The sequence below is a fragment of the Kogia breviceps genome, chromosome 16, assembly GCF_026419965.1.
Source record: "Kogia breviceps isolate mKogBre1 chromosome 16, mKogBre1 haplotype 1, whole genome shotgun sequence".
NCBI classification, from domain to species: Eukaryota; Metazoa; Chordata; class Mammalia; order Artiodactyla; family Physeteridae; genus Kogia; species Kogia breviceps.
The window spans coordinates 74,052,022-74,340,379 of NC_081325.1; the positions used below are offsets into that span (position 1 = coordinate 74,052,022).

At 43.2% G+C, this 288,358-nt stretch overlaps 2 protein-coding genes, 1 long non-coding RNA gene and 1 other non-coding gene across 7 annotated transcripts; 1 reads left to right on the forward strand and 3 right to left on the reverse strand.

The window, feature by feature from the left end:
* Positions 1 to 20,458: 20,458 nt before the first annotated feature.
* TRNAA-UGC (transfer RNA alanine (anticodon UGC)) lies at positions 20,459 to 20,539 on the reverse strand. The gene has a single exon. It is a non-coding gene; the product is annotated as a tRNA-Ala (tRNA).
* A 16,811-nt stretch (positions 20,540 to 37,350) lies between these two features.
* EFNB2 (ephrin B2) lies at positions 37,351 to 83,720 on the reverse strand. 3 transcript variants are annotated; one of them, XM_067016219.1, is made up of 6 exons: positions 83,249 to 83,720; positions 60,253 to 60,536; positions 44,035 to 44,067; positions 43,827 to 43,919; positions 42,987 to 43,100; positions 37,351 to 41,036 (listed from the first exon to the last, which is right to left on the reverse strand). In XM_067016219.1, exons 1-6 carry the CDS (start codon positions 83,368 to 83,370, stop codon positions 40,645 to 40,647), a joined length of 1,038 nt encoding a protein of 345 aa, XP_066872320.1. In that variant the 5' UTR covers positions 83,371 to 83,720; the 3' UTR covers positions 37,351 to 40,644. The 3 variants fall into 3 exon arrangements, with proteins under 3 accessions (XP_066872320.1, XP_058897565.1, XP_066872319.1); XM_059041582.2 differs by lacking the exon at positions 44,035 to 44,067; XM_067016218.1 differs by lacking the exons at positions 43,827 to 43,919; positions 44,035 to 44,067 and having other exon boundaries at positions 83,249 to 83,466.
* Positions 83,721 to 90,649: 6,929 nt separating this feature from the next.
* Positions 90,650 to 116,070, reverse strand: ARGLU1 (arginine and glutamate rich 1). Of its 2 annotated transcripts, XM_059041580.2 has the most exons (4): positions 115,468 to 116,070; positions 106,933 to 107,158; positions 104,557 to 104,640; positions 90,650 to 91,485 (listed from the first exon to the last, which is right to left on the reverse strand). In XM_059041580.2, exons 1-4 carry the CDS (start codon positions 115,812 to 115,814, stop codon positions 91,321 to 91,323), a joined length of 822 nt encoding a protein of 273 aa, XP_058897563.1. In that variant the 5' UTR covers positions 115,815 to 116,070; the 3' UTR covers positions 90,650 to 91,320. The 2 variants fall into 2 exon arrangements, with proteins under 2 accessions (XP_058897563.1, XP_066872249.1); XM_067016148.1 differs by lacking the exon at positions 90,650 to 91,485 and having other exon boundaries at positions 104,561 to 105,124; positions 115,468 to 116,041.
* Positions 116,071 to 116,135: 65 nt separating this feature from the next.
* LOC136792755 (uncharacterized) lies at positions 116,136 to 206,058 on the forward strand. The gene is made up of 4 exons (XR_010837102.1): positions 116,136 to 116,217; positions 117,663 to 117,769; positions 143,289 to 143,382; positions 205,927 to 206,058. It is a non-coding gene; the product is annotated as an uncharacterized lncRNA (long non-coding RNA).
* Positions 206,059 to 288,358: the final 82,300 nt, after the last annotated feature.

Consider the following 288,358-nt stretch of genomic DNA (forward strand, 5'->3'; position numbering starts at 1 on the left):
GAATATAATATCAACTGTTACAAAAATTTCATTTTGCTTTGGGGGTAGGCATTGTTTACTTGCTACCTTGTTCAAACTATTAAAATATATAATACTGGAAAAGGCAAAACTGTGGAGCCAGTAAAAAGATCAGTGGTTGCCAGGGGTTAGGGGAAAGGAAGGGATGAGCGGGTGTAGGACAGAGGATTTTTAAGGACAGTGAAAATACTCTGTATGATGCCATAATATTAGATACATTTGTCCAAACCCAGAAAATGGACAACACCAAGAGTAAACCCTGATGTAAAAAGTACGGACTTTGGGTGATAACGATGTGTCAGTGTAGGTTCATCGATTGTAACAAATGCCCCACTCTGGTGGCAGATTTTCATTATGGGGGAGACCATAATGAACCCTCCACTCAATTTTGCTGTGAATCTAAAAGTGCTCTAAAAAAATAAAGTCTAATAAGATTTTTCTAGCTATTATAAATTTAATATATAATTAAAATCATTATATATCAAACTTCTAAATCTATATTTCTATTTTGTTAAGGACATAAACGCAAATAACCATCTGACTGAGAACAGCTGACAATTTGGTTTTCCTCACGTCTTTCTCTGCTGAACTTTTTCAAAAAGTTCTCTTTCTTGGAGCCAAATATCTTGCCATACTGAATTTTCCAAGTCCTATTGGAAAGTCCCCTTCTTGGGGGGCTTGGCATGTTTGCCATGTTGAACAGTAGAAGGATCCATCCTAGTCACACGTGTGTACATACTCCTTCTTAACTTACTTCCTTCTTTTACTTTCTTCCCACTATTTCTATCCACCATTAGCTTGCATTCCCAGAAGAGAGTCAAGCGAACAGAAAGGAGAATGTACGACATGCCTGGTACGTTCTTGGTGTTCACTGAGAGTATATTTGTTGAATGAATAAATGAATGAATGAACGAACAAATTTCCTTTTCTTTTTTTTTTTTTTTGGCCATGCCATGTGGCATGCGGGATCTTGGTTCTCTAACCAGAGATCAAACCTGTGCCCCATGAAGTAGAAGTGCAGAGTCCTAACCACTGGACCACCAGGAAATCCCCTACACATTTCTTATCCAGCCTTCAACTTCCCAGTTAGTCCTTCATGCTGTGCTAATCTTAGGTAAGATGATGGTAGAAGCAAAAGTGAATATCATGTCCCCTCAACCCTCCAGCCATTCCGTCCCCTTTCTTCCCCAATGTGCTGTGTCAATTTCCCAGGGCTGCTATAACAAGGTACCACAAACCAGGTGGGAGAAAACCACAGAAATTTATCATCTCACAGTTCTGGAGGCCAAAGTCCAAAATCAAGGTGTCAGCAGTGCCACGCTCCCTCTGGACTCTGGGTAGAATCCTTCCTTGCCTATTCTAGAATCTGGTGTTTCTAGCAATCCTCAGAATTCCACTCCACCACTGCAGTCTGTGCCTCTACTGTCACATGGCCTCCTCCCCGTGTGTCCCGTCTTCACATGGCCTTCTCTCCTTTTGTTAGGACACCAGTCATATTGGATTAAAGACCACACTGATGATCTCGTCTTCACATATTTATATCTACAAAGACCCTATTTCCAAATAAGGTCACATCCACAGGTACCAGGGGTTAGGACCCGGGCAGAGCTTTTAGGAGGACACAGTTCAGCCCATAACACAGACCTTCCCTTCCTGGAAGGGCCCGGTGCTTCCAGACAGACTATCCTGAGCGTCTATGCAACCACTATGGCAGTGGCAGCAGTAGCAACAAACACCATGAAAGCAAAGCAGAACCAAAAACTCCCGGGTGATGCTTTAGAGCAGCTTAATGTTTCTTTATTCCAGAAGGGCAAGTTTGTTACAAATATTGAGACTAGGAAACAAATCTCTACATACTGACTTTATTAAAATCAACAGATATTTCTTCTGCAAGTTTCCAGTTTCCCAACTTTAGCGACTTGTTGCAAAGGAAATAATCTAATATAAATTCAGATTAAAATTTTGGAAAATTGGTGTTGTCATCCAATAGTTTGAAATCTTGTGGTGAAGCACCAGGTTTTGCAACAGGAAATTGGAAAGGTGTTTAGGGTGCACCCCTGGCCTTCCGCAAATTATGCCGCGTAGACCGTCATGGAGTTGTTCCCGAGTCCCAGCTCACGCCAGTCACGCTGCTCAACAGGCCAGCAAGTCGAGAGACAAGGCCTTGGGGCAAGAAAGCTGACTTTATTCGGAAAGCCAGCAAACTGAGAAAATGATGGACTAATGTCCTAAAGAACCATCTTAATTCGGGGCAGAATTGAAGCTCCTTTTATGCCAGGGAAGGGGGAAGCGGGAGGAGGTGAGGTCAAGGGGTGAACCCTGGGCGCCAGCTGCAGCCAAGGGGGATTATGAAAGGTCTTTGTTCTTGGTCAGTGGACTCCAGTTGGTATTCATCTGGCCTGGTCACGATGTTCCTACAGAACTGGATAAGGCAAATATTAATTTTTCTTGTTCATGTTTCCTCATCACTGTGGGGAAGATAGAGTTTCTTTACAAGGGGACTATCACATACACCCCAAGCTGCAGGCAAAATCCCTTTAGTGACCAACATGTTTACGTGCGGGGCTGAGAAGAGGCTTATGACTCAGGGGTGAAAGCAGCAGAAGAGATGGATGCCATGTGGATTCAGAGATGCCAGGCTTCTAAAAACAAGAGGCCAGCAGGGGACACGTTGGTGGGGCGGGGTGGTCTTAGTTCCTGAAGAATGACTCAAAGGTACCTGTCAGACTGTTATGTATATCCCTCGAAGAACTAGGACTCTTGTTTTTATTGCTGAACTATTGTCATCACTGTTCTTGTGTAACTGCTTTTCCTCTGTTTCTGCATTCCCTCACTTCCCTAATTAGTAACTGCATATGCCCACTCCTTGGAACTCAGGGAAGGCCTAGGACATGAAAGACTTTTTCTGCAAACAAAAATGGGGGACACAGAGGGGCTTTTGTACCTGAGAGGGCCCCATCGGGTCCCTCCCGCTCAGTTTCAGAATCTGCTTTAATTGAGGTCGGCTTTTGAAGTTCTCGCTGGCTACTCACATCCAAACAGAGCCCAGCCCCAATTCCTTTCTCACTAGTCTCACAAGTTCAAGGTTCATGAGCAAGTTTAGGTAGTAGGTAGGAGGGCTCTGGTTTGCTTATCCTACAGGCTTGGGGTAAATGTCTTACATAGGCTTGCATCCAAAACACAGGTGTTCAGAGTTTATAGACTTCATTGGCATCATTTTTATAAGTTGAGAACACAGAGGGACAAAAGTGCATATGAAGTTTCATGGGACTTCCCTGGTGGTCCAATGGTTAAGACTCCGTGCTTCCACTGCAGGGGGCACGGGTTCAATCCCTGGTCGGGGAACAAAGATCACACATGCCACGTGGCACGGCCAAGAGAATAAAAAAGTCTATAAGTATAAAAAAAAAAGTGCCTACGAAGTTTCAGATGTTACCTGCTGTTTCTACTTCTTCCAAGAATCATGGAGGCCTCGTGAGGCCTAGGGATTGGAACGCCTTGTCCTGGCTCTCCTAAAGGTAAAACTTCCCTTATTAGTTGCCTTTTCAGCCCTATTTAACAGAAAAGTTTAGGGAGAAAATATTCTCTGTCCCTTTAAAAAAATTCTAAACAAAATTCAACAAGTTTTTTGAAAGGTATGAGAGTCTAAAAGATTGAAAGCGTTATAATTATGTCTAATGAGGCCATTTAGGCTTCCATCTATGAAGGCCTCAGGGCTTAAGACGCTCCAGTCAGAGTGGGAAGAAGGACATTCTCTGGCTATTAGGAGGCTGTAATTAAGTTAGCATGAGGGAAGAATGCTGGCCCACGTTAGACTTTGAGGTTCTGGAACAGTGAGCTGTGTGGAGAGCTCAGGCAATAAATGGAGCCTGTCTGGATCTATCTAGAGCTTTACCTCCATGTGTAAGCTTCAGGGTGGAGGGAGAGCAGGTAGCAGAAGACTGTTTCTAAATTGAAAGAGTGTATTGCTGCTGAAGGAGCTGATCGTAAATACCAGTAGGTCTTAAAACATTTGTTTTATTTTCTCTTGTTTTTATCTGTTTTATCCACACAGGGAGAGCACAGGCCAATTGATGCATGAGAGACAGTGTTCATTCGTTCATTCATTTGATACACATTTACGGATTGACAGACAGATGACAGGCGGCCAAAGCTCCAAGCAGGGAGGAAGGGACAGGATCAGTACCCGTGATGTCTGCCGGCCAAGGGACACCCTCCAGGTTTCCACTTGCCTGTCAGGACCACAGTCACATGGCACAGCTATCCCCAGACACAGGAGGAGTGGATGCTGGTGGGGAGGGGTTAGAGAAGAGCACCTGCGACGGAGCACTTCTGAGAAGGTGGTACCTGAAACAGACGTGAGCGATAGGAAGGAAACGGCCAGTGAAGATGGAGAGGAAGAGCGTTCTAGACAGAAGTCGAAGCAAGAACACCGTCTGGTTGGGGATGAGCTGGGCTGGATAGAAATGTGGTGTGGCTGGAGCTTCGTGAACGAGGGGAGAGGGGAGGGGGATGGGGACCAAGAGGGGTCTGTGAAGCCTTGCAGGGTAGGAATGTTGGGTTTCATTTTTTCTACGTATAATGGGAGCCCACTGGAAGATTCCAAGGAAGGGGTGAAATGATCCGATTGGCATTTTCAGAGGGCATTCTGGCAAAGCTGCCAAGATGAGAAGGGATTGTTAGGGAGCGAGACTGAAGGAAGGAGAAGCATGGAGGAGTCTCTCTCCGGAGCCTGGCAGGAGACGAGACTCCCGTGGACCAGAGGAGTAGCAGAGGGGAGAAAGAGAGGTGGGTGGATGGGGGCCTTAATTTAAAGGAAGAATCACAGAACTTGATGATGGAATAGAGAGTGTAATTGATCATTCAAACAACAACTGTGAGAGTGAAAGGGGGCTCTATAAACAGATAGCCTGGACCCGCACATCTATGTGACTGTCCCAGGCAAACCAGGATACAGGGCAAGGGGAGGGGGTGAGAGGTGAAGAATGGCTGTGCTTGGGGTGGGGCAACTGGCACTAGTGACCTGGAGAAGGAAGGGGACCAGGCTGTGTGTGTTTGAGGTGGGCTGAGTTAGAGGTAGAGGTGAGACAGCCATCTATCAGTCAGATTCTCTAGAAAACAGAACCAGAAAGAGATGGATGGATGGATGGATGGAGATAGATAGATAGATAGATAGATAGATAGATAGATAGATAGATAGATAGATTTTAAGGGGCTTAATATATAGGGATCGTTGGCAGGCTGGTAACTCAGGCAGGATTTCTGTGGTACTATCCTAAGGCAGAATTCTTTCCTCTCTTGGAAACCTCAGCTTCTGCTCTTAACGACTTCAACTAATTAGATGTGGTCCCACCCACATTATTATTATTATTATTATTATTATTTTTTTTTTTTTTTTTTGCGGTATGCGGGCCTCTCACTGTTGTGGCCTCTCCCGTTGCGGAGCACAGGCTCCGGACGCACAGGCTCAGCGGCCATGGCTCACGGGCTTAGTTGCTCCGCGGCACGTGGGATCCTCCCGGACCGGGGCACGAACCCGTGTCTCCTGCATCGGCAGGCGGATTCTCAACCACTGCGCCACCAGGGAAGCCCCACCCACATTATTAAGGGGAATCAGCGTTACTTAAAATCAACTGATCGTAGACATTAGCCACATCTCCAAAACCCTTTCACAGCAACACCTATGTAAGTGTTTGACTAAACAGCTGGGTACTGTTAGTCTAGCCACCTTGACACATCAGACTATCCTACCAGCAGAGATGTCAACTAGAGACGCAGATGTGCCATTTGGGATACAGCTCATGGAGAGGCTTTGGATGAAGATATAGAACCTTTTTTTAAAGCCAAGAAAGAGAATGAGACCCTCTAGAGAGAAGGAGGATAAACAGAGAAAGGGGAATATGATTAAATCATGGAATATCTCCTATATTTAAAGTCTGAGGCAAGAATCAGGAGTCAGCAGATTAGATGGGGAATTATTGAAGATGGAAGTAAAAGAAAACCAGGAAAGAAGGATTTTATGAAACCAAGGGTAGAAATGGTTTCAAGAAGAAAGCTGTGGGCCGCCTTGTGAAATGGTGCTGAGAATTTAACATAAGATGGAGACATGACATTAACCATTGGATTTAGCAACATGAAGGCTAGAAAGTGCCTGAGAAGTTTGTTTGAAGGGAAACAAAGGAAAGGAGTGTTATTTGGGGAGAGAGAAAAAAAAAAAATGGTACCCATGCCCGGTCCAGGGGGTTGGGGAGATTTTCTAAAGGAGGTGAGGTCTGAAAACCGTGGAAATCTGGAGGGATTTCCATGACATGTTAACCGGCCCACACTTTAGCCCCTAGACAGTGGGGACCCTGGGAAGAAGGCTGGCTGTGGGCAGATTTGAGTTTTAATTAAATTACTATGGTTACCAGGCAAGTATGGATTCCGGAAGTGGTGGCTTGGGGGAGGGACGGTAGATCCTGTCTGCTACGTAGTCAAGACAGGAGATGAGAGACTTCCCTGGTGGCGCAGTGGTTAAGAATCTGCCTGCCAACACAGGGGACACGGGTTCAAGCCCTGGTCCTGAAAGATCCCACATGACACGGAGCAACTAAGCCCGTGAGCCACAACTACTGAGCCCGTGTGCCACAACTACTGAAGCCCACGCTCTGCAACAGAGAGCAGCCCCTGCTCGTCGCAACTAGAGAAAGCCCGCGCACAGCAGCGAAGACCCAACACAGCCATATATAAATACATAAATAAATCTATTTTAAAGAAAGACCGGACTGAAGTACGCAGGGATGGAAACACGCTTTGGGAAGTGGAAGGCTCCTGTGCTTTCCGGCACGTAACCGTAAGGGAGAGAAAAATTGCAGGAGCATGTGGTGCCATCACCAGAGGCAACAGGTACCAAACAAAGAACCAGCTTGGTTCGTTTCTCTTTGCTTTTTGTTGGTTGGCTGGAAAGCTGATGAAGTGAGTTTGGGGCCTGCTTGGATTTTTGGTACCTGTGGGACAGTTGGATGAAGGCGGCGTCAGCAGTGAGATGTGGAAACTCTGCAGGTCTGAAGACACATCTCGTCTCTCCGTCAGCTCATGAGCCCCAACAGGACGCTGAGCGCCGCGGGGTCGCATAAGCCGGCCAAGCGAGGACACAGCCCTGGCGACTAGTAGAGATTCAGAGACGCGCAGGGAGGTTTTTTTTGTTTTTTTTGTTTTTTTGCGGTACACGGGCCTCTCACTGCTGTGGCCTCTCCCGTTGCGGAGCACAGGCTCCGGACGCGCAGGCCTAGCGGCCATGGCTCACGGGCTTAGTTGCTCCGCGGCATGTGGGATCTTCCCGGACCGGGGCACGAACCCGTGTCTCCTGCATCGGCAGGCTGATTCTCAACCACTGTGCCACCAGGGAAGCCCAGCGCAGGGAGTTTTTGATTGTCCAAGATGCAGACTGCGTTGAGTGTAAGTTTGGCTAATGCAGAGAGTTCTGCTGGTTGATTGGAAAGGGACAGATAGGGAGAAACGATTTTGAATGAACCCACAGCTCACATTTCTAACTCTTTCCCCCCCCTAGCTGGGCAAAGTTGAAGGAAGCATCTTTATTATGCTCTTTTTTTTTTTTTTTTTTTTTTTAATTCCGCTGGCTTCCTTGCTGAGAGGCTTACATTACTAGTGGCCGCAGGGGTTTCAATAGCAATGTCAAAGCCAAAAGGTTTAGAAGCCAGTTACGATGGGTGGAGGCATCTATTAGGCTGATCGTCAGATGACACACTTATTTCGTTTTGCCAAACTAAGGGCAGCCAAAGAGCAGAAAGAAAAACCCAGAAATTTATCAGAGTGTTATTCACTAACCACAAAAAAAAGAAAAAGATTTTCTTGAAAGTGGTGAGTAGCACATAAACCTTAATTCTTATCCTCCTGTATCCCTTCGGCTGCCTATCAAAGCGTATTGAGAAAGCTGCATTTGTCTGAAGCGTGGGGGGTGCTTTCTTGGCATGAATCGCAGAATCTTCGTGCTCTGTGTGCTTGCCAGGGAGGTTGGGAAAGCAGTATAATTTACACACTTGGAAGCATGATGGGTATAAAAGGAATAAAATCATTTCTCGGGCCACAGATCAATGTATCTGACAAGTCTTGATGTATTTCACTTCAGTCTCTTAAGAGTAGCTGTGGATTTGGGGGTAAACACTCTGCAATTTGAGAACAAAATACAGGTGATTCTGAGTGAAGGGATGCAGTAAGACCGGGTGTTTGCCAGCCCCGACCGTGGGTGGAAGGGCTAAAGTTTCAGGCAGCAGAATAAAAGGCAGGTGATCGATTCCAGATAATGAATATGGGGGAGTCCACTGGTGACACCCAGATGAAAAGTTGAAATCCGTGGAGCAAAACGAAGCTGTGTACTTTGAAAAACCCTTCAGTGTAGGAGGCGACCCATAGGAGCAAAACCATGGGGGATATCTGCAAATATACGAACTCGTTTTGATGTTTTTAAAAAAAAAAACTGCAGGAAAAAAACCCGCAAAACTGCAGGAAAGCACAGAAAATAATAAAACACACTCCTGTACGGCCACTACCCAGAATCAACAAATATCAACATTTGTGGTTTTAATTTTTTTAAGAAAGTAAGGACACATTTGATAATGTGAATGGTTCCTTCCCTTTTGTAACTTGAGTCCTACTTCCTACCTCCTCAGAGACAATCATTATGGGAATTTGATATGTGCATTTCCTGTCCAGGTTACACACATGTGCTCATACATACACACACACACACACAGGCACATACAAATGAGACAGTGTTGCTTATTAAAGTGTACCTATATATTATTGTACTGTACTACATGATTCTATAGCTTGCTGTTTGGGGTTCAATAGTACGGTTTTTGGGGTTTTTTTTTTGCGGTACGCGGGCCTCTCACCGTTGTGGCCTCTCCCGTTGCAGAGCACAGGCTCCGGACGCGCAGGCGCAGCGGCCACGGCTCACGGGCCCAGCCGCTCCGCGGCACGTGGGATCCTCCCGGACCGGGGCACGAACCCGCGTCTCCTGCATCGGCAGGCGGACTCTCAACCGCTGCGCCACCAGGGAAGCCCAATAGTACGTTTCTGATATCTATTCATGGTGATACGCAGCCGTCTATTTACTCCAATCATTGGGTGTACATTTCAACTTCCCAGCACGAATGTGCCAAATCCAGTCCCCTCGCTCTAATCATTGTAGATCCTTTTTAATTCCATCATAGAAATACGTTGCCATTTCTTTTCATCCATTCGCAATGCTGTGGTGAATCCCCTGGTTCATGTCTCCCTACGCACAAAAGCTCGTATCTGTCCAGGATACACGCCTACGAGTGGACTGTCTTATCCGAAACTCTAACAACAACGACCAATTTGCTCTCTAAAGATATGGAATCAATCTATCTTCCCACCAAAATACATCAGTATTTTTTGGAAATTTCTAACAAAAAAAGAGAGTCTGCCGTTCGGTCGCCAAACCTTACGGATGCCTCTGGCGGTTTAGAGCGGCATCTGTCTGAACGATGGGCTAGAAGAAGGGAAAGCCTCGCTAAGCACAAAGAGCGGATCATATTACAGTTCGCGGGATATTCTGGGGGCCCCCCTGCTCGGCCCCCCTCGCGGTAGCCCTCACGGTGGGAGAATTACGCTCCCCTGGCCCTGTGCAAACTCACAAACTGTGAGTAGAAAGTGACGTGCATCATTTGTAAGCATAAGTCCAGCCTCAAGAGCCAGGCCCTGGCTCACCAGCTCTTTCTCTAACATGTGCCCGGCAATTTTCCACACGGGGGCCTCTTCTCCGTTACGGGTCCCAAAGCAAGGGGAGCAGAGCTTCAGTCTACCCAAAAGGACACGCACGAAGCAGGAATGAAGTATAAACTTCTGGTGTTGGAATATGCACTCAGGCGGTGTGCCCACCCTTGTAGCAGCCGCACCGCGCCCATCGTAACTGCTGCAGACGTTCTCAGAATGAAGAGGAACGGGGCTGGTAGCCCCTGCAGTGAAATTAAATGGATGATGAGACTTTGTGCGCTAAGGAAAGATGCTTTTAGGGCTGTGCTGAGGCTGGCCCACAGCTGATTGCTGTTTGAGCGCAACGGTGAAAGGCTCTGTTATATCCGTGTTTAGAATCTCTTTGGTCAGAACATTAGAACTGCTCCGATTCCCCAGAATCTCTGTACCAAACAGATGAAAGAAAGGCAAACACAGCCTTCTAAATTGGGACAGAGATAAGAAGCAGTCTATATACCTGGAAAACTTCCCTTCTGAAAATTCTTTAAGACTTGGGATCTCCCATCTGGAGACGTGTGGGACACCTCATCATCCCCAAACGTCACCACGCATTTTGTTGTATCCATTTAAGAAAAAAAAAAAGACAGGATTCTACTGTTCAGGATTTTATTTACTATCATTTAAAAGGATGACCTAAAAGGATGTCCAGCTAGGACTTCGTAAGAAAATAACCTAATTAGAACATGAGAGATTAGAAATCAGGGAAGATGACTGGGGCCATTTGTTCACAATTGTGAGTTCTGGTGCTATAGAGTGGAAGAAGATAAATTTGAGGATATAAAAAGGAATAGCTCGATACTCTCTGGAAATTCAAAGAAGTATCCGCTAAGCTATGCGCATTTTTTAAATTGAAGTAGAGTTGATTTACAATGTTGTGTTAGTTTCAAGTATGCAGCAGTGATTCAGTCATATATATGTGTGTATATATATATATATGTATGTATTCTTTATCAGATTCTTTTGCATTATAGGTCATTACGAGATATTGAGTCGAGTTCCCTGTGCTCTACAGTAGGTCTTTGTGTTTACCTATTGTATATATAGTAGTGGATCTCTGTTAATCCCAAACTCTTAATTTATTTCACCCACAGCAATGCATATTTGTTAAGCTCTAATTATGTGTTAGTTACAGTGTCATGTGAAAGGGAGATTCAAAGAAATGTAAAGCACAGTACCTGTCTTCCCAGATCTCAAAATACACTTGGGTACATTGGACATAGTGCATGGAAAAGCATCCAGTGGTACTGATAGAAACCAAGGCACAGGTACAGATAAGGAGGACTCCAAGGTGACCGTGGGCCCCCTTGTCCTTGCCCAAGGTCAAACAGCTAGCAGGTGGCAGAGACCAGACTGGACCAGTCCTTTCAACTCTAAAACACAGCTCTGTTACTTCACGACGCAGACAGGTGGCCCAGGGGCCATATACAGTCCACAGATGTGGTTTGTTATTGATATTTGGCCTGCACAGTTGCATAAGTTCAAGGCAGCATATAATAGTAACTCAGAGAGATTCTATGAAAATTCTTATTGCTCTAATTCTGGGCATGCGCTTCCCGCAGGTACCCGCGGGCGGGAGGATACTGGCGCTCCCAGGAGGCGGGGCTTGCGCTGCCAGATCCGCCCAGCCTTACGGCTCACATGAGGGACGCACCTGCATCCACCCCATGCCTCCCGTCGGCCTCCGGGGGGCCTTTCTCTGGCCAGCCAGCATGAGGATATTGTACAGATGCTATCTGGCCCGGGCTACATAAAAGAAAGCCCCAACTGGGTGTCTAACACTGGAAGATTTAGTTCCCCCACTGTCAAATGTCACTTAGCCTGCACCTGGTTCCCCGTGCCGTTTCTCCAACCTCCTTGGCTACTGCTCTCCTGCGCTAATCTCTGTTTATACCTTTCCTTGTCATCCCAATTTGATGCATGGTCCCCCATCTCTTAGCCTGGGACCTCAGTTCTCCTCTTGCCTCTGGCTTTCATCTCTCTCCTCTGACTCTTCGATAAAACAAACAGGCTTCCCGTCAACACCCATGCTGGCAGGACCTGGCCTAACCCACTTTGCTGCCCAAGTGTAACTTGTATTAGTTTACTACGACTTCATTCTTTTACTTATGTATTAATGCAGCTCATCTATCGTAAATTATTTTCTGTAACAAAAACTCAGACGAAATCCACAGCTATTGTATAACAATTCAAATGAGAAAGATTGAGTAAAAACCAGCTAGTGAAGGGGGTGAGGGATAATTGTACCAAAAAAACTAAGGCTAACTAACCCCAGAGTTATTCCACTGGTGCTTTTAACAGTTCTCAGCCTCACAGAAACCATGGCCAAAAAAAAAACAAAAAAAAGAGCGATTATGAATTAATACAAGTTATGTGACTTAAGTATCAAATAAAAGAATCAGATTAGTTCATTTGGAGAAAAAAATGTCTACAATCAACTTTAAGAAAAAAAAATGTTCAATGAAGAGAAAACGTTTTCCAACAATGAACTATTTCTCTGAGTATTGAAGACAAATAAAGCAGAACCTGCCCTCAAAGGAGAATTTTAACCCACAAGAACAGAGCATTTCGGTGACATAAAAAGATGCATTCTCCTTTTTGACCTAAAAGTATTCTCCACTGTTGTAAATGTAAGCGTGGTTGGAATGTTCCATCCATGGGAACAAACACTCATCCTGACGCCTTCCCTTGTCTTTGACATGATCTAATTTCACTGAATGCTACTATAACTTGCTAACTTTAATTACCACTTAGCACCTGAAAATTGATACTTTGAAGGCCTTCGAGGAGAGCTCTCCAAGTTTTCTTGAAGCAACACTATTTTTCTTGACAGGTCCATTGTGTGAAATAGACCCATCATTTCATTACTCCTGGACATCAGATTGTAAGGATGGGACCTCATTCCTCTCTCAGCGGGCCTGGGCTTGACAGCTCCTTTACAATGTTTCTGAAATTCCATTATCCCTACTGACCCCTGTGACCTGCCCTTTACTTGGCCGGCCTCTCCCCTCTGCGGGTGGGGATGGGGGTGGAGGCGGTACCTTCAACCTTTCCCTTTTAGGGGCTTTCAAAGCTGTTCTTTTAGAAACCAAACAAGAGTTGGAGACCACGGGTAACGCATGGAGGACTTCTTTTAACTTTCCCCCAAGTGCTCTACGGAGACAAACCCAGCCGCCTGAGTCAATGATTCGACAGGTTTGAATCAGAGCGTTTTCCTCACTATCGGAATTGGATGGCAAGTGAAAAGGCCAGGTTTTTCGTGGCCTCGGGCACGTGCCAACCTCCTAGCTTTGCAACAGATGCCAGGCCCCCCAGCCAACGTGAAGGTGGGGTCCACAGGTCCCCGATTCTCCGATCTGGGCCTGCAGCCTTGGCCGAGAACATTTCAGAAGCATCAGCCTAGCAGAGGAGGCAACTGGGAGCCAGGGTGCCGATGGTGACTTTCAATTAGCACTTTGCTCCGCTGCGCTAGCCACCTGTCAGCTACTGGCACAGAGCCCGCCCGTCAGCGACCTCCGATGGGGCGACACAGCCAGGTCTGGAAAGAGAGACGGCAGTTAACACGGATGAAACAAAAATGAGCTCGAGGAACTGGGGAGACAGGCGGGGTGGGAGCTCTGACAGGGCCAGCTGTCCCTAAAACTCCTGCCTCCGGGGACAGGGAGAATGTGACCTGAATATGAGGGCAAATTCAGACCTCACTTCCCTACAAACGTTAGAAATGCGTCATTCTGTGTCCCGATCTCAAGAATGGTTCCCTGTACCTTCCCAGTTATGTCTGTTTCTGAAATAATCAGGTTCACACCTTGATAGTTTGGGATCCAAGACAAAATATGTTTTAGACTGAAAAATGTTGACAAATAGTAAAAAAAAAAAAAAATAATTATCCTAACAACTAACAACATGATTCTTCTCCATTTTCTTTTTATGTGTTGCCTTGGAGACCAGACCTCGTTCAGTCAAAGCTTCCCTTTCTTCAGGAAACTGAAATTGATGTGTGAAGCACTCTTGCCACCTTTTATGCCTGAGGCTGCAGGCAGTCCTCTCATGTCCTTGCAGGCGTGTGGGCACATTCACAGATGCTTCTGGAACTCTTCTCTGGGCCCTGGGCATCACCCAGCCGGCAGGGCGCCTTCATCAGAATCCACCTGCAACCAACAGTCCAGCCCCTGGCACCAGCCACGATTAGGGCATCCCACAACACAGGATGATTTTACCGAGGATAAAGCACTTTGACCTTCATGACGAAGTGGAAGCCGGGCCTGGGAAACTCCATGGAGAAACGCAGACTCCTGACTTGGCCCAAAGAGAGCTTTTGACCCCCTCTACTCGTGTCTCAGGGCCTCCTCTTGCAGGCTGCCTGCCGAGATAGTGCCCGGGAGAGGAGTGGAGAGAACCAGCAGGTCAATAATCAGTAATTGCGGTTGAATGAGGCGCTGCTACTAAAAGTCCTACGGAGGGCTCAGTCTGGACTGGCCTTGACATTGATCAGAACTACGGCGTGATTATTCAGCTCTTCGTTTGCGGACAAATGGAAGAATTCATAGGTGAAAACCAGCAACTTCAAATAGTAGTCTCGCTCTGTAAGTCTAAGGTGACATAAGCTCTATGTCACCAAGTCAAGACCAGATTTTTACATGCAATACAAACTTTTCTTTTTCCAGAGAACCTGAACGTGGAGAAAATCAGTCTCTGTTTGTTTGATCGAATTTCAGACTTGTTTTATTATTATTATTATTATCATTGAAGTATAGTTCCTATGATAAACCATAATGAAAAGAAAAAAAAAACCAAGAATGTATATATATATGTATAACGGAATCACTTTGCTGTACACCAGAAACTAACACAACACTGTAAATCCACCATACTTCAATAATATAATAATAATAATGACAGGCTTGCTTTTATTCTTCTGAAGAAGAGAGTTACGAGATCGTAGCTGGGCCTTGCTGGGTTCCAGGGCAGGGGAGGGACGGGGGCCTGGCGGAGGGGGACGCCAGCTGGTCCTGGGCCCAGACCAGTCAGGAGGGACACAGGAGTGAAAGAGGAAAGGTGAGGACAATTTGCCAGGTTTTTAGGACCTCAAACTTGACAGGACATGAGAAATAGTTGAGCAGAGAGGGGGAAGAAAAGCAAAGAAGAATTAACAATTTTTTTACTATACAACTTTGCACGCACACACCGAAGCAGAACGGTGTGATGAACATCCACTCATTCCACAAAGTTAACCGTTATCCAGACTTTGTCATATTCGCTTTATGCGCACTTTTCTCTTTGCTCAAGCATTTTATAGGAAATCTTGCAGAGCTTGTCGCCGCGTCCCGCACCTCTGACAAGCACCCTGATCCCCTGACACACACACGCACCCCCACAACATCAACGATAGTCTCTTGATTCGTCTAATGCCCAAAATCTATAAACAAATTTCCCAACGGTCTCAAAAATGTCCTTTTACAGTTGGGCTGTTCAGCTCAGGGTCCGAACAAGGTCAATACCTTCTATTTGATTGCAGTGACTTGTAAGTCACATGCATCCGGAGCCATCTGCCCCGTTTTTGTTTGTTTGCTTTGTTCGTATCATTGATTGTGGGGAAACCCCGCCACTTAGCCTCTAGAAGGCCCCATACTTTGGATTTGTGTCTGCTTCCTTGTGCAGTCCTTTGACTACAGTTTTGAGCCTGGGCGATTTTACAAGAATATTAAAACCACTGGCAGAAATGGAGAAAACTCAAGAAGAGTGCTCTGGAAGGAAAGGTGCATTCCATTTGCTTTTATTAAACATTATTATTATTTTAAAGGCAGGTTTAGATGTACGGCAAATTTACGGGAAAGGTACCGAGCTTTCTTGTGAAACCCCTTTCCCCACACAAGCACGGCTCCCGCATCGTCAATGTCCCCCAGTGGAGTGGGACATTTGTTATAGTGGGTGAATGTCCATGGTTCGTCATAATCACCTAAAGATGGCAGTTAACATCAGGCTTCACTCTTGGTAAACATCCCGTGCTCTTGAGCAAATGTATGATGACAGGTATCCGTCATTACGGCGCGTACAGAGTATTTTCACTGTCCTAAAAATCCTCCATGCTCCATCTCTTCCTCCCCAAGCCCCCCCAAATCTCTGGTGATCACTGATCTTTCTACTGGCCTCATAGTTTTGCCTTTTCCAGAATGTCCTATCGTTGTAATTATGCAGTACGTAGCCTTTTCAGATTGGTTTCTTTCACTTAGTAATATGCATTTAAGTCTCCCTTATGTCTTAACGTGGCTTATAGCTCATTTCTTTTTATTCCTGAATAATATCCCACTGTCTGGACGGACCACAGTGTATTTCTCCATTCACCCTACTGAAGGACATCTTGGCTCCTTCCAAGGCTTGGCAATTGTAAAACTGCTGTAAACAACCAGGGGCAGGTTTTTGTGTGGACCTAAGTTTTCAGCTCCTTTGGGTAAATACCAAGGAGCACAGCTGATGGATAGTCTGGTTTGAGTATGTTTAGTTTTGGAAGAAACCACCAAACTGTCTTCCAACGTGGCTGTACCAGTTTTTATTCCCAGCAGCAACGAATGAGAGTTTCTGTTCCATATCCTCAGCAACATTTGGTGCGGTCAGGGTTCTGGATTCTGACCATCTGAAAGGTGTGTAACAGCATCCCCCTGTTTTAATCTACATATTCCTAATAACAAATGACGTGGAGCATCTTTTCACATGCTTGTTTGCCACCTGTAGATCTTCTCTGATGAGGTATCTGTTAAAATGTTTGGCCCATTTTTTATCTGAGTTGTTTCTTATTGTTGAGTTTTAAGAGTTCTTTGTATATTTTGGATAACAATCCTTTATCAGATATGGCATTTGCAAATATTTTCTCCCGGTCTGTGGCTTGTCTTTTCATTCTCTTCGCAGTGTCTTTTATAAAGCAGAATTTTAAAAATTTAATGAAGTCTAGCTTATCAATTATTTCTTTCATGGATCATGCCTTTGGTTTTGTATCTAAAAAATTATCCCCAAATCCAAGGTAATCTAGGTTTTCTCCTACGTTATCTTCTAGGAATTTTATAGCTTTGCATTTCACATTTATGTCTGTGATTCATCTTGAGTTAATTTTGGTGACAGGTGTAAGGTGTGGGTCTAAATTAAATTTTTAGCATGCAGATGCCCAGTGGTTCCAGCACCATTTGTTGAAAAGACTGTCCTTTCACCATTGTATTACCATTGTTCTTTGTCAAAGATTAGTTGGCTGTATTTATGTGGGTCGGATGGGCTGTCTGTTCTCTCCCATCGCCTGTTCCGTCTGTTCTATTATCAAGGAGAAGTCTTGATTACTAAGCTTCATAGTAATTCCTGAAGTGAAGAAGTGTTAATCCTACAACTTTGTTCTTCTCCTTCAGCACTGTGTTAGATATTCCGGGTTTATAGCAGCTTCCTACAAGTCTAGTTTTGAAAAGGGCTTTTCAGACCAAACCTCCAGAATGACTACATGTTTTATTTACTTGCAAATAAAACCTTATTGATCACAACCACAATAAAAATAAACACGTATCTCACCCTATGTTAATGCTGTGTATGTTTTGGAATGGCTTAACTTTGTGAATATCAGGAAGTGGAGACTCCGAAAGGCAGGGAGAGCTCATTCAGTTTGGTCCCTGCTGTTTATGCCCCAGTTTTCCTCATTTTATGAATTGTTTTGAGGACAGTCAAACAAAACCACTTTTCGCTTTGAATACGTTAAAATGGAAATGGTGAATGCATTATCCTTATAACCATCCCTTTTCCTACCTCCAAAGAAAATATTTTCATTGAAAAGATGATGTGTCTCTTCGCTCTAGAGATGCCAGTGACCACTGCAGTTTCTGTTTTGCTTTGCTGTGCTTGGACCCCAAATCTTTCACCGCTCCCCCAGGATTTGCAGCTGAACTTTGGGTCTCTGATATTTACTGAGGCTCTTTCCCCCCTCGCTCAGCGTCCCTTTCCTTCCTTGAATTCTCTCTCCCTCTGATCCTGGAGACCACGCACCCTGCTGTTCCCATGATGAACCCTCTAACATGAGTTTGGTTCAGTCCGTTTGTGTGGAACGCCCACATAGGAATTTATAAGCCAATTAGAGTCTCCTTCAATTCTGGCCCACTTGAGTCTGTGTCCTTGTTATCTGGACAATAGAAAACAAAACTGTAGGTCGTACGGGGTGTGTAGCATGTGCTCAGCTATGGGCTGAGCACCTCGGATCATAATCTGCTCCTCGTAACGACTCTCTAAGGGTTGCTGTGTGACAGAAGGGGAAACTGAGGCCCGTAGAGGAACAGAACTTATCTCTGGTGCCAGAGAGGGTAGATGGCTGAGCTAGGATTACAGCAGTCTGACAACTGAGCCCTATGCCTTTTAAGTTTTTAATAATTTTTAAAATTCAAGTATATTTGACATAATATTAGTTTCAGGCATACAACATAATGATTTAATATTTGTACACGTTTTGAAATGATCACCATGATAAGTCTAGTTAACATCCGTCACCATACATAGTTACACAAAATTTTTGTGTGTGGTGAAACCTTTTAAGACCTAGTCTCTTAGCAACTTTCAAATGCGCAGCACGGTCTTATTAACTATTATTAACTATAATCACCGTGCCGTACTTCACAGCCCCAACACATTTGTATTTATTTATTTATTTTTTATTTTTTTTTTTTTTTGCGGTACGCGGGCCTCTCACTGTTGTGGCCTCTCCCGTTGCGAAGCACAGGCTCCGGACGCGCAGGCCCAGCGGCCACGGCTCACGGGCCCAGCCGCTCTGCGGCACGTGGGATCTTCCCGGACCGGGGCACGAACCCGCGTCTCCTGCATCGGCAGGCGGATTCTCAACCACTGCGCCACCAGGGAAGCCCTGTATTTATTTTATAACTGGAAGTTTGTACCTTTTGACCCCCTTCACCCATTTCTCCCACCCCACCCCACCGTCCCAACTCTTAGAACCACCCATTTGCTCTCTGTATCTATGAGCTTAGGGGTTTGGTGTTTGTTTTTAGCTTCCACATACAAGTGAGATCATATTATATTTGTTTTTCTCTGCCTGACTTATTTCACTTAGCATAACACCCTTGAAGCCTCTCCATGTTATCACAAATGGCAAGATTTCATTCTTTTTTATGGCTGAATAATGTGCCATTGTGTGTGTGTGTACACACACACACACACACACACACACACACACACCACAGTTTCTTTATCCATTCATCCATTGATGGACACTTAGGTTTTTCCATCTCTTGACTATTGTAAATAATGCTGCAATGAACACGGGGGTGCAGGTATTTTTCTGAGCTAGTGTTTTCATTTTCTTCAGATAAATATCTGGGAGTAGAATTGCTGGGTCATGTGGTAGCTCTATTCTATTTTTGATTTTTTGAGAAACTTCTGTACTGTTCTCCACAGCGGCTGCACCAATTTACCTTCCCACAAACAGGGCACCTTTTCTCCGCATCCTCACCAACACATGTTATTTCTTGCCTTTTCGATGACAGTCGTTCTGATAGGTGTGTGGTGGTATCTCACGGTGGCTTTGATTTGCATTTCTCTGATGATCAATAACGTTGAGCGTCTTTTCATGCTCCTGTTGGACATTGGTATGTCTTATCTGGAGAAGTGTCTATTAGATCTTCTGCCCATTTTTTAATTGGATTGTTTTGGGGTTTTTTTTGTTTTTGCTATTGAGTTGTGTGAGTTCTTTATATATTTTGGATATTAACCCCTTATCAGATACACGATTTGCAAATGTGTTCTCCTATTCAGTGAGTTGCCTTTTCCCTTTGTTGAGGGTTTCCTTTGCTGTGCAGAAGCTTTTCAGTTTGATGTGTTCCCACTTGTTTACTTTTGCTTTTGTTGCCTTTGAATTTCTGCCAGATCCAAAAAATCTGCCAAGATTGCCAAGATTGATGCTAAGAAGATTACCACCTATGTTTTCTACTGGGAGTTTTATGGTTCAGGTCTTACGTTCAAGTCTTTAATCCACTTGGGCTTAAGTTTTGTAAATGGCGTAAGAGACGTGGGTCCAGTTTGATTCTTTTGCATGTAGTGTCCGGTTTCCCCATCACCATTTAGTGAAGAGATCCTCCTTTCCCCACTGTACATCTTTGAGCACCTTAACTCAACAAAAACAACGTGTTCAAGTCATTTGAATGTTGCCGTACAGTAACATTCCTCCTTGCAGTTGCTAATTTGCAAGACGGGATGGTCGCCTTCAAGGGCCTCAGAGGCTTCAATGAAAGCGGCTTTTTCGTGAGCGCCTCCCTGTGAGCACCACACTATTCTGAGAAGCAGGGAAACACACACATTCTTTCCCTGAAAGAATGTGTGACATGAAGTGTCACTTTATCACCCATGGAAAACGCAGCTATTCTCACAGCACATGGAAGGTTGGGCAAATACCTCCAAATGTCATCACCACTCATCACTACTTCTGAGTTACATGCAGGTCTTACTACTTAATGAGTTAATAAAGAGGCACTGGGGTTACTATAATATATGACAACGATTCTAATATTTTGACAACTGTATTTCTTTTTTTTTTTCAATTTGTATTTTTTTGATAATTGGATTTCTTGATATTTGGTTTCCTTTGATAACTCTATTTCCTTTCTTTGGCCGCACTGTGAGGCTTGTGGTATCTGTGTTCCCAGACCAGGAATTGAACCTGGGCCACTGCAGTGCAAGTACTGAGTCCTAACCATTGGACCACTAGGGAATTCCAGGATAATTCTATTTCAGTATAATTGGTATCTCTTTTTTTTTTTTTTTGAGAGTAACCAACACATTTTCTTTATTTTTTAATAAATATGTAAAAGTTATTTATTTATTTATTTATTTTTTATTTATTTATTTTTGGCTGTGTTGGGTCTTCGTTGCTGCGCGTGGGCTTTCTCCAGTTGTGGCGCGCAGGGGCTGCTCTTCATTGCGGTGCACGGGCTTCTGATTGCAGTGGCTTCTCTTTGTTGCGGAGCACGGGCTTAGGCACGTGGGCTTCAGTAGTTGTGGTTTGTGGGCTCTAGAGCACAGTCTCAGTAGTTGTGGCGCACGGGCTTAGCTGCTCCTCAGCACGTGGGATCTTCCTGGACCAGGGCTCGAACCCATGTCCCCTGCATCGTCAGGAGGATTCTCAACCACTGTGCCACCAGGGAAGCCCCCAAATTGCTCCTCGAATTTGTACATTGCTTTGATTTCAGCCCCTTGCCCAGGACTCTGAAAGGAGCGTGTGAGGGTTAAGCCAGAGGGCTCTGTGGCAGGCAGAGTGTTACCTTCTGAATCAGGCCTCCTCTGGGACCTTGGCCCGTGGCCTTGAACCAAATTGCCAAACCCTGTCTCTTCCTGGTTTGCTGGTGATCCTGTCCCAGGAAACTCCTCGGCCCCTCGTAGATATAAGCCAGTGCCCCTGGTCCACGAGCTGCCCTAGACGGGCACACACCCTGGGGTGATGTTCAGGCCCAGGCCTGGTAATACCTCATGCATGGGTGATGAAGCCGAATCCTGGAATCGGCCTCTAAGCTGCCCTAAAGTTCAATTAAACAGAGAACAGAGCTGGTGGAGCCTTTGAATGAGGTCTTCATAATAGAGATAGAACTTGTGGTTTCTATCAAATGAAGGCTTGCCAATATTCTTTTCATTGGCATATTGTGCTAATAATAGACAATTTGGAAATGGTGTCAGTTGTTAAGTTGGTAACGATTATTAAGACAAATCCCATGGAAGCTGCTGATTTACTATTAGGCGTTGTAAGTGCAATTTTTAATGGCTGCCCAATTTTTAATGAGAAGCCTAAGGCAGCAAGAGATTTCATCCTCAGCTCTGGGTTTTAAAGTCATTATGTGGTACACCTGAAACTAATATATGCCAGTTATGCCTCCATAAAAATAAATAAATAACTTTTTGCATCTTTATAAATTCACTAAATTTGCTGCATGGGAATATAACAACAATTATAATAGCAATAAAATCTAACAATCTTACTATACACAGTATTATTTTATGCACTTTATTAACCCATTTACCATTATGATGACCCTATGAAGTTGGTACTGTTAGTTTCCCCACTTTACAGATGGGGAAACTGAGGCCCAGGTCCAATCAGAAACCTGTTCTCATTATGAGGCAAGATTTAAGAAGTAGAACCAGGGCTTCCCTGGTGGCGCAGTGGTTGAGAATCCGCCTGCGGATGCAGGGGACACGGGTTCGTGCCCCGGTCCGGGAAGATCCCACATGCCGTGGAGCAGCTGAGCCCGTGAACCATGGCCGCTGAGCCTGCGCGTCCGGAGCCGGTGCTCCGCAACAGGAGAGGCCACAGCAGTGAGAGGCCCGCGTACCACCAAAAAAAAAAAAAAAAAAAAAAAAAGAAGTAGAACCATGTGGATGCAAGAATATTTCTCTTTGGCATAGTTAAACACAGAACCCCAAGAAATGAAACCACACACACAGCCTGCCTCACTTATGATGGTGATCACAAGGGAGCTATGGCAATGGGCTCTTTCCCTGCCCTTTTCCCTCGGATCACCCCTCCTGAACAGATCTACATTTAGCCTAGAGCAACTCTCACTAACCTGGCAGCTAGACTGCACTTTGTAGGAGCCTTTGTAAGTGTAATTTACGGTGGCCATTGTCCCAGGAGTGGTGGCCCTCGTGGAGGATCTATGTCACCCTCCCTTGGGGTATAATTAGGAGCATCCCTGCCGAGCTTTGAAAGCCTCTTGGTCATTGGCTAAGCTATCTTCATCCTGTATCCCTTGTGTCCCTGGCTTCGAAGTTGGCATGGTTGCAGTTCATTGCATATTTGTTGAATCTGAGGGGCTTTGCTTCTGGTGTGTGCAGACATTTTGAAACATAATTTGAACAGAATTATTTTAAAAATAGAATGAGTAATTACTTCAAAGAAATGCATAAGAAGCAATTGACACATAACATGCTTTGAGACTGGATGGATTCATCATCAGGATAGATCTAAGCTAAAAGATAGAAAGCAACCCCGAAGAAAACAAAACTTGTGTCCTCTTAAGCTGTACTGCTTCAGCCTGATGCTGCAACCTGACCGTCATATGTTTTCAGGACCCAGAAACTTCTCTGGCTTCGCTGGACCCAGCAGCAACACAGCCTGTTCACATCCCAACCCTTTGTGGGAATAGCCTTGTGACTGTGTGTTTTTGTTACGTATTTGCCACAAAATTTGCAAGTATGGATCCTTGGCAGAAAGTTTCCAAGGAAATTCTCGGGTGTTATCAGGTTGAGAGATATGGAAGACTTAGATTATACCCTTGGCCGTGACAACACTTTCTCTGCACAATCCTCCCCAAACGTGTGAGGCTGCTATACCCCAGAAAAAATTATGGGTAGGGCGAAATCTCTTCTTAGCTGAGTTGCATAGCCCCTCAAACTCTGTGTGTCTTCATTTTTGCCTTCAAAATAATAACTGCCTGCATTTAATCAGCTAACACGTTATCCGTCGTGCTCTTAGAATATGATAAGTCTTTTATAGTCATTGACTCATTTGAATCCTATGACACCTCATGCGGTATATGTACTACAACTATTTTATGGTGAGAAAACTTAGCGCTACAGAGCTTACGAAAGGTGCCCTAGGTCACAAACAATTGAGTTGTCCTCTGGAATGCAGGCCGTGCTCTGTGGAATTCCAGGCCCTGCTCTGAGCTGTGCATCACTCTATTTGAAGGCCCGGCTTCTAGGCCGGCATCCAGCAACCCAACACCAAGGGACAGCTTTACATTAAAACTTTATAATTCACTGCCTCTTACGCTGGGGCTTCTTGGTGTTTTTGTAGGACAATATAGTCGATGTTTTAATCTGTCCAGGTAACATAATTCCTTTACCCAGGGTTAAAGCATAATGTTCCCCAAATAGGTTGAATCGTGATTCCCAAATCAATATAAAACTGGACACAGGGTTAAAGATTTTACTTAACTCATTAATGAGGGAATTAAGATGCAACAACCAGTTTAAAAGAGGATACAAAGGACAGGCACAATTTTAGCTCAGGAATGTTGAGATGAATGGGTCTACGAAGCCAGCCTCTTCCATGGTCGGGGAGGAAAGTCCATTGAGCTCCTGTCTCTACCCGAGAGAATCTATTGCCATGTCTTTAGACAACGTTGCATTGCTATCTGTCATCTGTCACTTACGTTGCTATAAACTAGTTCAAAGGCACGGAGAGGCGCGAATGAGGCAGCCTGGGTGGTGTGTCCTATTCCAGGTGTCTGCAGAGCCAGCCTGCCGCCTGCTTCTGTGACTTTTATGGGAACACAGCCCACCCCCCCCCACCCTCCCACCGTTCTTGTACTTATGGTCTGCCACACCCTTCATTGTATATCAGCAGGATCGAATAGTCACAGCAGAGACCTGGAGGCCTGCAAAGCCTAAACTGTTTCCTACCTGGCCCTTTACAGAAAATGTCGCCAACTTCTGCTCTAGATAATGCCCCGTTTTCTACTGAAGCATCTTTTCTCCTTATATGGGCTAAAGCCCATGGCTTCGTATGTTATTAAAAAGCAGGTGACAAGGAGTCTAGGAATTTCTTTCAGACCAGTAAGTAATTGAGGGAGAGATCTGGTGTATTACTTGGCTAGAGCTGATGTAACAAAGTACCACAGACTGGGTGGCTTAAACGATTGATCTGTATTGTCTCCGGATTCTGGAGGCCTGAAGTCTGAGATCAAGGTGTAGTCTGGCTTGGTTGCTTCTGAAGCCGTGAGGGAGGATCTGTTCCAGGCCTCTCTCCTGGACTTGCAGACGGCCGTCTTCTCCCTGTGTCTTCACTTTGTCTTCCCTCTGTGTGTGTCTGTGTCCAAATTTCCTCTTCTTTGAAGGACCCCAGTCCTACTGGATTCAAGCCCACCGTGACGGGCTCACTTTAACCTAATCACCTCTGTCAAGACCTTCCCTCCTCTTCCTGGTTAGAGAGGAATTTGTACACCCATTAAACATGGCATGTAAACGGTCAGATTCTCCACCAACTTTTGAGAATCGCACCACCGTGGCCACCTCCAGAAGCAGACCCATCTCCTTCCCGCTAATTCTGGAGCTCGGTGGCTATTTGTGAACACCTTCACGCTTGGTCTTACCTAAGCTTGGAAAAGTTCTGCTTCCTGGCTGCATCTAGCAAATGCAGAACACGGACAAATGAGCAGGAAATTTAGCAGGGGTACATTCAATGTACACCTTTATATTATTGTAGCTGCCACGCATTTTGGTTTATCGTATAAACCAGAAAAACAAGATCTTACTTTGGATCTGAATCAGTAGCAACTCAAAGTCTATACGTATCATCAGCATTGGCTTAGAAAGTCAAGGCAGTAAAGTGAGGTGCAAAGGAAATTTGTTCTTTCCTTACTCTGGAAAAAAATTGCTAATGGGTTTTCCCCTTCATTTAGAGACATCCAAAGATGTTCTGAATTACATCTAATGTAATGTTAATATGAAGGCTTTGGGGACTTCCCTGGTGGTCCAGCGGTTAAGACTCACCCTTCCACTGAAGGGTGCGTGGCTTCAATCCCTAGTCCCTGGGCGGGGAGCTAAGATCACACATGCCTCTCTACAGAAAAACAAAAACAAATATTAAATTTTTTTTTAACGCTGTGTGTGTCCATTGAGAAAGGTGCAGCTTTAAAAATAAATAGGGCTTCCCTGGTGGCGCAGCGGTTGATGGTCCGCCTGCCGATGCAGGGGACGCGGGTTCGTGCCCCGGTCTGGGAAGATCCCACGTGCCGCGGAGCGGCTGGGCCCGTGAGCCGTGGCCGCTGAGCCTGCGCGTCCGGAGCCTGTGCTCCGCACCGGGAGAGCCCACGACAGTGAGAGGCCCGCGTACCGCAAAAAAAAAAAAAAAAAAAAAATTCAGCAACATGGGATGGCTTGTGGTCAAGAGTAAAACCCATCACAAAGCCCAGCCTTGAGATCAGCAATTTGATACAGACACGCTTCAGAGATCATTGTGGAGGACCTATTCTTTTTCTAGACCCATTTACTTATGTTATTTCCACTAATCTTCACAAGGTGGGTGTTAATAGACCTCTTTTCATGGACAAAGAAACAGAGGTTCCAGGAGGTTACGTATCTTTCTCCGGACGCGTAGCCAATCAGCAGTGGGGACAGATTCCCACCGCCACCCGTAGCCAATGGGAACTCACTCTGAGCGATGTTTCATGAAAGCTATGAAGCTGACAGCACTGCATTTCTGAAAGAGCCCATTTACGTAAGAGATGCTGTGTAATATAATTTGGATTGAACAGGAAGGCTGCATCGTGCGCAGGCGGATTCTGCGCACAACGCAGGGAGGGAGAAGTTCTTGACGATGAGCCCCATTGCACCCAGCTGCATACCCATGGATTCCGAACTCAGGGGGAGACGGCCCTGGCCGCTCCAACCTGCTCTTCTTGCAATGTGATCTTCTCCTAATGTGTTTTGCTAATGCTCTGTTCCAACCCCCCGTAGCTCAGATCCACAGAGCACAAGCCCTGTGAGCTATTTCCCTGCCTGCGGAAATTGGCAAAAAAGAAAGGGAAAGAGCCTAAAAGAAAACAAACAGACCTCATTTTCTCTCTCCTTGGTTATCACCTTTAGTTATGGATTGTGTGTGTTTCTGAAATAGTTAAAAGCCTCACCCAGTTTCTAATGCCTCTGTGCAAAAGTTGGGAGTGTTCACAGTGTGAAAAGAGGAGAGAAGGAAGGAAAAATGATTATGCCTTTCCTTACTGTTCTAGGGAGCCATGGCCAAAGCCAATCATATGTCTGGATGGGGAAAGGCATAGTTTGAATGTTACAGAGAAGCTTTTGTTGCCAAAAAAATAATTCTGTATTGGCTTGCTATGAGCTGATTTTTATTGGGAGAAACAAGAAAAACAGGGGCATTGTCTTCAGAAGGCCCGAGTTAAATAAACCATGTGTTTCCTGATCAAGGCCTTCTCACTTTTAGAAACTGTTCATCTGATTAGACAGTTGAAATTTGGGGGTGGAGGAACTGAGATACAGGGAGACGGCAGTGGGTACAGTTCGTGCCAGAGAGAGCTTGGAAGTGTCGTGACGGGGTGAAGGGGTCCCTGGGGGAAGATGAAGCAGAGGGGCGTTAAACCCCTTCAGAACCAACGTCACTGTCCTTCTAAGGGTTGATCCCCTTGCCGGCCCGTCTGTGTAAAGTCTCTGATCTATTGGCTTCATCTCTGTTTCGGAACCACCTGTAATACGTGCAGACAGGTGAGGCCCGGGTGGACAATGAAGCGGCCTGGAGAGGAGGCGTCTGCCCACAAATGGAGACTTCTGAGTCTTAGGACAAGCCTTACTCAAGACCAAGTGGAAACCACACAAGCAGTGTGGTCTAGGGAGTTTGAGGTCTCAGTTCTAGCTCTAAGGCATTCCAAATTATTGTCCAAGGAAAAAATGTAGATACGCACCCATATCTCCTCATCCCTGTTCCTCCTCCTTGTCTGATAACTGGAATTTTAGAGTTAATGTCCTTTAATGGAAGAGATGGAGCCTTGTTTAGAAAGGAAATATTGATACCCCCATGCGAGAAAAAAACACACCAGACATGGGTGTGTCAGCGATCTTTCAGGCTTGTTGGGGAAAAAAGGATTTCGGGGTCACATTCAAGCCCTTATTGAACCTCAACCTCTGGTTTCAGGTACAGGAAGCTCTATTTTAAAATGGGGCATCAGAGGGTTTCCCTGGTGGCGCAGTGGTTGAGAGTCCGCCTGTCGATGCAGGGGGACACGGGTTCGTGCCCCAGTCCGGGAAGTTCCCACGTGCCGCGGAGCGGCTGGGCCCGTGAGCCGTGGCCGCTGAGCCTGCGCGTCCGGAGCCTGTGCTCCGCAACGGGAGAGGCCACGACAGTGAGAGGCCTGCGTACCGCAAAAAAAAAAAAAAAAAAAAAAAAAAAAAAAAAAAAGGGCATCAGAGTTTACAGAACTACTTCAGTGGAGAGTTATAATTCTTAGAACAATTCTTAGTTGTTCTAAATTTTTTTAATAAACAAAATTTATTTTCCTAAAAATATGTTCCTGTACTAAAGTAAGGTACCAGGTTGTAATTACTACTTTAATTGCACAGGTGCTTTCTATTTCTCCTGCAAAGCTTCCAGCACAATTTTAGGCAAGCAAGGATAATTTGGGGGAGATACTCAGTAAATATGGGGTGAACTAAATAAAGCCCATGTCTTGAGATTTTTAACTATTAACACATCCCGAATCTTAACTGGTTCTGGATCCCAGTCCACATGTGTATAGTAAAAACAGAAACAGAAGTAAAAAGTATATCAAATTCATGAGAGAATTACTACCTAAACCTCACTAGAGGAAATTTCTATTCAATCCCGGATACTTAGTACACTTTGCATTACCAAGATAACGTGATAACTGTGATTAAGCAACTTATATCTAAGCATCTTCTTACTAGAAGCAAAATATGTCTCTCTACATCATGATCTCAGTTTGAGACCACAGGTTCTGGACACAGTAGCAAATACTGGGTCCTGTGTTAGTTTTAAATATATATATATTAAATATAAATATGTATATTTATGTATGTGGCCTTTCTAATTTCCAGAGCTTGGCACCAAGGCAATATTTAGGGTCTTAACAATTGCTGCCTAAAGAGATGGTACTTTAAATACAGCCATGCATGCAAACAAAAAGCTCCTGGTGGTATTAATCTATTTCATCCCATTTGCCTCTTGTAGGTTTAATTAATTTATTTATTTATTTTTAAAATTTATTTATTTATATTTGGCTGTGTTGGGTTATCATTGCTGCACGCAGGCCTCTCACTGTGGTGGCCTCTTCTGTTGCAGAGCACGGGCTCTAGGTACGCGGGCTTCAGTAGTTGTGGCACGAGGGCTCAGTAGTTGTGGCTCGTGGGCTCTAGAGTGCAGGCTCAGTAGTTGTGGCACACGGGCTTAGTTGCTCCGCGGCACGTGGGGTCCTCCCGGACCAGGGATAGAACCTGTGTCCCCTGAATTGGCTGGTGGACTCCCAGCCACTGCGCCACCAGGGAAGCCCCTCTTGTAGGTTTTAAAGTACATCACAGAGGAAAAATGTAAACAAACTGGAGAAAGGAGGCAATGGAGCGGAGCAGGAGTTATATATTTAAACCAGAAAAAAAAAAAAAAAAAGAAAGAAAAGAGGAAGGAAATTGGAAGGCAACCCGGCAGTATTTATCAAAACTTCAAATGTGCATTTCCTTTTGGACAGCAATTTCACCACTAGGAATTTACCTTACGGATATCCTTGGAAAAATACCTCACAATGGTGAGCATGTATAAGTTAGGGTAGGTCAGCACATGCTGTGGTAACAGACAAAGCCCCAGATCTTCTGGCTTACCGCGTAAATTAGAGTCGTCACACACAGAGAGCAGTAAGTAAGGGAGACCAGCAGGAGGCTTTGCTCATACAATCACTCGGGACCCAGGCAGCCGAGCCTTCACTGCCTTTGAGCTGGGGACAGGGAGCCTGGGATCCCACACCCGCTCTTTTGTCCTTCACACGACATCCCCATCGTGGCCCATTGCCCTCAACCTAACTGCAAGTGAACCTGCGGAAAACAGAGGAGTATGTAATTACCTGATGAGCCCTACTGTCTCTGCCATTAACCACGAGATACACATGATGTAGCGTCCGTAGGAGCTTAAAAACCAAACTTTGCTAGTGGGTGATGATTTAAGTGAACTGTGGTGGTTTAAAAAAAGTGAATCTGAATGTACCAATGAGGAAAGATCTCCTAGATGTATTATTTACCAAAAAAGCATGAACAATGTAAATAGTGTGATCTCTAGAGACGTCATTTAAAATAGATAGATAGATAGATAGATAGATGCAAGTATGTACATACAATATCTTTCGAAACAGGTAGACAATATTCTGGTTATGACGGTTGCTTTAAGGAATGGAGGAGGGGATGGGAAAGGAAACATAATTTTTCCCAGATGCAAGCACAGTACTAATTCTTTTTTTAAATGTATCAAATGAATAGTTCTTCAGATAGTAAGTGATTAACACTTTTCTAAATATGTACAAATTGTTTTAACAACTAATAAATGAAAACTTTCAGGTTTAACCAATTAGACACGTTTTCAAGCATTGAAACATTATTACTTAAATACTTCTGAGCATTTAAACTCCCTAAATTAGCACAGTTGACCCTTGAACAACACAGGGGTTAGGGGCGCTGGCCCTCTACACAGGCAAACGTCTGCATATAACTTATGACCTATAGCTCTGCTCTTTCAACTTTTCTGGATGTCTGAACATTTTCAAAGTAAAAAGCTAAGGAAAATGAAATGAAATGATAAAAAGCTTAGCACCTAAGAACAGAGAGCTTCACGACTCTCCTGCCTTTCTGAGGTAGATGGAGTTCAGAGGCTGCCATATTAAAACGTCAGAAATCAGGCATCAAAATCTGAAATCAAGACACATCACAGGAAACAGTAGTGACAACGGTCTAGTGGAAGGAATTCTCTAAAAGGATTTCTGTTCAGGCCTATAAAAAGCTGGGCAACCTTGTTAAGCGAAACCAGACCCTTCAAACTGCTTCGTCGCTGTCATAAACATGGTACCTGCTTGGCTGGAGCTGCTGCTTGAAAAATTCAGTTGCCCCATTTCAAACACTTTTCTGGAATCTGATCTTCAAGTTAACGTAAAGGAGACTCTTAAAAACAAATGCACGGGGCTTCCCTGGTGGCGCAGTGGTCGAGAGTCCGCCTGCCGATGCGGGGGACACGGGTTCGTGCCCTGGTCCGGGAAGATCCCACGTGCCGCAGAGCAGCTGGGCCCGTGAGCCGTGGCCGCTGCGCCTGCGCGTCCGGAGCCTGTGCTCCGCAACGGGAGACGCCACAACAGTGAGAGGCCCGCGTACCGCAAAAAAAAAAAAAAAAAGGAGCGGGACTTACCTGGTGGCGCAGTGGTTGAGAGTCCGCCTGCCGATGCGGGGCCCACGGGTTCGTGCACCGGTCCGGGAAGATCCCACATGCCGCGGAGCGGCTGGGCCCCTGAGCCATGGCCGCTGAGCCTGCGCGTCCGGAGCCTGTGCTCCGCGACGGGAGGGGCCACGACGGTGAGAGGCCCGCGTACAGCAAAAAAAAAAAAGAAGAAGAAGAAGGAGTGGGACTTCCCTGGTTGCGCAGTGGTTGAGAGTCCGCCTGCCAATGTGGGCACCTCGGGTTCGTGCCCCGGTCCGGGAGGATCCCACGTGCCGCGGAGCGGCTGGGCCCGTGAGCCGTGGCCGCTGCGCCTGCGCGTCCGGAGCCTGTGCTCCGCAACGGGAGAGGCCACGACAGTGAGAGGCCCGCGTACCGCAAAAAAAAAAAAAAAAAAAAAAAAAAAAATGAAGCATTTTTTGGGCTTCCCTGGTGGCACAGTGGTAGAGAGTCCGCCTGCCGATGCGGGGGACGCGGGTTCGTGCACCGGTCCGGGAAGATCCCACGTGCCGCGGAGCGGCTGGGCCCGTGAGCCATGGCTGCCGCGCCTGCGCGTCTGGAGCCTGTGCTCCGCAACGGGAGAGGCCACGACGGTGAGAGGCCCGCGTACCACAAAAAAAACCCCCAAAACCAAAAAACAAAAACAAATGCACGGGGGATGAAAAGCCATAGGACTGTAATCCATTCTCTCTTGCGTCCTTGGGGTGGTGGTGACTCATGGAGAAGGTATGTCCGTCCAGGTCATTCTCCGGGAGGCGGGGATGCCACCATCAGAGTTGACAGCTGCCTCTCTGCATCCTTGATGATGCCTCACACAGAGGTTTGTGAGTCCTGCCCATTGAGTTCCATGCAAACCCTGCTATTTCCCACATTCATTTCGCTGCAGCCAAACCCTGTCCCCATGGCGCAGAGCCGAGGTGGCCCGCGAGAAGGAACCATCAAGGGGTATTTTCCATCATCTGACAAAGTGAATCGTAGCTTCCTCTTTGGGTGGTGAGTGGTGCTTCTACCACGTGCTGGAGACCCTTTTAATGAACCTGACACACGTGCTCCTGGAAAGAGCACGCGTGGCGCGTTCTTGTCTTTTTCTGGCACTCAGACAACAGTATGGCGGAATCCGTGTGTGTCAATTACAGTGAGATTAACACAGTCGTTACTTTTATCTAAGGTAGTTAAGGGGGTTGGTAGGCACCCCTTATCTTTTCCTCTCTCCTTTACAAGGAGAGAAGTTAAATGCCAGAGACCCAGGTCTCAGCAGGAAGGGCCCTGTGTCTGCTTGGCTGGAATTCTTCTCCTGCACGCAACTTGGAGGTCAGTCTGGCAAACATCCCAGATGCTCAGACTTCATTTTTTTTCCTGCTGTTTTTGAGCTCAGCGCTCACTACTGTTAGCAGACATAAAGCTCGCTGCAATTCTTCCCTCAGACCTAGCTACAAGAAAACTACCAATTATAGCCAAGAAACAGTCTTTCAAATACACATACACATTGTAATGTGGGCTGGAAACCAATTGGAAACGTTTTGATTTGCCCTTTAAGGCCAGAGGCAGGCACTTAAGCAAACTCCAAAGATGTTTTGAAGAACCGTTATACTAAATTTAGCATCCGAACCAGCCATTTGGCATATATGTAATGAAAGATTTAAAAGGAAAGAAATGCAAACCACAGTAACAAAGACACAGGTATTTTGTTAAAAAGATGCTCCAGGAATCACACATAGAGTGGTTATTATTGTTATTACTTCTTTTCTTTAAACATGTTTGAGATGCTTCATTTTTATTCATGAAAGTTTTGAATTGCCGAATGGACCATGAGGTCCCCAACAGAAGGAATCCTGTCTTTCATGTTGCCCTCTCCAAGGCTTAGGACGCTGCCTGGCATATATTAAGTGCTAAATAGATGCATGATGGGTAAGTGAACAAATTAAGTGTGTGCGGGTGTTCACTGGACAGAAGCTTCTAGGCTTGTGTAGGGTCTGCTCGGGTGGGCCTCTTGTTAATGTCCTGGACCAGTCTGATGAAAAGGCTCTCGCTGAGAATGGCTGAAGCCTGTGGTGCTCCTCCTGCCTTTGTGTCCTAAGTGTTCACTACGGATGAGCTACAGAGATCATAGTTTTTGATTTGCTATTGTGTTTTATAAGCTACACTTCAAAATTAGATGCATGTAACTGAGTTTAACCTTAGGAAGTCTCTGTGAGTGTCCCAAAGAATCCAAGTTCACATGATTGGCCTCGGGGGAGGAGTGGCTATGCAGCAGTTTGCCTGGGGGTCAGACAAGGAGCCAGAAGTTCCAGACAGGGGTCCCCAGTTCCGTGGGGTGTATGCTTTCTCTCAGGCAAATGACACTTCATCAAAAGGATGCAAAGGAATCCAAATACAGTAAATTGCACATGTAAAACAAAGACATTTGGGGTTATGCTTATAGAAACCTCTCACGCCTTTCTCAGCATCCTGAGTAATATGCAGGTTTCCCAGGTGATAAAGAACTAACGGACCAAATAACTTACAGACTCGAGTGAAGGATGTAGCGAGTTGGGGCCTTTTCCTGTAGCACTGTTGCTTTTCCCACGTGAGAGATCCTGGAGCTAGACATTCATCTCCACTACTTTTTTGGTTTTCCTTTCATGTTGCATTAATGAAGCTACTATACAAAAATGATATACCTCAGAGGTGTCTTGTGTTTGCTTAAGGTTTCAGTCGATTTTAAGCAGTTTTCTTTGATGACATGTATCTCCTCTACTGGTCTTGAACTTTTTAAGATAGAACCACGATGGCTTTAAAAACAAAACACACACAAAAACTCTAATCTCTTTATTAAGCATGAAAGGCACTTAGGAAATAATAGTTCCATTATCAACCAAAGGATGTTTTTTAGTCATGCAGTTCTTTGCCAGACTACAGAATCAGAGGTGTAAATAATAAAGGAGGTATAAATAATAAGGATGTGTTCCAGATACCAGTGTGGAAAGAATGACTAGTAAACAAATGAATCTCAAGTGCAGGGAAGGCAAAGTGAATTTGGGATCAGTTAACTGGTGGAAGAGAACATTGCCAACAGCTAACACATTGCCTGGCCCTTGGTGGACCCTCGAGAAATCTTTAAATAGAAGCTGGGGTCCTGCTCGCAGTGACCTGACAATGTTTTCAAATAAAGACAGAAGAGTTACAGGCATGCCTCGTTTTACTGCACTTGGCTTGCCTTTTTTACAAACTGAAGGTTTGGGGCAACCCAAACCTTGTTTGGGTCAAGCAAGTCTATCGGAGCCATTTTCCTAACAGCATTTGCTCACTTCATGCCTCTATGTTACATTTTGGTAATTCTTACAATATTTCAAACTTTTTCATTATTGTTATATTTGTTATGGTGGTTTGTGGTCAGTGATCTTTGATGTTACTATTATAATTGTGTTGGCCTTTTTTTTTTTTAGCAATAAAGAAATTTTTAAATTAAGCTCTATACATTTTTTAAGACATAATGCTATTGCACACTTACTAGACTACAGTATAGTGTAAATATAACATTTATATGCACTGGAAAATCAAGCAATTCATGTGACTCACTTTTTTGCGTTATTTGCTTTGTTTTGGTTTGGACCCAAACCCGACATATCTCTGAGGTACTTAAAAATTATCGATAAAAGGCTGGAAACACAAAAGCAGGGCTCCCAGTTCAATCAGTATGTGTAGATTGTTAGTTATTGGATCTTTCTGAGACTTAATGCAAGGAAGGGGTGGAGGACAGCAGGCCTCAGAGTCCGGATGCGGGCTCTTGATGGGGAGGGGTGAACGGTCAAGTGCAGCCCAAAGCTGGGTGGGGTTTGGCCGTGAACAGTCTTCAGAGCTTTGCCCGTGGGAGGCCAGGACAAATAGAAGCTTGCATCGGGATGCTTTTGAACAGCTGAAAAGGCTGATGGCTTTGCTTCAAATCCTACAAAAAGTTGAAAGCACCCTTCAGCGTGTTAGAGGCCCACCCTCTCACTTTACAGGTGAGGATCTGGGGCGCAGAACACAAAGCAATTTGCTAAAAGGCCATGGAGACGACAGTAGCAGGAAGAGAGCAGGAAGCCAGGTCTCACTTTCATTCACTGGACACATTTATCAACAATTTATGATTGTCCATAAACTGTGTGGGTATCATTATTTCTCATGCTGTGTACTTATGTCTCTGGAGATTTTTTTATGAGGAGGTTGGTTGTTTCTTAAAATATAATTAAGGGGAAGCTGGGACAAAGTGAGAGCGTAGCATTGACATATATACACTAACACATCAGCTCGGTGCTTTGTGACCACCTAGAGGGGTGGCATAGGGAGGGTGAGAGGGAGACGCAAGAGGGAGGGGATATGGGGATATATGTATACGTACAGCTGATTCACTTTGCTGTACAGCAGGAACTGACACAACATCGTAGGGTAATTATATTCCAATAAAGATATTTAAAAATATATATAATTAACTTCATATGAAGGTTTCTAGGAGGTTCCATTAGTCAGTCCGCTTACCACAGTATAAAAATCTTGAGATGAATATATCTTCAGCTTTGGAGGCACAGTTTAATCACTAAAAAATGGATTCGTCTCCCTGGTATGCTATACTTTACTACAGAAATACAATATTTTAATATCCCCCCATCTTTGATAAATCATTCTCTACCTGGAAAAATGAGGGGTAGGAAATACTCTCTTCTATTACAACACAGAAAATTTGCCTTCGAGGACATCTGTTGCGTAAATATCACAAACAGAATCCCGAATTCATTGAAAACAGAAACAAAAGAACATCCAGGTCCTCTGTATTACAGAAGCAATTATGTCTCCTTTTGGGCCACCTGACTTGCTACTCAACCAAAAAGTGGGGTAATTATCCTTTTCTGCATATATTAGGAAGTCAGTTTTACTCCTCTGGGTTTTTTTTTTTTTTTTTTTTTTTCTTCTTCTTTCGCTGATTCTTCTTCTGGGTTGGGTCCAGAGACTGACAGCAAGCTGCGGAGTCCTGAGGCTGATATTTTATTGATTTTTTTTTCTCATTTCCATTGTGAACCTTTATCACAGTGTTTGAACGGGCAACTGTTTTTACCAAAAAGGAAATGGACAACAGTGAGAGATGTTCCGAAGAGTTACCAGCTGGCCGGTCAACACTTAGCAACGCAGGGCAGGGATGTTTCAACAGCAGGGTCACTTTTCAAACAGAACAAGGAGCAGCTGCTTTCACAACCTCTGCGAGAAGTTTCTGTACATGAGATTCCTTCTCACTGGGTGAAAAGAATAAACACCGGGCACATTTTATTTTTCTCAGTTGAGGTTGGCTTATTCAGTTTGGAAAGTGTGGTTTCAAAAACAAGGTGGAAAAGAGGACACTGTGTATTTGATCACTTAAATCGTAACAGGGGTCACAAAGTCAAAGTTGTAAATGCAATATTTCGTCATGGTTTCCTTTTACTCAGACTAATCATTTGTGATCCTGGTAGGTGGGGTCCAGCATTCAGCTTAGTGACGTGTCCGTAGACTGTGCCCCGAAACTTGGCTTTGCAGTGGACGGGCAGTTAGGGACAGTGAAATAACGTGATGGAGAAAATGAAACTACTATTCAAGCATCAGCTGAAACTGCGGGCCTCTGGAGAATTTTGTTCTTTTTTATTTTGGAAGGAGAGCATTTGTTCGACAAACATTCCTTTAGTACAAGTCTGCTGGGCCAGTGCTGCAGAGATGCAGACTTTCATGAGAATCTCCGGAGGGGCTTTTGAAACACACGGATTCTTCATTTACTGGGGCTGTGATCTTGGGCAAATCAGTCTGGGCTGGAACAATCTCTGGCTTCTTACTTCAGGGGCCCTTTCTCATCCTCCCCACCTAAGATACTTCACTCCTTAAGGTAAGGATTAACCAGAGTTAATGCAGCTAGAGATCTGAGCACTTCACGGTGACTAGTAGCTGCTTCTGCCTTGACCACAGCTCTGCCCTCAGATCTCAAAGGAAGAGGGTGGGGGTCTGATGATCAATCTTAAGACCTCAAAGACCACGAGAGCGGGGAAAACACTCAGGGCACCTGGTCACCTTCCCCAGGAAGGCAACAATGGAAAGGGTGGTTAAATTCACCACTGGCCCCTGGCTTGCCTCAATCCAGTATCACAACACACGCTTTCACCCATGTTACATTTTGACAGAACGTGTGACTTTTTCCTTCCTCCTGGGATTATTTTGTGAAGAAAAGTAAAGCAGTGGATAGCAAACTGCTTTGCTGGAATGGAAACCAGATCATCTTGGAACTAAGCGTTGGGATAAAAGCCCCGCTTCTTCTCCTGGCTACTTTCACTCAGTGCAGGTCAAACTGCTCAGGATGAAGAGGGTTTGTTTTATAAAACTTTAAGCTAAAACGTGAGTTCAAAAGATTTATGGGGAAACCAGTGGGCTCATGCTGCAAACGGTGCAAGATTAACCTTCACGTGCGTGCACGGCCTGATTTGAAAGACGGGCATATACTCACGCCCGTGGGCGGAACGGTCTCGATAACTGTAATCACAGAGAAACAAGAGAAGGCAAATGAAAATAACAAACAAAAAAAGAAAGAAAAAGGAAAAGAAAACAAGAAGGAAAGGAAAATACTTTGAAGGCGCTTTTTCCATAGGAAAAAAGTATTTTATTTTTTTAAGAACAAATTCAGTTTGAAACAGATTTGGAATGTGACTTCGCGGATTTCGTTTTCGGGGGGCTAACTGCAATGTGTAACTAAAGCAGATCAAAAACTTATGACAGGCTATCAAAATAAAACAAAGAAAAGAAAAAATATTTATAACTCAAGCATAATACTGCGTTACTTACAAATTGGACAACGGAATTTTAAATAAATATTCATGGTACATAATTACGGCACAAATATGCAGCAATTTGGCAACCTTTTATACCATTTTTTTTTCCTCATTACAGTGCAAAGGGGAATGACACTGCCGTTTAACAAGCTGTAGCTAAATACATTGCAAAATTCAGATTTTATACAAAACATCTTGCTTAGACTTTATAAAAAACCAACATTGCTCTATGTACACAATCTGGGTAAGAAAAGCCATTTCTGTCTTGTTTTCATGTGTATTTTTATTAAAAAGGTGAATAAGGCTACTGTAACACCCCAAATCCATATACAGTAAAATCTGAACCTATTTACAGCATTTTCACTTAAACATTATGGTGCAAATTCCAAAGTCGGATGACTAGGGATGAGAATACAAGGAAGGCATTTACAGTAACTTTCCAAAGCTGAACCAACTTCAAATAAAGGGACAGTTGGTAGATTGTCATATTCTGCACCACACACAAAACAGACGCACAGAACACTGGTCAACTGCTTGCAGGTAACTCTCCAGCAATCCATCTGATTTTCACAGTTTAGCACATACACCCCAAATGTAGCCAACTGATGATACACACCTTTGATTTCATTAAAATCAGACTATTTCCCATTTTCCCCCTTCTTGCCCCTCTCCCCCATCCTAAAGGTAATTTTTGATGGCTTACAAGAAAATCTTGTATGAATGCACGTACAGGAGAGGTTAGGGTGATGGAAAGAATTACATATGTACTGTGGCTGATCACCATGGCAACCTTCCACAGAAATATGATATAGATATATATAATATATATTGCAGATATATATTATACATATATATACACATGTATACCACACACCCACTCACGCATACACACACGCACTTTGGACCAACATCATTTTCAGGTTCAGGAAACAGAGAAGAATTTCTGTGACAACTCATTTTTGCAGGTATCCACTGGAGGTTTGAGAACCTTAAAATGCTGTTGCTACATTTTTCTTTTCTCCCAATTCAGAAAGCAAAGTGTTACCATAGTAACAGGACTATGTTAAAGATGTCTATTTTGCATAGCACATAAAAAGTAGGTTTCCTGTTTACTCACTTCTTTTCCCAGAAGGGAGGGGGAGAGGGGAGGGGGAGTGAGGAAGGAAGGGGGTCAGGCTGAACTTTCAGCTGAAACCCCCTCGATGTGACCCGGTGGATTCTAGCGAACACTTCAGCCCACAGGGCAAGGGAAAACACAGCACAGAAAATAAATGCCGGCACATCTTGTCATTGTCGAAAACGATGCAGTAACACCGATTTCCTGGCATTCGGGGCTTGCATTTCCTAATCTACGGTGACGCAAGATGCCTTCAGAGGACTGGGTTATTTTTGTGTTTGCTCCCATTATTGTTATTTTTGGAGTGATGTTGTTTTTCCCAGAAGTAGCTGTCCAATTTTTTTTTTTTAAAGCACAGAGCATTGGGACCACTTAATCGCCACAAATGAATTTCCCATCTTCTGGTGTGGACTGTCTGCAATCTTAAAATATATATTAGTAAAAATCTTTCACTTTATATCCCTTGTGTTCTATATATCTATTATAAATACGTCCTACCTTCCTTCTCCCCCTCGACACCATAATTTATTTCGGTCCTCGGGGCTCCAAGAGGTTTGCCAGGTGTGCCTCACCTTGATACAGGGCCCTGAGCTGTGGCCTCACTCAGTACCTACCCCTCGGCCCTCGCGGCCAGGACAGCACAGCCATAAACCAAAGTGTCGTAAGGCCCAACGGGGAGGGGAGCGGCGGGGAAGGGGCGCTGGGGGGGCCCGGGGAGTCGGACCTACCTCTTATATATGAGAATGCCTTAATAACGTCAATGATGATGGAATTACAGCCTGTGTGACCTTTGGCTTTTACACTTCTAGGTCAGATTTGGCTCTCTGCTCATCTCCTAAATGCTCTCCCTGCGTTGAATAAAATGTGCCAAGTATAGCAGCCGAGTCTGCCTTAAACATCACCCACAGCAGACCGCCGTACATCCTATTGCCGGTACCACGACAGTCCTGCCGGTGTCCATCCACCCCTCCAAGCCTGGCCCTCTACCAACAGTGCCCCTTTGTTCCGCCCAGCGTAGAGGGACTACTCCTTTTTCCTTTTCTCCTGTGCATTGCTCTTTGATAAGAGTGAATTCCTTCAAACGCGCCCTAATCTACTGTGTGTGTCGTTGTGTCTCCTACTTGCCTCTTAAAATCTGAGCAAAACCAAAGTGCCGTGCTATCTACTTGGAGTTTTCCCTCCCAACTCTGTTTCAGAGGTGGCAGCGCTGAACTGCCTCTGCAGACGGCCTTTCCCCCGGCCCTCCCTTCCGTGAACTCCTCATCTTCCCGGGCTGACATGACAGCCTAGTATCTGGCTGGAAGGCTCCTTACTAGCAAACGCAATTTCTATCCTTGTATCGCCCATTCGGCGGTAGCTGTTGCGAACAGATGAAGCAGGAGACGCCAAACGTTAATGTCTCATTAGTGATACGGAGTGTGGCTTGAGAAGAAACCTCGTGTGAAGGCCTGCAGCGCCCTGGATGTCAGGAGTGTGTGCAACAGTGAGGACTCACAGCGAGCGCTCTCCGAAGGCCTCACGCGGCCAGAGTCTGTGCGACAAGACAAGTCCGGGGTGCAGCTCCGGGGGAGGGGCCACGCCCGAGGCAGAGGACGGCCTCTCCGGGCCCAGCAGCCCGGGGACCCGGGACGCCTGCCCGCGGTGCTCCCGGCTCTCGCTCCCGCCCACCGACCGCTCGGTCTCCCCTCGGCTCCTGCGGAGGCCCGAACGCCCGCGGGACCCGGAAGAGGAGAGGGGCGGGGCGCGCGCGGTCCCCCCGCGCACCTTCCACGCGAGTCTTCCAGCTGCCGGGGCGCATCCCCGTCGCCGCGGCCCAAACGCTACAGACTAGTAAGCGGTCCGACTCCACAGGGCTCTCCCGAGAAGGAGGGTCCCCTCTCCCCGCTGTGCGTCAGTCCGTCGCAGACACAGGGGGCGCCTCGGACCCTCCGTGGCGGCGGCGGGGCAGTCAGCTTCCTCCGGGAAAGCGAAGGCACCGCCGCGGCTCAGACCTTGTAGTAAATGTTCGCCGGGCTCTGCGGCGGCATCTCCTGGACTATGTACACGGGGTGCCCGTAGTCCCCGCTGACCTTCTCGTAGTGGGGGCAGAAGACGCTGTCCGCAGTCCGCAGCGGGATGATGATGTCGCTGGGCTCGGAGCCGTTGTTGCCGCCGCCGCCGCGCTTGGGCGTGGCCAGCGTGCTCAGCGACAGCGTGGCCGCGTGCTGCGGCGAGTGCTTGCGGTGGCGCCTCCGGTACTTGAGCAGCAGCACCACCAGCGTGATGATGATGACGATGAAGATGATGCAGCCGGAGGCGATCCCTGCGAATAAGGCCACTTCGGAACCGAGGATGTTGTTCCCGGAATGCCCGGCGCTGTTGCCGTCTGTGCTGGAACCTGCAGCGGGTGGGGCAGAGCAGCCAGAAGAGTCACCGCTCTCCCCAGGGCTGGCCGGCTGCTGGCAGGCCGGAGGCTCCCCGGGCAGCTAGACCGGCAAACCGAGCACCTCGTTTAACCGCTAAAGGCAGGGATGAATTCAGGAGGTTGGGAACTAACAGACACACACTGCTAGATCCAAAAGAGAGAGCCCACAAGGACCTGCTGCAGAGCGCCGGGAACTCTCCTCAGTATTTTGTAATAACTTACAAGGGGAAAGAATCGGAAAAAGAATATATGTGCATATATATAACTGAATATCTCATATATATGTACATAACTGAATATATATATTCAGTTGTGTGTATATATATATAATATATATATAAAACTGAATCTCTGTGCCGTACACCTGAAAATAACACGGCATTGTAAATCAGTTATACTTCAATTTTAAAAAACAGCTAGGGCTTCCCTGGTGGCGCAGTGGTTGCGAGTCCGCCTGCCGATGCGGGGGACGCGGGTTCGTGCCCCGGTCCGGGAAGATCCCACGTGCCGCGGAGAGGCCGGGCCCGTGAGCCATGGCCGCTGGGCCTGCGCATCCGGAGCCTGTGCTCCGCAATGGGAGAGGCCACGACAGTGAGAGGCCCGCGTACCGGAAAACAAACAAACAAACAAACAAACAAAGCCAGCTAAATGCAAACGGCAGAAGCCAGCCCTCGGGGAGACGGGACTCCAGGTGGGGCTTCCCTGCTACACATCATCATCCATCAGCCGCGTGGACGGGCTGGGACAGCCAGCCCCTGATCTTGCCCCACGTCTTAACCCAGCTCAGCCAGCCTGCAGCCACCACCAGGAGGAAGAAGGGAAGTGGCCGATTCTCCAGGTCAGCATTTGCTGCCCAGGCCACGCTCTTCTCGTGCCCTCTCTGGCTCCGGTGGCTTCATGGGAATATCCAAACCGCCTGCCTTTAAAGACAAGCCCTGCCGACGGTTGGCTGGAGAGCTTGCAAAGAGGGATGGGGCCTGGGAAAACGTTCAACCCGTAACTCGTTTGTATTATTTGATTTACACTTAAAATATATTTGGAAGGCAGCAGAAACTCTCACACGGAACAGACTGCCAACCCAAATGTTAAGCACTAAAAAATTGCCTGGCATCATTATATTATCCATTTATCAGTTTGTCATAAGAATTTGACACATCTTGTCATTGAAAGTTAGAAATAACAACTTCCCTCCTTGAAGCTTGGAAAAAGATGGAATATTGCTACAGATGCTAAATTCGCACGACTACCAACCAGGCATGCGGATCCCTAATAAGGAACTACTGACGTCTGCTCAGCGACCACCATATAAAAAATTCATTCCCGTGGTAACAAACACATAGCTATTTGTTCAAAGACTGCTAAAAAACCGAAGTTAAACGGCAGTCAATTTTATCCAGTATTCTAAACTTCTGCCAGGAATCCGTTTAATATTTTATTTTACACTGAAAATGTGAAAAAAAAAATTTGACGAAACCACCTGAAAAATGTGGCATTATGCAATATTTTAAGATGTTACCATCTTAAATGTAGAAGAGGATCAATCAGGCTCTCTGTGGATTAGATATAACTAGATGAAGCACTGGTACAATTATATATACATTAACACTGGCTTGAAGCTGGGTTTGCAAACAGCACGATAAAGTGTCAGCCAATGAAAGTAGCTTTGATCTGCAAGAGCGGTGCTAATAATTGGCACTTACATCTGATGAATTCTACTCTTCTGAATCTAAGACTTTTGTGGGAATTAATTATTTTACTCTGGTTGGGTAATTGACAACAACTAACCGAGAGCAAAGGCTCCTGACTGCGGGAGCTACAAGTTCGTCCTCCTGGTGCAGAAGTACCTGGACCCCGTTCTGCGCCCTGTGATACGAGCAGAGTGGAACACACAGACGTAGACACACATGGGTCACGCTGCTATACCTGGATTTGGTTTGACAAAAGGACTTGTTGTTGAACTTCTTCCATTTGTACCAGCTTCAAGTTCTGGCCGTCTCGTTGGATCATTATGCCTGGTTGACCCAGCGGAACTCGCATCTATATGAAAAACAAGCGATTACTAACAGCACAGACATCTGATGGGCTCTAGCTTTAGGAGCTGGATCTATATCTCAAGAGGCACAAATAGAAATGAACATAAGATTCTTTATGCAAAGTACTGTGAGATGCAAGAATATAATTTTCCTTTGAAAACAAAACGGTTCTACTAGTTATTTCAGAGGTTTAGATGGTGAGGCCATCTGTGGAAACTATAGGGATTCTTGCATTTGGCAGGCAGAGCATTGCAGATGACATTTTAATTTAACTGAGTGAGTTGACTGACTACTATCCCGATTTCTAATTAGAAGAGTATTTCTTTCTGCACAAGAGGTCATCTCTGTGTGAAAAGGCTCAGTGAACACAAGTCTTCTGTAGTCAAGATGCAGAAATGGGCAAAATGGCAGAAACTTAGTTTGCATTCTGGATATTTTAATGGTGAACCAGAGAGGTGTTTTGCTTTTAAGAAGGAAAAATATATCTGTAGATACAGACATGGCAATAGACATTGTACCTGGCTGACCTCAACTTTTAGAAGTATCTCCAGTAAAAGAAGTGGGTTGCAACAACTTGAGGAAATCTGTCAGTGGCTCAAGGTGCAGAGAAAAGTTTACTTTGGAAACTAAACTGCAGAGTGAGCGAAGGCGCGTGTGGGCAACGCTGGCGCCGTACTCGCTGGGGGCTCGACCAGATCAGTGGCTCCGTGAAGCAGCAGACGGTCTTTACCTTGTCCAACTTTCATGAGGATCTTCATGGCTCTTGTCTGGCACACCCCTCCCTCCTGGTTATCCAGGCCCTCCAAAGACCCATTTGATGTAGCTGATTAAAAATAAAATGGACAAAACAAAAAAATAAAGAAAAAATCAGGAAATCAATAAGCCAAGTTTACATGAACATGAAATGTCTGAAAACAATTTGGAAAATAAGAACTCACTCTTAGTCACAAGTTTTCTGAAAGTATGGGATGCTGAAAGGCAAAACGAAAAAAATAAAGAAATAAAGAAAGATGGATATCGTCTACACTGCCGCACGTATGATCTCTGGTTTCCAATGTACTTAAGTGCCTTCTCCCTTTATAATTAACGGATTTCGTCTGATTCTACAGATAAAAGGGACAGCATCTTCCAAAAGCCTAACTATTTTGGAGTCAGCCTCCTAAAAGGAGAATAGTAAATATGGTAATTTCAAAACGTGGTAATCATCACACAGCACCTGCTTCCTCTACTACAGATTTCCTGCCTCAAGAACAATTACCTTGATGCTCCCTGTTTGTCAAGCATCCAAGTTCTATAAACACTTGGAGAGGAGACTCCCACGCCCCTTTTCTTTCCTCAGCTTTGCTTGAGCTTAAAAGGTTGTACTAGAATGCAAGTCTTCAAATTCTGGAGTCTTCCTCCATCATTTTGTACTCGACCCGAAAGAACGGATGTGTTATTACCACCAACATCGACCTTGGTCAAACTCTTCAACCAAGCTCCCTGGTGCAGAAGAACTCTGGACGCACAGAGGGGCTCACAGGTGCCCTGCTCTATGAGGGGCCTGGGACAGCTCAGGACCTAAGGTGAGGACTTGGCTCAGGTCCACCAGCTTGATGCCCTTTCCACCTCGAGAAGGAGGAGGAGGAAAGACAGAACATTTGACCATTTTCAGTGTCTGTTTTTTTCCAACTGCCTATGCCCTACTCTGTCTCAACCCATTGTTCTATCTCTTTAGGATGGTGAGTTCTCTGAAGAGCGCTGTAACTAAAGCTGTAAAAAGATAGGCTGCCAGGTACCTTGCTGAGGGACAGGATTTAAATTACAGGTCAAGTTCCCAAAGAGAAAAGGAGGTGGGGAGTTAGACGTTTTCATTCCTCCACAGTTCAAGGGGCAGGGAACGAAAATGTTTCATAAACAATTCTGCCAGGTAAATCCTTCTCTACTTTAATTACCAAAGTTTTGTCAACTAACTCTATACTTTTAAAAGCACTGAAAAAGGGACAGATTTTCTGAAAAAAAAAAAAAAAATCCAAAGACATTCTTTTAATGGGCTGTTTGTTTTCCAAATGGTGGGGCAGACAAGTTGGACAGGCACGCATGGAAGTATGTATGCTGTGGGCAATTATCTTGGCTGGAAAACAAGGCCACGATTGACTTGTCTTTGTGTTCTCAAGTTAGCGACTTTTACTTTCTCTGTTTTCCTTAATAATAATCGCTGCCTCTTGTGTGCAAAAATATCTCTTTGCTTATCTGAGTGTTTCCTTAAAGTCCAGCCTCACAATCATATCTCACTCTTCTTCTATTGCTGACACTGAGTTTCTCCTGGGAAACTGGGCAAAAATTGCCATCATAGTTTTTTTTTTTAGGGTGAAAAGGAGATAGTATCCTCTTGTAGATTGTTGAGAAAATGTCTGGTAGATAAATTAGAACAAATACCTGAGAACTCTGCATGCTTCTGCGACTCTTAAAAAAAATTATCTTTTTTTCCCCCATTTTCTCCATCTTCTTTCCCTTTTGTTTTCTTCCAAACGTGTACCTAAATTTCAAAGTATCCTTTCCTCCTAAAGGCTTAGAACAGTATGGATATCTACAAGCAGACACTCTTTCTGGCTAATTTCAGAGCAGTGCTATAATCTTCACTTATTCACAGTTTTCTCATCTGATCTTTCTCAAAATGTAGGATATGCTTTTATATAGAAAAAAACAGTGGAAAGCTGATGTCTTTATCTGGCTGACAGTTTCAAAGGTTTAGTTTACTTAATTCAAGTGGAATCTCCATGTTTTCTAATTAATATACACATAAATGCACCCCAATGCAAAGTTCAATGACTGAGTTTTTCTTGCTAAAAGTTTAACAGTAAGTTAACAAATGATAAAAATAAGATCTGAAGGGTGGTACCCAGAAAGAAAAAAGGTGTGTGGGTGGGAGGAATATAGATTTACTGAATATTTATTTTAACCTTGAGGTAAAAGAGATAAAAGGTTCAGGTCTAAAAGAAAAAAAATTAAGGAATACGAGAAAGGATAGACAAGGCATGGCAGAGAACAGTCCCTGGTAAATATAATTCAGAACTGCATCTGCAGAGGCAGAAACTACAGATGACTTCTACTTTGTCAGACTGGAAGCATAAGAGGTGCACATAATTTGAGTGACTTTTTCTTTTGATTTTAATTCGTAGGTCAGTGCCTTTTCTGAATACCAATGCCTTCGTGGAGAGCTCCCTTTGGTTTACTCAAAGTGCTATCTGAAGAACCCCCAAATGCAAAGAACTCCAAAAGTATTCAAATTAAACTGCAATCTATAATTTAACATCCGCAAACTATACATGGTAGGAAGAAAACTGTGTAGTGTGAGATGAAACTGCCTTGCATCTTTCACTATGCAAACTTTTTTTATGCCTCGGGGAGGAAAAAAACCCTCAAGCCCTGGAGACGCACAGAAGGCAATCTGAAAATGCTGCCTTTGCTGAGTTCTTGGAGGCCGAGGCCACCGCTGGGATGGGGGAGGATGAGGGGTGAAGGGGGAGGGCAGGCCAAGGGGCAGAACTTTGTTGAGTGAGGAGGGTTCTTCTGCTACATTCTGGACTCTGCATCTTTCCCCTTTAAGTCAACTTGGAAGTTGCAAAGGCTACTGGAAGATACTGAAAAATTCATTCCTAGCATCAAAACAGCATTCCCAATACTTGGCTGTTTAAAAGGGGGGCTTAAACTTTAAAATTCAGAGGAAATTCCCTAGCGGTCCAGTGGTTAGGACTTGGCGCTCTCACTGCTGGGGCCTGGGGTTCGATCCCTGGTTGGGGAACTAAGATCCCCGCAAGCCGAGTGGTGTTGCCCACCCCCCCAAGAAAAAATACAGTTAGATGCTCTGCCATGAAAGATTTTTGCCCCAAGTTAGGTATGATGTAAGAAGTCAGGGAAAACCCTGGTTTTTGTTTTTGCTTTTTTTTAACATCTTTCTTGGAGTATAATTGCTTTACAATGATGTGTTAAGTTTCTACTGTATAACAAAGTGAATCAGCTGTACGTATACATATATCCCCATATCCCCTCCCTCTTGCGTCTCCCTCCCACCCCCCCATCCCACCCCTCTAGGTGGTCACAGAGCATTGAGCTGATCTCCCTGTGCTATGTGGCTGCTTCCCACTAGCCATCTATCTTACATGTGGGAGTGTATATATGTCCATGCCACTCTCTCACTTCGTCCCAGCTTACCCTTCCCCCTCCCCGTGTCCTCAAGTCCATTCTCTACGTCTGCGTCTTTATTCCTGTCCTGCCCCTAGGTTCTTCAGAAGCATTTTTTTTTTTTTAGATTCCATATATACGTGTTAGCATACGGTATTTGTTTTTCTCTTTCTGACTTCCTTCACTCTGTATGAGAGGCTCTAGGCCCATCCACCTCACTACAAATAACTCGATTTCAGAAAACCCTGTTTTTAAGATGTGAGCACCAACGGAAACTTCAGAAGGTCAACTTCATAGCAAGTTCAATTATAAAATAACTGAGAGTAACTTCAACTTACTTTATATTTGATCTCCTAGTAAAAATTAATGTCTCTTCCCCACGATCTGCTTAACATGGAGAGTAGAGAGTAGAGAGCGTGGGCCTAATTCTAGAGCTGCCTCCCCACCTCCCCACCTTGAGACATGGCACAGCTGTAAGTCTTCTGTCCTCACGGCGCCTCTTTACTGGCAGCAAATTCTGCAATAAAGCCTCAAGATTAATATTCTGATTTCTGCTGCAACAGCCAGTCACCAAGAAGCTTTAAAAGCCTCAGTGGCTGACTTTGAAATACAACAAGAAATTGCTAATGCTTGGGAATAAAATCTACTTCCATTTCAGGAGACGGTTTTGCAATTATTCTTATTGTTGATTTGAATGTATTGGGAAATTTTAACTTGGAGAAAGTAAAAACAAACGGTTAACCTCATTCTACTTAGTTTTTCTTTGCAGCTCTCTAGCAGCAGCATCTAATGCCACCACAATCACAGTATTACTGTACTAAATGGATGAAGCTGCATTTAATCATTTAGAGATAGAAAAAATAACATTGTTATATCTAAGCTTTTAGTGCCCAGCCTTTTTTTTCCTTGGCCCAGGGAAAAAATAGACTTTATAAAATTAAAAATTACTAGAAAAGTATATCTAGTTCGAAAAGAGGTTTAATAAAGACACATGGGCATTTTATAGCCTGCTTTTAAAAGCTTTTGCTTCAGGGATCTAACTGCATGTAGTGAGTGTACTGAAATCACTAGATTGTTCCCCCAGGGCCTGATTTTAAGTGGGTGGAGATCACTGCTCAGCAAAAAGTACCCTGAGTTCACAATGCCTAAAAGTTCTCTTCACATCCGAAAACTACTCCGCCAGCATCCAGGCGTTCCCATTTGTTTGTACACGAACTTATCCGCAGTGTGCTGGTTATCTGAGTAGAAAAAAGGAGAACCAGTGGGCAAAGCAGACGGAAAGGGCAGGAATATTTCTGGCTGTGTTTTTCAGACTGTGCCCACGGAGAGGAAGTCCTATCGCATTGTCATGCGTCTTCATTTGGTTGTTACTGCTCTGCACCCCGGGAAGGGTAAGCTGCTGCCCTGGATCTTGGCTGTTTTTATTTCAGTCTATCACTTCGGTAGTCAGATGGAGAATTAACTGCTGGATGTGTGCCGAAATATGGGTCCCATGCACAAAGAGGTTAGGAATGAGGGCAGCAGAAAAAAATTCTACAGAGTAAACGCATCCCTATGAAGGAATATTCTTAGGTTATCATGGAAAGAATGAAACATCAAAATATACTATGGAGGACATTTTGTACTATTTTATTTATTTATTTGGCCGTGCGAAACGGCATGTAGGATCTTATCTCCCCGACCAGGGATCAAACCCACACCCCCTGCGTTGGAAGTGTGGAGTCTTAACCACTGGACCACCAGGGAAGTCCCTATACTAAATGTGGCTTACTGGGATGGGGCCGGGATGGGGTGGGGGGTTGACGGATACTCCAAAGCAAATAGTTTTTATAAATTTCATCAAAGAGGTCCACCAAAAAGACACAGATAAATAAGCATACAGGGTCAGTAAAATGAGAGAGTTGAATTTTCTAGTAAGAATGAAAATTTTGTGTTCATATAAACTGCACATGACAAAATCTGCTCTTATTTGATTATGAAACGAAGAGCATTTTATGAAAATCCTCTGTCATCTTCTTGGCACTATTCTTGTCCATCATGTCATCATATGCTCGCCCTGCTAATTCTGATTTCTTAGGGCAGCCTTTCAACACATCAGTCTCCTGAAACTCAACTCAAGAACTAGAAGAACTAGAAGCCTATTACCTGGCAAACTTAGGAAATAAAAGAAGCAGAACCAAGTGAGAAACGTGAAAAGTAAAGCCATGACATTAAAATAAATATGATACATAAACTAGGTTACTGTTTTCTTCTAGCAGGGCTAACAAATTTTTGAGTGTCTGAAAACAAAAAATTAACTGAGATATGTAAGTTGAAAACCAGAAGGCCGATAAAAATATAACTACTTAATGTGAATATACAACTCAGGAAGCTAAGATCTACCCTACTTCACACCATGACACGAATTCAAATTCAAAATATATGATGCACATTCAAAATATGTACTAAAGGGTCAGGAATTCAATTTCTAGAACTCAGTGTGGTTCAGTGCCTTGGGTGCCACGGGTATCCTTTAAGATACCAACTTAGAAGAAAAATTCTAACCATGGAAATGACAACCCCTGAATGCCCAAAATAAACGCCCTTTCTTTAATAAAAACTTCTGAAGCAAAAACATCTGTATAATATGCCGAAAGGACGAAGAAAAAAATCACTTCTTCTAACTTCTTCTTTTTTATATGCTTTTCTCTGTGGATATATAGTCAAAGAAATGAGAATATACCACCACGATTTTCCAAGGGCCTCACTATTTTGCTTGGTGTAATATCAAAAAAAGTTCAGCAGTATTTCAACACATATGGCAGTTTATCCCAGAATGCCTGATCTTAGAGTAAAAGTTTTATAGATTTTTCTTAAAATGGCCTCGATTTGACAAAAGAAAAATACAAAGGACGTTACAGGATGTCTGTGTTTGTCACCCAAGGAAACCGTGTTCCAGAAATGGGGTGAATCACCTGAACGACCCCCGCATCATTCTGGTTGTGTTTTGAAATTTGAAAGCAGTAAATCAGGCATTAAGAGGTAACAACTAGCTTAGCCCCAGTGACTTCTTTACAGCACAATTAATTAGTTTCTCCACTAGAGAGAACGATTTGGAAAAGTGATTTAAAAAAAACAGAGTCACAATTTAGCCCCTCCTCCCCTATTAAAATATGAGTAAAGATACCAAGTATCCAGTGTAAGTGGATGTTCTCGAATAAAATGGTATAATTGTATTTCCTCAATGTTAAATGTTCACCATGCGCGATGACAGGATATCTTACTGACAGCTTAGCAATGAGAGTTTTGAGAAATGTTAACAGCCTTGAAACAGTTTTGTAAACTGCTTCTGTTTGCGTATTCACTAAAAGATTGGATGGCATATTACTTTGCCACTTTCACTCTTTGGGGAAGGGGGAAGATACAAAGATACTACAAAGAACTGAGTCTAAAGGTGCCAATATATGTTAGTATATTTCCTATCTCCCGTGTTATGCGAGACTTGGACATTGAGGGAGGTCAGCCTATGGAGAGAACGGTAATAAACACCATCCCTAGAACATAAGAAACTCCATCACAGCTTACTCATTAAACCTCTTCACCACTAAGAAGTGTATACAACAATTAAGGTAGCGACAATCACTGAAGACGCTAAGGGCCACCGTCATCTTTGATGACAGCCCTGAAAAGCCACTGACTATATATACCTGGAGTGGAGAAGAACAAGCGGTGAATGTGTGTGTGCAAGTATGTGCACACATAGCAGGGATATGTCAGCGACAGAAATACCTTCCAGGCTCAGTGGGCGCTCTGGCACTTTCCTGAGAAAGATCAAATAGGCCTGGTAATGAATCACCTGTCTCCTCTTTTTACAAGAGGCATGCTTAAACACACGAGATCATTTATGAGTGGCTTACTTTCTTTCCCCTCAAAATATTGCTTGCAACACCTTGATGTCTTGATTTTTCATAAATTCTGTTGTGGGAAAACATCCCTTTCTGAGTCTAAAATTTTATTGCTACAAGTTATGATGATTTATGCAGGTAGAATCTCTCATTAGGCAAAAAAAATTTTCAACAAGATTTCATAAAAAAGCTTTACATCTAGCGTGCTTTTCAGGGAGTTACTCTTACTGTCACAATGATTCAGAATGAATTGTGAGAATGTGATAGTCGATGGTTAAAGCATAATTTACCTTTATACATGAGAGTCAACCTTAATATGGGCTGAAACCTATTAAGAAAGAAGAATCATGTTGTAAAAATAGGGGGTCACATGACCACTTCAATATAATGACCAAACTCACATTAAAAAAAAAAAAAAGAATGATGTCAGAGTTCTAAAGATAAAACATAATTCCCTATTGTCCATATTAGCTTTACTTAAGCATTCTGATTTTTTTTTAAAATGAGACTTCCTGGTCAAGAGATAGTGATAACATCTAATAAAAATATTCTGAGCCATGAAATAACATGTGTTTGCATGAATTATTTCTAGCACACAATTTCTAGCCCACTCCCGAGGGTCTGACCGCCTTCATCATTGAATATCTTTGTGGAGATGTGGAAACGTCTAGAGAGCAAAGGGTCAGAGTGAAAAGTTCACAGTGGGGAGGGCACACATCCCAGAAGCCAGGCTCGTGCTCAGTCTGCTGTCACTAATCGCCTGCAATGATATTAATGGCCCAGTAATTGGGAGACAGCGGCACTGAAGTGGAAAACCTCCGTCTGAGGCAGAGTTCACCTCTGGGTGGTAGGGCTTCACCAGTGACTGAATTAATGTTTGCTGACAGTTTAGAACACAACACTGTAGATGAGAAAATGCACCACTCTGATGGCATAATAGCTTAGATGGACATGATGTTACTTGCTTTGACCATCTAGAGACCAGTGGTAACCCTGGTGAAGTGCCCTGTCTGAATTTGCCCTACACATGAACCTAATTCCGTTCAGGGGACGTGTTCTATGCTCCAAGAAGCCAGAGCAATTTTCCACATGTTTGCTTCAATAAAAGAATACCTTCATCTCCTGGTTTAACATCAGGAACAAGGACACTGGGTTACTCCACTAATGCAAAAAGCCATTTGCGAAGCAGGACTGTCTATTAGCAACACACAGCCTAGCTCCTCTGTGAAGTGATCAGTTATGCTCCTGACAGAGGTTCTGGCTGTCCATCCATCATCTATACATTTATCCACTCATCCACCCATCTACCCATCCATCCAATCCATCCATCCATCCATCCACCCCATCCATCCATCCACCCACCCATCCATCCAACCATCCATCCATCCACCCACCCATCCATCCAACCCATCCACCCATCTGTCCAATCCATCCACCCACCCACCCACCCATCCATCCATCCATCCATCCATCCATCCATCCACACAAACTGTAGCACTTGTACTTGGCTAAGGAAATCTGAAGTTTCTTACTACCTCTTTTGTACATTTGAGGGATTTTTATCATTTTTAATTTTACTATTTAGCCACTTCCCATTGAGGGGCTCAAAGTACATTTGACCCTTGAACAACATGGGGGTTAGGGTCACCAACTCCTACCTAGTCGAAAATCCGAGTACAATTTATAGTCAGCCCTCCGTACCCGCAGCTATTCCATATCCACAGATTCAACCAACAGCAGATAGTGCAGTGCCGGAGTATTTACTACTGAAAAAAATCTGCGTGTAAGTGGACCCGAGCAGCTCAAACCTGTGTTGTTCAAGCGTCAACTGTACTCGATAAAACACAAAGCAAAGTCTTACTGAAGAAATGGAATTGATTGATAGTATCTCTAAAAAGAAAAAAGAAAATTCAGGAGACCTGACAAATTGCTATCACAACCACCATTAACCAACTGCCCTTTCTCCTTTCCTACTGCTCTGTAGAACTTCTTAGGTCAACTTTGGGGCACATGATTGAAGTTAGTTTATACGTTACAACAAAGGACAGGGCCTCTGGCCCAACACGTCTGATACAAACACAGAGTCGTCTGATACCCAGTTCGAGTAGCACCCTTGCGTTGCTATGTATGCACTATGTACGTACATATGCTCTCTTTGCTGTCACTACGTACGTGACGTGTATGTACTCGTACTCTCTTTACCATACTCTGTAAGTAGTGTGCTTTGGGCTAGACTATCTGTCCTCTTGCTTTGTATACATGTATACGCTTGGTGACCCAGGAGGTACTGTCATAAACTAATGACGTGGGTCTAAGGGTCTGACAACGCGGTTTGAGTTTTGCCCCTGACATTTCACGGCTGTGTGAACTCTACTAAACTGCTCACACTTTCCAAGTTCTGTTTTCTCACAGTGATAAAAATTCCTCTGTCACCTGTCCTTTGAGCCTGTAAAGTGACAGTCTCAAAGAGTGTGTGAGGCCATAACACTTCCCTCTAAGTGATCAAACACCCAGCCTGAGATTTCAGACGGTTAGGAACAAACGTGGGACTCTTAAAAACTATATAAATAAGTTTTCGCCAAGTAATCTTTTCATGTCTGTCTAATGCCTCTTGGCTATTTCTTAAAGTACTTTATTTTGCTTTAAATTTTGATTTTCATGATAAATATTTAAAGGCTATTAAGAAACGCATTCTCATGCTTGTACAGAGAAGTCCCCAGGACTGTTCAGTTACTTACAAGTCTAAGTAAACTTTGAAAAAGCTATAAATAGAGGTGCTAGAGATATTAAGATGTATTTTGTGAAACAGTAAAGGCAGCTTTATTCTGAGCAATTTCTAAATAACCCTTTTTTCCCCTGAGGAATCGGCTTCATTTCTCAGATGCTCTTATTTTACATAGTAGGTTTTCAGTCTCTCCCCATTGCTTTAAGAACCAGTCATCTTGTCCGTTCATGAGTTATTCTGGGAATAAGGAATAGTGCTCACACGGTAATCTCTGTCTAGCTTTAAATGAGATAAGCTGTCACTACTGCCTAGGTGACGCCGCTGAATATGAACAGAGTCTCAATCTACAATAGCCTAATCCTCCTAAACCCTGACAGATACGGGATAAATATTCCAATGGCCATGACTCCATCAGACCCACGAGCCAGAAGCTTCTCAGCACAAGCTCCAACTGAGCAGAAGTTGAGATTTTATTCCTTAAAGTATAAAGAATTTAAGCTGTATTCATATGAAATTGAACAAGGAGCCTCACTGATATACTCTAGGAGAGAGCCTTCAATACGGTCAGAAGAGGATTTTATGTTAAGTTAAAAAATAACAGAAAGTCGGGGGACTTCCCTGGTGGTCCAGTGGTTAAGCCTCCGAGCTCCCAGTGCAGGGGGTGCGGGTTCAGTCCCTAGTCAGGGAACTAAGATCCCACAAGCTGTGTGGCACGGCCAAAAAGAAAAAAAAGAAAAAGAAATGATGCTTCTCATTACCAGACTAGTGAAATGTTGTAGTGTCCCAGCTGGTGTCAGTGACAAGGCAACCCTGACATGTACTTTCTTCTCTAAAAGAATATTTATACTACCTTGGAGTGCTGCTGAAATGATCAATAAAAACAAACCTTTCCTTTGTGTAACAAGGAACAGAGAAGAGGCCCTGGCAAGGCTGGTGAGATGGTTAAGTGGGGAAACGATTCTATGTGTAGAAGTCTCCTCCCACTCTGTCTCTTTTGGATCTTAGGGAGGATCTGCTAAGAAGCTTGGGCAAGTCCACCAACAAAAAAATCCCTAAATGCGTGTTTCTGGGTAAGGAAAGCCCGAGGACAAAAGGACTTTCACAGCACTCCAAGAAGACGCAAAAGAGGGAGGATCTCATAATTAAGTTACTCAGCATTACTGGAACTTGGACAATCTCTGGAATTTCATTTTGTGGACGGCATTTCAAATAAGTGACAGTTTTTGAGCCCATCTTCCCCGCCCGCCAGCTTGCAGGAGAGCACAGGCTGTCTCACAGCAGCCCCCTACCTCGCCCCCCCACAAAGAGACCCTCAGCTGTCCTTATCTGGTGCCAGCCATGGAAGCAAGCACTGTACATACATCACCCCACTTAAATGCACATCACCCCAGCTGACAGATGAAAAGACTGAGGCAGACTGGGTAAGTTACTTGCCAAAGGGCATTCAAGAACCCAGGTCTGCCTGACTTGGGACTCTCAGCCAACTACCACGTTCACCTGTCGCTCCAAGTGCTGTGTGTATGTACCCTCCAAACACCCAAGATTCTGATGACTATTACAAGCCAACCGTCTATTCTATTACAAAGACGACCATCGCAGGTTAAAAATAAAAATGTGTTTAAATGCTTGAATCCACCAATGGTATGCAAGGTATCGAACATTAATTCCCCACCCCAAAGTCAGATAAGTGACAGGCTGATGTCACATCCTTGAATTTTATGATGTTTAGTGATGGAAATGTAGACTTTGCTACCTTTATCATATAAATAATTCATCAATCAAAGCACATAATCATGTTACAGAGGCCACACATATACTCTAAAATAAATCTAGGGCTTCCCTGGTGGCGCAGTGGTTAGGAATCCGCCTGCCATCACAGGGGACACGGGTTCGAGCCCTGGTCCGGGAAGATCCCACATGCCGCAGGGCAGCTAAGCCCGTGCGCCACAACTACTGAGCCTGCGCTCTAGAGCCCACGTGCCACTACTGAAGCCCGTGCACCTAGAGCCCGTGCTCTGCAACAAGAGAAGCCACCGCAATGAGAAGCCCACACACAGTACGGAAGAGTAGCCTCCACTCGCCGCAACAGGAGAAAGCCTGCACGCAGTAACGAAGACCCAACGCAGCCAAAAATGAATAAATTTTTAAAAATAATTAAAAAAATAAAAGATATCTATATGTAAAAGTACCTTTGAAACCTCCCATAACCATTTTGCTAGGGAAAGGGCTTACAGTACATTCCGTATATTTTAGTGCCACTTGCTTCACTTACTCCCAGAAATAAGTAAATCAAAAACAGAAAAGAAAAACACAAACAAACAAAAAAAGGAAAACAAACACTCAGCAAAAATACAGGAATGGAATCTGCTCTTCTTCTGTTTTGATTCTTTTAGAATAGTGTTTCCTTATATTTGTGTGCAAGCACTTTAATTGATTTTGCATTTCTGCTCAGAAGTGGAGTTTATGTCTAAAAAACAGCAAAGCTGACTGAGGGGCTTTCTAATTTTATATGCTCTGATAAAATTTTTTTTAAAAATTGCTTTGGAGAATGAAACCAGTGAAGGGCCTAAGAAATGGTGACTCATTCCCATTCATTCATTGTTTCTCAAGGAAGACTTTCACAGGCCAGGAAAGCAAGGAGTGGCCTTTGGAAGGACCACTGTGAACACAGCAGGGTGTAGTTTCAGAGCAACATTTAATCAGACGATCATTAGAAATGAGGACTTTTAGACTATTCCACAAATCCATGTCTTGGCTACAGATGTGAGGTAAAACAATGTAAAAAACCACACAAAGTTAAATTGGGAAGTGCCTCGGGCATAAGGTGTTCTTTCTAACAGCTGGGCTGTGCCCGTTGTTCACTTAAAAAGCATCCACACGGTGGCATTCATTTTCATCCATCTCTGACTCACATGATTTTGGTAGTGTGATGAAAACCTCTCTGTAGGTATTTTGCAAGGTTTTATGCTGAGGCTGGGTGACCAACCCATGGAACCTGCGTAAGGGTAGATACTGCAAAGGGCCTGCACACCGGAATTTCTGACTCATTCAGCTCTGGGTTATCACTTCTAAAAAGAAACTGGAAACCAGGCACAGAAAGTGTCTACAAGAAAAGTTTTTGACACAATTATGTATGAAGGCTGAGAACATAGTTTGGAGTGCTGGCCTTGTATTAACTGGTGTGTTTTTCTAAGACAGAGCTTCCCTCGACAATGGGCCACACACTTCAGAACAGATAGTTATTTTATAAACTTAAAAAAATCTTTAAAGACATGATCAAAATAACTGTAGGTTATATAAAATGTTTACTTTCTTTTTAAGGCAATTAAGAATCTAAATGTAATGAAAAACAGACCAAATGGTCGCAACATCCCCACCTTTGGATCATTTAATATTAGGAGATTTTATTATGCAAATTAAACCCAAGTCTAATGACTGAAATGGGTCCCTTGAAAAAGTCAATTCTCAACATTAAGAAAACCCATATACATCATTTTGCCACATGTCAAAGCAAATAATCATCTAGGAGAAAAACTAATGAGGATGTATATCATTTTGTCGTGTCATTTCCTAGGGGAATTTAGTGGATACTCGGTAGGTTTAAAAATACACTCCCAATTTAAAATTAATATTGACTTCTAAAACTTAAAAGTGTGATGCCTGTATTTTAAGTCTGGTAACACTACAAATCAAATTCAATGTCTTTGAAGAGTTTACAGCAGATCCTGTCCATTCAATTGGAGAAGAGCCACCCTGATGAGAGATCCCATACTGGATGTGTATGTCTAACCATAAAATGGTTTGGAACTAGATAGAGACGTCCATCATTAGCCAGAATAACAACAACAGTAAAAGAAGTTTCTAGAGAAAAAATCAAAATTCAAAGAAATGAAGTGACTTTCTCGTTAAGCTCACACAGCAGGACTAGAACCCAGGTCTCTGGGCTCCTGGTCCAGTGCCCCTGGAATCAGTTCATCTAGGGAATGACCGAACAACACCGATTCCAGTTCAGTCCATTGGCAACTTGGACTGCTCCCCCCTGGGGTTATGAAGCACTGCTCCAAAGTAACACTTCTCTTCTTCCCTCCTTTGGAAAGAAACCAGGACACAATAACGATGCTGTTCTCACTAATACTCTTGGTTATGAAGGCGCTTACTAGCTAGACAGAAAGATTTGGAGATGAACACATGTAATACACTTTGTAGCAACTCAAAAATGCCAACCTTGTTACCTCTCTCAAAGTTGAAGTGGTGATTTGCAGCGTTCCATCATGCCACCCAGTGTAGTACTGTTTCAAGTGGAGTGTGACTCTGTGTGTATGTGTGAGTGATTATTGGCTGCGGAAAAAGCAGTGACCCTGAAAAATCTCTTAATTGTCTGGGTGCCTTGTGATTCTCAAAGAAGCGATGGAAAGTCAACATTAACTTTCTCAACTCTTTTGAGAGTTTTACTTCTCATCCTTCACTTCCTTTCCAGGGAAAGCTGTCCATCCACTGGCTTTGCTGGAGGCTGGGTGGGAAATGGGGCCTGCATTTCCCGAAGTGTCTGAAGCGTCTTCCTACGTCTGTGACGTGGCGCAGGTCTTTCCACTCTGTGCTCTGAGTCTCCCTGGGCCATGGCCACCCTCTGAGCCCTGGGCCCTTCCCCACCCAGCCTGTAACCACCACCCAACCAGCAGCATTCAAACTTGAAACCCTCATCTCTATTTTAAGAACCATTCTTTTATCCCGGGCTACCACGTGCTTTTCCGGGTCTGGTGGCTTATACCTCCCTGAAGAGCCAGTCGGCAGCTAGGGCTGCAGGCGCAGTTTTAGAGACGTATTAAACTCTGAGGAGCATCTATCTTCAGGCACCCCCTCGTCCTTTTCCCCACCCTATTCAGGGGTCTTAACCTGCTAAATGAATTCAGTAGGGTGGGTTGCAGCTCCCTATAAATGCTATGCTAAAAACATTAGCATCCTGGTAAACAGTCCTACTTAAAAAGGCTTTTTTTTTTTTTTTTAAGACACTGTTGGACTTCCAAAAGCTTAAGGTTTCCACTTATTTTGCCTAATGACTATTTTATATTTTCAAAGGTTTCCCTCTTACTTCATACATTTTACCACCCCAACTGCTTGCCCCATTCCTCAAAATGCTTTTATTTTCCTCTTATGATCACTGTGCTTTTAAATCTGTAATTCACCACTTTCTCTTTTTGTTACTTATTGTCACTCAGCCACTCTCTGTGCATCATGTTGGCTTAAAACTACGTTTTCAGCCTCTGTGGCATTTCAGGTTCACAGCAAAGAACAAGGATTAAATGGCTATGACCATCTTTGTTTTAATTACTAATGAGTGTAATAAAAAATAGAACATAGTACATTGCTGAGTATTTAATAAGTAGTCAATGAATTATTGATTTTACACTCTCAAGAGCAGCTAGGAGGTAGAGAAAGCCAGGGTTTCAACCTGATCACCCAGAGATGGGCGAGCACACCCAGCAGACAGCAGCTCAGTACCTCTGACGACCTGGAGCTCATCGTGACGGGTGAGTGCAGACTCCCACCAAAGAAACCGAGAAAAACCATTTCGTTGCCTGATGTGAACAGCTATCCTAGTGACCCAGACTGCACTCTGACAGACCCTGGGCCTGGAACAATCCTAACTCTGTGCCAGCTCGTGACCAGCACCCAGTAGGCACGGGTTTCATCAGATTTCACGGCCTCGGGAGTGAACAGTCGCTCAGATAGGACCCAAAGGATACACAGTATCTGTTCCTAAAACAATGTGTCAAATTATTGTATAGGTAGATAAAAAAGTAAATTCATTGAACAAACCCAAGCTTTTTCTAATTCTTCCAAACCTGGTTTTAATGCACCCATGTACTAGTGTGGGTTGCCTGTAACTCGCGTTCTTGGAACCTACAAGCTCCATGAGGAATGGGTACCATTTTACCATCTTGCTCACTGTTGAACCCCTAGCATTTATGCAGTTTCTGGCACAGAGGAAATACTAGATGAATGAGTGAATGGATGGACACATGGATTGATGGATGGATGAATGGATGAAGAGAAAAGTCATTGCACAAGATTCACCTATCAAAATCTCACCAATGGTTCTTAAAAATGGTTTTGTCAGTAGAGATGCTGAATATATTCATATATATCCACTTATTTCAATACTACAAAAACTCTAGGAGGCTTTTTCTCTTTGGGTATTTATGTTAATGAGTAGTACTAATACAGGGGTCCCTCATTCAATTAAGGCTTCTTTAAAAAACTTTTCAGCAAAGATCCCCACCAAATTATTTGCCACAGTAATAACTTTAAGGAAACAAAAGTTGATACAAACCTATTTAGCTTATCCTAATTTCTATAAAATAAATGAATAGAATTATACTTACATATAATGTAATAATCTCTGTTCTTCTGAAATTCTAGACCCCAGAGATTAGGGCTGAATTCTTGGAACTTGATAGTGAATTTTACATCTTGATCTGGTCTGGCACAGTTGAGGAGAGGGGTATTTTCCTTCTTAATAGTGCATCTGTCTGCTTGGTCTTTATCCACCATATAAACTTTATAATACTCATACTGGCCAACAGTTTTAGAGTCCACTTTGGGGCAAATAATATCCAATTTGTCTCCTATCTGTGGGTATAGTACCAGTCCTTGTCCAGGTAGAAATCTAAAAGCATAAAAAAAAAGCGCCATTGAGTTGATAAAAAATTAACAGTATTAATGGTAATGACAATATAGCCAGACAACATCAAGAATTCCAAACTACAATTTTATAGAGCCACACTTTTATTGACCAAACATATCTGAGTTCAGATCGGCATGGGATGAATGTATTTAGGAATTAAGCTTTAAAGAAAAAAGAAAAAGAAAAAGAAAGAAACCACACTCCTGACTACCCAGTAGGATCAAGTCAACCTACTGACATTTCTTTACCACCCCCTCGCTTGTAATATTTCAGTGCTCCTTTGTGTAACTTCACAATGACTTTTCCTTGGTGGTGAGTCAGACCTTCCCATCTGTTCCTTATTTTTTAGCCACGGGCAGCCTCAGTTTATTGGGCATGCCACAGAAAGACAGCAGCAATTCCAGGGAACAGTGGATGCACTACGACTTGGTTGTTCTGTTGGTTTCCATTGGCTGTTGATGCTAATTAACAGACAAGTTTCATCAAGAATGTTTCAAATTACTTATCATAATTAGTCAGTCACTGATCAAATAATGGGTTTTTTTATTACCCCGAACAAAAGAAACATCTTACAAACCCATAAAAGATAACCAGAAATAATTAGTTGGAGTATTGATTCAGCTGCAAGATGAAAAGTCCCCAACTCCGGAAGACAGCAACTACTGTCCCTGTCCTTGCCCCACAAACCTTTATCCCCCCTCCCTTGAGATGGATTTGCTCCAATTAATTCTTAGAAGCAGATCTTTAGAACCCCAACTACTGATACACTATCCCCTTAATGCTTCCAGTTCACAGCACCCTCCTCCCCTTTCTCTTTTTTCCCAGCCATGCTGCTGAAAGATCTTTTCTAAGGGGGAGTTTCTTGGAGAAACTGAAACAAGAGCTTCCTAATGAACATCCTTCTACAAGTGCTAACACTAAAAACACACTTAGAAATCCCATCTTGTTCCTTCTGAAGGAGCCAAGCCTGCAGGCTCATTAAAATACTAAAGCCGGAGAACAAAGCATCATGTCTGAGTCCTTCCAATCCAACCTCTTATTGAACCAGGGAAGCCCACCAGCCATGACGATGAATGGGTCATAATTCACAGAGAGAGAGAGGAGAAAGAGGGAGGGAGAGAGGGAGGGAGGGAGGGAGAGAGGGAGGGAAAGAGGGAGGGGGAGAGAGAGAGAGAGAAAACCAGGATGATGGGCGTAGCCAATTTCAAATTGATACTGAGGGAACAGATGATGATGAATGCTAATGAACGGTATTAATTTTTCTGAAAAGTGCATGAGGTTGATTATGAAGCATCATAGAACAGAAATTACATTACAGATTTATATTAAACACCAATACTCTTTATGGCAGGGAAAAAAATACATGTTGAACACAGTGGCTTCTCACTCTTCCTTGGGAATGTGTTCTTTTACAATCCCAAAGGGAGGGCAGCCCCCTTTCTTTCTTATTTTTTTTAAAACTGAGCTTGCTAAAGCAAGGATATATGACATTTATTTTTAAAAAAAGTTAAAAAAGAAAAGTGAATGAGAATCGCCTAACAAAATCTTTCTGTGAAGTAGAACTCAAAATGACTATTTTTTATAACAATGCCAACTTTCAGACCATCATGTGTATACCCTTATAGAATTCTCTAGAACTGCTGACAAATGTAGATCACCATTTAGTAAGAGCCTCTCTGTGAACTTCTTGGCCATTTCTGCAGTTTTCTGGGGAGGCGCATGGGAAATTCAGCTCCAGGGGACTGAAGGCCTCCAGGGTCTTCCCCCTGCCCCTCGAAGGCCAGTGGTCTCCATCATCTTTGTGCTTGAAACACAGCTCTGGTTTCTGATGCACAGACTGAAGGACTGAATCTGAATTTTAGTCTTTTTAGTCTTTTTTTAGGCTTTTTAGTCTTTGCCCCACGCCCCCGTGCCCCAGTGATTCTGCCGGGCTTGGGAAGCAGGGGCAAGGTGCCTGGCAGTCGATATAAATTAGATATGGTGGGTGTTACACGGCTCACCTTCCTGACACATCCTTCTCCTCATGTCTCATTCCTCGAGCTTCTTAGGGAACCTTCCCTGCACCTGAGAACCAGAGGCCAGCTCCTGCCCGGGGTTTCCCACCCCCGTTCCAAACATCTTCTCCCCTAAACCGGCATCTTTACCAGCCGACACAGAGCAAGCACCACATGGTAGCTGTAGTGAAAAGTATTCCTGAATCACAACAGAAGTCTGCAGCCTGGACACCGGTACCTGCCTCTTCTCAGCTCTGATCTCCACACTGAGCGACTGTCACCCTGGACCACCTCCCCTGGGGGCCCACCCAGGCTTCAGACATCAGGGTCCTGAGCAGCCAGATGGATCCATCCTCTTGTCCACCCATTCAATTCCTTTAAGAGAATGCATCAGACCTGCCCTCACCCCCAAGCCGTGTATCGTCTTTGCACATCTTAGAATTCTCCCACATCACACCTACGTCTGAAGCTCGGCTCACCAAGCTCTTTCTTCATTCAAAATGCTCCCAAGATCCTGTCTCCTTCACGAAGATTATTTTTTCCTGCTTAACCGAAGACTCACTGTTGATTTCCTCCCCGCCCATGTGAGAACCTCATGACTCTCTCTTCACCCACCAAATCCAAGTTCTAGTTTTTGCTGGGGCTGATGGGGTCAAGTCAAGAACAGAGGACACATGGGCTGGTTTGGCTACAAGGATCTCTGCACTTCAGTCTGTATTTTCAGAAGGTACTAATCACGCAAAAAGCTTTAACGGTCAGTGACAGGGGAGCAATGTATGCGGAGGGGTTAATCCGTGGGATGGCTTTTCAAAATAAAAGAGAAAGGGAGGAATCTCAATTTCAATAAGCGTATTTGATACACTCATAAAAAGTGAATCCTGATAAAACCCCCTATTCCTAATGCTTTGAAAAGCATTAGTTCACTTTTCAGAAGACACTGTGGCAAAAAGTTAGGCAAGGATTTGCTCCTTCACCGTGAAAAATGGTTTCAAGACAACAAAGGTATGGACACCAAGGGGGGAAAGCGGGGGCGGGGCGTGTGGGGTGAATTGGGAGATTGGGGTTGACATATATACACTGATGGCTGTAAAATAGATAACTAAAAAAAAAATTTTTTTTTGCTTCCTTATTTAAATCCACATAAAAAAGCCAATATTTGAGTGCTTTAGAGATTTACTTTTTAAGCGTATATAGGTATACAGATACACAAGCTGGTCAGCACACCAGTCTCTTTAATTGCTGACATTATGGTTTCTCAGTAGACAAAGGCTGTGGTTGAGCTGAGAGCCCAAATCATAGGTTTTTTACGTTATCACTGAGTACATCAAGCCCAGAAGTCTCTTTTCTCCGCTGGGGCCTTCACAGATTTTTTCTTTTTAGTTGAGATATAGCTGATTTACAATACTATATTAGTTTTAGGTGTACAACATAATGATTCAAAAATTTTAAAGTTCTCCATTTAAATAATATTAATAGTTATTATGTATAATAATCAATTATATAATATATTAATATTGTTATATAATTAATTATACATACAATTGATATTATATATAATAGTTATTATAACATATTGGCTATATGCCCTGTGATGTACAATATATCCTTGCAGCTTATTTCATACATAAGTTTGTACCTCTTACTCCCCTGCCCTGATCTTGCCCCTCCCCCCACTGTAACCACTAGTCTGTTCTCTATATCTGTGAGCCCGTTTCTTTTTTGTTACATTCACGAGTTTGCTTTGTTTTTTTAGAAGACACATATACGTGATCACATGCAGCATTTGCCTCTGTCTGACTTATTTCACTAAACGTGATAGCCTCTAGGTCCGTCCATGTGCTTCACAACATGGGAGCAAACAGAGTAACGGAGGTGTAACAGCTAAGGCACCTCCACGCCAGATGCTCCGAGTGACAGAAAGCTAGGATCCGGATCGTCAGGACTTTACAGTGTAGCTTCCTGAGGGCAGGCAGGTCCCACGAGTGGCTGACTCAATACCCAAGGTCTGAGATCTGGTAGATGCTTAAAGTAAGAAAGAACACATGGCAGCTAAGATACACACAATAAATTTAAGTCAAATTTAGTGCCACGAGCTGTCAATATTTGCAGATTACAGGCACGGCAGGAATTCTGAAGACAGGATGAGCTCGAGTTGGGGTAGGGTTGCTGAGAGCAGAGCGTGACCACCTCCGGTATGATGGTGCTTCTGGACAGCAAGGATCACTGCGGATGGAGTTCTGGACCCGTCCGCTCAGGACTTATGAATATTGGCAGTTTTCTGGAATGCCTTCCTAGTTAAAATGCAAGGCAACTCACCACCTCCAGAAGCACTAATAACAGAAGTACTGCTGCTTTCGAGCACACTCTTCGCTAAGCACTGACCAAAGCACCTTCCACCACTATCTTCATTCAGTCCCTATACACGTGCCTGACACGCAAACCAGACGAAGACACGCCAGGCCAAAGGTGAGATGCGACAGGAAAAGCCCCTTCGCTTGCACACTTCTCAGCTCTCGCTGCATCGCATTAAAGCATAAATCTGGTTTGGGGAAATGCAGCTTTTTCTAAATTGAGCTTTTCACAGACAAGCCATGAAGTTAAGGGAAATTAAGAGAAAGTCCATCCACATGCAGGCATCTGCCCAGGCTTCAGAGATCAGGATACTCAGCAGCCAAATGGATCCATCTTGTCCGTCACAAGGGCGGCCGCCTGCTACCCCTGCCATGTCCCGGGAGGCCAAGGACCAAAGAAACTTACCACACTTCTTTTTATTTGTTTTTTTTGCTGTACGCGGGCCTCTCACTGCCGTGGCCTCTCCCGTGGTGGAGCACAGGCTCCGGACGCGCAGGCTCAGCGGCCACGGCTCACGGGCCCAGCCGCTCCGCGGCTCGTGGGATCTTCCCGGACCGGGGCACGAACCCGCGTCCCCTGCATCGGCAGGCGGACTCCCAACCGCTGCGCCACCAGGGAAACCCCCGGAACTTGTGTTTTAAATGTAATATTACAGATGGATCCAGACGATTCATGAGAATCGCAGAATGTACGTGGAAAGGAAACGGGGTGATTTTTTTAGTAATATCATTTTCGAATGGAGAGCAATGCGTCCTATAGGTTAAAATCAAGCCAGTAACCACAGAGTTCTATTTTTGAAGGCAGGTCACTTATATTTGGATTTTGTTACCTCAGGATTGCTCAGAGACTTTAACAAGTCAAACCCCATAGCACATCTATGCGCTGAATATTTGGTAATAGTCAAGAAGACTTATTATTGACTTTGGAAATGTTTTTCTTTCTTTTTTTTTTTTTTAAGAATAATTAGGGTGGTGACAACTAGCTAATTTTAAATTACTACACTGACTCTGCCTAGTGAATATGAAATGCAGATTTCTTTTTGTATGATGAGATAATGTCCATTTTTGTGGTCAAAGACACCTAGAGGAAAATCCCCAAGTCTGTAACCCATACCACAGAGATGAGGTTGTTTCTGTTAAACCACATCCCCCCCTCCCCCCAAAATAGTGGTCAGAAGTCTTCTTTAATAATATCTGCTGGGTTTTAATTCAAAACAAAAACCAAAGGAGACTCACAGTGCCTCTTGTCTTCTACGGAGAGCGAACACAGGAGGCCAGATCCCTTTCTGGGCCACCTACTCAAAGTCTGAGCAAGTCACCCTGCTGTGCTCCCGGGACGGGGAAGCTGCATCTTCCTCCCCCATCAAGAGAGCCTGGGGTCAGGACTGCTTCCTGGGCATTGGTGCTGTGGCTTTGTGGCTCTTACTGGAGGGCTTCCCCGGGATGCCACAGCAGTGGGGTGTGCTGAGCAGAAACAACTCTGATGGTTTTTCCCAGTGAATCATTCCCAAGCAAGACAATAAGACGTGATGACTCTGAACTAAATCCAGACACAGTGTAACATGGAATAAAATGGAAACTCTGAGTAGGGTTTCCGAAGTTTCCCTGCCCGAAATGAAGTGATTGTGTTTTGGGGGTGTTTTTTTTTTTTGCCACACCATGTGGCAGGCAGGATCTTAGTTCCCCGACCAGGGATCGAACCTGCGCCCCCTGCAGTGGAAGCATGGACTCCTAACCACTGGACAGCCAGGGAAGTCCCTGAAAGGAAATGATTTGACATTAGAATCTGTTTTTACCTTCTGATTACCTATCAACCTGAATCCAAGTTTTTAAAAGTTATTCACTAAACTAGATTCTAATACTTCCACAGGGAATCAATCTAATAACACACATTAGACTTTAACCTTTAATAATCTAAATTAGATCTCTAATAATCTCAGTCAGACATTTCAACTCCAGTCATCATTGTAGGAACTTCTAAAATAATACAGCCATATGTGACACAACATTCTTTTTCTAAAATCTTTGTTGGAGTTGATTTACCATGTGTTCATTTCTGCTGTACAGCAAACTGATCCAGTTATACACACATATACATTCTTTTTCAGATTCTTTTCCATTTTGGTTCATCACAGGATATTGATAGAGTTCCCTGGCGACACAATATTCCTTAATGTTTTAACCCACTCTAGGAACACATGCTCGTTTAAAAAACTAGCATAATATGCATTTAAAGCCAAAACCTGCCACTTAAAGAGTTCAGGCGTCACGACACACAATTGTTTCTGACTGATAAGAACATCCCATGTTTTGATCTCAAGTCTGGACCCTTCTGTCGACCAGCCTCGCACCCCCAGGTGTCACAGGGTAAATCAGATGGGGGCAATGGTTGCTTGATTGACTTCTGAACCTGGCCCGATGGAACAGCGAGATCCACGGGAGCAGGGAGCTGAGATGCTCGGGGCCCGCTGGGTAGTGGGGCCACGGCTGCTCTCCCCAACACCCCAAGGATGCCCCATTTTCCTTGCTTCTCTTTTTTCCCCTTCCCGCTCCTGCACCTGCACCTGACACCTGATCATAACACATGCACCTCAGGACAAACGTGCAATGACTTCTTACACTTTTCTTCAAGGACGCCAAAAATATGTAGGTGAACCTAGAAGAACAGCCGAATCACTAGGGTCCCTTGATGCTGAAAGAGGCTGTGAAAGTAGATTTGAAGTAAGAAGTCCTTGTTCTCCTGAGGGAAATACTAGAGCTATACGATTGAAGGATATGCCGAACTACCATATAAACAAGGGCAAATCAATATATTGTAGCCAAATGCAAAAATATCAAACTGGCACAGAATGGAAGGATGTACACAGGAATGAACACTTTCTGTGTCCAAACAAATAACTGGGTCACGTAAACCCCCTCCAGACAGACATGATCACAGCGCTTCTCAGTTAAAGAGTGTCAGCTCAGGGCTTCCCTGGTGGCACAGCGGTTGAGAGTCCTCCTGCCGATGCGGGGGACACGAGCTCGTGACCCGGTCCGGGAAGATCCCACGTGCCGCGGAGCGGCTGGGCCTGTGAGCCATGGCTGCTGCGCCTGCGCGTCCGGAGCCTGTGCTCCGCAACGGGTGAGGCCACAACAGTGAGAGGCCCACGTACAGCAAAAAAAAAAAGGAGTGTCAGCTCAGATCCAGAGCCATTTCTGTGTACTGTTGTACACGTACAACTGTAATATATATTTACATATCTGATATTTCTGTATACTTATGGCAGTTATCACCCGCCTGAGAAACAGGACCATCTTACTCACGTAACAGGACCAATGCAAATCCTGCCAGTGTGCAAATTGGGGGTAAAGAGACCTACAGATGATACTCTTCTCCCCCTGGAGCAAACTGCTAAGCAAAAGAAGATTCAACGTCTGAGTGAACAGACTTTACTTTCCCACGGAGAACTGATTTTTCCTTGCGTTTCAAAACTACATCATTAGAGTACATGTTTATTTTAAGTAAGTGGCTACGTTCAGCTGAAAATATACACACATACACAGTAGGTGGTGTGTTGTTCTGTTCAGTTTGCTGGTGATACAGACACAGATTTGGTCAAACATGGGGCCTTTATCTGCGGCTGCTTTGGGCTACTGGATGGTGGACTTGGGGTCACTTTTAGCTTTCTGTATTTTACATAATTTTCTGCAATAAACATCAAATGCTTTTGCAATCAGATTGGAACATTACATTTCAATGTACAGTTTCAAAGAACAAACCATCGTGTTCTTGAGCAATCTTTCATCACTGGTTTAAAACAGAATATTCAAGGCCTGTAGACTTTTTAAACTGTTTTGTGATGTATTTTCTGCGAATGCAACTAAATAAAATTATTCTTCTCTGAACTGTGGTCTATTTAACAAATCAATTCTTGAGTCTACAAAAGCTGTAGTAACACACAACTAGTTTATTCAAATGGGTGAAAAATATGGGGTACAGTTTATGCTTAATCATTCAACTGCACAGATCTGGGAGTTGGCTAACATCTCAGGGACCCTGTATCCCATCTTTAGGAACAAGTTTATTACCCTAGCAGTTGGCACACCCCAAATCATACCACAGAACAGGTTTATTCTCAAACCAGAGTGCTGTATTAAGTACACTCTGAGTTTACCACATTTTGGAAAACATGCACTTTTCCCAGAAAATGCTTTTAGTTTTAATTAAATGTCAAAGGCCGCGGAGGAAGAGCAGTCAGTTTGTAAATTGGTTCGTCTGAAATTCTGAATGAGGACAAGCCACTGCTGCTTTGCTGTCACTGAGGCTCATCTTCCCAGCTCCTTCCTGACAAAAGATGCTCCCTGCTAGGGATGAGCCCAAACCCTTGACCCCATAACCCCCTCACGCACTCGGGGCCTTCCAGATCTATGTGGAGCTGACACAGCATTAACACAGAAGCCCGAGATTCCTTTCAGAAATGCTCTGTACACTTGGGAACATAAATCTCCCGGAAAAAAAAAAATGACTTAAATTCACGAGTATGTGAATTTGATGGCATATGTCATAAACAGGCAGGATATCTGGGCTTGCCTTACTTCCGTTTTATGTTAGATTGCTGCCATGGCTTAATAAGATCAACTCCAAATGCCCCAAACAGAGGAGTTTGTCATAAATGAATAAAACTGGGGCCCAGGAAAGACTCAGGTAATATCGACCATAAGAAATACTGGGGGAAACAATTTTTCTGTTTTTGTGGATAGCACTTTACTGCCCTCTTTTGCACTTTCATATCAGAACAAGTTTCTGCCCAAACTTATTCTGAAACCAGAGAGATAGTGGGGTGTTGCTATAGGGTGTCAGGCTGATACAGAATTAGGTTACCAGACACCATGCTTGGAGGAACAAGTAATTACCTTAAAACTTCAAGTAAATGCACCACTATCTTCTCAGCGGCTTTAAAGCTCCAAGAAATAAGGTAGTAACTGGAGGCTTGAATTGGCATTTTCTGCTGTATGGGTGCTGGGACAATTGTCTGTTTTCACAGGTGCCCCTTCTTTCACACTTTTCTAAAAACAAATATCATCTGCAACATGAAACTGATGTATTCAAGGAAAAGAAGAGGTGCCTAAAAGCAGGCTCTACAATTTAGACCATTACAGGGTTCCAAATCTGAGAGCTGAGAGTGGGGGGCAGGGTGCATTTCAAACTTCACACCAAGGACAAGCAGCATCTTTTCAAGGCAAGGAAAGATGAGAAGCCCTGAAATTCACAGGTGTTGTGAGCCTCTAAGGTCCCTGATCCGGTTTTGCAACTCTTCCCGGGGAGGTGGCCTCTTCATCTATGCAGACACTTGAAAGAACCGTAAACTGCAGCACGAAGCCAAGTTTTATTTATAAAATTCTGCTCTGCAGGGACAGCACTCAGGGGCCCCGTTCTTGGCCCAATGACCTCCACCTGCACTGGGCAGTCTGTGTGTGCTGCGGTGTATCCTTCTATTTCAACTTAATCCATTTCCCTCTGTCATTCTACAATTACCATACAAGTCAAAATAATATCCAATTTCACAGCCTAGGATGCGGCACAATGGAATGGAAGCTGACTCCTTGTGATGTTAATCTTGTTTGTTATTTGCGATATAATGCTCAAAACACTGGTGGCTAAAGTAAATTTCATTTTCCAACGCTCAAAGATAAATAAGATGCTCACCGTTTAAATTTTCGCTCAGGAAAATAACACAAGTATGTATTTAATTTTTTATCTGTACCATAATTTCCACCGTGACAAAACCCTCCAATTCACAGAAGGATCGCGTGTAACGAGCTGACGCTGGAATAGATATCTTCATTGGTAAGTCAGACTTTAAGCATGTGATGGGCAGAGATCATGGTTTTCTTTTCCCAGGTTCACAGAGACTAAGTTAATCTCTGGCATGGAATTAAAAACAAAAATCAAGCACCTAACTCAAAACAAAACAAAACAAAAAATCAAGGTCTTTATTTATGAAAGTGATCCAAACATCTCCCCCCCTCAAAACTTTGCAAAAAAAAAAAAAAATCATGCCACGAATGTCTAGCTAGCTGAGGCAAAAGTTGGGGTGGGGGGTGGGCTGGAAAAGGAGGGCTGGGATGCCGAGATGTGCGGTGGGAAAGTGGCTGGGGAGTGAATCCCGGAGGCTAACCTTTGTCATGCTGGCCTGGCCACGCACCCCCATCATCCAAACGGGGATTTCATAACCCTCGGAGGCAAGAGACGGTGCAAGCTGCTTGCCCAAGTGTAATTTGTTTGCACCTGTACTGTCTTGTTCCAAATCATGCCCTTAGCAAGAGTCTACAAAGGAAGGTGGAACTCTCATTATTCATAGGTGAGGCCCCAGAAAGAAAACTGGCTTTCCTATAGAAAGAGCTGGTTCTCTGCTGTTTTAGATCTAAGTGTGGACACCCCTGTGCTCATCTACCTGAGTGGGAACACTGCAGAGGAGAAGCATGTGGACATCATACAGAGAGAAACGGGCTGGCATTTTAAGAACCTGAAGAAATGGACTCAAGATCTTAGCGTGGTATTACAATCGAGCACTCAGAAGCATCTCTCCATCAACGCTACTCATCCTTTGCATTTCCATCAACACTTCTTTTTTTTAACTTCAAAGAATCTTGCCTATTTAGAGAGACCATTCACCCATGTTTTATGGGTGAATGACACCTCACCTTTTGGTGGGGCAAACAGCCCTGAAAGAAAGTACACACCAAGGGGATGTGATGCCCGCTCTCCAGGCTGGAGTGTGACCCCAGGACTGAGCCTGTCGTGTTCCCCGCTGGACCCCGGGAACCCCACCCCAGTGCCTTGTGTCAAACGGGTGTTTGTGTAATCATAGACGGAGTAGTTTCATAAGTAAGGTTAAAAAAGAGACAAGACTCTAGTTCTCTCTTGGTATAAGCAGAGATCCCCTTGCCAGGCAAGCATAATCTACCAACACAGTTTATACGGCTGTGAACTAGCCCTTCACAGCAACCTACACGGCCGCCTTCTGGACACTTCCTTTTTGCTGGCTCCAGAGAGGGTCGGGGACGGGTCTGCTGTGGGCGGGTGACAGCAGCCGTTCCCCTGGACCTCTCCTGGCTCTGCCACAGCCCAGAGAGCACGGGCAGGAGACAGAAGAGAAAGAAAGCAGCTCTGCAAGTCAGGTCTGCGCTGTGAACGTCAAAAAAGAGCAAAGTCCGGACTGGGAGACCGACTCCTACACAGATCGCCCCCAAACTGCATAAAGCAGGAAAAAAAACGTGAATGGTGCGCCTCTGAAACTTCGGGGACCATACATTTCCTGCTCACTTGCCACAGGCAGCCTGGAATGAGCCTGGCCAAGAAACAAACACAACGTTAAACACCCTGAGTTATTCAGGCTGCTACTGAACTCAGGGAGGGGAACTGGACTGTGAGGAGGTAAGAGGATGCCCAGGGCCCTGAGCTCTGAAAGGAAGGAGGATCCGGTGGTGTGAGACCCCTGAGGGCTGCAGGGGAGCAGCCCCTAAGCCCTGGGGAGGTGCAACCAGAGGCTGCTCAGGAGTCAAGAGCACCCCAGGCCCACCGATCCTCCCGCCCTGCTTCCTGAAACAAACTGCTCCAAACTCGCAGAACATCAAAAGCCAGATGGGCTACACTGAATGAATCCACAGGCAGGGAGCCAGAAGCCCAGTTTGCTGTAGAAATAGGCCTGGACTTGATTTGAGTCTTCTCAGCTCTGACAAGCTGGAAGCTGGCACAGATCCCCAAATCCAAAATAAAATGGCATTTAATTGTGACTGGACTCTAAAAAAGATGTCATACTATCTCCTCAGCTTGACACACGCGTGGCATTGAACCTCATGGAACTCTCCTCTGAAACCTGACCTTGTCTTCTCCCAGCAAAGAAACAATCAGATGTTTCTTTCCATTTTTAAAGGGAAAATGTTAGGAGTCAAAGGAATAACATGCAATAAATGCATTCATTACTATGATAAGACTTTCATAACTATCTAGTTTCCCCCCGGTAGAACCTCGTTATCAAAGATTCGAAGGATCCATTTAGAATCGCATGCCCATCATAGGAAAGATTATAAATCAAGGTGGACAAGGGAAGAATTATACGCAAAACCTTCTTTTAACCCACCTCCTACGTACTGCTTTGCACAAACACATGCTTCATTTAATTATGTTATTTCTAATCACTCCACGCAACAGCATAAGAAAGAGAGCTGGAGAATTACGAGGAAGGATACCAGAAACAGCATACTCAGGTTCAAGTACAGATGGTACCCACTTATCAGCTACATGACTTTGGGCAAGATAATGAACCAGTCTCTGCCTTGGTTTCCCCACTGGGGATCATGAAAGTATCTCCCTCAGATGGTTATTATGAAGGTTTAATGAGTCAGTATTTGTGGAGAAGCTGGAACTGCCACTGGCCCCTAGTATGTGCTCTATACCACCCTTGTTAAAGGAAACAGACTGTGTCCACCAGGTGAGGAGGTTTCTTAATAAGAAACAGCATGCAACGCTCATGCAAAAAGCCTACACTGCTCACCCCTATGGGCCGCCTTCCTGTATTCGCTGAACAACCCAATCCCTGGCTGTACCCTGCACGTAAAGGGGATTCAGCCCAGGCCCTCCCTCATCCACCGTGGAGAAGCTGAATGAATTCAGGGTTACAAATGTTACAACAAAGCATCAGGGTAGGCAGCAGAGGAGACAGCATCTAATTTGATGGCTGAAGGGACATAAAAAGGTGCCTCTTGTAGCAGAGAGGTCTGCAAGAATGAGTGGAAACTGGCAGCTAAACAAGGTACCATATAACATCAGGGGCTTGAAAAGGTGCAGGCGCCAAGGCATAATCTTTACTAGCATTTTATTTATTCTGCATTTGTATGCAGAAGGCAAACTGAGCCAGAGACAGGCACACAGTAGATGCTCACTTAACTTTCAACAGCAAGAGATGACATTTATCGGTTCGTTGTGCTAAGTCCAGAGCTAATAAGGTCTTTAAATCCTGACCACAGTTTTACTGCTTTTCTTCAGTCCTGTTAAGATTACTGTCGCCCTTTTAGAGAAGGGACAAGTGAGAGACACGGAGGATTCTGCTCCCAAAGCTACACAGCTAAAAAAATGACAAAGCTGGGAGCAGGCTCATACAGCCAGATTCCAAGGTGCGTCCTCGTCACTAAACTAAAATAGCGCTGGCCCGGCTCGCTTTGCTCAACTGAACTGCCTGACCTTTTCCATTATCAGCACAGACCTTCTGAAAACCAAAAGGTACTGCTAATTCTCACGAGGATAAGGCGGCTGAAATCGCTGGAGTAGCTCTCCCACAGGGTCTATTTGTTCATTTGTGGAAATCTGTCTCTGAGCTCTGCTCAGACGTAGGAAATAATGTAGATGATTACAGAAGTACAGTGTAGATACTCGCCTCCCTGACCTGAAATGTGTTTCTTTGACTTGCTTACTGTGGTTTTTGTTTCGGAGCTCTCCCTGGACCGCCGTCTCTCCTGCCTCAGTTTCCCCTCCCCCGGGAGGAACTCCATCCCCTTCCTTCCTCTGTTCTCACACTTGCCATGCACCACAGCGCAGAACATGTTTCTTGCACCAGGGAGTCCCCCCCACTCCCTTAGGATTTAAGTCTCTTGAGGGCAGAGATTGCTCTTCACTGTATTCTCAGAGCTGAGCGTAACAGACCTCACAGTTCATAAATGCTTGTCCAACAAATCAACGAATTATCTACCATCAACAATCAACCAAGCAAGAACGGAGGCCAAGAGTAGGGAGGCAAGGGCCACGGATTTCCTCAGGGATCCACAACAGCCTTTAAGAGGATGATGATCTAATCTTGAGTTGTTACCCAAAAAAATTTCATCCAGGGCAACAGTTCTCAAGGTGTGGTCTCAGAGCAGCATCAGATGAGAGCCTGTTAGAAATGTGAATTTCAAGTCCCACCCAGACCTCGGGAATCTGGATCTCTGGGGACAGGCGGCAAGCCTGTTTTAACAAGTGATTCTGATGCCCCGGAGTTCTAGAGCCGCGGGGCTGGAGGTAGATCTCCGGTAGCAGGTGATTTGTTAATGAGAGCGGCCAGAAACAGACATCTGGGCCGCGTCTGCTCTCCCGACTAATACTCATTGGATGTCAATGCTCGCTGGCAGAGACTGATGACATGAAAGCATTCTGGTGCCTGCCTCTTAGGGCTAGGCAGGGTGGTGAAGGAGATTAAGACTTGCATATGAATCACGAGAGCGCCATGTACCATGTTGCTCCAGTGCCCTCGGTATTTAACTAAAGTGCTGTGGGATTACAGAGAAAAGATTTAAAGAAGTTATGTTTGACCTACCCCATGAAGAGAGAGCAGTCATTTCAGGGAAATCGTGAACTTTAAGGACAGTCCATTCTCATGAAAATCCATTTTCCCATAGACAAAGGGGGGATGCAGGGCTTATGAGAGCCTGTTTTTATCTAAAATGTACCCCAAATATAATTCTGGTAAGCTAAGTGAAAACTGGCATTTTCTCACTTCTTCTGCAGGGAGATGCATTCTGAGCGGGACTTGAACGTAACTGGCTCAGCCCCACTCACTCATCAGACAGTTCTCATTCAGGACAAATGTTTCAGACCACAGTGAGCCACCTTAACAGGGGGAAAAAGCAAGGACCGAGATTTAGAAGCATTTCAGCAGGTGGTGGCATCACGCTGGACCTCAGGTTCCTCAGCTGGAACGCGAGAGGCTGGAGAGAGGCTGGAAGGTGGCATTTCAGACACTGGCTCTGCAGGTCAGAGCTTCTCATGTGCACAGGGGTATGTGGGTAGCACTCACTCATCACCACTCTGGTGGGATACGGGAGTCATCAGTATGTGCAAAGGACAGAGCAATGCCTCAGAGGCAAGAGAGACTTAACTAGCAAGTACTGGTAGAAAGATCCAAGGATTGTAATTAAAATTCGATGCAACCAAACGTGAATTGAGAAAATGAACCGGATTGTTTAAGAGTTTCATATAGAAAACACGAAGAAAACGAAGTTTTCAAAGCACGGTTCATGCGCAGCCTTCGGAATGCCTGCCCACCCCTGAGTAGTTAGAACATTTACCTACCCATGCTCTCGAGAATGGAAACAGCAAACTATTAACACTTCACGACTGCCAATTTTTTCTTCATATTTTGTTTGGAGGATTACTAAGAGCAGAAACAACTTGTTTCCCTTCAATGGCGCTTTCTCCTACTATGGTTTTTCATTTGAAACCAGCATGTCTGTGTCCAAAGCCACAAAATGCTTTGGACTAGAATTACATATTTGATATCTATACATGAAAAGGGAAATAAAGAGCCTCTGCTGATTCTCTGCAGGAGCCACAGAAATTGGTGCACTTGGCATTCACTGTGCATGGAAAACATTTCATAATTTATCACCTACTCTTTTCACTGGGTCGCCGGATCCAACCATCCTTATCCCTAATGCTCCTGCGACAGGCTTTCGCAGGTAGAACGCAAAGCTACGTGTTGGACGCTGGTTTGTAAACAAGTAGCAGGACTTTCCTATATCGTTTCTTTAATCACTTTAACCCTGTTCCTCATAGAAAGCTGGAGGCCAGGGCAATTCAGCCCCTCCTTTTGTCCTTTGCCTACCATAAATATGCACCAGTCTGCATCTGAAAAGCGGAAGGAGGCCGCAAGCTTGCTGGACATTTATCATGCTCTGTTCCCTGCTAACAAGCAAATACTCTGGCTGAATGGACCATTAGCAATCATTGTCAGATGTAGAATGCAAGGTGCTGGGATGTGACCAGCTTGTAAATTAGGGAGTGTCCGTTCTCTGATGAATCTGGACAAATGCACTGGATCTTTTGATACGTTTTCTGAATTAAATTAGAAAGGAAGGTAAAGTAGCTGGCACTGGGTAGGGCAGGTCTCTGTGCAATGTTTTAAATGTTTTTAAATGGTGAAAGCGACACAGTAATGGCCAGACAAACAGGCAACACATGCAATAAATCCATAGCTCCAAACAGTTGAGTCAGCTCTCTGAGAATTAGGAACAAAATCCACGAAATGGGTCTGAAATCGAATATTTAGGACTTAGTGAAGATCTTCAGACATAGAATGTGTTCATCTAGAAAGCCCCCGTGTTACTGTTCAGAGACCAGCCCTGAACCCCCTCCATCCACGCCAGCAAGACAGACACTTAGGGTGTTTGTAAGCTTTCAGTATTGTCAGCGTCTTAAGGGTTCAGACTTTCCTGAAGAAATGCTGGGACTTTTCTCAGGCCCCAAATAGGGGGCAATAAAGCACACATCTCCTTTCCGGCTTGACGCAACTGCGATGCCACTCTGCCCCCCCAATCACAGCTTCAATGGCCGATTTTGGGTAACGAGTAAAACGGAAAGTGTGGACGGCCAAAACAAAAGCCCAGCTTGTTTACAAGGTTGTTCAGGACAGAGGGCAATAAGATTCAACAGCCTGGCGAGCTTCTGCTGTTTTTAACTTTCAAGCTGGCAGCACCCACACTTTTATAATCCTGTCCTTTACATGAAGCGGGCCTGTCCCATTCAGCTCGACTCACAGGAGTGAAGCACCATCTCCATAGGGCCCGTTGGTTTGGGCATATTGGATTACTACCGATTTGAATGAAAACTCAATTCCCCCTGTTATTTGTTTTATTATATGTTTTTTTCCAGGGTGGGAGAGACAAAACTCAGAGGAGAGCTCTCTGGAAGAGGGAGGGGGACACTGTATAATGTTTACCTCGGCTTCTCCAGGGCTGAAAGATGGCTGAAATCAAAAGGTCTGTGTTTTCTTTTCGGATCCCTCTGGGCCTACCTAGCCCCTCTGGGCTCTGTTCCTTCCCAGCAGGTCCCTGCCTGGAGCCCAAAGAGATGAAGGCGAGCACCGCCAACTGCAGCTAATCCTACAGAACGGCCGCCACCGTTAGGCCAGGAGCTGAAAAGGAAACCCTTGCAGGCCTGAACGAACTGCAGAGAGAGCTTTAGTTCTCATCAGCCCCCAGTCTCAATCGCTGGAAAAGGCAGTCAATGGAATCTACCTTTGCCATATTATCCGCCACCGATGAGCAAGAACTGAGCATCTTTTCTTCCTGGCTTCAACCATCCCAGGCCACAAGTGGGGCTTTCATACTTTCTAATCCGAGTTTCCAAGTCTGTGTGGCTCACACATAATAGCCAACAGCCTGGAGCAAGGGCCTTCCTTTCTACACCCTTTTCAGAGACATGTCATTGCCCACATCCAGCTAATCTATATGTTGCCATGGCTTCACCCTTTATCTGCCTTTACATCTTATGAACTGCATGGATTTACCACATTATTTTTATCTGAAAGACAGAAAATGGTGGTTTTATTGCCATACAATCAGATTACCGCTGCTAGTTTCTCTATGCCTTTTTACCATACTTCAATCAAAAGGGATCAGTTTCTTTATACTCTGCCCTTGATTTACATTACATCTGTAAAGACCCAGTCTGGGTTGTAATCCCCTTATTAACTATGACCAGGGTTGATTTGCCTAAAAATAAAAGCAAATTGTGTCAGACCCTTTCACTTTGTTTTTGATTGGGAACTACAAAATGGATTACTAAAGAAATCTTCAGAGTTCACACGGCTCGTATAGTACTGAATTTAAAATGAGAATTAAACAAGTCAAACAGGAGAGCCATGTCCACGGTTTACATTTTCCATCATGGGAGAAGGGCTGAATTGCTTATGTCTTTGTATTCTTTGGCTTTAGAGAGACAATGAAGCCACAGGAGTTTTTCCAAGCTGTTCGGAACCCTGTCCCATACCCTACCCTTCCCTCTTTGCTTTTCTTCTACCCCTCTCCCAGCCTCATTCTAATTCCTCCCCTAGAAAAAAAAAAAAAAAAAAAAAAAAAAAAAAAAAAAAACTGGGATGGGGAGGAGCTCTTCCCTGAAAGAACTAATTCCCGACTAGAAGCTTCTAGTTCTATGGGTTCTGCATATTTTAACCAAAATATTTTAAACAGTTGAACACTCCTATTTAAGGCTCTGCTCCACCACACAAAGGGCGAGCTCATACGCAAATCTATGTAGATATATGATAAATGACCTGAAAAACAAGGCTCTTTAGGTCAGCAGCCAGCGAAGGCGGAGATTGGGTGGGCCCGAGTACCATTTCAATGATTATTTTCCTTACAAGAGCCCTTCTTTTTGTCTAATTTGCAGTGGGAGAGTTTAAGAATAAAGTTTTCATGAAATGCCCAAGAAATGTCCTTCTTAGATTTTTTTTTTTCTTTTCTGACGAGGGTCTCCAGTCTGTATTTCCTTCCCCCGCCACTCCTATTCCTGTGACGCGTCACTGCAGTCATGCTGGGATCTCAAATCATTTCCCATTAGGTGACCTCGCTGGAAACCGTTGCAAGATGGTGGGTGTCACCCTCAACCTCCCCGGCGCTACCTGAAGCATTTCAGTGCAAGGCCAGGTAGCGATGCCCCTCTGCGGGTAATTATCACATTGACCCACCGACCAAAGGATTCCTCTCTGTAAATTTCCAGATAAGAGGTTTTACCGATAATTATTCTAAACATACCGTTTACTCTCCAGCTGACTCTGTATGGAGAAACCATGCCCATGGGCAGTTCTCAGCTGGTCTGGGGCTTGATGGCTAATTTACCTGTCTCCCTGCTTCAGCCTGGGAGTCAGGGACACTTCGGAATGCTGGAGTCATTTGCATTTCTTTGCATCCTGGGACAAGTGTCAAGAGCTGCGCTTTGTGAAAGATTTAGAAGCAAGTGCTTAACAGAATCATCTTAACCTCCAGCTCCCGTTTCTGAGGCTCGAAGCTGTAATTGCTGAGGCTACAAAGTACAGTCCCTGGACACACGATTCCCAAATAAATTCTGTCCTCGTCTGAAAAGACGGCTCCCAAACATGTCGTGTGACCTCGCGGCAGCCCTGTCTTTGTGCTCTCCCTTCTCAGTCGTCCCGTGCAACAGCGACAGTCCATTACCTACAGTTTATCATCCTGACAAAATGTGAGGAATGTGGATGTGAAAGCACTAACAATTCCACCCCTTAGTGCTTTGGGCTTTTTTTCTCTCTATATTAAAACCGACAAGATTAACCCAAACGCAAACTGGGGAGCACAGTTCAAGGAGCTATTCAATTCGTGCTGAATGTGCATTTGTTTACCTACAAAAATAAGAATTTCAGACACAATGGAAGGCAGGCTGGCTTATACATGGTACTGAATGGACTGTTTAAACAGCACTATCCATTGTAGTTTATTTTATCAATCTCTGACAGGTCCGTATTTATTCAGAGCCTGACTGTGGTGGAGCCCCATGTATTATAGGTTATCTGGATATTATCCAGCCATTCTTTTGTATCAAGGCAATCAATACCAGGAATTCACCATTATGTAGGGAAAAATGACCTGGGAAAAGCAAAAAGCTTGGTTAACTAGTATATGGTGCCTAGGGAATAGCACCCCTAGACATAAAAAATGAATGCTCTGCTGAAATTTTCAACAAAGTCAGTGTAATTCACTCTAGAATACCATACCAATACTTTTTTTTTTTTTTTTTTTTAAAGAGCCAACCATTTTACTTTGGCAAAAACATCGTGCTGGAAAAAAATTGTTCTACTGAAATGCTAAGCCAGGCTTTGCTTTTCTCTCCAGAGTTAAAAAAAACAAACAGAAAAAAACCAACAAACTACACAACCTGAACGGCTACACCTGACACAACTCTTCCAGAACCTGTGGGTGCAGTGATTACCGTTTCAGTACTTGGAACTTCTTCCCACTACTGCAAAAACTCTCGGGGGTGGCAGAGGCAGACAGTGTGATTAAAGTAGTTATGGAGACGGTGAATTTACAAAGGGTTTTCTGGACCCTGTATCCCAACAGCTGCTGCACGCTCCCCTGTCCACCACCTGCTAAAAAAGCTGACCTCGGAATGAAACAAATCTAATTACTGATGGCTGCTTCATTAGAAATGAAGGAGGAACTGATGAGCAACTTCAATGCCTTCGATTACCTTCCTGCCACATCCCATTTACTGGCCGAAACTTTTCCCTGGAAATAAACATGAAACTTCCCCACCAAATAGGGCAACTCCTTGGCACCGGGTTTTTAAAATTCATTCTCAAACTTAGAAAAGGCTCTTTCATATCATTCCTCCAGGAAGAAATCTTTCTGATCTCTCAAGCTAGCATTCAGCTGCATAACTTTGTTAAGCAGACCTTTTCCAGGGGACAAATTATCCCTTCCTCTAGGCCAGCCATTACGTGCGAGTTTTAAAAGAAATTCTACTCTTGAGGGCAGGAACAATCACGCCAACAGCAACATCGTCTGTGCGGGGAGGGCGGCTTCTCCAAAAGCAGGCCTCCAGGAGGGTCTAAATCAGTGGCCACAGCTCAGAAAAACAGCCCGACCCTCACAGGAAGCTATGAGTAAATATCAGTCACTCCCCTCCCCCAGCGCACGAGGGAAAGAAGACATTCGTGTCGAAACCTTAGGCTGAAATAATGACTGCTCTACCTTTTTTTTTTTTTTTCTTCCAAGTAGGTGTTTGTGATCCTACAAACCAGATAACGTCTACTGAGCAGAACGCTGAAGGGGTTAATGGGAATTTCTTTAAACAAGATAGAAATGTAAAAACTAAATCCTGTTGGGGGACGGGGAGGGAAACCCCAAACCAAAAACCGGCTGCCGAAGACGGTCGGCGAGCAAAATCGCCAAGCGGAGCAGGAGGCCTAGCGGGCAGAGGCGCGGCGGGCGCGGCGAGCATCGCGCAGGAAAGAGTGACCCCTGGAGGCAGAAAGCGAAGCCGGCGGCTGCCCCGGCTCCCGGCCCGGCTCCCGGCCCGCAGGTCCCAGCCCCACGCTTTCCCGCACCACTCGGCGCCTCACGCTGCGGTGGTGGACGAGAGCCGTCACTGCCGCGACTTTCCCAGCAATTATGATGATCTTACACCCAGGGAAAAAAAAGAAGTCCATCCAAGATCAGGCTCCAGGGAAGGAGGCTGCATTAAGTAACTTCTACACAGGAGCAGTGTTGGGAGTGCCAGCCAGCATCCTGCAACAATCTCTGTTTCATCCCATTTACAGCGGTGACGTCTTTCGTCCTTTAATAGGGAATTCTTGGTTAACATGTTGGTGAATTTGAAACTGACCACTCTTAAGAGTGGATGTAATTATTTAATTACGATGTGATCTTTAAATCGATCCCCCATCCCTTTATTTCTAAATCCAGGGCCGATTTGCTCAACTTCAATTAGGTCATTGATTTTGCTTCTGACAAAGTATGAACAGCCAGGTGTCTTCATACTTTCCCAAGTTTCCCAAGGTTAAAATTCCATGATTCTGTAAAATATTTTTGGCTAGGATTCGAAATGTATCCCCAGAATGAGGTAATATGCAACCCTGAATGCATAGATGACTACGAGTCACGGCCATATATATTTACGGATGGATCGCCTCTTCCAAATTCTAAATGTACTCTGGTTGCTCGGACTGAAAACCTCCGCAAAGGCCTGGCTTTCTCCCGGCTGCACTGTTTGATAAAAGCAAGACGGATCCAAGGATCCCATTCCCGCCCAGGCTCCCCAAGCGCGAAGGCTTCAGGAGCTGCGTCGACTGGGCAAGGCCTTAATTAAGCTTTTGTAGACAGCGTCCCTAAGAAATCAAGTTAGCTGTCGGGACCACAGAAATCGGGGCCATCGGTTCAGAAGTGAAGGGAGAGGCCGACGTGCAGAGGGTTCCCCGGGAGCAGCCTAAGGCCCGTCTCCCGGGCGAGTAGGAAAGGGCCCGCCGCCCGAGTTGTCCCGAGCAGGCGAGCTCCCCGCGCACCCCCCGGGCAGGCGGCGCGGCGCCGAGGCGCGCGAGCTCCGGGCGTGCCAGGGAGCACAAGCTCCCTTCCCCGCGGGGCGCTCCACTGCCCCCCGGCCCGCGCTCCGCCGCTCCTCAGGAGCGCAGCATCCCTGCCTCTCCGAAGCCCGCCAGCCCCTGCGTGCAGCTCAGCCTGTTGGTGGCCCGGCTTCCCGTCCTCTGGAGGAAGTGAGGGTCAGGCCTCGCCATCGGACACCTTCCCGGACGCGACACCCGAGTCAACAGGGCTTTTTTTTTTTTTTTTTTTTTTTTTTAGCGCCTGGGAGCTCCCTGGGGGAAGGAGGACGAGGAGAGCGCCCCTTAGGGCCGGCGCTCCGGCTGGAAGGCCGAGCGGAGTCTCCACGAAGTACAATGTGGTGGGGGACCCGGGGGCGCGAGGAATCGAGGGTCCAGAAACAGGCTCCGAGGCTCCGCAGCCCGACCCTTCCTCCCGCCGGGACAGCGCGACGCGGCGGACCCCGGGGCGGCGATCGAGGGGGGTCGTGGACGCGACTTACTTGGAGTTCGAAGAATTCCAATAGATGGGCTCTAAAACTATCGATCTGGAAATCGCAGTTCTGCATAAAACCATCAAAACTCCCCAGCAGTACTTCCACACGGAGTCCCTCCTCACGGCCATGGCCAAGCCGCTCCCAGCTCCGCGCACTCCTGGCGTCGGAAGGACAAGGTGCGGGCCGGGAGCCCCAATCCTCTGGGCAGACAAGGGAGAGACGGCAGGCAGTTCCGGGGCGCGCCGAGCAGCTCCAGCGGGCGCCGAGGCCGGTGGCGCTCCCCTCGGGGCCCTCAGAGCGCGGGGCGGGAGCGCACGCGAGGGGCGCGGCGGCGCGGCGGGCTCGGGGCTCCGGGGCGCCGCGCCGGACGCAGCTCGGACAGTCGGCTCCCGTGCGGCTCCAGGGTGCCGGGCGCGGGGCGGCAGGGAGGGCGCTCGGCCGGGACACAAAGGCCAAGAGACGGCTCGGCGGAGGCGGCGGGCCGCCTCGCACTATAGATCCAGGGGGGCGGGCAGCGGCCCGAGCGCGCGGGCGCCGCTTCGGCGCGGTTCCATGTCCCGGAGCGCGGCGCGCGGGCGGCGAGGGGCGTCTCCAGGCGCACAGAAGCCTCCACAGTCCTCGCGGCTCCCAGCCCGCGGAGCAGGCAGGAGGGGCTCGGTGCTCGCCGCGGGCGCCGGATGCGCGCGGGCCTTTGTGTGCGGGGAGGGCGCCGGGACCAGCTCCGCGCGCGTCTCCTCGCCTCAGCCGGCGCCGCCGTCCCCGCCGAGGAGAGTCAGCTCGAGCGGCGCGCTGTCAGAGCACTATAAACGCCGGGCCCCGCCCCGCACCGCGCAACCCATTGGCCCGCCGCTCGGCAGCCGCGAGCCGGTTGGGCGGCAGGCCGGTCCGTCAGCCGCCCCCGCCCGACATTGGGCGCCGCGAGGCGGGGCGCGGGCTGACAGGTGAGCCCCGCCCCCGGTCCCGGGCGGCGGCGCGAGCGGCGCGCGGGGGAGCCCGCGGAGGAGAGGGGCTTGCGCGTGCACCCGGCGCCCGCCGAGATGGTGGGGGCGGGCGAGTGGGGAGCGGGACAGTCCGGGCCACCTGTCCCCGCACCCAGCACGCGCTCTCATTGCCCGGCAAGTGTCCAAACTTCAGCAGAGGGACAACGTCGAGGGCGAAACTTTCCCTGCGGAGCGGAAGGCAGTGGGCTTCCCGTGGGTCTCCCTCCTTCACTGCAGAGCCCCCTCTGCGTAGACTGGCTCACACCCCGCTTGCGCAGCCCTTTGCCGAGCCCACCAGGCCTCTCAGTGATGCGTTTCACACCTGGTTTCGGTACCGAACGTCGGCTGGGGCCCGAGCTAAGTCAGTGGGGCCGGGAGACGCAAAACGACTCCCGGGGACGCGGCGCCGGCGGGGCAGCCGACTCCCGGGGCGCGGCCGCCGGGGCCCCGCTCCCTCCGCGCCTCGCTTCCCGCGAAGGCAGTACCTCTCCCCCGAGTGCGCGGCGGATTCCGCCGCGGATCTCCTCCTTAATTAGCCTCCGGGCCGCGCTCATACCTCCCCAGAGTGACCGGGAATTTAGGGGTGACCGTGACGAATAGCGCCGAAACAGAGGCGGCAGGAATTCTTCCATTGGATTCCCGGCGAAGCGCCTTCCTAAGAGCCTCTGGAACGAGCGCCACCGCGCCGCCGCTTCCGCGGACCCACAGCGCCCACTAGCGGCCGGCCTGCGCGCTCTGCGGGCGAGAGCACGACTCTTCGGGCCACCCGGACCCAGAGCCCGCGCAGCTAACCCCGCAGAGGGTCCGAAGGAGTCGGCAGAAATGACCTGACCAACAGCAGGGAGAGCTCGGCACAGATCAGGCACAGTACAAATGTAACAGTTCGCAGTTTGGAAAAAGTTAAAGTATGCCGTATACCTGCAACATACTTGAAAAAAATTCCTTTCTACGCCAGGGTTTCTTTAATGTTTTAAAAGCAAAGAACCGGCCAGTATTCCTACAAATTCTACTTTTTGTTTTTAAGGCAAATTATCCACGAATTTAAATTTAAAAGAGAGAATATATATGGTAAAAACATCTCGTTCAGCTACTTATTAGTTTTCCTTCCACTCTTCTTTGTAATAACTTTTGTAGGGCTTTATGGTGAGTTAAATATTCGTAAACGTTAATGTACATTTCAACTGGGAGTGTTACATACTTGTGAAGACTACTTTAAGACCGAAAACACTAAGGCACGCGAGGTACCGAATACATTCATATTATTCCAAGTAGATCTGTGAACGAAGAAAACAACTTTATTTCCCGCAGTTCCTAGTTTTAAATGAAAGCCTCCACTTTGAAGAAACATTTTTCTTTAAAGGCTCAAAAACAGTAAACCGATTCGAAGTCATCGTCAGATTCCCAGAGGACTGAAGATCCAGTAAGGAGCAGGCGGTATTATTTCACAAAGGCAAAAGAGTCGTTTTCTAAAAAGCTTACAACATTTAAGGGATTCATTTGAAATTTAATATAAAGCTAGTTTAATATATACTCTTTTAAAAGAACGAAAACTGAGTGTATCTCAGTAGCTGTTTCACATTTAGCAAACCTATATTGTGAAATTTAAGTTGTGAACTCTCAGCACCTACATGCTCTCTCGCCAAGTAAACTAGAGGAAATAAAGGAAATTTGCATTGTCTGAAAATAACCCTGGCTCCCATTTTTAGTAAATCTGATACTCTCAAATCCAAAGCCCTTTACCTTGGGAAAAATGTAAATGTACATGTTTAAACTGCTTCCTTTTTTTAAAACAAAGTGTGTATTTGACCAAAAAATAAAACCCTACACTAAGATTCCTATTGTATAACTTTAGTGTGTGAATATGTATTAACTTACTTTCAGTAAATATAATAAACTGTAGAAACTATGTGAAAAAGTATCAGCAGTAGCAACTCCACTGCTCTTTAATTTCAGTAATTAAAAGCATCACCTCAAGCCACCTGTTATCTATTGTACGTATATCATGCGAGGAAAAAAAATCATCTGCGTGTACAAGACAAAGTTGAAACTTTAAATCCTCGGTCACATCAGTTGAATACCTCTTTGTATTTGGACTTTTGTTTTACAATTGGAGAAACGTGGTTATTTTTGAAAATCTGTAATTCTACCATCACATATTTAACCAGACATCAAAAAATGAGATTTTATTTCAGCAAAGAAAGTTACTTCAACTGTTTCCAGAGTTAAGGAAGAAATTTCTAAAAACCTAATTAATAAAAATTGGGGAGATTTCAGAGACACAGCCAAGTATAAATGTTGATGGATATAAATCTGAATAAATGTAGAATGAAGTGGCAAATATCAAAGTTGGATAGTTCCAGTTTTAAAATAAGAGGGCAATGAATTTTGCCCAAGTAAGTGTGCCTTACTAAATAGTCAGGTTTCTGCCCCTTCTGAATCCATATGCAAGCTTTGGTCTTTAGAACTTATAGTTGTTTCTTACATAGTCCTTTTACAGTAATCCACTGATTCTAAGATGTACTTCGAAAGGCATCTTTAACTCCTATAAAAACAAAGAACAAAAGCCTTATCTAAATGTAACGTTACAGAAAAATTATTGTGATTTATGTATGTTGATTAAATCTTGTCCAAGCCATGAACTTTCTACATAGCTGGAAGACTCTATTAAAACTGCATGGTTTACCTCATACAAGTCACTGAAGTTTTTAGAACTCTCCCACAAAGGACACCTTGCTCAGTTTATTTCACGGGAAGACCTTTCAAAACAAGAGTAAAACTCTTTAGAGATCAACTTCGCCATACATTCGTCCATCTATCTGCTTCTAAAATTCCTATTATTACAAATTGTAGCATGTTAGTATCTACTTATTAGTTTGGTAGGAAAAGCATTAGTCATTACACGGGGCTCTTGGTCAAAAGAATCATTTTTCCCTTTGGGAAGTTTCATAACTCATACCTTACAGACCATACCTATTCTTTATGGAATCAAAATAACCATTATTTTCCACTACAGTAATTTAAATCTCTAGCTCAAATTATCATTGCTTTTATAACAGTAATAATGCAAAAGCAGCCTATGTGGAAAGAATACAGGTTTGGATCCAACTAGGTAGGGTAACTGGCTCAAGACCTCATTTCCTTATATGCAAACCAACAAGAGGGCCAGCCATTTCTAGTCACCATTCCAAATTGGCCTAGGTAGTTCGGTGGAGATAAACACACAAATAACAGCTAGCTGTGCAGTTTTATCACTCGTTAACTTTAGCATTTCCGTGACTCCCACTTTGTGGACTGATATGATATAGACATACTGTATGTTATAATGAAGTTAAATTCTGCTCTCAGCATGTAAGGGGTATTACTGACAGCAGTCATAAGGAGACAACCCATCAAACCATTTCTGCTCCTGCATCCCACCTTACAATGGGCTATTCAACGGAACCAACTGCAATTATATATTCCTTTGTTAATTCATGTTGTCATAAATTTAACTGATGGTGAAAGCCTGGAAAATGAGGAAGGCAACAATCATCATGCAAATGTATACAAAGAACAAGCCCATTTTGTTCGAACCCTAATACACCAGGTTTAGTGATCAGCAGTGGTATTAATCCTAGAAGATACTGACACTACTGAACACACACACCTTTGCCTGAGTGACAGTAAAACAACGACGTTGAGTTTACTCTTCTACTCTGAAACTTACTGGCTTCAGACGTGGAAAGATAAATATGTATAAAAAACAAGACTGTTCCAACATCCCCTGGGCAACCACTGGAGGCTCAAGTAAGGAACAATCTTCTTTTAAAATGACGTCTCATGAATTTCAATCATACACACACCAACTTTAATTTCTATTGGGCCCTCTGTATCCCCCCTTCCATTGCTTCCTAGCTGCAAGTCAGTTACTCTAGTAATTATAGATACACTATATAATAGATCAGACAATGCCATCTCATCATCTAAAAACCAACTATGGCAAATCTGCTACAAAACATACAGTGCAGTGTTATTAGCAAATTACTGCACCACTAGCAACTCCCTGACTATGGACAACAGAACGTTAAAAAAAAAAAACAAAAACCCACCCTCAAAACATAAGAGTAAACAAGAAACGTTACAAATAACAAAGGTGACGGTGAAGAATCAATACCACCACTACTGGCAATTCAACAAACGAAAGAGTGGGGCCTCCTGCCTGGGCTTCAACACCCATCCTAGATTTTTTACCTTCGTGGTCCTTCTGCTAATGAATAACACTCTGGTATTTGAGTGTTTATAAGACTCCTGGATGGACTGGCAAGTCTCAAAAATTAAGATACACCGTTTTCAGAATTTCTTATGGCCAATACAAAACAGATGGATGGTTCTGGGGGTAAAGGAGCAGAAAATTGGGACAACTGATAACAGAAGCTCTGGTTTTATTAACAGCTTTGGATAAATTTTAGTTAAGAAGGACCCGAGTATAAAATGAGGCATGAGAAACAACATACAGAGTTCAATTGGCCAGGATTCTATACTTATTTTACCTCAGAAAATTAAAAAGTACAAATTTCCTTTTGCAATTTTTTTTTTTTTTTTTTGCGTAAACTATTGTTGTTTTTTGGAGAAATTCTTGAAGTACTGGTGGCCATACAGAAAAGCTATGGACATATGTTACTAGCACAACTAACTCAGAAATTAACTGAGGACACAGAGAGCCTAATTTGCTACATCTTCGTAAGAGAAACTGGAGCAGTAAATCTTTAACTACAAACCCCTTCCCCTCTTTGCAAGCATTAAAGAGTCCTCACACATAGCTAATTTAAAGGTTTAGTTTATACAATTGATTCAATTCTGCAAACTCCACAATATAAATGGCAATAACTACATATATTAAATACTGTAATAAAAATAAACAGTCATTAGTTAATTCTATAATGCATTAAGAGCAACTTTAAAAAACAAATTGTGAATCAAGGCATACTTAATAAATTAGGGAACATCTGAACTGCTAATAGTTTGGGAAAGAATTTGAACTTTTATAATACGTATACAAAAGCAGTGGAAACAAATGAAAACAAATTACTACACATTGCTGTAGCACAGAAAGCATTGGGTGCGTTTTATTAACAATGACATCCTCTTTCCTGCAGCCTGACACAGGAACAATTCCATTATCTGATGTGAGTCTCCAACAGCAAGCAGATACTGCAGCATGTTACTAAGCAACTTACTGTGATTTCACACCATATGTGGCAGGAAGAAATTTTTTTTAAATGAAAAGGCAGGCATAAGCTGATTTCTAGTATTTTTAAGTCCAGGCTACTCTCTTAGATACAATGTTTAGAACACTTGTATACCAAAACAACTTTTAAATAAACATTTCCAAAACCTTGCATATACAACTTAGGTACAATGGTTCTGCACCGAAAAAAAAAAAAAAAGGTTACATTAAAAAAAAAAGGTGTAAGAATCATGAAATAATTAAAGCTAACCTAAATTCTTCAGGTAAATAAAGTGAATGTTTTAGTCATAGGTATCATGTTTACTAAAAGTCAGTTCTCACTAGAGTTCATGCCTATTTAAAATTCTATCTTTAAAGATATTTAAACCGATTTTATTGTTCCTTACCACAATTAGACTTATGGAAGAGCTCAGACTAACGCAACAGCATTTTTCTTAGCATGCACAAACAAAATAATCTACCATTTAGTCATCTCATGAACTTATGTTTTCACGTTTAAAAGACTGATCAAACTGTCTCAAAAATATTGGAAAGTTTCTCTACTTTGATGACATGTCTATGCATCTCAGGTAGCATTTTTATATCCTTTTCTTGAATAAATGTTTTAATACCAGTTCACTTAAACATATGTAAAGATAAATGAGGCAGATTTTAGTGTATCAAAGTCATCCATAAGATATAACATGCAAAAACAAATTAAAAGCTTGTAAGTTTAAATGTGTTTGTCCCCCCAAAAAACGTGCAGGTACCCTACACTGAAGATGATTTGACTACCTTATTAGCCTTCTGTAAAAGTACAAAGCTAAGTTCTTTCTGATGGCCCACTTTGAAAATAATCTAAAATATTATAAATTTTTAGAATCATTCTTCTAGTCTTTATCAAGTATAATTTGTGGTAATAATACTTATATCCTACAATAGAGGCACAGGATTGAGAATTTAAATCTTTTTCTGGGTGCTTAGTCTTTCTTAACAGTAATACTGTTGTCATAATTTGTTGTATCAGCATAAATTAGATTATCTGTAAAATAGCCATTAAATACTAATTCTCAAGTATATTTGATGTACATATAAATCCTATGTTAAAAGTGGAAAGAAATATACAGCATAGTCCTAGGATTTCTAGATTGTTGACCATCAAAAAGTAAACCACCCTCTTTTAAGACTTAACAGAACTTTAAAAAAAATTGCTTCAACATATGAATTTAAGACTTTACTTTATTCAGCAAAATCATTTATTTACACAATGGGGAATGCTGGTTTGATTTCATCAATGAAATAAAAACAAGTTGAACAGAGACAATACTGAACTGTATATGTATTTTGTATCAGAGCTGACCAACTGTTTCCTTACCTGTGTCAGGAACACCAAGAGTAACAGTATCATGAGGACACTGGTTAACAATACACCACAAAGGTCCAGTAACACCCTGGGCGCTTCCAATGCAATTACCAACTTTTTCTTTTTTTATAAATATATAAAAAAACAAAAAGTCAGCAAAACCAGCATTATGATGTAGTAAACAGAGTATAACTCTGAAGTCAGTGGGTCAGTAAAAACCTTATCAGACCATCCATAGTTTACAAAGTGATCTGCTCTTCTTCAGATCACTAATACAGAATCCAACAGGTGAAAAAATATCGCTTTTTGGAAGGTAACAATGATCTGATAAGGATTTGACTTAATGGATATTAAAGGAGGGGAGGGAAAAAAGGAATTGCAGAGCATAGCCCCTATTAGAACAAGCTAACTTTCCAGATTTTCCAAATTAAAAAAACAAAAACAAAACAAACAAAAAAAACCACTTCAACATGAAGCTACCATACAAAGTTTTTCCATTTTTCTTTGTAAAAAGTTCAGAGTTTGCAGTTTAATCTTGGGTTTTTAATGAGAAGGACAGTTTTGGCCTGGACTTCCCCTTGCCCAGGATAATTTTTTGTTCTTCTTTTTGTTGACGCTGTCGCTCTTGTTCTAGTTTCATCCTTTCCTCATGAATCTTTCTTTGTTCTTCAACAATTCTCAACTGTTCTTCAGCCTGAAAGGTAAAAGTAAAAACTCAGAATTTCATGTCTTCTGTTAGATATTCCAGAAATTGGGTGACAAATTCATCAACAGGAGCACACAAAAGTATATGTTTAAAAAATCTTGCCGGGCTTCCCCGGTGGCGCAGTGGTTGAGAATCCGCCTGCCGATGCAGGGGACGCGGGTTCGTGCCCCGGTCCGGGAGGATCCCACGTGCCGCGGAGTGGCTGGGCCCGTGAGCCGTGGCCGCTGAGCCTGCGCTTCCAGAGCCTGCGCTCCGCAACGGGAGAGGCCACAACAGTGAGAGGCCCGCATACCAAAAAAAAAAAAAAATCACCTTGCCTAAGATCACATAGAAAGTATCAGAAAAAAATACCTAGGAATTAGAAAAGAACTCCTTATTAATTATTCCAACATTTTCTGATTTTGTTTTTTATGAAAAATATATGAACAAATTGTAGAAAAGCACTTGAACATTTTGAAAATGAAGTTTCTACAAATCATGTTGAGATCAGTATACATTTTTGTCCTATTACCTATTTTTATTTTATCTACACCGTCGGTGCACCAGATTAACAGTCAAATACGAATTAAGGCATGAATTTTTCAGAGTATGTTATTACCAATTACTATAACTAAATTTATAATTAGAAAGGCATACAAAAATTATGGACAAAAATCTCCAACGGAGCTACATTATATTGTCAATACACAACCATGAAATAATAATTTTTTTTCTGGAGAGAAAAACGAGACCTTTTTGACTGGCTAACTATAAAATGCTATCTAATTTCAAACAGACACCAATAAAATTCCTGCAATGCCTTCGACTCCCTCACAACTCCTTCAGTCTCAAGCAACCAACTTCCTTCCTGTGTGCTCTACAGAAGAGTCCCCTCTGTACCAAGAAAACTCAGGTCATTCTCAGGAGCTCTGTCCTCATCAAGTTGCTCCTTCTCCGCAAAGATTCCATGTCCACTCCCTTAATTCTCAACCAGCTGTAATGTTACTCCTCTCCCAGGGGACGTTAGGAAGTGTGTGGCTGGTTGTCACAACAGGTGTGTGTCATGTGTATAGTGTGTTGTGCGTGTGTGTCGTGCATGTGCGTGTGTTGTGTGCCGCGTGTGCGTGGTGTCGTGTGTCCACGTGTATGTGCGTGTGTGGTGTCGTGTGTGTGCGCGCCGTGTGTGGGGGTGGGGGAGTGGCGCTCCTGGCACCCAGTGGGCAGAGAACAGGCCGCCAGATGTCCTACAAGGCACAGGACAGCCTCCCTCCCTTACAACAAAGACTTATCTAACTCCAAAGATGAACAGTGCCAAGGTTTAGGAAACCTGCTCTAACCCTTGACTTTTAAATCTCAGCTATCATCACTGAGTTGTCCTTTTTCCCCCCATCTGACCTTGATCTTAAAATACGCACGCGCTGCATCCTTCGAATGCCTTATTTCCATTCAAAGTCAAATTTTAAAAATTCACTGCTTCCATCTCCATTATTCTACTTAAACTGTTTTCTAGATGGCCAAAAACTAACAGTAAGTTTAGTGGCCTTTCCCTTTACTCATTCTTCTGTTCACTTGAACTTGTCTTTAAAAAATTTTTTCTCCTCCCATAAATGAAACACTAAGGTTCAAAAGGTTAAAGGTCCTCCATGTATAGGTTTTTCTTTTCAGGAATACTAAAAGTCAATATGACTGAATTATATAGGCTTTACGGCAGAAGATGCAAAAGGTAACAAATTCTGATATTCAACTTAATAAAACGTTTAAATTTTATCTTGTAGGTTAAAAAAAAAACAACCCAACTTTTAAATACATAAGTCACACCAAAAAGAGGTTTGTTGTAGTTTAAGCCGGAGGCCGGCAGGGTGGGGAGCAAGAAAGGGGAAGGATCATGACCCAGAAAGGACTGTTAGCAAAGTACGGTCAGAGGTGAGGAAGACCCAAACTGAAGAGGCGGGAATTAGGTGGGCAGGCAAGGTGTGCAAGTGGGTTTTCACAAACTTCTGTATCTTTGCATTCTCCTAAGGTGGAACCCGACGGAGAGCTGAAGTACCTCTCCCATACCTTTCTCCTAAGCTACATTTCCAGCTGGCTGAGGAGCATCCAACTGGGAAACCTCTTCAATACCTTCAAAACTCAACATGTTCCAGATTTAAATTCTTCAAGCCTAACCCTAAAATGAACCAGCCCTTTCTAGCCTCCCTACTGCCACGCATCTAGTAGAGCTTATTTCCTTCCCCTTCCCCCTCTTCCTCGACGCAACCAAACAGCCCTCAGATTTGTCAGTTCTCCCCTCTTCCTTTATATCCTCGCCCATAGAGCTCTGTCCCTTCCCTCTGCCACCGTGCCAGTTCAGGGCCCCAGATCTCTCGCAGACCTAAAACGGTCTTGTTGCCAGTCTCTGCCCTTCAATCCACCCTACACAATGCTGCTGGCTTCCCCTCTCCTGAGCACTGTGCTCTCCTGCCCTCCGACTCCCAATGATTCCCACCGTGCAGACATGGCCTGACTTCCTAAACCAGCGTACTGTTTATGACTTTCCATATCCTTTCTATCTTGCCCCACCCCCAGCTCAGCTCATGCCATTCTTTCCTACGACAATCCTACCTGTGTGTCAAAGTCCACTGCAAATCACCGTTCTCGTTTAGACTTTCACTGATAATTACAAGAGAAATAATCATCTGCTTCTGATAACCATTAGTAAATTCATATGCAAATTTATCCAATTTTAATAAACCACCCCACATTTGGGGTAAGAGCATGGCACATGCAACTGAATCAAGACATAATAAAGACTCTTAGGGGGCACACTTGTGCTTTGGAAACTCCTTCCAGGATCAACACCCCAGACTCACTTTTCCATAAGGTTCTAACTCAGCCCCTAGGAAAGCAGATTAGAAAGAAGCTTGGGGACTAATGGGTTTGAACATCACAACCTCAACCCATTTGAGAAATTTATGAAAACTACTTTGGCACTATCCACCCCAAACTACATTTCACAGTACTTTTATAACCAGCAATTTAATTTTCTAGATTTTATACTATAAACATACTTGCATACATGCAAAACTGAACAAGTTTATTGCAACATGGTTTGTAAAAGACTGGAAAAACCCAAATATTCATCAATATGGACTATTAAATACATTATGGAAAATATATTAAAAAATAATGTGTGGCTGTTAAATCTTGAATCTTGTGATATTACCTAATCAAAAAATTAAACAAGATTTAAAAAGTAACTTCCTTCACAGACAGAAAATACTATTTCTACTGCACTGAAATTATCTTTAGAGATTTGAGTGAAGAAAAAGAAAAGGTTCAGTTTCATCGAAGTCTACAAATACAGGAGACAAAAGCGTATCTGTGTGTAGAGGGAGAGCTGTAATTAACCGGGGGGGGGGGGGGGGGGGTATAGCTAACAGTGCTGAGCACACAGTGCCTATTACAGGTACCTGACAACGGAATGGTTTTAAAAAATGAAATCAAGCAGGTCTTTCCCATCTTTATGTATAAATATTTGTATTTTGTTCTATTACAGGTTTAAACTAAGCATATTCAATTACATCTTGGCAAAGAAAAAAGAAAAAGATGATGGATTGTCACTAAAATTATCATGGTAATCATATGTAAGTCAAATCTTTATGCTACACAGTGCTGTTATGTCAATTTTATCTCAATAAAACTGCAGAAAGTAAGAATACCAAAAAAAGACATTTTCAAATAAAAAGAATGATACAGATACAAGTGTCTTTACTTTTGTAAAAAAAAAAAAACATGTATCCTAAAATGTGGCCTGTAATAAGTTTCCAACAATTCTAATACATCAGGGGAGGACTCCCTATTTGTAAAACTAACACTCATAAGGCTTTTGTAAAACAAAGAAGAATTTTATGACGTGCATAGCTGGTCTTTAAGTTTCAGTATTTCAATAATCCTGGGAAAATCTTATTTTTTTTGACCCTTACTATGAAGAATGGCTCTAATAGCAATGACAATAACAATGAAGTTATCACAGGGTAATTATGAAATAAGATAATTGAGAGAACACACTGTAAAGTGCAATACTTTAAAATGCTTGAAATTATCTTTTAAACCAAACAAAAAATATTTGAGGGCCTAAGTACAGTGACCAGAGAAGGAAAACAATTGTTTTATCTCTAAAGTAAGAAAACTGGGGCTTCCCTGGGGGTGCAGTGGTTAAGAATCTGCCTGCCAATGAAGGGGACACGGGTTTGAGCCCTGGTCCGGGAAGATCCCACGTGCCGTGGAGCAACTAAGCCCGTGAGCCACAACTACCGAAGCCCGCGCGCCTAGGGGCGTGCTCCGCAACAAGAGAAGCCACAGCAATGAGAAGCCCACGCACCACAACAAAAAGTAGCCCCCGCTCGCCGCAACTAGAGAAAGCCTGCGCGGAGCAATGAAGACCCAACGCAGCCAAAAATAAATAAATAAATAAATAACAAAATAAGAAAACTATGTTGAACTGAAAGTTACAAAAACTTTTTCAACTGGAGGTTAATGAATGTCTTGGTAAACTGATAAATCTTGACAATAAAAGTATATTTTATATAAAAAAATAACAGGCTAGTTGAGAAAAACCAAAGCTGCCTCTCATTTTAATACACTGGCTTTCAAGTGATGAAAAACTGCCTATCCATCTGTAAGTGTGATATGACTCTACACCTTACTTGCTAGGTATTCTTCTAGAGCCTTGCCTCCCACCTCCCTCTGCAGTTAACTGTCTGATAGGCTGCTTTGTTCCTGATGATCCCGTCTGCTGGCACATACACACTGCTCCTCTCCCCTCGTTTCAAATGTATGCAAAAGCAAGCGTTATTCCAAATGGGGGGAGGGCATGCACATTTGTATTCATACAGGCGAACAACACTAAGTTCCCCTACAAGGCTAACGTGGTGGACATCAGGGGGGCCGAAGAGAAAGGTAACACACCCACCACACTAGAGCCATTACAGTGGGGCAGTCCTTCCCAGCCACTACAGCCAGGACCCTGTTTGGTCTCAAAAAGGCTTTCAACCCTGCACCCCACGCAAAAAGAATGACTGTTGAGACGAAATACACAAGAGCAAAACATACCATTAGAGTAGAAGGGTCTACTTAACCCCCTTCCCAGTTATCTTTTGTCTCCCCCTCCCACTTTACATAGAGGTCCTACTGTCTTTTTAAAAATTACTCTTTTCTAAGCATTCTCCTTACATTGTCTATAATTTTAGATCAAGGTCCTTGGCAGCAGTTTCTTTAGCAAATGGTGATGCTGAAATCTACTACTCTCTCTACGCGGAATATGTATGAATTTTTACTCCCCAAAAAGTCTAAAGACAGAAATATGTATCAGGACTGATTACTGAGATGATGGGAAGAACTAAAAAAAATCTGACAATTAGGAATCATGCGCCTACTCGGAAATGTGAATTTTTGCACTTTAACCTCCCAAAACATACCTCCTGTTTCACTCTGCCATTCTGCAATCTTGTTCTTTAATGTACCCTCCCCTCCATAACAAGTATAATGTATGCCCCTTTTCAGATAAACAATGAGTAAAAAAAAATTAAATAGAAATTTAATGTAATTAGTTTTGACCCTCAGCAAACTATTATGATGTTATTCATGTACAAGGTTTAAAAAGGAAAATAACAAAGGAGGACTGAAAAAAGCAACTCCCTCCTTCCCCCCAGGGGCCATGGCAATTTAGTCATTCTGACAGTTACCTCCTTAGGATATACACTAACTATCATTGCGGGATATCATTAGCTACTCATCTAAAGAGAAATCATACCACCACACTCCTTCCAGCCCCCTTTTATTTAAAGTACAAACAACTGCTTCAAGAAGGCACTGACTGATAGCTGACCTCGGTTTGAAAAGAAACACAGGGTACAAAACTCACTGCCTTCCAGACCTCTGGAGAAAGTGCTCTGTGTTACTGCCAAAGAGAAACCTGACACCTTCAGGATTTTACCGTTCACGTCCTATAAATTTCACAAAAACCCTCTCCTCTTCTAGATGTGGTTCTTTCAATCCTCTGTAGCCTAAATTCTCTGTTCTTTTACTCAGTTCTTTTGCTTGTCTTACTCAGTTTTCATTCCTTTTTGTGAAAGTTCTCCTTAAATGCCTGGTGATCCTTGGCTCTTGGCACGATTACACCAGGTCTTCCCTGGTTCCCACAATAGACTTTTACCTTCCTTCCTTTTTCCTCTTCTCCCTCCCTCTGTACACCAAGCTCAACGACTCTCTTGTTACTGTCTACTCCCACCTGATCAAGTGCCCATCTTTTACACTGACCTCAGTGGCTTTCTCGTTTCTAGTCTCCATCCTTCACACCACCCCACACAATGTCAATACATTAATATCCAGAAAGTTTTAAAAAAATCGTTGCCAAGAATACATTAACATCATTAAATCAGCTTTCTACCTTATCAACTGGGAACAAGCCTCTCAATGATTTAAAATCCTTAGCTAATTTGCCCACTCTTTCAAATTAAAATATTTAACTGACATTTACATTTGATGCCATACCATATTTTCCTATCTCTTAAAATGTATAAACATGCCATTGCGAGCCATCCTGAGTACTGTGCTGTTTCAACTTACACAATACACTCACTCTAGCATAAATGCCCCATTCTCTTTCCAACTATGTTAGTTTCCTATAGCCACTGTAACAGATTACCACAAACTGGATAGCTTACAACAGCAGAAGTTTATTCTGAAAGCAAGAAGTCCAAAATCAGTATCACTGCAACAAACTCAAGGTGTTGCTATTCCAGGGCCACATTCCTTTGGCCAGTACCTTCATATCTCTGTTCTGATTTCCTATCACCTTTTCCTATGTTAGTGCAGTCTGAAAGCCTTTCATCATTAGGTCTTCTCTCCCTTTCAGTCCACGTTGGCAGTGTTTCTGCTGATACAACATCCTCAAGAACACTGTGAGTCTCCCATGTATATCAGGCCACTAGACAACAGGCTCTTCCCCAGGTCTTTCCTGGATAATCTCATCTACTCCTGGCTTTTGCTAAAATGACTGAGGTAACCTATGAGTCACAGACATAAACCCTTCAGCATTAGCAAAAGGATGTCCCATCATACCCTTAGCCTTCTTTCCAGAACAAGTTTTTCTAATAGTGAATCTAATTTTAGCATCTTTTGAAATCTCAATAGGCTAAAAATTTCCCCAAACATCAAGTTCTCATTTATTTTACTTCTTGGTTCTTTCCTCAATTACTCTCCTCTTGTATTTTACATACATATTGAGAAGAAACCAGATTGCACTTTACTTAGAAATATCTTCAGCTTTATATATGAACTTCATCGCTTAGATAAGTTCTGCCTTTCACACAACTGTAGGACACTGTTCAGTTGGGTTTTCTTCCACTATATAACAAGGAATTCCTTCCCTCTGGTTTGCATAACATGCTTTCATGTTCCTTCTAACCCTAACCAGAAGTGCCTTTTTAAAAAGGGGATTTCTTTCTTTATTTTTGGCTGTGTTGGGTCTTAGTTGCAGCACCGGGGCTCCTCTCTAGTTGTGGCACATGGGCTCCAGAGCGCATGGGCTCTGTAGTTGTGGCACGTGGGCTCCCTAGTTGCTGCGAGTGGGCTTAGCTGCCCTGTGACATGTGGGATCTTAGTTAGTTACCCGACCAGGGATCAAACCCGTGTCCCCTGCATTGCAAGGCGGATTCTTAACCACTGGACCACCAGGGAAATCCCCAGAAGTGCCTTTAAGGCCCATATTCCTCCTAACAGTCTAGGCATTTTCTATCATGTACCTCAAAATTCTTGGTATTGGATATCAAAGACACTCCCACATTTTTAGGCACCACGTCATCACAAACTCGGTGGGCTCAGAACAGCACAAGACCGCTCTGAGGGCCGGAGTCCGAAACCGGGGCTGCCGGGCCTAAATCACGGTGTCCGGGGTTGTGCTCCCTCCCCACGGAGCTAAAGGGAGGCTGTTCCTCGCTTCTTCGAACTCCTGGTGGCTGCTAAGAGGATTCCTTGTCTTCTGACCACATCACTCCAGTCTTCAAGGCCAGTATCTTCAGATCTCTCTCTGTTCTGTCTCTGGCTTCTCCTGTCTGTGTTTTGTGGTAGAATCTCCTTCCATCTCCCTCTTATAAGCACACATGTAAAGGCATTTAGGGCACAGTAATAATCCAGGATAAACTCCCCACCTCAATATGTGTAGACTCTTTAACTGTCATGTAAAGTAACACTCACAGGTTCTAGGGATCCGAACATGGATATCCTTTTTGGGGGGCAGGAGACATTTTTCTGTCTACTACACAAACATTAAAAAATTCTTTCTTACATCTCCCTAAGAACTCTTTTCAGAGCTATCTCTTAATTGCAAAGTGAGATCTGGTTTACTTGAAACTTAAGTTTGTGGAATACATTTCATACATAGTCAACTTGTAAACATGGTACTATCTTTTCATCTCTCAAACCGGTGAGACACCACGTGTTATATATAGCACAGCAAGTACACTAAATCTCCCTAACTGGCGAGGGAAAAGGGGAAAATTATTTCAATATTAAAGAGAGGAAATATACTATAGACCCAGAATTTCAGGGGACAGTTTGAGGGGTTCTTTTTCCTACTGACATAACCTCCTAGAACATTTCATTCCATGGCAACACCTACCACCTTCATTTAGTCTGTTTCCCGTTCTGAAAAAATAAGATTCATACACATTTCACAATAGTATCTGGGCTTTTCCCAGACGCATCACTAAAAACTGTGTAAAGAAGAGGACTTTGAAAAATTCTGAGTACTACTCGTAACATTTTAAAGAAAATTAAAACTCTCTAACAACAGCCTTTCAAACGTTTGATGACAGCTGTGCAACGCCAATACTAACCCAAGAACTAGGAACCAATCTGCCAAAAAGCCAAGCCAAGCCAATCCACATTTGGATTAATTTTTGTTTGAGTTTATAAATCAAATACGTATGTTCGTTAATATTTTCTTGCCTCCTTATGGACAGATAAAAATCAAGTATCTTGATAAACAACTTGAAACTAAAATGAGCAAAAACTACTCTTGGTCTAGACCACTTAACATGTATCACATATGAGAGTCCGTATGGCTTAGCTAATCTGTTCCTTATTACAGACATTACTGGGAGCAATCTTTGAAGTTCTGTCACAAGGGCTTACTTAAAAGTTAGTCTAAGTGTGGCTTAAATTTACTTTCTTTACTAGTTACTCTTACCTGATCATAATGGTGATACACATTACTTGTAAAAAAAAAAAAAAAAAATAGAAACTGGAGAAAAGTATAAAATTACTTATAGGCTTACCAATTAGAGATAACTATTCTCAGTACTTTGGCATATTGTTCTATTAAATGTACAAATATACATTTCAAATTAGGAAAATCATAATGTGTATGTAAGTTTTGTATTTAGCTACTTCCCCTGCATTATCAGATGCTTTTTGACTACAGAAAAATCCACTCTATGTATGTGTTATAATTTATCTAAAAACGTGGGCAATTTTCACTATTCAAATAAGGGGAAAACATTTTTGTGTGTGAATTGATTTGTATTGGATTCAGTTTCCATTAGGTAAGTTCTTAGCAGCAGAAGTAAAATTTAAGGTTCCTGGTATATAGTGATTTATTGTTATTTTCTAAAATGGTCACATCCATTTCAACTCCCAGGATAGTACACTATATAAAGGGTCTCTTTATACCATATTCTTGCCAACACCTGGTACTAACAGGAAAAAAAAAGTCTTTTCAAATTTGGTATGTAGTATTAGAGAAAAAGGAAAAGAGAGGGAGCATTTCTTTGCTTTCCCATTAAGGTTGGGATTTATTTTCAGGAATTTATTACAGCTACTTTTCATCTTACTTGTGTGAAGTTACCTCTTTTACATCTCGAAGTAGGTTTTTTTCCCCCCTTTCAGGAAGCTGGTCTCCTTTATTGATTTACAAGAGATCACTGTGTTATTCTTTCATGGTTATAGACAAGAAATCTCCCCCAGGGTACATTCTTTTCCAACCTGTCTAATCTGCTTTCAAAACCTGAACTTCTGACTGCACATAAAGTGGGTTTACTACTACTACTGCTCATCCCAAGAGATCCCACACATTCTTGCGTTTTTTTTTCTAATTCTACTTCCCTAAAGGTCTTTGCCCTACTTCATTTCCTCACCCTCTTGTCCTCATCCTAAATTCAGTTTCTAACTGTCCATCAAGGTCCAGAGCAGGGGTATCTCTTCCAGGAAGGCTCCCAGGGCAATTGTGTCAGTTACCTCTTGTAACTCATACCACTTACCAAATAGTTCCATATCATTAGCTGACTTTTCTTGGAGTCATCCTTGTCTCCACAATTAAGACACTAAAGCCTTTAGGAGAACTTAACATCCTGGCTACTTTTATCTCCAAATTGCTTTTTATTAATATGTCTATTATTTTAACAAGACTTTCAATATACTCTGTGTAGTATTTCCTAGTGTAAATACTAGGAAACCTGTATAAAGATTAAAGAACTGTGCTCAAAATTGAGAGGAAGGGGAAAGGACTATAAAAATGAGAGAAACTGCAATAGTGTGCCTTGCGTGTTTATACAGCAACAGTTTCTTGTCTCTTCTTACACAAAGGGTACTCTACTTTCCCTGCAAGGACATGGCCACCAATAGAACCAAATAAAAATTAATTCTCTCCAACAAGAGCAATAATTTTTTATGCTTCCAATGTTACTGAACACAAGAAGCAAATTAGTTATGTCCAGATTTTTACCGATTTTCCTCAAATTCAAGCTTCTTTTTCCCCCAAGATACCCTTTCACTGAAGTTTTATGGATAACATGCAGTCAGAGCAGTGTCACTGCAGTCTATTAATACGAAGTCAAACTCAAGGGTTCTAGAGCAGTGCTACTCTTACGTATGGCCCATGGACCAACGACAGTGCTAACTGTAACTGATCTACAATAAGATATGCAGAAGCCAAGAATAAGCATTTCAGAAACTTCTATAGCAATTTGACCTCATTTTTCTAATAGTTCATCTTAACTGTATTTTGCAAAAGTAGAAATCTGAGACAAACTGGGATTAAAAGAAAAAAACAAAATCTGGGCAACTTTACCACCACTTGAAAAGCACTGCTTTAGAATATGCTTTGCTAATCTTCTCCTATTTTTATGGTTCGTCTGGATAAACAAAGAAGGCTATTAGAGGAACATAAGGAGGCCAAGTTGTCCCTAGGCACTCAGACAGCTACCCCAGGGTCAGAAGGGATCAAGACTTTGGCAGGGTATACCAAGTTTAGAATCTTGCTCTAGAAGTCACAATTTGGCCTTTCAGGACATCTGCAAACTGAACTCCCTATACTGTCTCTTACACCACGTTCTAAGAGGAATTCTATCCCACGTACTGGGTAATTTTGCTTCAATGTTTCTAGCACCAACTATACTGTTCATCTCTCCTGCAAATATCCATGGCCTTACAAACAAGACTATATCTACCTTTCAAAGCTCAACCTTCAAAACTAAAATTAAGATGCACACGTCCCATCTTACTTTCTCTCGCACTTGCACTGAGATTTTCTCCTTATGTGGAATCACTGAAAACAAAAAGCATTACCACACATGTGTTGATACATCTTATTACGACTTCTCACCCACCTCGTATTCATGGTGCTTCTTCCACCTAAGCAGATTTTAAGGTCTTTTCATTGGTAAAACACGAGTATGTCTTCCCCTTTCCTTGGCTTTCTCAGTAACCAGGACAGTGATATTAAGAATCCCTTGTGTCATGTTCAGTAAGTTGTTCAGGGTATTTCTAGTTTGGCTCTTATTTGGGGCAGATTATCTTTTAAAAGATAATACTCCAGAACCAACTGCTGGTGGTTCTAACTTTCACATTCTTACTCACTATAAAACAATTATTTACAGTCCTCCTTCACCAACCCCCCAGTGGGATCCACTGTTAATTACTTAGATCCTCCCAGATCTTTTACTGTGCCTTTATAAACACAGTCAACAGAATTTGTTTTTTTCTGAAATCGCCTAACTGGAGCTTACATCTTGCTTTTTCTCCCCCAGTCAAGAGTATGACTTAGCAGCAAATGTCTTCCTATGGCCGCATTATTCTCAACACATTTCTAACTAGACAAAACTTGTCTATAACCAAGAGTCTCTCTAGGGTCATGTCTTCATTCCTGGGCAGTAAATACCATTAATCCTCATTCATCCGAAGTAAATTTCCCTCTATCTCTGATTTATATTCTTACTTTGAAGTAGAATTCCTATATGCCATCTTCATAAGGAAAAGAAAATTTTCCCTTATGTCTGACTATCCTTCTTCATTTTTTGATTTATTTATATCCACAGGCCTTTAATTCTGGCTTTCTTTTTCATCATACTGAGAATGCTTCAAAATACATTCATACTCTTAATTGGGAAAACCCTACTACACCAAAAACTTTATTTTTAAATTCTATTTTAAATGTTAGTATGTGCTACAAACAAACAAATAGAAATACTAAAATACAGAATGGGAAAGAGAAATAGAAGTGATACGTATTCATTTTTCTATTAAAAAAATCTACTTCAATATTCTTATACTGACTTCTTTATTAAAATGTAAAAATTGTATCTCCTTTTACACCTGTACCTCATATTGCAATTATTTAAGTCTCTGTGTTCCCTGTTAGATTATAAACATGAAATGTGAAAAAAAATTATTAATCTGGTATACTTACTATCACACATACACTCTCTACTTCTTCTGTCTAGTAATTGGTAACAAAGCAACTAATGCCAAGTGAAACGCTGCACATTAGCAGGCTTAATTAAGAACCTTCAAGTTTTTGTTTTTGTTTTTTTAGGTACAGAAGGAATTAGGGATGGGGATATCACAATTTCCCCTAGGAAACGTGTTTTAAACCACTGTGAATTTTGGAATTTTCTCCAGATTAATCAGAATTTCTGGCTTGCCCCACAGATTCCTCTAGAAGACAGTAGCTAAAATCTAGTCAACTATTCCTACTTTTCCCTCAAATCCCTTAAAATAGTCCCGAGAACTCTAAAACATTTTTCATGGATGCTTTATACATACCAGTTTGGCTTGTGCTTCTGCAATTTTTCGGTTATTCTCTTCTAGTATTCGCTCTAGCTCCTCACGTTTTGCACGTTCTTCCTCCTAAAGGGGAGGACAGGTTAAGATGTTAGAAAAATAAAATTTATTTTATTGATAAAATATTTACTAATCTTCCTCTGAACTTTTTCGATCTGACTAAACAGGGTAGCTTTATGGCTACCTTCTGTCTGACAAACGATAAACTGTGCAGCCACTAAAATTTGTTTCTAGTACTAAACTTACATCATCCCTCCCAGTCCAAACAGCAACCAACTAAACCCTCCCTAATGACAGTTTCCTGGCAATTATTACTAATACTTTAATATCACACAAATCAACAAGGACAACTACAAAACTGGATAGTATTTACCAAATTAAAAAAATAATATATAAAATATAAATAAAGTGAATATTTGTCTCACCAATTATGTATACCTACGTATTCTTTACCTATACTCCTTTAATCAGCATTAAAAGTTGAATATTTACTGTCTTGTCCAGTGTCCTGCAGAGTGTGCTCCTCGGCTGCCATACGCGCCAGCTTCCTCTTTAAAATGATTTGTACTGTTAGCTTGGCAATACCTGCATCAGCAGCTCAACCATTTATAAAGAAACAACATACAAGGAAGGCTGAGCTGAGGAATGCAGATGTTTATGGTAAGAAGGAACAAAAAATGTAATTCATCATTCCTAAGGCAAACAATTAATAAGAAAAATACATTTACTGTTAGTGAAAAATACAAATGGTAATCCATACTTCATGGAACTAAGGGCTTCTTCCATGGGGAGAATGGACTTAACATTCAGATGTTGACAATTTCTAAAGGCAGCTTATCTTGTCATCTACAATCTGAACTGAAATTCAGGAATCCAGGGGGTGCATGGTCAGGAAATAAAATTCTGTAATTTATTTTTTCTTGGAGAATTTAATGAGATTTTATAATGCAAACTATATGAAGACTGCTTGATGGTTTGGGCAGTGTTGAGATCACAGCATACAATAGTCAAATGGTTTTAATATTTGGAAAGACTGTCAGAGGGTTGTGTCCGTGTGAAAAAAAATTGTTAATATGAAACAAAAAGCAAATGAAGAGAAAAAAATCTTCCTATGATTAATAACTCGCTACAAGACAGCACCATTACTCCAAAAGTATCTTCATTATTAAAGGCACTAACAAAAATTTCATATACTCAATGGCACAGAGTTTGTGACATCCACCAAATAGAGACATGTATATCTCGTTAAAGACAGCACAAGGGAAAATGCATTTGAAAAGCTAAGCTTACTGGGAAACAAGGTATTTAATAAGATGTCAACTTGTCCACAATAATGCCAAGATTAAAAATGACAATGAGTCAAACATTTTGCGTCAAACGTTGAAGTTCAAGAAAATATAAGCACGGGGTTTTCTATGGCTCACACCAGTGGAATTCACAGTCACTATGCGAACTATGCCGAGGGACACTCAGTGCTGTAAAGCAATTTGCCTTGAGTGTTCCAGTGACTTTCAACAAGTTTTAGGATCCTGGAGTAATCAGTGCAAATAAGCCGCAAAGCTTCAGTAGCAAATTACTGTCTCACAGAAAGACATTTTCAACTTCTGCTCCAGCTGCTGATAAAACAAATCATGTGTTTAGCTTGACTCCAGACAAGGACAACCTGTTCCTTCATAACTCTCTAGAGAAAAAAAGGAGTTGTTAGTAGATACTAAAAAAGTGGACGAATAATCTGGACATTTTTCCTAAAAAGATCTTTGAAACACATTAGGAAAATGGAGGGCCTTATGATCAGAATGCCAGAATTAGTCCGTTGTGTTGAGGCAGGATTTGGGGGTAGGGGGGTGAGGGATAAAAGAAGGAAAAAAAGAAGAGCAAGAAAACCTACTTATCAAAAGCAGGTGCTATCACTCAATGTTAGGCCCTGCTCTTTTTAATCTGACTGAAGGCAAAAAGCCTCTCACAGTCTAGGCAGTAAGAGAGATAAACAGAAAAGAAGAACACGCAACCACAGGTGGATTTTTAACCTTTTCCCTTCACCACTCCCTGTCTCCCCCCACCCTCCCAAAAAAAGAATGTAAGTCCTGCAGCCATGGCAAAAGTTTCAAACACTTCTCAAATATGTAAGCCAGCTCCATTAAATCAAAAAGTATCCTTGGATAGTTTTATGAAAATAGCTTTTAAATATCGGTCAGCACATCTGAATAGGCTAAAAAATTAACTTTCGCAGCAACGTTAAGTTTAGACGAGAAAGGAATTGGTCTGCATTCCATCTCTTTCTGAACTGCGCAGGAGGCACACCCGACACTGAAAGTTTTGCCATGGACTGTCTCTACTTTCCAAACGACCGAGCGTTACCTCTCTGGCTTTTTGCGCTGCAAGCTCAGCTTGTCTCTGTCGCTCGAGTTCTTCGAGCAACTGCTTTTCCATGATGCGCTTGGCCTCCTCCACCCTTCGGAGCACTTCTCGCTCAATCTCGTCCTTCCTTTTCTCCAATTCTTCCTCCACCCTTTTCGCCACCAATTCTTCCACTCTGCGTGCCGTTTCTTCCTCAATGAGTTTTTCTTCTATTTCCTGCTGCCGACTAGCAAACAAAGTGGGGAAAGGACTTAGATGATGTAAGAAATAAACCTAAGAATTGAAATAGAACTAGATAATGTAAGAAATAAACCTAAGAATTGAAATAGAACTAGCTGTGAGTCTGTAAAACACTGAGTCTGCTTACATATTTCTAAGATTTTACAACTCATTTTCATGTAACATTCAAGAAAATGATAGATACCAAAAGATTAGGTGATACAGAAATTCAAATAAATATAAAATCATGGTTTTTTCTTTTGTCACTTTCTAAAGTAAATACTAAAAGACTAGTATATACAAACAGCTTATTAATGCAGTAGTTTTAGGAACTGTAGAGTGAATCTGAAACAGGAAATCTACTTTCATTACCAGCTTCATAAGGAAAGGACAAGCTACTAAATACATGATTTGCTCCTCTGTCAATCCATTCAGTCTAAGAGTTGAGCTACAGAGAAGTCAGGAGAAACTATTATGTAGCAAGCGGTTCAGACCAGCTAAACTCATTCCCCCCCCCCACGCCAGGCAAGATCAGAAGACAGACAGACTCAAAGAGATTCAGACTGCTAAAGCAACATAATGTAGTTTTAAGCAAAAATAGAGACAAACTTATTCCGGTCTTAAACTTTTGCCCTTTACTGCACCTTTTCTTTCGTTAACTGACTTTCAATTCAAAGCTCTTCTAGATATGGGAAAGTGGATGAAATATATTAGTATCACTTCTAAAAAGTTCAATGAAGCATGATGTTGTTTAATTATTTTAATCCCATTTAGGTATTATAAATGAACTTATTCACTCAAAATGAAATTCTGTGCTGAAGATATTGACATTTACCAAGGCACTACAGTGGAAACCTTGCACATTTTATACCAATGATCTCCAATATGATAGCTACTAACTAGCCAGATGTGTCTGGTTTGAATTGAAGATTCGTAAGAAGAAAAGTTATAAAAGATCTCAAGTATTTTTATTTGATTACATGTTAAAATGACAGTATTTTGAGACTGACTGGGAATATATTAAAATTAATTTCACTAGTTCCTTTTTAATGTGGCTCACACTGTATTTCTCTTGAACGGCATTATTTGAGACAATAACTTGTGCTGGAATGAATGCAGAGACTCTGAAAGTACACCTAAATCCTAAGAGGTCAATATATGAATGCTGCATATTTCTCACAATCCACAAAATTAAACAAAATCTGTAACCCTTCTATCTTTTGATGACTCATACATATGTATGAGAGTCATTCAATTTATCTGATTTAGTAAAGACTTTACAGTTTCTAAGTGACCTTTAAATACCCAATCCACTTCAACTCAACTCTACTTTGGGGGGGTGATTCAATTCCCACTGAAGTGCTTTCATCCTCAACTCTTGTTATTTACTCACAGTGTTACCATACTGACACCAGTGTATCTAATATTCTGATTCATATCTGTTTCTGCATTTATAATCTCTACATATTTCTGTCAGGGAGATAGTAACTACTTGAGAAGTCATGATTTCTGTTAGGTTCTAGATATCTGCAATAACCATTCTGAAGACTCTGTTGTTTGTTTCTTAAATATCTCCTCCCCAACGCTAAATTATTGGTGATTTTCACTGGGGGAAAAAACCCCCACAAAAGCCTAACATGTACTCTCTATCTATACTCCTTTTCCAACTTTGAATGAAATATAGTATTATTGTAGTTTCAATCAGCCTTTACCTATAGCAGCTTAGTAAAAGAGAAGAGATATCCACCCCAACGCTAGAATGGCCAGGAATACCTAAAAGAAATCAGGCAGCGATTTCAATGGAAATTAAACTACATTCCAAATATAAAAATACTGTTTCTCTACTTCATCCAAAGAGAAAGACAGAAATACGAAATGAAACAAGCAAGCTAACAACTGCTGAACCTGGATGACAGCTGTATGAGGATTAATACCCTATTTTGCTGAATTGGAAAGCTTTCATGACACGAAGTTTCAGAAGTGTACACACACACCCCCACGCTTTCTTCTGTTAGTTGGTTCTTATAAAATTAGTAAATGTAGCGACGTCTACAAAGAAACCTCATTTTAAAATTTCAAAAATGGTACAACTCTTAAAGCACAACACTGTAAACCAAGTTCCAGTTAAAACTTTCTTCTACACAAAGTAAAAGATGAGGGGAAAGAATGGGATAAGGCTTTGGGTTAGTTTATCAGTAGAAGAGCTGCCTAATTAACTCAGGAATCAGGTAAAGGTGGAAGAAACCTGACGCATGCTCAGGGTTTCTGTCGGGCAAACAGCCCCTCAAGGACAGCAATACGGCGCAATGGCCAGCGGGGCCGCCCCTCCACAGGTCTGGTCAGCAAGGAGACAACGAGCTCAGAACAGCAGAAGCCAGATCAGCATGCGGTTAGCTCCCTGTGTCTCTGCTCCCACTGATGGACACCAAACCAGAGGCCAGGTGACAGGCCGTACAGGGTGACACGCAGTGTAGGCAAGAGGTGGCTGCTAAGGAGTCCGTTCTAAGTACAGCTCGGCAGTTTCCAGCCTAAAGGGGAGGGCGCGCAGAACTCCCAAGCTCAACTGAAACCCAGAGGATGAGAAATGGTCTAGTGGAATTCCTTGCAAGGCTGCTCATCCCCCTTTGTTCCAGAAGGCACCACGGGGCACACCCAGGACCGTAATTAAGCCTTGCTGCTGCGCCCCACACAAGGAGACAGGCAAGGTCAGGGTACCAGAGCAGAGCTGTTCCCTTACAAGCACGATCAAGGATGTAATTTTTGTTGTCACTGTTATTTTCGGTAAAGTTAAAATTGCTACTTCAGCACTCAGAAAAAAATTTAAATCAATTTTTAGGTCCAGTGCTGAAAAAGTTAAGAGCCGGATATTGCTTTAATCCCCTTCCCCCCACACACCCGGATCCAGAAAACCAAGGGCACACGAACAACAGAATTAAGCACTTGAGAGATACGACAAGTCTTTATTCAACAACCTACTATGCACTAAATGCTGTGTTAGAAACCTGAACCCCCGCTAATACCAACTAATAGAGCCTATACTTCTGCGACTCTGTTCTACAGCTAAATATAAGTATTAACATACATGATAAGTAAAAATTCTCCGCATGTTTCAGCAATCTCTGTATCCCTGTGTCTTTCTTCTTTTGTCTGTCTTTTCCCACAAAAGCACAAACATATAAGGTATAGAAATGAATGAAACTTAGTACAACATAGCTTTCCTCTACCAGTTAGCCGAAGGAGGGTGGGAGGGGTAGGTGACTCTTAAAATTTAAAGAAGTTCATTCTTATTGATGACAAACTTATTATCATAATCAATGATAATGCAGCTACTGGGCTAACTTTCATAAGAGGCCCTGAAACTTTCTCAGAAAAGAAAAAAAACCCAACAACCCATTTTTGCCATTAGTATCTTAGGAAAGATCCGCCACTTATAATGACTGCCTAGCCATTCCTTAAAACTGTTGTCATAGGAGTTGTCACTCTCTTGATATTCTTTCCTCAGGCTCCTCTGCTGAATCCATCCCCTTGCTAAGAATCTGTGAGGGCTTCCTTGGTGGCGCAGTGGTTGGGAGTCCGCCTGCCAATGCAGGGGACACGGGTTTGAGCCCTGGTCCGGGAAGATCCCACATGCCGCAGAGCAACTCAGCACGTGCGCCGCAACTACTGAACCCACGTGCCACAACTACTGAAGCCCGCGCTCCGCAACGGGAGAGTCCACCACAATGAGAAGCCTGCGTGCCACAAGAAGAGTGGCCCCTGCTCACCACAACTAGAGAAAGCCCACGTGCAGCAGCGAAGACCCAACACAACCAAAAAAAAACCAAACCAAACCAAAACAAAACAAAACAACAAAAAACCCCACAACATCTCTGATGCTGATGAAAGGGTTGAATGAAAATCTTGAAGTTTTTCAATAGGTAAGAGTAGGTTCTCATTTTCTCCATGCTCTCAGAACACTAATCACAATCAACTTTAAAATGGCAACTATTAAAACAAACAGCAAGGGCTCATCGTTAAATGCTAGAGTGACTTTGTACAGAGCATCGGTTAATATTACTTTTAAGTCTTTAAAATGTACAAACTCAACCCTAGGAGTGTCCTTCTAGGAACTGCTTCATGATATTAGCAAACAGTATTTACTCAGTACTGAACAGACACCAACTACTCTGCCAAAAGCTTTATACTCCACGGCATTATGTACATCTCTGATGGCTCCTGAGGCGAAACAGGTGAGACTGAGAGGTGACCCTCAACCTAGGCAACTCCAAAGATAACGATCTTAGGCATGCTACCACCCTGCACTGTTTCTCCACGACAAACATTAAAGGCAAAAGGTATGCACAAAAGTTTAGCTACCAAAATAATTACCTAAAGAATTGATAAAATTCTTACCAACATCAGCTTCATCTTATGCCCTAATGTTTTGTCTCAAAGCCCTAACCTCCCTGAGGTACGTAGTTCCAATATAACGAATTTGCTCTCACAATGAGGATTCTTCTAAGAATCACTCCTATAGATCCCAGTTCACTTCAGACACTGATTCAGAAGGCTCTCTCGATCTGCCATGCAGCTGAACAAGTATATGCGGACCTAGATAACACAGGCTCCAGTAGGTTACTATGCCATTAATATCCTGATTTGCTGTAAGTCATTTTCAGCCACTCATTTTTTCCAACAGTTATTACAACAGGCATAAAGCGTCTCAAACTAATACGTATGAAAAATGATAAGGGTGCAGAGGAGGAAAGAGAGAGCAATATTGAATGACTGGGACATAAGGAGGAGAAGGAAATCTTTTGAATTGAATTTTCAACCACAGGAATGAACTTTTCAAAAGTGAGGAAAAAAAATTTTTTTAAATTTTAAGGTCTGCCTTTTTTTTTTTTTTTTTTTTGTGGTACGCGGGCCTCTCACTGTTGTGGCCTCTCCCATTGCGGAGCACAGGCTCCGGACGCGCAGGCTCAGCGGCCATGGCTCACGGGCCCAGCCGCTCCGCGGCATGTGGGATCCTCCCAGACCGGGGCACGAACCCGTGTCCCCTGCATCGGCAGGCGGACTCTCAACCACTGCGCCACCAGGGGAGCCCCAAGGTCTGCCTTTTATTGCATCAAGATTGTAACTTGTAAGATCACTTCTTAAAATCACTAGGTTCAATCTGCCTACATGTAAAAAAAATTACATTAAATAACATTATTTACTGAGTCTCATTACACACATGCCAAGTATCACTTAAGCACTTTTAATCTTCACAATAAGCAACACAAGTATCTCCATTTTACAGATAAGAAATCAAGCTCACAGGCAGGTAGTTTATGCAAGGCCTGTGAATTGTAAATGAAACAATCTGGTTGCCAACCTTAAGGAGACTTCCTAATCGGTTAAGCCCAAGAGATTTTAATTTTGCTGTCTCTCTCCATCTCACACTGGGCCTCCAGAAGGTACACTTGACAGTGCGTGTTCTTGCGGCACCTTCTCTGCTCTCTACTCCAACACACACTTGTCTCCCTTTGTCCAACTGTACATCCAGACATTCCCTAAGGTTCTTTCAGTCCCATGAACCAACTACTCTTCTCCGTCCACTCTGTGCCTGGGCCATTCTATCTACTCTCAAGGTTTCCCCCAGGCTTCAGTCCCCCGTATCAACCTTGGATGAACTCACTATACCCAAAATCTAGTGCCTACATTGGAAGTGCCAAGTCCAGGTTTCTGACATTTTAACTAGTGTTTGACCTACAGCAGTTACTTAAACATTTGGTGGCTGAGATGCAATAGCCACAATATAAACACGAGAGCCAAAACAATGCTTTATTTCCCTTATGTTTCACATCCAATTTTATTTGCCCTAAATGCTTCTTAAATCTGCCCCTCTCTTCCATTCCAACAACTGCTCCCTCACTACTCCTATGTGGACTTACTGTAACTTTCTATCCTACACAGCAGTACATGCTCCATTTGAAAACAAACCTACAATCCCACGCCATGTGCCTGCTTAAAACCCTTCTGGTTTCTATGATGAAATCCAAGCTCCTTAGTATGGCAAGACCCTTCCCATGATTCCCAGCCTCTGTCTACCTCTCCAGGCGCTCCATGACTTGAATACTTACAGAAATTCACGTTCCAGTCAATATTCACCTCTTTACTCCACCGAAGACCATACTGCACCCCTCCCTTTATTCTGGCAGGGGTGGAGGGGGCTCCCTCCCTTGGTCCACATGTATCCTCCTATGCTTAGCCTGACAGAATCCTATCTTTACCTGCCACTCACTCCTGAGGAGCACTGGGGCGTTTACCCATCCAGGATGCCTCCTTTTTACAGTCACATCGCTATCACTGAATTTACCACACTGTATTATTATCTACCTACTTGTCTTCAAGCTAGATGGAGACCTTGGAGGAGTCAAACATCTTCAGATTAACAGCTCCTAGCATAGTGTCTGGCACTTATTAAGATGCTCCATAAGTATCAGTTGAATGAACTAACCAACAGGATTTGTAAATAGACAACTACTTCTGCCCATTCCCATGACTGCAAAACCTAGATCTTTCAATTGTCTCCTCTGCATTATTAAGCATTAGACCGTACTAAGCAGTGCCTAGTACACAACATGCAGGGATTCAGTGTACAGGTGGCTGCTAGCTCTGCCCCCTCCTCCCTTCATAAATGGTAACGGCAGTGTCCTTCCTCTATCAACTTGGGACAATATAACTGCTCTATTTTCTCATTTCATCCCTGGATTTCTTCTCTGCTATTCGTGTGTAGCTTGCTAAATGCTTCTATCTATTCCTTGCATACCCAGTTTCCTTTCACTCTTCCCCTTAAGTCTCAGCTCTCTAATGAATGGCAAATCATTAGTCTTCGGAAGTATCCTTTGTTTTCACATGGAAATACTATCTCAGAATTACCTTAGGTAATTTTTTAAAATGTTCATCTGTTGACAGTTATCTGAGAGCTACATCTTCACAGTTAAGGATCTTGTTCCGGACCAAAAAAACTGGATTCTATATAATCAAGGTTTCTTGTGAAACAATTATTTGTACTCGGTGTTCATACTTCCCACCGACAGTTCTAAGTAAAGGAAAAATGCAAGCGTTGTGCATGTTTCAAAGAAACGCAGTGAAAGATCTCTCCAGGTACTGCTTCCTCCAGTAACAGTAGTTAGTTTTCCAGTCCCCTACCTCTTAATGATTTCCTTTCAGAAACAAGCTTTGCTGGAACATAACACAAACTACACTGCAGAAAGACTGAAAACGCCTACACAGTTCAGTACTCATAAATCTGTCTCAGGAAAATTCTATATTCAGTAAGTCTCCTTCCTTATGAGCACTTTCTAAACATGCACTGAAGAACTCAGGAAGATGGCTGGTTAAACAGGGAGCGTTGGCAAATCTCTCTACCTTTCAACGTGGCCTTGGGAAAGAATACCCAGCGCATCAGAGTACCAGGGTCTTGAACCAAAACACAACTCTACAGTTTAAAACCAAAATTTCATTCGTTTGGAATCATTTGCACCTATTCTTAGACCAAAAAGTACTTGGGAGGTGACTCTTCTGCATATGATCAATGCAAAAGTAAAAGCGAATGTTCTATCTTCTGAACAGCACGTATACACCACAAAGGGAAACGAGTTACAGTCTTGCACCTAAGTGTGCTATGGAGACCTACAGACCATAATTAATAAAGAGTGAAAAGACGGAGCAGGATTCGATTGGTTACACAGGTGAACTCAAGCGTCAAGATTCATTTACCTCACTGCACACTTAAGCTGCGCGCATTCTGTTTTTACACCTTAGAAAACAAAAAGAGCAGGCCCGAGACAGGAAAAGCGACCGCGACGTCTCTTAGCAGGAGTGCACTAAAGTAAAGGGACTTGTTTTGGGTGCGTGTACGTTTCAACCACCTGAAGCGGTTCACCTCCGAGAATCCCTGTCCCGCGTTTAGGGGACAAGGCAAGAACGCTCTTCTGCAGGGGGCCCGCCAACGTCCTCCGTCCACTTCCCGGGGCCAGCCTGCTCCACACCCTCCAACCCCACACGGAACTCCACCCCCTACTTCCGGGACGCTCCTCCTCTCGCGCCAAAATGCTTGCCCTGCTCTAAGCCCTTCCAGCTCCATCCCCACTACTGCCCTTCCCAGCCAACTCGTGGGTCTGTCCTGCCCCAGGCTTTCCATAGGCCAGGGCTGCAGCCGCTCGAGGCCGGTCCCTGCGACCCCGCTAACCTCCTTCACTCCCCCCAGGGCCAATCAGCTCCCCTCTCCCCGCCACCCCGCACCCGCCGCCTCCCCGGCTCCCGGCCCCTCCCCCCGCGGGTGCTCACATTTTTCGCTGCCGCTCAAACTCTGCTTTCTTCTCCTCCTCCTCTCGCTTCTGCTTCTCATCCAGGCTGCTGCGCTTGCTCACCGTGCGCCCGAAGATGTCGATGCGGTCGGGCGGGGACGAGGCGCGCTCCCGGTCCCGCTCGCGCCGGGACACGGCCGTGTTGGTGGAGCGCGAGCGGGACCGCGACTCCCGCCGCCGGTTCCGTTTACTTTCCCGAGACTTGGAGCGCTTTCGCACGCGCTCCTTGTCCCGAGACCGCGACCGGGACCGGCTCCGCTTCTTGTTGTGTTTGCTGCTCTTGGTGTGTTTGGAGCGGGACGAGCTCCGGCTCCGAGACCGGCCCATCCTTCCGGGCGACGCTGGCTTTGGGCCCCGCACGTGCCCGGCTGTCCTCGCCTCCGCTTCCGGAAGCGGTCTGGCAGTCTTGTCGAGGCCGGGAGAAGGAGAGCTGTCAGCGAACTGACTTTCTGCCTCCCCCTGAGGCCGCCGGCCGCCACGAAGGCCGCCTCCAACGACAAGGCCGCAACGCCAGGAATTGCTAAGATGGCAGCCGCGGCTGCACCGGCCGCCCCTCCCACAAGGCCCCGCGCGCAACGCGCCGTCACGCGAGCCCCGCCCCCTGACGCTTCCTGCGGAAGGCGTGGCGAGCGCTTCCGAACGCGCTCGGCTCTTTCCGCCAGGCCCGAGACGGCGTGTTGCGCGGGCGCGGGAGTCCTTCGCCTCAGCTCTAGAGCACTTTTGCTTTCTGGTAAGATGATGACACCGTAAGCATGGACCTGTCCCGTTTTGGTGCGAATGAAATCGTGCCTCGATACCAACTTCCTGACTGAATTGTATCCTAGGAACTGTTTTTGTCAGGCCAAAATGGTGTCAGAGAGACCCTGGGCAGATCACTTGCCTCTCTGAGCTGAGCTCCCTCATTTGTGCAGTGGAGACACCAGACACCACGCTTTATGACGTGGTTGTGAAGCTCACAGTGTACAAAGGAGACTGAGATACGTGGAAGCCAGTGCTTATGTAGGCCTTCAGCGGCCAAGTGCGAAAACTCACGCTTCCGTTTTAAACCTGAGTTCAGTAAAAGGCTTAAAACTCAAGAGAGAGAAGCAGAGGAAGGACTAGCAATTTTCCTTTTGAAAAAGCAATATCCTACTAAAAATAAAAATATTTTATCTGCAACGGCGTCAAAAACTATAAAATAATTGGGAATAAAGTTTAACGAGTTACAAGATCCTGATGATGAAATCCGTTGCCCTTTGCTGAAAGGCGGAAACAAGACCAGAAAAAATGAAAAACCTGCCATATCTGTGCATGAGAAATCAGTACCAAAAATATGCGAATTCTTCCCAAGCCAAATTTGAAAATTAGCACAATTCCCATCAGAATTCCAGAGTCTCTTGAGGATGAGTTAGAACTAATTTAATTAATTAATTAATTTAAAAAAAAATTTTTTTTGCGATACGCGTGCCTCTCACTGTTGTGGCCTCTCCCGTTGCGGAGCACAGGCTCCGGACGCGCAGGCTCAGCGGCCACGGCTCACGGGCCCAGCCGCTCCGCGGCATGTGGGATCTTCCCGGACCAGGGCACGAACCCGTGTCTCCTGCATCGGCAGGCGGATTCTCAACCACTGCGCCACCAGGGAAGCCCCAGAACTAATTTTAAATTTTGAAGGGAAGGTCACGAGGTTGTAAATGATGAAGAAAACCTTGAAGGGAACTCCTTGGCGGTCCAGTGGTTAGGGCTCCACGCTTTCACTGCCCGGGGCCCTGGGTTTGAACCCTGATCGGGGAACTAAGATCCCGCAAGCTGTGCGGTGAGGCCAAAAAAAAAAAAAAAGGGCCTTGAAAAAGAAGAGTGATAAGCATTCTGTCCTATAAAAAATTAAACTAAACACCAAGATATTAGCACAGAAATAGGAAAAACCATCACTGGACTAATAGGACAAATCTATTCTTTTTCTTCAGATAAATTCAAGTAAAAATGTTTAATAATGCAGAATGTACAGAATTACCTCATTATACTGGAAATATTTCTGTCAATCTATTACATGTACACATGTATATATACATACGTACACACATCTGTAACGAGGACCATCTAATGTTAAAGCTAGTTGTTTCTGATTAGTTGGTTTACTGGTTTCCTAGAGCACCACAAACTGATGGCATAAAACAACAGAAACTTATTCACTTGCAGCTCTGGGGTCCAGCAGTCCAAACTCAAGATGCGGCAAGGCTGATTCTTTTGGAGGCTCTGAGGGAGGATCTGTTCCATGCCCCTGTCATACCTTCTGGTGGTTGCAGGTAAGCCTTGGCTTTCCTTGATGTTCTGTGGCTTCCAATCTCAGCCTCTGTTTTCACATGGCATTCACTGTGCATCTGTCCTCTTCTTGTATAGATACTAATTCTTTAATTAGGACCCACCCTAATCCTGTATGATCTCATCTTAATTACATCTGCAAAGCCCAATTTCCAAATAAGGTTACATGTCCACGTGGACATGAATTTTGGAGAGATACTATTCAATCTACTACAGCTGGATTTTTTTTTTAAAAATTTCTTATTATTCTGCATGTCATGAATTCTCTATTATAAGCACATAATATTTTACAAAAAGAATAAAGGGATGTGTCTTTTTAAAAGTATGGAAATGTGAGAAAGTCTACAATCTAATATGTGATAAGGGTGATGCTTTAATTTAGTGGGAAAAGGATGGTTTATTAATAAATGCTGCTGGCATAATTAAAATAAAGACATTAAAAATAAAATACAGTTAATTTAGATTTTTGCATCATAACAGGAAGCAAATTAATTTAAGATGGATTGAAGTCTAAATATATGCAAAAGCATAAAATGTCATGTGTTTAATAATTATGTAAGTCATAAAAATAAGTGATTATGAAACAATGGCTCTACCATCTAGATATTTGTTTTAAATACAATATCCTGTGTCCTTTTCCAAGGGATTCTCATAGAGTGCTTGGGCCCCAGAATCTCCATTTTTAGTGAGCACCCCACATGATTCTCTTACAGACACTCCATCAATGACAGTTTGAGAAACAGTGGTGTAAATGAACAGGTTAATATATATGTGTACATAAATAAAAGACAAAACTTTGGGAGAAAATGTTTGCAATATTTAGCAAGCAGGGCATTAATATCTCTAGTATAGAAAGAGTTTCTAATAATCAATAAGAGAAAGACAACTCAAGAGAAAAATAAGCAAAGGATATAAACAATCAATATACAGAACAAATACAACTGATCCAAAAAAAAAACTGCTAAAAGAATCTAAATCTCTCTAATTACTAGAGAAATTCAAATTTAAATTTAATAACAAGTGTGTGTGTGTTTTCTTGTAAGACTAAACAATTTAAACAATTTACTAATAAAGTGTTAAGATGAAGGGAAGAGGAGTTAAGACAAATACCCGTATATACTGTCAGTAATAGTTTATTACAACCTTTTTAGAGTGTAATTTGGCCATGTCTACCCACATTTTAACTTTAATATCCCATGACCCAGCCATCTTACTTCCCAGAATTTGTCCCACGGATGTAACAGCACAATCTATGTGATATAACAGTGTACAAGAATATTCATTGTGTATTGTTTGGATGGCAGGCAATTGAAAACAATGTAAATGTTAAAGGACAAAAAGTTTGTGATGCATCCACAAAAGTAACAATACATATCTATATGGACTGATTCGCAAATATGCTCTTAGTATAATTATGGCCATTATGTGAGAAAAGAAAGTTGTAGAAGAGTGTGCAGGTTGCAATCTCGTTTTTGTTTCTAAAAGCATATTTGTGTGTTTATATTTATCTCTGAACAATAGCTACATATTACATAGAAGGGTCTAGAATTGAAGGAGTAAGCTGGGGAATTTAGTCTGAAGTTGCCCGCAAAGCAAGTAATCTGTTTTATTTAGATTGTATGTATATTGGGGTTGTTTTTAAGATAATTATGGAACTTTAAAGGAGGATGGCATTTATCCCACTCAGGCCATATATTTTTGCTGCCCCTGGGGGGAAAAAAAAAACCTGGAAAAAAAAGTGCATCAAAGCCTCTCAGATTACTGGGGATTATTTCTGAGGATGCACTGAAACAATGAGGGACACACACACTTCACTTCTCCACTTTATAATTATAAAAGTCTTGGCATTGCACACTGCCTGAACTTACCGGTAGAGAAACAAAGGTCAGCATCACATCAGACTTCTCACTAGAAACCATACAAGGTAGAAGACAGTGCAGTGAAATATTCAGAGTTTTGAAAGAAAAAAATACACTGACCTAGAATTTTGTACCCAGCACAATTATCCTTTGAAAGTAAAGGAAAAATACAGACTTCCTCAGATAAAGAAAAACTGAGAAAATTTGTCACCAGTAGACCTGCCTTGAAAGAAATAGTTTTAAAAGTTCTTCAGAGAGAAGGACAAGGGTAAGGGTTAGAAGCTCAAACCTATGTAAAGAAAGGAAGAGTCAAAGGAGAAATAAGTGAAGAGTCTTATTTTTCTCTTTTTTTTTTTTGACATGGACCATTTTTAAAGTCTCTATTGAATTTGTTACAATATTGCTTCCATTTTCTGTTTTGGTTTTTTGACTGCAAGGCATGTGGGATCCTAGCTCCCCAACCAGATATCAAACCTGCACCCCTTGCATTGGAAGGCTCAGTCTTAACCACTGGACCACCAGGGAAGTCCCTAAGTGAAGAGTCTTAGATTGTCCTGGAAGCCCTTACTGTTGACAGTGCTGTTACCTGAACTCTATGCTCCTGGAAAACAGTGAAGGTTAAGAGATCTCCCACACTTTGTGTTCAGAGAAAAGGCTCATTGTTCCCCATCCCTGCCCCAGCCCCGTATGACTAGACGAGACTCACAGGAGCCCCTTGATTACTTATGAGAAGGCCAGACACAGTCCCTCTAAATTCCCATTCTTTACCTCTGAAATGAGCTGAACTATTATGTCCCCACTGATCAATGGGAACAAAATGTGTGTTAGTCAAACTTTGGTTAAACGTCCATCCTGCCCCAGAGGCCTGAACTTTGCCCATCCTCTGCCTGAGCCCACAGACAGCCCCTGCTGAGAACAGGCTGGCTTCTGAGTGGAACATTCTCTGATCTCCTTATCCCATCATGTCCCCCTTTTCCCCAACTCCCCCCACACCTGGGTCCTCCTAACCTTGTTTACTCCTTTTGTAAAAGAAACCCACTTTTTGCCTAAGTCTGGAAATGCTTGTAGATCTTATGGTTTCATCACCCCCTCTCCCCCCTCTCTCTCTCCCCCTTGCAATCATCCCTTTGAACAAAATCCCCCCTTCCTAAGTCAGGATTTGTTTCTCATTTACTGAGGTCTTTCCTCTTGCTGGGTTGGTTGGCATTTGTTGTGATGTATTTCAAAACAGCTACTCCCCTCACCCCAGCCAAACAAGGGGCTTTTTCTCCCATCTTCACCATGAGAACCTGGTGGGAGTGCCAGAGGTAAAATGCATGAAAATATGGGAGTCCTTGCTTAGACTGTTAGCCCAACGTCAGCTTCCAGCACCTTGCTGCAGGTACCATGGGTGTGTCCCTACCTGTTTCTGGCCGCAGAGGCTTCTGCCGTGTGGTCCTGTGTTCTCTGTCCTCACGTGTCTCTCCAGTTTTCAGGGTGGTGGTTTATCCTGGGACCTCAGTTCTCTCATGGAGCTAAGAAAAGTCATTGACTTTCAGTTTGTGCAGCTCTTTTCTCATTCTGGGAGGTAGAGACATGACTTCCAAGCTTTTTGTTATGTTTTTACACTTAAATAATTGTTTTCATTTCCATAAGAATTACACACCAGTAACCCATGAATTCACCCATTTCAGATAACGCAACCTTAAAAAATGTGGGTGAGCTGTGTCCCATCTCTGGATTTCTTTTCCCCATGTAGTGTGAGCAATCTTTTCTTAAATTTAAAAAAAAAAGTTGACATATTCCAAAGAGACCCAAAAGTTAAGTGCTTCACTACCAGCCTGTTGCTAGTTAGCCAATTTTTTCTGAATGAGAGATTTTGAGAACAGCCTACACTCCTCCCTTCTTTCATTTTAGTCCACAGTTATTAAGTTAAATGTAAACTCAGCTGTTTTATTTAAGTGCCTTTGTGAGGTATATGGGCAGGGGGGATTAGCATTTATTGGCAATTTATCATGCCCCAAGGACTGTGCTAAGTGCCCCTCAAGCTTTAATGTGCCTCAGAAGCAGTTCAAGCTCCAGCTTAAATGCAGATTCTGGCTTAGTTGGTCCAGGGTGGGGCCTGAGTATCAGCATTTCTCACAGGGTGATGCCCAGGTCGCTGGTCTATGACCACACTTGCCTCAGTTCATGCCCGCTCACGGATAAGTGTTCTGAGACTGGAGAGGTGAAAGGGCTTTTGCACAGCTTCACAGCTAGTCAGTATTTAAATCTAGGTTCTTGGCTTCAAACGAAGGGGCAAAGGGAACCCTGCATTTAAGCATCCCGTCTTACCCACAATCACAGCCCTTTATTTAGATCTCTGTTTCGGACACTGTCGTTAGTTGAACTGTGTCCCCCCAAAGCATATATTCAAGTCCTAACCCCGACCCCCGTACCGGTGAGTGTGACCTTATTTGGAAAGAGGGTCTTTACAGATATAATCTGGTTAAGATGGGATCAAACTGGAGTAGGGGCCCTAAATTCAGTATGACGGGTGTCCTTATAAGAAGAGGAGGGTGACAGACACAGGGAGGACAAGGCCTTGTGAAGACTGAGGCAGAGATGCAGCCACAAGCCAAGGCACCCCGAGGATTGGTAGCCACCACTGGAAGCTGGGAAAGCTGTTACCCGTCAGGGTTCTTGGCCCCCTTAATCAGTGGAAATTGATCAGATGCCAGACAATAAACTCAGGCAAGGCTTTATGGGGCCCCCTGCTGGCAGGAGGGAGAGAGAATAAGTAACAGATTCCCTTGCTGCCTTGCTCCCCTATTAGCTGATTCCTTATATGGGGTGAGGGTAGGGGTGTGTCCAGGGGTCAGGAGGGAGGGGTGGCTTAGGTGATTTGCCCGCCCCTTCAGTGGCGGTGTGGGCAGGGGGCATGCGCAGTGCCCTGCTTCTGCTCCGGGCTCTTCAGAAGTGGCAGTGGGGCTTGTTGGTCTCTTTGTATCTTTGGTCCAAAATTTGCCCCAACTGGGAATGCACGCAGTTATTTTTAGTCCCATACAGGTTCTTTGTATTTTGTAGCTCCAGGAGACGTTTGTCCAGATGCAAGCATTGCAGCAAAGGGTGCCAGGTCCCAAGTCCCAGCCTGTCTCAAAGGCAGGGAAGGATTCTCCCCTAGAGGCCTCAGAGAGGATGTGGCTATGCCAGCCCCTTGACTTAGGACTTCTAACCTCCCAAACTGAAACAAAACAATTTTGTTGTTTTAAGCCTCCAATTTTGAGGTAATTTGTTTACAGCAGCCATAGGAAATTAATAGAAGCACTTAATACAATACTTTGGTTTTCCAGGTCTCTGAATGTGTCTAACTGCCAGGCTGGCTGGCTTCTCATCAGCACACACTTGATACCAACACAAGCTCTCAACCCCCTTTGTTTACTTGGCTTAAGAAAATTAGAAAAAAATAATAATGTTTACATTATGAAAGTAAATCAGCCATATTGTACTTCAGAGCAGAGAAGCCTCTGGTTTGTTTTCAAATAGTTGTAAAATAAAGCTCTATTTTTCAATAACAAAACATTTCTCCACAGGAAAAAAAAAAATCCTGTATACATGTGATTAATTGCCTAGATATTTGCTTCGGAACTGTACTGCTAAGCAAGTGTTTATCATCTGAAAAATCTCATGACATTTAAAAATGAAAAACCTCTTGGTATTGCCTTATATTTGTTCCTCAAAAAAAAAATAATCTGTGTTGCAGAAAGTTAAAATTCAGAACCAAGTTTTATTTCTTTTCTCAAATCGAGTACAGTCTTTTGGCTTTAGTTGGCCTCAAATGAAAATAAAATAGACTGGGAATGAATTTTTCCTCTTGGCTCCCCTTTTAGAAGTCCTTAGTAGTAGGGAAAAAATAGTGTTCATTTTCATGCTGCTGTTACAAACCACCCCAGAACTTAGTGGCATAAAACAACCGTTTTGAAATTACGCACAGAGATTCTGTGGGTCAGGAATTCAGGCACTGTACAGTGGGAATGGCTTGTCTCTGCTCCACGATGTCTGCAAGCAGCTAGGAAGACGCAGTGGCAGAAAGCAGAAGGGGAACTGTGACTCAATGGCCAGGGGACCATTGTCTGGAACCTCAGCTGTATCACCTACACGTGGCCTGGGCTTCCTCACAACATGGTGGCCTCGTGGCAGCTCAGTGCTCCAGATGTGAGTGACCCAAGAAAACAAGTGAGACAGAAACTACCCAGCCTTTTCTCAGGTGCCTCCAGAAGCTGTGTCACTCACTTCTGCTACATTCTATTAGTATCAGTGAGTCACTGAGGTTGGCCCACATTTTAGGGGGCCAACCTAGAATGTGCAGGCGGGTTTAAAAATCATCACAATATCCTTTACGAACAAATGTTTCTGAGAACAGGTAATGAAAATGGTGCTGCATTCTAGGTTAAAGATACTCTTGAGTTTCTGTTTGATTTTGAGTAAGATGTTGCATCTCTTTAGTCCTCACTTTCCTCAACTGCAGGAGGAAGGGCTGTACTAGGTGGGTCCCCAGCTCCTTTGCAGAGCTGTGGTCTTACAGTTCTTCCTGTAATTGTACCAATTGACGCGTTAGAGGTTCTAGTTTGAATTTACAGCTGATGTTTATCTGTCACATTATTTTATGCTGGATTTCCACTTTTGGAATATTTTTTAAAAGTCTTTCACTTACACGATCTGTTTTCTTTGCTTTTTGTATAGAGTCTTTATATTTAATGTACATATTCTTGTTTTATTGGCTACTTTTATAAATATAATATTACACTTACTTTTACTCTTTACTTTTTTAGATGGCAGTGATGGTATTAGATCCTTCCCCTGGCCTCTTTTTCTTCTATAACCTGATTTTAATCAGTAATAATATATTTCTCAGTATTTACATTTTTAAAAATTTTTACAGGTTACTTTCCATTTACAGTCATTACTAACTATTGGTTATATTCCCCGTGTTGTACAACACATCCTTGAGCCTATCTTGTACCCGATAGCTTGTACCTCCCCAGCCCAGGATTTTTATTTGCGCAGGGTAATCTGCCCACATTTCCCTCACTTGATGTGTCAGCTTTAGATCACAGCCTCCCAATGGAGGCAATGGGCAGATGGACCCTATCTGCCATCTTCCCCCACTGTCCCCGTTTGTTACGTGTGTCATCTCTGCATCATCAGCGTAGGTGGCCTTTACGCTCTTCTCCTTCCCATTCGTCACCACAGCACCTTTAGTCCTTCTGTGGTGGTTTTGCTTGACTGAAGTTCACCCCCTGGGACTTCCTCAAGAGCATCTCTCGGGAGTTATGGCCCCCGAGTTTGTGCAACTTCAAAACTCTGTCACCTTTGTGTTTAACGGACAGTTTGGTTGGATATAAAATCCTTGGGTCATGGAGTTGTTTCTGTTTGTTTCTAATCTTAGAGTTATTGCTCCATTGTCATGTGGGGTTGACTGTTGCTGGGAGGGAATCAGAAGCCAGGCTGATGTTTTTGCCTACCTGCCCAAAGGAGTCTCTCTTTATCTTTAAGGTCCGATAACCTTTACTAGAATATGCATCTGCATTGAGGATACTGATCAGTTTCTCAGACATAGTGTGTGCTTTTCTCACTTAGAATGATGTCTTCTTTTATGTCAGGAAAGTTTGTTTTTAATTATGTTTTTAAATATATGTTCTATCCCATTGCTAATAATATTATCATTGTCATTGTACGTGGGAGATTTTTTTTTTTTTTTTTGCGTTACGCAGGCCTCTTACTGTTGTGGCCTCTCCCGTTGCGGAGCACAGGCTCCGGACGCGCAGGCTCAGCGGCCACGGCTCACGGGCCCAGCCGCTCCGCGGCACGTGGGATCTTCCCGGACCGGGGCACAAACCCGCGTCCCCTGCAACGGCAGGCGGACTCGCAACCACTGCACCACCAGGGAAGCCCGTACGTGGGAGATTTTAACCATGCATACCTTGTTTGCCTTTGCAGTCTCTGGTAGCTTTTGTCTTAACTCTAATCCTTTTAAATTTTTAATTTCCATTGTTTGTTTTTCTCATTTCTGTCTTCTATTTCCCTCACTATGTTTCAACAGTATCTCTCATCCCTTGTTTGCCTTCCAGTTTATTTTCTTTACCTGAGTTTTTCTTTTATTTTTGTCTCATCTTGCTATTTCTAACTTGTGTCCTTGTGTTTCTCTTGTGGTGTCTTTCTTCATAGAGGCTTTTTCCTTATTAGATTTCTTTTTTTTTTAAGAATGAGAATATTTCTTAGTTAGAGATATCAAATAATCTCTGATATATTGTAAGTGAAAAAAAATAGAGCCGTGTCACTAATCGTATAAAAAGGGGGAAAGAAAGAACTATAAATGTGTTTGTATGTGCATAAAATATTCTCAGATAGAATATCCAGGAAATGGTGACGTTACTGGCCTTCAGGTGGGGGAAATGCCTGTTTAGGAAATACTAGTAAAAGGGAGATTTTTTTCATTGTATGCCTTTTGTAACTTTTGTATTTCGAACCATATAAAAGTATTATCACTTCAAATGAAAACAACTTGATGTGAAAAACTTAGGTCAGCTGGAAATACATATGTGCTCAACTACTCATGATAAATTTTTAAAATAAGGATAAAAACTAATGTTAGCAAGAGGTCCCTTGCTTTATCAGACATTAAAATGCTCCATAGATTTCTAGAATTAAGTGGGTTTAGGCCAAGGTTAGTGAGACAGATGAATGGAAGAACCATCTTTGGCCCAAACTAAGTTCGACCCCCAAACTGGGTCTGGATTCTGTTTCCTCTTGTTCCTGCCTTTATCCCCCTCACCTTCATGGTTAATTTTTTTCTTTCTCCTGGGTTACTTCATCAGTGTGCAAAACATGCTGAATTAGCTTCCATTAAAAAAAAAATGTGAGTCCCTGATTGTACACACTTCTCCAAGCAGCCTCCAAACATCTACTTCTGTTTCTACGCTTCGCCCTTATTCTTTTTGTCCCAAACTCTCTTCAGCTGGGAGCTGTACTCCTCCACTGCAGCAGCTCTTGTCTGTGTTGCCAGTGACCTTGAGCTCACCCAACCCAGCCGTCCATTTGCAGTCTTGACCTTGGTCACTCCTCAGCAGCCTGAGGGAGCAGATCCAGCCATCCTTAAAACCCTATCCTGGCTCCATCTCAGGGCACCACGTGCTCTCCTCCCTCACTGGTCATTCCTCCGCATTCTCCTTCTCGTCCCCTGGGCCCTCTGATTATCTGCCCTCACGCTCTCGCCCCAGGAGATCCCGCAGGCCCTGCACACCACTTGGATACTAATGACTCTCCCAAACTTGTATTTCCAGCCTGAACTTTCCCCCTGAGGTCCAGACTTGTATATCCAACCACCCACTTAATATCACCACTTGGATAAGGTCATAAGAATTTGAACCTGAACGTGTTCAAAATAAAACTCTCGATGTTCCTTATAGAAATTTCTGCATCTCCAGTTTTTCCCATCTCAGTTGTTGGGGCCGTCCCCCAATTCATTCCTTTCCCTTATGTCCAGTAAATCACCAAGTCCTGTGAGCTCTAACTTAGTGTCACAGCTTGAATCTGATCCCTTCTCGCCATCTTGGTACCTCCCACCCTAGTCTCTCTTGGATGACGCCAGGTGCTCCTTACCTGGACTCCTAGTCCCATCACCGGCTCACTTGGTCAGTTTTCCACACAGCTACAAAGGCGCTCGTTTAAGTGATGTAAATCAGACCACACTCCCTAAGTAAAGAATCTTCATCCATGGCCTGCAAAGAGCCCTGTCTAAATATCTGAACTTCTGCTCGTTTATTTTGGTCCAGCTGCTTTGGCCTTTTTGCTCTTCCACAGCAAACAGTAAATCTGTTCCTGCCCTGGGGTCTTTGCACTTGCTGTTTCTCTATCCCCAAACTTTCACAAGTTTATTTCCTTACTACATTTGGGGCTCCTTTGTGTTATTCGTGTTCCTTTTGCTTCTTTCAGGTGTTGGCTCAATTATCAAGTCCTTCCAGACGCCTCCACTGGTCTCTTTTGCTACAATAGCTCTCCTGTCCTCCTTCTTTCCATGCTGTCACTCTGCTGCTCTGCTTTGTGTTGTTTGCGCTGATCACAGTTGGGTCACTGTCTGTGCCTACTACGTCAATAAAAGCTGCAAAAGGCAGGGACCATGTCTCTCTCACTCAGTGCTGAACAGTTCCCAGAACATAGTATTTGCTTAGTCAAGGATGGTTGAGTGAATAAATGAATAAATGAATAAAAATTCAGAAACAAACCCATGTTTATTTACAATTTTATTATATTATATAATAAAGGTGGTATTATATAACAGTGGATAAATAATTGATATTCATTTATTGGTATTGGGATAATTAGCTAACCATTTGGGAAAAAATAAATTTCATGTCCTACCTGTTTGCATATAAATAAATCAATAAATAAAATGTGAATTAAAGTTTTAAGTTTAATGTTTTTATGTTTTGTGCACCTTGGTACACGTTTTCTTTTTTACTTTACTTTTAAATATTTTAAAGGTAAAAAAATGAAACTATACTAGTGCTTTAAGGATTTATATTTTCTTACATGTATATCCTGGGTGATTGTTTAAACATGACCCTGAGAAAAACGTGGTAAGAGAAAATATTACTAAATTTTAGTAAGTAAGAACTTAAAGGGTCATGATAAAAAGTTTTAGAAACAATATTTAAAATTAAATGACCTGGTAAAAAGATTTCAACATGTGTTGTAAAGACCAAATAGCCTTAATATATAAAGAGAGCTTATAAGTCAATAAGAAAAGTGAATATCCCAGTAAGCAAAGACAAAGGGCATGAACAGATACTTCACTAAAGAATTAAAGACAAATATTAACATTTTTACTAATAATTAAAGACTCATACATTTAAACAATATGATTCTATTTTTCCTCTTATCACATAATGAAGATTTTTTTAAACGCTAAAGTCAGTTTTTGTATTGGTAGGGAGAAATTAATTCCCACACACTACAAGTTTAAGATAGTGCAACTTTTCTGGATAGTAACTGGCACTACTAAAGCTTTATTACAAATGCAAACCAATCAAACTCAAATTTATGCTGCTTGGAATTGTTGTTTGTAATAGTAAAAAATTGGAATATAGCATAAATATCCAAAAAGAAGGAGGTTATAAGATTATGATATATATCCATACAAAGGAATAGAATGAAATCACTATGAATACTGATGTAGTTGTATAATAGTCATATGGAAATATCTAATGTATAGTAAAAAAATACGTCAGTTGAAAAGTAGTATGCTTAATTTTTGTTAATTGTTAATAAGTGTGTGTTTGTTTACATGTTTATTATGTGAGCTCATAGCTTAAAAAATAAACTTGTTACAATAAAAAATTGTATTACCAATAGGAAAGATAGGAATTACTAAGCAGTAATTTACAGTTTTTAAATTAAAAAAGTGAAATGTAAAGAGGACATTTTAAAGATAAAGAAAAATATGAAAATTTACCACAAGTGCCCAAGACATAAAAAATGAATGAGTAAAAATTCAGAAAAAATATCAGTTGGTAATTGGTACATTTGCTTTATTTTTTTATCTATGCAAGTAATACATAAATATGCTCTTGTTGAAGATATTCAAATAATATGGATAAAATAGTCTCCCTTAGTATTCTCTTTCCCAGAGATAACATCTGTAATATTTATTGCATATACCTCTAGATTTTTTCCTATACTTACCAAATACATTATTTTGTTTACTTTTTTAAATGACTCAACCGTATGTCTTAGAGTTTTTGCCTTTCAGTATATAGATTTAACACTTTTTAAAAATGCTGTATAATATTCCAGAGTACATGTACAGGATTGTTATTGAGCTATCTTCCTTTAATAATTCTATTTATTTACCCAACAAAAATGTACGTGCCTGCACTGCACTAGATCCTATAGGCAAAGCAGTGACAAGAAGGACAGAGCACCTGGCCTCAGAAGCCATTCTACTTAGGGAGTTCCATTTTGGGGCTAGAGTTGGAGGATCCCAGAGTCCTTCTTCAAGTTCATCATCTTTTCCAAAAAGAATTAAAGTTTTTTTTTTTTTTTTTTTGTCCAACCCCCTGGAAACTGTCTCTGCAAGACCCCTTCTCGTACTCATCCTGCCTTGTTTTAACAGCCTTTACATCTCCCATCGCCACTAAAACAACTAAAAGCAATGCCGTTGGCTCATCAGCACCTTCTTTCTGGTATTGCTGAATGGGATGTGTGTTTGCAGAGGGAGTGAAGGCTGCGGGATGGGGTCAGGGAGAAAGGCCCGAAGGATCCGAATAAGAATGGCAGCATCAGGGGCCTTTGAAAGCCTGGCGCCCTGGCAGGAAACACTGCTTTAGAGGTTCACCTGCATGACATCTGAAGGTCGAGGAAAACCTGAGGCCATCCAGAAATTTAAGTCTATGATTCTCTTATTTGTTTGAATGAGTATGGACTCCAGCTCATTTTTATTTTTATTTTTTTATTTTTATTTTTTTTATTTTTTATTTTTTTGGTGGTACGGCCTCTCCCGTTGCGGAGCACAGGCTCCGGACGCGCAGGCGCAGCGGCCACGGCTCACGGGCCCAGCCGCTCCGCGGCATGTGGGATCTTCCCGGACCGGGGCACGAACCAGCGTCCCCTGCATCGGCAGGCGGACTCTCAACCACTGCGCCACCAGGGAAGCCCTCCAGGTCATTTTTAAATAACTGAGTTTTCTTTCCATTGCTTAAGTTTGTTTCATAAAAGTTGCCTCCACCCAATAGTGACAGGATTGAAATGCAAAGTCACGCATGCTTAGTGTCCATTTCTTTTTTTTTTTTTTTTTTTTTTTTTTTTTTTTTTTTGTGATACGCGGGCCTCTCACCGCTGCGGCCTCTCCCGTTGCGGAGCACAGGCTCCGGACGCGCAGGCTCAGCGGCCACGGCTCACGGGCCCAGCCGCTCCGCGGCACGTGGGATCTTCCCGGACCGGGGCACGAACCCGCGTCCCCTGCATCGGCAGGCGGACTCTCAACCACTGCGCCACCAGGGAAGCCCTTAGTGTCCATTTCTATATGTGGGGAAAGTCATTGTTATTTTTGCCTAAACAGGCTGTATACAGTGCTGGGCACTCCCACCGCCAAGAGGCTGAGATCATTTTATTTTAAACGTGGGGTTCCTTGGTTGGTCTCCAAAGGTAAAGACTTATTCTCTGAATAAGTTTTTATCATTACTCTTAGCCAGACCCCTTTCTCATTTCCACAGTTAGAACTTATTATAGGGACTTTCCTTTAAACACAGAATGAACACATGTGATTAACAATCTCCATACCCTTTCCAAACCCCGACAGAATGATAGAAAAATCATCTTGATACAAAGGTATAAGCAATAAACACACACACACAAATGTTAGATGGGACAATGTTAGATGAGTGGTGAGTTCAGAGCCCTGTTACAAGTTGGACCGTGGAAGCCACTAGCTGTGTTTGGAGAGGGACAGAATCTGGAATCTTTCTGAACGATTCGGGAAGGGGGTATCAAGAAGTAAACCAGTGGAAGTGCCAAGTGTGGTGGCAGATGGGGGACGGCCTGAGTTGAAAATGTCTGATAAAGAATAGTCATATCTGCCCCCAGGAGACCGGCGCCCAGATGTTTGCAGGAGGCAAAGCCAGTGGGGTGGAGGGGTGGGAGGGAGAAACATGAAAGGCGGAGACAGATTTTGTAAGACAGAAATATGAATAAGTTGCATTACACCAAATGTAATTTTCTCTGTAATACAACTTTTTTGGATCAAGGAATTAGGTGTCTATTCTTATTTTCTGCATGCGAGGTATGTTGGGTGTATTGTATGTGTGTTTGTGTGTATTGTGTGTTTTGTATGCTGTAGTGTGTTTGTGTATATTGTGTGGTGTGGTGTGTTTGTATTGTGTGTGTTGTGTATATGGTGTTTGTTGTGTATGTTGTATGCGAGTGTGTATGGGGTGTATGAGTAGTGAGTGTATTATGTATGTTGTGCGTGTGAATGCGTGTTGTGTATGTTGTATGAGTGTGTGGGGGTGTGTGTGTGTATTGTGTATATTGTATGTGTGTTGTGTGCGTGTATGGCCTCTAAACCCTGCCACCCTTATCTCTCATAGCTCTTCTACAAGGTCATTCTTTTCATTTTAATCAGTCTTCTAGTTTTTCCTAAATGCAATATCCACAATTTCAGTTTCTTAATATGTATCTTGATTGAAATATATTTTTCACTTTTTCTCCCACAATTTCAGTTTCTTAATATGTATCTTGATTGAAATATATTTTTCACTTTTTCTCCCTGTCACTTAAGTCAGGCTCAAGCCTGCCCTTCCCATGACATCCTCCTTGACCGTATCCGTCCTTGTCTTCTGCACCTTTAGCCTGTACTGCTCTGGCAGTTAGCATATGTTGCCTCAGATTGTTGTTTAGGTAAGTGTATTTTCTGTCCAACTTGAACTTGGTGTCCTACTTCTTTTTTTTGAAAGAATCAAATTTATTTATTTATTTATTTTTGGCTACGTTGGGTCCTGGTGCCAGGGTGCAGGCTTCTCATTGCAATGACTTCTCTTGTGGAGCACGGGCTCTAGGGCGCAGGCTCAGTAGTTGTGGCTCATGGGCTCTAGAGCTCAGGCTCAGTAGTTGTGGCTCGCGGGCTCTAGAGCTCAGGCTCAATAGTTGTGGTGCACGGGCTTAGTTGCTCTGCGGCACGTGGGATCTTCCCTGACCAGGGATCAAACCCGTGTCCCTTGCATTGGCAGGCGGATTCTTAACAAGTGTGCCACCAGGGAAGCCCTGTGTTCTACTTCTTAACTTTTACTTATTTCTGCATAAGTAGGTGAGCCGTATTTATTTTACCTGACTTTACAGCAACTTGGTTATAGAAAAGGGTTGGAGGCAGTTACCTCTTTTTGTAGGAGGAAGGTGCTGACCCCCAAATCATAGGTATTACAGTTTTACATTCATCCTTTTATGGTCTCATAGTTTACATATTTATGTGCTGATAATAAGATTTAACTTTGGGGAGTTCATATGCTTTTTTAGCAGAGAAGTCGTCCACAGATCAGATTTTTTTTCTTTAGCAGTTTTATTTTGAACTAATTTTAGATTTACGTAAGAGCTGCACACAGTACATAGAGTATCTTTTTCTGTTTAGATATATACATTAATATATTTTTAAACTAAGATGGAAACTATATATTATTTTGCAACCTTTCTTCATGTCTAAAATATATGTGGGTATCATTTGTGTCAATAAAATGCACACCTATATAATTATTCTTCGTGGCTGTGAAGAAATTACACATGTACCATAGTTTATTTAACAAATCCCTCATTTAGGCTGTTTAGGGATTTATGCTATTTATGTTTTTACTGTTTCAAAAATGTAGTAAAGCTAATTGTAGTTAAATACTTATATTTTTTTGCCGGTTTCTTTCCTTGCTGTAGATTTCAAGACGTGAAGTGACTGAGGCTAAGGGGTGTGTTTTTAAAGATGTGTGATGCACTTGCCAGGTGGCCCTGTGAGGGGTTTGCCTTCCCATCAGTGGCACTTGAAAGCGTTCCTTTCACTGCCCGTTAACCACATCAGAGACTATCTTTTTCATGTTCTCAAACTGGGTGATGAGAATGTGGTCTGTTTTTCCTTCTCCATTGATTTGCATTTTTGATTAGTAGTGAGGGTGAATACTTTTTAATGTTCAATAAATTAATGTCAGATGTTAAGTAAGAGAAATTCATGAGCCTCTATGAATGACAGGATGTTGAGCAGGAAAAGCCTTCAGGGGTTTGGGGAGCTGGGCTCTGGGGGTTGGGACCTCGAGGAACAATGATAGAAAAGTGCGTGAGCAGTCTTTGGGAGACGTTGGAAGTGAAGGTCCTCCTTTGGGCCAGAGTGAGTCTGAGATGCTTGGCGGACACCTGAATGGAGATTTTTCAGTGGATAGTTTAATACACAGGAGGCTGGGACTCAGGGGTGAGTTTGAGGCTGGAGTTAGGATGTAACAATCACAAGGAGGCAGGTGTTAGCAAAGATCAAAGCTTTGGAGGAGACCACCCAGGGGAGCTGTGGACTGGAGGGGGCACACAGGGCTGGGGAGATGAACAATGAGAACAGAAGAAGATGATTAGGCAGGGAGTCACTGAGACTGCGAAAACCTTCAAATCTCAAACATCAGGAGTAAACAAGGCTCAGCGGCCAGCCCTAGAGTATAAATGACAGTTCCATTGGCTTCTTGTTTGACTTACTCCATTAATTTTAACTGATGCAGATCGATTTCAGTGGCAAAAAAACCCAAAACAAAAAAACGCTCATTGCTTTACAACTTTACTAAATCATAAATATTAACTTCTTTCACTCTTTTTGAATCTGAAAAGTAAGAAGAAAAATCAGGACTTATTTTCTTTTTTGCCGTAGATGCTCACTGACCTTCACAAAGCGCCTCATGCGAATCCTCCCCTCTGCCCACGTTCGAACAGATGCCCTTTTCCACTTTGGGTGAACTACTATTTATCTTTTCCAAACCTTACTTTTCCGGAGCAGTTCTCAGTGTCTTGCGACTCCAGTAGAAGTTGCTTTGAGGGAATGAGTGCTCATGCTGACCTCGTGCCTTGAACCTAGGCTGACACGTGCAGTAAGAGGCATCCAACACCTTTCATGCAAAATGTCAGACTCCTACCCCGTCCCCTTCTTCCTTGTGAGCATCCGCTTCGTTCTTTGTGTGCTCCGCTCCTGCCCCTTGGGCTCCGCCTCCCGTTTCTCCCCGCGTCCCGGGCATCATTACTGCATGAACCTCAGCAGGACTCTGCATTTACTGCCCCTCAGAGCTCTAGCCACCTCCCCTGTCCGTCCGGCTGCAGCTCTGAGGCCCACCTTTGACTTAGCCCATCTGGCAGTTCTCCTGAGGCGTCTCTGGCCTCCCAGAGGATGCTCTCTCGTGGGGTGATCGTGGGGCCTCTTCACCAACCCCCTCTAGCAACTTACAAACTAGAGGACAGTTTGCAATGGGTTCATTCATTCAGTCATCATATGTACCACCTCGCCTTCTTCAAGCTCACTTGCTCTGGCATCTTCTCCAACAATCGTCACACCACATGAGAACTCCACTTCTTTGATCTTCCCATGCCATATCACTCCATTTTCAGTTCCTTCTTCCCTTGCTAGCATGCTCGATTCTCTTATCCTTTTGCCTCTGTTGTAATTTGTGACAAACTTCTGACTCTGATTACAGCCACCCTCAACCCTGGTTAACCCATGGACCCAACGCTCCAGCTCTTCTGGACCTTCACCTACCAGGAGTTACAAGTTACCTGGGAAAATTACACATCACGTGGAAGGGTTTCAATGAAAATTCATGACCACAAGCCCCACAGCTTGAGCCCTCAACACTCCCTCATGGTTCTGCTACATTCTCCAAAATGTTTCCTACTTTTCAACTCTTCTGGAAATTCTTACACCCCCTCCTCTTTGCTTCCCTCTCTCTTGGCCTCCAGCCTTGACTTCCAAGCTACGGGATGGATGGGAAATCCCTTATCTTCCCTTCACCAAAGCTACACGCCTATCTGTCCCTGCACCCTGTTACAAGAGGGAGACACAGCTGCTGTTTTTCAAAGGCAAGCTCTTTCCTTTACGATCTGCACCATTTACCCACTCCTGCCTGTTCCAGACTTTTATTTCTGCAGTTACTCTGTCTCTCTGCTTTGCATCGTCTGTTTCTCCTGTGTTACTGGCTCATTCCCACGGGCACTCAAACTAGCTATTTTGTTGCCCATCTTTAAAAGGACTGTTTGTGGACCTGTCCTGCTCTTCTAGCCGCAATGCCGTTTCTCTGTGGTTTCATAGCAAAACTTTTTGAAAAAAAATGTCTACATGTATTGCTGTACCCTTTCTCAGTTGCTATTTACTTTTCACTTTTAAAACTTTTTTTTTAAATTGAAGTATGGTTGATTTACAGTGTTGTGTTAGTTTCTGGTGTACAGCAAAGTGATTCAGTTATACATGTATATTCTTTTTCATATTTTTCAATTATAAGTTATTACAAGATATTGAACATAGTTTCCTGTGCTATACAGTAGGACCGTGTTGTTTATCCATTTTATATATAGTATTGATCGTTTATATCTGCTTTTCACTTTTTTTTTTTTTTTTTTTTTTTTTTTTTTTTTTTTGCGGTATGCGGGCCTCTCACTGTTGTGGCCTCTCCCATTGCGGAGCACAGGCTCCGGACGCGCAGGCCTAGCGGCCATGGCTCACGGGCTCAGTCGCTCTGCGGCATGTGGGATCTTCCCGGACCAGGGCACGAACCCGTGTCTCCTGCATCGGCAGGCGGATTCTCAACCACTGCGCCACCAGGGAAGCCCCTGCTTTTCACTTTTTAAGATGTGAGCTATATTGTGGAATATGTCATGCACTCCAGAGTATGTAAAATGAACGTTTGTTTATATGTGTATTTATATATTTTATCTATATAAATATAAGATATATTTAGAAGTCTGTGTCTAGCACCTCAGCAGGCCCCTGTGTGATGTTTCTAAGCCACATTCCCTAACCTCCCCCACAGGACAGTGGCCATACCCTCCACAACCTTAGCATTAGCAGACTTCTTAATTTTTCCAGCTGCTGGATATGAAATGCTGGTTCACTGGGGTGGTAATTTGCATTTACCATATTGCTAATAAGGTTAATCACCTTTTTAAATGTTTATTGATCATTTGACTTTCCTCTTTGGTAAAATTCCTGTTTACATCTTTTTGTTTGTCTTTTCTTACTGAGTAATGGGAGTTTTTTCTTTATATCCTATGGTACTGATGGTATTATATGTACTGTAAATACCTTCAGCCACTTTATGTCTTGTATTTTTACCTTCCTTGTGGCATCTTTTGATGCACAAATGTCCTTAATTTTAATATAACCAAATTTACCAATCATGTCTTTTATGGTAGGTCTTTGTTACCTGTTTTAAAAAAATCTTTGCTTACCTCGAGGTCATAAACATCTTCCATATTTCCCTTAATGTTTCAAAATTTTGCATTTCACAGCTAAGCTTTAATTAAATTAATTAATTAATTTATTTATTTATTTATTTTTGGCTGTGTTGGGTCTTCGTTGCTACGTGCGGGTTTTCTCTAGTTGTGGTGAGCGGGGGCTACTCTTCATTGCAGTGCGAGGGCTTCTCATTGAGGTGGCTTCTCTTGTGGAGCACGGGCTCTAGGCGTGTGGGCTCAGTAGTTGCAGCACGGGGCCCTAGAGCGTACAGGCTTCAGTATTGCAGCACACGGGCTCAGTAGTTGTGGCTCACGGGCTCTAGAGTGCATGCTCAGTAGTTGCGGCGCATGGGCTTAGTTGCTCCACGGCACGTGGGATCTTCCCAGACCAGGGCTCAAACCCATGTCCCCTGCATTGGCAAGCAGATGCTTAACCACTGCGCCACCAGGGAAGTCCTAAGCTTTAATTTATTACTCAAATGCAAATGAGACAAATGCTCCAGTTAAAATACAAAGATTAAAATTTTAGAAGTCCAGTTACATGCTTAAATTGTCAAAGTCTAAAATTAATCAATAACTTTATCCTACACCTGGAAAATATAAGGACTTAGAAGATTCATTCTCTAACCTCTTTTTCCAACTATCTGTCATCACTAGTGTTGTTTTACGTTGCCAGTTTTCCTATTTACTTATTTATTACCACTTTGCTCTTCATTTCTTCTTTATCTCAGATGTTTCATCTGAATCACTTTCATTTGCCTTTAGGTTTTCCTGTCGTGAGGGGCTGCCAGTGGCAAATTCTCAGTCTTTGAAAATGCTTTTACTTTGGCCCTGTTCTTAAAAGATAGTTTCACTGGACTGCGATTTTAGGTTGATGGCTCTTATTTGACAGTATCATTCTTTTGTCTTCTGGTCTCCATTGTTGCTGTTGAGAAATCACCTACAAGTCTAATTGCCACTGCATTAAGGGTGATCTGTCTTTATTTTTCTGGTTTTTCTCCCTCTTTTGAAATCTGTTTTTCTTTTGGTCATTGGTGTTCTTCAGCTTTTCTATAGTGTTACCAGGTAGGGATTTCTTTTTTTTTTTTTTTTTTTTTACCTTTGTTGGTATTTATTGCATACTGGAACATATGCACGGATGTGGAAAGTTCTCAGTAAATCCATCTCCAAACATTGCTTGTTCTTCACTCTTTCTCTGTTGATTACTTATAAAACTCGAATGCATCATATATTAATATTCTCAGTGTCCGTCCCATTTCTCTTTACTTCCCGTTCATGTTTTACAAGAAATGAAAGCTGCATTGGCGTTAACTGAGCAGCGCTGGGAAGGTGCAAGAGTGTTTCGGGAGGAAGGGCGTGGGGATGCTCGAGGAGAGCCGAGAGAAGGCTGGTGTGGCTGAAGCTCCCAGCGCGAGGCGACCGGAGTGGCATGAAGCTGGGGACAGGAGAAGGCGCAGCTGGTTCAGGGTCTTCAGCTAAAAAGCAGTGGGAACCGTTGTGGGGAGACAGTGATGGTGACAGGGTCGCATTTGGGTACTGGAAAACTCACTCAGCCTTTGGGACAGAGAATGGATTGAATGAGGGCCAGAGAAGATGTCAGGAGTAAATTAAGAGGCTACTGGCGCTTCCCTGGTGGCGCAGTGGTTGAGAGCCCGCCTGCCGATGCAGGGGACGCGGGTTCGTGCCCCGGTCCGGGAAGATCCCACGTGCCGCGGAGCCGCTGGGCCCGTGAGCCGTGGCCGCTGAACCTGCGCGTCCGGAGCCTGTGCTCCGCAACGGGAGGGACCGCAGCGGTGAGAGGCCCGCATACCGCAAAAAAAAAAAAAAAAAAAAAATTAAGAGGCTACTGTAGTGTCCAGGCGAGACACGTTAGCTTGTCCTAAGGTGGCAGTTGTTGAGTTGCAGAGAAGGGAGGAGAATGAGAGACACTTAGGAGATTAAAACCAAGAGAACTTTGCGTTTTGGAAGTTCTGGCGAGTACAAGAATGGAACAGACATAAAGGACATACTGTGATGTGGAAAGAATACAGTAAGTCGTGATTTCAGACTGTATACACCTAGGTAATCTCAAGTCATCGACTCAAAACGACTTGAATTAGTAAAGTTACTCAGTAACTGTGAATTTCCTCATCCTGTTTACTTTCTCCCTCTCCAGGTGACTGCCTCACCCCTTCTCCTCTCTCCTCAAACCTCCAACACCTTTTCTGTCCTCCTCGCTTTCCTTCACGACCCTGGTGTCTAGTTCAGGGTCAACTAAAAGCGATCAGAAGGGAACTTCCAGCGGCTCCCGTCACCATCCCTTCTCTCCTAGTCACATGAATATGCGCCCTTACAGTCCAGCTTTCCCCCTCTTCCCAGAGGTGAATTACCCCCTAGGCCACCCCTCCACTTGTGCTCGGCTGCCCCCCCCCCTTGACTCCCTCCAGCCTCACCTTTCTCTTGGCAGCCTTGTGTTTCCTACCCTAGTCAACTATCCCTGTCGGCGTAGAGGAGGACGTCATTTTTTCCATTACAAAAGACTCCCTTGACCCTGTGTACTGCTTCTCGGAAGAGCCGTCTACAGCCACTGTCTGCAATTCCTCCCTTCCCGTTCCCTTTCTTGAATACACTCAGTAAGTCTGTGCTCCTACCTCACCACCCAGCCTGCTTTGATTAAGGTCACGAGTGATATTCTTGTTTCTAAACCCACATGGACTGTGGCCCTGACACAGGGGCACTAGGGGCCTCAGGGTAGGACAGACTGTATGTGTCTCCACCCGCTGAGCCTCCTTGTGGGCTCATCTCCAGGGGAGCGACGTTCTGGCTTAGCTTGTCCTCCTGCTCTGTCCTGCCTCCTGTACTAACCCTAACCCTTCTCCCAAGGTTACTCTCTAAATAAACTTCTTGAACAGATATCCTCCCTCAGGCTCAGCTCCTAGCAACCCAACATAAGACAGCTCCTCTGTGCCTCAGCACTGGATGTTCAAAGGAAAACTGTCACATCTGTGTCAAATCTGAGACTTTCCCTACTGTCATAATTAACCTTTGCCAAGATGCTAGTCTGTCGTGTCTCTGATATTTTCGGAACTAGTTAAGCTCTGCTTAGGTCCTTCTGTCTCCCTGACCTAGTTTCACTCAGATGAGGATAGCTTGCTATGAAAATTGAAACTAGCCTCTAGCACAGTGGCCAAAAATGAACACAGGTCTGGCATACGGAAGGTATTCAGTACACACCTTTGAACGAAGGAATAACTTAACTTAGCCTCCGGTGGACTTAGTCCATTTGTCTCGTACTGTTGTCGTTCTAGTCAGTACCTTCTGCCCTCTAACAGCTGGAACGTAGAGGAGATGCTGACTTCTGCTTCCATAGAAGCAGGACATAAACTAAAAAGACAAAGCTTCTCTTCTTCTAAACGACAAGCTCCTTGAGAATGCACAAAGGGTCTAGCACACATGTCTTCACAAAACAGGCTCTTATTAGATGATGCTTCAGAATGTCCAAGAACCTGTGGTTAGAAGAAATCTTAATGGACATTTACTGCAGCCACTTCCTGTTCTAGTCTTTCCATCATGTGGTGAGGTAGCATAGGCATAGATCCAATGCAAACATGAAGTAAGGTTTGTTAAGCCCATCTTCTGGCAGCCTAGTTGATCTCTGGATGCTCTGATTGGTAAAAATCACTTCTTTTCTATTCATGTATTGTTGTGCCTTCTCATTCCCATTCACTGGTCTAAATCCTACCGGTTAGGGCAATATTAAACATCTAAGTCCTCTTTCACAGGTTGCCCATTCAGGTATTTGAAAGTAATTATCCTATTTCCTCTGAGTTTCTTTGACACATATCTTTCTGTACTTATCAAAATCCAACCCATTTAACATGCTCTGATTCCCATCTCCTCTGTCTTTTCAGGGGTTTCTTTTTTTTTTTTTTTTTTTGGTGGTACGCGGGCCTCTCACTGTTGTGGCCTCTCCCGTTGCGGAGCACAGGCTCCGGACGCGCAGGCTCAGCGGCCACGGCTCACGGGCCCAGCCGCTCCGCGGCACGTGGGATCTTCCCGGACCGGGGCACGAACCCGTGTCCCCTGCATCGGCAGGCGGACTCTCAACCACTGCGCCACCAGGGAAGCCCCTCAGGGGTTTCTGTTCCCTCTCTCTGCTCCATTGTCAATCTCTTCCTGCCTAATGCTTCATTCCTGTTAGAACTATGCATAATCTGGGATAGTGTTTCCCAACTCTGGCAGATTCGACATCCCCCCTTTTTATAGCAAATATTTTGCAGTCCTCTCTTTCCCTTCTACAATGGAATTCATTGACAATACAACTTATACCTAGTAGAGTCTTAATAAGATGTGTTAGCCATAAAAAAATAGAGAAATAAAAGGAATGCAATTATAATAGGGACATTTATTTTTATATGTAAATACTTGGGCTGTGTGGTAGATAGCTTCTTACGTGGCTTCCAGTTAAATTATCCCTTTGTTTCATCTCTTCCCCTTGAGTATGGGGTGGACCAAGTGACTTGCTTCTGATGAATGGAATACAGCAAAATGATGGGATGCCACTTCCAAGATTACACTATAAAAACTTTGACTTTCCTCCTCTCTCTCTCTCTGGTTTTTGCTTATTCTAATGAAGCAAGCAGCCCTATAGAGAGGACCGTGTTGAAACAAACTACGTACTACAACCTCTGGCCCATTGCCAGTGAGGACCTGGGGCCCTTGGTCCAAAAGCCTGCATGGAACTGAATCCTGCAACAACGACATGAGTGAGCTTAGAAGTGGATCCATCCCCAGCTGAGCCTTCATATGAGGCTGCAGCCCCCGTAGATAACTTGATTGCAGCCTCAGCAGACACCCTGAGCCAGAGGAACTGGCTGAGCTGTACCTGTACTCCTGACCCAGAGAAATGTGAAATAATAAATGTTGTTCTCAGCCACTAAATTTCAGGGTAATGAGTTACTCAGCAGTAGAAACTCACACTCCATGATGAAGTGGTCAGATGCTTGCATCTGTTTCTAGGGAATCGTTTGGATTTAAGGGAAGTAAGATCAGAAGTTGTTCTGAACAGAAAGTTCAGGAATGGACAAGAACAGAGACGTGAGTGGACGCCGGTTAAAAGCAATGTTAGATTACAAGCTGGCTTTAGGAAAACCAGAATGACTCCAGTGTTGACAAAAATCATCCCTTTTGTATCCAAGTGATCATCATACCGTATATTCTAAGTTTAAAAACTTAATGAACAATAAGATCCTTGAGGCTTTACTTCCCTGGACAAGCACAGTGATTTGTTTATAGAACCTAAATGTTCTCCTGGACAAATGCTAAAATCCTTTAAAAATGCACATTATCAATACTTTGAAATAATTTTTTTCCCCTTAAATACGTGCTAACCTTTGACTACAGCTGCATGTTTTCCTTCTCTGCTGGGAATCAGTATGTGCTGTCTTCCCTATTTGATTGTATGAGGTCCCTTCTTCCCTGATCATCACGGAGAAGACCTTGGAGGGGCTTCATAGTCTGTAGTCTTTTTCTCACAAGGGTGTAAAATAAGAGGATGAGGGAAATATCCTAAATTGAACTGGGAAAGTTGATACCATGTCAAGACAAGTTACAGACTCAGACTGTTAAAGTGAGAAAATGAGGAGGTATGGTAATCTTATAAATGAGCTCAGCTTTATTTGCTATTTTTATGTGTTGGGACAAAATAGTTTTCTTTGTTGGGATATGGATCAGAGTGGCGACGGCGTTATAGAAAACAGATCTCCTCTTTGCAACCCATGTGGCTGTAGAGCACATAGTCAGGCATAACTTTCGCTGAGATACGTGGAAATTACGCAGGATTCAAAGCAACCTTCTCTTTGCAAACTGCCCTGCGCAAGGCACGCCATCTGACATCCCTGGCTCTTGCCTAGTAAATGCCAGTAGTTCCCTTCAAGAATTGTGACAATCAGAAATACTCCCACAAATTTTTATAACTCCCTTCTGAGTGGTGGCACCCCCATTGAAAAATCACTGCTCTATTATTTCTTTAAAACTCATCATCAAGTCCTGTCAACGCAGCTGTCAAAACAAACCCTGCCATTCGTAGTGTGATTATTCCTTGTGCAAGGCTCCACCCGCAGCTTGGGAAGGGAGCATAAGACAGCTAAAGTCAATCAGCGCGTTCTGTTCATCAGATGCCAATCATTGGTTTAGGGTACGTGACCCAGTCAGAGCTGACCACACAGAGTGGAGCTTTTGCTTAGCGTCTGGGCAAGGAGACTGTGGTCTTCCCAGCCAAACTGAATGACAGAGGTGGTAGGTAGGGTGTGGAGCTGCTGTAGTCCCTTTGCATCTTGTAGAGCCATAGTAGAAATCCACCCAGTGGAATGCATCATTGGCACTGGGTTCCCTGCAGGTGATTCTTTCCAGGCTGTAAGTCCTGCTAGATTTGAGGAGAAGGAAACTGTATTTCTACTTTATGGGTTAAGGGGTACATAACAGCATGGCCAAAGAGGAACTTACTTGTGTAATCTGTGATCCTCGTACCTTCATAGGATATGTTCATTGCACTGCCTTGATCCCTGAACCAGTGATGTTGTTTTCAAGGCTACAACCTGTGCCCTTAGGGGAGGGAAGAGAAAGCAGGGTCAACACACAGGTGCACAAAAACAGTTTCCCAGTACCAATTATTTTGTTTATTGTCTGTTTCCTCCACTAGAATGTAATCTTCATAAGGGCAAGAATTTTCACCTGTTTTGTTCAACGCTGCATCCCCAATGCCTCGGACGGAGCTGCTGAGAGAAGCAGAAAAGGTTGGTTTCCTGGTTTTCTATATTTGCTGCCTAAACAGTATTCATGGATATCCACTCCCTTTCTGTTTTTTAACGTTTTATTATGCAAAAATTTTAAATATATGCAAACTGGAGACTACATAGATGCTTCTCCTCGTACCCACTACCCAGCTTCACCACGGTCATGGCCGGTTCAGTTTCACGTACACCTGTCTCCCAGTACATCACAATAAAGGTTCTAACAGCCGTGCTTCTCCGGCAAGCCGAGGACTGTCAGGGCCTCACCCACCTCCAGGGATGGGGCTTTGTTTCCAGCTGGCAGGTGGATGATCCAGTGCTGCAATTCCGTTTTAGAGTTTATTTCCTTGGACGACTCCTGGCACCAACTCTCTGAGGTTAGGTTCTCTGGGAGACAGACGTGGAGATGAAGATTTGTGTGAAACGAGTTTCCTGAGGAGCAACCGTGGTGTCTTTGCCTAGCGAGGAATAACAGAAGTAGCCCTGAGTGGCAGAAGTTGAACTGTTGCTGTGGCTGTAACAGGGCCTCTGGTGGCCCCACTGGAGCCTGAGCTGGGACGGCCTTTTAGAGCTGGCCTACCACGAGGGAGCTCCAGGCCGCTCTCTCCTTCCTCCATGGACCAGTCACTGGATGCGTGAGCCAGGGCAGGGCGGCTCCCTTCACTGGGGCCAATTCCCAGAGAGGGGCTCCGCAGAGGGCCCAGAGCCACCAACACTTCCAGCAGCTGGAGGACGATGCGGGGGGCCTGGCACCGCTGTAGCCACCACTGTCCCCTTTTAAACACCTGTTGACCCGTCCAGCCCTTATTAAGCATCGCTTCTCCCCGGGCTCCACTCAGGCTGTTTCTTCTTTGACTTACATTTCTTTGGGGGAAGCGGAGATGCATGACATCTAGCACCCTGGCTGTAGCTAGCCCCGCGCCTGGGTCCCCAGGGTTCCCTGCCCCCTGGTTTATACTTCTGTTTGCACCTGGCCTCTCTGCACTGCCCACTTTTTGCATTGCCTGATTCTCCCCCCCCACTCGGCCTTAAGTGCCTCCCTGCCCTGCACGCTGTGGACCCAGGCTCCACCTCCCAGCATAGATGTCTCAGCCCACCTGGGAGTGGACACGGGGTACATTACATGCATGCTTCCTGTGTCGGTTTCCAATTTTGCTCCATCCTTCCATCCCCCAAATCACAATCCATCACCCACACTTCTGCTGGGGGACAGTTCCTCAAATACACATTTTGATTCATGCAGGAATAGTTACTGAACACTTGCAATGTCTTGCCTACATTATATTCTGGGCCTGCCATGGTTGAATGGTGCAAATAAAGTTTCTGCTCTCGTGGAGCTTACATTTCAGTGGGGAGATACAGGCAATTACGGTACAGAAATGAATAAAGGAATGAGTGAACCGCTAAGTCATTATGAGATAGTGGTAAATGCAATGCCAAGAATTAGAATAATGTGATAGAATGATGGCAGAGCTAGCAAAGGTCTCCCATTGTCTTATGGGTACGATTCAGATTCTAACTTGGCACAAAAGACTCCGTGGAGACAAGTTCTGGCCCCTCCCGGTGAGGGCTGACTGGGGGCGGGGGGGGGGGGGAGGTGGGCTGGGAGGACGGTCTTCCTGCCCTTGGACTTGCTTGTTTGGGCCCGGCGGGCTGCCTAGGTTCCTCCTTCCCCATCTCCTCTGCCTTCCCTTATCCCCCTGGGACCCCCTGTGCTGGAACAATGTCCCTTGTGAGCCACAGTGACAAAAGCCCAGCTGGCCTCAGCGGGTTTGTTCATATCAATGACTGAACCCAGACAATTAACGATCCCTTTCAACAGCAGCTTCTGCCGTGATCTTGGGGAAACGCTGACTAGGACATGACGTTTGGGAGGAGAGATTTTTGTGTTCGTTTGTTTGAAACCACAGGTGCAGGGCTCGTTCCTATTGAACCCGTGGCTGGGGCTGATTTGCAGCCCTGCACTTAGCCTTGTCCCTTCCCAGCCCGGCACCCCGTCCCCAGTTACACCTCACTGAGGCTATGGAAGGAACCTGTGCTAAGGAGGAAAACTAAACACCACCAAAACGAAGCCAAGCACGTTCTCGGAGGGTTCCACGTCGTGGCTGATAACAGCTCGAAGATCCCTCACGGAGACCGTGAGCGCGTTGCCCTGCACCCCTCGCTGGTCAGCACGGATGAAAGTGGGAAGAGAGATTTCCCCCTCGGCTCAGAAACGGAAGCCCCTGGCAACCTTGCTTTTCTTCCTTATGGGGGCACCTTATCATTAACCCGAAGACACGGATGACCGGTTCCCTAAGGGCCCCTGATGTCCGGCCGGGGTTCCGGCCCCTCCTGGCGCCGCCCCTTCTCCCCTCGGCTTGGACACAGCCTCCATCACCTGCGGCTCACCTCCCTCCTCCGCAGACCCGGTCACTGTCTTCCCTTCGGCTCCCCCTAGCGGCAAGCGCGGTCAATCCCCCGTGCTTGTAACCGAGCCCTGGTTACAACAGCCCCTGCTCCAAGGCGGGCTGGAAAGATACAGAAAGGAGAGAAAGACAAACGTTTACCACTCAGAGGAGGTCCAACTTTTATTGGAACCACACAGACAGTCCCGTCGGAAATCGTGAGATATTTGTTCTTTATTGTTTGATTACACACACAAAAATAACACACGAAAAATTACAGCTATATAAATCAGACTTCGTAACTTATACAGTGGAGCCTCTTAGGTGTTTTTCTGTTATTATACATAACAACACACGTGATGAAAGATTAAAACACTTTTATCTGAACGTTTATATCTGAATTGCAATGTGAATGAACTTGGTTCTCTAAGACTGATTTTGATCACACTGACTGCCCTTTTGAGTGCAGTCAAGTAGTTTCCTGAAAGAGAACTGTTAACACAGGGTTACCTCTGTATTTCTGAGGCTGACAGTAGTCTTAAGAAGTGGGGTGAGCCGTATGGTACGAAGAAGGCTAGGAAGGAAGACCCTTCTGTTGCTAAAAATTTTTCCTTGTGTCACGAGGTCTGAAATGATACACTTACCTTGAGCTAAGTCAAACGCTCTTATCAATAGGCAGATGTTATTAGAATCAAAGAATTATCAGCTCTTTTTCCTTTCCGTGGTTAAATCTCTAAAAGCCTAACTCTGAGCCACTGGCAAGAGGTGGGGAAAGGGTTCTGTAAGGAGCTGGGTCTATTTTCATGCCTCAGGGAAACTAGAGAACAGAATGAGAAGTGGGGACAGAGGCTGGGGGAGCCTCCTAGGAGGTGGAAAGAGGGGGTGAATAGGAGCTCATAGCTTTCCCTCCAGCTGTCCTCGGGCACCACTTTTAAAAGTTTCTCTTTCGTGAGTCTCTATGAAAATTTCTCGCTCCAAAATGTCAGCAGTCCAAGTCTTTCAGGAAAGACGTTTATTCTTTAATTGACCGAAGTGTTAACGCGCTAAATCCGCGCAACAGAGTTACGAGGTAGGTGGGCACTGTTACAATATTCACTACACAGATAAACGGAGGCTCAGAGAGGGTAAGTGACTTGCCTAGAGTAAGCAAGGGGACAGATTCCAGCCTGGCAGGCACCTTAGCGCGCGTTCTGGAGCTGCCCTTCCAGCTGGAGGAGCGCACGGCTGGGCTTCGGAAGCGCGAGCCGATCAGATCCACGCAGCGGGTCCACCATGACCTTTTAGGGCCCGTTGATTGATTATCAGTCAATCCTAAGAGGACAGTCTTTCACTGAAGATTGATTTAGCCCACAGAATTCTACCTTATCCTTCAGGATTCTAAGCAGATGAGTTAGGTGGAATCTGGGTGGCCTCAATTTTTTTGAGTTTGCATGATAGAGATAAGAATACTCTTTACCCTCCAATGGACACCAATTTTACCAATTTCACAGCAGTAGGAGCTGGAGGACTCACGCTCTGTGACCTTGACCGTGCCTGTCACTGCACAGTGTGTTTGTTCTGGGGGACCAAAGAAAGACGGAGGGAAAAACCCACTCCACGACTGAAACCCACACTCACTTCGTACACGCAGACAATCCATTGAATTAAAAGAGCAGTTAAAAGAGCAGTCACTCTTGTTGTAGCAGCTTTTTTTTTTTTTTCCCCAACTGCGATTTCATCTAGCATGTTAGCATAAACCTGCGTGGTTAGAACTGTTACCAAGGGTAGGAGATCTGATTCCAGATCAGCCAGTGAAAGCTGGGTAGTTTTAACCACCAACATCTGCAACAGCTAAATAAGACCCTTGATGCCTCCACTATGCAGTGCTTTCTACTGTATTTCTGGAAATGTGCTCAATTGTCACATAGTAAAAAATAAATATTGGGCCAGTTCCCAGGGATGGTGGTGTTCTTAAAAAACTGATTCCAATTCCTATGTTCTTTGAAAACAACTTAAGTAAACCCATGAAATAAGATTCTCTTCCTTTCACCTCTGGTTACTGGTCCATCTAAAATTCTATCCATTTGGAATGGATGAGAAGATGGGTGAGGCCCTTGGAAAGCTATACGTCTAGACTAAGGGGCAGATCAGTTTTATATTTTCTCATAGAAAAAAACTTTGCTGCTCAAGAGAGCCAGGTGGTAAACAGAATTGCTCTACTTCATTCTGGAAGCGGTTCATGAAAGACAGTGCCCTGGATACAGTGACAGAGATGGATGCTTTGGAAAGGACTCCCACCAAAACCAGAGACTTGATTTGCAGTTGGGGGGGGGTTTGTCTGTTTCCTAAGTGACTGATCTTCAAGAATGGCTTTAAGAAAGGTTTGAAATTAAAATTAAATCTGAAATCATGAGATAAGTAACATCTTCCTGAATACTTACACATTTGGGTACATGATTAATTTCTGGTCATTTGGCAGGACTGTTATAACAAATCACAATCTGAAAGAAACTTCTTATGTTCAATTTGTATGCTAAAATGTATTTGCTTGGCATCTAAGGATTAGATTTTTGCCAGAGTTTTACAAAAGGGAATAAGGGTTTGGGTTGCAAAGAGAAAATTAAGGGTGTTGGTATATCACCCTTCTGAACAATCCAGAATACTATTGTGGTTAAAAATTAACCAATGTAGGATTAGCACTTTAGTATTTTAGTATTATGTGTTCACATACAGAGGTTCATGTATATAGCATTTCTCTTTCCAGAAGTAATTAGGGGATTCCATTAAAACTAATTATTTCTGAACAATTTCTGATATAAAAGAGGTCCCTGTGCTGAACCCCACACTGGGAGATGGTAAATCAGTGGTTCCTTCTAGGATATGTTGTGTTTGATTATACTTGTATTCCATAATATTTTACCCTTTTCATTTTGTGCTCATAAGTTGCAGTGGTTTATGAAGTAACAGTCTCTAGATTTCATTCCAAATGGAAAATTGACATGAAAACTCTCAATCCAATTATTTCTGTACACATTTTGAAACAAATCGTTTTGGCCCTTTTGAAAATTTTATAGGTGGTGATAAAAATAGGACATTTCAGGTTTCAGATGTTTTATTGCATTCTTGTAGCATAATAACAGCTTCATTAAAAAGAGTTTCACAATACAATGTGAACTTTGGGAGATGTCTAGAACACATTTGCTGGCCTTCTTTAGAAAGCTTTGTGTGCAAGAAAGTTGTTCTATAGTACATGTTATATTTCATTTTATTTTGCTAAGGTTTTGTGAGATATTAAATTACTTGGCCCAAATGCATGATTGTAAGGATTAAAGAGGCTGGAAGGTGGTACTGCTCTCGGGGTTGAGGGCTCAGGACGCTTCCCAGCTAAGATCACACACGAGCTGAGACAGTGGGCTCCGTTTCAGGACTTATTGAAATCTCGTGAATTGAGGGTATCTCGGTGTATGGGATGAGCTGGAGGCGGCGGACCTGGGGGCACTCTCCCCCAGAGCCCTGGAATATCAGAGCTTCTGCTCGGTCATTGTGGGAGAACATGACGGGGAAAGCCAAGATGCCCTCTCTCCTCTGATCTTGGGAATTGATTGTTTCATGGGCTGAACACATTTTGGAGAGTGGAAAGGATCCTTAAAAGTCATCGAATGCAGATGTGCTTTTGTTCCTCCATTCTCCTCTCCAGAACCCCTCTTTCAAACAATGCCCAGATTTCTCCAGCGATGGGAAATTGAGTCTCCAAAGGCAGCGCCTTCCGTCTGTGAGCAACCCCAGGGTTACAGAGTTCTTCCTGCTATCGAACTGAAATCTGTCTTCCTGTAATTTCCACCCATTGTTCCTAGTTACATGCTTCAGACCTGAAAAGAAACAGGCCTAGTTTCCACTCTGTGACAGCAGTCAGCTCTCAGAGGGAGGCAGTGGGTAGAGTGAGAAGGATTCGCGGGCAGACAGGGTCCCATTCTCTCTGACCCTCGGTCTCCTCTCCTGTGAAATGCCGATTATAAAACCTGACTTACAGGGTGGTTGTGAATATTCGAGGAAATGTGTATAAGACATACAGAGGCGACTCAGTCACGGATTATCATTATTATTACTATCGAAGGCGCCTAGTAATCTCCTCTAGAGTTTCCTTGTCTTTAGGCTCATTAGTGCTATGTTTCATCAGGTTTTCGTATTTTGTGGTTGGACCTCTCCCCCTTCCCAGCCGTTCCCGTCTTGCCCAGTGCATGTCCGTCCTTTTTTATGCATGGCGGTTGCCAGAGAGCAGAGCTGGAGCATCTCCTGGGAGCCACGTCACTGGCCACTGAAACTGCACTGGTGTCCACAGAGGGTGCTGTATTCTAGTCCTTTCCTTCAGAGGCCAAACGTCCAGAAAATTCCCGTTGAGGAAATGGTGGGCATTTCATGGGATAAGAAAAAGAAAGAATAGTGAGACTCAAATTCACACTGTCTAATATTATTCTATTAAGTTACAGCCTGTTCCTTACCTGTTGGTCCTTGTGCCGGACACCTGCGTATTTCTCCTCTTGCTTACTCTTCACATCAGCCCGGGGAATGTCGGCAGTGTCTCTTATTTTCCTACTGAGAGACAGTCTGGAGAATTTAAGTATTCCAGACTTGAACTTAGGTCCTCTTATTTGGAACCAGGGCCCTTCTCCAAGTCCGTCCGGTGGGATGAACATTCCAGATCTCTTTTCATCCTGCCATCCTAGTATTTCCATGTCCTCCTTGCTGCCTCCCACCCTGCTCCTCTGACTTAGTGGGAAGGGAAAGTGGCAGTGGTGGCGGTGAAGGCTTTGATGCCACCTCCGCTCCATGCAGGGCCCAGTAGAACCGGGTGGTTTGAGGGACCCTATCACTGAGTGAGGTGCTATCAGTCTCTTGAAAACTAAGGAGGCAAAGATCATGTTAGTGACTTCTGAGGCCATTCTGATGATTGAACCCAATCAGTCAGCACAAAAAACAGTAGGGTAGACGTGGTCCAGGCAGTGGGAAATCCATGCCCTGGGCTCTCTGGACACTCACCTGCATAAACCTCCTCCGGAGAACGGAAGACTCCCAGAGGGAAGCAGAAGGCTCCTCCCCACTGTGTCCACCACCAGCTTGCCCTTCCCAGCGAGAGACAACGGGGAGACGCATACTTGCAGACCACGTTCGGTCGCAGCGGACAGTTATCCCGGACGCCGAGCCCAGGTCTGCTTCCAGATCACCAGACCCACGGAGAGCCTAGAACCCTCCCTCCCCAACCCTGTCCCAAACTTCTGCTTTGCATCCATCTCACTGTTTCCTCCTGACTCTCCTGACTATTTCCTCAATACAGCATGTAGCTCCCTAATCCCCAAAGGGTATTTCATAAGACCGCCAATTACCATTCCTTGGTTAAGGGTACCATAATTATAATATATCTATGGGCCCTTTTAACATTGCTCTAAATGGTCATTTTCAAATCATTTGAGAAATATTAAAAGTTAAAAATGTAATAGAACCTTGGTCTAGGGGTAAATGTTTAATAATATATGAAAAGCAAGTGGTTAGAAAGGAAAGAAACATGCCTGCGGCCAATGTTCTCTATAAAACAGAAACTCTAAAGCAATAAAGTCCTAAACATCAGCCTAGAAAGGCCGGGATGGGGGTTGTCCAGCTCCTAATAACATGCCTCTCCTTTTCATGTTGTTTCTTTTCCAGCTCATAGGAAAACAAGTAGAATAATATATTTTGCCTATAGGTGCCAAGACTTGTTCACTTTCAGACACTTTTCTTTATTGTGTTTGGGAACAACAGCCCAGCTATAGCATGAGGAGGAGAGTGTTGGGTGGAGATAGAAGAGGAGAAAAGAATAGGGTGTAGGAACGCTACCCTACAGGAACTTCAAGCATTTGGTAGTTTCAGAAACTACTAGAAGACTCATCCTTTGCTTGAATATGTCCAGCTCTTTCAGTCATACAGCTCTATTCTGGGAAAGCCCTTGTGTCAGTCAGTGGGCCTGCCAGGAGATGGCTGGCATCTCACGTTAGGGTGATTCAGGAAGGGTTGACTAAAGGGACCACTTACAAAGGTGTGGGTGTGTTGTGTGGGAGTGCTGACAAAACAGATCTGTCGCCACCCCTGGACCCAGAGGGACAAGGGGAGGGGTGGTTATGGGGACCTGGGAGAACCATGAAGAGAGAATAGCCTTTGGAGGATGGAGGGACACAGCCAGCTCCAGGGGACCCCATGGGGAGGGAGCTGGAGGGATAAAGATCTCAACTTTCTTCCCAGTCTCCCTCTGGACTCCTCAGTGGCCAAGCCAAACTGGGATTCGGAGGCCACTGTACACCGAACAGGTCAGAGAGCAGAGAGCCCGGCGAGCTGGGAGGGGGAGGGGGTTTGGAAGCACAAGTGGGCGGTATCTGGACAGGGCTGAGCGCCCGGCACAAGGTGAAGGCAGGTGTGCTGTGCCGGGCGGATCACCGTTCTGCTGAGTAATGTCAGTGGTAGGCTTTACCAAGACTGTGTTGTTGCAGAATCGTATCTAATGCTCTTCCTCCCTCTTGAACCGTGACTTAAAGCGCTCTGTATCTGAAAATCCTTGCTTGCTCTTAGAGGGCGTGTGTGTGTGTGTGTGTGTGTGTGTGTGTGTGTGTGTGTGTGTGAGAGAGAGAGAGAGAGTTCTTCCCTAAGTGCTTAGGTGGTACGTTGGAAAACTGGACCCTGGTGTGAGGGACCAGCAGGCCTGGTGTTTTCTCCCCTTGTGTCGCATGGAAACCATGGAACTGGGCTCAGCACAGTTTCTGGAATGGGGCTGGCGGGTTCCCACACGTGGTGTTATTTGAAACTGAATCAGGCAGACTTTGCATATTGCTCTGTGAATTATTGTCACTGTTTGGTACAGGCCTTCTGTGTTAGACACTAGCGTGTGGGCCACGGGGTCCACCCTGGGGGAAATAGCTGTGGCTGCTCTCACTGAGGAGAGCCTGAGACTGGGAGAGCAAAACCTCTCTGGGACTCGGAGGTTTGGAACCACCAAAGTTTCCACTGATGGAGGTAGAAGCGACTGCCCTCAGCTGGGCACCCCGGGCTGGGCAGAAATGCTGAGGTCCAGTGGGGCCTGCAGGTCTGAGTGCCCAGTTCCAGGAGTGACTGTGACACACGGTTCCGTCTCTCTGCTGACCGTGAACCTCCTGTACATTCTTGTTAAAGGTCACCATTGCTGTCATCTGTGCTGGGGAGATTAGGAGGGCAGAAGTCCTTCTACAAGAAGGTGTGGGGTAACACCGGGCATTTGTCTTCGGGAGATGCTGTATCCCAAAGAGCGGAGACAAAGGCATGGATGCAAGATCAGGATGAAGGCCCCGGGGGGCTTTGCCATAACCACTCAGGTCTTATAAAGAAGCGTGATCCCATTTCACAGTCACAACCTAGTGAAGCCAACAAATATGGAAAACAGACCTCAGCAAAAAGGCAGCTGCTTCTCCTTCAGCCTCGAGGACCTGTCACCCCTACCTGCTCTGCATAATAGAACTCTTCTCAGGTGGGTAACTCAGCTCAGCAGAGAAAATACATCAGTAGACAAACTTTCCTTTCACTGGGTGGTAGTAGGATGTGCCAGACTAGTGTTCTCCATGCCTAGAAATCCGGGAAGATGTATGAGACTGGGTGTCAGTGCAGCGTGGAAACATAGACTTGGAGCCATAGGGTGTCATTGATGGTGAGAACTGGGCCCATTGCCTGGGAGAGCATTGGCTTTGTGGTCTGGCCATAGCAGGGACCAGGCCCACCCTTAACAGGTACCGTCAAGCTTGATGGCCTTGCACAGGTATTTCCCCTCTCCCTCTAGTTTCTTCATCCGAAAACGGACAGAGTAGTAGTGGCCGCCTTATAAACTGGTCGTCAGGGTGAAATGAGTTGCTACATGTCAGGTACTTAGAAAAGTGTCTGGAACTTACTAAGTGTTAGATTCATTTGCCCATTCACTCATTCATCATTCGAGAAATATTTATTGAGTTATGTGCCAAGAACTGTTTTAGGCTATGGGTAACCCAGGTGAAACTATTTGCCTGCATGGAGCTTATTATTAGGGGCATGAAGCCATAAAAATCTTTACAGTTTCATCCTTTTCTTCACATCACATGCTCCTCATATGTTGAAAAGATGTGCAGGTTACGGGCTTATAGGGCTCACTAACCTTGCTGATGTTAGGCATTTCTGATTCCTCACTGAGGCTGAAGAAAGAAATGTGTTCCTATTGAAATGGTTCATTCTTTCTGAATTGTTAATACTGCCTTGCGGATTTATGGGTTCAATACTGCTGACCTGGGGATGGGAAATTTAAGTCAATGGCTGACGTATTTAGCCACCGTACTGGATAGAAAAGCCCAGCTTAGGATAGAATTGAGTTTTGGGAGTCAAGCATGAGGAACTTCTCACTTCTGAACTTTGCAGTAGGAAGGAATGAAAGTTGGTTCAAACGTGGAAGTTTTCTGGAGGTTTAAAAACATTTCCATTTGTGGTAGGGAGGGACCGCCAACTCCCAATTCAATTAAAACCCACAGAGAAGCTCCCCACAGGTCCATACCACATGTCTGCGATTCACACCAACGTTGGCTGTTTGGGATGGTGTCGTGGGTTAAATGTTTACGAATACTGAACTTTGTTTAGGGCTGGATCTCAGAGTTCAGTTCTCTACTCGTTCATTGTATTGACTGATTCCAGGAAGAGAAACTGGGAAAAAGACTTGCAAAAGCACAGAAAGGAAACCAAACAACATTTTCTCATCTTTTAATCATGGAACTTGGCATGGAGGAACCTCAACCTTTTCATGATTATTATACAATTTTATTTGTTCATTTATTCAGCAAATGCTGTTTGAGCATCTAATTAGGGTCAGCTATTGCTCCTCATGCTGGAGACAACATGGTGAGCAAACCAGCAACGGCAGGACCAAGGAGCCCTGCCCTCGGCCCTCTGGGAGCTTACAATTTAGTGGGAGAAACAAATGCTAAGGGAACCAATTGTAATGATGAACATCAAAGTAACAACTGGAGTGCTTCTAAGAAGAGATACTGGTTCCTTTATATGAGGACTCTAAAAAGAAATGATACAAAGCAGAAACAGACTCACAGACTTAGAGAACAAACTTATGGTTGGGGGTGTGGGGGAAGGGGTAGTTAGGGCATCTGGGATCGACACGTACACCCTGCTGTATTTAAGATGGATAAACAGCAAGGACCTGCTGTACAGCACAGGGAACTCTGTTCAATATTCTGTAACAACCTACCTAAGTAGGAAAATGTGTAACTAAATCACTGTGCTGTACACCTGAAACTCACAACACTGTTAATCAATTATACTCCAAAATAAAATAAAAAGTTAAACAAAATTAGTTAACACAGGTTAAAAAAAATACTTAAAAAAAAAAAAGAATAATAGGAGAATTTGCTTCATCAGCAAAGTCAGGGTGAGCTTTCTTGAGGGGGGATAATTCAAGCTGAGCTCTGAAGGGAGAGTGAAAGTTTAACTGCAGGAGAGGGAGCCACATGTGCCAACACCGGGTGGCACATACAGCAACACAGAGAGACAGAGACGGGGTGAGAGGGGTGAGGCTGGAGGGCAGGGATGCCAGGCCCTGTGCTCTGACACTGTGCTCAGACGCTGTGCTCTGACTTTGATCGTCATCCTGACCGAAAGCCGCTGGAATATTTTCAAGGGTGGTGTGAGATGTGCCGTTAGGTTTATTGGGGGAGGGGCACCACTTGTGCAGGGTTGGACAGGCAGGCCTCTGCACTGCAGTGAGCTCTGTTACTTATGTAAGAGGGGGCAAGCAGGGTGGGGCAGGAAGAGCTGCAGACCACAACAGAGCTGTGATAGGCGTCAGATGATCCAGTGTGGAGCTGTCCACTCTGGCTGCTGTTGGAACGACATAGATGGGGCAGCTTAAACAGCAGAAATTTATTTCTCCTGGTACTGGAGGCTAGAGGTCCGAGATCAGAGTGCAGACAAGGTTTGGTTCTGGTGCCATCCCTCTTCCTCTTTATGTCCCACGAGGCCTTTCCCTGGTGCAAGCGTGCGGGAAGGGAGAGAGACAGGGAAAGCCTTTATGAGGGCACTAATCCCATTGTGGAGGCCCCACCCTCATGATCTCATCAGAAGCTAATCACCTCCCAATGGCCTCACCTGCAGATACCACCATATTGTGGCAGGAGCGGGGGCTAGGGCTTCAACATACGAATTTTTATGTGTTGGCGGGGACACAAACAGTCAGGCCGTAACACCCGCTAGGTGCCAAGAGCTGTGCTCCCGCTGTGAAAACGGGTGAATAACATTGGTGTGGCTCCTGTGTTCGTGGAGTTTACAAACTCGCGGTAAGAAAGAAGTGAAAACATATTAACACATATAGAACCCTGGAACAAAGATTTCTTACTAGTGGGGCCTGGTATCCCTATGGGGGGGCTTGCCCGCTGGCTGGGGGGCTGCTGCAGGAGCGGGCCCACAGCCGAAGCAGCAGTGGGTCCTGCAGGTCTGCAGGCTGCTGTCCACACTCCCCACAGTCCACCCGGGAAGTCTTTCCTGGAGGAGCACTGAGGTGCACGCCACCAGGCCACCCAGGAGAAAGGGGCACCTCTGGGGTCGTCTGAACAGAGCCCTTCATGGGATGGCAAAAACTGCATTGCTCAAACATCCCAAAGTGGGTCTCTGGAGCATGGGAAACGGCCTTTCTCGTCGGGAAGACACAGCACACACAGAGCTTTCTCTCAAAGATCTGCTCGGTTATAATCTGATACAACAGGCAATTTCAGAAAGAGACACAACATATTAATCTGAGTAATAGATGTCACAGTGGGATTGATATTTGCCAAACTTAGCATGATAATAACTGAAAGTTTGTTCCTTATTTAGATTTCATAGTTTAGTTGTTTTTCAATAACTGAAATCATTTGTTTATTTTTAATCATGGTAGAGAGAAATAAGACTTAAAATGTTGTCGGTAGAGAACAGTGAGAAAAATGATGCTTGTCGCAACTTCCCTTTACTATAAGATCTAATAAAACAACTTATGGAGAATAGACTTATTAATAAAACAATAAAATACAAATTATACATTTCCTACTGTGGTGCTTAAAATAGATGACCTAGATTATTCCCTAAGATAAAGCCCACATGCATAAAACAGACCACATTGTAGGTATTTAAAAATCATTGGTAAATACTATTTTCAGAAGGTGATTTGCAAACTAATGCAAAATTTAGAGTACTTATTTTGCACTTTTCTGGACTATGAATAGTTGATGTTTAAAACACACGCGAAGAGGTATTGATAATCTACCATATTATTCTAAAGCAAGTAACACAGATTGAAATTTTCTAATTGATTGCCTGACTGATGAAATAAAGGCTACAAAAATGAATCACTAAGATGGCTATAAAACCAAGCTACTCTCCAGTGCAGCATCCTTCCTTGAGCTCCAAATTAGAGAGCTCTGCCCATTGCTAGGAAACGCTGTCCAATGCGAGATGTTTGAAGCCTCTCCTGGGTTCCCCTGTTTGGCCTCCCAGGACCTCCTTGCCTATCACTCACCTTTGGCTCCTGGGACCCCCAGATAACACTCCCTTGGGGCAGGCGAAGGGCAGGCAGCCTCTGTCGTCCGGCGCCCTGCTCCCATAACAGCTTGGCTTCTACCGCCTTGCTCCCCAGTCAGCAGACACGAATGGTCTCTCAGGGTCTGGGGCTCTTTCCTTTCCTGGCAAACACTGACCGCACTATTGTCTCCATTTCCCTCTCCCACTTTCTGCTTGGAAATTCTTGCATTCCTCACATTTCTGCCACGTCGCCAGTGGTTCCGTGCAATGTCCCTGAACCCCTGGGTTGGGTCGGTCGCTCCCGCTCCAGGTCACCCACTGGACCCTGTGCTCACCTCCCTCCCGAAATTCCCACACGTCTGCTCCATCTTCCTGGGAGCGGGGAGAGACACCTCTCTGTTGCCACTCTGGGCCCTTGTTTTCTGGCACTGGGGCTAACGATTCCGTGATTCTCAGTGAATGTGTGTTAAACCAACTGAGCCAAGCTGAGTGTTGCCCTCTGTCTCCCCATTCCCGTGGCGTTTGTCCTATTGTTGACTTTGGCCACTGCCTTTGCACTAGGCCTGGATGAGTCACTTACAACTCTCTGTAAGTTGAAGATAACAGTATCTGGCTTGTGAATCTCACAGGATTTGTAAGTATCAAATGAGGAGCCCAGAAAGTACAGCTGAATTATGTCCCTTTGGATAGAGACACTGGCTCGAGTCAAGCCTGAGTTCTCTCTGCTTTTCTGGACCCTGTAGTTTGACAACTGGCCTTTGGTTGCTCAGCCCTGGTCATGCCCAGACCTGCCATTACTCTGATCCATCAAGACTGGTTCCTGGGAAAGTCTTAATTCCCATTGATGTAAAAAGGGAGGAAAAGGATGAGGAGGAGCTGTTGTGTGAAATCCAGGCTGGGGAGCCTCATCCCGTGGCGAGTTCTAAGACTCACCCAGGGAAGAGGACAGCAAAAGACACGAGCAGAGTGTACTACAGAGGAAAGCGGGAGGCGGTGCTGCCTAGGGGCGGGACCAGCATCACGGAGCCCTGCAGGCGCTCTGCTTTCCCTGGGCTCTCTCATTTCACCCTCTTGCTGCCCTATGAGGTAGGGACTATAGGTTTTTTTTCTCATCAGAAGAGGAAACAGAGGCTCAAGTCAGAAATTGAAAACTTCCCCCAAAGTCCCACGCTAAAGAAATGTCAGAGCCAGGAGGATTTGATTCCAACGGTCTGTGCTCACATCCACCGCATGCTCTTGCCTCATCTGCTGGTTTAGCAACAGCTTGGGCTGCAGCGCAGTATGCGCAGAATGAGCCGGGAGGTGTGCTTCGGAGCTGGTGACTTCCGGCAGGAAAGATGGTGGTTCACCTTCTCATTCATTCATTTTTCAGTTACGAGAGCCGGTACGGTGTCAAGGCTGTGATGCACTGGATTATGTTCTCCCAACATTCATATGTTGAAATCTTAACCCCTAATACGTCAGAGCGTGATCTTATACATTTACAGAGGTAGTCAGGGTAAAATGAGGTCATTAGAGCAGGCTGTAATCCAGGATGACGGGTGTCCTTATTAAAAGGGGAAATCTGGACCCAAAGACATGCTCAGCAGGAAGACAACGTGAAGAGATGATGGGGAAAAGCGGGCCCTCAGAGGGAACCGACTCTGCTGACATCTTCATTTCAGACTTCTGGCCTCCAGAGCTGTGAGACAGTAAATCTCTGTTGCATAAGCCACCCAGTGTGTTAGGGCAGCCACAGGAAACGAATATAGTGGTTAAAAGCTTGAATTCCAGAATCAGAATGGCTGGCCACACATTGCCTAGCTTTGGCATTCACTAGCTTTGTCTCTGTGAGCAAGCTATTCACCTTCTCTGGGCCTCAGTTTTCTCCTCTGTAAGATGGGGCTGGATGTGCCTCGTAGACTTCTTAGAAAGATTAAAAAGTGTTGACGCAGGCGTTGCATGTGTGTAGACAGTGCTGGATGCCGGGCAGAACTCTCTCCTACGGGTGGTCTGCCGCGTGTGTCACAGGCTGCACCCTCCCTCCGCCTGCCCCCCGCCCCACAGGACCACACATCACGGTGGGAAGTACTCCCGAAGGCATGTCGGGGCTTCTGCTGGTTGTGGTGAGGCCCCGGTGCAATGGGGCGCTACTGATTTCTCCTCTCTCGTGCAAGTGGGGAGCATGGCAGGCTGTCCACTAGGGGACTGTGTCCTAGTTCCACGGGTGGGCCCCGCTCAAGCTGGAAGGGAAGGAAGGGGAGGACAGGGTAAACATTTTACTGAGAAGTGTCCGGGTGTATTAGGTTCCTAGGGCTGCCTTAACAAACTAACAGAAACAGAAATGTATCCTCTCCTAGTTCTGGAGGCCAGAAGTCTAAACTCAAGGCGGCAGCAGGGCAGTGTCCCCTCTGGAGGCTCCAGGGGACAATCGTGCCTTGCTTCCTCCAGCTTCTGGTGGCCCCCAGGCATCCCTTGGCTGTGTCACTCCAGTCTCTGTCCTCATCTTCCCTTGGGCTTCTCCTCTGCCTCCATGACCTCTCATCTTCTGCCTCTAGGTGAACGCTTGTCGTTGGATTTAAGGCCTCTGCCCAGGTAAATCAGTGTCATCTCATCTCAAGGTTCTTAACTTAATTACCTCTGTCAAGACCCCTTTTTCAACTAAGCTCACACTCACAGGTTCTGGGGGTCAGCAGTGAAGTTAGCTTTTGGGGAGGGCACCATCCAAGCAAGGACAGCAAGTATTTTACACAAAGTATCTAGTCTCGTCTTTTACAGCAGCGCTGCAATATGTTCATTTCGCGGATAAGGGTGTTAGAAAAAGAGGTTGGCTATCTTACCCCAGAGCCTGGCAGCCGCGAGGATTCAAATATTGGTATTTATGACCTGCCGGCTCACGTCCTGCCCTCTCGCCACGCTCTGAGTTAGGCAAACTGTTTCAAACCTAGAAAGTATCATCTTGCTTTAGGCCATGGGCACCCCGACACAAGGGTCGCATATGAGAACGAAGAAAAGGATGGGGTTCATGCTTCTTTCATAAGGTACCAGCTGCACAAGAAATACAATCTTCCTTGAAACTGACAGTTTTATGTTCTTGCTTTATGTTTGTATTCACAATGAGGACATTCACTTCTAATATTTAACTTACAGCTGGTAGGAAATATCTTTGAACTATTCTCAAGGTTTGTGCCAAATATTTTAAGATTCAAAGGCAGGCAAAAAACTTGTTTTCCTCAGCAGATTTTTCCCTTTTGCATTACTGCCTGGTTTATGCACGCTTGCCTTAGAACAATGATATCTGCACAAAACTAAGTTTTCTGTTTTTTACTGGAAGCTCTCATTTCTCATCATCCATATTTAAGAAAAACAAAACCAATGTATACAGTCTTCAGTTTAATTCCTCTGAGTTTTCATCTCATGTACTGATATGTTTTAACCAGGATGCCAAATTCCACTCTTCTTGCCTTGCCTGGGTAATTCTGAGGGGGGAAAAAAAAAAAAACCCTAAAAATGAAGAACAAAAAACAAACGAAAACACTAGATGTTCAGTCAGGGGCTTGAAATGCACCTCTTCCATTCATCAGCCCTGTGACGGGGATGGAGAAGTCCAGCTCTGTCTCTGTTCTCTCATCCGCAAAGTGAGGTCTGTAACACGGATCTCCTGAGAGTGAAACGAGTGTGACCACACTGGCAGCATCTTGGGTGTTGCTGGGGGTATAGCACATACTTACTTAACCCGCGTGTGCGCTTCCTCTCTCCCGTTCGCCCTTCTTTTCTTCATCTGGTTATAGAGTTTTGTTCTGTTCCGTCTCTTTACTGAGTTTTCCACTGTTGGCAAAGACGCTTTCTCCCAAGCTGTTTTGAATTCTAGAACAAACCTTGTTATTTGTTCTTGGTTTCTGTATTTTTTAGAAAGTCAGCCTTCTTCTTCTTCTTTTTTTTTTTTTTTTTTGACTTTCTGCCTTCTAAATTTCTGTCCTGGCATCTTCATAGCTTTACTAAGTCCAAAATGTGTTTCTGGGATAAAGTTTATGTATAAACAGCAGGCAGTTGAAATCACTGAGTCTCTGTTTCACTGGAGGAGGGGGAGGGGCGGAGGAGGGTGAACTTTTTAGTCTCTTTTCAAATGTTTGAGTCAAACGTTTCTCTGTCTGGTTTCAAATGCTCTTACAAATTTTATGAGCCTGGGATTGGCCCAATTTTACCCTTTTGGAGAGCGCTTCACTGACCTTTATCCCACTCTGGATGGGAGCAGCTGGGGAAGCAAAGCCAGTCCACAGCCACTGGAGCCGGGAAAGGGCAGGCATTAAACTCTGGCCCTTTTGCAAGGCGCGGTGATTCCGGATTTGGATTACCTGGAGGTAGGGAAGCCTGCCCATCCTTACAGAGTCTCTATAAATTCTCTCCTCGAACTAAGCCAGACACTCAGTGAGCTGTACGTTTGCACCAGAGTTGCTCTGGACATGGTATTCATTTCCTAGGGCTGCTGTGACAAATTGCCACAAACTGGATGGCTTCAAACAGCACAAATGCATTATCTCACAGTTCTGGAGGTGAGCCGTCGGCATCAGAGTGTCACAGAGCCACACACTGGCCATCTTGGGGAGGCTGCACCGGGTGGGTCAGAAACAAAACCCGAGAGCAGGGTTTCTTTCACCCCAGGCAGGATGAGAGAACTTTGTCTTCTCCCCTTGGCATAATGCAAGGCTTTGTGTGGACTGACCGGAGCCCAGGAAAGAGTCCACCTTTACATATAAATAAAATCCACTCCCATGAATTCCTGGTGGCCTATGGACAGTAGGATGGCCATCCTCCATTCTTCTCTTTCTTAATCCTGATGTTTTATTTCCAGTCTCTGCTTACTGAACAGCAAACCAAACTCCCCATGCTGTCCACTTTTCTCTCTCTTTCTGCCTTCACCGGCTTCCCCAATAAAACATTTCTCATCATACGTGTAGCTCATCTAGGTTGTGTGAAGATTAGAGCTCTGGATGAAAGCATTTAGTGTCATTTTCTTTCTCAATTGTTGCATGCTTTATTTGCTAGCTGAAAATATTCTATTTCTTCAAAAAATATGTGCCAACTAAAAGTGAATATACTCTCTGATTCTAATGCTTTGCTTACTCAGAAATTACCAGTATAAACATGCTATTGCTATTGTAGGCATAAAAATTCTCCCCTTTCTTTTTGATTTCTTTAACCCATGGTGCATGGCCTTTGCTATATTACAGCAGAGTTAACTAAGCTTTAGGCTACAAGCCTAGATCGCAAGCCTGCTTTTTAGGTGTTACGAAAATCTTTTTTCCTTTTTTCTTTTTGGTTGTGTTGTTGTTGTTTATGCCTCCATAGCAACTTAAACTGCATTAAAAACAACCACCAAATTTAATATCCGCATCAATAATGTCCAGGTTTTAAAATTCCATTTTGACTTAAATCAAAAGCTGTATGTGAATTTTATGTTTTCTGTAGTGTCTTAATCTCTCTCTGACATGATTATTGTGTCTAACAAGGCAAAAGAAAAATGAATCTGACACTGGGGAAAATAAGACAGCCAAGTTCATCGCTCCACTGAGCGTGTGGCAAGAGATTACAAGTGCGGGAACTGTGAGGGCTGGCGGGCCGTATCTCCTCGCCCTGTTCTCCTGCTGCGTTACATGATGTGGCTTTGGAGCCAGGATCATGTGTAATTCTTGCTTCTCTCTCTGCCCTCTCCCTCCACCAACTCACATGCTGTTGCAGATACTGTATATTTTCTCGGCACCTGCTTTGGCCTCCCGTATGACCCAGCCAGGAAAAGGAAAGCCCTTGTCTCCTTAACCCTCCTGTTGTAAGGGTTCCCTGTGTTCTCTAAGCCCTGCCAAGCAGCTGCCTTTCCGTGAACGCTGGAGGTGGATATGCCTGGGAGGTTAGGTCCCTGGATACCACGTGGGCCATGATTATCCTGGATTATCTGGGGTGATCCGGTCTCACCACATGAGTCCTTAAAATCAGAGAGACTTCCCTGACGGGGTTAGAAAGAAAAGACAGAAGAAGGAGGAAGAGAGGTTTGATACAAGAGAGGAACTTGATCCTCCATCGCTGACTTTGGAGACGGAGGAAGAGGCCATAGCGAGGAAATGTAGGCAGCTTCTAGAAGCTGGAAGAAGCAAGGGAACAGATTCCACTCCATCTGCCAGCAAGGAACCCAGTGAGACTCACGTCAAACTTCTGATCTCCAGGATATAAGATAATACACTGGGGTGTTTAGGCCACGGCGCGTGTGGTGATTTGTTAGGATGCTGATAGAAACCCAGTGCATCTGAGCTGCAGCTCAAGCGTTCGGCGTTTGGAGCTATTGGCGCTGGGTGTCCCATTGTGGTGGTGGAGGGTACATGTTGGGACCATTTGCGGTGGATGGGGCTGTTCTGCTAGACAGGCTGCATAATTTGTGGGGCTCAGTGCAAAATAGAAATGTCAGCCCTTGTTAAAAACATCCGAAAATGGCATTGTTTAGTGTGTTAAAATGTAAAACTTTTTTCACCATCTCTTCCAACTTATTGTGACATTTTAATTTGCTATTGAATACCCTTCTAAGTAAAGATTAAAGGTTAAGTCATTAACGTGAACTTTATCATTATCTTAATGTTGCACAATGCCAGTTTCAAATGTAACTTAAGAGCATTAATGTCTATGCAGAATCACCGAAATTACAGAGTTGGTGTTTCATGGCTTGTACACGCACACGTATTTTGTTCTTTCCATAACAGTGGCAACTCTCAGAATGTGACCTTATGAGAAATAAGTCATTAGGTTAGATCTCAATCCAGTATGACTGGTGTCCTTATCTAAAGGGAAATTTGGACGCAGAGACTACAGGCAGAGAGAGAAAATGCCGTGTGAGGATGAAGGCAGAGATTGGGGTCATGCCTCTACAAGTCAAGGATTGGCAAGAAACCACCAGAAGCCAAGAGAGAGGCATGGACCAGATAGATTCTCCCTCACAGCCTTCAGAAGGAACCCCCTCCACCAACACCTTGATTTCAAACTTCTAGCCTCCAGAGCTGTGAGACAAGACATTTCTGTTGTTTAAATCACCTAGTTTATGGTACCTTGTTATGGCAGCCCTAGGAAACTAAGACACACTTGATTCTCTGTTATGTTTGGGAAATGGACTGTAGCCAAAGTTAGAGGGGTGTTCAGATGCCCACTGCTTAAAGATACCATATATCTACGTAGGACGAGATAGATGCTAAATAAATATCCTGAATTGTGAATGAATTAATGAATGTGGCTGAAAGTCTTGGAACTTTTAGGAGGAATAGCTGTGACAGTGATGCAATAAGCAAAGCAGTCATTTTAATACTTCATAAGCAAGCTGGCTAAAAATATTTGCAATAAACATTTCAAATGAGTAGTTCATAGTTTTGTAATATGAAAAATAAGGCAAATCAATAAGAAAAGACATTGAGCCTAATATGTAAATAACAGAAGGCATGAACAACTTTTAAAAGTGGAAATATAAAAACTAATAAACATGAAGATGTTCAGCTACATAGATATAAAAAAAATTAAAATTTTACCAGTTATACACTTAGAGTTTTATTTCTTGGCCATTTATTCAACTAACTGCAGATTTCTGCTGGCAAATTTTGTTCATCTCACTTAACTAAGAAGATCATATATATATATAAGATTATATATATATATATATAAGATTATATATATATATTTTTTGTTTGTGGTACGCGGGCCTCTCACTGTTGTGGCCTCTCCCGTTGCGGAGCACAGTCTCCGGACGCGCAGGCTCAGCGGCCATGGCTCACGGGCCCAGCCGCTCCGCGGCACGTGGGATCTTCCCGGACCGGGGCACGAGCCCGCGTCCCCTGCATCGGCAGGCGGGCTCCCAACCACTGCGCCACCAGGGAAGCCCTATATTTTATATTTATATTTTTATCCAATAATATATTTTTCCATGAACAATTTTGACTGTCAACAGTTTAACTTTTTGTTGACTTTTTCCACTAATAATTTTCGTTATGAATTGGATGATAGAAAATTTGGTTTATCTCTTCAAAAATTATCTTTTTTTAAATCATAGAAAAGAAGGGAATTCCCTGGTGGTCCAGTGGTTAGGACTCCACGTTTTCACTGCCAAGGGCCTGGGTTTGATCCCTGGTCGGGGAACTAAGATCCCATAAACCACATGGCACAGCCAAAATAAATAAATAAAAAAGCCAAAAGAGGGCTTCCCTGGTGGCGCAGTGGTTGAGAATCCGCCTGCCGATGCAGGAGACACGGGTTCGTGCCCTGGTCCGGGAAGATCCCACATGCCGCGGAGCGGCTGGGCCCGTGAGCCATGGCCGCTGAGCCTGCGCGTCCGGAGCCTGCGCTCCGCAACGGGAGAGGCCACAACAGTGAGAGGCCCGCGTACCGCAAAAAAAAAAAAAAAAAAAAAGCCAAAAGAAGGAACGAAAAGCAACTTGTAGTCACACCGTGAAGATCACCCCGTTGACATGTAAAGAATCTAATACATGCACTTAGTTAGAAAGTTCAAATAATACTGAAAGATGTAAATTAAAAGTCAGTTTCTCACTTTTTCACCCTCCTCTGTTCATCTCTTCAGAGATGACCACTTTAAGCTTCTTCCATACCATGCAAAAGTGTTTTAATAAAAGTTATGTGGATTTTTAGTCCACTCCTGGACTGTTGTGTCTACAACATCCCAAGGTTGTGCAAGTTTCCATCTTCCTTCCAACAGCGACCTCTGCCTTGGAAGGATCCGCTAACCAGCAACATCTAGGAAGCAAATCTCCCCATCTGGGCTAAGATGGGGATGGCCTTTAGGTCAGTGGGAAGACCTGTGTGGCTCACGAAGCCTTGGCTTTTCTGCACTGAGTCCCCCAAAGCAGGATGGAGATGGATAATGTGGTGGATCCCAGAATGCCAAAAGACATGGAAGCCTTTTTACTTTCTACATTTTTGTTTCTGCAGTTTCCACTCCTAGTTTTGCTTCTTTTGTGGTTTTTTTCTCATTAAATTCACCAGATGGTAAAAATATATATATATATATATATATATATGTATGTATGTATTTTAACTTGAGTTTTTAGAAAATTTTGACCAAGTGTGCGAACAGAATGACAATGAGAAATGAAGAGACACATGTAGATGAGAGAAATGTACACACAGAGACTGGATACTCCCCAGACAGAACTTTATAATGTTTTACAATAGAGTCTAAGTGTTTTCACATTCGAACTGGCAGGGCTGTGTATTCTCCCTCACAACTGTGAAATACCACATTTTATCAAACCTCAGAAGTCATTCAGATTTTTAAATGTGTGTGTGTGGGGAAATACCCTTAATATCCCAAATCCTTTGATCCTGAATTTATGCGTCTAGGATGATATCCTAGGGAAATATTTAGACGTGCAGATGGAGACTTATGAATAGTGATATTTATGGCAGTATTAATATAAGTAAGAAATGACCCAAGCATCCACTTTGGATAATTAACGTAAGGTATATCCATACGAGGAAATAACATGTAACCATTAAAAAGTTTTTGCACAGTGTTTAATGACCTACCTAATGATATGATTTTTAAGCAAAACAAAAGTGGGATATAAAATTGTATATAAAGAACGACCTCAAGCATGTAGGAAACATAGACAAATAAGATTAGAGTAAATTATGCCCTTACGCGAAGGCTGGTTATTTCTGAGGAGTGGGATGATATATTTTCCAATTTTTCTCCTGTACAAATTGGATTAATATTCAATATCAGCATTTAATTAAAATGATACATAACCTTAATCAGACTGCTATCACAACATTTCTCTGCAAAACCAAATAGACCACCAATAATCACGTTGAAAGATGTCTGAAGATCAGGGCTGAAGAGGCTCCTCAGAAACTTGTCGCCAATGTTCGGCTGGGCTTGAAGGCTCAAAAGAGTTGCCGAGAATAAAGCACTAAAAAGACACCATAAAAATTCAGGTCCGATGCTAATATATCAAGCTGTTTTTCTGAGCTATCGAGTCTTTAATTCAGATTTTAAGCAGAAATAAAAATGGGCCTGAATCGTCTACATCACCCACATTGCTTCAGAATCCAATCACTACCAGTGGTCCCTAGAGACAAAGAATGAAATAAAAAAGCACATCTCCTGGAGTTTGAAGAGATTCAATAGACACAAGAGAACATCACTTACTTGTGTATGCAGAGACCGTGAACAAGCAGAAGATTAGGGAGATCAAAAGATTCTGAACTTTGATGACGAAGAAAGCTTTCTGTTTAGCGAGGGGTAAAAAGCTATATACCCAGTCAGGTGACTTTTAAAGGGGGTTTTACAAGTGTAGAGCAAACCCAGATCACAAGTTTAGCACCGATATAGAAACGATCGTCAGCATCATAAACAAAGCCCCCTCCCCCCTTACACTTTTTATGTAAATAAAGGACAGAAAGTCACCACGTCGAGTGTTTTTCTTCATTTTCCTCGGTGAAGGTAAATGAACACTAGGCCATTGTGGTTTCCTTAGAGTCAACTCATTCCTCAAATGAGCAGAAAGGGAGAAGGAAAAGCTGAGGAGCTGAAGAAATTCTACCAGTCTTGTTTTTCTTATTTAAGTTCTGATTTCTGCGAGAGCTGTGTGTTTATGTTAAAGTCTATTTTCAGAAGTGGGCCCGTTCGAAAATGGGCTGCTTGTACTGCAGAATGATATATAGGGCTCTCCCAGGCGCGAGGAGGAGCTGACCCAGGGTTTGAGACGAAGGGGGTCAATTTAACAAACAAAACAAAGGCAGGGTTTTATTATTTTGAAAGGGTAGGTTCACATTTTTCAATTTGTCTTTTTTTTTTTTTTACTTACTTGAAGGCTAAATAGTCACTTAATTGTTTTAAAAGAGTTATGATACACTACTATTTTAAAATTCTCTTTATTAAACCGGTTTGGGCTCAATTCACTTGGTTTTGAAAAAAAGAAGAACTTAATTCATGGGCATGTTCACGGCTGGAGGAGTTTGGGATCGTCACCGTGAGAGTGACCCTCGAGTCACCTGAGCCCTGATGTGTCTGGGCCTTCCTGTGCGGGATGAAAGAGCAGTATGATTTATCTGTGGTTAGAGGGCTCCTCAGGTATAGTCAGGCTGAGAATATTTCCTTCTGGATGGGCCATAGTAACAACAGAACACCATTTTACTATTATTATTTTATTATCATTTAAGAACAGACATTCTGCAGTGTGCCAGCTGCTTCTCCACGCTTTTTAATTCTTAGGCCATCCCTGCGTGGTTGTTATGATCAGCCCCATTTTTCAACAGGAAAACCGAGGCCCAGCAAGCTTAAATAACTTCCCCCAGATCACCTGGGCAGAAAGTGAAAAAAAAGGTCAGGATTCAGATCTTGGGCCACAGGACTCCGTGAAATGCCGGTAAGCCGGCTTGAAGGGCTCAAAATAAAGGGCTGAGGAAGGGTCGCGTCTTCACAGTTGCTTCAGAAAGTAAGGTTTGGTGCTTCCAAAACGGAGGGAGGACCCATTCGAAAAGGTTGCCTTCAGCTTGGCCAGACTCGGCAGGAGCAGCAAGTGGCGCAGCCGTAGGCAGGGCCGGGGCGCGCGGAGGATCCGGGAAGCGTGCGCTCTGCCAGCTCCGCCCACTTACTGGGGGGCCGCCCTGCCGTCCCACCCTGACGACTGAGGCGAGAACGACAGCGACGTCCCACCTTCCCGACAAGGCAGGCGACAGAGAGGACTTGAAGCCTTCACGGCCCTCTCCGATTTTCCTTCTCCTTCTCCCTCTGCCTGGACGTCTAAACCATCATGTGTATTTTGCCGCTTACTGCTGATTCTTTCTTGACTACTTCTTCCCGTTCTCTTACCACCCAAGCTCAGGCCTTCATCACCTCATTCCTCATCGCTCTAATAGCTCCCAACTGATATTTTCTTTTTGACTCTCTTCCATCCACACTGGGCCCCAACCCATAACATCATCTAATGAATTTTCCTGGAACACTTTGATCACGTAACCACTCTGACCTCAAAACATCAGTAACTCCTCTGGCCCGTTGGACAAAACAAAATTTTTTTTTAGCCTTGCATCCAGGGTGGTATTGACCCTTGCTTTTAGCTAACTTGTCACGGTTCTGGACAAACTATTTGCTGGAAAAGCCTTGACATGTTTGCCTCTGAATTTTTGTTTCTACCCTTTCATGCAGCCAAAAAAAAAAATCTCTTTTCCTCTCTGTCATGCCAATCAGACCAAATTTTCAAAGCCAAACTAATTTTATTTTCATCATCGAGCTGCCTCTTAAGGCTTGAGTGCTTAAGTCACTCAGCTTGAAAGACATCTCCACTCGGTCACCCGCCACACCGTAGTCAGAGGTCACCTTGTGTCAGTATCAGCAGAAACCAACGACAGGGCTTGGGGACAACATCGTGTGAAGAAAGTACTGGAGAAATGGTGAGAAAGCACGGGGGGAACTCTGCTCAGTATTCTGTAACAACCTAATTGGGAAAAGAATTTGAAAAAGAATAGATACATGTATATGCATAATCAAATCACTTTCTTGTACACCTGAAACTAACACAACACCGTTAATTAACTATACTCCATACAAAATAAAAAAGCAAAACAAAAAAAAAAAAAGAAAGAAAAGAAAGAAAGGAAGGAGGGAGGAAGGGAGGAAGGAAGAAAGAAAGAAAGAAAGGAAAGAAAGAAAGGAAGGAAGAAAGAAAGAAAGAAAGAAAAGAAAAGAAAAGAAAAAAGAAAGAAAGAAAGAAAGAAAAGAATGAACACGGGGCAGTTCTGTGCACAGAATGTGAGGATGGAATTTTGTGAGGTTGTGAGAGGGTGGGATTGAGAAGAACTGGGAATGGCTTTGAGGCCGGGATGAAAGTAGCCATAGGGAGGCGGTGGGGGCTCATGACGTCAGTCACAACCATTGTTTCTGTGCGTTGCCGTGGGTAACACTGACGCCGTCGTTACCTGGTCCCCACAGCAGCTGTCCGGGTTGGGGAGTAGCCAAGTCTTTGAGGCTATGGTGTGATGTTCCCAAAGAAAGGATTCTTCTCAATCTAGAACCCAAAATTCCTTTAAAAACCAGAGGTCAGTTAGCAGGAAACACACTACCCTTCTCGCAATTGTATGACAACCATTTCTACTTTGGTCGCTGTTGCACCCACTTGGGGGGACCCGACTGCTTTGGTCCAGGCCACCTTTCACAAACCTCTCAGTGGAGACTTTGTTCAGATGCCACACAGTTCGACCTTATCATTAGCAGCATTTTACAACATAAACGTATCCCATGCTGTGTGTTGGTCACAGCCTGTCTCTAGGATTACAAGTCCTGGAGTCTTGGTTTATAAGTTTGAACTTTCAGGACCACATGTAATATCAAGGATTAAGCGTTGTGACTAAACAATATATTGGAAGAAATTCTTAGTAATGGCATCTGGCTACAGTTGAAAGCTTAGCTTTTAACGTTCCTGAAGATCTAAAAGAACCTCGGTTTTTGTTTTCTCCCAAGGTCCTTCTCAGTTAACTGCATAATATCCAATTATGAATCTTAGAAGAATTTAGGGTTTGAAATATAACCTACATACAAAGCATCAAAGTCTACAGTGGAAAATATTAACATAAACACCAAAGCAAGTGCATTGGGCAAAACTGGAAATCAAGATAATGTTGATTTGTTTCTTTGGCACCTAAGGCACAGAGATTTCTTCTCCCAAGGTCAGTTAGGTTAAGTGAGAAAGTCTGAAACTTTGGAGATTTGGGGTCCTGAACTTTACTCCTGCTGGATCAAGGCTGCCCACCAGGAATCCCTTTTGTGTGTGTGCATCCATGAAAACGGAGGAGAAATACGACTTTGAAAACGATGCACGGGCTTTTGGATCACTCCGGCCAATGCTGGGGAAGGAAGACCTCCAGCATTTGTGGGTGCGTGGGTGGTTGAACGAAGTCAGAAAACTCCTCCTGAAGGGAGAGTTTGCTGAGAAAAAAAAAAGTGCCTCAAATTGAGATTGATGATCACTAAATAAATCTGTGGAAGCCAACAACTTTGTTTCCTTAAGTGTCGGGAGGATCTGGACAGCTGCTTCCACAGAAAGAACCCAAATCAAAGGGATTCGGATTAGTTTGGGAGCCTGGATACTGAGTCGGAAACTCTGGGGTTGGCACCAGTAATCTATGTAGTTAAGCAAACTCCCCAGGTGACCTTGATGCTAAAGTTTGAAAACGCCGGTCTAAGGCTCATTAGTTTAACTCTGATTTGCATATCACATACCTCCCCCGGCCCAGCTGGTTAACGTGCAGAGTATGCACGAAGGGATCTGAGTTTCTGCCTTTGCACTTGGTTCACAGACTACTAGCAAGTGTCCAAGGTAGATCGGAAGAACTGCCGTTTCTCTGAGAAAGCTCGTTAACCTAGGAGCGCCTGGCTTGCAGGTGAGGAGCCTTTACTGGAAAGGGTGAGGGTATGGCCGTAGAAAGAAGAAATAGCAGAGTCTGCTGCCATAACTGCAAAATCCTGAGCCAATGACGGTGAAGCAGAGAAACGCAGTGCAGGGAGGGTGAAGCTGGCAAGTAGAAAGCTTCACTGGCCTTTGAACTAGAATGTCACCGGCTATCCATCCACCAGGTGACACCAGGTGACAGGGACACTTGCCTGTCCCCAGCTTAATGCTGCTTGCTGTTCTCATCTGACTTCTGGTGCCACCCAGGCAGGTGGCTGGGAGACTCATATGTGCAAGGAGCCCGTTGGGTCTTTGGTGCCTGGTTGGCTTCTGGATCCTAAAGTGCTTTCAATCACAAGCAAATGTCTGTGAGTTCATCTTGGACCCAAAAAGCCATTACCCCATGTTTTCAGTGGACTAGGTTCAGAACCCCTGTTCATTATTTTCAGAAATCATAATCACTCCCCAAGGAGGAAGTTCTGCTGTCACAGAGGCCGTAGGAACACATGAGATGTGGTCTTTGAAGGTGGTTCCAAATTCCAAAGCAGTCATAGATATACTGGCAATAAGAGCTTTCCAGATGCTCCCAAGAGAGGCTCCGCAATCATTTGAATGTACAGCCCTGGTGCGTTAAAGATAATCTCGCTCGGTCATTGATGGCGGCATCTCGCGTGCCTTGGTGCCAACAGCTGGCTCCCAGGGCACTTCTGTTGGGAACGGAGGAGGATGTGGTGGTCCTGGCAACTCTGGAGGAGAGGAGGGACTGGGAGACTCGGGGCTCCGAAGAGACGGCCTAGTTTGCAGCTTTGTTGGAGGCAACCTCTTCAGCTTTGCAAAAACCGCCCTTGGTGGGAGGGAGCGCAGGAGACTCCACTGTGGTTCACTGAGTCAGCCGCTCCCCACAGAGCAGGCAGCCAGACTCCGTGAAATGTTAATTATCTGCTAGAAAAAACAGTTTATTTTACACCGTTTCAAAAACAAAAACCCAAATTCCTGGGCAGACGCTGTTATTTAACCCCCTCCACTTACAAGTATAAAGGTACGTGAAAAAGTCATCAAGTGGTCTTTTCAAAGGTGACAACAGATGTTCTTTACTCTAAACCATAACACCTACACACATGGTGACTGACTTACAGGCAGAAGTGTGCTGTAAAATGACATTTCCTCCCCATAATTTTAGATTGCCCATACCATTCTAGAGAATAGTGTTAAATCTTGAATACAAAATGATCAACTAAACTCCGTGCCAGCTTTATCACATCATTCGTATAGTTTCTTGGGTTATTTTACCAGCTCAGTTTCCTCTGTTTCTCCAGTGATAAATTGCACTTTATTTCTTTATTTTATGGAGTGCGGAGTCATAGTAATTTCCTTGTCCGCGTTCCATTAACTTCCTGGTAGCATTGTTTGAAGTCTCCAGACCCTGATACATAATCCAACTGTTTCCCTAATATGTGGGAAGCGGCAGACTTCTTGTTTACGTCAAAAACTATTCTTGCTGGTTTTCCTTTTTCTCTTCGACTCTTTTCCCATGAAGATTCTGGCAGGGGCCTAGCAGTATTCTAGGGCTTAGCATAAACCTGGTAGACAGTGAACATTCCGGGAGTGTTTGAGGATGGACTGAGTGTTAAGACTGACCTGGAATAGAATACTGATCCCACCAAGCGAAGCTTAAAAATTTGGAAAAGAGGGCTTCCCTGGTGGCGCAGTGGTTGAGAGTCCGCCCGCCGATGCAGAGGACACGGGTTCGTGCCCCGGTCCGGGAGGATCCCACGTGCCGCGGAGCGCCTGGGCCCGTGAGCCGTGGCCGCTGAGCCTGCGCGTCCGGGAGCCTGTGCTCCGCAACGGGAGAGGCCACGACGGTGAGAGGCCCGCGTACCGCTAAAAAAAAAATTGGAAAAGAGGCTGCGCCGGGATTATTTTCATGTTCGCTTTTTGTTGGGTTCCTCAAAGCGTCTGTACCAATTTTTTGTTTTCGCTTTTCTCAAGTGCTCTATTCTACCCACACCTCCCACCCTTTTACAAGATAAATGGCCTCTCACTTTATTGTAAAGGTCGAGGTTACCTGACCAACACGCCTTGCTTGTTTTCCCCCATCTCAGAATTCCTCCACTTCCTCCACTCTTGTCTCCTCTGTCAGCCCGAACAGGTGTTGCTTTTCTTGAGTCCTCTGATCCGTAGTCTGACGCGATGTCCATTGCACCACCGGGCCGGCTCGGGCGTTGCTTTTCTGTCCACAGGTAACCCACTCACCTGTGCCCGGGATCTCATTTCTTCCATCGCCTTCCTTAATTCACCACCGGTTCTTCACACCAGGACTTTCTCTTTCTAGCTTCTCTTTTGTCTATCGATGATGAAATGATCTATATTACAGGATTCATTCCAACCTATGTCCTCATAAACAAAACACTTTGTCTCTGCCCTTTGAAACGCAGCTCTGCCACTTTCTTTGATTTCACTGTGAAACGTTTCCTTCTGGGACAAGTCACCTATGCATTCTGTCTTCATTCCTCTACCGCCTGATCCCTTTTCAGACACACTGTAAGTCTCCTTTGGCCCCCAAACTCCTCCATAAACGTTCAGAGCTAAGATTCTGGCTCATTACCTAGCAGGCAGCAACGTGGAGGTGGGAAAAGCAGAGAAGAACTGGAGGTGGGGAAACCTGTCAGTGCCGATCATAAGCCGAAGGAAACAGGGAGCAGTGAAGATCTGCCTTGGGGTGTGTGTCGGGTGTCAGCACAGGAGAGCTGGGGTGTAGAAAACACCGCGGGCGGCAAACCTATAGGAGCTCACTGCCGACGGGTGCGGTGTTTCAAGCCTGAGGGTTTAAGGAGACAACAAACACGGGGAGCACAGGAGGAGAATGTGAGGGCAGGTGGGGTGCAGTTAATGATGAGGTGGATTGTATACATGTTGAATTTACAAGGACAGTCGGGTGATGGAGACCAACGTTAGAAATCTGGGTCTAGGGGCTGAAAAAGAGATGAGTACAAGATACAGACTTTGAAGTCAACTGCGCTCTAGGAAGGACATCTTCATTATTTTTTTTTTTTAGTTTTTTTTTTTTTTTTTAATGTGGACCATTTTTAAAGTCTTTATTGAATTTGCTACAATATTGCTTCTGTTTTATGTCTTGGTTTTTTGGCCATGAGGCATCTGGGATCTTAGCTCCCCCAGCCAGGGATCGAACCTGCACTCCCTGCATTGGAAGGTGAAGTCCTAACCACTGGACCACCAGGGAAGTCCTGGAAGGGCATCTTTAAACCATAGCCGTGAGTTTCCTGAAGAGGAAGGTACATAGGGCTAGAGAGAAGATGGCCTAGGACAGAGCTTTAGAGGAAGAATTCCACATTTCAGGACAGATGGAGAAGGCCCCAAGGGAGAACAAGGAGGAGATTAGTTCTGGAAACCAGGAAATTAGTTAACCAGGACATTAGTCCTGGTTTCCAGGATCCTGGAAACCAGGACTAATTTCCAAAGGGGAAGCACTGTCAGCAGAGTTCAGTGATGTGGAGGATGAGGGGAGCCCCTGACCAAACAGCTAAGGGGGGCTGAGCAATGTTTTAAGAAGTCGAGCAAGAGTCAACAGTGGACAAACCAGTGCTGTTCCTGCCTTCAGGGAACGCACATTCAAGTGACAGCGGCAGCAAACTCACGGAGAATTACGGTTGGATCTGCCGAGAGCTGTAATGAGGAGCGTCCTGTGTCCAGTGTCAGGTGGGTGGGTTTGGTGGCCTGTCTGCCCACCCCGACCAGGGGTGGAATGGGTGGCCTGCGTCTCAGTTATGGCTCATCCTCTTACCAGCCGGAGAATCTGTGGCTGATATGAATGTGATTTCATCGGCTCTCCGCTTGAATTTCCTCGTTTATGGTTAAAAAAAAAAAAAAAATGTGTGGTGATAATAACTCTCTCTGCTTCCTAGGTTTATGGTGAGGATTGACTACGTTCAAACATGTAACCTGACTGACATGTAGGCAGGCCGTGATTAACAAGCACCGAGCTTCTGTGGTGCTTCATCTGTGCCAGACGCCGCTCTGCCGCTCCTGGCAGCCTTAGGAAACGGGTAGTGTTACCACCTGCATTCTGACAGGCAAGGAAACCAAAGCACAGAGAGGTTAAGCAGCCGCCTCAAAGTCACACAGCTCAACGTGGTCGCTTACTCTTCCGCTCTTCATCCTGTTGGTGAGGGAGGAGTTCCTGCCCTAGGGTTATGGGCATGGTCAAGCACACGAACCCTGCCAGCGGACAGATGGGACGGACAGGGGTTTATTTGTCACCTATTCTCCCAACTGGGGGAGGACACTGTCCGCCTTGCAGAGCCCACAGGGCTTTGAGACAGGCCTTGTAGGAACGAGAGGGTGAGGTGGCCCCAGGTTTCCGAGGGAGGACGGGCTGGCCGGGAACTGACACCCTTCCTTACTCGGGGTTAACCAGGGTCCCCATGGTGAGGAGTGTTTGGCTGGGGGACCTTTCCTGCTGGAGCAACGGGGAAGGGCATTTGTGGTTTGGCCATTAGAAGCCCTCCTGATTTGATCAGATATCAAGGCAGCACTGAATCCCGAACCCTAATTCCAGGCCTGATACCCAGAGATGCAGTGGGGATGGCGACCCAGGCATCTGGGTCTAGGTTCATGCTCGTCTGCACTCTGCTGCATCCCCTAACATTTAGACAGAGTGGTTGCTTCTCGATCATGACTTATGCTCTGCATCTCTGCCCTGTTGTTCCTGCCTCTTTGCCTGGAACTCTCTCTTGACTCTAAACTCTGCCTGTGGAGATCCTACCTGTCCACCATCTCAGATGAAGCTTTTTCTGTCAATCAGATGGGGCCCCTCTTTCATCTCCGGGTGGCACTGCATAGTGGGGAGGCATGGACTTTGAATCCAGGAAACCACGGTTCAGTCTCTGGCTTTGCTATTTATTTGCAACGTAATCTTGGGGAAACAAATTAAACTTGATTACCCTTAGTTGTGGCCCATTTCTCAAGTCAGGATAGTAATACCTCTTTGAAATGGTATTATAAAGCCATTAATAAAAATACATGCGGTGCTCACATAATAGGTATAAATTTAATATAAATTAGAAGGCACACAGTAAATATAACTTTCCTTCTCTTAAATTACTTTGTATCTCTACAGACCACTGTATTATTATGCCTTACACTGTAATTATTTGTGTGTCTATTTTATTCACCTTCTACTAGACCATGAATTTGCAGAGAGACGGTATTTTCTGCTTCTCTCTTTTTATCCCTGTCCTGGATGTTTTCTGCTCACCGTCTTCAGCACATGTGATAATTTTTATCAACAGTGGAAGGAAATCTCAGCATGTGCTGATCTGCAGATTTGGACCATGCCTGGTGCCTCTCATGCACACAGTTGCTTTAACTGCTGGTAATTATTCCTAGAGTAAACATACCTGGGAGAGGAAGCATACCAATATCAATTTATATTATATAAAGCTATATTAGGGTGAAACTGACTGATGTAGCCAATCCAAACTTTGAACATTAGGTTCAAGGGGGATACAGTTTTCAAAGCTTGAAGAGGAACGGAAATGAGGAGGAAGAAGAAAAACAGGCGTATAAAGATGAGTCCTGGGGCGTCCAAGGCAAAATTGGCCTCTTTATCATTTTTAACGCATAGATTTGCAAATGGGGAGAAAATAAATCTTAACCGCGCACTGTTTGTGCTATTTGCCCATAAAACGTGTGATAAGGAAGAAAGATGAGACTGTCACGGGAAAGAGATGTCGAATTTTCTGAGGATTTAAAAAGATTTGTGCCACCTCGTCTATTCCTCATTAATGTATTTGGTGGAGAACTGGATGTGTTGATTGGTAGAGAGAACAGAAGACAGAAGTCAGGGCTTTTTATCTTTTTTTCTCACTCCTCCCTGACAAATTGTATGACACGCAGTAAACAAGGCATCTCACAGCTTTTTCTTTTCGTTTTTATGAATAAAATAAGAGAGACAGCAGTGGCCTCTGTCACAACGGGAGAAGCTTGATAAAAGTGGGACCTGGTTTTGAGGTCACTGAATGCTTGTCTCCAAATAAGTACAAAATGGAGAGAAATCACTTCCCTGTGAATCCACACCTCCAGAGGGGAGGGGAGGCTCCTTCGGCAACCGCATGCCTTGGCCAGTGCATTAGCTCAGTACCAAGTAATGCTAACTGTTTTGGAGCCTCACTTAAGAAATCTCAAATGTCAGGAAAGCTACACGACTGAAAGTAATTACTGAAGTCTGAGGGAACTCAAAGCATTTCTGGAGTCCGTTGATTCCCATCCAGCTAAGTTATCCTTCTTTTCGCTGTGAGATTGTTGTACGGTATGCTCTAAGTGCCTTGGGTATCATGTGTCCAATTTTCTACCCAACACTTCCACAAGTTCATGTTAAAAACTTGCTTTCAACAAACTAAGATACTTGAGAAATCACCGAAGCCACCTGAAATCCTTTTTGAAACAGATTTAAGTGTCTTACTAAATAAATATATAAATGAAACTGTCTGCTGACATAGTTTGCTACCTGTTGAGTTACTATCATTTTAATGATTAGCAATGGTTTTTTCACTTCTTCTGTTCTATTTGCTAGTGACAAAGAAAGAGCTAGGAACATTTGAATTAATTGTGCAGATGCGTAAGTATTAATCTTTATAGAAGTTGGTACGTTCCTTAATATCAGGAAAGCTATTTCCATGGCTGTATGTGGAGTTATAATACTTGACAGGAAAATGCAGTAAGATAATAGACCAAGAAAAATATATTTGAATGATAGCAAATAAAATTTAAATTAGGCTTAACACAAGACATTTCCCTCTGATAGATAAGACCTGCAGTTTTGGAACCTTATTTATAGTCTAGCCAGACTGTGATAGAAACAGAAAAGAGGGATTGGGATGGAGGTGGAGAGTTTTGAATTCTTAACCTTTTTATTTTCCTGCAGAAGGGAAGTACCTAACATTTAGAGCTGTAAGTGGAATTGTGAGGAGGTTTATCGAGAGTCTTCAAAATCATTTTTCTAGAACCATTTCTAAGATGAGGATCTCAGCAGCTATCTTGTTTGACTGATGTAATCAGGAGAAGAGGGTTGCAGGCATGACAGAAGGAAATGACCTGCATTTATATGCTGAGCTGGGGGATGGTGCAGGATTCCTGTGCATTAAGAGACACTTTGGACAACAATCTTAATTTAAGACTGACCAGAGTCCAGCAGCAGCCAGCAAATTATATGCTTGGAAATTCTCTCGGCTGAAAAGTTTCTTTCTATGTGCTATAACTTTTATGGCAAGTCTCTTCTCCAAGCTTAGTATTCTTTTGCTATTAAAGCTGCCGGTTAAGATGTGGTTAATCTAATGTTCTGATTAACACCAATCACGAGTTGCCAGTTTTCACATAGGGAACAGTGTTAGTAGCTGAGAATGAAAATTGTGTGCTAAGCATCCTAATGAATGTTCATCATAAACATAGTTATATTTTCAGAAGGAGAAATGTTGAAGAATTATGTAGTCATAATTACAGAGCCTGTGTTTCTCTGGCATACAAAAGAACCACACGTTAACATGTGTGGGTTAATACCAGCATGTGAAACTGGATTTAACTGGTGTTTGAGGGCAAAAGCCATGAGGCAGGGGCTATGCCTGTATGCATCTTGGGCTCCCCAGGGCCTTAACGCTACTCTGGCAAATAGCAGGGGCTCCGTCAATGATTGCTAAGCAGCATAAATAATTTTAAATCATAGAAAACCCCAACCCCAATTATTGGCCAGATTCTAGCCAATAATTCCAACCACACTTCCTACAAAATCTTTTATTCATGCACATTTCAGTACACGTTTCAATGGACTAGTTTGAATTTTGTCTCTTTCTGACACTGTATTTATGATGCCTTTGAATCAGTTATTTTGTTCTTTAAAAAAAGCAGGAGAAAATCAGTATTTCGTGAGTGAGTATGTCTATATGCTGAATCCAAAGGATGCAACATCCTACTGCCAAGGTTACAAACCTGTAGGATAGCATGGAACCGTCCGGCACACAGGTTCATCCCGCAGCTGACATTGCCACAGGCCTACAAGGATGCTTTTCCTCTTGAGTCATTCATGGGCCCAAAGTCACTCCTATGAGGTCATTACTAATAATTGACACCCAGAAAGTTTCCCTCCTGCTGTCAATCAGTTTTGGCTGTGCAACAATGAGCGCCCGAGTATCTTACATGAACAAAGTGGTTCAGATTCTTTGTTTAAAAGAAAAACAGTGGCCTGGCCACTGAAGTATATGTTGGGCATTTTATCAAACACCCAACGAACAACTCTACTTTTAAGAAAAACTGCCAGATTTCTTAGTTTGTAGTAAAGGCAGCATCTTTTTTTGCTGCCCCTATTGTATGATTTTGAGAAGAGAGATGAAGAGGTATAAACTTGGTGAGGGCAGGAATTCTTCCTGTTTTGCTCACTGCTGTGTTCTCAGTGGCTCACAGAGTGCCAGACACACAGCAGATGCTCAAGCAATATTTGTTGAATGAATGTTAGATGGGGTGAGAGAAATGTGAAGATAGGTCTGGGTATACATGGCTGTGTCGTCGGCACTTTGATATTTTTTCCACTGTCTTTTCTCGAATCTTTGAAACCTGTTTTTAATATACCTTATATGTATCACGCCCTATGTACTAGGCACACAACAATCAATAAGAAGGTTTGAAGTTTTTAGAGTATTTTTTCATTACTCTTTGTTAATTTGCCTGTTTATTCACGTAACAAACATTGTGGTTCCTTTCACAAGGAATGGATGACTACTGAGCTTTGTTCCTGAAAATAGCCCTGTTTCAAAGGTTATCCTTTAATGTATCTTGTAGTTTAGAAGCAAAGGCTGAGCAGTTAAAAGTAGTAAGAAGAATCTAAACTGATCACAAAGGTGTAATAATATGGACCATTAATCCCTAAAAGTAGAGTATTCTGCTGAGGAGTATTACATTGGAGAAAGAACAGGTCTAATAAATATCACCTTAGAGACTGTCAGAGAAAAGTAGCTGAGACCAAACTGGCTAAAGGAAGATTTACTCATAAGATCTTTTGAGAATAAAAAGTTTGAAGTGATGATATAAAAATAGAACTATTAACTGACTTCATTGCTGTAGCTAACGTAAATAGTTATCAGGTTATGTGACCTGGAGCCCAGGAAAATAAACTCTTTTAGTCTTAAAGCTTCAGGTTACCTATTTGCCTAATACACGTGGAAGCTTAACACATTTGACTTAACCAACATCAAATACTCCTTGATGAATATAAAGCGTTCAGGAAGAAAACACGAATCCTAGTAGATTCCAATTGAAATCTATTAGGATTAGAAGGATTCCAATTTGAAATTGGAAGGAATGTTAACGTCATTTTGTCCAAATTTCCTATCTTCTAGAAAGGAAATTGAGGTCAAGAGAGGTCAAGTGACATTCAGCGTCACACAATTAGGGTACCTAACTTCTACTATAGTATTCTTCACACTCTACAGCCTTACTTCCATTGGACATTGGTAAATTATCTTCCTGGTACAAAGCAATCTTGCTGGATTTTTGAGGGGTCTGGGTTAACTAAATGAGTTCAGCATATTTCCATACAGACTCCCAAAGACAGAATCCACTGAAATCTACCTGGACTCTACTGCCTGACGGTATTTGTTTGAATGCGACAAAATATGACTAGTTTGGTAATTATCTGAATTTAAATTCAGACGGCCCTTCGGTACATCACTGGTGGCAGATCAGTAAGAGGAAGTCCAGCCTTATTAACCCAATGCTCCTCATCCTCCAGACAGTCCCAAAGCGTATTTCTTCTCATTTATTTCGTTTGGGGAAGCACATTACGGATGGGAAAACTGAGGCCCACGGAAGGTTTGGAGTCATTGGAAGGGCAGAACACTGTCATGTAAATTCTAGTCCGCAGCCGCCTCCTGGGACGTCACCTTGGCTGTGGTGCCCAGTTGTTTGATTAAACAGCAGTCTAGGCGTTGCTGTGAAGGTATTTTTGAGATTACCGTTTAAATCAGCGGCCTTTGAGGAAAGCTCCTCGTTAGCTGAAGTTGAAGGCCTTGAGAGAAGAGACTGCAGTTTCCCAAAGAAGAATTCTTTTCAAGACGGCGACACAGAAAACTTGCCTAAATGTTCAGCCTGCTGCCTTGTAGAATTCAGACTTAAGATTACAGCATTAACACTTCCCTGAATTTCTAGCCTGATGACCTGATCTATGGATTGGGGTGTAGCCAGCTCCCACAATCATATGTGCTGGTTCATTAAAATCTGTCTGTCTGTCTATCTATCTATCTATCTATCTATCTATCTATCTATCTATCTATCATCTCTCTCTGTCTATCTATCTATCTATCTCTCTCTCTCTATCTATCTATCTGTCTATCTATCTATCATCTCTCTCTATCTATCATCTCTCTCTGTCTATCTATCTATCTATCTATCTATCTATCTATCTATCTATCTATCATCTCTCTCTGTCTATCTATCTATCTATCATCTCTCTCTGTCTATCTATCTATCTGTCTATCTATCTTCTATCATCTCTCTCTATCTATCTATCTATCTATCATCTCTCTCTATCTATCATCTCTCTCTGTCTATCTATCTATCTATCTATCTATCTATCATCTCTCTCTCTCTATCTATCATCTCTGTCTATCTATCTATCTATCTATCTATCATCTCTCTGTCTGTCTATCTGTATATCTATCTATCTATCTACCATCTCTCTGTTTATCTATCTATCTATCATCTCTCTCTGTCTGTCTATCTATCTATCTATCTATCATCTCTCTCTGTCTATCTATCTATCTATCTGTCTATCTATCTATCTATCTATCTATCTATCTATCTATCATCTCTCTCTGTCTATCTATCTATCTATCTATCTATCTATCTATCTATCTATCTATCATCTCTCTCTGTCTATCTATCTATCTATCTATCTATCATCTCTGTCTATCTATCTATCTATCTATCATCTCTCTCTGTCTATCTATCTATCTATCTATCATCTCTGTCTATCTATCTATCTATCTGTCTATCTATCTATCTATCATCTCTCTCTATCTATCTATCTATCTATCTATCATCTCTCTCTGTCTATCTATCTATCTATCTATCATCTCTGTCTATCTATCTATCTATCTATCATCTCTCTCTGTCTATCTATCTATCTATCTATCTATCTATCTATCTATCTATCTATCTATCATCTCTCTCTGTCTATCTATCTATCTGTCTATCTATCTATCTATCTATCTATCTATCTATCTATCATCTCTCTCTGTCTCCCTGCCTACCTCTGAGTGGTTCTGTTTCTCTGGAAAAAGACCTAATACACTTCCTTCCGTGCTCTTCTGTACACTTTCGGCTGTACTAAAGCTGGACTTTTGAGTGACTGGAAAACCACCACTTCTGTGGGCCAGGAGCCTGGGGGGCCATGTGAGACGTTAGCTGTGGAGCCATCCACTCCATCCGAGAGAAGGGCATTCAGAGAGGCCGTGCATGACAAAGGGATCAGCGCCGCATGGCCTGGAGTCCTGTAGGTCTATGACAGATGCAGCTGCCCATGCCCGTGGGAGGAACAGCGTCAGGAGAGAAATCGCTGGCGCGCCCCCCAAGAAGGCCTTCAGAATAAAGAGAACTTCAGAGCGAGACCATCCGTCTCAAGGAAGGCCATCTTCGGGACAAGCAGCTCTGCATGCTTACAGAGTTAACAAAGAAGCGCTTTGGAAGATAGCTTGCAGGGTGCCTTTTGAAAAGCACGAAACATATATATTCCTCTTATTCGTAGTAAAACATCAACACTTTCTTGAATGGGGAAGAATTTAGATTCTGAACTAAATGCTTTAATGAGGCACAGATAATAGGTGTGAATTGAAACTAATTGGTGTTTCAGATCACTGAGCTGGTTGAAAAACCGTTTGTGATGAGGTCTGTATAAGTTAACAGTTGCTTCTAAATGCCTAATTAGACATGTTCTGTCCCTAGTGAGAATTGTAAAAATGTATTGTCACTCATTGCACTATACTTAACCCAGTGATTAAAGTGGTCAGTCTAAACAGATTTAGCTCTTGTGTGTGGCAGAAGCCGCCCCCACCCCCGCCTGCCCCCTGCCCCCAGCGGGCTGATGTAGGTAGCCCTCGGACAGTGACACACTGGGTCCCCTACAGATGGGAATACGCCTTGAGGTGAATATGAATAATGGGCTAGTGTGAGAAAAAGCCCCTGAGATTCTTGTCGAACAAAAAGGAAAAATAAAGAGACAAGGTGAGAGGTGGCCCGATCTTGGTTGATTTTTTTTCTACCCCGAGAATAATAATTAAAAGGGTATCTATCAACAAGAGGATTTTAAAAATTATGTTATTGATATTTGGGCTCTAAAAGATTAAGGGTAAAAGTGTTTGCAACGAATTATATTCAGAAGAGATCAAGATTTAATACTTGTAATTTCATTTTACTATTGGCAAAAGCCCACAGGAATCCAATGAAAAGGGCATTAAGGGGACAGTGTGACAGACGGAGGCCTGGACAGGGCTTGGGGGCTCTTCTGGGGCCATTGCCTGCGGAATCGTTTTCTGGCCTTAGGGACTGAGGAGCTATTCTGGAAATTAAGTAATTCTTAAGGAGAGTGTCCGGGAGGTACCGTCTGCAAGGTGAGGAGGGTCTGATGAGACATCTGCTTCTCCTTTCACTCCTCCCCTCCTTCCCTCCCTTCTTCCCACTGCAGTTCTATGTCTTGGGATAAAGCAAGCAGTAACTATATGGTTTTACACCAAAGCTGCATAACAGCTAAAGGGAAAAATGTTTTTTCTATAATTAACTTCCCTAAACGTTTGCAGAGTAGTTGATCTGACTACTTTGGCATAAGGCAAAGGAAGATTTTTTTTTTTAAAGATGTTGGGGGTAGTTTTTATTAATTAATTAATTTATTTTTGCTGTGTTGGGTCTTTTGTTTCTGTGCGAGGGCTTTCTCTACTTGTGGCTAGCGGGGGGCCACTCTTCATCGCGGTGCGCGGGCCTCTCACTATCGCGGCCTCTCTTGTTGCGGAGCACAGGCTCCAGACGCACAGGCTCAGTAGTTGTGGCTCACGGGCCTAGTTGCTCTGCGGCCTGTGGGATCCTCCCAGACCAGGGCTCGAACCCGTGTCCCCTGAATTAGCAGGCAGATTCTCAACCACTGCACCACCAGGGAAGCCCAAAGGAAGATATTTTTAAGGAAATATTTTTTCCCTGTAATTCTAGAAGATGAACAACAAACTAAAACCAACCCCATCGGGCTTCCCTGGTGCCGCCAGGGATGCTTTAAGCCAGTGGGCATCGGGTGTGTGTTTTGTGAGAAGGGTCAAATCCTTCTAATTTAAGTCCACGTTGCTTGAACAATGACTCTCGCCTAAATTTCGACGGAATTTCTTCGGAAACTTCATTTCCTTCCCCTCCCCGCCCCCTGCGCCCACCCCGCACTCTAAATTACACTGCAAGTCCCCAGGGAAGTCCAATTCTCTCGCTGCCCCACGCGCAGGAGAGCGGGACATGGCCTTGCTCAGACAGGTCACTGGTTACGGGCAAGGCCGGAAGAGCACAGGATCCCGTACGGAGCATGCGTCCACCTGTCCTCGGCGAGCTCGGTTCTCCCACTTTACCTTTGCTTTGCAGAAACCTGAAAGCTCTGACCTCACCCTCTTCCAGCCTCAGGCTCCCCAGCACGGGGCAGGCTGCCGTTGTCTTGAAGTGAAAAGCAGTCTGGAGATACTGTAACCGAAAGTAGGGTCTGGCTGCTGTTTGCTCAAAAGCCGATAGAGGCCAGGTTGGTGGAAAGGAAAGTTTGCTTTATTTTGGCGGCCGGCAGTTGGGGAGGGGAAGGCAACTTGTGTCCAAAGGCCGCCTCCCCCCGCTGACAATCAGGGGGCAAGAGCTTTTGTAGGCGGCGGGAGGGGCTGCGCGCAGAAACAGCCCAGGCAGCTCCGACCGTCACCTTGACCTCGGTCTCACTGGTGGTCTGACCGGCGTCATCTTGATTGTTTTAGGTACGGTTAACCTTCGGTTCCAGGGTCGGTTTGTCCCCATTTCCTTGAGGCCAGTTCTCGGAATGGTGGCAGCTTCTGTCATGGCTACAGTCTGGTCATCGTGTAGTTAACTTCTTCCACCTGATGGGGGGGTTTCGGTGTCTGTAGACAGCTCACAGGGTACGGCTCAGAATATTATCTGCAGCCCCTGAGGAGGAGCTAAAGGTCCCTGACTTTGCTTACTGGCTAAACTATTATTGTTTTGTCCTGTTTGACTTCTTTTCTTTGTTTCTTCATTTTCACAGTTTTCTGATTAAACGTATTCTTTGGCTAAAGTTTTTCCACAGACAAAAGGCAGGCTGAGGACATGGGGGGCATAGACCATACGGCCCTGCTCCAGTTCAATATGATTATCTTTTAAACAGCTTTAAGATATTCGTATACAGACAATAACACAGTTTCCCCAACAAAACCCACAAGAAATAAAGAGATCAAAGGGTGAGATCAACCATACTGGAAGTTAAGTCCTGGAAGACAGCACTGATTTTCTTTCTTTTGTATTTTACACACTTGGTAGAGGGTGTGAAGTGTTTAAGTGTCTCCTGCTGAGTCAGGGAAATGGGTACACGATGACACAGCCTGGCTACAGTCACCTGAGAAGGATGCACACTTTCGAGACCCCATCTCTTTACTTAACTTTTCACTTCTTGTCCCATTTTGCTCTTGACTTTCCCAGCTGCTGGCGTTTATTCTCTCATTTCTAACTTCTTGCTTTTTCAGTGTTACATATTCTTTGATGGTTTCTCTTCCTGTATGATCTGTGTCCTGTGGGATCTTGCTCCAGATTAGATGAAGAGTTGAGCAGGTTTAATAAATCATCAGAATAAAAATATTTGCAGCAAGTATGCCACAACTTGACTCTATGACTGTCACTACCCAGCTGGAGAGAGAATTCAGATGTTAAAAGAGCTGTGTTAAGTAAACACCTTTGGGCTTCCCTGGTGGCGCAGTGGTTGAGAATCCGCCTGCCGATGTAGGGGTCACGGGTTCGTTCCCTGGTCCGGGAAGATCCCACATGCCGCGGAGCAACTAAGCCCGTGAGCCATGGCCGCTAGGCCTGCGCGTCCGGAGCCTGTGCTCCGCAACGGGAGAGGCCACAGCAGTGAGAGGCCCGCATACCACAAAAAAAAAAAAAAAAAAAAAAAAAAGTAAACACCTTTGTAACTCTTTAACATGTTCATACTTTTTTTTTTTAGAATGTGTGAATGATGAAGCAGATATGGAAGAATTACAAATTACAAAATTACCAAAAAATAATAAAAATTACTTCTTGTATATTTTGTTTATAATTTTTTGAACACTTTTTATTTAGATACTACAATACCTAGAGATTTTCATTACAAATCTCTAAACACGTTTAATTTCTAAACATGAATTTATAAATCTCTAAACATAAAAGATTTGCTCTTTAAACTTATAAATGATCATTTCAGACATATTTATCTAAGAAGGAGAAACCTAAAGTATATAGTAATAGTACTTAGAATTTTAATATTATAGAAAATCTCTCATATCTTTAAGGATGTTAGAGATAAAGGGCTAAGATGGCATTTTAAACCATAATGTAAAATAAACTATAACTATTCTATGATTGTCAATGTCTTATCCTGCTGGTTTTAATAATGTGAAACAGATTTCATGATAATAAAGCCCATATGAAGAGCATTTTAAAAAATGAAAAGATCAAGACAAATCAAGTCAGTCTACTCACCCTTTTATATATACTATAATACTTAGGCTGGTTAAAAATGGTACAGTAGGGTAGAAGTTCTTATAAAATGGAAAATAATTCCTATCCATTACTAATTGTTCCTTAGCAAACAATTTAGGATATTAGGTTTTCAAAATCATTAAATCAAAATGATATTGAAAAATTGGTGTAAGGCATCCTGAAGCTATGTAAAAATCATCCCTATTTTTTAAGGTTTAAATTCATGGGGAGAGTTGGGATTCATACGTGAAAACTTCACATACAAAAGTAAGGGAGCAGGCTGCTTTATCTCTGGTTGTGTTCAAGTAAACACGTATGCATGCTTTGAACAAAGTACTTGATGTGTAATAAATGGAGAATAATATTAAAAAATTAAATAGGCCCCAAATAAATGATGCCAAGGTATGAAGCTGTTTTCTTTCCTTTTGATAACTTCCTTTGCTGATTCTGTAGCTTCTGCCCTTTCTCAAGGCTGAAACTAGAACATTCCTATCCAAGCATGACATATACCTCTCCATATAGTGAGGACTGCTTCCATGTCCCTTGTTAAATCTGCGTAACGTGTATAAATTTTTTATACCATATTAGTTGTTTCATGATTTGAGTTACTCTTGTGAATGCAATTTTTCTTCCCTTATATTTTCTAATTGGTTTCTTCCTGGGAAACTATTGATCTTTGTTATCCTGTACATCTAGGTTTGCTTCTCCGTTGTTTTTTTTTTTTTTTTTTTTCTTTTGGCCTGAGTTGATCATTTTGATGAGAAGGTGGGTTTGAACTGATTTGTAAGCCTATCTTTTAGTTTTGTGGGTGAGCACACATTTTCCTCTTCATAGCCGTCCCTGACCTACAGCTGCAAAGCATAGGCCTGGTATCTCTAATGCAGGAAGCTTTTCAGAAGGAAAATCACAGGTATTGCTTGATTCCACAGTTTTCTTCTCTCATCTCCTGGAAGATCACCCCATCCCATTTGGTATGTAAATAAATGATGAATTTTGTGTTTTTCTCTTGTTTCTTTCTCCAGCCTCATCTACCAGGCTAGAGTGCATGTATCCTTAGGGCCTTCCTAGCTGTGCTGTTCTGTGCTCATGTGTCAGGGAAGTTACGTATGGGTTCCAAATAAAAGGATTCGGTTTAAGTGGTTTTATATCTTCCTAATGGTCTTGTGAGTTGAAATCCTTGTCAGTTTTCTTATGTCATTGGAGATTAATTGTGGGAGACAGATAATGGCACCCAAAGATGGCCAAATCTAATCCCTGGAACCTGGGAATGTGTTACCATATGGCAAAAGGGACTTTGCAGATGGGATTAAAGGTATGGACCTCAAAATAGGGAGATTATTTTGGGTTATCAGCGTGGGCCCATCTGGTCACAGGAGTCCTTAAAAGGACAGAACTTTCTTGGCTGTGGTCAGAGAGAGAGATGTGATGACACAAGCAGGATCAGAAAAAACAAACACACTGATTTATTGATATTAGTTTGTTTAGGCTGCTGTAACAATATACCACAGGCTGGGTAGCTTAAACAACAGAAATATATTTTCTCACAGTTCTGGAGGCCAGAAGTTCAGGGTCAAGGTCCATCAGGGTGGGGTTCTGGTGAAAGCCCTCTCCCTGGCTTACAGCCTCTCACTGTGTCTTCCCATGACAGAGAGACAGAGAGACAGAGAGACACACACACACACACACAGAGAGAGAGAGAGAGAGAGAGAGAGAGAGAGAGAGAGAGAGGAGGGAGGGAGAGACCAAGCTCTGGTATCTCTTCTTAGGAGGATACTAATCCCATTGGATCACGGCCTTAACCTTGTAACCTCATTTAACCTTAATTACCTCCTGAAGGCCCTATCTCTAAATACAGACACATTGGGGGTCAGGACTTCCATATATGAGTTTTATGAGGTGACATACTTCAGTCCATAGCAATTGATTTTACAGTTTTTAAAAGTTGCTTTTTCTCCATCTCAGTGTAGCATATATTTGTGTTTCATGAAGGGGGCATAAGAGTAGTTAGTACTTGTGATAATATCTTTACTGTATTTATCCTTTTTGCTCTTTTTATATTTACTGTGTTTATCCTTTTTCTCTTAAAAATAAATTCAGTCTTACAGAAAACATTGAAATTTTTAATTTTAAAAATATTTTTTGTTTCATCATTTTATATTTTACTGTTTTTATCCCTTTTCTTTTAAAATAGCTTTAGACTTACAGGAAATTTATGGAAATAGTGCAGATGTCCGCTATGTCAACATCTTACGTAACCATGGTACAATGACCATACTCAGGAAATCAATGAGGATACAATACTGTTAGCTAAATTACAGGCTGTATTAGAATTTCACCAATTTTTCATGTAATGTCTGTTTTCTGCTCCAGGATCCAATCTTGGGATCCCATATTGCGTTTAGTCGTTAATCTACTCTAAATTGTGAGCATTTCTCAGTTTCCTTGTCTTTCACATCCCTGACACCTTCACGGAGTACTGATCCATTATTTTGTTTAATGTCTTGAGTTTGGGTTTGTTGTTCCTTTTATTTTTAAGGGAGGGACCTCAGCGTTTATGCCACTTTCTGATTAGATTCTAGTTTACACCTGGCCAGAGATTGGGGTATCCATAGAAGACCTGATGTTCTCTTTGCTCAAATGGTCATTTTGTATCTTTGAAGAGTTCTAGATGGAGTGATACCAAGGTCAGTAGACTTTTTGCTTTTTACAAGTTTGTTCCACACATGAGGACTCCTTACAATTCTACTAGTCTATCCAAAAGTCTCTAAGCAAATTCAAAACAGCTGGAAATAACTGCATGCCTAAAGGAGAGAAATTGCTTCAGTGAGTTGACCAAACCTGGATCTGATTAGTGTATGCCTGCCTCTCGGAAGATGGTGATCTAGGAGCTGGGGTGCAATAATAATGGTTAATAAGAGCAAACATTATTTAGTAATGACTGTGTGCCAGGAGTTGTGCTAAATGCTTTGCACAAATGATCTAATTTATTCCTCACAACCACCCCTTGAGGTGGGTAGGAAATCACAGACCTGAGCCGTTTAACTTGCTTATGATCATGTAGCTTGGAGAGTACTGAAATCTGGGACAGAGACAATTTGTTGGTGAATCAACAGGAGCAAAAATACTGTTGCATAAGCTGGTTATCAGGTGAGGGTAGATTGGAACATGGAGTTAGGTGGCCAGTAACTGGATGAGGGGATGGAAGAAGACAACCTAGTCAAAGACAGGAGTTGAACGATTCCACAGCAATTGTCTAGGGTAAGAAACTTCTTCCAAGTTGAGATATTCCTGCGTTATTTTTCTACCAGATCAAGAACGAGCCTTAGCTTAATTCTTTACCAAACAGCCCATTCTATTTTGGGACAACTGCGACTGTTGGTCTTTTTCCTCCTTCTGGGCTAAAACCTGGTTGGTCCTAGTTAAGCTGTCTGGAGTTAACAAGATAAATATAATGTGTCTTTCACGCGACAATCCTTCAGGTATTTGAGGATAACAGTAACGTTCACCTCCAGTCTTTTTGTTTCTATCTGCATGTTCCTGAACGATTCTTCATATGATTAACAGTCCTCTTACCAGCCGGGTTTCTATTATTTGGTTAGAGGTGGGCAAATACTGGAAGACTATTCAAATTCGAATTTGACATGAAAAGCAAATGAAAGTCATTGTAGAATTTAAGGCAACTTAGATGTCAGGAAAAGAGAACTACAGGGCCAGCATTAAGTAGTTCCCTTAGAAGAACACATAACTTAGATTCCCTGAGTACATAATCTGGAGCACATCTGAACATTTATAAACTGGATTCTGCCTGGTGCTTAAAATGTTTTCCTATTTAGGAGATGTGATTGGCAAATGAGACTTTTTATCTTTTGGTGCTATCAACTGATATCCTGCAGAAAAAGTTGGATGATGGATTTCTTTTGGAACGCGTGATCATTCTGTAATTTTACCTCTCTTCTCTTCTCTTTCTTTACTTGTAACGGAACTCTGAAATGGAACTTAATGTGTCAGATTTGTCTATTTGTCCTTTTTTGCACAACAAACACTATTATTGCAGATGTCCAAATTATAAAGTCTTCTTGAAATTAAAAATAGTTGAAAAGAGAAAATAGCTCTTGCAAATATGTTTTTAAATCTTTGGGTTTTACTATGTTATTTTAAAAATAGTGTCTTTTAGTAGGAAAAACAAAAATGTGACTAAGTAATGTCTTTTTGTGTGTCTAATGCTAATAAAATCATCAATGAACATAAAGGCTAAATACTACCAACAGTTTGAATCAACTGAAAATCAATCTGAGTCATGCATAATTCTTTTCTAACCTAGAATTCTCTTTGCAGCTACTCTTCAGAGTGTCCTGAGATGCTAGTAGTTGTAATAACTTGTGACTATGTCATTTCTCAAGGGCATTATATAGAAGTTCAAAAAAACTAGTACTGTTTATAAGACAATGAGTTATACCCATCTTTAGAGAAGTGAGGTAGATGCTTTGAAATGTTTTCAAGACTTCAGGAGCCATGATAAAAAGAGTCAAAGCAGTTAGATTCTTAAGTCTCCTTAAAATTTATTCATTATTTAACAAAAATAAGACTTGATTAAATAATTTCAAGTCTAATAAACAACAGTTTACTCCATTTGTGTTTGAAAATGGAGAACTACCTGTATTTATTAATGGAATCTTCTCTTTACTTACTGGCAAAAATTCTTCAATTTGTTCCCTATGAAATGCATGGATGTCAAAATTTTATTAGTACAGCTAAAATGAAGAGTTCATCTTAGTAATAATATGGTGCAGAAAGAATGAGTGTTGAATGTTATATCAGTCCTTTGAGGTTGTTTTATGAAAAATGAGAAAGAAGACATGCTCAAGATTGTTAGTTTTTTCTTTTTTTTTTCTGGTGTATTTATTAGCAAGATCAGATGTCATAGCATTTAAATGAATTTTGCTTTATAAAATTAGGCATTGCTCAAAAAAATGACTTAAGTTTTGGGGTGAAAATAGCAAACTCAATTAAAATGTTCTGCTGCAATACTCCTAAAATTATTTTTAAGCTGTCTGTTAAGGCACAAAACTGTGATTCTTGAATACTCTGACTTTCCATTGTATCATTTGAGAAATTTAGTTATAAGAGTTCAGTTTGAAAAAAGCCAGTAAACGTTCCAGCGTTGAATTTTCTCCCTTGCTCTTCTCCAGTCACCAAAGTGCTGCTGTAAACAGTAAGAGCATAATTGTCTTCCACAAGGGCCACAGAGCCTTGGGCCAGCCCTGCTTGACGTCACGCACCCGTGTCACTGTCTACACGGGCACTGTGTGCACTCAAGTGATGTCCAGTATCTGATTGGGGTGTGGAAGGAAAATATTAGAACATCTGATTTTATTTTTTACTTAGAAATGAAAGAAATCGAGCCTATTAAATATTAAATACGCGCGTTGACACTGATGCCTTCCCTGGCTGATACTAGATGGTGGTTTTTGCGTGTAGCCTATACAATGTGTTGGGAAGGCAGAGTGGGCTCTCACAACGTGTTAGTCCTTTCTTATTTATTTTTGCCAATATAATTTGTAAATAGCTTGTTCGTTTCTGACCTGAAATCAATTCTGTTTCCTGATTGACTGAATTTTGGGGCCATGGAAGTGGCAGGAATATGCAAGTAACACGTGGGCTTTGGCCCAGTACATGGACATTATTTAATTTTCAAATGTCACTATAAGGCACTGATAGATGAAATTGTAAGCTCTGTATTTGTGTGAAAGAAGCCAACTTTGATTTTTTAAAATCCTCTATAAAACTTGACTATTTTCCTTATTTTATAGATAAAAACTTTATCAATGTCAAAGAAATACATTTCTTAAACTTTAGAAGTGAACTCATCCTAATGGGTAGTTAACCCGACTAGCCGTTTGTTGCTTTTTTTTTTTTTTAAACGTGGTCTCTGTCTAGTTAATTTCTCTCTGTCTTATTCTTTTTGTTCTGCTTTTTTTTTTTGTTTTGTTTTCATTAATCAAGTCGAACTGCAGTGTTGGGGAGAATGTTAGATTCTTTGTAGATGTATGTATTCTATGTGCAGTGGACGTGAGCAGCACATTTTTACCTTTCTTCTGGGGTCGGAGCTGCTCTTTAACTTTGGAAACGTCCTCGTTACTGTTGGGCTGTCAGTCACATATCCCCCCAAACCTCCATCGGTGTCACTGTCTCAGACCTGAGTCTGAGCAGGGCTGCAGGCTCAAGCCAGGACTTCTGAAGACAGTGGAAAAGAGGAGTTCTCTAGTTGCTGAAGTCCCTGGCTTTAAGGACCAGGGAACCCTGGAGCTTTCAGTAGCCACCCTTGAACCACATAAGGAGGCTTGCTCAGAAATGAAGCCAACACCAGGAGCTCCCAGATAAGGAGAGGAAGGGTCCTAACATTTGAGCCTCTGATCGGTCTCTGCCTGACGCCAGCCACGCTGCAGGATCCTCAGGCCTTCAACAATCAGATCTCCTATTTTTAGGCTAGTTCGTGTTAGTATGTGTCACTTGCTGCTACAACGTTTTTGAGTTAAATAACATTGTACAGGGAAAACTATATGAATTTATGGATTCTACCTGTAAAAATGGCAATTCCATAGAGTTCAACCCAACATAATAGAAAATTCATGTGGTCAGAAGACTCCAAAGTCCAATCTCCACCCATTACTTTGTGTTCTTGGCCTCTTCGAGCCTCAGTTTCCTTTTACTGAAAAGAAAGAGATAACGATCTACCCAACCTTCATACATACAGATTGTGAAAGCTGATAAAGCACATGGAAACCTTTGTACAGGATCAGGCTCTATAAAAAAATGTTACCTGTGATTACTGATTGGAAGGCCTGATTCTTGACGTGTCTTACAGTTCATTCGGGTGATGTTTCCAGTAGCACTTGGAGGCAAATGTCTAGAACCGATGGCACACGTGAGACTGTGAAGATGTCAAAGTTTGTCTGAGAATGCTATAAAGCCCTGAATTATGGGAGATAATCTTCTCCACATCAAGGTGGAGAAGGGAGAAACATACTCACCGAGTACTTGACTCTCTGTTGCTTTGAGCCAGAACAGTTAATCTCACATCCAACCTCAGAAGATGGGTATTCCCCCTTTAGCAGATGGATGCTAAGTGGCTCCATTAAGATCCCAAGTTACAGAGGCAGGCAAGGTCCCAACTCAAGACTGTTCAGTCTCACTTCCCCATGTTGCTATTAGAAAAGCAAAGACCACCTCATTCTTCGTCTGTGGCAGGTCAACTAAGACCCAAGGTAAATTGCTGAGTGGGCTTTGATTGGTTCTAGTATTTCCAGTCATATAGGGAAATCCATTTTCATGTCAGAAATCTCCATAAACCCGTAGAAATGTTTAAAGGGTGCAATGCTTTAAAACTGTGTAAATATACATTGCATTTTGATGCAATGTATATATATGTACATACATACAAACTTACCAACTAAAATGGACACACAGTAAAATCTATGTTTCGTAATTAGGAGTACATGATACATAACTCAGTCATTAGGATATAAAGGACCTTGAAAAATAAAAATGGTAGAAAACATAGAAAACATTGCTTTAAAGAGACTTAATGAGTCCCATTTGGGAGAAATAAAAACAGACAATAAATCAGTTGAATAAATACAGACTAAAATCTGGATAGAATTATCTTAAATGAGTTAATAAGTTAATTCAAAATAATATTTTAGGCTTCTAGCCACGGGTTTGCAGATTCACTGTCTGTCCTCAGCATCAGTTTTCTGAATCTGTTCTGTATTTATTTTAGTGGAAATGAGTGAGGAATTAAGACATAACTAAATTACTTTTCTATGATGCATATGTTGCACCGGTGCCACAAAAACATAGTTTCCTCAAAGTTTAATTTACCAGTTGGAGTGTAAGAGTAAAATAAAGTTACTTCCTAGACATAGACAGATATACACATGAGTGCACAGATATACATTTTCCTCTCATGAAGCTCTCCCTGGTACTATGCGCAAAGAACAAATTACGTCACAGGAACAGGATTTGGTTTATAAGATGATTTCTAAGATGAGTAGTTGCTGCAAGATATTCCTCTGGCATTCTCTAATATTTCAAACTCAGACTTAGCAGTCTTAAGAGTCTGCTTTTTATTGTATAAATCAACTTTAGCAATATTCATAAACAGTAAAAGGATGCCAAGATGTGATCATTAAAGACCGTCACATCTTTTAAAAATATTCCCAAGTATATACAATATAACATTTCAGATAAAAATAAGTAGGCTTCTGCTCTGAAAAGAAGAAAAATCTTTATCCACGGAAGAAACATTTCTAGACAATTTTATAAGTTACCCGATATTAACATCATAACTGTAACCTAAGCACTGTTTTTTTTTTTTTCTTAAAATTAATTGGATAAACAGACTGGGAGAAGACATTTGCAGCCTACATAACAAAGATCATATCCAGAATGTATAAAGGACTCTTACAAGTCAATAAGAGAAAGTTTAAATACAAAGTAGGAAAATAATGGCAAAGGATATAAAAAGGATATGAAAGAAGAATCAAACAGAGGCACTGGCCTTTAGGGAGATGCAAAAAGAAACCACAATTTCACTTTTTATCCTATTGGCTAATGAGGATGTGGGAAAACAGGGATGCTTATACATCCCTGGTAGAATTGTGAATTAGTCTCATGTCTTTAAAGAGAAACTGAACAATATAGGAAAAGATCAATGGTGCCAGTGCTCCATGTTTAGGTGTCTCTTCTAGCGCAACTTTCACAGAAATGTTCAAGAAGATGTATAAAATGATGATCACTGGAGCATCATACTCAACAGTAAAAAGTAGACACAACTTGAACATCCTTTTTTAGTGTAATGGATGAGGAAACTATGTTTTAATCATAAAATCGGATAGTATACAACATATGCAGAGCTAGATCCATGTATATCTATATGGATAAAACGGAAAAACATAATTGTGAAAGAAACCTACAAAATAAATTAAACAGCATGCAAACATTTATGAGAATTTCAAAACATCAAAGCAATGATTTACATAAATGGCATGTGATTTCTTTATACAGTGAGGTACAAAAACAAGCATGGGAATGATACACATTTTCAGATTACAATTTACCTCTGGGGAGAGAGATAAGAAAGGGAGAGGAAGAAGGTCATTGTTTAATTTATAACAATTAATTTAATCTCTTAAAGCTAAAAGAGCCGAAGCAGATATTGCAAAATGATAGTATTTGTTTAACGTCTGTGGTAGGTCAATTCTTGTGCGTCACATTTTTGGGTACTTCTCTACAGGTGGAAATATTTTATAATTGAACAATTAAAAGTGTAATTAAACGCCTATGACTTCATGTTGAACGTGCTAAAATACATTGCTTCACCTCTTTTCTATGGCTTCCGCATACTCATCCTCTCACAGTAAATCCTGAGCACGTCTCGTTTCTACATGGTTGCACAGGTGAAGGTTTTGCTGCCATTGAGTGAGTGCATCAAGGTGGTCCCTGTCTTTAGGGCCCCCTTAGAAAGCTCCCGATCTGCCCACATACGTCAAATGCAAAGGGAGTCCCAAAGTGATAAGTGCAGTGACATGTCTGAAGATCCTGGGTGGGAGGCGTCTCTCTGGGGAAGGTACTTCCACCCTCTGGGGTGGAACAGAGGAGGAAGCGTGTGATGAGGACACACATGTGAGATGAAGTTGCTTGGCCTCAGGGTTCTGGGTGATTTGTTGGGCCAGTGAAGTCGATGTGGGCACAGCACACCCCAGCCCAGGCTGGAGAGGTCAGTGAGCCTCTTTGTCTGTGGAGTCTGGTACCCAGCTCTGCAAACAGCACCTCACTAGGATCAGGGAGCCTCACCTGCATCAAAAATGGCCAGAAACTGGAGAGCCTTTGGACAGGGCTTGGGAGGGCTATGTCCCAGGCTTGAAGGATGAGTGGTATTTGTGGCAAATAATAGAGCTGAAGTTGGTGTAAGAAATATTTTTGAGTAAACTCTGCCCACAGCTCCCAGCCCTGCTCCCAGCCTGGGTCTCTCCCCTGGTCTTTCAGGAAGCGCAGAAATGGGCTGGCACATTGTGGGTCTGGCAGTTGCGCTGGTGGAGTCTCAAAGAGGATCCCTTGGTTTGGATGAGGATGGGGAAGTAGTTGACATTTCTTGGGTTGATGGCCTGAAGCAATACCAGTTAATACCTATATAGAGGAAACACCCTTAAATCGGTGTACCTGATTCCATAAATGTATATTCCCAGAAATACTGATTCTTTCATTGTTCTGATTTAAGGAAGTTGGTACCTCACAACAAAAAGAGTGATGGAAATAGGTATGGAAAATTGCGAACGGGTTGTGTTCTCAAAATATGTTTGACATGTAAAATTTTAAAAAACCCTGAATTTGATTGTCTCATGTGTTTATGAAACAAGAAGGGAACTAAATTGGGGGAATCGTTAAAGATATGTCACTCCCTTCCCTCCCAAATCAAATATATCTTTTTTTCCAGCTCTTTTATTTATGGTAGAGCTTTTCATTTGTTATATGTCCAGTTGAGTATTTCGTTCTTTACAGACTGAGTCAGTTATTCATGATCTCGGTTCTTTCTAGCTGAGGTATGGTGTTCTTTTTGAGCTGCATATCAAAAGGTAAACAAGTATAGAAACTTCTCCTTTGAAGATTCTACATGAGTCTGTTGCTGGTTAAACTCTCCTTGCAGAAATCAAACAGGGTTTCCTGTTGCATGTTTACCAAACCGTTTTTTCTCCGTACAGAACAAATGCAGTGCTGCAATTTTCCCATTTGTTAATTTTTCCAGTTGAGCTCATTCCTTCCCTTGAAATATCTTCTTTCTTGTAGTCCACCTCATTTAGCGGTAAATACAGAGGATTACAAACATTCTTGTTAGATATAAAACATTCCAGGAAATTTAATTTCTTTAGTCATGGATTTTAGCTGTAATGATACTTTGCATTTGTATAATATCTCCTCTATGAGAAATCCAAACCCTGTATTCATTATCTGGAGACAAGCATTATTATCGTAATTTTGCATCCTGTGTAACTGAGTCACAGGAAATGAACCAGAAATAAATCATACCTGGAGTGTAAGTCGCAAAAGAATGTAGCCAAAAGGAGGGATGATTGCACCGTGCCTTGGAAGCTTTCACACTGGAGGACAATACGGCTGGTTTACCATTCAGGGAGGAAGGGGTCTCCGTGGATGGATGTGGGGGAGGAGTGCACGGGGCCGGGATTAAAGGGGACGGGGTGAGGGGTGGAGGAGCACAGTGAGGGATGCTTAGGGCCAAGGCTGCTGCTGGATAAGGCTTCCTAAAAGCCTGTTCCTGACCCTTCTCGGATGCATCACGCCCTATGCCTGTCCAGGCAGCCACGAGCCATGTGTCCTCAGCCTGGGAGCCCTGCTGGCTGTTGAGCCCAGACGCAGCTATTTTTGTGGGTGTGGCTCCCAAGTCCACGTGACCCAGTGTGGTCCTGGCCTGGGCTGAATCGCTCGCAGCCCACTGGACCCAACCGGTCTCTGGTTCCGTCAACGTGCCCAGAACCCTTAGTGATCTAAGCCTTCATGCCCAGGGGCCTTCTCTGATCAAGCCAGCTTCCCAAAACAGAGCATATATTTTTGAGAAAAAGGAGCTAAGAGGAAGCCATGACGTGAAAGGTCCTCCTGGGCGCCCCTTGTGAGGTTGAAGGGGGCTGTGAGCCTCTCTGTCTCCTTGAAGTGAGCTTTTCTCACTCCTTTTCCACTGAGTGTTTAGAGCGGGGGTCCTCTGCCACAGTTCATCCTAGCTAACAGGTCTACAAATACCTGGGTCCCCCAGGAAGAGTACAAGAACTGGTAGGAGGGTAAATCCGGGAGGGTCAAGTGACCCTCCCCCTGCCAGCTCGGAAAGCATAGTAGCCATCAGCTGCTGTCCAGCCATCAGCTGCTGTCCGTGGGCTTTGTCTTCAGGGGTTTCCCGCTGCTTCCAGCGGTGTTTCTAGCTCAAGGTAGAAATCAATGAACGATGCTATTCTAGCAAGAAAGGCACAGTAACCAACTCTTGAAACGGAAATAATTAATCATCACACGCAGAGAGAATGCTAGGTGACCAGTAAGTTATATAGTTAAGGAATCGCCAATGAAAAGCGAAGTTTTCTGGAACACCTAAAAGATAAACACTGAAGTCAAAACCCTTCATCCCAAAGCAGAATGTATCCTCCGTGGTCCACTGACAGAGGAACTCTGCCACAGTTCAGCCGTGGATCCGTGTACCACGAATTTAGAGCAAGTTGTTGGGATTTTGAGGGGCTTTCTTATCTGGCATTCCACCATTTTATACAATCAGTTGCAGTGTTGGCTAAGAGCTCGTGACCGAAAAAAGGCAAGCAAAAAAGAACCAGAAAAAGGAGTACCTGCAAATATGTCACCCTCTTTTGGTGTAGATGGAACACCGTACAAGAAACTCTCATGAGAACTTCAAGAAAGGAAACATAACATGTCTGTCACTAAAAGGGGAAAAAAAATGTCATTGGGGCAGCGAGCATTGACTAGAACAATAAGAACTTCCTGGAGCCAAGAGTCAGAACAAATGTGTGAAAGGGGATGAAGGGACGTTACCATACTGAGCCTTCCACAGGAAAATGCTAAGTAAACGGAGGGATTCATGTCAATATTTGTATAAGGAAACATGCCTCCCTCTGACTCGAAGGCATGCTCCAAAAAAAAAAAAAAATAAAAATTCTCGACAAACTTTGTACAGTATTCACAATAACAACAAAAATAATACACTTGGAGTTGGGGGTGGCCATTCTCATGGAAATGAAATGTGTTTCCACACTGATCCCTTATTTTGAGTGTTGGCCCGGATACTCTTGTGGCTCTGGTCAAAGGGAGGTGTGGCCGCTTGCTGGGCGTTGTGGCCTCAGCTGCCTCTTGTGTGTTGCAGCTGAGAGGTTCTCAGGTCCTCCATGGGTGGGCAGGGCACACTAAATTAGGAAAGATTGCTGCTTCATTTACAGGCGACACAATTTATAAACAGCAAGTTATCACTTGCCTCACATTTTATTTGTCAGGGTCATTTTTAGCAAAAGCTGGGCCTAAGTACCCACATCGAGGGCAGCTGTTCCTCCAGTCAACCCAGTAGGAAGAAAATTGCAAACATTAATGAACTGAAATTGGGCGGATGGTTGCTTTCAAGGAGCACAGACTCCCCCCTGCTTTCTCTGAACCTCCGCTTGGGGGAAGTTGGTTGCACTCTTTTCAGTCTTGCTGGTGCTTTCCCTCTTCTTGCCAACCAGCCTTTCAAACGAGGCCTTTTGATCTGGAAGGAAAATGCAATAATCCACATCTTTAGTCTCAGGTTTTGAGAGGTTTCTGTTATACTGAGAATCTAAGAAGGAAAGCGGAGAAGTCCAATGGAAAGAAACAAAAAGAGCTTTCTCCTTTCTCTTTAGCAATAACAAAGAGAAAGAGAGAGGGAAATAAGACTCTTTTCTATTTTAACACTTTATTAGATAATGGCATATGAATAATATCATCATTTTTCTGCCATTTATTCAGATGGGAAGGAACTCGGTGCATAATAATAGCTGCTGTCAAAGGTATTTATATTTAAAAGGTCTTTATGTAAAAAAAAAAAATTTTCGTCAGGACTGATTTTTCTCTGAGAGAATCCCACCATCTCCTAGCAACCAACCTGGCCATGTTTTTGAATAGACGCTGCATTTACAGTGGGTGCATAACCTTTATGGGGAGGCGTTTGCGAATGTAGCAGTCAGGACTCATATGCATTCAAAGCAAGTTATTAAACTGATCCCAGAGCCAGGCTGGTGATAGAAGTCTCAGGGGGTCTCTTCTCTTGGCAAAAACGCACACATGTGATTTGCACACAATTTCCCTTCCTCTGTTGCCCGAAGCCTTGCATGTTCTGCAAATGAAAAACGGCCCCTGAAAAAACCTGTTCACAGAACTTTTATCTATTTAAAAAGAAGAACGAACTCAAGAAAATACAAAGGTTTTGCTTTGCAGATTACCATCCTAGTGGAAAGATTATCTCTCAAGAAAGAAAGCGTCTGGCAGGAGTTCATTTATTAAAAAATATTTTTTTGAAAAAGAGTAATGGAAACATTTGGAATTCAGTCATCTCCTCTGCTATTGCGTTTTGATTATTTGTAATACATTAATGCCATTTTCGTTCCTTCAAAATCTTACAGGATGGACTGTACGATATTCTAAAAACATTGGCGAAGGCTCCTAATCTCTCTTTGAGATAAATATTGTAATAACTATTATACATCTGAGACACACAATAAATATTGTAATAAGATTATACATCTGAGACACAAAATTCATAGAGTGAGAGGAGATAGAGTCGGGGACAGAAATGCTTTCCCGTGATTTCTAACTCTATGAGGTTGTGTTTAACAGCAGAATGGATATTTTCATTCAAATGGAAGACATTATTTGTCTCATGTAAATATGGTACCCTATTTGAGGATATGGTTCTAAAAGAAGAACATTTAAATAACCAAAAAATCTTTTAAAATGCACCCACTGGAACCAAACTTCTGTACATGAAGTATTTGTAGCGTAAAAAAAAAAAAAAATGCATAAAGATCTTTGTCACTAATGGAGGCATTGTCCTTTGTCCCTGCTCCACCCAAGGTTAACAACTTTAGTCAAGGTTGTGACTTTGGCCAGTTTTGTCGTGAGACCCTCCTCTTTCCTCTTTTTGTGCACTTTCTCCTCCTGCCTTTTCAGGTTTCTGCGTCTCTTTACCATGCCAACAGGAAACTCTCAGATAACCAGATATGATACTTGTTTATTCACTGAATCGTTTTACGATAGACTCACTCGCCTTCCATGTAACTATGCATTTTATGTCTTCTCTATCTTTGTTTTGGAACACTTTCAGGAATCTGTAATGACAGTCCTTGAAATTTCTGGAGTGCTTTGCAGCTTCGAAGTGGCGTTCACTTTGTCTCACTGATCTTCACAATGACTTTGTAGAGATATATGTTATTTTTTATTAACACCACCATTTTTATACCTCAGGAAACTGACCTTTGGAGAGATGACCGGATTTGCTCAAGCTTGTAAAACTAGTGACGGACGGTGCCAGGGTTCAAGAGCAGGGCGACTCTGTCGGAATCACTTGCTCTTCCCTCTAGATCACAGTACTTTGCAGAAAGAAGTTGGAAGGGTACATCTGGAGGCAGACATTAGGTGAAAACTGGCATTAGGTGTACAGGAAGACTGGATTTGTCAAGGAACCTTGGTCTGGTCCTTTGTGGGTCACTAGGAAGTCAGGGAGAAGGGACAGGTCAAATCGCCCCCTTCCAGATGCCACTTAGAGGCGGACTGAGGACCACGTGGTAGGAGGCACATCTGGATGGCTTCATCCCAGCTCCTGGTGGGTCCTACGGGTGGTCCCGCAGTTGATCAGGTGCCTGTTCCTAGAGCAGTCACATCAGCATCCTCTGCAGGCTCAGAAGTGCACTCCCACATCTCACCCCAGACCAGCAAGCCAGACTCTCTGGGGGGTGGGTGGGGGGGTTGTCGTCCAGAAACCGGTGTTTCCGCAAGCCTTCAGGGGATTCTTACGCACTTTAAAGTTTGAGCACCACCTGCTCTGGATTCCTACCCCTATTACGTCTGACTAAAGGGAGACTTCATTCCCAGTGTCTGAAATCTTAACCCTAGAAAGCTTCTTCCTGCCCTCTGTTCCAAGACTGCCACATTTTTACATACCCGTTACCATCTCTTCTAGAAGTATTTGTTTGTGTTCACACTTAAAATGGATTCTCTGCTCTCAACTGACTCTCTGAAATGCAATTTTTAATTTATTTTACAATTTTTAAAGGTTACTTTCCATTTACAGTTATCATAAAATATTCTCTATATTCCGCATGTTGTACAGTATATTCTCGTAGCTTATTTTATACCTAATACTTTGTACCTCTTACTCCCCTACGCCTGTATTGCCCCTCCCTCCCCCTTTCCCTCTCCCCACTGGTAACCACTGGTTTGATCTCTAGATCTGTGAGTCTGCTTCTTTGTTGTTATATTCACTCATCTGCTGTAGAAGATGCATTTTTTTACTCTCATAGTCTTTTTTAAAATTTCCAATGTGAAGTTTCTAACTATGCGTTGAAATTTAACCAGTTCCCATGTTTCCAAAAGGTATTTTTACCTTTCCAAAATAGAGGTGGAAAGAGAAAGGAGAACGCTTCTGGAATAAAAAAGAATTACATAAAATAAATGAGAAGGGAAAATGTTTTGAAATGTGTGTTAGAAATTGATATTGATTTGTTCTGGGAGCGTCTCTGCAGTTCTTACGCAGGACACAAATGGATGGCCTGCGTGAGCCCATCAGAACCGCAAAGCTGACTTTGGCTGCCTTCCTGTAAAGATGAGACGGTGGATCAATTCAGTTAAGAGTCCAGTTAATTCAGAGAGAAAGATGTGATTGGTTGTTTGTGGTTGTTAGGTTAACCTTCCCACTTGCCCACCTAATTGCATGAGACATTCTTTTTTAATGAACTGTTTCGATATTGTAGGAAGATTTTTAAATTATGTCATTGTAAGCTGTGTTTTCACAGCGATAGCATGGGAAAGGTGTATTTACAGTCATGTTCCAGCCAAGCGTTATGTATGGTAAAGAATGACACCAGTCATTCCAATAATTCGAAGACATTGTATCCTTTTCTTCTAAGCCTCTACTTAATGCTGAACACACATGTACACACACACTCTCAGATCAACTGCCCTTTTTAGCAAATGTGTCACAAAACTTTGTTTCCAACTATAGAGGAAAATAAGACATCTATCACATTGTTTTCCTCCCACTTAAAAGCTTTTCCATTAGACAGTTGCACAGGATGAAACCAGATGGGAGAGCTGAGTTGCCAGGAGGAGAATGCCACGAGGCTGAGTGCTCTGCAAAGACTTCTCCAGGCGGGGATCACTCCAGAAAGCTTCTGATTCTGTCCAGGAACCCTCAACTCAGACAATAAGAAATGGATTGAGGGGCAATTTGAATACCATTTTCTACATAATCAAAAAGCATATACCCGAAGATTGAACTTGAGCTATAGCTTAGTGCATTGTTTCTGCGCTCTTCTATTTCAATAGCTCCATATGGAGACAATAAAGCAACAAGACAAATAGCCTGTTGTCAAGTTTCAGTGCTTCTCTCTGATACCCATTCATTCTCTCTTGTCAGGTTACCAATCCAACCCCCCAATTTTTCTCCCAATTTAGAGCACTTGAGCAAATACATTTTTCATTTATACCTAACTGGCAGTCTGACCGAAAATAGCAAAGCTACCACTAAGAACTTTCTCTTAAGTAGCTTTTCTTTGGAAGAGAAGAGGAAATATTGACTCAGCTGGGTTAGGAAGATACAAAATTTAGTTACCTTTATAGGATGCGTTTTATTTATGCCTTCTGCTGAAGATCCATTTCAACTTTATTTTTAATTGCAGACAAGTATCTTTAGCTTGATGTTGACTTTGCCGCTATCTTTTGGTTTCTTAAAATGCAGGCATTTGATGAAGGAAGGTTTTATCTTGATTTTCAGACATTCTGAAACTTTTTTTAAAAGAAATAATTCAAAATCCTTAAGTGAAAAGAAGTCATTGTAGTGTTCAATCTGATTGCTTATCATCATCAGGGCTGTTTACAGCCTTTACTTTTCCTCATTAATGTGCTACCCGGAGGTGCAGAATTGCTAAATTCATAGTTTCAGTTCTTGAGAAGACGATGCTGGATGTGAAGGAAAACTATCCTGGGGTAAATAAGAATGAAAATAGAACAAAACACTTCAAAGATCTGAAGGGCACATCAAGGGTCTGCCATCCAAGACAATTGTGGAATTGTTGTGTTGAGCAGTTTAGAAAAGAAGTTAAAAAAAAAAAAATGATGCTCTAATGCTAGACAGAACTCTGCTTCCCCATCTGACACTTGTGGTTTTCCTTTCCAACTTTTCGAGTTCCCCCAGGTAGAATCTCTGCAGCTTCTTGGGGAGTCTTCAGTCTCCTGTCTTCCTCGGTAGCTTTGTAGAAGTGTAACAAAGATGTCAGTGTCGCTCTCAGGATTTATAATTGTTGTAGAGTAAAGGAGGCTGATTCCTTTATTATTTCTTTGTGGGTCCTTTATAATCTAAGTAAGGTGGATACCACGGTAAGGTTGACAGGCAACTCGCTCCACACCCTCTTCCCAGGCTCAGTGAATAACTCAATAGAATCATTTGAGAATCGTTCTTGACTCTTTTCTCTCCTTCCTCATCCACATCTAAATCGACCTAAAATCCTCTCCACTCACCCCTCCCGGCAGCTTTCTAACCTTTCTACTCATCTCCATCCTATTGTCTTTGCCCTTAGCTAAATCCATGACACTATGACCTCTTTCTTTCTTGATTTCAGTTCACTCACCTGACTGTCTACCCGTCCTGGAACTCTGTATCGGCTCCCCTTTGGATAAACTCCAAGCCCTGGTAACAGGTGTACATGGCCTGCTGTGTGTGGTTCCAGCCTCATCTCTACCCTTGGAGCTGGCGTTGCCTCCGTCCCATGGACTGCCTGGTTCCTAGCACTCCCCCGTGTTGCAGCCACCCTTCGTATTGCCCCCTGCTCACCTACCTGCAGCCCCTACCAGATTCTGTGAAGACAAAAAAGATTTCATTCAGTGGTATATTCCCGGAGCCAAGCTTGTCAGCCATAGTCCCAGAAACCATCCAATGATCAGTAGAAACGAATGGTCCATTTAGACTGGTGATGAGGGATGGCTTCAAAGATTATCTAGGCCCTTGCGCATAATACTTTTTACCATCATTTACTAGGCTTAGTCATAATAATAATAATCCTACTACTACTACTACTATTTATAAAATGATACCTGCCTAGACTACTACAATAATGTTTTTCCTTGGTTCCCTGTCCTCCCTATATTCCATTTTCCTATTATTACTGTTAATTCCTTGGGATAGAGGGCTGTGAAGATGCAGGCTTGGCATTATTCCTGCCTCCTGAAGAAATCTCACACAAGAATGAAATTCACACCAGCGTGAAGCATGGCTGAAATACAGGAAAAACGGAGCCCTGCATTTCCCACGATTAAAGCTAGAATCTTCCTTGAATTTACATTGACACGACTCAACGATTTTCCTTAATTTGTACAGCACCTAACTCAGATCGGGAGGTCGTGGGATGCTAGGGGTGTCAGTGGAAGCTTTCTGGGGGAAGCGATGTCCAGGTTGAAGCATGAAGGACGAAGGGGATTAGAACCACGTAATATTTGGGGGGACAGAGAGCCGATGTCCTAGGTAGACGGAATGTTCTACGGGGTGGTATGAAGTAAGATGTGCTCTAGAAGCCGAAGGATGTTGGTGTAAGGAGGTAATGGTGAGGGATGAGGATGAGGAGAACAACAGGTGGGTTATACAGGGCTTGTAGGCCCCTTCAGAGGGTTTTAGAGTACATGCTTGAACGACGGGCAGCAGCTGAGGGGTTTCAAGCAGCAGAAGACAAAGTCATATTTGTGCTTTAGAAAGACAATTCTAGAAAACGCAGTGGAAATGGACAAGAAGAGAGGTTGGCAAAGCAGGTAGGACATGTAGAATTCTGGAGAGAAGGCAGTGAGCATAAGCAGACTGCTGGACAGGGTCAAGAGACTCAGGAACAGCACAGATAACTTGCTGGTGGATTGTGAGGAGAGAGAAAGGAATAGGACAGAATCAGGGAGCGGCACGGCTCCTGGTCAGGGCACCTGAGTTGGCAGATGATCATTCACAGAGCCATGACAGGTTTCATCTGGAGACTGGTTGAACTGCAGGTCCTGGGAGGCCACCCAAGGAGGGCTGTCTGTTGGGAGCTTGACTCTGTAGGTTTGAAGCTTGGGAGCTCTTTGGCTGGAGATGTAGATTAGACGGTCATTAGCACAGATAGAATTATTAAAGTTCTTGGACCAACCAGTGAGGGTGTGGAGAGGGAGAAGGTAAAACACTTTAGGACAGAAACTGGAAAGATTCCAGTGTTCAAGGGACAGGCAGAAGAGTTCCTTTAAAGCAGACTGAGAAGGAACAGACAGAGAGGGGGCAGGGAAACTCCCAGTGGGTTTTGTTTTGTTTTTTTCTCGATGGGGAGATGGGAGGGCATGAAAACCTTGACACGAAGGAGTAGCCAACCTCACCCCACCGCCACACACCACAAAACACCACACCAGCAGTGACAAAGCACAAAACAGATTTTTTCTAACATGATTTTAGCAGAGAAATCAAGGTGAAAGACAGATTTCAGTGGACTGAAGATGAAGTGGAAGGTGAGGAAGATGACCAGACTAATATGGACAATACTTTCAGAAAGTTTGCCTGTGGAACAAAGGAATTTGCCACTAAAGGAGAAGATGTTGAGGTCAGGTCTCCCTCCCCTCCCATCTCTCGCTGTGAACAACTTACATTTTTTAAAAGCTATGGACCCTGCAGAACATTGGGGTCTGGAGGAACAGGTGGTGGTGCTAATGATGGTGGGAGTGGGCCGAGCCACAACCGTGGGTCACACCACGGTGCCCCGGGTGGGGTGGAAGGCACACCGGGGCCGAGAGTCAGCCTTGGTGTAGCACCAATAGGTGTCATCAAGAGGCAGGGATGCCTTTTCGTAATGATCTTCACACAGAGATGCTCAAAGGTGCCTTACGTGCCAGCAGGGCTATGGCAAAGGGGAAGAGCATTTGGTAATTGGTTGAGTGAGGACCTGAAGACGTGGGAAGGAATGAAGCCTGCAGCACAGGAAGACAAGGTGCCCTGGGAAACAGCACCCATCCTACAAAGAGGCTGGACCAGAGTGGGAAGGCTGGGTGCGGTTGTCCAGAAGCTGTCTGCCTCGGTGCTGAGAAGCTGGGAGAGTTCCTCTCCCCATCCATCCATCATCTTCGTGAAGAAGGAGGGGAGGGGATCTTTCGCGGGGTTGGGTCAGAGGAGGTCTGGGGAGAGTTGAAAGGTTTGAAGCAGCCCCCACGGCGAAGTGGAGAGGGAGCTGGTCACGAGACTCATCAAGCTCTGTTCCCATGAAACGTGGCCTTGGCAGGATGAACGATGCTTCTGAAATGAAACGTATTTGAGATGTTTGTGGAGCCCGTTCACTGCGTTGGTTGTGGTCAAGTTATCACAAATCCACAACTGTTTTCATTCGTCTCCTTATCTCCGCTTCACAAGCCCACATAGGACCAGGCTTGTGTCCTCGCCTGGCTCAGAGGAGGCAACCTCTTCCTGTTTACGGCCGCATGGACCCCTGCTCTTTCCTGAGTCCTTCTGATGAGATACAACGAGCCTTGGGAAAATACTAGGAAACTGGGAATTTAAAAACAAGAAGCCCGGGTGACATGAGAGCCCTCTCTGCAGTGGATTCTGAGAAAGTGAGAATGCCGACTGGGAGTTCAAGAAAGGGCAGAGGGGCCTGGGAGGAAACCAAAGACTCCTTGACGTGGTCTGGCCGACGCAATGTGTCTGGAACTTTACAGCCACTTGCCTTCAGCCATCTCTTTGCCTCAAGTTATGAGCAGTCTCTCTCTTTGTTTTTTTTTTAATGATGATGGCAGAAGTGTGGGCAGACTATCTCCAAGCAAGCTTCCGAGCCCTCATTAATTTGTAATATAGTCGATTGTTGTCACTAAATATAAAACGCTTTACCTGCACTTAGAAAGGAATTGGCTCAGGACACTGTGTGACCAGAGGGCATTTGTCTATCCCGCTTCCCCCGCTGTCTTTTCTTTTAAGACCTCTGTGCTCACAAGTGTGAGGAGTGAACGAGTGACACTCCCCTTCCTCCGCAGTCCCTGTAAGTTGGTGGCTTGGCTTCAGCTCTTGGTCGCTTTCATGGCCCTTTTTATCCATCCTTCCACCTCTTCACCATTTAAAAGGAACCGAAGGGCAACTTCTTCATGGGTCTCAAGCTATTCCTGTGTCAGGAACAATAGATTCTTAAGTACTACATGCATCCGAGATGTGTCTTGATGTGGTCCACTTATTTTAATTTGGGACTGTCCACGGTGGCGGGGGGGGGGGGGCGTGGGGGGGGGAGAGAAGTAATTAGACTTGTGATGAGCATGGAAAAACATTCTCAGTCCTCATGCTGCAGCCTGGGCTTCACCCCGTTTCTTCTACTTGTCAGATCAAAATCTCAACTCCTAAAACTCAGCCATGCTTTGATTAATTACTTCATCCAGTGAATTTGCAAATTATAGTTCTAGGTGATTTATGTCATTTTTACCTTCAATCTGATTTTTTTTTTTTTTTTTTGGATCGCTCTACTCACTGAGCCAGTCAGCCTTCACCTTGGAGAAAGCATGTTTTAAACATTGCATTATAGCGTTTTGTGCTTAGAAGAATTATATATAAAGGCTTTCAATAATATGTTGCAGTGTAACTAGAATATAGAAGCAAATTGTTATTCTATTTGGAGCTCAGACTTGGAAAAAATAGATTTCCTTTCTACTACCTCCAAGTTCTTTGAGTTGTGCCTCGCCCTCTTTTTCTCGCACGCCTCAATTTCTCTCCCCTGCCTGAATAATTCATGTATGAAATATAAAGCATTGCTTTTAGGCTTTCCCTCAGCTCCTCCCCTCCAATTTCCTGTCAAGATGAATGAGTACATTTATTTAACATGATTAAAATTTTTTTCTCCAAAATTAAAATTGGAGATTGATTAGGACAATGTGCAGTCATGGTTTATAGGTATTTTAATTTTTTCCTTCTAGCTTCTTTCATCCTCTTATATTTATTTTTCTTAATTTTTTTTTTTTCTCACAACGATTGGATGGAATGTCTTTCAGAAAAAGTTCACCACAATGTATAGTGTGTCCTTTTGAAAAAGAGACAGGAAAAGGCCACTCCCTGCTTCCTAAGCCCCGATTCTTCCTTGAAATTGGAAAAAAAAAACCATCTCCTGTCTCTCACCTGACTCTTGGCTCTTGGGAATGTGGTTTCAGGTAGGGGCTGGCAGCCTCTTGGCCCCTGTGCTCTGGAAGTAGTTACTTAGTAGGGACTGTGCTCAGGTCCCAAGGAGCCTGGGGTGTTGGTTTCACGGAGGAAGCAGCAACAGCAAAGACTGGGGAATAGGCAAAGCAAGAATGGAAAAAACCCTGAAAGTAAAGTTCTTTTTGGAGATTGTCATCTACTAGCCAGGCAGGTTCTGTTCACATTTACAACCTCGCACAAAGTTACATATTTATAAATGGAATAAACCAAGGAGCTTGGGTCTCAAAATAAAGAGATCAGTCCAGGTAGTCTTGCATTCATTTAAAAGAAACACCCACAACTGTGATATAAAGATTGTAAATATTAATATTTTCCCTTGTTATTCAAACACGACATCCACGACACAGTTGTTATCCATGGGGCCAAAGGAGAATAATATTACCAAAAATATTTAATAAAATCGTCTTTATTATGAAAGTGACACAAACCTCATTACTGCTATATTATAGAAAAGAGCGGAAATAATGCTCTGTAAGCCCACCTTCCTTGACAGCTACTCCTAGTTTTCTGCCTGCTCTTCTTTCCAGGCACTTGTTCTTAAGTGCACATTAACTTTTACGCTGTAGTCAGAGGTGAATATATGTTTGTGTGCATTATTTACTTCCCATTCTACCATAAACACTTTTTACGTTAATTCTAGTATGTTAGTAATAATATTTCTTTAAGGGAATACACTATAATTTACCTAACCATTTCACTGTTGGGGGATATTTCATTTTCTTTCACAGTCTTAGTATTATAAATAATACTGGCATAAATGGCCTGCGACATGCAAGTATTTTAGGTTAATTTTCCAGGCTAGATTCCCATAAGTACAATTCCTGGACTAAAGTTCTGGATATATCTACTGCCAGATTATTTTCCTTTTAAAGGAAACGTTTATAACGTCAAGAGCAACATATAAAATACCAGTGTTACCACACTTTGGCTGACATTTTGTTTTTATAACTTGAGAAACTTGTTTACTAACTGGTAAAAATGCTTTTCTTCTTTTTTTTTTGTTCAATATTATTTTTTTATTAAAAATGTAACATTACAGGTAAGGTGGAAATTCCTGTAGTTACTTTTTTAGTCCCACCCCTTCTCTCTCTCCAGAGGCTACACTTATGAATTTGGTGTGACTCTTTCTAGTTCATCCTTTTGTTCATTGCCTCTACTGTTTGGGGAGTTGCTATCCTTAAATGATTAACAAAGTCTGAAACAGACATATCTTTAATGCTTTAAATTCAGTCTGCCTTCTTGCATCAATTATCATATTGTTCAGTGTTTTTAGATCCACCTTAAAAAATGCTTTTCTTTAATCTTGGTGTTTGATGTTCTTTATGGGGGTCTGTACCTTTCATATGTAACTAACGAGTTGTGGGTTTACCTTCCTGAGTTATCTGTTCACAGGCTTTCTCGTTTAGCTCCACATTTCCAGATGTCTTTTACTCAACACTTCTCTTCCTATCTCAGATGATTAATTCTCAACCCTCATCTCACTGGCATATTTGATGATGCCTCTTTCTTGAAACATTTTCTTCCTTTGCTGCCCTCACACCACCCTCTGCTGTTTCCTCCTCTCATTGACACCTCCTTTTCCATCTTTTTTTGGGCATACCTTCCTCTATCCCTTCCTTTGAATGTTTGGGGTTTCTTTGTTCTGCATGCTCTTCTCACTTGCCACCCTCTTGCTAGATGATTCCATCCGTCCCCATGGCTATAAATATAATTCATGTATAGATGATTTATATATCCAGCCAGATCTCTCCTCTGACTCATATTTCTAATTATCCACAGCACATCTCTAACTCAACATCTCAAAATTAACACAGCTGAGGCTGAACTCTTAATTTCCCTCCAGTCTCTTCCTCTCCATCTTCACTGTCGTTTGCCTGGGAAGATTACGATAATTTTTAGCTAGCTTCCTCTCTGTTCCACATTCCATTTGTCACTAAGCAAGCAAAATTAGCTTTGGTGTCTCCCCTGCTTGTTATCCTTCAAAAGCTTTCCATTGCACCTGTAATAAAATCTGAATTCCTTGATCTGGCCTCCAAGACCAGGCGTGATTTGCCCCTGACTACTTCAGTCATCTTTCTTGCCTTTCTTCCTCTTCCTGTCCAGCCATTTTGATCTTGCCCTTCCTGCGACAGGCCAAGGACCATCCTGAATGAGGAACTGCAGTGCTCCCAGATCTTGCGTTCCCCGAGTCATCACCTGCATCTTAGTTCTTGCTTTAATGCCACCTTCTCAGGGAGAAGTTTCCACACCTCTCCATCTGAAATATTTTCCCCATCTTTTTAATTGCTATGATGGCACTTGTTTCCTTGGTAACCCTCATCACAGTTTGTACCTTTTGTCACTCTCCTTGCTCTTTCATTGTCTCCGCCTCTGGACTGTAAGCTTCGTTGGGGATAAGGGTCATGTCTTTTTATCCCATCGTGCCCAGTGCTGACACTGTGCCTGGTACAGTGCAGCACTCAGTGCGTAGCTATTGAGTGCGTGTGCACCAACGACGTTTGATGGTATCTCCTGCTGCTGAGGAGCCACTGGAAGAGCTCAGTGTTAGACAGGGGTTTGGGAAGGTCATACGGCAGAAGCCCGAAGAATGGATTATGATTTCAAAATTGGAAACCAAGTGACCCAGTGAGGTAGCTATTTTAATCTTGAGGCTAGAGATGATGAGAGTCTAAAGGAAGGAGATCAGACATCGAACGTACTGAGTACAATGCTGGGTGCAAACGCGAAAGAGTCCATTCGGGTGACAATCGGCAAACTCCACTTTGCAATGTAGTGTGTGGGGGGGGCCAGAAGACCCATTGCTTAAGGTTGCAGACGGAGTGCAGAGCTGAGTCAAGCAGGTGCTGGGTGTTCTCTTGGAAAGGAGAGAGAGGGTGGGCAGCAGAGGGGAGTGTGAGATTGAGGAAAGGCTTTTCACTTCAAAGGAAGCAGCTTGGTCACCTGCTCTTACTCTGAGGGCCACAGATGGAACAGAGAGGAGGAGCTTGGCTACGGAGCAAGGAAAGCAGCCCACAGGGAGCAAGCCTAGTTGGTCTGGATGACGCGTGGGGTGGGGCTAGGGGTCAGTCTTGAACACGAGAGTAAGAAACACTTCTCCTTCTTTGAGACTGACGTCACCGAGGTGATGGGAGGCTCAGTTGGCACTGTTGTCATTGGTGTTATCCTTATCCTTCTGGTTTTGGTGGCAGCTCCTTGAGGATGGGACCTGATCTAACCTTTCGTCGGCATCTTCCCCAGCGCTGACCGCATTTCTGAGCACAGAAAAGCCCGTGCATCGTAGGTTACTATGCGAGGTGAGGATCTAATCCTAGAGGGCATGTCCCCACCGATTTGCTGGAACCCTAAAAACCACTTCCAAGTCACACGCGTCACATCTTTAGCCAAAAAGCCAGCCTCCCAGATCGCAGTTGGCCGGGTTCCTCCTTGTCCGCTGTTCTTCTCAGCACCACGGGCTTCACTGTATCAAACACTCCTCCCACCCACCGCCCTTTCTTCCCAGCAGAGACGGGCTTGCTCTCTTTTGCTCCTTTATTGAAGTAGGAAGGGTGACGGCCTACGGTGGGGGCCAGTGGCTTTGGTTTTCTTACAGCGACAACCATGATACGTGGCTGTGCCCTCACACCTGCTGCCCATCAAGACTTCGCTCCGTTTTGTTGGTCCTTTCAGTTCTGTGGGCGCAGATGAAGTGCAGGGGAGCGGGTGAGAGGAGAATGGAAGACCCTTGGGTCTCCCCAGCGAGCCGTCCAAACGGGCCCTGGTTCTGAAAGGTTGTCAGGCCACAGGTGTGTTACTGCACGTGGCCACGCTCCCCTCTGGACTTGTGATCCTGACGTGGCCGTTAGCTGCCTCTCACCGCGACCCTCATTAACGTGGGAGAAACACACAAAAGTAGAGGGGCTCCGTCTCGCCCTCACTCTGCGCTCCTTTGCTCTCGCTTCCTGTGGACGAGAGGAGGATTTCGTTCCCGCGGTGAAAGTCGTTTATCAACATCCCATCCACTGAATTGTGCAGTGGCCTCTAGTTAGTCCTGATGGGATATTATTACTGGCTGAACAGGCTCAGGCAGGAAATGGCAGCTTCAGAAAGAAAGATTCTTTAAATGATGAATTTCAACAAAAAAATATGTATATACTCTTAGATTTTCAATACATTTTTATATATTCTACAGATTTATATATATTATATATTCTTGTAATTTTTCTGTAATTCATTTATTGATATATATGTATACACATCCTTTTTCCTTATATCTCTTTTCTTTTTTTTTTTTTTGGTGGTATGCAGGCCTCTCTCTCACTGTTGTGGCCTCTCCCGTTGCGGAGCACAGGCTCTCGACGCGCAGGCTCAGCGGCCATGGCTCACGGGCCCAGCCGCTCCGCAGCACGTGGGATCTTCCCGGACCGGGGCACGAACCCGCGTCGCCAGCATTGGCAGGCGGATTCTCAACCACTGCGCCACCAGGGAAGCCCCTCCTTATATCTCTTACACTCAGAAATACTCTTTCTCTTTGCTTGTGTACAGTTGGGTTTTTCTGGAAGATGCAGAATTTATGGAGGTTGGAATGGGTCGGGGGGACACTGAACCACTCAATGTGGGGAGGTCGTGAGCATCAGCCGATCCTCAAACATGGGGGTCTTTGGGAGGGGGCAACGTGCCTCCAAAGGTCTGAAGCTTCACAAAATCTCAGAATTTATAAATATACATTTTCACATACAAGTGAAGTGAATAAGCGGCTTGAGAATGCAGTGCTAATTCGTGCATGCTAATCGCTTACCTTTATAACTTGTATAAAGATGTTAAAAGTCATTTGGAGGGCTTCCCTGGTGGCGCAGTGGTGGAGAGTCCGCCTGCCGATGGCAAGTGGGGGCTACTCTTCTTTGCGGTACGCGGGCTTCTCATTGTGGAGGTTTCTCTTGTTGTGGAGCGTGGGCTCTAGGTGCGTGGGCTTCAGTAACTGTGGCATGTGGGCTCAGTAGTTCTGGCACGTGGGCTCAGTATTTGCAGCACCCGAGCTCAGTAGTTGTGGCGCACAGGTTTAGGTGCTCCGCGGCACGTGGGATCTTCCTTGACTAGGGATCGAACCCGTGTCCCCTGCATTGGCAGGCGAATTCTTAACCACTGTGCCACCAGGGAGGTCCCTCAGTTTTAGTGTTTTAATGCATATTCATTGAATACTTCTAGAAAGAACATACCAAATTATAGACCCAATATTGTTCTTTTGCTAAAAAAAGGACACCATCATCATCATCATGAGTATCAAATTTTTAAAAAACTTTTTGTTAATTTCATAGGCACTGAATGATGTCCCACTGTTTGAAACCATGTATCTCTACAAGCGAGAGTAATCATGTTTTTCCACCATTTGAAACTTTTCTGTGATTCATTTACTGGTGCTCATTGTTCTTTTTTTTTTCTTAGTTAAAATGATGATATATATTTCCTTTGATCTATTTCAACTGTTTTTAACCTTGGCTGCATGTTTGACTCATCTGTGTGCTTTATACTAACACCAGACTCCTCCCCACTGATATTGATTTAACTGGCCTGTGTGCAGACACCTAACACTGGCATTTTTTAAGCTTCCCCGGTGACTTTGTTGCTGTAGTTTAAGACCACTGATCTAGAATCTCCAGATACTAACCTGTCCCCTTGTTATTTTTTTCTGTTTAATTAATAACATTTCTACAGATGTTTGCATTTTCGAAAAGTAAACTCCCAGCATGGGTTCCATAGAGCTTGATATATATACTCAGAAGTGAGACGGGGCTTCCCTGGTGGTGCAGTGGTTGAGAGTCCGCCTGCTGACGCAGGGGACACGGGTTCGTGCCCCGGTCCGGGAAGATCCCACATGCCGCAGAGCGGCTGAGCCCGTGAGCCATGGCCTCTGGGCCTGCGCGTCCGGAGCCTGTGCTCCGCAACGGGAGAGGCCACAGCAGTGAGAGGCCTGCGTACCGGAAAAAAAAAAAAAAAAAAAAAAAAGAATCGAGACAACCTGGGACTAAATCTTGCCTTTGTCCTTTATAAACTATGTCATCTTGAGAAAATCACGTTATCTCTCATAAAGCTCTGTTATCTCTGCTGTAAAGCAGGATTAATTTATAGTATATCTCATACCTTTATAAGAAAGATTAAATCGGTTCGTATTTGTAAGGCGCATACAATTGTATCTAGTACATTGTAAATCTAAACAATTTTTTCTTTTATTATTTCTTTCATTGGTTTTACTATAACGAAGTCTTTTTTGACCTTGAGATCAGGGAGATATGGTTGTATATTGTGTCCTGAATTTTTTTTTTTTTTCTATTTCTTGTTGCCTCTTAAGTCCATATTTCTCTGAGTCCTGGGATGAAGTTGATGTTGAATGAAGAAATAAATCCATCAGGCCCTGAGGAGATGATGTACAATTTCCCCAAATCCGCATTTCTGCTTAACCACTTACTTCTGATTTTAGGGTACCAGTAAAGTTTGTTTTCTGATATTATCTCAACTTCTAACACCCACATAAGATGGCCTTAATGCCTACTTTGCTGTGTTTTGGAACCACGTCCTCTGCTGGACCTGGGCCCCATCGACCCGCGTTTGTGTGCACACCTCTCTAGATCTCAGACAGACCAAATGTCAAGAGGCAGCAAATTGCTTTCCAAATACCTAATGATGACAGGTTCCACATACCTCTGCAAAAATCAAAAGGAACTCATAATATGGCAGGCACATGATGAGCAGGTGCAAACTGACCCAGGGCCATTACTGCAGAGTATTTTACTTCCATGATATCCGGAAAAGGTGATTAATGATACAGAGATTTGAAATTTGATTACAAGGATTCTGAAATGAGCCATAATAACATTATGAAAAATCACATCTTAGTAGCTTTGGTCCTCTCTTGTATCACCACCTCCTGCACAGGCATTCCTTCAGTTCTCCTGTATGTTGGATGTCCAGCTGCTTGTTTGAATTCATAAATTTCGTTGCACAATAACTTAAATGGAAGGAGTTGAGTAGCTGCAAAAACAACAGTAGGCATTTCACTTTGGGGAAAACTATAAACGTCTTCTTTGTTTTTGATCAATTTCCCATCAGCTCTGTAGGAGCAGCGGTTCCTGCAGAGCTTGCTTTCAGCAGTGATAGCATCAGCAAACACGGGAGGAGGAGGGGTGTGCTCAGCTGTAACTACGCCGGGGTATTGGGAGTTTTGCTTGGTGTGTCTGAGTCAGCCTCCGTTCTGTGGTCCCTGCTTTTATTTCCCAAGATGCTACACTAGTGATGGAGGCTATTGAATGTATGGCTATCTTAGAGGTACCCAGAGGCTTGATCCAGTTTAGCAAGTCTATGGATATTCACACACTTTCTATCTTGTAAAATGTAATCACCAAAGGCTTCTACAGTGGGGATACATATATATATTTCTATGAATATATATATGTGTATATATATATTGCTATGAATCTCTTTTTTTTAACTTTTATTTAAAAAATTTTTCTTTCTCAAACCGTTTTCTATTCAGGTTGTTACCTAATATTGAGCAGAGTGCCTGTGCTATACAATAGGTCCTTGCTGGTTTTCCATTTTAAATACAGCAGTATGTACATGTCATTCCCCAAATAAAGAAAACAGTGCACACTTTTAAACTTTTATGAATATCATATTCTTACATATGGGATTTTAAAAATCATGTGTGCTCAGCTTTGCAAGGGTGCTGGGAGATCTAGCCCTAGAATTTAAGCCCACTGCTGAGTTAAAAGCCTGGCATAGAGAAATGTTTGTTGAATGAATGAAAAGTCATTTGCTATATTGAAAAACAACAAAATGTATTATCTGGGTCATTGACCTGTGTGCCATTGATTTGTAAGTCTAATACCCCGTATAAGTGAAAAATATTGGACTACACCATCTTCTATTATACATTGAGTCAGATTTCTCCCAGTCATAATGGAAGTACTGTACGTTGCATTAAGACTTGGAGGCCACCAGGGTACCATTTAGGGCAACAAGACTGTCGATGACATTTCCGCTTACACAGATTCTGAAAGTCTTTAACCCATTCCCAAGGAGGAGGCTGAGCCTTAGGGAAACCTAGATCTCTGGATCCCCTTTCTTGTGGCCATAGGCTAAGGATGGGGGTGGGGTGGGAGAGAAACAATTATTTTTCACCAGCTCCAACCGCCGCAGGAAGACGTCTGCTCCAGCGGGTCACGTTTCTCTTGTTTACTGGCTGCGGCTGTTTCTGTTGCGTAGTTCTTTTGTTTTCTCCGGGTGTAATCTCTGTTGCACATGGCGTTCGGACAATGCAGACGGACCTGTCTTCGATGCGCAGAGTTCTCTGTCAAGATACTGTTGTCCCTCACTGGGCCCAAGTCCCAGTTTAGTAGGAGAGAGAAAAAAAAGAAACAATGGAGACAAATTTAGACACTGATGGGAAAAGAAATTCGGCTCGCTGTCCGCCAGCCCTCTGTAGTGACGCCCACCAGGCCATTTCCTGTGACCTTCTCAGGGACTCCCAGCCATGCAGAAGAGCTCTTGAAACCCAAGGCGGACGACAGATGATTAACTTGTGGCTCACCACGTCCATGTAAGTTCACTTCCCAGGCATCCCTTCTCTTAAAAAAAAAAAAAAAAAAAAAAAAAAAAAAAAAAAAACAGCGCTACTAATAACACCAAAAAAAGAAAAAAACAAAACTTCACATATTCCGAACAGAAGCAAGATGATCTCTCCGTTAAGATCTAGACTTGATTGTTATCAACGTTTATTTTCCATTCGTGGCCGGCATTAAATCTTGTACCAGATGCGTCTTTGGCCTTTGCACATTCTCTAGCCTGTATCCTCCGATGGTGGGTAAAGGTGGGGTCTCCCTAGGTCCATCCTTCACTCCTTTTCTCCATTCTGAACAAACAGCTTTATCTCATATGTTTATCTGCTCTCTGCCCCCCCTAACTCGAGACAGTGTAAATTTACCCGGTGATGTGAAGAGATATTTATCAACATATAAGATGGATGACTATTTTCAGAGGTACCCAAACTCTATGCTATTTATGCTGGTATACATGCGTCTACTGCAGTGGCCTAGATAATAAATGCAATAAGCAATAACAGTGCAATCTCCTTTTGGACTGTCTTGTTAATGAACTGTGAAACTAGGCAGATGCAGTCAGAAATACATAACACTATTTCACACGGGAATAACGTCTGGTTTGAAATCATCTATTGCATTACTGGGAGGTCTCATTCTGGTTGGTCACTGAGTGTCTTCTAGTTTTTAATGTCTTTAGTAATTATAGACCTATTTTAGTGGGAAATACAACTTGTAGGTGCATAGCATCAGCGTAAGCTCAATGATCATAAATACCTAATGCTTTAGGCAGATTTAAAATCTCACAGAGGGGCTTCCCCGGTGGCGCAGTGGTTGAGAGTCCGCCTGCCGATGCAGGGGACGCGGGTTCGTGCCCGGGTCCGGGAAGATCCCACGTGCCGCGGAGCGGCTGGGCCCGTGAGCCGTGGCCGCTGAGCCTGCGCGTCCGGAGCCTGTGCTCCGCAACGGGAGAGGCCACAACGGTGAGAGGCCTGCGTACCACAAAAAAAAAAAAAAGTAAATAAAATCTCACAGAGCAGGTTCTATACTTATACCGGACATAGTCATATGAACAACCTTATGGACCAAATATACCATATTTTACTTCACAACTTTCGAGGCCTGCAAGCTTTGTTCCTCGTTTCAGTTCTTGGTGGAGTTGCTTCCCTTCTATGACTTCTCTCCCGAAGTGTCTGCTTCTTACACGTGGAAGAAAGAGGATGCAGTAGGGGGCATAGAGGAGAAAAGTAACAGCAACCAGTAATTGATTACTGAATGAGGAAGTTGAAAGACCAGGGCTGAGAAAAAGAAATCCATCGTTTTCTTATTTCTCTTTAGTCCTGAAGAAGCAGCCAACTGGCTGATTGTAAATGAAGTGCAGTTATGAGGTCTAAAGGGGTTTGACATGGAGAAAACTAAGGGAGAAATGGGAAGGTGCAAATGCACACTCTTCTGCATGGATTTTTAAATAATTTTTCCTAAAACGCAAACAACTTTCTAGTTTCCCCCCAAACATTATCCCTCCCAAATCCTAGACATCTTTCGTAGCAGAGATGAGCACATTTCACTCGAAAGGTATTTGCAACACCGTATTAGGAAACCTAGAAATTGTAACCTTTGAATCTCTTCCTTCTCTCTCTCCCATTCTCTGTGCAGTACGTACTGGGTCTTGTCCGACACAGTCTTGCCAGGAAAGCTCAGAGCTCTCTGCGCGGCGATGCCCGGTATCTAGGACAGCCCACCCTCTTGTATCTCTTCACCCCCTGACTCCCCATCTCCTTCCCAATCTCTGTGGGCTGCATCTTTTCTCCCTTTCCTTCCCCTTGTTAGTTTGCTCTCCCTGGGTTGTTAACAATCCTTTTAGTTACCACTGTACTGCTCGCTGCCACATTTTTAGGATGCAGATTGGAAGTGAAGAGGTTGTGCTACATCATGTGAGGCAAAGTTATGCAGCTAAAGCAGCTAAAGATTTTATAAAGGTAATAATAATTCTATGTTAAGCTCTTATTATATGTTCCTTGGATATGTTCATTTACACTGTACATATGTTCACTGTTCATATGCTCAGTTCAGTGGTCCTTCTTCCTCTTCAGAGGGTGTATACAATCTGGGACAGAAGCTTGTCTTGGTCTCCTCTCTAAATTCTCTCCTTAATCGCAGACTCCATAATCACAGGGAAAGACAGAGCCGTCCCCGAAAGGCTGGAGAAGAGAGCTTAGAACAGGGTGTCTCTACTGCACTCACTACTGACATCTTGGGCTGGATAATTCTTGGTGGGGCTGGGCTGGAGGCTGCGGGCGCTGTCCTGTGCCTTGTACAATGTTTAGCAGCATCCCTGGCCTCTACCCTAGATGCCAGTGAAGCTTGCCCCTCCCCTGCCCACCGCCTGGATGTGACAATCAAAAGTGTCTCCAGGGCTTCCCTGGTGGCGCAGCGGTTGAGAGTCCGCCTGCTGATGCAGGGGACGCGGGTTCGTGCTCCGGTCCGGGAAGGTCCCACGTGCCGCGGAGCCGCTGGGCCCGTGAGCCGTGGCTGCTGAGCCTGCGCGTCCGGAGCCTGTGCTCCGCAACGGGAGGGGCCACAACAGTGAGAGGCCCGCGAACCACACACACACACAAAAAGTGTCTCCAGGCATTGCTCAGTGTACCCTGGGAGACAGTATCACCCCTGCTGGAAACCCATCCACTGGGTTAGGATCTTGCAGCGGTGATTGCCTTCTTGTTGCTAGTGACCACGGCAACATGTTCTGCCTCCGAGCAACTGAACTGTACCTCCCTCATCCTGCATTTCTCTGTCTTCCAAGAACTTCACATGCCTCGTTTCTTCATATCCTTCTACTCACAAGGCACCTCCATGGAGAGATCCTTGCTGAGCATCCCTCTTTTTTTTTTTTTTTTTTTTTTTGCGGGCCTCTCACCATCGCGGCCTCCCCCGTTGCGGAGCACAGGCTCCGGACGCGCAGGCACAGCGGCCGTGGCTCACGGATCCAGCCGCTCCACGGCACGTGGGATCCTCCCAGACCGGGGCACGAACCCGCGTCCCCTGCATCGGCAGGCGGACTCTCCACCACTGCGCCACCAGGGAAGCCCCTCATCCCTCTTAACTAATGCTTCTGCCACCTCTCTCTTCCCAGACTACTTCATGGTACTTCATAGCCTTGATGTCTACCTGAATTTATCTTATATTATCTTTATTTTTTGTCTGTTGTTGGCCTCATCCACTGGAACATAAACTCCTTGAGGGCTAAAATTGTAACGTGTTCACAAATGTATTCTATGCAGTACTTGACCCCTAGAATAGGGTGTGTATGTATTTGTGGAAGGAAAGAAGGAAGGAAGGAAGGAAGGAAGGAAGGAAGGAAGGAAGGAAGGAAGGAAGGAAGGAAGGAAGGAAGGAAGGAAGGAAGGAAGGAAGGAAGGAAGGAAGGAAGGAAGGAAGGAAGGAAGGAAGGAAGGAAGGAAGGGAGGGAGGAAAGGGGTGTGGATGAATGAGAGACTGAGTGAGTGAGCCGCCATCCCTGCGAGAAGCACGTGGGGGGGAATTTGTTTGTTTGCTCATCTCCCAGGCTGGAGTCCTCACAAATCTTTCAGTTTCTGTTCATTAATAACTGGTTAAGATGATGAATTCTTTCCACCATGGAAGACTTATCAGGAAATAGATTCTCACATCACGTTGAATAGGTCTGTGGTATTTAATCTTTCTTTCCCCTGGAAAAGAACATTGTAAGACCACTGTTGTTCCCTTTTACTTTTCTAAATCATTATCAAGATGCCGAAGGAAGCAATTCTAGTGGTTTAACCAGTGATTCCCTCCCTAGGTCTAATTTGGGTTCTTTAATTAAAAGAAAAAAATATATAGTATGTATATACATTTTTTTTCTTTTTTTCCTTCCCTGGGAGGAAATGAACTATGGAAGCTGGTACAGAATGTGCTGGAACTCGCAGTGTTTACTTGTATTGAGAGCCTCCTTCTAGTAGGTAGAAGTATGGTTTTGCACACAGTCTCATCATTTGTGTGGATCCCAGGACATACGAGTTTACACTCTGCTGCTAGGGAGGGATGTACAATGGCTGGTGAACACGTCTATTTTGTCTCCTGGAACCACTGGTCATCTCTGTGTCACCCTTACTATTGCTCTAAGGAAGGGTAGCTTTATGTTTAGGGCAGGGTCTGTGGGCAGACTGCCTAGGTTCAAATACAACCTCCACCATCTACTACTTCTTTTTCCTTGGAAAAGACATGAAACCCTAGGCCTTACTCTCCTCATCTGTAAAATGCAAATACGTAGATGTATTTCTGTCATTGGACTGTTGGATTATTAAAGAGATCACGTTTGATGCCCAGGAGCAGTGCCTGGCACACAGAGAGTGCTTAAGACTGGTGACTTTCGTATTATTTAATGTACTTTAATCCTGCTTCTGGACTTAAAAAAATCCTGTAAATACTAGCTAGAAATATTTTCTGGTTCAACTGAGCTCAATTCTTGTGTTTCCCAAGTAGGAAATGGAAGAAAATGGGAAGTTCTTACTTTCTTCATTTAAAAATGCATTTACCACATCCCTGAATTATATTAGTACTATTTGTTCATTAAAGAAAATCTGAAATTTTTAAAATATATAGAAAAAAATGATTTGTAAATCCTCAGCATTTTTGCCTATTTCTTTCTGTGCGTATGTGTGGATATAGAAGTGAAGTTAACTAACCTGTATTTCCTTTTTAACATAAAAAGTTCATAACATGTTTTTTCCATTATTAATCAGTTAGCAGCTATTTTATAAACACACACACACACACACACACACACACACACACACACACACACACAAAATAAACCACTCTTGTCCCACCATCCAGAGGTCACCACACAAAGTTAATCTGTTATATTTCTTTGGGGGATTTTTCCCACACACAAGTTTTATATTTGTTTTGAAATCAAACTTTTATGTTGTGATTTTTAATCTGCCAAAGTAATAAAAAATGAAATGGGGAAACCTCAGAGAACTGCCCTAAAATGGCTTTTGAAAAGACCCACACGTGGAGTCAACATTTTGTGAAGTGGGAACGAGACTTCCTGGGATGGGGCGTTCCCTCCAATGCCGACCAGATGAGCAGTTGTCAGCATTTAATCTCATTGGGCCTCAGCTTTCCTATCAGTCAAACGGAGATCATGATTAATCAATTGTGTGGGTAACAGGTAAAGCTGGGACATGATACAACCTTGGCTTGTGTGAATTCTCTCACATCCTACGCCGTCCAGGGACGTCTGAGGCCAGACCCGGCAGTAAACCCGGATCTGCTTGTACTTTGTCAGCAGAGAGATTTCTCCTCTCCCAACCCTCCTGCTTTTTGTTGCTGTTGTTTTTAAGTTGGGGTGGAATCTCGGAAGGACGTTTCCAAATGTTATGTTTAACATTCTCAGAAACACACACTGCCTGTACAAGAGCCGAGGGTACCACATCGAGGGTCTATGGCTCCAGGTGGGAAAGGATAGGATGGTTGGTTAATTCCTAATCTCCTGGATGGTAACAGTGTCAGACCCACGTCACTACTGCAGCTACTGACATGAAACCACAGCTGAGCCTTTTCTTGACCACCCATGGTTGCCCAGTCCAAGCCTGCCTTTTATCGAATTTTCTGTATTGGGGTCCCTCATATGAAAAATAAGATTCTTTCGCTAAAAACCTTCAGAAGCGACAGCTGTAAACAATATCATTGGCATAAAGAATTTCAAACACTTGAAAGCATTTCTTACGGGTTCTGTTTAATAATGTTCAGAGATATTGTTTTCTTCTGAGTCCTTAGATGATGTTCCAATATGCTGTCTGCCTGGTATTTTTTTTTTAATAGACTCCATTAGAGTTTACCTCCCTCTCTTTCTATTTTAATATTGTTTATGTGTGTTTTTGAGTGTATTTCTTTCTTAAATAAGGATGGCTTTAACTACATCTGGTGTTTTCCAACATTATATGCATATATGTATATACACATGGTTTTCTCTCAGTATCTAGTTAGACTTAGGTAATGCTAGCAAACGGTTTGGACACAAACATCAGACATATATTTCTGAAAAATTTATATGGTATGGGGGAAAAGTTCAAAACAATAATAAGTGAAAAAAGCATGGTAGCATCCACTATAATATCATCTCAATTCTGTAATATTTAAGGCTCTCACACACACATTTTGTAAGACTCCGTAAATTTGCTATTTGAATGGAATGAATTAATCACATCACTATAGGGTGGGATTTTGACTGTTTCACATTCCATAAACCACTCAGTATTTTTCCAAATGTTCTAACTACAGACATGCAGAATTGTTGGAAAAGAATATTATAATTTTATAGAGATCTTTTTAAATTTCCCAAATGATTAAATCATTCCTACATTTTTCAGAAATTATATCTACTCTATTCATCAAACATATTTTTCAGGACACAGACTTTTTCATATACATATTTAATTTCTTTGCTAGATTAAAAACAACTTGAGGTCAGGAATTAAATCTTCTGTTATTGTTGAATGACCCCGTCTAAGAGATGATCAAAAATGTTGCTGAGTGATCTATCCAGGTACGTCAGAATAAGGACAAAAACGTTCAAGTTTTAATAAATAGCTTTTTCTTCTCCCCATCATATTAACAGTATCTCCTGAAATGGATCTTCCACAGTTATATTTTTTAAAGACCAAAAGAATTATAATATCCACTTAGGCCAAGCTTTTAGTGGATTGTTAGTGGTGAAATTGATGTGATAAAAGTTTTAAATATGGAAAGAAGTGATGGCCTGATTTTTCTGTCAAGATGCCCAAATATGGACACTTCTGGTGTTTCATGAGTTTGACCCAGAGAATTTGATTTCTGTGCTGTAGTTAGTTAACACATAATAAAACCAACTTTGATATATGCCTATATGATATAATTAGTTAAATGTCAAATATCCCATTTACCTCTTTGAGGTAAATATGTTTTTTTCTCCCTGAGGTTCTGTCTTGCTGCCTGAAATTCCTACCAAATTAAGCCAACATTTGTGGGGTTAAACTCATTATCTGTAGGATGCTTCTGTTAAAATGCAAACCTGGTACATAAGATGGGAACCATTAACACACAAGGATCTATTAATATGTTAGACCTGAAAGGCCTATCAGATCAGTCCATCAACCAGCAAAGGGCAGCTCTGCAAGAATAGGGGCGAGAATAGACGTGGTTTTTATGATAGGATCGAAGGGATCCAGGGTCTGGAGAGAGCCCTAGAGCACAGGCTGGGGAGAGAACTCTAGAAATCAGGGATTAGCACAGGGCTCGGGCTGGTTAGAGATTTCAAAAGGATTAGGCTCAGAGCCTGCAAATGGTTTTCTGGGTGAGAGGCATTGTGGATTCCCTGTAGGCATTTAGACGGGCTCACGAGTCTGTCTTGTGAATCGAGCAGGCTGTTTCTCAGTTCTCTGTGGGGAGAGACGCTCTCTCCTTTGGAGTAGCACTGGTTCACAGTGGAACATATCGGGGACAAGGGTATGCGGTCAGTGTCCTCATCAAGCGTGACAAATGCAGTGTTAACAGCAGCCCCGGGGTCTCAGAGTCCCAGCGCTTCTCTCTGTGCCCAGGAAGAGAGCAGAGATGCCCGAGTCTTCCTCTCTCTCACACGCACACCAGTGCAATCCTTCCAGTGGAATATGGGAGGTGAGCCAGCATGCTAATGTGAAGCGAGTAGTGATATTAACCAAGCTCCCCAGGTAATCAAGGACGATGACTGGAGCAAGCTGGGACCTCAGGTGAACTCCCAAGGAAAATGTCACATGGTTGGGAGGGGCCACAAGTGCTTGTGAGAACAGCTTGGCAGAGTGCGAGGCTGACTCCGAGGCTAGGGGGTCTCCAGGAGACTGAACCTCACGCGACTCTGAGACATGACCCGGGAAAGACAAAGCCTTCCGAGGGGAAGGCGACATTTGGAAACGGACTAACTTAAATGTCCAGCCGAGGGATGGGTGGAAGGCAAAGCTTCCACTCTCACGTGTGGCCTCCTGGCCAGGATGCCCCCTGAGAAGGCCACGGTGACGTGGTCCTCAACCAGCCAGCGCTGCAAAATATGGTTCAGGGAGCCGAGGACTTCGTGTTGTGCCCCTTGCTTTGTGTGTCCCTTTTGCATCAGATTCAGCGTTTCGGCTCTTGCTAAGAGGTTGGACATGCTGTCTGGCAAATGAAGAGGTCCTTTGCCAAGCAACTAGATCTCATTCTTGCTAAAGGAAGGACGCTGTTCGCTAAAATAGTCTGTCTCCTGATGCCAAAGGAAATCAAACTGTAATCAAGGGCTGAGAACGGACTGAAGTCATCAAGGCTGTCGTGCTTCAGATTTGGCAACCTCCTATGTTCCCAGGCTTATTAAATATAATTTACGTTTGCAAAAGGGAGAGGCTTTATTGAGTTGGAAGTTTGTTTTAATAATGCCGAAATGAACCACTGGTGGAACAGCCTGGCATCGCCGTCCACGCTCCCATGCATCTCAAGGACAGAGGAGCACAGATAAAGAGTCACTTCCAATTTTGTTAAAGCAGACCCAAAGGGAGAGAATGCGTCTTAGTAAATTGTGAAGACCCATTGTAACCATATTGAAATAACTCCGACAGGCTAATGCGTTTCTTTGTGTTTTTGGTTTTAATTTTGTTTCGGTGGTAGTAGGGTGTAAGAAGAGTTAGGAAAAGGCATATACCTTTCTTTATAGATCCATGTACTGCCCTAAGGATCTAATTTGAATGAAAACTAAATAGTGATTATGGAGTGCATACTCTACAAAACTGTTTGCTAAGTATGCTGGCTCACTTAGCTGTTACACCACGGTTTTGAAGTTATATATGCGCCATTTTAGGAATCCAGAATTGAGGTTCATTTAAGTAATCTACCCAGTCTCACAGGTAAAGTTGCAGAGATAAGGTGCAAGTTTAGGTCTCAAAGCTAAAGCTCCTTCTGCTATGCTCCCTGTCTCATGCGTGAAGGAAAAGTCAAGGAAGAAAAAAAAAAAAACAGAGAGTGAAGAATATTTATTTCCACTGCCAAGCTTTCTCTGAAGGCTGTGGTACCCAGAAAGGCCCCTTTTGCACTTGAAAAATGAAGAGCTCAGGCAGTTTATTCAATACCCCCAATGATTTCTCTTGGGTCTCTCTCTCAAGGTGTACAGGGCACCATGTTGGCCTCCGTCATCTGTATAATTGTTGTCCCATTTTCCTTTGCCTTTATGGCCATGGTCACAGGCAATAGCAGTGAAAACAATGCTTTCAGCAAAACAGCATGGTGTGACTTAGGACAATCTGCCTTGGCTAAGGAAGGCTTTGGAATACGCAAAGTTGGAGACTTCCCTCTGGCTTTGCAGTTCTGGTCTCCACACCCGGAGGGACCAGAGAAGGTAAAAGACAGGGGGGAAAGGAATTTCTTCTCACCTCTGATATACAGAGGGGAAACCTTTTCCAGATTTTAAGGAATAATCCAGGGATATCTGACTTTTTTTAAGTATTTTTTAAAAGTATTTTTTAAGTATTTATTTGTATATATTGCAAAGTGATCATTTTGCAATATATACAAATATCAAACCACTGTGTTGTCCACCTGAAACTAATATATGTCAATTATACATCTATTAAAAAGGCATAAAAATTTTTAAATATGTATTTGTGTGTGAAAAAAGCACTCATTTTTATTAAAATGGAAAACAATGGAGAAAACTGTTTTCCTGTATACTTTCAGGAAAGTATATCAAGTTGGCCTCTAAATTATTTAAGCTATTGTCATATTCACCGAAGTTTACTCATCCCTCACAAGTGAGGGGAAAAAAAGAGGAAAAGTTAACCGATGCAATAATTTGATTATATAGAAGTCATAGGGTAGTCTGTGAGACTTGTGCTTATCTGCTCCATTTTTATTTGTTTCTTTTAATTTAGTTTGATTTCATTTAGCAGGCGCCATATTCAGGAGCAGAGCTCGTAAGCTCAAACAAGAGAAGAACAAAAAAGCCGAATGCTTTGAGGACTAAGGATATTTCATTCTAACATCACAACAGACTTTCTATATGGAGCCCATTTTACTTGTTGGCACGAAGTCATGAATGTTAGAAGTCACTACCATAAAACAAAGTCCTTTACATGAGCGTCTGATTGCCAAGCTGTCCTCTGCTCTTCACTCAGCAGCTTTGTAGTATTTCGGTTAACAAAGCCAATGCACTTTCTTCCACATAAAGGAAATTATGATTCCACTGAAGGCTCAAAGGGGAAAATTAAAGTCATCAAAAATCTGATTTGAGTAGGCATTTTCTTTGAAAATGTGAAGTATGCTTTGATGTATCCGGATTCTTTGCCGAGGGTGCTATGCAGAGGGCGAGTTTGGCTCTTGATTCCAAAGGAATAATTCATATTGTTTAATTCCACCCCCCAAAAAAGAAGAGGATACATTTCTTTGAGCAGTGGGAGTTACGAAGGACAGGCAGAGTAGGGTAACGAATCTAAACAGGAATTCCATGCAGCAACTCTAAAATGGAATAAAAGCACAGTGCCAAAAGCAAGGCAAACGAGGAAGCAAAGGTTGGCCTCAGCGGACCAGAGGGGTGTGGGCCTGAGGCACGTTTGAGGAACTGGAGCAACTCAATTTCCGTCCGAGGGACACCTCTGACCCATCCTGCAGGAGGTGGTTGGGTCACGGCAGCTGGCCTTTGATCAACCAGCGACATCCTCTGGGCGTGAGCCCTTGTGCCAGAAACTGACAGCCACTAGGGGAGATGAAGATGAGTAATTTTCGCCTAGTGACAGAAACATTCTCTCCTCATCTTTTATGAAAGTTTATGGGCAATGATTGTATTTTATGATAATGAGAACAAAGCGTATCGTGGCTGATGTCAGGAGTATTTTCCCCTCTAGCAAGACAATTGTTTTACATCTTTCCATGCATTGTATCCTAAGGAAAGACACGTTGGCACTGATTTCCCCAAAGAAAATCTTTCTTTAGGTAAACTTTCATAATAGAAGAATATACCTGAAAAATCCCACTGTGTATAGAAGCCCTCTAATAGCTTTTATGTCCAACAAAGAAAGAGCCAGGAAACCATCATGACAAGCTGACATTTGCTAGGACGTTTTTTCCCTTGAGATTATTAAATAAGCAATAGCCCTGTGATGCTCCGAAATGTCCCCCTATTTAAGCTGGTGGTCATTTCCCATTATCCAGGTGGTGATGTGATAGGGGTTTTACTAGATGATGCCACAATTATGTGTTAAAAATAGATTAGCATTATGGTCAGTGTTCACATTAACATCTTGAGGTATAGCCTGCATCTTGTAATGATTAGAATTCAAACAGTCACAACAGCACTTCCTTGGAATCATGAGCTAATGCAAGAAACAATACGGTGCAAATAAATAGATTTCCTCCTCCGAGCCGCTTGAGTTTTCCGCATTGTGTACGTCTTCACTGGGCGTTGAAAACTGGGAAATGCCTTGACAAAGGGTTTCTCTCACTTCTAGGTTAGAAGTTTCTTTCTCACCATTCTTTGTGTCTCAGATAAGTTCATATGCTTTTTCTCCCCATTCAACTGAGATGGTGACTAAGTTCAGGGACACTTAGCAAAGATTGCATCCATATTGGCGGTGCTGAGTGAACGTCAGGCAGGACTGGTGGGGACTCCTTGGAAATGTCAGCTTGTTAAACTTAAAGAGCGGACCATTTCACTTTTGATTCTGTGGTTGGTCAAAAAGATGAAGGTTGTGGACCAAAATGTATATTTTGTATATTGTTATCAGGCCGTTAAGAAATGAGAGTGTGCAATGAACCCTGATTTCTGTTTCGCACATAGGGGAAACTTGTTGCCCTCCTTCCTGGCCTTGGAGGAGAGACGAGCTTTCAGGACCCCCTCTGCTAGGGCGTCCCCTGTAGTCTGGTGACGTGAGGGTAGAGAAGAGTATCCGACTTCCCCTGGAGGGCCACCTCTGACCGCCCTGCTGGAGAGAAGCCAGATGCTACCACAGGGACTGCCCTTGAACAAATCCAAGGAGAATCTCAATTCATTCATCGAACCAGTAAATAATTATTACGTGTAGAGCCCTGTGAAAGACGCAGACGTGTTTAAGACGTGTTCTCACACGTTGGGGGTTGCATCGCTGCTGGATTTAAACTCAGGCCAGGTCTCAACGACTTCATCACGGAGATGGAGTTGTCTTGGCTCCCACCCTATGGCACTGCTCTCTTCCTGAACATTCCCAAATGTGCTCTGCACATCTTTCCTGCCTCTGCCATTTCCCCCGGAGCCTGGACACATTTTGCCAAGCGTGAATTTTGCGTTCTTGTGATGGTAACTTAACCTTTGTCTTTCAGTGTCTTTGTCTCAAAAATGAGGAGTATACACGTATCAGACTGTTCTGCTGCCGTTGCTTTCCTCAGTGGGTGAGCAGAGGGTGGCTGAGATGACAGGGTCAGAATGTTGGGCTCACAGAGACCTTTCCGTGATCTGTTCTGCTTATTGCTGATGTTATTTTAAATCATGGAGCTGGATAATATCATAGGCTCCCATGGCTATAATATTCTGTGATTCTGGCATCGGTTAGAGCCCCAGGGAGTGGAGGCCCAAACTGACTTGCAAGGCTCTTCTTAAGGCACTCTTCCTTCAAAGCCTTCGGGGCTGCCATCACTAACCCCACAGGATGGGCACTTTCATCTGGACATTCAAGGCCTCCTGACATCTTAGTTCATCCTAGCTCTCCAGAATTATCTTTCCAGATCACAATGTAGCCACACTAGACCATCCCTAATGTCCAAATTAACTGATGCTTTCCTGCTCCAAGACTATTAATAACTATTGATGTTATTAATAGTCTTCTTTTGTCAAAATCATATTCATCCTACAAGCTTCATCTCAACAACTCTAGATTTACTTCTCACTACACTTGCTATTTTGGCATTGTTTTACTCTCTTGTTTGTTTATTTTTTTAAGTGTACAATTTAGGAGTTTTTAGTATATTCAGTGTGATAGAACTGTAATCACTATCTAATTCCAGGACATTTTCATCACCCCAAAAAGAAATCCCAGAGCCATTAGCAATCACTTCTCATTCTCCCCTCCACCCAGCCCCTGATTTCTGTCTATGGATTTGCCTATTTCTGTCTATGGATTTCTTATAAGCAGAATCATACAATATGTGATCATTTGTGACTGTAATCTTTCACTTACAATGGTGTGAACTTTGAAAAAGTTTAATACGTGTTGTAGCCTGTATCCGTATTTTATTCCTTTTAATTGATCAATAATAGTCTATTATATGGACACACAATATTTTGTTTATTCATTCATCCGATATTTGGGTTGTTTCCACTTTTTGGCTGTTATGAATATTCATGTGCACATGTGTGTGTGCGTGTGTGTGTGTGTACATATATTCTAGTTCTCTTGGGTACATATCTAAGAGTGGAATTGTTGAGTTATATGGTGTCATGTTTAACTTCTTGAAGAGATGCCAAACTCTTTTCCACAGTTGCTGAACCACTTTACACTCCCATAAGCAATGTATGAGAGTTTTGATTTCTCTACAATCTTGCCAACACTTTTTATTGTCGATCTTTTTAATTATAACCATTGTAGTCCGTGTGAGGTGGTATCTCATTGTGGTTTTGATTTGCATTTCCCTAGTGACCAATAATGTTGAGCATCTTTTCATGAGTTTACAGGCCAGTTGTATATCTTCTTTGGAGCCATGTCAATTCACATCTTTTTACCATTTTAAAATTGGATTATTTGTATTTCTATTGTTGAGTAATAAGTGTTCTTTATGTATTCTGGATGTAAGATTTGTGAAGTAGACACTTTGCAAATATTGTCTGCCATTCTCTGGTTTGTAGTTTCACTTTCTTGATCAAGTCTTTTGAAAACTAAAAGTGTTTAATTTTGAAGAAGCCCAGTTTATCTTTTCTTTCTTATGTTTTGGTGCCGAATCTAAGAAACCATTGCCTAATACAAGGTCATGAAGACTTAGGTCTATGTTTTCTTGTAAGAGTTTCACAATTTATCTCTTGCATTTAGATATTTGATCTATTTTTTGTTGTTCATTCATTTCTTCTTTTAAAAAAAATTTTGTAGAAATATAGTTGATTTACAATGTTGTTGTTAGTTTTAGGTGCACAGTAAAGTGATTCAGTTATATATACCTATATTCTTTTTTTACATTCTCTTCTATTATAGGTTATTATGTTTAATCTATTGAACTTTCTTGGCACCCTTGATGAAAATCAACTGACCTCTAATGTAGGGGTTTATTTCTGAGCTCTCAATTCTTTTTCATTGATCTATATGTCTATTCGTATGCCCATAACTCACTGTCTTGATTACTGCACCTTGGTAGTAAATTATGAACTCCAGAAGTGTGCATCCTCCAACTTTGTTCTTCCTTTTCAAGATTGTTTTGGATATTATGGTTCCCTTAGATTTCCATATGAATTTTAGGATCAGTTTGTCAATTTCTGCAAAAAAAAAAAAAAAAAAAAAAGCCAGCTAGAGTTTTGGCAGTGTGTTAAATCTGTATATTAAATTGGAGATATTTGCCATCTTAATAGTATTAAGTCTTCTGATTCATGAACATGGAATATTTTCCCATTTATTTAGATCTCCTTTAATTTCCTTCAACAGTTTTGTAGTTTTCAGTGTTTGTCTTACACTTATTTTGTTGTATTTACTCCTAAGTATATTATTCCTTCTGATGCTATTGTAAATGGAATCATTTAATTTTATTTTCAGATTGCTCATTGTTAATGTATAGAGATGCAATTTATGTTTGTATAATGATCTCATGTTGTGCCAACTTGCTGATCTTATTACTTTTTATAGTATTTTTCCCTTCTTATGTATGTCTGTGGGTGTGTATGTGTATTCTTTAGGATTTTCTATAGCCAACACTATGTCATCTGAGAAGAGAAATAGTTTCACCTCTTTTTTCTTATCTGGATACCATTTATTATTTTTCTTGCTTAGTCTTCCTGACTAGAACTTTCCAGTACAATGTTGAATAAATGTGGCAGGAGTGGGCATCCTTGTTTTGTTTTCCATCTAAAGGATAAAGCTTTCATCATTTGTTCACCATTAACAAATGATGTTATCTGTGGCTTTCTTGTAGATTCCTTTATCATGGATAAAGGAACATCCTTTATTATGGATGTTCCCTTCTGTTCCTATTTGTTAAGTGTTCTTATCATGAAAGGATTTTGGATTTTGTCAAATGCTTTTTCTGCAACAGAGAGGCTTATGTGCTTTTTTTGTCCTTTATTCTGTTAGTGTGATATATTACATTGATTGATTTCCCTATGTTGAACTAACCTTGTTTCCTAGAATAAATCTCACTTGGTCATGTGTATAATCCCTTTGGGATGTTGCTGGATACTTTTTGCTAGTACACTACTGAGGATTTTTATGTCTATGTTCATAATGGATATTGGACTGTAGTTTTCTTTTCTTGTGATGTCTTTGTCTTATTATCAGAGTAATATTGGTTTCAAGGAGTGAGTTGGGATGTCTTCCCTCCTATTCTATATTTTGCAAGAGTTTGTGAAAGATTGTTATTAATTCTTCCTTAAATGTTTGGTAGAATTCACCAGTGAATGTATCTGGGCCTGGACTTTTCTTTGTGGGAAGATTTTGGTTTTGTTTTTTGTAACTTGTTATAGGTTTATTCATATTTTTGAATTCTTCTTTAGTTAATTTCAGTAGTTTATGTCTTTCTAGGAATTTGTCCACTTCATCTAAGTTGTCTAATTAGTTTGGCATACAATAGTTCATAGTATTATTTTACAATCCCTTTTATTTCTAAAAAGGTGGTATTAATATTCTTTATTTCATTCTTGATTTTAATTTTTTGAGTGTTATCTATTTTTCTTTGTCAGACTAGTTAACAGTTGTCAATTTTATTGATCTTTTCAAAGAACCAACTTTTGGTTTTATTGATTTTTTAAAATATATTTTTTCTATTCTCTATTTCATTTATTTCTGCTCCAATTATTATTATTTCCTTCCTTTGGCTTGCTATTCTTTTTCTTAAGGTTTCTTAAAGTGGAAGGCTAAGATAATTACTTGAGATCTTCCTTCTTTTTGAATATAGGCACTTATAGCTATAAATTTCCTTCTAAGCTTTGGTTGCAACTCATACATTTTGGTATGTTATATTTTCATTTTCAGTCATCTAAAGGTATTTTGTAATTTCACTTGTGATTTCATCTTCAACCCATTGATTATTTAGGAATGTGTAGTTTGATTTTAACATATTTGTGAATTCCCCGACTTTCCTTCTGATACTGATTTCTAATTTCATTCCACTCTGCTTTATATGATTTCAACTCTTTTAAATTTATTGAGACTTGTTTTATGGCCTAACATATGGTCCACCATGGAAGATATTCCATGTGTACTTGAAAAGAATGTATATTCTGCTGTTATTGGATTGACTGTTCTATAGAAGTTTTCTAGGTCTAATTGGTTTATAGTGTTCATATCTTGTAATTCTTGTTATATTCTATCTAGTTCTTCTCTCCATTATTGAAAGCAGGGTGTTGAAGTCTCCAAGAATTGTTGAAATGTTTGCTTGTCCCTTGAATTTTGTAATTTTGCTTCATATATTTGGGGTCTTTGTTAAGTGCATGCATACATATTTAGAATTTTTCTTGATGGATTGATCCTTTGATCATACTCCTTTTTTTTTGTCTCTAGTATCCACTTTTTTTTAAGGCTTTTCATCTGATCTAACACCCCATCTCTCTTTTGGTTACTATTTACCTAGTATATATTTTCCCATCCTTTTACTTTCAACATGTTTTTGAATCTAACACGTGTCACTTGGAGAGAGAGTACAGTTAGACTTTTTTTCCCAATTCATTCTGTCCATCACTGTCTTTTGATTGGAGGGTTTAATCCATTTGCATTTAGTGTAATTACTAATAAGGTAGAATTAATGTCTACTTGTTTTAGTTCTCTAGGGAAGCCATAAAAAAGCACCACAGACTGGTATTTCATTTTAAACAATAAAAATTAATTTTCTCAGTTCTAGAAGCTAGAAGTCCAAGGTTAAGGTGATAACAGATTTGATTTCTTCTGAGGCTTCTCACCTTGGCTTGCAGGTGGATGCCTTCTCACTGTGTCCTCACATGGTCTTTTTCTGTGTGTGAAAATCCCTGGTGTCTCTTTTGTGTATCCAAATTTCCTTTTTTGTAAAGACACCAGTCAACTTGGATTAATGCTCATCCTAATGGTCTCATTTAACTGAGTCAACTCTTTAAAGACATGTCTCCAAATACAGTACCACTGAGGTACTGGTGGTTAGGGCTCTAACATATGAATTTTGAGGAGGACAGATTTCAGCCCATAACACTGCTATTTTGCTATATTAAAAATGTCTGGTGTCTATTTTCTTCATCTCTCCCTCCATTACTGCCTTCTTTTGTGTTAAATACATATTTTCTTCTGTACTATTTTAATTCCCATGTTCTTTTACTATATATTTTTGAGTTATTTCTTAGTGGTTTCCTGGGAATTACAATTAACATCTTAGTTGATAGCAATTGAGTTCAAATTAATAACAATTTAATTTTAATAGTATATAAGAGTATACAGAGCTTTTATATAGCTCTGTTATCTCTTCCATTCTTTGTGCTATTATTGTCATGCAAATGACATCTTTATACATTATAAACCCATGGGTATAGCTTTATAATTATTGTTTTATGCAATTGTTTTAAAATCATATAGAAGAGTTACAAACAACAAAAACATTTATATTGTCTTTTATATTTAAAGTTATTCTTATTGATACTCTTTATTCTTCATGTGGTTTTGAGTTGCTGTATAATGTCTTTTTATTTGAGCCCAGAAGACTCACTTTAGTATTTCTTGTAGGGCAGGTATGCTAGTGAAGAACTCTATTAGTTTATCTGGGGATGTCTTAGTTTTCCTTCATTTTTGAAGAGACTTTTGCTGGAAGCAGAATTCTTGGTTGAAGAATCTTTTTCTTTCATCACTTTAAATATGTTATCACTGCCTCTTCCATGGTTTCTGATGAGGAACCAGATGTTTATCTCATTGAAGATCCTTTATATGTTATATGTCACTTCTCTCTTGCTGCTTTCAAGATTCTCTTTTTGTCTTCGTCTTTCAACAGTTTGTTTGAATGTGTCTAGGTATGGATGTTTTTGAACTTATTCTACTTGGAGTTTGTTGAGCTTCTGGGATGTGTATATTAATGTTTTTCATTAAATATTGGAAGTTTTCAGCCACTATTTATTCAAATAGTCTTTCTTCCTCTTTGTTTCTCTTCTTCCTCTTTTTTTTCCTCTTCTTCTAGCACTCCCATTGTCCATCTGTTGATAGTCTGATTGTGTTGCATAGGTCTCTGAGGCTCTGTTTGTGTCTTTTAAATTATTATTATTTTTTCTTTCTCCTCTTAAACTGAATAATCTCAAATGACCTATCTTAAAATTTGCTGATTCTTTCTTCTTCCAGCTCAAATCTGCTGTTGAGCCCTCTTGTGAATTTTTCATTTTAGTTATTGTCCTTTTTTAGTTCCAGAATTTCTACTTAGTTTCTTTTTATAATTTATATATTTTTATTCATATTTTTTATTTGGTGAGACATCATTCTCATACTTCCCTTTAGTTCTTTAGGCATGTTTTTCTTCAGTTCTTTGGTCATATGTATAATAGCTGATTTAAAGTACTTTTCTGGTAATGTACTTTTCTAGGAAACCCAATATCTGGGTTTCTTCAGGGAAGTTTTCTAATGACTTTTTTTTTTTTTTAAATGTGTGTTGGCTATATTTTCCTGTTTCTCTGCATGTCTTATAATTTTTTTGCTGTTGTTGAAAACTGGACATTTTAGATAACACAATGTGTCATGTCTGGAAATCAGATCCCATATCCCAGGGTTTGTTGTTTTTGCTATTTGTTTGTTTAGTAATTTTTCTGAACTAATTTTGTAAAGTCTGCATTTTTTGTTTATGACCACTGAGGTCTCTGGTCAGTTAGCTTAGTGGTCAGCTAATGATTGGACTGAGATTTCCTGAAATACCTTGAACCTACAGCTATCCCACCTTTTGTCTACAGGCTATGTATGCTTCCTAGAGTCTAGCTTCAACACTCCAGGAGGCAGCTTTGATAGCTTTTACTTTCTTTTTGTGCAGTGACTCAAGGTCCACCAGAGGTGATATACTAAGGCTTTCTCAGGTATTTCTTGAGTCTGCCTACAGTACTGCACGTGTACATGGAGGCGTTGATTCCCAGGAATATGTCAGAGGTCTTTGAAAACTCTATGCACATTTCATTCTCCACATTTTCCTGTAAGTTTCTTGGTCAACTTTTCATTTGCCCCAACTATATCACTGCCTCAGGCAGCCACAATATTAAATAGTTGTCAGTGATTGTTTTTGAAAAATGTTCTGAGACTGCAGTGGGCTGATTTTGATTCTCAAATAAAGAGAAAGAAGCCCTGCAAGTCAGGGTTCCCATGGAACTGCCAGACAGGTCAAACAATGACAATTCTCTGGAAAGGAGATTTGGGGGAGTAACTCCAAATTCTTTCTGCACCTGCTCCTGGCCGTCAGGCTTCTGGTTTTCATGGCTATCATGAATGAAAGGCTGTTGGTTTACAAGGCTACTGCAGAGCTGGAGAGTAAAGGATGGGAAAAGAGCAAGTTAAAATAGCCCCAAAATTCACTTTTACCGAGATTCAGCTGTTTTCATTGAATAAATAAACGTTTATTTTTGTTGTAAGACTTTGCATAATTTCCATAGTTCTGAAAAAGTTGATTTTCATCATTTTGCCAGTGTTGTCGTTGCATTTATGGAGGAACAGATTTTCAGAGGCTCTTACTTTTCTGGAATTGACTCTCTTTTGTTGTATTCTAATGTGTGTATATTATCTTGTTTCTACCAATTCATTCTACACATTAGTTCAGTGCTTCTTTTTATTTATTATTATTATTTTTTAGTGTTAAAGTAACTATAAAATCCAATAGATCTTTTGTTTTTAGAGCTCTGGGGTATTGATATTTTGAGTAGAGAACTCCCTGGTAGTTTCTTTGGCGAAGAGTTAGGGAGAGAAAGCAGAAGCTTATTGAAATGCAAGCAGATTTAGCTTTTGCTTCCAGCCCTGGGATTCACACTTTTGGTATCTGATCAATTATTAACTTTGGGTGCAGATGCATTGGTGGTAACATCGTATTTTTCTTGACATAGCTGTGAGCTCTGTTTATTTTTCAGGTACTCCTCCAGTTACATTTACTGTCATTTATGTTTTTGATGAAAAAACTCCTGCCCTATGGTTCTTTTAAAAACTGGGAAGTTTTTCTAAAGTAATTTAGGTGTCTTTCTGCTTGAAGGTAAATTGTCATATTAAAAACGACAACAATTCAGTACCTTTGAGCGCTGAATTTAGATACTTCTCAGGAACACAATGTTTTATACACCTGTTGTGAGCACTTGCTCTGTGACATTGTGCTATGTGAGACAATGAGGGTGCAACAGCAAACCAATCTGTTTCTTTCCTCGTGGAATTTTAACATATTGGAAGAAACAGCAGAGCAAGCAAATTGTTGCAACAAGTTATTTGGGGGGAGACCCAGGGTACAAAGGGTTGAGAGTAAACAACAGCTGGGTTTTCTATTGGAAAAAACGTAGACAGGTTGCACGGGACACAGAAAGTTAGATAGAGGCAGGACAGGCATGTTACATGGGATAGTTTATTTTGGAGTTCTAGAGCTTTACTGTTCAATAAAAATATACTGTAAGCCACATCTGAGCAATAGCAGCCACATTAAAAAAATGTAAAAAAGAAACTTAGTGAGATAATTTTTAAAACTATGTTTTATTTAACCCATATATCCAAAATGTTACCATTTCAATATATCAGTATGAAAATTATTAATTGGTATTTTACACTCTTATTTTTACTAGCTTTCAAAATATGCACTCCTACAGTACATCCCAACTTGGACACTAAATTTTCATTAGAAATAATTTATCTGTATTAAGATTTCAGGGCTTCCCTGGTGGCGCAGTGGTTGAGAGTCCGCCTGCCGATGCAGGGGACACAGGTTCGTGCCCCGGTCCCGGAAGATCACACATGCCGCAGAGCGGCTGGGCCCGTGAGCCGTGGCCGCTGAGCCTGCGCGTCCGGAGCCTGTGCTCCACAACGGGAGAGGCCGTAACAGTGAGAGGCCCGCGTACCGCAAAAAAAAAAAAAAAAAAAAAAAAAAAAAAATTTCATAAAATTAACCATGGAAAATTAGATTCCCCTGCTCAAGTTGTTCCAAACATACTTAAAGTTTTCCAATAAATGAATGAAGTATTTATTCATTTTTAAATTTAAATTAACGAAAATTGAAATTTGAACTTCAGTTCCTGTCTCACTAGCCACATTTCAGGCGTTTGGGATTGACATGTATACACTGATGTGTATAAAATTGATAACTAATAAGAACTTGCTGTATAAAAAATAAAATTAAATTTAGAAATTAAAAAAAAAATTAGCCACACTCTTGAGCACTTGAAAGGGACAGCTCAGGGTAATCAGCATAGGTCTCCTCCTGGAACTGGCAAGGTACTTGGTTGATAAGCAGGCGTTGGATAAGTGTTTGTTGAATTAGATTATGAAACTGCTGAGATTAGTGAGGTTAAATGACAGCTCATCTCAGCATCCCGCAGATAACAAAAGGTGATTAGGATAAACTGGAACCCAGTCTTTTTGCTATCTGGTAAAATCCTAGAAGAGTATTCAGTGTTTGCATTTCAGAAAATGATTCAAAGAATTTGGACGGGAAGGGATTTTCTGAAATTGTTTCTAAATGTACTTGGTTCTTAAGTTTGGTTGAGGGAGCTCCAAAAGGAAGAACTCAGAGATTAAGTACCTGAATTTTTATACTATTAAAAGCTAGGAAATGCAGTTATACTAGAATAAAGGAGCAACGCACTTACTTAGACTTTACTTGTAAAGTATTACTATGGCTGGGGGGAGAATCTAATTCAAGAGTCTGAGTTGTATCTTCCTCTTTAGCAATGAAAGTCTGCAGAAGCGTGCAGAGGTGTGTGAAAGGGGTTTAGTTTCAAGGCTGGAACAGAAGGAAATGGCCTCGGGGTGAGTGGGATATTGGCTTGTGCAGCTGCTTTGAAGAATGGTGGTTGGAGTTCAGCTTGTTGGCTTCCTGGGAGAGCAAGTAGGAACCAACCTCTTAGCTGTACTTAGCTCTGGAAGTCTAAGAGCTGGAGAAAACCACTGTCAGTTTGTACTGCTATACCAGGAATACCATATACTGGATAGCTTATAAACAACAACAATTCATTGTTCACAGTTCTGGAGGTTGGGAAGTCCAAGATCAGGGCTCCAGCAGATAAGGTCTGTTTCCCTGATGGCTGCCTTTTTGCTGTGTCCTTACATTGTGGAAGAATCTGGGAGCTCTCTGGGGTGTCTAAACAAGGCAGTAATCCCATTCATGACCCAGTCACCTCCTAAAGACTTCCACCTCCTAATACCATCCCTTGGGGATTAGGATTTCTACATAGGAACTCAAGTTGGCGGGGGGGGGGGGGGGGGACGGGGGACGGGGGACACGACGACGACGACGACGACGACGGGGGGGGGGGGGACGGACGGGACGACACGACATAAACACGAAGCCATATTTGGATTAAGAGTCTTTCCTGAGAGGAGGGGAAGATATGATCACATGAATGAAAGAATTGAATTAGGAGGCTTACTTCATCTTTCCTATATTGGAAAGTTGATTGTATTCAATTTACAGAGAAATCCTCCCTTTAATTTTTTTAAGAGGGAGGAGAACATTGTTTAAGCACAATATCATTGGCTGGAAATCATTTTTTTTTTTTTTAGTTTAGGAATTCTGATTTGATTAGAATACTTGTTTTCATAAGAACTGGAAGGAAAACAGTCAATGGCAAGATGTTGCATTTTAAACAAAACAGCCTTTTTGAAATGAACTACCTAATAGAAAACTGTCAAGGTTTTAAAAGAGGATTGCAAGGTTTTTTGCATCCCACGTATTTATATGTTTAGCTTTTGGAATGTTGTAATAAGAGGGCAAATGTTGCCATTTCATAGATGGATACATTTCTGAAAACCAAACCCAAGACAAATGGCAACTACCATTTGGGGTCATTTAGTCACTTGCTGTCCCCCATGATTCCACATGAACCCCCTATGGTTGTTTCTGTTGATCCCGTGGAGGGCAACCCATCTGCTGTTAAATCACATTCTTCCAAACTATACCTGCTTCACTACCATGTCACACTTAAGTTCAGCTTTCTAACATGATTTTGACAAGGCAGATGGTAATGAGTTTTCAAGAGATTCCAATGGAGGCTAAACTATGGTAGTATTATTTTCAGCGTTATGATGGCTTTGGCTAGTTGAAGTTGAGTGTTTTATTTGGGAGCACAATAGTATACCCCTAAAATGTCTCAATCATCTTGACCTTTAGTGTGTTAAAGTCTACTGTAATGGTTGCTAAATGACTGTCTAGGAGAACAGAGGTCTGTTTTTTGGAAATTTTTGGATGCTGACATGAATAACTTTTGCTGGTAGCCATAATCCTAAAAGCTTCCTGAGCATACTCCTTTATCCTCCCCCAATTAAACAAGCATAAGTTTCTTCAACTTTTTAAATAAGTATTTTGATATCTACCATGAACTAAAAATAACTCTGAATGGCATGCACTTAAAATAAATGGTTGTCTCTTCAGTATAATTAAAGAGGTCAGTGTCACCCCAAATCCTCATTTATTTCAGGAAAACCTAGACAAAATCATCTGCTTAAGTAAGGTGTAGTCTATAAATTAGATTAATTTGCTAATATGCATTTAGAGTGATAAAAATTCTGAAATTTAAAATTGACAGGGAAATGAGTCTTATGATAGTACTTACTGAAGTAAAGCTATTTTACAGGGGAACTTTTTAAAGTTATGAATGCTTGGATTTTGAGTAGAAATTTGCTCTAATTGCAATTATGGTACATGTAAGATAAGTCTGCATTTTGCTGTGTAGGATTCCCTTCCCTTATATCCGAATTGTGTGTGGAGTGGGTTTGATGAATTTCCATCCTGATTGCCCAAATGATGCCAGGATTTGCATTTAGCCCATGTGGACATGTTCAAGAGAGCCTGCCACTGGAGCTGGTCAGAGAGTATTGGGCTTTATGAGTCGGAATGCAACTTGAAAACATATGGAGATGAAATGATGCTATCACTGTTACTAGAGTGGATGTTCTTAACACTAATTTAAAAAAAAATTTTGTAATTGTAAGGGTCAGATAGTAAATAAGAAAGGCTGCAAAGAAAGTAATCTACAATTAGACACTGCATTTCTTCTCAATTTGAGCACGTAACTCTTAACTACAACCCTTTTATTTAGAGGCACACAGATACTTGATTAGGAATAGACATAATCTCTCCATAGCATAGAAAATCTGGGGACTTTCAACTCTATATTGAAGCAAATATAATCTTATGTTTTATGATACAATGGGTAAAATCATATCTTCTATACAAACAGACATTAATACAATAACACACCCTTTAACGTCTTCAAGGAATGAAGTGCTCCATATAAATGAATTTTCCTGATAACAAAAGCTTTTCACTTTGAAATAAAATTAACTTAGAAATAAGCTTTTATTTATTCATTCTTGTCAGGACTTCAATTTACGTGGGTACGTAGTACCTCTCAGCTACTTAAGTAGAATGACTCAACATTGTTTAACTTTTTCTTGATGACTTAGGAATGGTTATAGAGAATTATAACACAATAATACTTTTGGTACAGTGTGTCTTAAAGTTTAGTGCACATAGGAGCAACCTGGGAGCTTGTCAAAAATATATATTCTTGGGACCCATTCCAGAAATTCTTATTCAGTAGAGTTGAATATGCATCTGTCGCAAGTTTCCCTTCTGATTCTGGTCCAAGCAGTCAGGAGAATCACACTTGGAGAAACCTTGCCTTTGAGAGCATCATTTAGAAAATGATAAAAGTCTTAACAACCACATGGCTCATTGTCAGGCACTGTTCTACATCCTTCTGTGAATTAGCTTAGTCAATGCTCAGAACAGCCCTATGGGACAGGTACTGTTTCCACCCCATTTGTTTTGAGTTGGAACTGAGCATCAGATGATTTAAATGTCTTACTAGGTCACCCAGCCACCAGATGGAGAAACGGGTTTGAAACCAGCCTGCCTGACTCCAGGGCTCGACCACCGTGTTATAGGCCCAATTTAGATATGCAGAGATAAGCCATTCTAAACAGTTTCTAGGCTTATTGCTTCCATTGCCCATGTCTGGTTCTCTGAGGGTCTGTTAAGGATCCCCCTTCCCCTTACTAATGGGAGGACTGATACTGGTCCCATGTGGGGGTGAGGGCTTGGTGAGAAGCATCACTACTAGTAAACTCATGCACCCTCCCTCCTCTTCCTCTTCAGCTAATCCTGATCAGTTATGCAGCAGGAAACCGGATCACCATCTGCGAAAATAATGATCTATAACATAAGCAACTAGGCTCTGAGTGGCATTTTAAAATAATTATGCTTAATGAGTCATTTTTCTGAGTATAATGTATAATGCTGATTATATAATAATAATATGGGCTCTGAGAAATTTGGAAAAGTAGGAAAGTAGCATGGAAAATGTGATATGCAAACTAGTCAGAGATGATACTGCTACCACTGGAATCTCTTTAAAATAGTTTTCTGTATATTTAAACATGAACATGCAAATACAGATTTGTGTGTTTGTATGTAAATATGCAGGCCTTATTTACACATATAATACTGTAATCGATATTATACCATTTTACACAATTGGGATAATTTTTGTACATAATATTTTGCATTATTCATTCTTCACTGTGTTCTTCTATGAGTGTTTTCCCAGGATGTTAATAATTTTTGAGAACTTTTTTTTCATTAAAATTGCAGGCATAATTTTCAATCATGGTTGTATTTTAATTTGCATAAATCTGAACCTATTTTCGAATTTATCTTGCTTCCATTCTTAGCTATTATAAATAGTGCTGGAAGAAGTATCTTTGTGTATAAATTTTGTCCACAGCTTGAATTGTTTCTTTACAATGGAGTTCTAGAAGGGGAGTTACTTTGTTAAAGCGAATAACTTTTCTTACAGAACTTAACAAATACCTCCCACATTACTTTTTAGAATTGCGGTACAGCTTAACACGCCCATCACCAGGATACAAGCAAGCCGACTTCACCTTACCCTGTACCCCCTGAACGTTATCATTAAAAATATATGTTGGCTTATTTAACAAGTAAAATAGTATTAGGAGCATGGGATTAACAGATACACACTATTATATATAATAAAATAGATAAACAATAAAGATTTACTGGCACAGGGAACTATATTCAATATCTTGTAATAACCTATAATGGAAAAGAATCTGAAAAAGAACATATATATACATATGTATATAACTGAATCACTTTGCTGTACATAGCAAACTAACACAATATAGTAAATCAAGTATACTTCAATTTTTTAAAGTATGTCTTTTATTTGAATTTGTAGTTCTTTGATTACTACTGAAATTGATTTTTTCCTCTGCATTTCTTAGCAATTGTTTTTCTTATTGCATGACCTATCTGTAGTTGTTCTTTCGTACCTTTTTTATTTATCTATAGTAGCTTTTTATGTATAAATTGTGACCATATTTTCTTTAAATATTATAAGGGATTCTTTTAGGATCGAGTGAATGAGTTTAAAGGTCCCTGACTTTATGACAGCACTTTTGTGTGTTCAGAAGCATTCTGATTTATTTCTGGGCTCCTGGCTCTTTTATAAACAGTTGGTGCTAGTAGGCTAGTAAAAAAGCTTACGCAAATGTGTGGTATATTTTGTTCCATATAATAATTGAAGGTCAGATTTATGCTTTACTAAAATCATTGATTTTTTTTCCAGAAACTTCTACAGGGATAGAAGATAAATTAAGTTTTTAACTTTCTCTTTTGTTTCAGCTTCTATCTATTATGTGCCAAAAACAAGATCTCTATTTATGATATAGAATATCCAGCTCGGAAAGGGTAAATGACTAGGCTAGTCTATCAATAAGAATCTGTCTTCAAAATTTTTACCTTTCTATTACATCAATTTCCTATTCTTACAAATAATAATGAATATTCTATGCTTTGGCATTTTCTGACAAGTTAAGTATGTTTCAATCGTATGACTCAACCTTTTATAGGAACATTTTACAGAATTATTTTTAAATAACTGTAGAAGAAATAAACATTCCCAGGCTTAAAGTTGCAATAAGCAAGAACAGTGGTTGGTTCAGACTGACTTGCAGAGAATTAAAATTATACACCATGAAAGTCTACACTTTGCAATTAAAAATGCATTTCTTTATTTCAGAAAATGATTATTTTATTTCAGAAGGAGAAGAAGCAGCAGCTAACTAAATTGCAAAGAATCTAGCAAAATTCTCACTTGTTCCAGTTTTACAAATCTATCTCAAAATTTTATATGACTGGTTCTTCTACTAAAAAAAATGAAAACACAAACTAAAGGAAACTTATTTTAATAAAAATAGTGGGAGAGGGACATCAAAGTCTTAATAACAAACTTAATGGTTTAAAAAATACCTAAATTGAGCCAAGAAAAAAATAGGAAAATAAAATAGGTATTTTTGAAGAGAATAAATTATTGATTTAAAAATCCACACGCAACCGAACGGGTTGTATGCAGAGATTTTAATAAATCTAATTCTGGCCAACACTGTCCTATGTCAATAAACCTAGTGGTAAAAGTAAGTAGCAGTGGGCTGCCCAATGCCTGGACCTCTGAAGGACAAGGGCCCCAGCTTTCCTCAAGGTACCACGTGACCATCCGTCGTCTGGACTCAAGTCTCTCCTCAAAGCTGTTTCCAATTCTTTTGCAAATCTCTGCCTTCCCTCACAAATTATGACCCCTGACAGGGTTCTGTGGGTGGCTGGGAGCATCTGGGCTGTCGCCTTGCTTCTCCCAAACAATGACACCCAGAAGGAAAACACCGCTGCGGTGTCCAAACGCAAAACCCGCCCCCGATGGCGGGGCTGCTCCACGTGTACATTCGTCACTCACACTCAGGGCTCCAGAGACGGTGGGCCTTAAGCGGGCCTTATCTTCTCAATCTCAGAGAAAACCATCTCGTGACGGTTTCATCACGTTTCATTAGCTCATTCGACCCAGGCCAGGCCCTCTCGCCTCTCCTCACCCACCCTTTCCCCGAACGCCAGGCCTATCACCAGCAGCTGCCTCTTCCTCGAAGAGTTTTTTAGAGGGCAGAGTGTACATAGTTTCAAGTTAACAAGTACTGTTACCTTGAAGGGCTAAAGATTTTCTTTTCCCCAAAAGAGCTGTGTACAAACCCCCAAAGGATGTGTTTAATAAAATGCTGAGTCGGGCTTCCCTGGTGGCGCAGTGGTTGAGAGTCCGCCTGCCGACGCAGGGGACGCGGGTTCGTGCCCCGGTCCGGGAGGATCCCACACGCCGTGCGTGGAGAGGCCGGGCCCGTGAGCCGTGGCCACCGAGCCTGCGCGTCCAGAGCCTGTGCTCCGCAACGGTGAGAGGCCCGCGTACCGCAAAACAAACAAACAAATGCTGAGTCATCTTCCTAAAGCTCACAAACTCATGGGTTTCAGCACAACATGGCACGTATTTGGAAGGAGGCATCTCACTCTGGGTTTGTGGACTTTGTAGCGAATCACTTGACTCATCTCTCCACGTCTCTGTTTGAAAGAGGGGCAACAGCAAAGCTGGGTGAGTGGGTATTTGATGCGATTCGGGGGCTGCCCGCGAGGACGGGCGTGTGTGCGCATGCGCGCATGCACCGCGAGGGTCCCTCTCTTTCTTCCCTTCCGACGTCTCCTGCGCCTGGTGGTGCCACCTTGGAAGGCGGAGACACGAGGAGGGGGAATGCGTATTAACCACATCACGGCTGGGTGCTGTGTGCTGAGCAGGAGGCCAAGCGTCTTGGGTGGAGGCCCTGCGAGGAGGACCCTGGAGCAGGTAGGAGGGAAAGAAGGAAAAGCGAAAGGGAAAGGAGAGGAAGACACGCTCCCCACCTGGGTTACCAGTGGGGTGGGGCCGCTTGCCTGGGAACGTGGATAAAAATGGACACCTCCAAATGCTCTCTCGTCTTCCCAACTCTCCCGTTACCTGTTTGTCTTCTGCGCGCCGCCAACCGGCCCACACCCTTTGGGGGGCTTCCTCCTGTCGACTGCCTTATGTTTTTTTAAAACGATAGACTCATTCGGCAATCGTGCAGTTCATTAGGTTTTGCGCTCTGTCTTCTGTCCTGTGGCTCCTGCGCTGGGCCTGCATGGTAATAATATCCCGTCGCAGAGATGATGTGCCTTCTTGCCACCTCCTGGGGAGGAACGTCTGTCGGACCAGAGGGTGGTGTCTGGGGTCTCGGATGTAGACTGGTACCTAAGCAGTGTTTTTTGTTTGTTTTGGTTTCGTTTTTGGCTGTGCCGCGTGGCTTGTGGGATCTTAGTTCCCCGGCCAGGGGTCGAACCTGTGTCCCCTGAAGTGGAAGTGCAGAGTCCTAACCACTGGACTGCCAGGGAATTCCCTAAGCAGTGTTTAGTTCCCTTGCTTCCACTGGGTTTTAGCCATGGCATCTAATTTATTTTGATACGTTAAACAATATTTTTTTAAAATGCATGAGATTTTCACATTCATAAAAAGGGGGGCAGGAGTTTAAAATACATTCATAGGACTGAAGTTAGGAACCTGAGCAAGCCAGTCGTGTAGTCTAGGGAAGGAAAGCCTGGAGCAATTCTGATGAAAATGGGCCCTTTAACCACCTCGTGATGGAGAAAACTGGATAGTCTCCATGGCCTTCTGCGCATCTATGATTAAGAATCAAGATGCATTATTAAAGTTCATGTAACTAACACTCCATTAGCTAGTATTTGTAACGTTTCGAGCAATGCGAAAGATGGAAACTGTCTGTGGCATAATTGCATTATTCTATGAAAGGGCTTTATGTAGACTTTTGCAGACTCTCCTTAATGTAGTCAACCTTTACAGGACTTTTAAATCATGTGAGGTGGTCTTCTTATGCTGAATTCAAAACGTTTGCTATTGAGGAAGAAGGCTAATTACAAAGTACAGTTAGGATTCAAAGTCTGGGAATATTTTTTTAAAAACCCTCTCAATCACTTAATGGGTTTTGGAAAGCAGAGTTAACTGTGCTGGATCTTTAGGTTCCGCGAGGTGAGGATGAGCTTTGTTCATCTTCCCGTGGAAATGGAAACGTACACCACCAGTTCTAGTCTGCTCCATGTCCAGAGCCGGGCCGATTAGCGTGCTACCCCTTCTCCTCTCCAGAATACCCATCATATGCTGGGACTTTCATAAATGTAATTTCTGAAAAAAAGAGGTGCATGCTTGACCAGAGGGAAGAACGTGAAGGCAGACTGGGCAGCTAGGATCAGAGCATCTATGGGCCGTGGGGACACAGGCCAGCAGAGGTGCACTTAGAGTAAACAAGGAGCCAGCTATAGCACAGCTGCCGGTAGGAAAGACACACGGGAGTCGGCATCCACCCTTCTGTGACCTTGGCAGGTGACCAGCCCGTGGGTAAACGTGGGGGTGGGTGGATGGACACACAGGGGCGGCGCCCAGCTGCACTCTGGTTTCGTAGTTGTCTTTGCACCGCGAGGACAGCCAGTTTTATTTGCATACAAAGAAGCGCAAAGGGCAAGGGAGCTCCTTACTGTACAGACTTCTGTTATTCAGTTGTTTGTTATCATGTCATAGGTCAGATCACGTTTCCCCGAAGAAAATGAGATTCAAATGCAAATCAAATCAATCCAGATTGATTGAGGCCCATGATGTCCTAGGTTCCTGTGAGTGGTGCAGAGAGGCCTAGACACGGATTCTCCTTGCAAGGAGCTTTTAGTCTAGGGGCAGAGGTAAGACCTACATATGTGAAAAATCATAATAAAAATAACACTTAATGGGGGTAAGGAGGAATAAATAGGCAGAGCACAGAGGATTTAGAAAGCAGCCCATGTGTAAGCCAGGACTGACTATGAAAGAGCTGTCACACAGTTCTTGATCAATGGCCAAATTAATATTTCTGGCAAAAATTGTTATTACCACTGAGAGGCAGAAATATCTCCCTTACACCTCAGATGCTCAGGAAGGACCATGACTCAGAGATTTGGGAGCTCAAAAGATCTCAAGATATCAGTCCTTCCAGCAGCTTATTGGTAGAGATATGTGATGTGTTTATAGCAATCCAGACCCAAAGGGAAGGGATTCGCAAAAATCAGTAGCCAGCGAGGGAAGAGAGGCCCCTCCGTTCCAGGCCAGGGTCCTTTTCATTCCACCTTTTCCTTTAAAAGTACACGAACTCCTCTCCCTTTTTTTCTTGATGAGTCTGGCTAAAGGTTTATCAATTTTGTTTATCTTTTCAAGGATAAGGACCTTATCAAGTCAAGGAAGGGTGAAACTCAAACAGTAAGGATTTAGGACCAATGTCTAATTTTGGAGGCTTGGGACCTGGATACGAAATTTTATATTGAATTTATACACTACAGGTCATAAGCCAGTCAATACCGGATTTCCTACACTGAGTATATCTGGTATTATATAACTGGCATGATTAATTGGCTTCAACCCTTGGACCAAATTCCCTGCCGTTTGCACATTACCAGCTGGTTATGACTCACAGATTCAGGGACTCCATCACTTTTTTCCCCACTGTCCTTCCTGGACCCCTCCTGGGCCAGCAGGGTGCACGGGCAGCCAGGCTGCCTGCCCAGCACACCGGCAGTTTCCACCAAATGACGGGAGAACAGGCACCCTCTGTCTCTTATCTGGTGGCACTCGCCTCCCCCAGCGCGCCCACCCTTTGGCAAGTTTACTTCTCTTATCTCTGACAAAGACAAGAAAGTGCTCTGGGGAAGATACCAGTGGGCTCGCACTTCACTCTTCACATCATAGTACTGTCGCAAGAATTTTTTTTGAAAAGGTGCTTCTTGTTTTACTTTGAAACCCCTTCAAAGGTGAGTTCTGACCCAGGCAGCAGCAATGGAGATATCAGATAAGTTTTGCTTCGGTGGAACAGAGTTCTGAGTTCTGTGGGGCGTGGGCGGAAGGCAGGGCTGCCTAGTTGGTTGCCATGGGAACGACTTTGCTGGCGCTGTCTGTCTATTCTTTAAAAATCAACAGCCCGATCAATTTCACCATTTTGAGACTCTTCTAGATTTTTGAGGTGGATTTCCTGGTCAGAAGCTTTTGACAACTTTTTTTTTCCTTCTTCAAATTGGGCTCATTTACGAAGACTCAGGACTGTTTTTAAATTATAATTTATTTTAAATAAAGAGGAAAAAGTCAAGTAAGCCGATATTAGGAACCGATGCTTTTGAGTCGCAGATTGCATTCTTGGGCAGTACCTATACAGCCCTATCTCTGATGACTTTCTATTCTGACCACACAGGATTAAGGGATACAAAAATTTTTTTTAACTCTTTTGAAACTTTGATTTATCTAAAAGGCAGTATCTGTGGTGTCCATGTGCAAAGACTTGTAAATTAAGGCATTTTATCATTATGTGCCAGTGTAAGTCAATAGGGTGTTACCCTGGGAATGATACTTTCATGTGTTTTCCTAAAGATTAAAGTCTATGTTTATGGGAAATAAATTTTAAAGTGAATGTATTTTAATGGTAAAATCCTAACATTGACAGTGTTGACATACTTAGCTATCCCATAGAGTAACTCAGGGACAGTGAGAAAAAGTAGTTTCACCAGCCATCTGTAATATTTTCAGGTTGTGTAGTGTCTTCAGGTTATATTACAAGTTGTCGCTACTCTACTATGTGTCGGAATTGCAATTTGTCTAGGAAATAGTTCTAGAATGCTATTTTAAGGTCAAATCTATTAGTTTTCTGGTTTTTACAAACAACAATTAGAGTGTGTGTGTGTGTCTTTTTTCCCCCAGTGCTTACCACAGAAGAGTTTTCTGCAAGAAAATTATTTCTAGAAAATGGCCAACTTCCTTCATTCGGATTAGCGGCTAAGGTTAAAAATGAAATGCAAGTGTGACAAATTCTTGTTACTCAGGGTAACTGGAAGTAGATACATTTGAACAGGAAAGAAAGTCGATACATTTGAAAGAAGTCGATACATTTGAACACGAAAGAAATATTTGTCTAAGGGACTCATTTTGGTTCTCTGCCTTGTGACCCACAGAACTTGTTAGTGTGTTGAGTTCAGTCTTCCTTTGGATTTTAGGCGTCAGCCCTGCGCAGTGCAGGCGACTGCCAGTTGGGAAGTGCTTATTTTGCGGAGGCTGGGGTGGCACTGCGAACGGTGTGGTCTCAGAGGAAACCCTGCAACGCAGCAGCTCCAATTAGCTCAGCCTTCTCTGGTGTCACCGCTAGGAGTCTTGCCAGGACGCAGGTATGATTGATTGCACTGCCTTCTCATGGAAAAAAAAAAAAAAAAATTGAGAACCCCATGCTCTTCTGGTTATTAGGATGAGTCAAGCTACACAGCCTAATTCTCACTGTGATTTTAAATTGTTTTTGTATGGCTTAGAAATTTTGGCAACCTGTCCATAAATGAGACTAAATGGAAGAGAGGCAATAAGTGAATCAGCCTGCCCAGAGCCGTCTGACCCCGGGAAGCCCCTTGTTTAACTAGAATTTGGAAGCACTGTTTTTGCTGCTTTTGCAGTATTAAAGTGATGCCAGACGAGCAAGCTGGAGAAATTTTGGAGTTCTGGGTCAGGTGTGCTACCGTGGTCTGGGCAGCTTAAACTCCATCGCAGTAAAATGTGGATTGAACAAGGATTAATTCAGAAAGGAGTTAGGAAGCCTGACATGTTTTAACAAGGTGTTTCAAGTTGATTGGTTGGTTAATCCTCACAACATCTGGAGTGAGGAATCGCAGAGAGCATCCCGCGGAGGCTGCAACTGCGTTGGGATTACAGCTCAGCCAGCGTAATTAGTCCGTTAAACCCAGGAAGGTGGTGAGGGAATTCCTGCTATTGTACTTGGTTGATAGATTGCAAGTGATGCTTCATTCAGGGAAAATGAATTTTGAGTGTATTAGACACAAAGTATATCTCTGAGCCTTTGCATTCTGAACAAGATAAGCAGAATGGCTTCTGGGGCTTTGTTTCCTGATGCGGTTCAAATGAGAACCCTCTCTACTTCTTATTTACCCAACTTCTGTCATCCTGTAAAGATGAACTCAAATTCTGTCTCTTCCACGAAGCCTTTTCGGCTTGTAAAAATAGCTATGATTTGCTGCTAAGCACTTTATTTCTCACCTTCACAACAACTCTGAATGTTTTAAAGATAAAAAGAGCTGGCATTTAGAGTGCTTTTTAAGTAATGAAAGTCAGAATCAGACTTCAAACTCGTGGATTATCTGAGCTAATAAACATGTCTTTGGAAAAAATGAAGTCCCCTCCCTCTCCATATTGTGTAATTAATCTACCATTTTATTTCACCTTTATCATTGTTTAACTGTTTTAATATTACTCTTATAACCTCAGTATTGCAATTCTTTGAAAGCAGAAACTATGGTTCTACATCTAATGAAAATTTCCTAGTTGCTGGTACAAGTTGCAAAAAGTAGATATTTAAATACTAGTGATAGGACTTCACTTTGTTTTAAAAATGTAGGAAAAGGACTTTGGTGCTGGGCCGGTGCTATCCTTACGGACATGGAGGTGGCCCGCGTGTTGCGTGAAATGGACAGGCTGTCTCTGGGCTGGGTTCTGTTTTGAACATTCCCAATGTTTATGGAATCTTCACTCCAGGTCTGTGAATGTAATCCCCAAGGGGCTGCATAACCAGGTATGGAGCCTTGTATGGAAGGAAAGAAAAAAGATGTTTATTGAACTAATAAATGATTGAATACAAAGATAATCATCACACAGGAAGACTACACTCATTCACGATAGAGAAAAGTCTTTTGTCTCCGTAATTGGTCAGCTGGCACAGTGACTGCAGTTGCATTTCCTTGTGGAGAAATTTCTGGATACACAAGCTTTAACAGAAACCCGTGTGTGGCGTCGCTCCTCTAAGACGTCTGTTTCACCCGTGAATGTGTTGATGTTCATCTTCCTTATCTTTCAACGGGATTTACAGCGTTTGCCTCCAAGTGAATTTCCTTTCTCTGTAGAGATGCTGTTTTGGTTGCCAGCGTCTTTTCCTGCATAAATGGCAAAATCTGCTTAGTAAGAAAACGTCAATGAAGTGCTCCATCTTGAAAATCATAGATGATCTTAAAGAATGTAGTTAATAATAGGACCAAAGTCAAGCCAGTGTTGACTCTCCCGGGGCCTAGGGTAAAGGCTGTTATGAGTCGTTTGGTACCCGTGTGCCGAGGTGGGATGGGATGGGAAGCCGAGAAGGGTTGGGACATTAGGATGCTTGCTGGACGAGGAAGAGAGGAAAGAGCAGAATTGTGTAGCAGAGAGAGCTCATGTGTGAAGGTAAAAGTATGCCTAAGTAATGCCACGACTCCATTACCCTTCGTTTATCCCATATCACACCCTCCCAAAGGGACACAGGAGATGGCCCACCCCTTAGATGCCTAAAGATCGTAAAACTTAGAATGTTAGAGCCAGAAAAGATTTAGAAACACCTTAGGTCGGCTCATTTTTGTCTGAGGTTGTCTATTTTTGCCTCCTGCATAAGAATCCCATGAGATCTTATGATTTTGATATAATTCAGATACAAGGTGAACTAAATAGCATTGGTTCAGCATAATGAATTCATTCCCTCACCCAACCATTGAACCCAACAAATAGGTGTTGAATGGCCAATATATGTCACTGTCTGGACCCCTGGTTTCCAGGGACAGAAGAATGAATACGTCAAGGGCTTTGCTTGTGGGAAGCCGGTAGTCAAGCGTTGACATCCACATGTAAACATTTAATTCTGATACTACATAATACTTGTTAAAAGAGAGTGTTTATAAAATGCTATGGAAATACAGAGGAGAGAATAATTTCTTCTGCCTGGCATACCTGGGGAATATCTTTTGGAAGAGGCGGCATTGAAATTAGGGCTTAATAGGTGAATGGATGCTCATCAGTTGGAGAAAAGAGAGAATAAGGGAAAGATATTCCAGAAAAAAGGAAGAGATGAAACATACATGGTGAATTCACAGAGCAATGAATAATTTGAAACAGTTTGAAGGTAGGTGGGAAGGTAGAAATCATATTTCTCGTTAACTAAAGGCTTTTTTGATCATACCTATTGCGATTATGTTAGTGTGTGAGAATCCCACATACCTCATTTCTTCTCTCTAGTTTTGAGCAGGAGGCAGCACTCATTTCCAGAATCATGAGGAACAGTACGTAAACAGCCATGGATAGCCTTCACAATAACCTGATTTTCCTTGACTTAGGTAAACAGGAACCAAACGCTGACACATTACCAAAACAAAGTCAGCAGGCAGTAATCACACTCTACAAATACATAGCATTTCTGTCATTCTATTTTATGATTTTTTTTAAGTATAAAGAATAAAGAGTGACACATTTACCAAATAGATATTCTTGACACTGGAAGAGGTTACAGTTCCAATCTTTTCTTTCTAACCCATTGGAAACCACATCTTTCATTCATGTTTGCACTTTCACTTTCACAGGTCCCATTGAGAGAGTTGTACTATTCCATTTGACGTTGAACTTCGAGTTTAAGTTGATGGTAAAGTCACAAAATTAAAAAGAGAATGTACTTAGCCAAATGTAGACAGCCCAGCATAAAGCTGAAGAAGCCTCAACTGCTCAACCTTAAGAGAGTTGTGAAAAATACGATGGCTTTTGAGAACAAGTGACAAAGTTAAGAACAAGAAAAAAATCCCATAGCATTTCTTGAAGACATACCAGTACACTGTGGAGCCATTTGCATCCTATTTTTGTGTTTGCATGTTCTCTTTGAATATTTGCTTGGCAAAGTGCCTGCAGAATAGTACCTCTGAAGAATAATGAAAACCATTTTCTGTCAGCGTTGCCTTACTTCGACTGAGCCATCCATTTCGATTGGATTCAGTTCTCTTGCTGTAGGACTCTTGCAAAGGTCAAGGCTTGGCCCAATAATGACAATACTTATTATTTAAATAAAGCCACAAGTTTATGTCTTGAGTGTTCCTTCCAACATTCAAAGCCCCACGGATTCCCACCTTTTTTAAAGGTTTAGTGTTTTGGTTCCTCCACCAGCATAAAAACTTCATATTTGTGAAACAATAATAGGTCTTCACCCAAAATCCCACGGTGCCTTTTGTTATTCTTTTAAATGCCATTTGGTTGCTAAGAGCACTGTGAAAGTGGAGAAAGAAATAGGGTGCCTAGTAGATTTTCAACAGAAATGTAAAAATTAAGAGGTATGTAGGTACCATACTACCCACAAAAAGTCGGGACTGGAATATTACCCGCCAAAACACAGTTTTTATGTTTGAAGAATCTGTAGAACTACCTCAGCTTTCCAGTTTGTTTTTTTCAAATAGGACCTCGACATCAGAGTGTGTTTTCTTTTTTGTTCTGCTTCCTGTTGGTCATCTTCTTTTCTTTAGTTCCTCTTTTTAAATTTTCTTGTGAAAACAATTATATGTAAGTTCACATTTGCCCCTCAGATAACACCCATTATCTGCTCCCCAGACCCGTGGCTGACCTGTCTTATGATGCATGGGTGGGGTGCACTCAGAGCTTTCTTCAGTGCTGTGCTTAATAAATGCTCATTAATGTAATAAAGAAAGAAAAGGGAGCATCGGATATTTATATCAATATCCACTCTCTCAGTGTTCTAATAAAAATGGAGGCTTTCTCTCTGTATGATTTGTTTACATCATATAGTCCTTATGGGCTGATGTCCTTTTAGTTAGCTCTATACAGCCACTAGCAAATGCTAGGCACTACTAAGACATAAATTATTTTAGTTTAATGTTACCGGTGAGCAAGACTCACTGTGCTTAATCTAAGCTCAAAGTTTTTTTCTTTTTCGGTCGCTCTCAGTGAACTTCAAGTCAAGTTATTTGTTAGCAGTTGGCAATAAACTGGAAAATATCCTTTGGGTAAAATCTTTTTTCTCACACATCTTCATTTGCTCTGGATTTTCACAAAAATAAAACAGTTTTCAATTTCGGTGATGGTGCTTTTTGATGCAAGCCGTACTTGATTGTACTTGATTTGAAAACAGTGAATTAGAAAAGAGGGTTTGCCAAACCAGAGTCATCTGTGCCTTCCCTAGGAAATCTTATTTAGGAAAGGCTTAGTGTAAAAAAAATATTTATCCTTCATAAGGGAAAAGATTTGACACCAAAGTATGCATGTAAACAAAAGTGGTTAGAAATGTTGTTAAGTGAGAAAGTCTGAGAAATAAGCATAAAAGTAACACAGTGGGAAGAGTATTCCAAAACAGACCACCAGTGAGCTTCTACTGATGCGTCTTTGATATTCAGTTACTGCTGCTTGTTACCATTTTGTCACCATGCTTCTTTCTAAACAATTTGTCACTCTCTATCACCTCTACTTTTTTTTTTTTTTTTTTTTTGTCACCACAGCTGTCTGAGTTTATTTTCCTTATTGACTTCTTGGTATTGTTCTTTTCCAAGTGCATTATTTTTCGTTCTTCTGGGGTAAATAACACTCTTAGATTGGCTTGGTAAGACACGTCAAATGGAGATTGACATAAGGAAGCTTTGAGTTATCAGAGGTGAGCTGTTTTGTGCTATTCTCACATGCACCCTCTGTCCTCCTCTCCCCAGCACTATTATTTCTATCTTATTGCCCCTGGGGCACATTTTTTCTTAGTGGATCCATGGTTGAGCAACTCCCTTACTTTTCTTGTACAAGCTTTTCCTGGAGCTCTAATTTCATTTCTTGAATGTCACCTACCAATGGCATCATGGTGCTAGAAAGTGTGATACTAGAATCACATTAATAAAGATTGAGTAGTTAAGAGAAAGAATAGCTCATCAAATTTGCTCCACTTTTTTGACACACGAGAAACACAAATCCTCCAGAGACTAACTCAGGAGTAGAACAATTTCAGGCAGCACACACCTTCATTACAGAGAAGTTAAAAACTGAAGAGATGGTTATCTGGGGTCAGTTTTGCCTGTTATCTCAAGCACTGGAGCTGGGCTTTGATCGGCAGACCTTGGAAACCTCCCTTTACTTGATTTCAAGTCACTGGGGACGTAGAAACAGAGGTGGATGTGGTTGGTCGCTGGAGTCCCAGTGCGCCGGGTGGAAGGCCAATCTTAACCTCAGAAAAGCACAGTGACTATTTCTTCTGTATCCTTTAAAATATATAACTCATTATAAAGTGTATGAAATACTTGCAAGCAGAAGTGACATTTAGGGGGGAAAAAGGCACATGACCTGAAAGAAAAGAGGTACATTTAGGTAATGCATAAGGGACTATGTCTCATTCCTCTAGTGGGTTCACACAGGTGTGGTTACTTAGCTATAAGCCGTTGTGGCCCACTGATGTTGGAAAGGTGAATGACTGTTGAGTACCACTGAAACCCTGTTCCCAGCTCGGAATTAGTGTAGGCTGGTTTGTTTAAAAAAGCTGAACTAAGTAAGGTTGGACCCATGAAGGCACTGATGCTTCCTAATTCCCCCCAATCTGAATATGATTTGGTTTCAGTTCATGTTTCTAATGTTTAATAAACAAATGGACAATAAGTATTTCCCTGTGCAGTTTGTAAACTTTCACGACCAAGATAAAGGTATGTACAATGTAAAATGATAGCACAAAAAAGACTATTTGAGTAAGTTATCAATGTGATGAGGTATGTTATTGTGACCAGTTAATTTTTCAAAATAGGCCCCATGTAAATCCATTACAGAAATGGAATTAGAGGGTAGCCATCGGCTTTGTGACACATTAAAGATTAGTTGGAATAGAAGCAATTTACTTAATTAAAACGTTTCCATTACAGTCCTGTGTAAACGTTCAAATCATACCTGTGTTGGAATCTTTCATTGACAGAGCATCTTTCATGCTCCCTGGATTAATGGGAAAACATTCTCAATGCTTCAACTCAATGACTTAAACCTAATCTTAACAATGTAGAAGGAGAATGCAAGGCATTAGACAGGTCGCCGCTATCCAGGCTTTCCTGATCTTATCCTAAAGACCTTGAACTTTTATAGGCATAACTTTAATTTCAGGGAGGATTTAGAAAATTCACTTGTAGTTTTGCAGATTTGGGTATTGAGTTTTTGAAAGACAGTATTTCCCCAGTACAGCAAACATTTTTAAGTATGTTTGCTGTGTTAGGAAAAGGATTTTTTTCTGTAATCAGCAGGTCTCCCAAAGTCAGCAAAAGGTCACCCTGTAAGGACATCAGAGCTTTTAAGGCCAAGGCCTAAAACACAAAGACTAAACCAATGGGGGAAGATATCAAAAGGGTTGTTACTGTGTTAAATACAAATTCCACTGGTAAAAAGAACTAGTTAGTGAAACAGGCGCGCACCAAATCTCCTATTTCCCCCAAGCGCGCCTAATGGAACTCTCAAACAACATGGCTAAAATCAGGTACTGAGAACCTCGTAGGAAGCGCTCCTCTAAGGGTGAGCAGCATAAGGTGATTGTGTGCCTCTGATGCTGGCTCTTGGTCAGGCTGCTCTCTGTGGATGATATGAATGTTGGCGCTTCTTTGTCAGGGGAACACCCACCCAGGGGCAGCATCTCCACTGGCCCCTGTAGATGTCTGTGGGTTCATTTTCCCTCGTCTCTCGCTGCCTACATCTGGGAGGGCAGGTTATCACTAAGCATTTTGCTGTAGTCAGATCGCATGATTCTAGGTTGAATGTCGATTCAAGGGACAGACACTTTTATTCCACATTCTGTCCCTTGTAGTAGAAAAAATAAGAGTTGAAGAGTGAAAGGTAGATTGCTGTGAATTTTTACATCCTCTCCCGAAGGATATTTAAGACCTTTGACCTCGATAATTACAAAATATTTACTGCCCTGAGGTTTGTTACAAACTCATCCATTAATGCTCCTTTGTAATCTTCTCAACCATCCAAAGGAATTTTCAGCTCCTAGCTGAGGTTCAACCAAGGTTGCAGTAAAAAAAATATTAAAAATCCAGCAACAAATTAGGAGACAATTTTAAATATGCCATTTTTTAATCTTTTATTTTTATTTATCAATTTACCAAAAAAAGTTTCAGACATATTAAATGTTAAAGCACATCTAGAACAGAGCAATCAAAATACAAAGAGAACAAAGTTAAAGTAATGACGAGAGAATTGAATCAATGTCAAACAACAAATTTAGCTTTGAGTTTCTAGAAAGTAAGTTTTTAAAAAAAGGATTAGATTGTATTAGATTAGATTAGATTTGCTCTTTGTCAGATAAAAGGCTAATAAAACCACGCAATCAAGTAGTGAAACATATCGTTAACTGACTTAATTTTACGAATATATGGATTCTAACAAAAATAGATAGTTTATATTCTGCAGGATCATTCTGATCATTTTGCAGGAGAATTTCCTGCCTAACTCAAATCCCATTGTGATCCACCCTTAGAGCATCATGTTTCTCTCCTTTAAAGTACTTAGCTGAGTTGCAGTTTGTGTGATTATTATCTGTATCTTGCACTAAATGCAGGTAAGTCCCGTGAGAGCAGAGGCCAAATCTACTTTTGTTCAACGCTGTTTTTCAGGCACAGGGTTATAGCATAATGAAGCATTCAGCAAAGATTTGTTGCATGAGTGAACTGTTCTAATGAAAACCCTTTATACCATCCTCTCAAATCCCAGGACATTACATTAAATTTCAACCTGTGTAATGAATTTCCTCTAAGAGAGTGAAGATAACATAATCTAGTTGTTTTGGGGTTTGATGATATCATTATTCAGGAATATGGCTTAGAATTCTAAAGGAATGGGTAAGTCAAATGCCCCTTTGTTGTCCCTTCGGACATCAGGTGTCTCTCGTAAATTGTGGCAAATGCTGGCCCCGAGGGACTTACAATTACATCTTCTGAAAGCAAAATGCTTGAACTGTAACTCATTAAAGAAAAAATTGACACCCACATTAAAATGAAACCGCGCACTTTCTTCAGTGGGAACTCAGAGATCTTGTGGCGATTGCGAGCTATGTCCCTTTCCTTGGAAGATAACGCAGTGCAGTGAAATGAGGGGGCTTGGAGACAGGCCAGACCTTAATTCCAGTCCCAGCTCTGCCCCTTTACCTGTGAAACATTGGGCAGAATCTGCTGCCTGAGACAGAGGTTTGTTAATAGTAAAGTAGAGCAATGACGCCTGCGACTTCTGAATTGTTATAAAAGTAAGTGACAAGGGAAGAAAAGTGTCCAGCACACAGTGGGATAATACATAGAATTTGCGTTTTTAATGAAGGGTTATTTTGGAGGCCATCTAGTTAACGGAGCTGAATAATGCCATTCAGCTTCACCAAAGGTACGTCTAATGCCCTGAGGTGAATTCTGGAACCAAGGTGATTTTTGGGGTCAATAATATATTAATGAAAGTGTTCCAGGAGTTTCCACAATACCGTCACATACTAGAGCTCAATAAATAGTTGCCGAATTAAGAGTGGATGAATAAATAGATAAATTTGGATCTGAAGTCTCTTGATTTTGTTTTACTGTGGCTGGAATAAAACACTAAGGCCAATAAACGGAGTTCATTTTAGCTTTTACTTTATTTTTCTCCATCCATGGGCTTACCTTTTGAAATCTGGATTTCTGAATACCCTTGAAGATTAACGAATCTACAAGTGTTTCAAAAGGCAAAATGTGTCCCATCTCCTTCTCGCCATTGTATAGCATGTCTTAAAACAGTCTCTCTATATGTCTAGGCTGTGGTAACACACCGTAAGCTTTATTTGCCCAGAGTTTTGGTATTTAATGGAAAGAAAAATATCATTTATTTTCACAGCATATTTTCTGGTAAATCTTTCTATTCCTGGAAACTAGCAGGCACTCAGTGAACTTGGTGAATAAATGAGTGAGCGCTGTCTACTTAACTGCATTTGGAACCAACCTTAATTTTATTATAGTCTAGGTGTCCCTAATTGCAGTTGCTTCAGTTACTACAACTAGAATATCCAAAATATCGTATATGAGAAATGCATGTTTCATGGAGAAGTAAACAATTATCCTGTGGCGTGGGAAATGGAGTCAGATTTTAATAGCCTACACATCCATCCGCCCCAGCTATGAATTGTGCGTACAACGTATCGTCATGACAGGATGACACCAGGTTAGAATCACTGGGCAGGAACAGCATATGGAATCCACTCTCTTTGGGAAAAGTCACCGGACCCTTTGTCACTCAGTGCAGGTCATTTTGCTGGTTTAGAGAGTCACAGCGCGATGCAGAAGGAGAGGCAGGTATTCCCTCTCCATCTCAGGAGCCGAGTGCCTGTTTTAGAAAGAGATACCACTAAACGTTTAAAATAATGCACTTCGATCAGCATCTCAATTCGCCAATCTTCAAGCAATTATTCTAATCATCAATAGCAGCTCAAACAATTGAAATAATCCAAGCTGAACATTAAAGATTTTAGAAAAAAGGATATTTGAACAAAACTGAGTGTCTGCACCACTATTTCCAATCCTTTGACAAGAAACGTGAATTGGTGAAAATAGGAAGCTTGCGTTCTAGACACTGATTGTACAGTCCACGAAGAAAATAGTAGACCGCAGGTAGGCCTTTCTTAAAGTGAATGACTGTGTTCTAGAGATTTTCCTCGGGACTTTGCAGCGGGTAATCTATCCTGCCGTGCTTCTACCTGCAATTGTTACCTTTGCTCACTAATTCTCATAAAAGATGAGACGCATTAAGTTACCATTTTAAAAAATCTACTTTGTTTAGATCTCTTAGAAGATTGTGGAAGCCACTGTAGAAACAGGAAATTTGAACGTCTCCTTCACGGACGACCAGAGCAGCAATTGGGTCTATGGAACAGTTCCCCTGTCGATCGTGCAAGCGTGAATCTGCTGTTGTGAGTATCACCACCTTCGGGCATTCTATACATTTCTATTTTTAAATCCAGCTTTTCAAAGTGAAGGATAGGATGGTGGGGTCTGGTCACCCGACCCTACCATTGCCTCCGAGAGTCTCTGCCTGCTCCCTGGGGAGCCCGGTGAGGCTCCGCGGTTTGTAAACATGCCGCCTCACATCCCTTGGCAGCGATGCCTTTCCTTGCTCTCGTTCAAGTGCAAGGCCATGCAGTGCAGTGGTGAGCAGCTCGGGTCCTGCCTAAGCTCTGCTTCCCAGCGTCAGTTTTCTCACCCAGCGGCGCCTGCACCCCGGGCTCTGGTGATGGGCTGAGCGCGTGAAAACCGGTTGGAACGAGCTGGGCGTGCTGCACAGGTGTCGTCCTCAGGGGCCGGCGTGGGCCTTGTACTCCCCAGAAGAGATTCCCAGAAGGGGCCGCTGAGGCCCAAAGAGAAGAAGTGGCTTCTTGGGGTCACACTGACCTAGTCTGGATGGGGACCCGGGGCCCCTGGTTTCTGTCCTGAGTTTTCTCTACTCTCACTATTAAAAAAAAATTTTTTTTAAGTGTTGAACTTCCTGTATTATTATCAGTAATACAGAGAACAAAGCTGATTTTCAAGGGGGATTTTTTTTTTTTATTCAACAGTGGGGTTGATTTACAATATCGCGTTAGTTTCAGGTGTACAGCAAAGGAATTCAGTTATATTTATATGTTTATATGTATATATACATATATATATTTGTTTTCAGATTCTTTTCCATTATAGTTTATTATAACATATTGAATATAGTTACCTGTGCTATACAATAGGTCCTTGTTGTTTACCTATTTTATATATAGCAGTGTGTATCGGTTAATCGCAAACTCCTCATTTATCCCTCTCCCACCCCATTTCCCCTTTGGTAGCCATAAGTTTGTTTTCTATGTCTGTGAGTCTGTTTTGTAAATAAGTTCATTTGTATATTTCAGATTCCATATACAAGTGATATCATATGATATTTATCTTTCAATGTCTGACTTACTTCACTTAGTATGATAATCTTTAGGTCCATCCATGTTGCTGCAAATGGCATTATTTCATTCTTTTTTATGGCTAATATTCCATTGTACGTATCTACCACATCTTCTTTATCCATTCATCTGTCGATGGACATTTAGGTTGCTTCCATGTCTTGGCTATTGTGAATAGTGCTGATATGAACACTGGGGTGCGTGTGTCTTTTTGAATTAGAGTTTTCATCTTTTCTGGATACATGCCCAGGAGTGGGATTGCTGGATCATCTGGTAACTCTAGTTTTAGTTTTTTAAGGAACCTCCATACTGTTTTCCATAGTGGCTGCACCAGTTTACATTCAAGGGTGATTTTTCTTGTTCCAGGATGTATTCACATTAACAAGATTTTATTTATTTTAAAGATAAATGTTAACAGATCAGCCACTTTATATCTTTTATTCTCCAACCACAGGTTTATATTGTCATCAAAGTCATTATCAAAATTTTTATGACCAGATCTAGAATCTGTGTGAATTATTAAAAGCTGTATGATACCATAAGCCCCATCCTTGAGCTGTCTCAGCAGAGATGTAGAGGAAGGCATACTTATGCCCTTGGATCTAAATGACATTTCCCCATATTAATCGTACTATAGGATTTGAAAGGCTGGGATGACATGTATATTAAAGGAGTAGCATTTTTAAGAGAGGATAATCTTTACATTTCTTAGATTTCAGTATCATGTGTTTTAACTTTTTGGCACAAAAGCAAGAAAGGGATTTTTTTTTTTTTTTTTTGCGGTATGCGGGCCTCTCACTGTTGTGGCCTCTCCCATTGCGGAGCACAGGCTCCGGACGCGCAGGCGCAGCGGCCATGGCTCACGGGCCCAACCGCTCCGCAGCACATGGGACCCTCCCGGACCGGGGCACGAACCCGCGTCCCCTGCGTCGGCAGGCGGACTCTCAACCGCTGCGCCACCAGGGAAGCCCAAGAAAGGGATTTTAACCAAATAGAAAGAACATATACTACTTATGGTAAATAAAATGTCTCACTAACGTGATTTTGAGTCTAACAAGTCTAAAATGAAAGATTCATAGTGAATCTGACCTTTCAGTGATAGAAAACTCTTATGGGGCTATTTTCAGTTATAGGTTGTACTATTTCGGTTATAGGTCAGAGGTCATTCCAATATTTGTATGCTATTTTTATTAGTATCTCCAAAATCTTATTTTATATTTCCATGTTGTATCAAAATTAGGAAAATATTATCAAGTTATCCCTCACGGAAGATCGTTTCATGTTATCATACTTTCTTTTAGATGCTTTTACTATATTTTTCTACAGAATGATAAAAATGTGGACTTAATCCAGGCAACTGCAAGTTAGCATGGGAAAATATTCATATGCATTTGTTATGGATAAGTATCTCTCCCCTCCCATACCCAGCCAGGAGAAAAAATAGAAATTATCATAACTCTGTCCATTTCTAATAGAAATTCCCCTGCTGAATTTTCTTATTTCTTTCAACCAAGGAGGAAGAACGGCTGAATAAATGGAGGTAGGTCGGTGTACATGAACAAACATTTTCCACAGGGGAGTGTGTGCTAGGCTTTGTCCATAGAACCCAGACAGGTGGGAAATTGGAAATTCGATTTATGAGAAACCGGTCCTGATTCTTTTCTCAGCTTAACAGCCCATTGTCTTCCGGGGACTGTGTGTTTCTCACAGGCAAAGGAGGGGATCCAGAGTGAGACACTACGGAGAAGGAGGAAGTCCTAGATGGACATGGTTGCAAAATAGATGCTCAGGTACAGGATTCATAAGCCTACGGGCTGAGGTGGAACTATTTCAATTGTAAGAGGGTAGATGTGAGACGAACGCTTCAGAACACTGGAGCTACAAGAAAAACTCACAGCTGGGTCTGAGTAAAACAGTCCCCTCCTGCTTTATGGTGGTTTCTAGGTACCAGTGGGAAGGCCCATGGCAGAGTTATTATGTTTCCCAAACCCAGGGAAGGAAATCCAACACTCTCCTGCATTCACCCTCTGAACAAGCTTCATTTTATTCCGGGGGAAACAAACTGAAATTTCAGCACGGGCAAGATGACTGTTTCAGACGCCGAAACGTGGAGAATATTGCTAACAGAGTAACTGCTAATCAGGCTTGTTTATCCACCCTGGGAGCCACCGCGGGTCACGCCATTTGCTGGGAGCCTTTTGGTCTGCTCTGACGCCTAGCTGGACAGGAAGTCCTTAAGATTCAAGATTGTATTTTTATGGGCTCCTGCCTGCCTACTCCAAGCTATTAACTGAAGAGAACTATAACTAGGAGTCCGTTTCCAGAAGGGATATTAACAATCATTTGTGTGTGTGTGTGTTCAGGATGAAAAGTAAGAGGAAATCAAGGTGGAGTCATAGGAGGAAGAAGCACTAAGTAGAAACGAGCACAGTAATGGGGATATTGGAAATAAAAGAGTTTCCGGGTTGAGGTAGAACTTTCTCGTTTAAGATCAGCATCGCATATATAATTAAAACAAAATCGATAAATAACGCAGAATACTAGGATATTAATACATAGGCCAAATAAAAGATTGCATCTTACTCTCTGCAGCTGCCTTCCACAAAGGACTTAATTTTTTCCCCCAGAACAATATCTTGGCAAATAGAAACAAGTAAATATTTGAGGAAAGTAAATCTGCCTGTGAGTGCAGGCAAGAGGCCGTTCGTCCTCGTTCAGCCCGTCTTGATGTTTTGGCTCATTGTACAATTGTTTAAATGGAGCACGTTTTGAAAATCTCGTCATTGGTGGGTGACTTAACGGTTCTGTCCTTCATGTACACGCCACTTAGTTTTATACTTTTACACACAGTACTTGTCAGGGTAGGGAAACAAGGTGCCATGTATGATTAAGTCAGACTTGAAAAAACACTTTAGTGTTTCAGAATGAATAATTGTTAATACAGTAGGAAATTCATACTGTATTTAGTTCCCATGACTGTTGCTTGTAGGATGGTTTTAAAACTCATGACTTTGAATATAAGTTTTTAGAAATGACTGGAAGCTTTGGAATTTTGGAAGTGTGTGTGCGCGTACGCATGTTGGGGGAAGGTTCACGTCATCATATAAATGATACTGTGTTAATGTTGTATGAGAAGAAAGTCTTAAAACATTTGATTCATTCTAACTCTCTGTTGAACTGCAAGGAAACCAATACTTAATAAATTTTATTCAGATCAAGTCACAAAAATATGAAAATAATCCTTAATGTGGAAAATAATAGAATTTGACAATTTCTTATCAATGAAGCATCTGCTTTTTAATACATAACAGTGGGGCTTCCCTGGTGGCACAGTGGTTAAGAATCCACCTGCCAATGCAGGGGACACAGGTTCGAGCCCTGGTCCAGGAAGATCGCACATTCCGTGGAGCAACTAAGCCCACATGCCACAACTACTGAGCCTGTGCTCTAGAACCTGTGAGCCACAACTACTGAGCCCACATGCCACAACTACTGAAGCCCACGCGCCTAGAGCCTGTGCTCCACAACAAGAGAAGCCACTGCAATGAGAAGCCCGCGCACTGCAACGAAGTGTAGCCCCCGCTCGCCGCAACTAGAGAAAGCCCATGTGCAGCAACAAAGACCCAATGCAGCCAAAAATAAAAAAATAAATAAATTAAAAACAAAAAAACAAAAAACATAACAGTAATTATGTACATTAATTTAATGTTCGTTGGAAAACTAGAAAGTGAAAAGTTTGGCTTTAGGAAGAGAAATCCCTTCTAAAAGGAATAGCAATGGAAGCTTCATGTTTTGGGAGAACAAAAATACTAGAAATTTTAAAAATAAAATTTGATATATATTCAATTTAGGAAATTTGAAAAACAAAAAACAGTGAAAAATGCAAAGAAGGAAATAACAGTAATTCATAATCTCCCCTGCCATTGATAACCGCTGCTACTGTTTTGGTTTTCTTCATTTCAGCTCCTTTTCTGTGCTCATATATTATCTTTAAGTCGCTCTGTACTGATCCAGCAATGCCAGTATTTTTCGAAAATGGGATCTGTTTTGTAATTGGTTTTTACATATGACAATCAGAATACTTTCTGATTTCATTGTTCTTTCACAGCTCACATTATAATTTATTTATTTAATCAGTCCCCTGTTGTTGGTATTGAGTTTGGTTAGAATTCTTTAGTAGCAGGAATTTAAGTGGAAAGTTGCCTTAATGCTAAGCACTGTGGGCTTCTCCCAGCGCAGCTGTGTGTGAGGGTGATGCATTTATCACCTTCCTTGGAGTAAACTCCTTCATGCTCTCTTCCCACACTTCTACCTGAAGCTCTTCTTTCTAGATTTCCCTACTGAAACCCTCTCACTCTACTCTTCTATTAGCTAACATCAAACTGCTAAATGTGGTTCGGACTTTGCACTGTAGTTAAAAAAAAAAAAAAAAAAAAATTCTAAACATCTGTCTTGGAGGTTTTTCTTTGGATCACGTGGATTCTTCAGACCCTGGATATTATTTTCACCCATTTTAGGTACACAGCTTTAATTCTTAAATACTAAAATAGATCGTCCTTGTGCAGATTTCCTCAGACACCCCAAATGTAGCTTCCTTCCAGTCTGTAATAGCCCATTTTACACTTATCTGACAGGGCTAAGAATGCCTACTTTCCTGTTATTTTCCTCTTTTTGGTCTTTATATAGATAATATTTTGTAAACAAAAGGTGCACATTTTATAGCAGGACCGAGACGTCCAGTTGCTTAGGAAAAGGAGGTGTCTTCCCACGAAGGTGCTGAGATTGCCTCGCTGCCTGCAGCTATGCTCTGCACGTGGGCTTTCGCCCTGGCGCCCGGGGAGACCCACTGCTTGATGAACTTTTGTCCTAATACTTTCAAGGCAAGGAAAGTTTCTCACACTTCATGCATGTAGCGAATGAAATGAGAAATAGGGTCCACGTTGAGTGGAAAATCCTGGCATTCTTTGGAGCCTCATCCTTAGAAGTGCTTCCTTTTGTTCTTTGCATCCACTGAGAGACACAAACCCAGAAGTGATCCTGAAGGAATCATTCTCTTTTCATAGACTTTCCATTCTTTCCATCACTTTTTTTTTTTTTTTTTTTTGAGAAAGAGGAAATGAGCGTTCACTTATTATTCCTGGTTGCTTCCGCATGATTCTTCTTCTTCCAAGCCAAGCTCGTGACTGAGCTGGTTGCTTACAGAGCCTGTGAAGAAAGCCAAGTGCCGGCTTGGTTAGGCTCTGATGACTATTCCTTACGTGGAGTCTGTGACCACACGACACGAGTTCTCACAGGTATCAATGCGTGCTTGTGCGTAGCGCCAGGAAACTGTGAATCTACACCCAAGATCTGAGACTGTTGCCAGGGCCGCTATGAAATAGAAGTGACAGAAAAAGACGTGTTGAATTTTGTTCACCCGAATATAGTAAATTAAACTAAGTAAACCAGAGGGATCACAGAGTGAAAAAGAGAAACAAAAAACTATGCAAACTAATTAACATGTTAACACTCCCCCAGCAGCTATGATTGACACTTAAGCGTTAAGCCAGTCTGTTTGTTTTTAAGGCCAAGTCCCTCCCCACCGCCTGAAAAATCACACCGTAGGGCCTGCCTGGCAGCCTGTGGCCAAATACGAGGAGGAGGAGAGGCCCGAGGAGTCCCTTGAAGGAGCAGCTGTTGGCACCCTCACCCCTGACCCGCGGGCTGACTCAGGCTGGCTCTGCTCGAAGCCCCTTCTCTCTCGCCTCCGACCCGCCTGCTAGCCAAGGAATAGAAGCTGGGCATGTGCTCGTTTCAGGGACTTCAGGAGACACATGCTGCAATTACCTCCCGAAGCAGGAGGGACAGGGACTCTCAGTGGTGACAGCTTTTAGGACGGTGGTCCCTCCAGAGGCGACTTTTACTACTGCGAATCCTTTTAGGTCTTCAGTGCTAACTGACCATCTTTACTGCCAGCTCCTGTCACACAGACGGCGCTGGGCTTGGAGGGCTTGTCTTTGTACAGTTTAGACTCGCGTACGATGACACCTACGCAGACTCAGGATTGAGCTAATGTTGAAAGATTTCAGATGGATAACATCCATCTATGTGTATGTACAGTGTATCTGCCTGTATGTGCATGTCCATGAAGGAGAAGATTGAAAAATTAGACTTGGTTTTGTGATAAATTGCTCACCTCTTTATAGAGCAGTCACATTATCAATAGGAAGAGTTTGATATGTCTTCCTTACTGTAAAAAGTGAGAAGTCGGCGCGGCTGTCTTATTCTAACAGAATATTAGAGCAGTGGTTGTCAGCGTTGGGTGTATGAGACTCACAGGACAGGTTTGTGAGGGACACAGATGCCGTGAGACGGGGCCGCCCCGTGTAGGTCCTGGATGTTGCTTTCACAAGCGCGCCTAAGGGGTGGTCGGGACCGCCTTGGAGAAGCTGGCCCAGGAGCCCGGGGACAGATCTCTGCCCCTCCCTTTCTCTCCCGAGCTTTGATGTTCACGTCCAGTCCTGCTGCCTGGACCCACCGTCTTGTCTCCCCACACTTTTCACTTTGCCCAGCCAGCTCTTTTTGGGGCACTCAATCAAAGGTCGCTTCTCCCACTCACTGGCCCTCAGGCTGCATTCCTTCCTTTGATAAGATGGTGCTTTTTTGTCTGTGGCTCTGGGCCAGCACTTAGAGCCTTTTGAACACTTCTTCTTTGTCTGTCATCCTCCCAGCCACTTGAGGGCAATGACTTCTTCAATCATCGCTGGGATGCCCAAAGCCTCACATGGTCCCAGGCAGTCGCAGCTGCTCCGTAAAGATGTGTCGCAAGAATGGCGTTAATGGCGATTTAACAAAGGACAGAGCTGCATGATAAAGAAAGAGCCCCGTTGGAGAACGCTTGCAGGTGTGGTGCGGTGAGGCTGGAAGTCCACCTCTCAGATCCCTCCTTTCAAAACCAAGCGCACGTTCCCCAGCTGCTGGCGGGCAGCCTGCTGGGAGCTCACGCTCAGTGCTTTCCAGTGTATCATCATTTGTTATGGCAACAGACATTCACGACAGGAAAATAAACAACAGAAATGTTTTCTCTCACCGTCCTGGAGGGCAGGGGTCTGAGATCAAGACGTGAGCAGGGCTGTGCTCCCCCCGAAAGGCTCCGGGGAGAATCCTTCTTCACATCCTCCAGCTTCCGGTGGCTCCAGGTGGTTTTGGTTTGTGACTGCATCACTCCAATCTCTGTTTCTGTCTTCACGCGGCCACCTCCTCCTCTTTCAGTGTCTCTCCTCTGCATGTTTCTCATAAGGACACTCAGTATTGGATTTAGGGCACACCCAGATAATCCGGAATGATCTCACCTCTGGATCCTTAACCTAATTATATCTGCAAGGACCCTTTTTCCAAATAAGCTTGTAGTTTTCAGAGCTTAGGACACAGACATATTTTTTTGTGTGTGTGTGGGGGGGTGGGTGGGTGGGATACACCAAGTTTATGATAATTCGTTATGGCAGCTCTAGGCAACTACACCCAGGTATTCCCCCGACATAAGGGAGCTGACTTGGCCGAGGCTATGGCCCTGCTGTAGGCAGAGCTTAGCCAGTGCCTGGCGCATGGTGGGGTACATAAAGGTCAGTTCCTTTGCCTCAGTGGGTGACGGCGCTCCATGGGGTAGGCTGAGGTTTCCACTGCGACTCTTGACTCTGTCACAGTCAGCTCCCCCCGCCCCACCACCCTCCCTGCCACTGACATCGCCCTCTAGCTCACGTCGCAGCTTCTGACCACAGAGCAGGCACTCCCAGAAAGCTACCTGGGCATCCATTTCACAGTCTGTTTTCTGCTGAACCCAACCTGTGCCGTAGCAATTTCCTAAGACTCTACAAATTTGTTGAAAATATCATGTATTCTTCCGGGCCATCTTCTTGACCACAGCCAAGGTAATATAAACTCTATGCAAATCGGTGATATTGTTAAGTAAGAGTTAATAGTGAAGTCGGGGCTTCCCTGGTGGCGCAGTGGTTGAGAATCCACCTGCCGATGCAGGGGACGCGGGTTCGTGCCCCGGTCCGGGAGGATCCCACGTGCCGCGGAGCGGCAGGGCCCGTGAGCCATGGCCGCTGCGCCTGCGCGTCCGGAGCCTGTGCTCCGCAACGGGAGAGGCCACGACAGTGAGAGGCCCGCGTACCGCAAAAAAAAAAAATAAAAAACAATAGTGAAGTCATTTCTACTTCTTTGGTTTTTACTTCATTCATTTACGCATGGGGGGTCCACTCTGATCGCATGAGCACCCTCTGTAGAGCTCAGGTGAACGGTGTAACTGACTAAATCTTTTTCCATTTGGATATTTTTTATGCGGCTACTGTCGGCTTGTTTCTGGAGCACTGTGGTGCGTAGGGCAGAACGGTACTGTCCACGGGCACTTATCATCCTTTCACCCATAGATAGAAAAGCTTCCCGAAGTAAATTTATTTTAACGATGAGCAGCCCGACTTCTTGGGGGCCATCTGACTTGGTTTCCAGCCCGGGCTCACACACTGACTTGGTCTTTTGTAGTTTTCCTAAGCTTCAGCCTCTTACCTGTAAAATGAAGGTCCTGGTGGCCGAGGCCGAGCTGTCCTGAGAAGTCGGGCGGGCACCCAGGTGAACCTTCAGCTTGGCACCCGGTGTGCAGGCAGCGCCGAGCGAGGAGCAGTGGTCGTGATTCCCCAGCCCCTGCCTCTCGCACTGGCTTCCGAGCGCACGTGGTAGGGCCTGGTGGGGGCAAACCGGCGGAGGTGCCCCGGGGGAGAGGAGGCAGTGAGTGCAGAAGGTTTCGTTCGCTTGCAGGGTATGGGGTGGGAGGTGGTGAACCCACTTTTTTTTCCTTTGGTCTCAAGAGACCATTACCTCTCTGCTCTATGGCCTCAGGAAAGGGCTGCATCAGTGTGCTGTCCGGGCCACACAGGTGAGGATAACCTCCCTGTGTCTTTCAGGTCTATCTAAGGGTTGGAAGGAAGAAAGCTTGGTCCGTGGGTCCCCTCTGCTGAGGCTGGCTGTGTGGCTGCCAGGAAGGCACGTGGCCAAGCCTGTAGGCCTGGGGTTAACGGTGCCCCTGGGGGTGCGCGGGGCCACTGGTTAGTTTGCCTAACTAACTGCAACATGGAGTTCCAGGGCACCGTCTTTGACCCGCGATGGGCCAGTGTCCCAGATCTTATCCCTTTCCTTCTCAAGTTCAACTGTCTGTACGGGGAATGCAGAATTTGCATTTGTCCCTGGAGAATGACAAGGACTTGGGTGAGCAATGAAAGAAGCAGTGGGCTGTTTTGGTGTGAAGCAGCATGAACCCAGGCGAGAGCATGACTTTTCTTGGAAAGAATGAGACTAACTGAAAGAAAGGAAAGCTTGTAATACGGGGATTTACGTCGGACAAAGTTGAATATATAAATTTGAGGGCAAATTCTAAAATACCTGAGATTTTTAATGTCCAATCAATGCAGACATATTTACGTTCGGAATTCAGGAAGGACTTTAGGGACTTTCAGTAAATTTTGTCTGGATCAATCACATAGCATGACTTTAAGCAAAGAGATTACTTTGAAAACTATAGAAATAAAGAAGCAAATAGGGGTTGGCACTGGAAATGTAAAATAAAAGAATGTAGGAAATATTGTAGAATAATAAACGTTAAGGAAGGGATCGAACAGAAGGCTGAATCTGATCCCAGGCTATTAAGTCTCCCCATCAAGGGTGCTACTGACAGAAGGAGGAAAAATGGGAAAAGAAGCTGGATGGGTTGAGAGCTGGTGAATTCCATTTTGTACATATTAATCTTGATATCCATGTTGTAATGTCCTGTGTGCATGTCCTCTAAGATGCTAAACCATGGTAGCAAAGTGACAGACATCATGACATCTTGAAGCGGAGCCTGGAGTATATGGGGTAGGTGCCAGAACCCCGTGAGAAAGCAAAGAAGAACCTTCCTCGATTCCACAAAGCTTCATTAGATCCCACTTACATGTGAATCATGGCACTGGGTACCGGGGAACACAAATTCCTTCTTTTAAATTGATCATGAGGGGAAACGACACCATTGTAAGAGTTGTAAAACTGCGGTGAACCCTTTTACAGCAGGTTCTGGCTGGCAGTGTCTGTGTGAGTGAGGGGACAGAGGTAGTTTGAGGGAAAGTCTCACAGAGGGGCAGTCCGTGAGTTGGGTTTTGTAGTTCTGGGACACATTTTATTTTATTTTTTAAATTAATTAATTTTTTTAGGGAGAACTTTATTTTTATTTATTTTATTTGTTTATGTTTGGCTGCATTGGGTCTCAGTCGCTGTGCGCGGGCTTTCTCCAGTAGCAATGAGCGGGGGCTACTCTTCGTTGCGGTGCGCGGGCTTCTCGTTGCAGTGGCTTCTCTTGTTGCAGAGCACGGGCTCTAGGCGTGCGGGCTTCAGTAGTTGTGGCACACGGGCTCAGTAGTTGTGGCCTGTAGGCTCTCCAGCGCAGGCTCAGTAGTTGTGGTGTACGGACTTAGTTGCTCCGCGGCATGTGGGATCTTCCCGGACCAGGGCTGGAACCCGTGTCCCCTGCATTGGCAGGCAGATTCTTAACCACTGTGCCAGCAGGGAAGCTGTGGGACACATTTTAAAAGGAGAGGATGACATATGCAAGGACTGAAAGAGAAAGAAATGGCTTCTTGATTTTACAAATAATCTTCAAATTGTCTACAGCATTTAACAAATTAATTCACGAAAATGAGCAGCTAGGTCATGGGGAGGTGAAGCTAAAGTACAGGCAGGGGTTTGTATGCTGTGCAAAGAATTTTAGATTTAGCTTGTAGGTGATGAGGATGCATGGAAAAGTCTTTTAGCGCAGGAGCAACTGGATCGTTTTTGGATCTGTGCAGTGTTGGTACAAATGATGAATTGGTTGGGGTATCACTGCAAGACTGTTAGGAAACTAATGCATATAACTCCTGGAGAGAAATGAGATGATGTGAACTAAAAATGTTGAGGAAGGATAGGAGGGGCTCAAATTTCAAGTATATTCATGAAGTAGGATGGAGAGAATTGATGTCTGCTTATATGAGGATTCAGAGAAGGCAGAATCTAGGGTAACTCAGCTCCTGAGTCACTGGGCTGTGCACGTGGTGATACAGGGCACAGGGAAGCGGCAGGTTGAAGGGACCAGGGTCAACATGGGGGGCTCTATGAGTTCAGTGTCAGGCGTGTTGAATTTGAGGTGTGCTGTGGACTGAATGTTTGTGTCTCCCCAAATTTCATATGTTGAAATCTACGCCCAATGATTTAGTATTTGGAGGTGGGGCCTCTGGGAGTTGATTAGGTCGTGAGGGTGGCGCCCTCACGAATGGGATTAGCGCCCCTTTAAAAGAGACCCCAGGGCTTCCCTGGTGGCGCAGCGGTTGAGAGTCCGCCTGCCGATGCAGGGGACACGGGTTTGTGCCCTGGTCCGGGAGGATCCCACGTGCCGTGGAGCGGCTGGGCCCGTGAGCCATGGCCGCTGAGCCTGTGCATCCGGAGCCTGTGCTCCGCAACGGGAGAGGCCACAGCAGTGAGAGGCCCGCGTACCGCAAAAAAAAAAAAAAAAAGACCCCAGAGAGCTTCCCCCTCCCTTCTGCCATGTGAACCAGGAAGCCGACTATCACCAGATAACTAATCTGCCGGCACCTTGATCTTGCATCCAGAGCTGTGGATCCATGTTTGTTGTCTATAATCCACTCAGTCTGTGGTATTCTGTTACAGCAGCCTGAATGGACTGAGATGCTGGTCAGGAGCTTAGAAAAGGTGTCTGGCTGGAGATGAAGTTTTAAAAGTCATCAGCACATAGATGATAGAAACAGGACCTGTGTGAATTGCCTCAGGCTGCGGGTAGCATGAGACGACAAGAGGGCTGAATGCAGAGATGTGGAAACGCCGACACTCAAGGTTGTTGCCGCCCTGGAGATTATGCTGTTTTGACCCATCTTCCCTTGAGTCTATCCCCTATTCCAAGGTGCCTGAAGGTAACACATTTACTTAAAATATGTTTCTTCTTTGCTTTTTGTTTTTTTCCCTAATACAACCACCTATTTATAGTAAGTGGAACTGGAGTACAGTACGGAAGAATTTTCCTCGTAATGCTGATCTCAGCTTTTTTAATTGCATTTTTTCGGCTATGAGCCAGTCCCAGGGATTTGGCGAAAGCTGGTCTCCCCTCTTCTGGTGGTCTGATGGTGTCAGTAGGTAGGGAGTGAGTGCTAAAAAGTGAAGGGAGAGAACTCAGGGAGTGAGAAAGAAGGGATACCCCACCCAAGGGCTCATCCTGCAGGAGACGAGCGCTTTTGACTCCCCTGACAGCGTGTAATGTGGATATTGCTCTCCCAGTTTTCAGGTGAGGAGAATCAAGCCTAGTTGGGTTGTCTGGGATCACACAGCTCATGAGGACCATGGATTTCAGTCCAGGCTTGCCTCTTGCTCTTTCAGGACCAGGTTTCCTATGTTCTGCCTTTCCATGAAACTTTGTCCTGTGAGTTTTAATTAAGCTAAGATGTTGCCCATAACCCTCTTCGTCAGGTCAGAGACATCCTGTGAGTGTGGACACGTCCATGGGGGGTTTGGAGAGAGAGCTCAGGCTGTGGTTTCCAGGCCACATTTCATGGCCTCGGATGGGACTCGGGGGCTGCTGTCTCCAGGAGCACTGCTGTATCTTTTTAGCAGGACTGGCGATGTTTGGAAGTGCAGAGAGAGAAGGAAATGACTTAGGAGCTGCCTCTCGTTCCTCTAGCGTTCTTTTCTTCCTGACATGTGGTTTAATTTTGGAGACACAATCAGAACCTTTTAAATCTGAAGGAAATCCCTTGCTTTGTAAAAAAGTACATTAAAAAAGATTGGATATGCACATGGAGCAACATCTAAATAGGACAAAGGAAATATGGTGAAAAGTCATTGTTGGCTTTGTTTCTGCTAATATCGGCTTCAGCTTTTTCCAGACTGATAAATCATTTTGGACTTTTTTCCCCTTCCTTTTCTAACTCTGTGAGTTAGATCCTTATCTCATTTATTTTTATTCTTTACTTGTGGTTCGTAGAAATACTTAATGCACTACCTTTTCTCTGCCTTTAGGTATTAAAATGTTTTAGCTATATAATATTAAATTATATATTTATACATTTATATATCAAATAATGTAAAATATTAAATACTTCAATTTAATATTTAATTTCTATTTATTTTATATAAAAAGATATTTTAGCTATATATCTTCACTGTCACTATTTCCAAGAGCCTATGCTCTTCCATATCTTCTGTTATCAATAGTTGTTAAAGATAGAAAGTTTAAAAATTTTAAGGGGATAGATTTTTAAATTTTTAAAATAATTTCTATTACATTATGTTTAGAGAATGCTGTTTTATTTCTGTGTACCTGCTGGCGAAGCCCCCGTTCCAGATATTTGGACATGACATGATCCGTGATCGGCAGTTGGCCTCAGCCCACCCTCCAGTTCTGGTTTTTGGTTGGGCTGGACAGAGCTTTTCTCTTCTATGGAGCAAGGAGTTAGGAAGTAACACCTTGACAATACTTGAGACTTTCTTAGTTCAGGCTGTGGCAACTTTTGTAGCACCCTAAGTTTGCTATCTCTGTAACAGTGCAGACCAAAAGACAGGTATTGTTTTTCATTGACCTTACAATAATAATGTGTCACCTGCATTCTGAGTTCTTAAATTGGTTATGTGGGCATTCAGCCTCCTCCCTTTATTGACGTTTTAATGTCCAGTCATGTTACCAGGGTGTGTCCTATAGTTAACAGTTCTTTGTCTTTTTGTTTCTGTTGTTCCTTTCTAAGACATGGTATACTACTTCATTAAGCCTTTTTGAATCATGCAAAATGTATGGAGCCTCCTTCTGGGGGACTGGGGCACTGATTATTCATATGTTGGGTTTCCTTTGTCTGTCTTCCATTATCCACGATTACCTACCATTCCATCACTACTCCTTTTCAGTACTTAGTTCACTTCCATTTCATTTTTCTTACTTTTAAAATTATACTTTCCATGGCCTTTATTAGGTTTCTATAAAACGTCTAATTTCTATTTCACTACCTCCAATATGGCCTTCATTTCTGAGTAGTATTTTGTAATTTTCCACTTACTCCCTGATCTCTGCCAGCTCAAGTTCCAACTTTTCCTGTTTTCTTGACATATCTTTCCTGAGTTTTTTTATTTCTATGTAGAACTTTTGTTTTATAGAAGCAGTTTCATTATCTAGGGTTTTCTTTGTTTGTTTTTGAACTTGTGTGTGGCTATATAGTTAGCCATACTTTTTTATCTGCCTGTGTCATTATTTTTACGATAAGTGTTTGTTTGCTTCGTTCTTTCTTCTTATAGTCGTATAGTAGTTCTGTATAGTTCTATACCGTCTCTCGTCCTTCCTCTTCTCCCTTCTCATCTTTGGATGAGGTGAGTTGCCGGTGAGCAGGAATTCTCCCTGTGAAAGAGGACTGTACATGGGATCTAGTTATTTTAGCCTTTCCACCTCTACATTCAACAGAAGCAGGAGCTAAAGGGCTGCCACAATGTGGAGGCTCCTCCCTCTGCTTCGCCTCAGCTACACACTGCTTCCTGGAGACATGGCGTACGCGTGTGATTCCCCACTCAGCTTCCTGCTTTGCTCCTCCGTATGGCCAAACAGGTCCAGATAGACGCCTACCTCTAGCCCCTTCCCATTCTTCTAAATCAGGCTGTGGATGTGACCCCTACTCTGAAAAACCAGTGTTCTCCTGAGTTTGAAGTCTGCAGGCCCAGGCATCGTCTCATGATATGTTCCAGGCCCCCATTTGACCTTGACTGTATTTGGCAGCCTTTCCTCATACACTATTCATTTTCCAGGTGTTACTATTTTCTTTAAAAATGGAAAGTGCCCTCATTTTTTGGTAATTCTCCTAGTTGCTTTTGGGTCATTAGGACAGGCGATGAGGGAAATACTGTCCTGTTGTTTGTCTTATAAATTGGAAGTCAAAATGGGCTTCGATCAATTAATTAATAAAGCATCATGGTATATATTAAGAGATAAGTAAAGGTAAACTAGACGTTCTCTCTCTTCTTCATAATCTCAATTTACTGATGATTAAATAATAAATAATCACAATTTATTAACGTGACCAAGAAATATAAGTGAAAAGAAAAACTAAGCCAATAACAGGCAACAAATGATTGCTACCCAAAGGTTTTGAGAATTTGAACGAGGAAAAAAAATCCACTGGGGGCTGCAGTGGTCATGCTGGGGGTTCCTCTCTGTTTCCTGCTTCTTTCCCCTTGAGAAGCTACCGGAAGTCAGAACCGGTCAAGCTCTTCTCCCTTCTGCCCCTGACTCTTCCATTCAAGGCATCCACTGCAGATGGGGAAAGAGAATTCCCTTTGAGGCAAGAGAGCAAAGCAGTGTTGACATGAAGGGCTTCCCAGACAATGCCTGCTCCTAAGAATCAGAGGAAGGTTGTTACTGCAGACTTGGCATCTCCAGAGACGATGTGGGGTCTGAGCTTCTCACAAGGGCCAGTAGTAATTTGGATAATCAGGCAATTTTGGAAATCCTGAGTGCGGTGGGTGAAGCACTGTGATAGATGGTGAAAGACCTATGTTTTATTTCTGGCTTTGCCACTAACTAGATGTAGAATTCGGATACGTTTCAACGTATTTGAGCCTCAATTTTCTCGTCTGTAAAAGGAGGGAGCTGAACTTGATGATGCCTAAAACCTCTTCCAACTTTAATATTCCGTTATCTGTAAAATGTAAAGTTTTGTAAAAACTCTATAACTCCCTTTTAAATGGAAAGGGGAAGAAAGGATGACTGGGGACAGGGGACTAAGGAAGGACACATGAGGGTGTTTCCCATGGATCCAGAAGGATGGGAAGGAAGCCTTTCCTCCTGCTACGTCTGAACTAAGAACTTCTAAGAGCACAGCTTAAGTGGAACCAGGGTTCAGTAAGATTTCAGTGTTGGGTGGCAGGTTGGCCCAGAGGCAGAAGGTGCACCTGTGTTAGACAAGATTTGTATTGATGATTCATTTATACGAAACGAATTTTCTCAAAGTCCTAAAGCACCCACAGGGTATTTCCCCTTTCCTGGAGCGTGTGATACACTGGTTTCTGAGTGAGACCCGTCACATTGCCCTCAGCTGATTTTTACTGAGAACAGCCATTTTTCTTACTTTAGGAGTTTGATTGACAGGTCCCTACTACAGAAGGAAAATGAATTTCAAAGACAGACCTAAGCAAAACCATTTTTTTTTTCTGCTCTCTCTGGATTTTTGTCGCTACAAGTGCTACAGGGAGAACAAATTTCTGCACTGGTCCAGTCCTTAAGAATCGTATTATTAAGTTCCCCAAGCACATCGGCTATTGCTCTTTCCGAGTCCAGGGAGCACCGTTCATCCCTCGATGTGGCAGCCACGAAGGGATCACAGTTTGCTTTGTTTGAAGGACCTGAGCGCCCTTGTTATTTTTGTTTGTGGAGACGCCGGGGTACACTTGAAAGCGGGGGAGGGCAGGGAGACACGGAGAAGAAAACAGCTCAGAGCCGTGTTTAGTCACCTGAAAAGCCTCTGGGTTGACTGATTTGCAGTTTGGGTACTGCTTCTCCCTCTCCTCCACTCGGGGCTCTGAAGTGGGTGCCTGCCACGTGCTGCTGAAACTCGGAAGGTGGATGAGAACAAAGTGGGTGCTAATTGGTTTCCTCCTTCCCGCTTTCCTGGGGAGTGAAGCTGACCTGCAGTCTTCAGTGGCCATGGAGGACTGGAACAGCACGTATAAAACCTCCTGCTTTACTGAATCGTTTCCAGAGTTCTTCTGGACCAAAAGTGGGCCAGTCCTGAAAGCAGGGGCCAGCAGAAGGTGGGTGAGATTTGCGGTGGACATAGGTGGGGGCCGTGAAGCCAGTGTGTTGTAAGACCCGCCGGTGAGAGGCAGGGAGAAGGCCCGGGTGCTCAGCCTCAGCAGGATAATTGGAGATACTCACGCCACGCAGGTCAGGACGGAATTGGAAAGGCCCTACTCGTGAGGAAATTACACTTCTGGAAATCCCAACCTCTGGAAAGGCTGTGAGCCTTCCCTCAATGGGCCTGGAGTCACGCACACCCACTCTGTCACCAGATCAGTCGCACTCGATCACAAAGGGAACGTGTCATGAACGCCTGGGTCTTTCTTTCCGAGCCGTGGACGGCAAGCTGTGAGGGCACACTCAGCGGGGAGAAAAGGTGGCTGCACGAGAGGACCGTGCGGAGCCCGAGGCTCGTGAGCTGCAAGGCAGTTATCGCACAGGAAGATTGTATGAGAGCACAGAGAGATCACTGGGTCCACCCGGGACGAGAGAAACTGCATTTAGCACCGTCCAAACTGCCTCGGTCACCTTCAGGATGCGTCTTCCCGTCTGCCGGTGAGCAGGAAGCCCCACGGGGGCGGCCGAGGCTTTGGCGTCCCGGAGGTTCTGGCTCCTGCCGAGCCCCGTGCCCCACTTCTGCCCGCCTCGCCAGCCGCAGGTCCCCTTCGTCTGCCTCTACGCGCGTCTCCCCGTCTTCCCGGCCCCTTTGGATGCTTCTTTGTGACTCTCCGTTTGGACTGTTTCCATGGTTCCCAGCTCTCCCCTCCGGATGCTTTCCTCTGTCCTCCCTTTGTTTGCGCCTGTCGCCACGGGCAGCCTGGCCTTGCAAGTACGCCCGGGGCCTGTACTTGCCAGGAAGTCTGGACAAGCGGACTGTGCACAAGTGAGCAGTAAGACATGCAAGGGTATATGTTGATGACTCTGCTTTGCACCCAAGCTGCACACTCAGCGCTTCGGTTAACAGGACCAAACCACAGCAGATGGCGCCCCTCACACCCCCACCGCTGCTGTGCGTAGCCCGCGTTGAGGGCTTATCGGAGGAAGCCCAAGTGTGGCAGAGACCGAGCGACAGGCGCCTGCGTCGGAATCCTAGCTCTGCCCCTTACGAGCAGCTCCCACCAGGGCTCTGAAGTAGTGTTCTCCTCGTGGGTGGTCGGTGTGGGCTGTAGGGTGCTCACGGTAACACCGCTGGGGGAGTTTGCTGTGAGGGTTGTGCTTGGAATATGGACGGCTCTCAAAAACGCACTTCTTCACTAAGCCAGTCCTCACATATTTCAGCACCTGTCGAGTGCCAGGAACTGTTCTAGTGGCCGAGGATACAGGAACAAACGGCGGGATGGCCTCCCTGACACCTTCTGTCTTCCCAGGCCCCTGCCCCTTCCTGCTTTAGTCGCCTGGCAGCAGTCACTGTAACCCTGTCCTGTCTCTAAGCCTCCCTCCTGCCCTGACACTGTGGCCCAGGCCGCTGTCGAGAGCTGTGCCCCGAGTGAGGCTGCCTTCCACGTGCTTTAGCAGCGACAAAGCCAGGAAGGCCCGACACGGCTGGAGAATCTCTCTCCCTCCCTCCCAGGCTCAGTCTCTGTCTCCCTCTCTCTGTAAATCTTTCTCTGATTCTCCCCTTCTTACAAACACGCAGACACCCCCCCCCCACACACACACACACCACCAGCTCCCTGTTGACTGGCTCAAATCCACACTCCCCAGTGGAGCTGAGACCGTTCCGTAGCCTCTCGTGAAATCTCTCCATGTATCCCGATTTTTTTTTTTAGTTTTTATTTTTTTAATTTTTTTGCGGTACGCGGGCCTCTCACCGCTGTGGCCTCTCCCGTTGCGGAGCACAGGCTCCGGACTCGCAGGCTCAGCGGCCGCGGCCCACAGGCCCAGCCGCTCTGCGGTACATGGGATCTTCCCGGACCGGTTCACGAACCCGCGTCCCCTGCATCGGCAGGCGGATTCTCAACCACTGCGCCACCAGGGAAGCCCTGTCCCCTGATTTTCATAGCCAAGGCCCAGTCTTCGATCCGCACAATCAGCTGATGATCTTCGGTTTCCCATAAAACTTCTCACCCAGTCCCCCGGGGTCTCAGTTTAATCAGGAGCCTATATATAGCCCCGTGTTTCTAAACTCTAGGATTAGACACATTCCATTTGTTACAAAGTTTCAAAGCCCTTTTTCTGCTGGGACCTCTACCTCAAGGGGTCTAGATGTCTCTGTGCACTCCTTCCTCCTTGGTGGCCTAGAGAGCACAAGGCTCCTTCGTGCTTGTTAAGTGGGTCCCTCTCCCCGAGGTCTTGGTCCCTGTGGTCCTCGGGCTGGTGCCTCACTCACCACCTTTCCCGTCCCCTTCTTGCTCTCCTTTAGTCTCTCTCCTTCCCCTCTTTGTCTACAGTTTCAAGACTTTCTTGATTAAACAATATCACAAGCCTACTTTGATTTTTACCCTGCTGTGCTGTCATACTCGGATTCTAATTTTTTCCTTTATTAGGGTACACAAACTTCTTGGAAAATATTTTCAAGAAAATATATTTCACCAACTAATAAGTAGTTACTAAATATATATTTGTATATATATAAATATAGAGGATAACTAATATATTTTATTAAGCAGATAGCAAAATATTTCATGAACATCCATTTTCTTAGCATTTCCTTCTTAATACCTGTTTTCTACATTCACAATTTTATTGAAATATTTTACCCCAAACGATCAAGGTCTAAGTGTAAAATCCAGTGGCATTTTGTGGGTTTTTCTCCTACTGACCTTCTTCTGCACACAGGTCTACTGATCACTTGTAAATGAAAACCTCATCATCTCCCTAGGATCATTCCATCATGTTCTTGGCCTAACCCAGGAATTGGCACACGTGTTCTGTCAAGGGCTAGATACTAAGTATTTTCAGCTTTGAGGAGCATATGGTTACCGTCTCAACTACTCAATTCTGCCCTTGCAGCAGGAAAGCAGCCAGAGACTATATGTAAACAAGCTGGCATGGCTGTGTGCCCATAAAATTTGTTTACAAAAACTGGCACTGGCCTGCAGGCTGTAGTTTGCAGACCCCTGGTTTAACCGAATTCCAGCACTTTCCTAGGAACCCTGCTGCCACATCCACTTTAGCATTTGTGGTAGACTGAACAAAGGTACCCCGAAAGATAGCCCCTCCTAATCTCTGGATCCTGTGAACGTTACCTTATATGGAGAGAGAGAGAGAGAGAGAGAGAGAAGGGGAGAGAGAGAGAGAAAAATAGAAGGAGGGAGAGAGAGAGAAAGGGAAGGAGAGAAAGAGAGAAGGGGAGAAAGAGAGAGAAAGATAGAAGGAGGGAGAGAGAGAGAGGGGGAAAGAGAGGGAAGGAGAGAGACAGGTCTTTGCAGATGTGATTAAAGTAGAGATCTTGAGATGGTGAGGTTATTCTGAGTAATCCAGGCAGACCCCAAACGCAGTCACATTCATCCTCATGAGAGAGGCAGAGGGGCGTTTGATGACACATCCAAACAGAACAGGAGAAGGTGACATGGTCACGGAGGTAGAGATTGGAGTTTGGAGGCCACAACACAAGGGATGCCAGCGTCCACCAGAAACTGGAAACAGCCAGTGGAATCTGCCCTGGAGCCTCCAGGGGCCGAGCAGCTCTGCCCACTCCTGGACCATAGCTCCAAAGGCTTACTTTGAAATTCTGGCCTCCAGAACTTTAACAGAATAAATTTTCCTGTTGTTTGAAGCCACTAAATTTGTGGTAATTTGTTATAGCATCCCTAAGAAATGAACACGCTGCCATTGCTACGTTGGCCATTACCTCACTTTCAAAACATCTCAACATCTTCTTTCTTTGAGGTTCCTGCTCTCAGGTTACCTTGTCTTTTCATTTTCGATGACCAGACTCTTAAACATGCCCTCAAATCATTCTGGACTTGAGCTCCTGACTCATATTTTTCTACCCTGAATCTCATCACTGTCTTATCACTTTAATACCCTTGAGGATATCCAGTCCAATACACAGCATCCTAGGTCCTCGGCCAACTGGACTCCAACAAATTTTTTTTCACTTTACTTCACCAGTACCATATCCCCAGCTTTACTGTCTGTTATGAACTGAATGTTTGTGTCTCCCCGGAATTCATATAATGAAATCTTAACCCCAGTGGCATTAGAAAGTGAGGCCTTTGGGAGCTGATTAGGTCATGGGGGTGGAGCCTTCACGGATAGGATTTGTGCTTTTATGAAAGAGACCCCAGAGAGCTCCCTGCCCCTTCCAGCCAGTGAGGACACAGCAAGAAGACGGCCACCTATGAACCCGGAAGTGGGCTCTTACCAGACACCAAATCTGCTGGCACCTTGATCTTAGACTTTCCAGCCTCCAGAACTGTGAGAAATAAATTTCTGTTGTTGATAAGCCTCTCAGACTGTGGTATTTCTGTTATAGCAGACCAAACGGACTAAGACAGAAACAAGATTATTCCACATGTGGAATCTTGAACTCAAGCAGAAATCTCGCCCTTGCCCTGCCCGGCCCCTCCCTCCCCTCCCTCCCCCTCCTTCCCGTGACCCCTGGTCTTGGACTCAGCCAGGGATCCATTGCCTGGGTTCTTCCCTCTCCTCCTGGCCTCACTTCCGTCAAGGTAAACCACTGGCCAGTTTTCTGTGAGGCGTAGGTGGGCTTAAAGGCATTTAGTGATATGTCCTAAATGAAATTGCTGGGCAACTCTGCAGGTTCTACTGGAGAATGCATTTGGCAAAAGTTGGAAATTAGAAGCATCAGGAGCTAAAATTTACCTTTGATGCACCTTCCCAGCCAGGGGCTGTCCAGTCAGGAGGCCTGTGCTTCCTGGACCCATTGGTGGACAATAACGCTGGTTTGGTTTCTTTCCAATTAGCACTGCTTCAGTGGAACAAAGAGAAATCTATTCCAAGTAAATGAAATGCTTTTATAAAACCTCTTGTACAAATAGTTCAAGATGCTTAACTTTCTTTATTTGTGTGTTTAGAGGGAGGAACTGAACTCTCAGCAAACTGGAATGTGGGGAAAAAACATGTAATCGTTTGTTATTTATCTGCTGCTGACCCAAACTTCCATTCCTACCAGATGGTGAAGGGAAACCTTTCCTCGATTTTGAATTAGCTTTGTTCTGGTTAACTCAGTCCCTTTTGTCCAAATACTCAAGAGTTGTCTTTTTAATTTAAAATTTTCTTATCATTATTATTTTACTGTATCTACATGATCCTTCTCACCAAGACAGCATTTGGGTAGAGAGAGCAACTGTGTGTCCTTATGGGCGTGAAGTGAGCCTCAGGTCCAGGCCGGACCTCTCTGCATCCCTGTATATCCCATGCCCCGGCCAGACTGTTGCCTGCCGTGGCTGGTCATTCGTAAGCCAGCTGCACCCCCTCTGGTCAAAGTGTTCCTCTTGGCATTGACCATGACCAGTGTTTTCAATACCCCCATTGATTAGTGTCTTGCTCTTGCTGGTGTTTATCATCTGTGGGCCCTCCAACTGGCCTCAGGGTTGGGCATTCCACCCTTTGGCTTCTGGGGGCAACCTCACCCCTTCCTTACAGATCTTCTGGCTCTGGACTCAGTTACTCTCCTGTCTCCCACTGGGAATGTCAGTCACCTTGAGGTCCCAGTGAGGTGTTCTCCCCTTGCCCCTGTGCCAGTGCTGGAGCCCAGAGGGGCGGGAGACAGGAGACCTTCGAGTTCAGCAGCCGTGTGTTCAAGTGCAGGGCGTTTCTACGTCACTCGCCCAGTTGCAGCTCTGTGAGGCCCCTGCATGGACTTCCTGCTTCTTCCTCTATTTCCCCCTCTCCTCCCCCTCACACACTGTCCCCTTCCTGCTCCACCCTGTGTACTGTCTTGGTTTCAGGTGGTACCTTCTCTTTTCTTTCTTGGGGCACTAACCTTCAGAGATTTGTCTTAATGGTTCAGGAAGCTTGATGTATAAGGAGAATTAAAATACACGGGTTTCATATTCTGCAGCTCTGATCTGGGTCACACTCTGAAGCAGGGTGTTTCATGGCCTCTGTCTGTGCTCATCACACAGGAGGGTAAGTGAGAGCCTCGGGCCAGCCTGTGAAGTTTGGGGACATCTGTGCCATCAGGTCCGGAGGTGACGTCTTCTTAACACAGCCTTCTCTCTGCCTTCGTATTCATTTTCCAGGCAAGCTCCTTCCCATTTTGGACTCACCTCTGTCATGTGATTATGAGATGCAGAATGAAAGTCTGGGCTTGGGAAGATCTCCTGCTATCAAGCTCTCACTGATTGTGGGAACCAAGGCAAACTATTCAGTGTCTCCGTGCCTCAGTTATCCTGTCTTTAATCATGTCTTTAATCTTTAAACCTGTCTTTAACAATGAACTGAGGTAATACATGCAAAATGCTTAAGCCAGACCGTGGCACGTGGTTAAAGCTGTGTACGTTTTAGCTGTTATTACGGTAGAATCAAATAATCTCGAGTGTGCGACTTCAACCTTGCAGTGTTTGTAATCTCCTACAGTCTTTCTGTTAAATATTTATGCAACTTCTTGAACGCATCCAGTGAAAGGAGAGCCAGTACCTTCGCAGGTCATTCATTCTACCCCTGGAAAGTTCTGGATATTGTAATGCTCTCCTTCATCTTCAGTAAATACTCATCTCCCTGAAATATCTAATGATTATTCCTAGAAAGGCTTCTTTTGGAATAGTCCAATTCTTCTCCCAGCAGAGCGTCTTCTTAATATTTAAAGATGGCCACGATGCCTGTGCCTCTTTCACATTATATTCTCCTATGAGTCCAACAGCCACTCTAACTGGTCCTTCTGCAATCTGACCATCTGGCTGTGTAATGTCATGGAAACTGTCATTACTCCAGCAAGATCCCTGACAACAAATGGATTCGGAACAACTACTGATGTTGATTGAAATCTGAGAATAGGAAAATTCTTTCTTAGCTCTTTGGAAATCACAGTCCACGTGTCAGAAAGGTAATTCTGTCTTTGTTCAATGTTGTGCAGGAATGAGGTGTTTCACGTTTGAGAATTTTCCAAATAACTTAAGATTAACCCTTTAACGGCCACCATTTTTTTTTTTTATAACCATTCATTTTGCAAGTGTGATCTGAATGCCTCCCAAGTTCTAAAATCTTACAGCAGGCGTTGTCCGTGCATACAAAGGTATAGGATACATAGTCCTTACCACCTGGCAATTTAAAAAGGTGATGCATGCTAGAAATCATCGTGAAGCTTGGCGGTAACAGTCCCGGCTGGTTGGAACAACCCAGAGAAGAACCGCTCTGTAGAGGCGAGGAAGCCCACTCGGGGCAAGAGTGAACAGGGGGACCTCGTGATCAAGGGGGGAGGAGAGGATGGCCTTTCAAAATGGCTAGGGTTTTAGCAGGTGGAAATGTGAAGTATCACATTACAGAAGAAACAGCACTGAA

Excerpts from the sequence above, each read along its gene's own strand:
- EFNB2 (XM_067016219.1), bottom strand. The coding sequence starts at position 83,370 with ATGGCCGTGAGGAGGGACTCCGTGTGGAAGTACTGCTGGGGAGTTTTG. Across the intron at positions 43,920-44,034 it reads CAGAAAACTTGTGACTAAGA|CTACATCAAATGGGTCTTTG; the intron begins GTGAGTTCTTAT and ends ATTTTTAATCAG. Across the intron at positions 41,037-42,986 it reads TTTTGTCAAACCAAATCCAG|GTTCCAGCACAGACGGCAAC; the intron begins GTATAGCAGCGT and ends CACCCGCTGCAG.
- ARGLU1 (XM_059041580.2), bottom strand. The coding sequence starts at position 115,814 with ATGGGCCGGTCTCGGAGCCGGAGCTCGTCCCGCTCCAAACACACCAAG. Across the intron at positions 107,159-115,467 it reads TTTGAGCGGCAGCGAAAAAT|TCGGCAGCAGGAAATAGAAG; the intron begins GTGAGCACCCGC and ends TTTGTTTGCTAG. Across the intron at positions 91,486-104,556 it reads CAGAAGCACAAGCCAAACTG|GCTGAAGAACAGTTGAGAAT; the intron begins GTATGTATAAAG and ends TTTACCTTTCAG.